Raw genomic sequence first — 247,489 nt, 5'->3', positions numbered from 1 at the left:
ATCTAAATTAACCAGACTTTTGCGGAAACAAGCTTACAAAACTAAAATTAACTTGTTTTCAAATATTTATTAAAATAATCGAATTATGATGAATTGGTAATTAAAATGCTCCTTTAAAAAGATTTTAAACCAAACGTTAACATTTAGAAAAAAAGTTTTAGCAATAGCGATACCAAATTTCGAAAACAATTCGTATAGTAATCAATTGCATATATGTACATATAATACTAAAATTTACCTATTTTCAAATAATAATTGATTTATGAATTACGAATTGTAAATTCAAATGCTCTTTTAGATTCTGAAAAACAAACTTAAATTATGAGCATATATAAATTCGTATCTGAAAAACAATCAAAACAACAAATGAAGAAATGAAGAAATGAAGGAATGAAGAAATGCACCCATAACCCATCCAAACCAAACCAAACAAACCAAACCTAAACAAACCAAACCAAACCAACTCACCCACCCGTTGGCTTTCCACTCCTCTCCCCCTTTTGCAGTCGGACAGCGATGCTCCGGGATCAGCGGGCGGCAACGATAACAGCGGGTCTGTTAGCCTGGGCCACAACGAGACCAAGGTGATCGTGACGACCGCCAGCGGCGAGCAGAAGCTGCTCAAGGCGACGCCGGGCCAGGCCCAGCAGCTGTACAACCAATTCCCCTACCTGGCCACCTTCCCCAACACCACGAGCAGCGGCGGCGGCAGCGGCGCCACCAATGTGGGCCAGGTGGGCGTGGTGACGGCGGGGACGACCACGGGTGCGGGTGGCACCACCACCACCGCCTACTATCCGATGTACCACAATGGCTTCCAGATCGGCATCGGACCGAATCCGGTGCCTCCTCCGTTCACACCGGTTCACTTTGCGAACGCAAGTGGCGGCAACAGTCCCACTGGCGGCGGCCAGTACAACATCCTGGCCACAAATCCCACACTCACGGTGACCGGATTGGGACAGCAGGAGCAGCAGCAGCAACAGCAACAACAGCAACAGCAGCAGCAGCAACAGCCAGCAGCGCAGCCACACATTGTGCCCACCACTGTGGGGCGGGGCAGGCCGCGAAAGAATCCGCTGCCCAGCGAGGAGCAGCTGAAAGTCAACAGTCTGCTGGAGCAGGAGCTAAATCAGATGCTAGCCGCGCCGCAGCTGGCCAGCAGTACTCCGCGTCGCGGCCGTCCACTGTCGCAGGCATCGCAGCAGCAGCACCAGGAACTCAGCCAGATTCATGTACATTCCACGGCCGATGGCGATAGTCGAACGCCGGTGGCGACAACGCCGCGACGCAGCGGTGCGAACAAATACGAGACGGAGGAGGAGAAGCGGCTGCGGCTGGACAAGATGGCCGCCCACCAGCGGGCGGTGCGGGCCAACGAGACGCCCGAGCAGCGGGCCACGCGCCTCCAGAAGCTGAGCGAACGGGCGCGTCTGAAGCGGGCGCAGATCCGGGCCACCGAGAATACGGACGAGCGCAAGGAGCGCCTGTCCAAGCAGGCGGAGTACGCGCGAATGCGACGCATGCGCAGCCATACGCCGCGCAGCAGCAGTGCCACCAGCACCGAGTTCCGCACCAAAACCGAGGAGGAGGACGACGATGAGGATGAGGACACCAGCGCGGAGCAGCAGCTGTATGAGAGTGAAGCGGTTTCGGTCACCGGCACGGGCAGCGATGGCGGCTTTGTGACCGTGGTCAAGGCCGATGAGGAAGACTCGCCATTGGACGGCGGCGGCGGCGGCGGTGGCGGTGGCATCGGCGATGGCTCCAATGATCACGAGCAGCTGCCGCCGTTGCAGCTGCAGCAGCACGAACTGCAACAGATTGCCGGCAGCCTACAGCAGCAGCAACAGCTGGTGCAGCATCCGCATCACGAGGCGATTGTGTTGAACCAACAGCACCGCCTGGTCACCATCAGTCAGCACCAGCAGCAGCAGCTCCACCAGCAGCAGCAGCAGCAGCAACAACAGCAGCAGCAATCACATCCCGGCTTCAGCAAATTGCAAGTGGTCAAGGATTACGGCAGTGGAGCGGGCGGCGGAGGAGCTCCGGGTTCGGGCGGCGGCAATGGAACCGGAGCACCCGAGAACAATGACATGCTAAAGATACTCGAGCCAATCATCGTGATGAAGACCAAATGAGGATCGCGGAGGCGTCACAGTCGCAACACCAATCGCTAGAGGGGATGTGTGGATAGCCAGGCCCCCGCAATCCCGCCATTAAAAAACCAAGAGCATCAGGCGTTGGACGCACAATAGAATGAGAGATCTGCGAAGAGAGTAGTAGGGATTGTCTATAGTTATCAATAAGAGTTTTTTTTAAATATGTTTTTTTTAAAATGTGAGTCGATGTATTTGACAAAGAGCGATGTTGTAAAAAGTGAGTTAATGAGAGCAAGCGGAGATCAAGGATCAAGTGCAATAACATTAACGGATGCCTGGCAGCCACGAAACCCCAACTGAGCAAACAAAAATTACACTGTGACGCCCCGAAAACCACTGAAAAACGAGGAAATATGCAGCTAAAAACTACGAGCGTGGGACGAGATCAACTAAACCTAATCCAGAATATGTAGCGCGTAACGAGAGCACTAAGTAGTTGTATGTATTAACTATTAATTTTTTAAATTAGCAAAAAAAAAGTGAAAATAACAAATAAATCTAATAAGATCAAAATGGAACGGTCGATAGGAGATGTGGGGAGAGGTCATCGCAGCCCTGGTACAAGTTATCGACTATCGCCTATCGATGAGCGCGCCTAGCCGAGTTGTAAACATGTTCACAACACTCCACAGCGAGGATACGGAATATTCGGCGGATTCCGTGGAGTGGCTGCCGGAGAATGATCCGGATGTGGGCTACTTTGCCTGCGGCACCTATCAGTTGGTCCAGGATGAGGCGGAATCCACCGAGGAAGCTGCTCCCAAACGTCCACGCAAAGGTCGCGTTTATTTGTACCAATTCGAGGGTACAAATTCAGCGCTGGAGCGGCTGCAGTGCATCGAAACGGCAGCCATACTGGATATGAAGTGGCTGCCAGCTTGGAGCGAAGATAGCAATCCACACCTTTCCACAGTCAACTCATTGGGCCAGCTGGAGGTCTATGAGTTTCAAAGGGATGACAAGAAACTGCAGAAACGCACGTGTTTCAGTTTGGAGACGGAGCCGCAGGAGGAACCGCCTTTGGCTCTGGCCCTGGATTGGCGGCGGCAGGAGGAGCAGGACCAAGTAGCCATCTCGGATTCCAAGGGAGGCCTGCATCTGCTGCACTACTCGCCCCAGGGTGAGGTGATCCGGGAGCGTTCCTGGTCTGCTCACGGTTTCGAGGCCTGGACCTGTGCCTTTGATCGCTGGTCACCGCATCTTCTGTACAGCGGTGGCGACGATATGCTCCTGATGGCCCACGATTTGCGCACGGAGCAGCAAGCCTGGACCAACCGGGCCCACATGGCCGGAGTCACCTGTCTGCTAAGTCATCCGATGCATGAAAACCATCTGCTTACGGGCAGCTACGATGAGCAGCTGCGGCTGTTCGACACCCGAGCCATGAAGCGAACTCTGGCGGAACTGGATTTGGGCGGAGGCATCTGGCGGCTGAAACCACATCCTGTCCACCCCAATCTCATCCTGGCCGCCTGCATGTACACCAACTTTAGCCTGGTGCAATTGGGTGCCAACGATTCGGACTTGAGTCTCCTGGGAGCCTATGAGGAGCACAAGAGCATCTGCTACGGCGCCGATTGGTCTCCCAGTTGTGGCAAGGACGATGGCGCCTTGACCATGGCCACCTGCTCCTTTTACGATCATAAGTTGTGCCTCAGTCGCGTGGAGATAAGCAAATAAATTAAGATGTCCTTTACATTACATTTTAGATGTACGTTTTTACAAATGTTTTTTTTTTTGTGAATAAATTGTTTAAATAAACAAGAAATATAAACCAAATCGATTAAGTGTCGGCAGCATTTCCTTTTAAATGTAATTTGAAATATATATCCTGTGGAGAATAAATCTCGCAAATAGTGAATATGAAAAGTAAAGGAAAGTTATTTCCCCCTTCATAATGCTAGAAAACACTCAGATTGGGATCTAAAATTACAAATAACTAGTTATGAGCCCAGAAATGAATTAATATTTAATTATTAAAATTAGTATTAGTTTTTACAAGTTTTGTTTTATAATGAGTTGATTAAATACTACAAAATATATATAAGCCAAATCAATTTAAATATATTAAGGTTCGGCAGTATTTCCTTTTTAATGTAGTATAAAATATATGTCCTGTAGGAGAAAAAATCTGGGACCACTAATAAATCAAATAAGAAGCAACGCAAGAGTTCACTTTCGGGTAAAGATATTTTAAAGATTTTTAGTGTTTTAATATTAACTCCTAGAAGCTATAATTAATTAATTTTAAAGCTGTGTGGTCGCGTGGAGATTAATAAATACATTGTGATTTTCTGTACATAAATGTTTTTTGTTTTGTAATAAATTGCTTAAATAAACCAAACAGGAAATATATCGACACTGATAAATTAATTAATTTTCTAAACTTATTTAAAAAAGAAGCATCCATCCCTGGCTGGCCGGCGGTTCAGCAGCCCTGGGCGATAAACAGATATCGCTGATATGGCATTTCGTTTTGCCAACCCTTGAGGAAACATTCGAATTTGCAAATAAAAAGTAATTTGTCATGGTAGTTTGGCCACTATTGACACTTAGCCATCCAATATAGGCCCACTTTTAATCCTTGCAGCATCCCGAACCGAATCCCACCGACAAGATGGACGGGGCAGTCCTGGACCAGGCGCGAAAGAGCATTGAGGCGATGCACGATCTTGCCCAGACCCTGATGGTGGACTTTAAGGACGACCCCGAGGCTGCACAGCTGGCAGCTCGGACCATCAACGCGTGCATGCTGGAGCTGATCGACGATTTGGAAACGGCACAAACCGAGGAGCAGCAGCTCAGCCAGGAACTGCAGCGATTCCAGGACAAATAGATACGAGTGTGCGGAGAGCCATGCGGTTAATTTTGATTTGTTTTATAAATACATATGTAAAATATAGGTATCACACGCTTTTCCATTTGATTTTCTCAAAGTAACAAGTAGACGTAGATCCTACGCCACCACATTCTGGATCCAGTTGAGTGCTCCACGAATGCGACGCAGGCGGGCGCGTGCCAGAAAGCTACAGATGAGCAGGTACTCCACGTAGGCGCGCCTTCCGCTGGTCGCCACTGGCATCAATCCGGCACCCATTTGTGGGCGACCCTCGCACATTATCTTGGTGGTCAGCGAGAGCAGCCACTGAAGGATCTGTGTGCGAATAATGCGAGCATGTCAAGGCATGTCATATAGTGAGTGTGTAAACAAACAATCGAAAACAAACACCCACCTCGGAACTGTTGGGCATTCCGCCCGCCTTGAGCCAATTGGAGGGGGCCCAGAGGAACAGCTGCACCACATTCGCCGCAATATCCGGACTGACCCGCTTGGACGGGTTGGGATTGAGGATGTTGTACACCAGCTGTTGCAGCAGCGGCGGGCAGGCATCGCTCATCGGGGGCAGCTGCTCCTGCCGGTAGTCGCTGTTCCTCAGCGAAAGCGTCAGCTCTCCTCGTTCGCGTGCCAGCCCACCGCTGCTCGAATAGAATGGATTGTGGCTGCCGAAGATCTCGTAGGCCAGGGCACCGCAGGCCCAAAGGTCCGCTTTCCCATAGTTAAGCACCGCGAACGGTCCGGGCATTGTGTTGAAGATCTCCGGCGCCATCAGTGCCGCATTGCCGCCCTTGTCCACGTCGTGCGAGACATACGGCAGCCGCAGGCCGTGCACCTTGTCCGCCAGGCAACACCCAAAGTCCGAGAGCACCAGCACCGGCGAGGCATCGTCCTGCAGCTCGATCAGTACATTGTCCGACTTGAGATCACGATGGGCCACGCCGTGACGGCTCAAATGGTTCACAGCCTCGAGCATTTGGGCCAGCAGCAGGATACGGGTGCGTGTGCTCAGCTCCTGGTTGTCCAGCAGTCCACGCAGACTGTGATCATAGCGTTTCATCAGCAGATACAGCGACATATTGCGGCCATAGCCCTGCGGATTGATCCTCTGCGGCTGGGCCACCGGATAAAGTAGATGGCCATCGGGAAAGTTGCGCACCTCGTCGCAAAAGAAGCCAAACATGCAGACAATGTTGGGATGCGGCGGCAGGTGGACCGTTTGGTTCTGCAACAGGCGTTCCCACTCGTCGGAGGCCTCGTTCATGCCACGCTGTCGCGCGGGCACCGTCTCCTTGTACATGGCACGCAGGATGGACAAGGCGTTGCTCTGGATGTCGTAGTTGAACATCATTTTGAGGGCCAGCGGATAGCTGTCGATCTTTGAATTCGCAAGGGTGTTCTAAAGATTGGGAGGGGTTATCATTAAAAAGAAGTAAAGTGAGAGGTCATTTGGGTGGCAGTTTACCACGTTTAAGGCACTGCTCCTTGGCTCCTGCTGCTGCTCCTGCTCCCGTTCCTGGGCGCCCACAAAGTCACTGGCCGCCGAGGGCTGGCTGTATTGAAAAATATTATCCACCGAGCCGCCAAAGTTGTGGACAAAGCGCGACATGTTCTGCAGCGGCGACATCATCTCGTGGGCACTCCAGCTATTTGGAGCAAAGGCAGGAGTTGCTGCAGGTGTTGGCACGTCTGCACCCATGGCAAATGATTCCTCCGTGGCACCACCATTAACGTCCTTTTTAAAGCCCGCTGCATAGACTACAGCTGCACAACCTTTGGCAATGGGCGGCCCTATTTCCAAGTCATCAATGCTGAACTTGCTGTCCAGCGTCTCGGAGATCTCGTCCTGGTTCCAGGCTCGCTGCAGCCGGCCAGCCGCCTCCCGAATTTCCCAGCACACGCCCTCCAGTTCATCCTCCTTGCTGAGGACACCCGATCCGGAGGCCAGGCTCACACCGATCAAGGCAAAGAAGGGAGCTGAGTCGCCGAAGAAGAGTTTGCGGGTGGCCCGCTGGCGCAGATCCTCGGAGTAGGTGGTGGTCACCCGGCTGAGGATGTTGTCGATGAAGAGCTTGCGGGCATGTTGACCCACGCGAAAGAGTCCACTGGAGGATGGGCTGCTGCTGCTTCCATTTAGTGGCGATCCCGTTGAGGGAGTGGAAGTGCGGGGCACTACATTGACCACCGATTTGGCCGCCTGCTGGGGCGTTGTCTGGCGGGGATTAAGGTGAGTGTTATATGCACTTTCTAGGCGGGAATATGTTCGGTACTCACCCGCAGCACATGGGCGGCGGTGGAGGGTAGGGGAAAGCCTCGCTTGCTTCTTGTTTTCAATTGATTTTGGTCCAAAATGTTGGCGTGTATATCACGTTTACAATAGCTGCGCAAAATGTAGCGACCATGTTTGATCAGTCGCACGGTCAGCAGTCTCACAGACATTTTTCGGCCCGACTAGACCTCGGCTTTAAGTGCCTGTAACTAGAATCCACATTTGAGCACTCCTCTACGCAATAATTAAACTTCAAACTTAATACCTTTTTAAGTTTTGTGGTGCTCAAGTCTTGCTGCTGCTTCTTCTTCGCCTTCACGGTTGGTCATACGGGCAATCGATAACACCGATCGATAGCCAAACAGCTGGTGCGTGGGTGTCGATTGTTTGGGTTTTGCGTCGTAAATTTATTTTGTTGTTCTTTGGCTTTTGAGTAGTGTGTAGGTGTTGCAGGGGTGGCGGGGGGTGTTGGCTGTTAACAAGGCAAAAACCGTGGATCGAAAGGGCTGCTGCTCGGAATATATATCCTTTTTTCGATTCCTGTGTGGGCTAGACCGATTTTTCCTTATTTTCAACTGCACGAAACGGATAATTTTCGAGAACCAACTTGCCTGGCTGGTTGTTTTTATTATCTGCGCCTGCTCCTACGCTCGTTTCGTTTCGATTTTGTCGTTAGATAATCGCTTTTAGCTTTCAGTGTTTTTTTTTTGACAAGCAAACGCAATAGGTGGAATTAACCCTTGTTTATCTGGTCAATGTGTTTATATTCTGCATTTGAAAAGTAGCTAATTAGCTAAAAATTCACGATAAAAACAAAGAAAAAGTAAAAAACAGCAAGGCGCCAGTGTGACCGTTATAAAAGCTCAAAAATCGATAACGACTTAGTGGCCGCTCAAACCCGGTGCGCTTTTAGTTTGGACATAAACCAATGCCACCTATTTAAAATTTTCAAATTTAAGTAAAAAAAATTATCTTTTAAATAAGAAAACGAGATTAAAAAGCAACTGAACCTAAAGTTTAGGGATAATAAAATTAGAATTTATTTCGGATTTGCATTTTTTTTACAGGTGGCGTAATTTTTTGATCAATTTTTTATACTTATGTTCTTATTTATTTAAGTGACAATTATAAAAAACATATTACTTACAAAATTATGAGTTCAAAAGTTTCAACATAATTACCAGTGGAATCTACAAAAACGTCCAATTTCGATACATTTTTCCAGCTTAAAACACACAATAAACTTATAAAAAAATAAAGGATAAATGCTTAATAAGGTAACTGTTGATAAACTTGAAAAATTTTATTACATCTAACTGGCAACATTGATAATAACTAATAACTAAGGATGGATCACTTGGGTCCCAGCATCTCCTTGGGATTGACCCACTCCTTAAACTGCTCTTCGGTGATCCCGGTTTTCAGGGCCTCCTCCTTCAAGGTGGTCTTGTTCTTGTGGGCCGTCTTTGCGATTTGGGCGGACTTGTCATAGCCGATGTGCGGATTCAAGGCGGTTACCAGCATCAGGGACTCATTCATAATCTTGTCGATCATGTCCTTGTTAGCCTGCAGTCCCTCCACGCAGTTTTTGCTGAAGGTCATGCTGCCATCGGCTAAAAAAAGAGGTTTCTTTACTTGAAATTGGAGGAGAAAATACTTAAAGCTGGCTGTAAACGATGCAACAGCAGCCTAACAGCTTGTGTACCTGTAAAGCATACATATGTCATGCGGCTTAAAGCATTAAGAATAGCAAAATAATTCAGCTCAATAATTCCTTAAAAACTTATATTGTAAGCTCTTGCTGCCGCTGCATCGTATATATACTTTAAACTGGTTGTAAACGATACAGCAGATGCTGTTTAGAGTATGTAGTAAACAGGATTGCAGCATTGACAGTCGCTGCATCGTATACAACCTACTTTAAACTACATTTTCAACTTAAAAGGGCACCCCTGAAAAACCTACATAACAACCGAATGGATCGCAGCACATTGGACACTATCAGGGGCTTGAATACATTTAGTTCGAAGTGTCCGTTGGAGCCGCCGATGGACACCGCCACCTGGTTGCCCATCACCTGGGCACACAGCATGGTCATTGACTCGCACTGCGTGGGATTCACCTTGCCGGGCATGATGGAGCTACCCGGTTCGTTCTCCGGCAGCAGGAGTTCCCCAATGCCGCAACGTGGACCCGATCCCAGCAGGCGGATGTCATTGGCAATCTTCATCAGACTCACGGCAACTGTATTGAGCACTCCATGCACCTCCACCATGGCATCTCTGGCAGCCAGGGCCTCGAATTTATTGGGCGCCGAGACGAAGGGCAGGCAGGTGAGCTCGGCAATCCTCTTGGCCACCTTCTCGGCAAATCCCTTGTGGGTATTCAGACCGGTGCCCACGGCAGTGCCGCCCAAGGCCAGCTCATAGACCCGCGGTAGACAGCACTTGATCCTCTCCAGACCGTAGGTCAGCTGCTGGGTGTAGCCACTGAACTCCTGGCCCAGCGTCAGAGGCACTGCGTCCATCAGATGGGTGCGGCCGATCTTGATGATGTCCTTAAACTCATCCGACTTGGATTTGAGTGCATCCCTCAGGTGTTTCACCGCCGGAATCAGTCGCTCGTTCAGCTCCATGCCCACCGAAATGTGGATGGCCGTGGGAAAGGTGTCGTTGGAGCTCTGCGACTTGTTCACATGGTCGTTGGGATGCACCGGACTCTTGCTGCCCAGTTCGCCACCCATCATCTTGATGGCCGCATTGCTGATCACCTGGAAAAAGTGGAAGAAGCTTATTATATGATTTTAGCATAATGTTTTTTTTTTGTTAATATGGTATAATAGGTTGAAGTTCAAGACCCACAGCATTTTTAATTTTTTTTTATACAAAAAATACTCATAATCGTACTAAATCCAAATAATTTGTACTCAATTTAAATATTTTTGGCTTTGGTTTTCATCCAATGCGGTTATTAGTTATTTTAAAAATATTATTTTTTAAATTTTTCAACAGAAAATAACTGAAAATTTATACCATGTGTAACTTAAATAAAATGCATTTAAATCAAAAAGAAACTATTTTAAATCTAATATTTTCCACGTTTATTCAAATATTATTTATATATTATAATGCAATTAAATATGCATTGTATTTTTATTATAATTATATATATATAGTATTGTAATATTATTGGTATTTTATTATAATTTAAATATTAAATATAACATGTTGAATTCATAGTCAGATATTTATTTTTACAATTCTTTTTTTATCTTAGTGAATTTTGATATTCAAATTTCAAATTTAAAGTATCGAAATATCGAATAAGACCAACCATTTTCGAGACAATAACCGTTTAATAATAAATGTACAATTAAAAACTGAAAATCGGAAGGAAAGGGTTTTAGAATTTCCCCAGTTATACATTTTTGTTATGCACTGCGAACTCAAGCTCACCTCATTGGTATTCATATTGGACTGGGTGCCGGACCCAGTTTGCCAGATGACCAGCGGGAAGTGGCCCTGCTTGTAGTACTTGCCCGAGATGACATCGTCGCAGGCACAGGACACTGCCTCCGAGATCTTGCTGTCCAAGCCGTAGTCCTTGTTGACCTCGGCGCAGGCCTTTTTCAGTATGCCCATGGCCTGAATCACGGGCATCTACAGACAGTATACAATATGATTTAAAGGTGGGAGAATTTGTAATTCTCCAGAGGAGATCCCTACCGGCATCCGTTCGCCTATATCACCGATGGGAAAATTCAGCTTGGAGCGCATAGTCTGAGCTCCAAATAGCTTGTCCGCTGGAACCTTTAGTTCCCCAAACGTGTCCTTCTCCGTGCGAAACTTTGCGTTTGCGTCTGCCTTATCCTTGCCCTTGCCCTTGTCGCCCTGGAAAAGTGCCCCTTTTATATGTGGAAAGCCGCCCTCCCAGTTGACCTTTCACCTTTTGCTACTTACATCCTTGGCCCGCAGGCCACCGCAAGCCACCCAAAGATTGCGCGTGGTTAGCTTTAGCCCATTGACTTGCTTCAGCATTTTCAGTTATTATTGATCTGTGTGTTCCGAGCGATTCAATTACAAACGAACTTAAACCCGACAAGCCGACATGGAATTTCGATGACAGCAGCGATGGGTGAAATGAGGTCAGGCGGTTGGCCTACTACTTGGGTCCCAGCATCTCCTCCGGTCGCACCCAGTCCTTGAACTGCTGCTCCGTGAGGTAGCCCAGATTGATGGCCTCCTCCTTGAGGGTCGTTCCGTTCTTGTGCGCCGTCTTGGCGATCTTGGCCGCCTTGTCGTAGCCGATGTGGGGATTGAGGGCGGTCACCAGCATCAGGGATTCGTTCATGATCTTGGCAATGTTATCGCGGTTGGCCTGGATTCCATTAACGCAGTTGGCAGTGAAAGTTCTGCTTCCATCAGCTGGAAAACAAAGAGTTTCGTTACGTGACAGTCGATAAATAAGTAGTTTAAGCTGGTTGTAAACGATGCAGCCAATTAGTTTTTCAGCTGAATAATAATTTTTAAATAAAAGTTTTTCCCACAACTGCTGCATCGTTACCCTTATTTGGCAACTGTTAAATAAGTAGTTTAAACTGGTTGTAAACGATGCAACCATTCAGCTTAAAAAACTTAAAAGCTGTTCCTACAGCAGCTGCATCGTTTACAAACCGCTTTCAACTTTGCCTTAAACTTACACAACAGCCGAATGGAGCGCAGCACATTGGACACAATCAGAGGTTTGAACACGTTCAGCTCGAAGTGTCCGTTGGAACCGCCGATGGTCACGGCCACCTGGTTGCCCATCACCTGGGCGGAGAGCATCGTCAGCGATTCGCACTGCGTGGGATTCACCTTGCCGGGCATGATGGAGCTACCCGGCTCGTTCTCCGGCAGCGACAGCTCGCCCAGGCCGCAACGTGGTCCCGAGCCCAGGAAACGGATATCGTTGGCGATCTTCATCAGACTCACGGCGATCGTGTTGAGCACACCATGCACCTCCACCATGGCGTCGCGGGCAGCCAGAGCCTCGAACTTATTGGGAGCGGTGACGAACGGCAGGTGGGTCAGCTCGGCGATCTTGGCCGCGCACTTCTCGGCGAATCCCTTGCGGGTGTTCAGGCCCGTGCCCACGGCAGTGCCGCCCAGAGCCAGCTCGTAGACCCGCGGCAGACAGGCGTCGATCCGCTCCTGGGCGTAGGCCAACTGCTGGGCATAGCCGCTGAACTCCTGGCCCAGCGTCAGTGGCACCGCGTCCATGGTGTGGGTGCGTCCGATCTTGATGATGTCCTTGAACTCCTCCGACTTGGCCCGCAACGCATCGTGCAGCGTCTTGATCGCCGGCTTGAGGTTGTTGTTCAGCTGCAGCGCCACCGAGATGTGGATGGCCGTGGGGAAGGTGTCGTTGGAGCTCTGCGACTTGTTCACATGGTCGTTGGGATGCACGGGCGTCTTGGAGCCCAACTTGCCGCCCAGCAGCTCAATGGCGCGATTGCTGATCACCTGGTTAATAGAGTAATGTAGTCATAAAGGCAAGCCAAGGGAAAGGAAAAGGGGAAATGACCAACCTCATTCACATTCATGTTGCTCTGGGTGCCCGATCCCGTCTGCCAGATGACCAGCGGGAAGTGATCGGCGTACAGCTTGCCCGAGATCACATCGTCGGCCGCCTTCGAGATCGCCTCGCTCACCTTGCTGTCCAGTCCAAACTCCTTGTTCACCTCGGCGGCGGCCTTCTTCAGGATGCCCATGGCCTGCACCACGGGTTTCTAAAAGACGCACAAAAAATGCATTAAATAGGGATTTAGGGTGTTGTCGAAAACTTTATCCCGCTTGCTTATACTTTACATAATTTTCAATAATTTAATATTCATTCTGGGAATCGGTATATTATCTACAAAATACTTAGTTGTCTTTAAAGGTCTAAAAACCGAAGAGAATAAGATAATGACTTCTTGATTTTGTATTTAGTATAGGAAAAACCCAGACATTGCAACATCAAGTTTCTTTTTTGTGCCTTTTGTGTGGGGTATATATATGTTTGTAAATGTAGTCTAACCTTGTAACAATATTACATTGCAACTTTTAAAAACCTTGTAAAAAACAGACAAGAAAACTATACTTTGTTATTTTGTTCTTAGAATTTTCTATGTAGTTAGCTTTACAATGTTTACAAGGTCTAAAAAGAGGTTAGATAACTACAAATATTAAAGCCATGACACAAAAACCAATTGGTTTTTTTTTTATAAAAATTGTCTGAAAAAAGGTTTTTAGGTAAAATCATTAAACTATTTGTATTCTTTTTTATTTTTCTTAGTTTTAAACAAATGTTTAATCATTAAAATGACCTGCACTTGTGTTCTTCAATATAAGATCTCTTCAAGACCCCATAAGGCAATCAATAAACTTAAGATTCTGCTGAATAATTTGTTTCTCAATCATTATAAAACCCATTTGGTGTGGCAAAAAACTTCTCGTCATGTTTTGCAAAATACTTTTTAATTGAACATTGCAAGGCTTGAATTCATCTCTTTGTACTCTTTGTGATTTACTATGGGAAATACTTACGGGCATCCGTTCGGTAGCTCCGCCGATGGGGAAATTGATCTGGGATCGCATGGTCTGGGCGCCATAATACTTATCCGCGGGAACCTTCAGTTCGCCAAAGGTGTCGCTTTCCACGCGAAAATCCTGGGAGGCCTACAATAAGGAAAATAACCAGATCAAGAGCGGGGAATATAATAAGCAATAGGGGCAACCATCTGACCATTATGAGTGAAGATAGATGGCAGATAAGTCGGGTGATAAGTCGGTCAGAAAACAGAAATCCGAAATCAGAGGACGACCACTCGACGACGACGGCTGCTCGAAGTTAACTGAGGCGACAGATAAGCGGGCGACTATGAAACTCAGGCCCGAGTGAACAGCGATCAGATTCTTGAAAGAGCGCTCTCAACGAAAAATATTGAATTGTGGAGGTGTAAAAGAGGGCGATTCCGGACGGGGACCGAAGACCCTGCCCAGCATGGGGTGTTTCGCTAATCAGCAGCGGCTTGGCACCCAAAAAAAACAGTTGGGGGCAAATGCTTAGCACCGAAAACGCTAAATATTTTAATCTACAAATACATTGTTTTGATGTAAACAAGATTATTTTTAGCTAGAAACTTGTGCAATCACTTTTTTTTATTGTAATACAAATTTCTATATTGAATTTACTTTCAAAATTGTTATCTAAAAGAAATGTATATTGGTTAATAACTTAAAATAGTTAAGTTTGGATATAGCATTTAATATACATAAATCATTAAAAGAAAATCATTAAATGAAGACATTTTTCGTTGAAATGTTATGCTTTTAAAAATAAGTGTATTATTTTCTTTTTTTTCGTTAAAGATTATACTTCTAATTATGTATAACTAATTATTTATTTAAATTCTGTAGCATTTTTTGTGAAAGTACTATTATACTATGCTCGCAAAACTTGAAAAGAACAAAGTTATCATAAACATTAATTTCCAGACATTTAAAACTTTTAAAAAAATCCAAAAATATATTTATATCGCAATTTTGATGCACCTTAAAACAAAGATTAGTAAAGTATTATATTTCAATTTTGCCATATTATAGAACTGTTGTGAATCAAAAACAATATATTTGACGACAAAATGAATAAATTTATATGGCAAAAGTTCTAGCTCTATTCTTTTGACCTCCAGTGTGTGATATTGTGCCAATGTAGCACTTTCTTAGGAGTTATGCGTGTAATTTATGCCGACTCGCTGCTAATATATGGCACTATTTAGTTATCTGAGTAATCAGAAGTATCAGAGAGTGTATAACAGTGGTCGGCATATGGATAAAAACTCCATAATTAACCGGTTTTAAATACAATTGCCGAAAACAAGAATCGCTGAATAATCGCAGTTTCTTGAATTACAACTCGTTTTGCGAGTTTTTTTTCGCGGTGTTTGTTTGTTTTGTTTTTTTTTTTATCATGTGATTTAAGTGCGATTTAAACAAAAAAAAAAAACGTGTGAGAATTTTGAGTGAAAAAATCAATGCAGCGGCTTCCAATTGGAGTGGCAGACAAAACCCCCAATTGGAGTATGTCCACAAGTGGTCGAAGATGTGTGCGAATTGGAATTGCTATTCCAGTGACTGGAAGGCGGTCACTTCCACTACTATTCCATTGTGTAATGATTACGAAACGCCGGTATTTAATGCACTTTTCATCTGCATTTTGTTTAGTTCATATCAAATTGTAATAACAATTTTTGAGTTGTTAGGTGGTTCATAAGCAAAAGAAGCATTACATAAGGCACAATATTTGGCATATCCGAGGGAAATGGATATAAACTATATAAATCCTTACCAGACGCAGGCTTCCAATGGAAGCCGCCCAAGGCTTCGTTATTTGTTGAACGCCACGAAGACTGGAACGCTGCAATAACGGTAGCACCATCTTAATGCTTATTTCTTAATAAGTAATTAATAAATAAGTTTGCCGATCGCTTTTCACGGACGAGCCCACCACAACAAAAACAACGATGCGCGGGTGCACACTATCGCCTATCGATAACTCTTATCGATGGTTGCTTAAGTTTAATTAAAGAAAATTATGGCAGAATGTAAAGTAATAAATAAATAAAAATAATAATGACATAAGCATAACAAAATATGTATTACTATAATGCTATAATTTTTTTAACCCTTCATAGAAAAGTTAGTTAAATCGTAATATGTAGCTGAATCTTAAAATTGGGAAAAGTTATACAAAAATTATACCTATTAGAACATGTATTAATTGTACAAAAAACGTTCAAATTTGTTGAAAAAATCATTCATTAGAAACAAAAATAAATCAAATTTAAAGCCAAATAAATCTGTAGATATTCAAATTCACCTATATTCAGTTCTAATGTACCATAGTACACTAAGATTTTACTGTAGGAAAAACAATAATTTTAAAGCTCCAAAATTTGAAAACATTTAAATTGTACATATTTCAAATTTTTTACTAGGTACCTGAACTACCGCTTGTCGACTATCGATAGTCCGTGACTACTTATCGAGTCAGGGCCATCTGCAGGCAACAGCTGTTTGCTTTTGGAAATAAAATTGCAAACTTTTTTTTGGAAGCGAGGAGCCTGCAATGTCGGCGTTTGTGAAATCCGTGTGCTTGGCCCAAAAGCTATGCGCCGCCAATCCCGCCGTGGTTCGCCAGGCGGTACGCAGCAGTAAGTGAAAAACCGGCAGAGTAGTTTAAATCCGTAGAACCTGCGCCTCTGTTTTGTTTACGTAACTTTTGAGTGTACCCAGTCCTAAACTAGTTTCCCTCTCGTTTAGTGGCTGGCTGGAACAAGGACTACAAGCCGGCACCCTTTCCACAAACGGAGAAGGAGCGCCTGGCGGCGGCCAAGAAGTATTACCTTCTGCCGGAGGAGTACAAACCATATGCGGATGATGGCCTGGGCTACGGAGACTATCCCAAAGTGGGCGGCGGACTGGGCGTGGAGGCCAAGGACAACTACTATCCCTGGGACTATCCGGAGCACAAGCGTAATCAGCACGAGCCCGTAAGAGGATCACTATGCATGTCTCTATGCCATAAATACCCAAAATATATCGCTTTTCTCATCTGCAGATCTCGGCGGATCACGATCTGTACAGTGAGGATCGCTGGTCGCAGGCGGAACCGCCACGCTACAAGAACTCGTACTACTTCATCGTCTTCCTGAGCGTCATGTCCGGCTGCTTGGCCCTCTACTACTGGCTGGAGGACAAAAAGATGTACCGCCCCGTGGCCGCCAAGCAATATCCTGCCGAAGGCGTCAAGCACTACACCTTCGAGAAGTAGGATAGCATCCTCAACTCGATCGCTCTGCGGGCCTCGTTTTTATTTCATAGGCAATTTATCAACGCATCTGTACAATTAAAATGAAAAGAAACCAATATGAGTTGTGAGCGTTAATTTCGGCTGTTTCGGATGATTTAAAACGAATGGTTAAACTTAAATAGAAAAATACCGAGGCCCAAAATAGGAAAACATGAAAGGAAACCAACATACATTTTCAGATAAGTGGTCAAAATATATATGTCCGATTAGTTAATGCTTAATGGTATTAACTTTAAATAAAAGCTCAATGAGAGATCCCAAACATACAAATAAAAACCGCTTAACTTTAGATGAACGTTTATTTCGACGAAAACATGAATGATTTTCATAGTAACTTGACTACAGATGAGTCAAAAAAAATGCTTAATTTGCTTAGTAATCTAAACTTACAGATAAATACAATGATTAGAAGACCAAAAAATGTGAAGGGGAAACAGAAACTTAACTAGGTAGATGATGATGGTGGTATAATAAACTGGCGTCTGGCTGTGTTCACTCCACAATGTAGTTGGGGTGCACCACCAGCAGGGGATCCTCCGCCTGATCATCGTCCTGGCCCTGGGCCCTGAAACTTGGCTTCAGCGTAGAGGTCTTCAGCGGAATGATAACCTGGTCGTGGTAGATGAGGCGATCGATTAGCTTCTCGATGAGGTTCTTGCGCGAGATCAGCTCATCCTCGGATTCGATTTGCTCGGCCACCTGCTCCAGATACCAGGTGACGACTTCGCTGCGCCTCATGCCCGTATCGCTGCCCTCCACCTCGCAGCGCGCCTCCTCGCCACGCATGTGCAGCACCAGCATGGTGGACAGGTTCTTGTAGTCCTCGAAGGACAACGTGAACTTCTTCTTTTGCACTGCAGCGCTGCCGGAGGTGTCCATGTTCTCATCGATATTGGCCGCTGCTCCATTGTTCTCCATGTCGATGTCGTGCTGAATGCCATCGTCCACATCCAGACCCTCGTCGTCGTCCAGATGAATGTCGGGCTGCTCCACGCGTATAATCGATTTGTTTAGCAGGCGGAAAGCCTCCTTGACGTGCCGCTCCAGCACGCGATTGGAGCACTCAAGCTTGGCCATTGCCTCGCTCAGCCGTATCATGGACTCCAGCTGCCGCACCGTGATCCTCCAGGTGCTCCTGCCCGACGTGCCCGTGTCCCGCTGCCTGAGATGCCCATAGTTCTCCACCAGCATGCGTCCGGCCTCCTGGCCAATTACCGGCTTGAATTGCCGCGCAAAGGTCACATAGCGGAGGACCTCCTCGCGCGTATAGGCCCGCTCCACCGACTCCTCGATGTTCGAGTGCAGGTCAACAATCTTCCGGGCAATGGCATAGTCCACCACCTCGTTGCATTCGTCCACGAGGATGAAGAACAGATCAAAACGTGACATAATCGGTGCGGACAGCTGGATGTTCTGCTGCAGGCTCTTGGAGCGATCGTAGCGTCCATTGATGGGATTGGCGGCGGCCAGAATGGAGGTGCGGGCATTCAGAGTGGCGCGCACTCCGGCGCGAGCTATCGAGATGGTCTGCTGCTCCATGGCCTCGTGAATGGCCACCTGATCGCGCTGATCCATCTTGTCGAATTCGTCGATGCAGCAGATGCCGTTGTCGGCCAACATGAGGGCTCCGGCCTCGATGACGAAGTCGAACGATTCCTCGTCGCGGACCACGGCCGCAGTTAAGCCCGCCGCAGATGATGCCTTGCCCGAAGTGTAGATGGCTCTGGGCGAGAAGTCGGAGACCTGCTTGAGGAACTGCGACTTGGCCGTGCTGGGATCACCCACGATGCAAACATTGATATCACCACGCAGCGAGGTCTTTTCGGTTGTGGTCTTGGCAACACCACCAAATTGCTGGAGGAGAATGCCCCGCTTCACCTCGTCATTGCCATAGATCGAGGGAAACAGGCTGCTTATCAGGTTCTGGTAGAGATTACGGTCCTTGGACATTTCGTAGATCTTGTGCCACTCGGCATCCGTCATCTGCTTCTTCATATCCTCCGCCGTGACCTCCGACATGGGCAGATCCGTGCCGCCAAAGCGGGCTGTGGTGGCCTGAACGCTGCACGCGAGGAAGGCCATCCGGTAGTTGAGCTCCCGCATGCCCAGAGCCTTCAGGCCAGTGACGCCCTCCATTCCCTCGCCGGGCTTGTGGCGCGAACTGGTCTCCGCCCGGGTGCCAATGTTCGCCAGCACACTCACGTCCGGGACCACGATCAAAGTGCCCGTGAAATCGTAGCGATCGCCAGCCTGAACAGTTTCCACCAGCTCCGAGCGCAGGATGATCTCCACGGCCCGTGGAATGCAGCCACGGGGCAGCTCCGCCTGCGTTTCCTGTATGCGAATCTTCTGGAAGTCCAGGAACAGGCTCTTCTCCACATCCAACATGAAACGCCGGCGATTGGAGCAGACGGGATTGCGGCAAATGGTGGGATTGGTGAATTTGAACTGCTGCTCCACATTCCGGATCTCCGTTTGGCAGTCCAGGCACATGAACACACCCGATACGAGCTCCGGATGGACGGGATGGGTGCGCACCACCTGGCCGGAGATGCGGATGAGTGTGCCGATCTTGGAGGTGGTCAGATCGCGGACCTTGTGCCGCGTGGGCACCTCCGTGAACGCGACATAGCAATCCTTTTGGGTCTTCAGGCCAATCCTATCCTTCACATAGTTCGAAACGGACTGGCAGAGGAACGGATAGACATGGTAGTACTCCTCGATGATGGCGGTGGCCAGATTCTGGTCGTACTTCTCCACATCCTCGAAGCTGACCTCCAGGGTGCAGCGATCCGGCGATTCCAAGCTGGCCGCCGGACGCGTGTATTTGATTTCGCCGTCCTCCTTGAATTCCTCGAGGAAATCCTGGAACAACTTCTGGGCCCGGATGCCCACCTCATCCTTGACGCGCAGCTGGCCAACCTGAGCATCTGCTACATCCATTTTGGGTCACTGTTTGTTTCGAACTGATGGACTAACGCCAGAGGTAAACGCGGTTAATTCTGTGTTTGCGAATGTTTACAGCTGCGTGCTTTGCCAATTTTTGGCGCCTTTTTCTGACAGTTGCGAAGGGGTGGCAACGTCAACAGACAGAGGGCTGCCACTGCGTTATTCTTTATTTTAAATAGCTGGTCACATTATTGAATTATTTTAAATTATTAATACACTTACTTATTTAAGCCCTGGTTGAAAGGTACATAGTAATTCATAAATGTTTATTAATAATAAATGTTAATAATAAATGTTTATTACCTCGAGGAATTACAGGGTGGATTAGTTTTGTTTCTTAAATGTAATTTAGTTTTTCAATTTTCCTTTGTTAACTAAAATGCTTCTGAAATTGTTGTTATTTTGACAATCAATTAAGTTTATATTACAGAATTACAAATTATGAGTTCTGGTCACTTAGGCATTTTATAAACATAAAATTTTTGACATTTTCCCATTACCAAACGAAAAACAAACATTCCATTAATGATGATTTCAGCCCTTTTATAATACATAACACAGATAAATATGCATAATTAAACGGAGTGAAGTGGCCAAAGATCTGAAGAAACATTTAGTTTGAATCAAAAAACCCTACCACTACAATAAACACCTTTATTCTCCACAAACTTACAAGATATGTTTAAGGCTATAACCTTTTTAAAAACCCCACCAATGGCGCCTTTGCAGTTCGCGATGTATTGGACCATTGATTTTCGCGAACAAACGCTACGGTCACATTGCGCTGCACAAATTCGATACCACACGAATTTTATTTCGTGAATTTTATTGATTCTTTTTGGAGAAATTGTCGGTTAAAGACCTTTCTGCACGAGTTCTCCGTGCCTGCACCTGTCCGCCGGCACCACCCAGGCCACAAAAGTGGGTGCGGCGCCACCGGAATCGCTAGCATCACTTGGACTGGAGCACTTGCACCGCTTTGCACACCACCACCACTACCCCCCGCCCCCCCGCATACACCCTCGGCAGTTTACCCTTACCCCTTGGAACTGAAGATATCCAAATCAAAGGCGAAGAAGTCTCGGAAAAAATGGTGGACGCCGCCAGGCAAATGCTCGATGAGCTGATGGGCAGGAATCGGAACCTTCATCCCTCGGAGGCGGGGGCCAAGGTCAACTGGGAGGATCCCGAGGTGAGGTCTTTGAGTTTCCATTCTGCGCAATCCAATGATATCCATTTTGCCCCCTAGTTCTGCCAGTTCTACAATGTAAAGTTCTGCCCACATGATCTGTTTATAAATACCCGCGCGGATCTGGGACCCTGTGCCCGCATCCACGACGAGGAGGCCCGTCATCTGTACGAGGATGCTCGTCCCTCGCAAAGGAAACGACAGTACGAAGATGAGTTCCTGCGCTTTTGCAATGTCATGCTGCACGATGTCGACCGAAAGATCCAGAAGGGCAAGCAGCGCTTGCTTTTAATGCAAAGGGATCAGCCCAATACTCCGGCTCCGTTGAGCAGGCACCAGGAGCAGCTGGCCAACCTGAATGCCAGGATCAACAAGCTGCTCTCCGAGGCAGAGGAAGCGGGCATTCGTGGCGATGTGGACCAGGCGCAGGATCTGATGACCCTGTGCGAGGAGCTCAAGGAGGAGAAGGAGCAGCTGGTGCAGCAGCACGAGGCCAATCACAAGGCCATCAGCAGCATCAGCTTGGCCAAGCCACCGGACGATGAGCTGCAGCCGGGGCGCAGCAGCAGTCCTGGCACAAATCACAGCGACGACACCCCCAATCCACTTCCTGCGGCCGCCACCACCAGCGATGAAGCTCTAGAGGCTGCTCCAAGTTCGGCAGCAACAGCAGGAGCTGCTCCAGCGGAGGAAGGTGAATCTGCTGGAGCATCGGGTGAAGATAAAACGGAGAAGAGCGAAAGCAAGGCGGCTGGCTGGTCGCACGATGCCCTGCCCGAGAAACAAATGAAGGTTTGCGAGATCTGTGGCGCCTTCCTGATCGTCGGCGATGCACAGCAGCGGATCGAGGACCATTTGATGGGCAAACAGCATTTGGGATACTCCAAGCTTCGCAACGCGGTGGCCGAGATCAACGATGCGCGGCAGAAGGAGCGCGAGCAGGAGGATCGACGTCGGCGGGAGGGTCGAGTGCAGCGCTTCCACTCCTACGATAATAGACGGTAAGGATATTCTCAGGATGAAAATACTCATTTAAGCGTTTAGACAGTAACTATTAATTTATCTAAGAAGATCAATGCTTTTCATGCCCAAGTATTTATCAACTCATAAATATGATTATCATGAAGCAAAATATTTAAATAGTCAATCAATGAGCCTGTTGAATATGCAATATAGAGTTTACCATAATAAGTTAGCCTCCACGCTTTAAGGCTTAAGTATACACCACCCTTTAGGGCTTAAAGTATACAAATAGTTTATGCAGGTTTGTTTTTAAGCTAATCCAGCTATTTGTGTTTTGCCATGTCAAACCCTATATCCTATACAGACGTTTGTTCTTTTTCTAGTTAATTACAACAAACTTGGCAGATTGCCGTTCAATGTGACTATGAGTAATACTGCTTAGTTTGTTTACTTTGGGCTTATTATATCACATGGCAATGGCACAATGCAATTGTCTAGATTCTTTTCAAGACTTTATGATGTCATAGAATCCTATAAACAACTTTTTAGTTCTTAAATATAGTTGTTTAAAATACTGTGGTGTACGTTTTCATAAACCATTCTAGTTTAGTAAACATTTGAGTACTCTATTTTGTTGTAAACTTGTTAATTAAAAAAGTTGTTAGCTTTGGTAGTGCTGTAAATGTGTCTTCTTAGCTGCTCACATCCTGACCTCTCTTCGGTTTCTTTATTTTATTGTTCTCAAAGATATTTGCGTAAATTAATGGATGAGAACCTCCTAAGATTTTTAGCTCTAAAGCTTAGGTCAGTTTAAAGTGAAGCAATTTATACATAACTCATAATTCGTTCCTAACTTATCGCTTGTATTCTTCTTTTTGGATCCTTTAGCGAGCCACGCAACGAGTACCGGGAACGAAGTCGTGACTATGTCCAAAATCGTCAGCCCTCGGATCGGCGTCACCGTAAGTGCCCACGAAACCAGCTCTTTCGCTTGCATTTGCACACGGCACAGCTTTTCTAAACCTTGCCCTTTGTGTTCTAGATCACCATAAGTCGCACCACAGCTCTCATCACTCGTATTCGCGCAGTGGTGGCGGCGGCGGAGGAGGAGGAGGCGGTGGTGGTAGTGGTGGTGGTAGTGGCAACCGGAGCAACCGGAGCCATCACAATCACAACCATAATCATTACCGCCACGACAGCCGCGAACGACATTGCCGCAGCCGGAGTCGCAGCCGCTACTAGAGACCAAAAACAGCATAATAAACCAAGTGAAAAGCAAACACCACAAGTAATAAGCAGAAAGTCAGGAGCTGTTCCCAAAGCCCTAAAACGCAACTACACAACTAAATAAGATCAAGACTCAAGACCAACGCAACACAACCTCTCGTCCAACTGCAATCTTCCATCTTCAGTCTCGTGTGTGTTCGCAAATCCACAACCACAACCCGTAAGCAGCTGCCGTGGCGAAAGGCGGCAGCATCGAGGTACCCCAAAAAAAAAAAAAAAAAAAAAAAAAATACAAAAATCATTAACACAATTTTTGAAAATAATATGTATAAAAACAGTAAAAAAGAAACAGTATCTGAGCTGGCAAGAGCGAGTGCGCTGAGGTGAGTCGAACACTTGATAAACCCGTAAAAAGTAACACTCCGGCGCTACTGTGCCACTCCACATTCCGTAGACAAACTCGTTTCGTTCCATAACTTTACTATATATCGATCTCTATCCGCCGTGTACACACGTCTTTCCTTAATGTGTGTACCCAATTGCGTACAAATCCCATCGAGGATTTCATGAAGGTCAGGTCCTTTTTAATTAACAGACGGACTTACGAAACGACCGTTTAGGCTGTAGATGGGAATTGGTATTTCAAAATTGATTTCAATTAATTTTTGTATGGTATATTAGGCTGCTTCAGTTCCTAAAACACTCAAACAAACTTTTTTTCTTGATTAAAAAAATGCAACCCTTTTTAAAAAACGAGCTTATTTTAGGAACATTATAATGTTGACATATTTGTTAAGGTATAATTCTATAATTTTAAATTATTATAATTTCAATATAAAAACATATTAACCATTTTAAATAAAATCGAAGTTTTTTATTTAGCTACATCATAGATTTAATAAAAGCAAAACCTATTTGATACCTTGTTGGGAAACTTTTGATTAGCAAATTAAATATTAAACAAGGGTTTTCAAATCAAATATTTTCTAAATCATTATTCATCTTGCGAGCTTAAAGTTTACAGTACTATAATAATTTAGACTGGTTCCGCAGTTTGATTAGAAGACAACATTAGACAGTTTTAGTCAGGTTTGTACTACAGATCAATGAATTTCGCATATAAACGAATATACAAATCGACTGAGAAATAGGCAAAGGATTAGGGCGATACGGGACGTTCCTCGGACGATTCCCTTGCAATTGTAAGTGGGACAGTGACTGAAACAGGTATTTACCAAGCCTTACTGTTATCTCCTTGCGCTTAATTAACCCAACAGAAACAGACCCACGCATCTCATGCATTGTTCCCTTGCACACCCCACACATACCTGTCCACACAACCCATAAATCATAAACGATATATGTATATATAGTGCTATATAGAGTGACTTAGTGAGAGTCTCGTACTGCATGTGCTTTTGGCTTGGCGACTGGGTTGCTGGGTCCTTTTGTGTGCGATGGGATGGGTTTCAAGTTCCCAAGTGGAGGTACGTAGTAGTAGTACCTTGCCAAGTACCCAAAAAAAAAAAAAAAACACAGAAAGTGACGGACTAAGGCAGTGAGAAAGTGAAAGGATCTACTGATGTGAGACTGATTGCAGGTATATTTGATTAATCGATGAAACCATCGAACCTTTGATCCCTTTCCAAAGATTTGAAATTTATTTAGTTTGTAATTTTAAATAGAAATACAATAATCGAAATATATTGTTAATATATATCAATTTCACTTTGTTATTAGATTGCTACTAGATTTAAGTAAATATCATTTAGTAGTTGGTATGAGTTAAATTTGTTTATTTTCAGGAGTCTCAGAAATATTATTTTCTTGGTTAAAAATCAGCAAACTAACTGGCTTTAATTATAAATGTTAAAAGGAGTTCAAACTGCAGTTGGAAAGGGATCATGAGGCGTCGGCTTGCCGACGTAAGTCTTACATATTACTTTTTTTTGTATCCTGCTCTCATTGTTGTGGTGTACTGCCCCTCCCATCTCCCCTCCCACCTGCACTATCGTATTTCTTAAGATATACAAAAAAACTAACCCCAGCGAACTCTTCAAGTCAAGATTCCAAGAAACCTACGAAAAACCACGAGGTAATTGAATTACAAAATTGAATTAAATTATAATCAATACAAAAATAAACACAAGCATAGGCAGAACAGAGGGAGACAGCAAACAGAGCACAGACAGAGAGGGCGAGAGTTCCTATACCCATACACAAGTGTATGTTCATGTTCCCCCCTCCTCTTCACCAACAGGTAAATTGTGACTGACCCCCGACCTCCACCCCATGATATATTAAGCCTATTTTTGTGATGTGATACGATCAGCCGTAGGTTGAGTCTCTGTCCAGAGCCAACAAAAAACAATAAAGGAAGCAAACTTCGGCAAGCCGCAGTTCATATACCCTTGCAGCTATTGCTAAAAGTATATATTCTTTAGAACAATATCCATATCTCAAGGAATGTTTAAATTGATGCATAAAAAAATTGATATACCGCGAAGTTATAATTTTTCTTAAAAAGTCGTAGATTAAAAAAAATTAAAACCGCAATTCTGACTAAATCTAACAATTACTATATCTTGAAGAATATTTCTCTTTCTTTTTTCCCGAGCTATATGATATAGTCGTCCGATCCGTCTCGCTCCGACTTTCACATACACTGCCTGCAACATAAAGACAACTTTTAATGAAAGTTTTATGCAGAAAGGTAAAAATTCAGAGACTAATACCTTTTGCAAGGGTATAAAAACCAACCCTCGTAGATTTATGTTCTGTACTGTTCGTGCCACACCAAATAAAACAAACACACTTAGAAATCTGAATCTTTATAAATATATATATATATTTACACGATCAGCTCGAAATAAGTTTAAGCTGCGCTACCCACTTTCTATCCCCCGCACCCGAAGTTTTAATCTGGCTCATTTAACTCACACTTTTCTCTCTGCAAACATATTCCAGGAGCTGCCAAACTGAAGGATGGAACCCAGAAATATAGAAAAGAAGGAGATGGATATATATAGAGAGAGGGAGATATATATATAATATATATATCTATATATTATACGTATATAAGAAAGAAGAACCAACCAGGTAACTTCTATGCCACACCTCCCACATAAATGTTTCTTCACGACAGACAAGGCGGCGTCGAAATCCAAATTCCGTAAAATCCAGAAATCAACGACCATCAATCGGCGATCAACGAACGATCAGTGATCAGAGAAAGAGAGAGAGAGAAGAGTGAAAGAGAAGGCAGAAAGAGACACTCGTATAGAAACTGTATTAGGCATGATACAAACGAGGTGAATTTCAATTTCTCTCATCTACTTATAACTATATATTATATATATATATATATATATATATATATATATATATATATATAACTCCACTATCCATTACTCCACCCATCCTTCGATCTTAATATCGTAATCGAAAATGCGCGAGTTGTCAGTTAAATATTTAAACCATTTGAACCGTACATATATGAATGTATGGGCCGCTTATGTTTTGTGTTCTCGCAGGCTGAGCTCCTCTTTCCCCTTCCGTGCGAGGACCTAAATTCCCCCCCAAAAACATCCTATTATCCATCCACTAATCCATCATCCCAGTTTTTTTGTTACAACAATCTAAACCTACAACAAAAAACCTAGCGAATTAATCAATTAAATTGAATTCCCATCGGGCAAGCAAGAGTTACAAAAAAAATTTACGAATGCAGAATTAAGTATAGTGTAACCAATCAATAAAATTCGATCGATCGCCTGTAGTCATGTAAAGATGTTTTTAATTATTAATTACGATATGAGTAAGGATTCAACATTCTATCGAGAGACTCGCAATAATTTTCTAATAAAGATCAAAGTAAATCCTGAAAATGAGATCAAATGTGTTGTTTTCTTTATAATCATAATTTTACATTTCCTAGGTAAATAAATGAATCATGATCATAAATAAGGTCAAACAAGGTAAAAGGTATTATATTATTCAAAGGAAAATCTATATATTTATTTTTTAAATCTATACATTTTATTAAATTTACATTCCTTACAATATTTAATATCTTTGCTTTATATTTACCATAAGCTGTTTAGTTCGATTTTTTTTAAGCCCATGTTTCCATTCCCAATACTTTTCATATTAAAAACTGTTTTTGGGTTATTTTTCAATTATAACAATATTCTGCTTGTATATTTATTAATGTATACGTAGATTTAATAATATTTATAAATTTTTTGCCGTTTTACTGTATGTATTTGCATTAAGTTTAATATCTACAACATCTATTTATGCACGCCGATAAGATAGGTAAATTTATATGCTGTATACAGTGCGTTTCGGGACATTAAGGCATTGTAAGACTCTGCTTTGGAAGCCTATTTCGATAGAGAGCGTGGACAATAATTTAGCAAAGCAATTTACAGCAGTATTTTTCGAATTGAGCAAAAATTAAACGAGTCGAGCGCCTGTTTTTACCCACAGTCAATTTAAAAAGCAGACAACAATTAAATATCAGTTGTGGATAAAATGGAACACATTAAAATTAATGAGATGATAGTGTTTAAAAAGCTGTGACAATTTTCGAGCCTAAAGTAATGACAGTTGTTTTTACAACACGTAAATGCAAACATAAATCAATGACAACCATCTTAACTGGAAATTTTTGGGGGTCTTCAAATTTTCCCTTATCCAAATTACTCTTGTGAAACGCACTGTCGAAGCACATACGCAAACCCTTCAACATTCGTGGCTTGTTCAACATTTCACACGGAAGCCAAATTTAACAAAAATGTCTTTTGTGGGGGCTAACAAATAAGGGTGTAATATAAAAAAGAATTAAGTTTATTATCAAATAATAATAATCATAATCGTTTAATAAGGATACAAAATGGTATATAATAGTAATGATAAAAAAAAATATATATATGCTTTTGGGGAAATTCTGCGAACATCGATTGAGTACCAACTGAAAAAAATTATATTTGCATTGCTTAACTTTATACAATTCGCTCGCTGTCGCTCAATTTGTTCTATTGTATACTTAACACTTTCGACTTAAAACGAATGCCCTCAAATCCTTGCGGGCAGACCGTCTAGACAGTTGATCTGAATGTCGGGATTTTGAGTTGATTGTAAACGATGCAGCGGCTACAGGATTTTTAATTGTTTTGATATTCTGTGCAGGCTGTCGCTGCATCGTTTACAACCAGCTTACAAATTAGTTATGGGGCTAATACCCAGAGAGTAGCAAGTGGCAGGGTGTGTATCAGTGTGTTTTCCGTGGGGATGAGAGCTTCCGGCAATTCCAGCTTAGCACCAACGCCTTCGCCTTCCGTTTAAATGGACAGCTGCATCTCCTCCGCGTCCGCCTCCGTGAGACATCGACGGCTGAGGCTTCCGGTGGTCCTCTGTTAGTGACAGTGCTCGGTGACGTCCACGATCACCGATTTCTTCCAGCAGAACAGGAAGTATCCAACGGCGGCGCCGAGGACAACCATCAGACAGAGCCACACGTTGTAGGTCATGAAGATCAGCATGAGCAGGAAGGACAAAGTCACCTGGATGACATGCAGTAGTGTCTGGAGCACGTGGTTAACCGACAGCATCGAAGGTCTATACAGCAATCAAGAGATCAACGTTAAATTATAGCAAAACCATTAAGTGATTCATACAAAATTAGCAAGACAACAGAAAGATAATAACTGAAAGTCACAAGATCAGTACAGAACATAACAAAACAAAACGTTTTAGAACATAACAAAACAGACTTTACATATAGCGCTGTTCCTTTAGGGCTTCGTGTTGGTCATTGGGATTCTCCTGTTCTACAGTTCCATTGTTAGATTAAGCTACCAATAACTTAGGGTTAGGCTCTAGACTAATTTTCAACTTCAACTACTGTGTGCTGTTTACAAGTGTGTAACCAAGTGTAATACAATATTTTTTCGCCTAGATATCTGTACAAATTACACGGCAATTTGCAAACCGATACGAATATGTAGGCAGCACCGAGCCACAGCTGCAGTCAGTTTTTTTTTTTTTCCATTAATTGGCGGATGGACGGACATATCGGATAGCCAACAACATGTGGAAATTAACGCAAACTTAGTGAGGCATACAAATTAAACAGATACTGGGTATACATATTGGCTGATATTGGGTTGGGCAAATGGGGACAGGGACAGGGAAATGGAGCGATACTTACGGTTGCTTGTGCACAACTTCGCCCACATATCTGAAAAGGATCGATCGAAGCGTGCCGGGGGGACACCACACGATTGCGGATGCGATTCGCGGATGCAGATGCAGATACAGAATCAGTTTTGAGTTACAATTGTTTCAATTACGGTCGCGTGAATCACAAAATCAATTATACAAAAATTAACGAAGCGTGGCAGAGCGGTATGAATTTGGTTTGGGTTTTTGATATTTAGTTTTTGTGATGGATCAATTTACAAATGAAGAAGAGCGGCGCGTATTGATGAAATAAGTAGATATATATTGATGGAGCAGGATGGGGCGGTAGCGGTACGGATTTAAACGATTTAACGAGTAACGGCAACGAAAACGAAACGAGAAGAAAGAAGAAAGCATTAAGATTAATATATACAAGTACAGATACAATAGATACAAAGCTAAAGGCAGGTCTGAGGGCAAGAAGCATGCACTAACTCTTAGGGGGTGGAAAATCCGCCCTTTTTTGTATAATGGGTAATCAAAGCAAAACTCCAGAACTCACTGCACGGGCGAGGGAGCTGCCGCCGCCGGCGAGGGTATACGCGGTGCCTCCGGATTTCGCTGTGGCCCCGTAACCGGGCGATATTCCAGCAGATTGTACGTCTTCCAGAACAGGTACTCACGATAGTACTTCAGACCCTCGTACATGAGGGCCAGCAGGAAAATGGCAATCATGGAGCCCACCAAACCGGCCACCGTTTCGATGTGCCACCAGGAAAATAGGATCGTCTCGTTGTAGCCAAAGTGGAACTGTGGATGGTGAACAGCAATTAAGAGGGGATTTTCCAAGGGAATAGGTCCCCTTACCGCCATGGGCATCATGTGCTCCATTCCCGTGCCAGAACCACCGCCGTGGTTGTGACCTGCGTGACCCATGTGACCGGCATGCAAATCACTGGAGTCGGGGATCATGTCAAACATTGAGGCAGGTTCAACCGGCGCAGCAGTTGCAGCATCCATTCCGCTGAGGTCGTGATGCATGCCCGCATGGTCGTGGTGCATCATCGAGTGATCTGTGAACAATTAAGGAGTTTTTCAGAAACGGATCATGGGGATATACATTCAAACCCAAACCCACCAACACCGGGTGCACTGTGATGGGCGTGGTCCATGGCTGCTGCTGGAAGATTGTCTTCTTACCGCACTCGACTTTTCTGTTAATCTGCGATTAATGACTGCGGAGGAGAATGAAGTGAAAGTCGCATTAAATCTTTGCCCCTCGTAAGTGAACAATAAACAATGTACATATAAATTATATGAATGAGTACAACTGCGGGCAAAATAATAGCTTAGGATAATAATCTTTACTATAACTTGTAAATATTGAAGATACTTTTTTTCTTTGTTAAATATGTATCTTAATATTTTGACTTTTATTAATTTTAAAAACTTTTAAATTGAGATATTTGATAACCAATCCAATGAAGACAACTAATGGGTTTGAGGTAGTTAAATGACATTTCCATTATTATATCTCAATTATCAGGAAACATAGATATATTATTATTATAACAAGTCTAAAAAAATATGGAAAAATCTGGGAATTAAAACTAAGAAGCTTTAAAATGTCCCAAATTCTTCCACTTAACCATTCATAAGTTAACATTTTTTCAGATAAAATTTCGACCGCTATTGTACGTGCATCTAAAGTTTGCTTTGTGAGTGTGTTTGGGTCAGCTGCCCAACCTAAGTTTCATTCAAACTGATATTTCAATTAGAAAGTCAATCTCTGAACAATCCAACCTCCGCCCTTTCCCTTTCACATCTTTGAGGGGAATGCTAAATGCGAAATGGGGGAATGAAATGTGAGTGAAATAAAAATACCAGACATAACTCCGCGTGCCCCACCCACCGGATAACGAGGAAACTGTACCGCCCACTTTCCCCCGACTCACGTCTGACCTTGGATTAACCTGGATTATAATGGCACGCCTGCTACTCCTCCAACTGCTGTTCTACTTCTGCAAATGGGAACACTTCGAACCTGAATTAAAACAGACGAATCGAGCTGAGAACTTTTTGTGACTTCTGTCTGTTTTTTTTTTTTTTGTTGGACTTTTGTTTGTTTCTGTGGTTCACCGCATTCGAATGTTCATATCGGAGTTTGGTGATAAGGAGCTGCGACCACACATTACAAAGCAATCAGGGAAATATGTATGTTCGAGCCACTTGTGGCATGCAAGGCGAAAAGCTAACTGATATCGCAGGAAGCGCGGTTGAGGCACAAAAAAGACAACTGCTACGAGGTCAGGGATACAGGTTAACACCATGAAACCCCTAACTGATCCTAAATTATCATATTTCATTCGAAATTAAAACCGGATATGGTGTGTTTTAATGCATTAAAATTAAAACACCATTTCACACACCGTTTAAAAAGGCGAAAATACATCGAGTACATGTTTTTCGTAACAATTTCACAAGTAGATATTCATTAATATTGAATGATAAAAATAATTAAGCTACGGGAAAAAACGCAAACAGACACATGCTCAGGTTCTATTGAAATGTTAAAACACGTACTCCTCCCCTCATTTTTTTTTTTTGTAAATAATCCCATTCGTAAAAAATAAATGGCAAAACCGCAACAGAGCGTTAGAAACAATCGTGTCTAGATTACGCGAGAGAAAACCCGTTTCTATGAAATTCTTTTTATTCTGAGCGGCGAAATCTTTATGAAAATAGGTAGTCGAGTGCAGTGACGAGTTTAATTTCACGTTTAAAACCTCTTTAAGTGATCTGGCAAGGAATGAAATGGAATGCTATAGCCTTGGAGCGGTGAACTCAATAATAATCCAACTGAACTGGACTGGCACAACTGGTCAACTGGTTGGTTGGTTTTTTTCTGTTTTTGGCCAAACGAAAGGAAAATTAACTCTGTGACCATATCTCTAAGCAGCCAAAGATCGATACGGAAACCAGATACTTTCAAAATAACCCATTAAAAGAGAATATACAAAACATAATTGCTACTTTTGGATGCAGCAATGGTTTTGGGTGTTGCAATATATCTATTGAACAGTGGCAGCTGCAAAAAACATTTTTCAGGGGAATTCGTTTATAAAACAGCTTATTAACAACAAAAATATGTTTATAGAATTGCATATTAACAGAAATAAGTTTAAATCACTTTAAGATCTAAAAAGAGCAACATTCTTAATAAAACAAATTTAAATTTAAAAACATATTGTCTTTCAAAATAAATATTTTTTTCGAAGGCAACCTAGTTTGGTTTAATAGTTCAAGTGGTTGGTACACTAAATGCTTTGGGGGTTGGAGGTGAACCCCCTTGCCTATGCCTCTGATAACTAAATAACAAAAACTAACGATTAGACTAAACCGGTTGGACCGCTCTACCTCCAACACTCTCGCTTTTAGTCACTTGCATTAGAAACTCTAACCCGCTCCCGCAATATCTCTACGCAGGAAAAAATTAGCTCATTTTAAAAAAGAACTAATGAAAGTTGTTTAAAAAAAATCAACATAAAAATCACATTTGTCAATTGTAAGTGATGTATACACAAAACGAAAAAGCTTTAAAATTTTTTTTCCTATTACATTTTGTCTACAAAAAAATTGAAAAATGCTAAGAAACCTTATACAAATTTTAAAATTTGAATTGGAAAATCTTTTAAAACATTGAAACGTTGTTAGCTGAACCAAAGTTTTTTGTAAAGTTTTAATATACATTATTCTTTCTGTGTATTTCGATGGACATATGGCATTAACCGTTGGCTCATCAGCTGATCTAAAAGTTTTTACATTAAACGCTGTAAGTACAAAAGATCTCCATCCTTTTTACTCAGACATCCACATCTTTGCGAAATGTCAAATCGTGACTGCCATGCACAACAAAAACAAATAAGAGAGCGAGAGCGTTTATTTTCAGTGCGTGTGTTTTATTTGTGGGTGGGGGAAGGGTAGCTATTATATCATAGTGTGAAAGAGAGAAAAAGAGAGAGTGTTTGTTGATCTAAATTCGTATATCAATCAAAGCACACACACGCAGATTGTCGCTTAATTGTGCTTGTAACGGTATAATTGACTGATAAGCAATTTCAACTGATAATCACAATCGGAATGCAATCGCTGATTATCGATAAGAGTTGTTAAGCTCTGCTTGTTCTTGTTTTGTTTTTAGTTATTACTATTTATCAGTTCTGTCTACTTTGTTGTACTTTACTTACTGCAATTTGCGGGGCAATTTGTTGTTGTTGTTCTAGTTGTAATAATGATTGTCGGTTTAAGTAGTGAATTCAACGGAATGTCTAGCTTGGAACAGAGACTCAACAATAAATTCCAATAGCCCAACAATTGTTGTTTTTTACAATGGTTGCAGCAGCTGGGCCGCTCCCTTTCAACCCCCACCCTAGGCCACTTACTCCCCTTTTATCCACAATCACAGTTTCTGTTTATTACTTATTGTTGCAGTGGCTTTTGCACCAAATCGCACACGAACGCACATACACTTAATGATATATGCAAAGCTTGGAGACCAAAAGAGATAGCAATAACCGGCTGCAGCTTCCCAAACAACAAAAACAATTGCTATAATTGCTTGAATAGTTTTTTGCAAGTGTAAAGCCCGATCTGTTTCACAGTGTTATCCAATCGCACATGTGTGTGCGTTGGCTACCCTTCCCCCACTCGTTTTCTAATCAATTGCACTTTATCTATATAAACTTTTTGTTTATATCCCTGTATTCCAGGCTTACTTTACTTCCTGCGGAAATAAATAAAAACAAAACAAAATGCGCACCACGTCCGCCCGCAGACAACTTGTTCGCACGATTGTTGATGAATTATTAGCGAACATATGTTTTTTTTTTTTAAAAGTGCTTTGCATACAAAAAGGGACTAAAAAATGACAAATAGTTGGTTTTTTCAATGTGTATGCTTGAAGCAAATCAAATGCATTTTTAAAACATAAAATTATAGTAGATTTATTATTTATTAGTAATTAATTTGTTTTTATTATTTTAAATGTATCATTATCTACAATTAAAAAAAAACAAACAGCTGCGAGACAGTGTGCACACACCTTTGATTTAACGTATTTATCGATAGTTTTGAGTTATCGCTAGCTTGCCATTGTTTTGTGCGCATTAAATTACTTTTAACTAATAAACTGTGTTTATTTATTAAAAAAAAGTAAAGTTTACAATAAATTTAGTACTTTTAAGCAGAATTTAATGGCCTTACTATTTACAGGTTCTAGAACAACTCTATACAACCAACTTCAGCTGGAAAGCCACTTGCTACCAAAACACGTGCCACAACAACGTTTATTTTTTTTGGTCAAGTAGTAAATCACAAAAAAAAAACAGCAAAATGGGAATGGTAACGAAGCGCAAGAAGATGCATTATGGAGATACCCATTTGCAGAGAAGATGGCGTGTGCGAAATCGCCGTCGTGATCTCGACCAGATCGATGATGATTTGCGCACCCGTAGCGGTGAACTCATCAATCAGAATGTGGATCTGGAAAAGCCGGGATTCGCCCAGTTCTATTGTGTGCACTGTGCGAAGTACTTCATAGACGACACCGCCATGCAGGCCCATTTCCGCACCAAGGTGCACAAGAGGCGGCTCAAAGCGCTGGAAGTGGAGCCCTATAGCATCGAGGAGGCGGAACGCGCCGCAGGGCGTGGCAGCTTTGTGAAGCCCAAGAAAAGGGCAATGGAAACACAGCCCTCCAAGGAGGATGTGGTCGCCGGCAAGAGGATCCGGGTGGAGGAGGTTGCGGAGAATACAGATGCCGCTGAATCCCCCTCCACATCCAAAACGAAGCGCAAGAAAGCCGAAAAGATGGAAACCTAGATATGGAAAAATAAACCTGTGCTTTGATCTAGCTTAGTGTTAAGTTCTCGTGGGAATAGTCTTATTTCTTCCCTTTGAAAATCTGTTTTCATTCAATTGCTTTATATAAATACACTATTGTTTCCTACATAAATCTGTTTATATGTGTTTCAATTCAATACAACTGCGAATACCTGTGCTGGCGACCTTTCTCTTTATTATTTTATGATTTACCGGCGCGAGGTGAAGCCTTTTTTTTAATTTATAACAATAAAAAAAACTCCTCAATTACAAAAAACTATACATATACATACACACTTTAGGCAAAAAGGTTAAAGGTTAAAATAAAAAAATGGCTATGCAGAAAAGTGACAGACATCCCATTTGTATGTGGTATATCTTTCATATCTTTAAATCTGCATTTAAATCTTGGGTTGTAGTTTCGTTTAATATTTTTTTTTTCATTTTTTGATGTAACCCCTTTATAAATTTTCAAAACTGTCTAAACTGTCTAAACCCCTCCAGTTTGAATTCCATAACTCTTCCTACAGAAATTCGATTTGGATGTGGTATATGGTTAAAGTCTTGTGACTAAAGTATCTAAAAATCTGCATTTAAATCTTGGGCTGCAGTTTCGTTTTAAATTTTTGTCATTTATATAATGTAACCCCTTTCTAAATTTTTAAAAAATTGGCATTGCGGAAAACTGACTAAACACCTCCAGTTTTAATTCCATAACATTTCTTACAGACATTCGATTTGGATGTGGTATATTCTTAAATATTTTGGCAGAGGTATCCAAAAATCTGCATTTAAATCTTGGGTTGTAGTTTCGTTTTAAATTTTTGTCATTTTTATGATGTAACCCCTTTCTAAATTTTCAAAAAACATTTTTTTTTGCAGAAAACTGACTAAACACCTCCAGTTTTAATACCATAACTTTTCTTACAGACATTCTATTTGGATGTGGTATATCTCTTAAGTCTTCTAGCTAAGGTATCTAAAAATGTGCATATAAATCTTGGGTTGTAGTTTCGTTTTGAATTTTTGTAATTTTTATGATGTAACCCCTTTCTAAATTTTCAAAAAAATGACTTTGCAGAAAACTGACTTATCACCTCCAGTTTTAATTCCATAACATTTCTTACAGACATTCGATTTGGATGTGGTGTATCTTTAAGGTCTTGTTACTAAGGTATCTAAAAATCTGCATATAAATCTTAGGTTGTAGTTTCGTTTTAAATTTGTGTAATTTTTATGATGTAACCCCTTTCAAAATTTTTAAAAAATTGGCTTTGCGGAAACTGACTTATCACCTCCAGTTTTAATTCCATAACATTTCTTACAGACATTCGATTTGGATGTGGTATATCTTAAGGTAGTTTGTAGTTTCGTTTTAAATTTTTGTCATTTTTATGATGTAACCCCTTTCTAAATTTTTAAAAAATTGGCATTGCAGAAAACTGACTTAATACCTCCAGTTTTAATTCCATAACATTTCTTACAGACATTCGATTTGGATGTGGTATATTCTTAAATATTTTGGCAGAGGTATCCAGAAATCTGCATTTAAATCTTGGGTTGTAGTTTCATTTTAAATTTTTGTCATTTTTATAATGGAACCCCTTTCTAAATTCTATATCTTTAAAGTCTTGTGACTAAGGTATCTAAAAATCTGCATTTAAATCTTGGGTTGTAGTTTCGTTTTAGATTTTTGTCATTTTTATGATGTAACCCCTTTCTAAATTTTCAAAAAAATGGCTTTGCGGAAAACCGACTAATTACCTCCAGTTTTAATTCCATAACTTTTCTCACAGACATTTGATTTGGATGTGGTATATCTTTAAAGTCTTGTGGGTAAGGTATCTAAAAATCTGCATTTAAATCTTGGGTTGTAGTTTCGTTTTAATTTTTTGTAATTTTTATGATATAACCCCTTTCTAAATTTAAAAAAAAATGGCTTTGCAGAAAACTGACTAATCACCTCCAGTTTTAATTCCATAACTTTTCTTACAGACATTCGATTTAGATGTGGTATATCTTTAAAGTCTTGTGGGTAAGGTATCTAAAAACCTGCAATTAAATCTTGAGTTGTAGTTTCGATTTAAATTTTTTGTAATTTTTATGATGTAACCCCTTTCTAAATTTAAAAAAAATGGCTTTGCAGAAAACTGACTAAACACCTCCAGTTTTAATTCCATAACTTTTCTTATAGACATTCGATTTGGATGTGGTATATCTCTTAAGTCTTGTGGCTAAGGTATCTAAAAATGTGCATATAAATCTTGAGTTGAAGTTTCGTTTTAAATTTTTGTTATTTTTATGAATAAATTTTCAAAAAAGTGGCTTTGCAGAAAACTGACTAATCACCTCCAGTTTTAATTCCATAAGTTTTCTTACAGACATTCGATTTGGATGTGGTATATCTTTAAAGTCTTTTGGCTAAGGTATCTAAAAATCTGCATTTAAATCTTGGGTTGTAGTTTCGTTTTAGATTTTAGTCATTTTTATGATGTAACCCCTTTCTAAATTTTCAAAAAAATGGATTTGCGGAAAACTGACTAATCACCTCCAGTTTTAATTCAATAACTTTCCTTACAGACATTCGATTTGGATGTGGTATATCTTTAATGTCTTGTGGCTAAGGTATCTAAAAATCTGCAATTAAATCTTGAGTTTTAGTTTCGTTTTAAATTTTTGTAATTTTTATGATGTAACCCCTTTCTATATTTTCAAAAAAATGGCTTTGCGGAAAACTGACTAATCACCTCCAGTTTTAATTCCATAACTTTTCTTACAGACATTCGATTTGGATGTGGTATATCTTTAAAGTCTTGTGGCTAAGGTATCTAAAAATGTGCATATAAATCTTGGGTTGTAGTTTCGCTTTAAATTTTTCTTATATTTATGATGTTACCCCTTTCTAAATTTTCAAAAAAATGGCTTTGCAGAAAACTGACTAATCACCTCCAGTTTTAATTCCATAACTTTTTTCTTACAGACATCCCATTTGGATGTGGTATATCTTTAAAGTCCTGTGGTATCTAAAAATCTGCATTTAAATCTTGGGTTGTAGTTTCGTTTTAAATTGTTGTCATTTTTATGATGTAACCCCTTTCTAAATTTTCAAAAAAATGGCTTTGCAGAAAACTGACTAATCACCTCCAGTTTTAATTCCATAACTTTTTCTTACAGACATCCCATTTGGATGTGGTATATCTTTAAAGTCCTGTGGTATCTAAAAATCTGCATTTAAATCTTGGGTTGTAGTTTCGTTTTAGATTTTAGTCATTTTTATGATGTAACCCCTTTCTAAATTTTCAAAAAATGGCTTTGCGGAAAACTGACTAATCACCTCCAGTTTTAATTCAATAACTTTCCTTACAGGCATTCGATTTGGATGTGGTATATCTTAAATGTCTTGTGGCTAAGGTATCTAAAAATCTGCAATTAAATCTTGAGTTGTAGTTTCGTTTTAAATTTTTGTAATTTTAATGATGTAACCCCTTTCTAAATTTTCAAAAAAATGGCTTTGCGGAAAACTGACTAATCACCTCCAGTTTTAATTCCATAACTTTTCTTACAGACATTCGATTTGTATGTGGTATATCTTTAAAGTCTTGTGGCTAAGGTATCTAAAAATCTGCATTTTTGTAATTTTTATGATGTAACCCCTTTCTAAATTTTCAAAAAAATGGCTTTGCAGAAAACTGACTAATCACCTCCAGTTTTAATTCCATAAGTTTTCTTACAGACATTCAATTTGGATGTGGTATATCTTTAAAGTCTTGTTGCTAAGGTATCTAAAAATCTGCATTTAAATCTTTGGTTGTAGTTTCGTTTTAAATTTTTGTCATTTTTATGATGTAACCCCTTTCTAAATTCTCAAAAAAATGGCTTTGCGGAAAACTGACTAATCACCTCCAGTTTTAATTCCATAACTTTTCTTACAGACATTCGATTTGGATGTGGTATATCTTTAAAGTCTTGTTGCTAAGGTATCTAAAAATCTGCATTTAAATCTTGGGTTGTAGTTTCGTTTTAGATTTTTGTCATTTTTATGATATATCTTTAAAGTCTTGTGGCTAAGGTATCTAAAAATCTGCATTTTTGTAATTTTTATGATGTAACCCCTTTCTAAATTTTCAAAAAAATGGTTTTGCAGAAAACTGACTAATCACCTCCAGTTTTAATTCCATAAGTTTTCTTACAGACATTCAATTTGGATGTGGTATATCTTTAAAGTCTTGTTGCTAAGGTATCTAAAAATCTGCATTTAAATCTTTGGTTGTAGTTTCGTTTTAAATTTTTGTCATTTTTATGATGTAACCCCTTTCTAAATTCTCAAAAAAATGGCTTTGCGGAAAACTGACTAATCACCACCAGTTTTAATTCCATAACTTTTCTTACAGACATTCGATTTGGATGTGGTATATCTTAAATGTCTTGTGGCTAAGGTATCTAAAAACCTGCAATTAAATCTTGAGTTGTAGTTTCGATTTAAATTTTTTGTAATTTTTATGATGTAACCCCTTTCTAAATTTAAAAAAAATGGCTTTGCAGAAAACTGACTAAACACCTCCAGTTTTAATTCCATAACTTTTCTTACAGACATTTGATTTAGATGTGGTATATCTTTAAAGTCTTTTGGCTAAGGTATCTAAAAATCTGCATTTAAATCTTGGGTTGTAGTTTCGTTTTAAGTTTTTGTCATTTTTATGATGTAACCCCTCTCTAAATTTTCAAAAAAATGGCTTTGCGGAAAACCGACTTATCACCTCCAGTTTTAATTCCATAACTTTTCTTACAGACATCCCATTTGGATGTGGTATTTCTTTAAAGTCTTGTGGCTAAGGTATCTAAAAATCTGCATTTCAATCTTGGGTTGTAGTTTCGTTTTAGATTTTAGTCATTTTTATGATGTAACCCCTTTCTAAATTTTCAAAAAAATGGCTTTGCGGAAAACTGACTAACCACCTCCAGTTTTAATTCAATAACTTTCCTTACAGACATTCGATTTGGATGTGGTATATCTTTAATGTCTTGTAGCTAAGGTATCTAAAAATCTGCAATTAAATCTTGAGTTGTAGTTTCGTTTTAAATTTTTGTAATTTTTATGATGTAACCCCTTTCTAAATTTTCAAAAAAATGGCTTTGCGGAAAACTGACTAATCACCTCCAGTTTTAATTCCATAACTTTTCTAACAGACATTCGATTTGGATGTGGTATATCTTTAAAGTCTTGTGGCTAAGGTATCTCAAAATCTGCATTTAAATCTTGGGTTGTAGTTTCGTTTTTATTTTTTTGTCATTTTTATGATGTAACTCCTTTCTAAATTTACAAAAAAGTGGCTTTGCAGAAAACTGACTAAACACCTCCAGTTTTAATTCCATAACTTTTCTTACAGACATCCCATTTGGATGTGGTATATCTTTAAAGTCTTGTGGCTAAGTTATCTAAAAATGTGCATATAAATCTTGGGTTGTAGTTTCGCTTTCAATTTTTGTTATTTTTATGATGTTACCCCTTTCTAAATTTTCAAAAAAATGGCTTTGCGGAAAACCGACTAATCACCTCCAGTTTTAATTCCATAACTTTTCTTACAGACATCCCATTTGGATGTGGTATTTCTTTAAAGTCTTGTGGCTAAGGTATCTAAAAATGTGCATATAAATCTTGGGTTGTAGTTTCGTTTTAGATTTTAGTCATTTTTATGATGTAACCCCTTTCTAAATTTTCAAAAAAATGGCTTTGCGGAAAACCGACTAATCACCTCCAGTTTTAATTCCATAACTTTTCTAACAGACATTCGATTTGGATGTGGTATATCTTTAAAGTCTTGTGGCTAAGGTATCTAAAATCTGCATTTAAATCTTGGGTTGTAGTTTCGTTTTTATTTTTTTGTCATTTTTATGATGTAACTCCTTTCTAAATTTACAAAAAAGTGGCTTTGCAGAAAACTGACTAAACACCTCCAGTTTTAATTCCATAACTTTTCTTACAGACATCCCATTTGGATGTGGTATATCTTTTTAAGTCTTGTGGCTAAGGTATCTAAAAATGCGCATATAAATCTTGGGTTGTAGTTTCGTTTTAGATTTTTGTCATTTTTATGATGTAACCCCTTTCTAGATTTTCAAAAAAATGGCTTTGCAGAAAACTGACTAATTACCTCCAGTTTTAATTCCATAACTTTTCTTACAGACATCCCATTTGGATGTGGTATATTTTTAAAGTCTTGTGGCTAAGGTATCTAAAAATCTGCATTTAAATCTTTGGTTGTAGTTTCGTTTTTATTTTTTTGTCATTTTTATGATGTAACTCCTTTCTAAATTTACAAAAAAGTGGCTTTGCAGAAAACTGACTAAACACCTCCAGTTTTAATTCCATAACTTTTCTTACAGACATCCCATTTGGATGTGGTATATCTTTAAAGTCTTGTGGCTAAGGTATCTAAAAATGTGCATATAAATCTTGGGTTGTAGTTTTGTTCTAAATTGTTGTCATTTTTATGATGTAACTCCTTTCTAAATTTACAAAAAATTGGCTTTGCAGAAAACTGACTAAACACCTCCAGTTTTAATTCCATAACTTTTCTTACAGACATCCCATTTGGATGTGGTATATCTTTAAAGTCTTGTGGCTAAGGTATATAAAAATCTGCATTTTTGTCATTTTTATGATGTAACCCCTTTCTAAATTTTAAAAAAAATGGCTTTGCGGAAAACTGACTAATCACCTCCAGTTTTAATTCCATAACTTTTCTTACAGACATTCGATTTATATATGGTATATCTTTAAAGTCTTGTGGCTAAGGTAGTCAAAAATCTGCATTTAAATCTTGGGTTGTAATTTCGTTTTAAATTTTTGTCATTTTTATGATGTAACCAACTTCTAAATTTTCAAAAAAAATGGCTTTGCAGAAAACTGACTAAACACCTCCAGTTTTAATTCCATAACTTTTCTTACAGACATCCCATTTGGATGTGGTATATCTTTAAAGTCTTGTGGCTAAGGTATATAAAAATCTGCATTTTTGTCATTTTTATGATGTAACCCCTTTCTAAATTTTAAAAAAATGGCTTTGCGGAAAACTGACTAATCACCTCCAGTTTTAATTCCATAACTTTTCTTACAGACATTCGATTTATATATGGTATATCTTTAAAGTCTTGTGGCTAAGGTAGTCAAAAATCTGCATTTAAATCTTGGGTTGTAATTTCGTTTTAAATTTTTGTAATTTTATGATGTAACCCCTTTCTAAATTTTCAAAAAATGGCTTTGCGGAAAACTGACTAATCACCTCCAGTTTTAATTCCATAACTTTTCTAACAGACATTCGATTTGGATGTGGTATATCTTTAAAGTCTTGTGGCTAAGGTATCTCAAAATCTGCATTTAAATCTTGGGTTGTAGTTTCGTTTTTATTTTTTTGTCATTTTATGATGTAACTCCTTTCTAAATTTACAAAAAAGTGGCTTTGCAGAAAACTGACTAAACACCTCCAGTTTTAATTCCATAACTTTTCTTACAGACATCCCATTTGGATGTGGTATATCTTTAAAGTCTTGTGGCTAAGTTATCTAAAAATGTGCATATAAATCTTGGGTTGTAGTTTCGCTTTCAATTTTTGTTATTTTTATGATGTTACCCCTTTCTAAATTTTCAAAAAAATGGCTTTGCGGAAAACCGACTAATCACCTCCAGTTTTAATTCCATAACTTTTCTTACAGACATTCGATTTGGATGTGGTATATCTTTAATGTCTTGTGGCTAAGGTATCTAAAAATCTGCATTTAAATCTTGGGTTGTAGTTTCGTTTTAAATTTTTGTAATTTTTATGATATAACCCCTTTCTAAATTTAAAAAAAAAAATGGCTTTGCAGAAAACTGACTAATCACCTCCAGTTTTAATTCCATAACTTTTCTTACAGACATCCCATTTGGATGTGGTATATCTTTAAAGTCTTGTGGCTAAGGTATCTAAAAATCTGCATTTAAATCTTGGGTTGTAGTTTCGTTTTAAATTTTTGTCATTTTTATGATGTAACCCCTTTCTAAATTCTCAAAAAAATGGCTTTGCAGAAAACTGACTAAACACCTCCAGTTTTAATTCCATAACTTTTCTTACGGACAACCCATTTGGATGTGGTATATCTTTAAAGTCTTGTGGCTAAGGTATCTAAAAATCTGCATTTAAATCTTGGGTTGTAGTTTCGTTTTAAATTTTTGTCATTTTTATGATGTAACCCCTTTCTAAGTTTAAAAAAAAAATGGCTTTGCAGAAAACTGACTAAACACCTCCAGTTTTAATTCCATAACTTTTCTTACAGACATCTCATTTGGATGTGATATATCTTTAATGTCTTGTGGCTAAGGTATCTAAAAATCTGCATTTAAATCTTGGGTTGTAGTTTCGTTTTAAATTTTTGTCATTTTTATGATGTAACCCCTTTCTAAATTCTCAAAAAAATGGCTTTGCGGAAAACTGACTAATCACCTCCAGTTTTAATTCCATAACTTTTCTTACAGACATTCGATTTGGATGTGGTATATCTTTAATGTCCTGTGGCTAAGGTATCTAAAAATCTGCATTTAAATCTTGGGTTGTAGTTTCGTTTTAAATTTTTGTCATTTTATGATGTAACCCCTTTCTAAATTTTCCAAAAATTTGTTTTGCAGAAAACTGACTAAACACCTCCAGTTTTAATTCCATAACTTTTCTTACAGACATCCCATTTGGATGTGGTATATCTTTAAAGTCTTGTGGCTAAGGTATCTAAAAATCTGCAATTAAATTTTAAGTTGTAGTTTCGTTTTAAATTTTTGTCATTTTTATGATGTAACCCCTTTCTAAATATTAAAAAAAAAGGCTTTACAGATAACTGACTAAACACCTCCAGTTTTAATTCCATAACTTTTCTTACAGACATTCGATTTGAATGTGGTATATCGTTAATGTCTTGTGGCTAAGGTATCTAAAAATCTGCATTTAAATCTTGGGTTGTAGTTTCGTTTTAAATTTTTGTCATTTTTATGATGTAACCCCTTTCTAAATTTTCAAAAAATTGGCTTTGCGGAAAACTGACTAATCACCTCCAGTTTTAATTCCATAACTTTTCTTACAGACATTCGATTTGGATGTGGTATATCTTTAATGTCCTGTGGCTAAGGTATCTAAAAATTTGCATTTAAATCTTGGGTTGTAGTTTCGTTTTAAATTTTTGTCATTTTTATGATGTAACCCCTTTCTAAATTTTCAAAAAATTGGCTTTGCGGAAAACTGACTAATCACCTCCAGTTTTAATTCCATAACTTTTCTTACAGACATTCGATTTGGATGTGGTATATCTTTAAATTCTTGTGGCTAAAGTATCTAAAAATCTGCATTAAAATCTTGGGTTGTAGTTTCGTTTTAAATTTTTGTCATTTTTATGATGTAACCCCTTTCTAAATTTTCAAAAAAATGGCTTTGCGGAAAAATTACTAAACACCTCCAATTTTAATTCCATAACTTTTCTTACAGACATTCGATTTGGATGTGGTATATCTTTAATGTCTTGTGGCTAAGGTATCTAAAAATCTGCAATTAAATTTTAAGTTGTAGTTTCGTTTTAAATTTTTGTAATTTTTATGATGTAACCACTTAACTTAGAGTTAAAAAAAAATGGCTTTGCAGAAAACTGACTAAACACCTCCAGTTTTAATTCCATAACTTTTCTTACGGACAACCCATTTGGATGTGGTATATCTTTAAAGTCTTGTGGCTAAGGTATCTAAAAATCTGCTTTTAAATCTTGGGTTGTAGTTTCGTTTTAAATTTTTGTCATTTTTACGATGTAACCCCTTTCTAAATTTTCAAAAAATTGGCTTTGCGGAAAACTGACTAATCACCTCCAGTTTTAATTCCATAACTTTTCTTACAGACATTCGATTTGGATGTGGTATATCTTTAAAGTCTTGTGGCTAAGGTATCTAAAAATCTGCATTTAAATCTTGGGTTGTAGTTTCGTTTTAAATTTTTGTCATTTTTATGATGTAACCCCTTTCTAAGTTTAAAAAAAAATGGCTTTGCAGAAAACTGACTAAACACCTCCAGTTTTAATTCCATAACTTTTCTTACAGACATCTCATTTGGATGTGATATATCTTTAATGTCTTGTGGCTAAGGTATCTAAAAATCTGCATTTAAATCTTGGGTTGTAGTTTCGTTTTAAATTTTTGTCATTTTTATGATGTAACCCCTTTCTAAATTCTCAAAAAAATGGCTTTGCGGAAAACTGACTAATCACCTCCAGTTTTAATTCCATAACTTTTCTTACAGACATTCGATTTGGATGTGGTATATCTTTAATGTCCTGTGGCTAAGGTATCTAAAAATCTGCATTTAAATCTTGGGTTGTAGTTTCGTTTTAAATTTTTGTCATTTTTATGATGTAACCCCTTTCTAAATTTTCCAAAAATTTGTTTTGCAGAAAACTGACTAAACACCTCCAGTTTTAATTCCATAACTTTTCTTACAGACATCCCATTTGGATGTGGTATATCTTTAAAGTCTTGTGGCTAAGGTATCTAAAAATCTGCAATTAAATTTTAAGTTGTAGTTTCGTTTTAAATTTTTGTCATTTTTATGATGTAACCCCTTTCTAAATATTAAAAAAAAAGGCTTTACAGATAACTGACTAAACACCTCCAGTTTTAATTCCATAACTTTTCTTACAGACATTCGATTTGAATGTGGTATATCGTTAATGTCTTGTGGCTAAGGTATCTAAAAATCTGCATTTAAATCTTGGGTTGTAGTTTCGTTTTAAATTTTTGTCATTTTTATGATGTAACCCCTTTCTAAATTCTCAAAAAAATGGCTTTGCGGAAAACTGACTAATCACCTCCAGTTTTAATTCCATAACTTTTCTTACAGACATTCGATTTGGATGTGGTATATCTTTAATGTCCTGTGGCTAAGGTATCTAAAAATTTGCATTTAAATCTTGGGTTGTAGTTTCGTTTTAAATTTTTGTCATTTTTATGATGTAACCCCTTTCTAAATTTTCAAAAAAATTGGCTTTGCGGAAAACTGACTAATCACCTCCAGTTTTAATTCCATAACTTTTCTTACAGACATTCGATTTGGATGTGGTATATCTTTAAATTCTTGTGGCTAAAGTATCTAAAAATCTGCATTAAAATCTTGGGTTGTAGTTTCGTTTTAAATTTTTGTCATTTTTATGATGTAACCCCTTTCTAAATTTTCAAAAAAATGGCTTTGCGGAAAAATTACTAAACACCTCCAGTTTTAATTCCATAACTTTTCTTACAGACATTCGATTTGGATGTGGTATATCTTTAATGTCTTGTGGCTAAGGTATCTAAAAATCTGCAATTAAATTTTAAGTTGTAGTTTCGTTTTAAATTTTTGTAATTTTTATGATGTAACCACTTAACTTAGAGTTAAAAAAAAATGGCTTTGCAGAAAACTGACTAAACACCTCCAGTTTTAATTCCATAACTTTTCTTACGGACAACCCATTTGGATGTGGTATATCTTTAAAGTCTTGTGGCTAAGGTATCTAAAAATCTGCATTTAAATCTTGGGTTGTAGTTTCGTTTTAAATTTTTGTCATTTTTACGATGTAACCCCTTTCTAAATTTTCAAAAAATTGGCTTTGCGGAAAACTGACTAATCACCTCCAGTTTTAATTCCATAACTTTTCTTACAGACATTCGATTTGGATGTGGTATATCTTTAAAGTCTTGTGGCTAAGGTATCTAAAAATCTGCATTTAAATCTTGGGTTGTAGTTTCGTTTTAATTTTTTGTCATTTTTATGATGTAACTCCTTTCTAAATTTACAAAAAAGTGGCTTTGCAGAAAACTGACTAAACACCTCCAGTTTTAATTCCATAACTTTTCTTACAGACATCACATTTGGATGTGGTATATCTTTAAAGTCTTGTGGCTAAGGTATCTAAAAATGTGCATATAAATCTTGGGTTGTAGTTTCGTTTTAAATTTTTGTTATTTTTATGATGTTACCCCTTTCTAAATTTACAAAAAAGTGGCTTTGCAGAAAACTGACTAAACACCTCCAGTTTTAATTCCATAACTTTTCTTACAGACATCCCATTTGGATGTGGTATATCTTTAAAGTCTTGTGGCTAAGGTATCTAAAAATCTGCATTTAAATCTTGGGTTGTAGTTTCGTTTTAGATTTTAGTCATTTTTATGATGTAACCCCTTTCTAAATTTAAAAAAAAAATGGCTTTGCAGAAAACTGACTAGTCACCTCCAGTTTTAATTCCATAACTTTTCTTACAGACATCCCATTTGGTTGTGGTATATCTTTAAAGTCTTGTGGCTAAGGTATCTAAAAATCTGCATTTAAATCTTGGGTTGTAGTTTCGTTTTAAATTTTTGTCATTTTTATGATGTAACCCCTTTCTAAATTCTCAAAAAAATGGCTTTGCGGAAAACATACTAGTCACCTCCAGTTTTAGTTCCATAACTTTTCTTACAGACATTCGATTTGGATGTGGTATATCTTTAATGTCTTGTGGCTAAGGTATCTAAAAATCTGCATTTAAATCTTGGGTTGTAGTTTCGTTTTAAATTTTTGTCATTTTTATGATGTAACCCCTTTCTAAATTTTAAAAAAATTGGCTTTGCGGAAGACTGACTAATCACCTCAATTTTAATTCCATAACTTTTCTTACAGACATTCGATTTAGATGTGGTATATCTTTAATGTCTTGTGGCTAAGGTATCTAAAAATCTGCATTTAAATCTTGGGTTGTAGTTTCGTTTTCAATTTTTGTCATTTTTATGATGTAACCCCTTTCTAAATTTTAAAAAAAATGGCTTTGCAGAAAACTGACTAACACCTCCAGTTTTAATTCCATAACTTTTTTTCCAGACATTCGATTTGGATGTGGTATATCTTTAATGTCTTGTGGCTAAGGTATCTAAAAATCTGCATTTAAATCTTGGGTTGTAGTTTCGTTTTAAATTTTTGTCATTTTATGATGTAACCCCTTTCTAAATTCTCAAAAAAATGGCTTTGCGGAAAACTGACTAAACACCTCCAGTTTTAATTCCATAACTTTTCTTACAGACATCCCATTTGGTTGTGGTATATCTTTAAAGTCTTGTGGCTAAGGTATCTAAAAATCTGCATTTAAATCTTGGGTTGTAGTTTCGTTTTAAATTTTTGTCATTTTTATGATGTAACCCCTTTCTAAATTTTAAAAAAATTGGCTTTGCGGAAGACTGACTAATCACCTCCAGTTTTAATTCCATAACTTTTCTTACAGACATTCGATTTAGATGTGGTATATCTTTAATGTCTTGTGGCTAAGGTATCTAAAAATCTGCATTTAAATCTTGGGTTGTAGTTTCGTTTTAATTTTTGTCATTTTTATGATGTAACCCCTTTCTAAATTTAAAAAAAAATGGCTTTGCAGAAAACTGACTAAACACCTCCAGTTTTAATTCCATAACTTTTCTTACAGACATTCGATTTGGATGTGGTATATCTTTAAAGTCTTGTGGCTAAGGTATCTAAAAATCTGCATTTAAATCTTGGGTTGTAGTTTCGTTTTAAATTTTTGTCAATTTTATGATGTAACCCCTTTCTAAATTCTCAAAAAAATGGCTTTGCGGAAAACTGACTAATCACCTCCAGTTTTAATTCCATAACTTTTCTTACAGACATTCGATTTGGATGTGGTATATCTTTAATGTCTTGTGGCTAAGGTATCTAAAAATCTGCATTTAAATCTTGGGTTGTAGTTTCGTTTTAAATTTTTGTCATTTTTATGATGTAACCCCTTTCTAAATTTTCAAAAAAATGGCTTTGCAGGAAAACTGACTAATCACCTCCAGTTTTAATTCCATAACTTTTCTTACAGACATTCGATTTGGATGTGGTATATCTTTAAAGTCTTGTGGCTAAGGTATCTAAAAATCTGCATTTAAATCTTGGGTTGTAGTTTCGTTTTAAATTTTTGTCATTTTTATGATGTAACCCCTTTCTAAATTTCAAAAAAATGGCTTTGCAGAAAACTGACTAAATCACCTCCAGTTTTAATTCCATAACTTTTCTTACAGACATCTCGATTTGGATGTGGTATATCTTTAAAGTCTTGTGGCTAAGGTATCTAAAAATCTGCATTTAAATCTTGGGTTGTAGTTTCGTTTTAAATTTTTGTCATTTTATGATGTAACCCCTTTCTAAATTTCAAAAAAAATGGCTTTGCGGAAAACTGACTAATCACCTCCAGTTTTAATTCCATAACTTTTTTTCCAGACATTCGATTTGGATGTGGTATATCTTTAATGTCTTGTGGCTAAGGTATCTAAAATCTGCTTTAAATCTTGGGTTGTAGTTTCGTTTTAAATTTTTGTCATTTTTATGACAAATTTCTAAATTTTCAAAAAATTGGCTTTGCGGAAAACTGACTAATCACCTCTAGTTTTAGTTCCATAACTTTTTTTCCAGACATTCGATTTGGATGTGGTATATCTTTAATGTCTTGTGGCTAAGGTATCTAAAAATCTGCATTTAAATCTTGGGTTGTAGTTTCGTTTTAAATTTTTGTAATTTTTATGATGTAACCCCTTTCTAAGTTTAAAAAAAATGGCTTTGCAGAAAACTGACTAAACACCTCCAGTTTTAATTCCATAACTTTTCTTACAGACATCTCATTTGGATGTGGTATATCTTTAAAGTCTTGTGGCTAAGGTATCTAAAAATCTGCATTTAAATCTTGGGTTGTAGTTTCGTTTTAAATTTTTGTCACTTTTATGATGTAACCCCTTTCTAAATTCTCAAAAAAATGGCTTTGCGAAAAACTGACTAATCACCGCCAGTTTTAATTCCATAACTTTTCTTACAGACATTCGATTTGGATGTGGTATATCTTTAATGTCTTGTGGCTAAGGTATCTAAAAATCTGCATTTAAATCTTGGGTTGTAGTTTCGTATTATTTTTGTCATTTTTATGATGTAACCCCTTTCTAAATTTTCCAAAAAATTGTTTTGCAAAAAAGTGAGAAAACCTGAAATTTTAAGTTCATAACTTTTTGTACAGACATTCGATTTCGATGTAGTTTAAATTTAACGTATTGTGGCTTAATATCTATAATCTGCGTTTAAATCTTGGTTTTTAGATTCGTCCCAATTTTTGGTAATTGTTAAAACCCCTTTCTATATGTCAGTTCTGGATTCAGGAACTAGGTCTCATACTTCATTGTATAAATATATTTTTGCTTCTTTATATATCTCCTTTCACATGGTTTTCTGATATACAATACATTATACTTAGGTTAGCTAAGACTATTCGAACTATTCAACTTGATGGATAGTGCAGAATTTCTGCCACTGCTCGGTGGCCATGCACTTGGGTTGCCTTTGCGGATCTTAACTTTACAATTTTTTCAAGCCTTGCGGCCATAATTCATAATCATTCTCTTTTCTTTTCCTTCTTTTTTTTTGGTATTCTTGGCTATTGTTCATGATTGAAACGTTTTCTATAAATATATGTGGATTGAGTGCTTCATTTGGTTTTCTTCCTGCAGCTTGAGGTAAGTAGATGCGGCCGAGCTGGGCACTTGGACACTGTACACTGGACGAGTTTTTTGGGTGCATATGAGATGTGCTCGGATGTGTTGAATTATCTATATACAATCGTGTGATATGTGATTCGGTTATATTTTATATACAAATGACGAGACTGGGTGGTGTATGTGTAATGTATGAGGACTAGTTTCACAGTTTGTTGATGGCCGATTGCTGCAGGTCGAGGGCCACCTGTTGCTTCAGCTGCTCTGGAGTGGCGGGCACCGTCTTGTGATTGTGATACCTTTGCCGTCGCACCTTGCGTGGTGTTCCATTTGCCACCTGATCCTGATCCGTCGCCGCCTGTTCTGCCTCTTCGGCGGCCGTGAAAAACGGATGCTGCAGTGCCTCATCAGCGGTGATGCGCTTGTGTGGATTAATCTCTAGCAGGCGATGCAGCAAATCATAGGCGCTGGCCGGAAAACATTCGTAGGCATCCAGGGGCTCCGTCAAGTACTCGCTATCCTCGCAGAGGCAGTTAAAGAAGTACTGATCACAGTTCCTGCACACCTCGCACTTTCCATCCACAGATTCGTGGCTCTTCAGGAGCTTGGCATCAGCGAAAACGGATCGATGGCGAAAGCGCAGGCACAACTTGCGAAGATTAAGTGGCCTGGACCTCTGACTCAATGTAATCATGCGCTCCAAGGCCAAAGCCGTTTTCCTTATGGCCTGATCCCCGAATATGGTGACAATCTCGGCCAGGGCAATGAAATCATTGGGGGCCTTAAAAAACGGATACACGGACGACATGATCGAGAGGAAAATCACACCAGCCGCCCAAACATCCACGGCGGTGGTCTGATCTGGATATTTGAGCAATACCTCAGGCGGTCGATAGCCAGGTGTTCCTGCCCTGGAGGCGTGCACCTCTTTCTTCATCAGACAGTTGAGGCAAACCGAGGGATTGGCGAAGCAGAAGCATTTGGCACTGTTGGCCGCCGCTCCCGAGGCATTTCGATTCGTATTGTACTTGCTCCCGGATGCGGTGGATGCTGCTTGATCCATCTGCGCTTGTGCCTGCTGATGCTGCTGCTGCTGCTGCACAGGCTGTTGCTGGCCAAGATTGGAGCCATCTACTGCTGGCTGCTGCAATTCGCTTTGGGCAATATCGTTTACCGGTTTCAGGGGCATCTTGGAGGATTCCTCGTGCAAACGCATACGCTTTACAGCGCCACCCAAACCTGCATCCGCTGGTGCACTTTGCTGCAGTGCCTCCGTTGTTTCCCGCTCACGTGGTCGCTTGCTGTTGTTGTTGTTGTTGTAGGCAGCGGAGGAGGCGACGGTCCCAGAAGAACCCATAACCGGAGGATTTACATGTTGGGCCAGGCCAAAGTCCACTAGGAGAAACTCACGACGGCGACGATTATAGAGAAAGTTACTAGGCTTCACGTCGCGATGGATGACATCGAACTTATGGACATGTCGCAGGGCCACCAGTAGATTGCGCATATATAATCGAATCTCAGACACGTCCATCCGCGTGTAAAAGTCATGGAATCGGTCATGAGCCATGTAGGGCATCACAAAAGCGGCGGAGGCGTCGCATCGCAGGCAGCAGTGGATGCCCACCACATTCTCCGTCCCCCTGGAAAATAAAGAATCAGAAAATAAATACTCAGAAAATAAATACTCAAAAAATAAATATTCAGTAGAAACTATTTTATTTTAGACTTAAAAAAATTTCTTTAAATTCATTGGCCAGCAGTGGGAGTTGAACCCGGACTTCTGTTACTAAGCCCATTATACTAAATTTCAAATTCATATTGATTTAACAATGTTCTGGAGTTTGAAAATTGGTGACGCTATTTTTATTTAAATTAGATAATACTCCTCCTGAGTTTTGAAGGGCTTTAACTTTGAAATTAATTATTTTCTAGTCTTAAAGGTAAATAGTTTATATGGTAAACAAACTAAATAGTACATACACTCAATCGTTATAATTAAAAATAACGAAGACAAATTTATTTTCCAAAACATTCCGATTAAACTAATCCTGCTTTGGGATTGATTAAATAAGACAGCCGGATTATTTCAAACCAGCTTCCTCTACTTCTTGTTTCCTTACGTTACTTGTGGGTAAACAACAACAACAGAGACACCTCCACACATCCGCCCACTAAGTCTGTATGTAAAAGAGAGAGAGAGGTATAAAAAGAGAGAGGTGCTTCGACGTCACACTCAGAACCAGTGATGTCTAGCCTCTTAGCTATTTCAAGTCAAAATTTACTTAAAAAAAACGTATTCTTGTCTAAATTAATTAAAAAAAAAAACAAGTTTAAATTCTGAAATTCGGAAAATGTTTTAAAAATGTAGCCTAGTTATTTTAAAATATTTTGGTTTTTTTTTTTTGGTTACGTTTTCATCGGCCTTTGCACAAAATAATGTAAGTCTTTTTAAAGAACTTTAAAATAATTATTAATGAACATTACTTATTGAAACTAGAAATTATTTAAATAACCTTTTTTATGCTTCCTTTCCATGATGAACACCGCCTTTTGCTTAAGCAGGAACAGCTATGAATTGCCTTTTGCTAACCACTTGTTTTGTTTAGCTTATCTTTTAGCCAACCGCTTAGCACACTTATGAAAGGTGAGCGATGGGCGATGTGGAATATGCGAGTTGCGAACTGGGCGATAGCCATACGGAATATGGTATACGGCATATGTGAATACGTGAGGGAGCACTCGGCATGGCCCAGTCATAATTATCGTCGGCTGTGACGCAATTGGGTCTGAAGAATTTGCGCAAATTGCTTGAGTAGACACAAAATCGCAGCAGGCAAATGGCAAATGGGTCTTCAAGGGGCAAAAGATGGGTAATCAGGGGGCAGCCGGGCAGCCGGCTAATGTCAAACACGCAAAGCCGCCTACACAAACTGCCCACTTTCTTTCCCTCTCTTTATTTTTTTCTTTTTCGAGAGGGTGAATTATACAGCCGGCTGACGACGATACCCTAACTCCGCCGGTTCGAGGCGGTATTGAACCGATTTGAATTCGGATTTCGACTACTGCGCCTAATCTAATCGACTGGCGGGCAGGGAATGGCAATCGATAACAGACGGCTGGGATTGCAGGATATGCGAGTGTCTGTACTCGAAACCACGCATGTGTGATGTAAACAAACAGTAAAACTGCCACACAGAAAACAAATTTTTATAGAATATGATAAAAATTTTATGATATTATCAGCATGTCAAATAGATTAAGTGTATGTTTACAAACATATTGATTATACAGAAATACATATGTATATTTAAAAACAATATTTGCAAGGCTGATAAAATACATAAATTGGGTTCTAACCGCGGGAGTCAGATGCTCTACGATTTAGTTTTTTAAAGTGAAATAAAAACGCTTTGCTACCATACAATTTTACAAATGTATAATTTATCTTCAAATAATATTATTCATCTAAAAAAGATAGCGTAAAAATATAAAAATGTATCTATTTATCTTAAGCATATATATTTGATTTTTTTCCGTGCAAAGGGAGATGCTATTTCACGTAAACAAATGTGGAATTTATCTAGGTTCGACATTATTCGCACATCAAAATGTGAAAAATGTAAATATATATATATAAATAGAAGGGAATTTTTTGCTGTGCAGAGAAAGAGAGAGAGAGAGCGAGAGACAGGGAGGGCTTCGATGTAACTGTAAATGGGCACGTGAATGGCGTGTGAAAGTGCAATAAACGAACGCCACAGTCTCTCCATCTCGCTCGTTCGTGCGGCGAAATAAATTGCAATGACGTAGATGGAGCGGCTACCGGCTGACGTCGTTTAACGGTGTTTGACGCAGGCGAGGACGAAAGAGCGTGGGTGTACACATAGCAGACATATCAGGGGATACAGTAAGGATGCTAGGGATAATATGGGATACGTGTAACTGGAGGACCTACCCCATTTTGGTCATGCACTGCAGCTCCTTCATTATCCTATCCGGATGACTGGTGGGTATATGATGTTTGATGGCAAACTTGCGACGCAGACTGTCCGGCAGATGCGATTCCCGCCGCAGTGTGCCCAGTAGAACCGTGCTAAAGGTTCCATTACCAATCCGGCTGTGCACATCGAACAGCTGGCCAATGTACGGTATTCGCACAAGGAGATCATTGATGGCTTCTACGGAGGTGGAGTATTGTGATTACTGGAGTTGGGACATAGGAGTTGGGATGCTTGAACTCACCTTCGCTTTTGTTGCGCGCCTGTTTAATGGTTCGCGGGGTGGCCGGCAAACCCAATAGTTCAGCTCCTGTGGGATCCGGCAACGGCTGCTCTTCCTGCCTGACCAGGCCGCCTTTTCCCCCAGCTCCTGGACTGTTGTAAGATTGATGAGGGGTTGGTTTCTGGTGGTGATGATGATGATGCTGCAGCTGCTGCTGCTGCCTTTGCTGTTGCCTTGGAGCTGCTCGCCAGGATCCTCCCCCGTTGGCGTATACCATATTGGGACTCCCCGTTCCCGATTTGGGGCGACGATAGTGATTGCCGCCTGGCGTCGCCATCTCCTGGCACAAGACGCGTTCGGCCATTATCCGGCGCTTTAACTGGGTATCTTAGAAGCAGACAAATCCTGGGCATCGGCTTGAAAGGGTATATGTATGGAGCTTTACTGATTTTGGTTTATATGCCTGCGAAGTAAGCGGATAATTTAAATTAAATCCAATGTAGTTATTAACTAAAGCCAAAGGGGTTCCGAAAAGTTGGGAAAGTGGATTATGAATGGCATACTGTTGCCTCATGAATGGCACATTGACCTATCCGGCCAGGCCTACTCACTTGGTTGCCTTTTACTTTTCCCAATCCGGAGTACGGAATAGCAAAGCCTGCTGCGCCGCCCTTTAATCCCGGAACTCTGGCTGTGGCGCAGCGTCCGCTGATGAGGAGTGGATTCCCTGGATAGAGCACATTTACTGGGCTCGTATTGTCGTGGCGAGGTATTTGGTATCAAACCATCGATGGCACTATTGATAATATCGATGGTTAAGTTCCAGTACAGCCGGTACCATCGATGGTTTTTTTTCGACTACGACGGAGGCCATAAAAAATAAGTGTGCTTCGCTGTAATTGCGCCGAAAATACCGCAACGGTATTGCGGTTCCCAACTGGTCACACTCCCTTGGCGGGAAATCTCTTTTTCGGAAGTGAAAAGTGTGCCATAGATTTAATTTTGCAAGATTTTTTTTGGGTTTTCAATTGTCATTTATGAAATTTTCTCATTCATATATTTTAACGAACCACATTTAGTTTTCATTAAGCGAATAAAAATTTGTTTTAAGCTTTAATGTTTTTTTATTTTTTGGCTTTTGTTTTTGTTCTTAAATCAAATTCTATTATTTTAAATAAAAACAAACTGAAAACGTTGGCCACGAAACAGCTGTGCTTAGAGATGGCACTTTTCAATTAAACACAATATCGTTAATCGGCCTACAGAAAATACCGATAATACCGAAAATACCACAAGAAGAATTTCCCACAATATGCTCATCCTCTTGACGCGATATTCGTGTTTTAGGACATTTAGTGCGGGAGCCGGCGTCATTGAATTGCTCGAAACTTCTGCGGTTCTCCGAAATCATTCTGTTTTATTGGTAATTCCGACAATATGTCCCTGGAACAGGTATGTCTGAATGGAAAGCGGATGTGCCATCATTTAACAAACGATTCCCCCACCTGAAAAACAGCTTAAAAGCGATGTGGCCGAGTTTGCGGCCTTTTTGGAGCAGGCCAAAAGCGCCCGCGTAAAAGGCGTGCTGACCACGGCAAAAGCGGAGGCGGAACGGCAAATCGTCAACCTGGAGATGAAGGCTCGCATTGCGGCGGAGCGACAGGCGGCGGGATCCAGCGAGGCCAAGAGGTAAGCACCGGGATGCTCCAGGTCCGGGGAATGCAGGGGAATTTCAAACCCACGAGGGTCCCCAATTCGTATCTCAAAAGTCACGTTGCTCAGGCATATTCAACCAATTTTGCTGGATATCCCGATCCATTATATACTTAAACCTTATCCATTGTAAACTTCTTGAACTTTGTTCAGAAATTTCTAGAAGTTTGGTCTGGTCAGTAAGGAAGGCACGGGACGACCCTCAAAAGTATATGGGTAACATACATTGTGTATGGATTCAAAGCAGTGAATCCCAACTTAACATCTTTTGTAGTTTGGTTTTATTTGTTCATTTGAAGTCAAAAGTTTGTTACCTACTATTACTGTCATTACTGATCCCCTAAAGTAATATGTTTCTGTTCTTAAACACATCGGCTTCTTTAGATAAAGCAAATATACCCTGTACAAGTTTAAGACTTTTGACTTTCTTAGAATACTGTAATTTTAGTACCTTTGCCTAAGGTTTTTATGTTCTGAGATTTGAATATATTCATATAGACAATATCTAGCCAAATACGAAATTTTTTTTAATCAAGTTTTGTTAAAACTGCCATATTTTCGAATTTAATTATTATCTTGTAATGACATGCGGATTAGCCTTTTTTTGGGACTGCAAATTTATAGACCCCTGCCATTTCTATTGCTTAAGCCTGGAGTCTTATCCTTTCCCTCTCGATCGCCTAGATATCTGCACGAGCTGACCGACTACGGCTGGGACCAAAGCCCCAAGTTCGTGAAGCTCTTCATCACGCTGAACGGCGTGCAGGGCTGTAAGGAGGAGGATGTGACCGTCAATTACACGACAAACTCACTCCAACTGCATGTGCGCGATCTGCAGGGCAAGGACTTTGGGCTGAGCGTGAACAACCTGCTGCATGGGATTGATGTGGAGAAGAGCTATCGGAAGATCAAGACGGACATGGTGGCCATCTATTTGAAGAAGGCCAAGGAGGGCGAGAACTGGGACGTGCTGACCGCCATCCAGAAACGGCTGAAGCAAAAGCAGGACACCGAAATGAGCAAGGATAGCGATAATCCGGAATCGGCGCTGGTTAACATCATGAAGAAGATGTACAACGACGGTGACACGAAGACGAAGCAAATGATTGCCAAGGCCTGGACAGAGAGTCAGGATAAGGCCAAGCTGGGAAAAGAGACGGGCGGCGGATTGGATTCTCTCGGCGATCTTTAGATATTATAACCCATTACCCATTATCCAATGAACTTTATATGTATTGCTAAATACTTAGGCTCTGCTTTGATTCCAGAACGCTTTGTATATGTGGATAAATAAAAGCCCTGCGAGGGTATTAAGCTCAAACCATTGTTTGAATCGTTTTTATATATTTGTATATAGGCTTTTATTAATTAAATTCTTGTGATTAAAATCAATTATGCTGCTGGTTCGCTTAGAGTACACCCTTGCGGTCTAATCTATTCCATTTGTAATAGTTAGTTTGCTTTTGAAATGAATTGATAATTACACTTTTAGCTGTATTTAAAATACACTTTATATGTTTTGCGATATATATCCAAATACACATATTTATTATATGCGATGCGATGCGATGCAATGCTCATCATGGCCAGCGCTCGAGAACCCGTGGTGTAATCTCCTCCTCTCTTTGAATTGTTATCAACCTTTTGGCATGCAAATCGGTCAAATTGCTTAATTCTCTATAATTATAAATTCACCACGGGTCAGGTGTGTATGTGTAAGGGTATTTTTTGTCTATGTGTGTATGTGTGTGTATTGGAACAATTTAATTGTTAAACAATTAATCATTAATTATTTTGGTTGCGATCTTTTTCGCCATTTCGATTCTATACATAAATTGGTATCATTTGGTGTACAATAAAAAGCTGAAAAAACGCAACTTAAATTCAAAAGGAAATAATACAAAATAAAAAAAAAAAAATCAATATAAAACTGATATTTAAGGTATCGACAGACTGAACATTAAGGCCGATTTTACGAGTACATAAGAACTATACAACATGGGGGCAATTAGACAAACACAATTTACAATCTATATAGTTATGATCATAGGTACGATGTACTAAACTATATGTTAACATTGTTAAAGCTAAAGAAAAAAAAAATAATAATCATACAATATATATGTATGGTTTATAGTTGTAGCAATTTAAAAAGTTCTGAAAATTACACTATGGTTCGATCGTTCGCTCTACGATATCCGTATGTCCCATCAAAAGCTATAGTTTCTCAGTTTTTTTTCTTCTTTTTTTTTGTGACCGTTTTATCATGTTTTGTGTTTATATTTTATGTGTGTCATAAAGTATTGTTGGTCATTTACAATGCGTTTTGGGGCTGCTATCGAATCGCTTTGATTTTGCATTTCTTCGATTAATTCGATACAGTTATCTAATTTGTCTTTAAATATATAGTGCGATTAAACGGTCATTAAATTCGAACTAAACTTCCTATAACTGCCTTACAGTTCCGAAACGCACTGTATGTTTTCCTAGTGTGGTGTGTGTGTGTGTGGTGTTTTTGGTGGTGCAGGTTTGTGGTTTTGAAGAGCGTGATTTTGGAGTTCCCAGACCAAGGAGCACCCACTTATCGGAGGTGTTTTGCGGGGGCGTTCGCTTCATTTCCTAGCTATGCTTTCTATATATCTCTAATCGAATCCACTCTTCCTTGTATATATATAGCTATACTGTAAAAGTCGAGTTGTCTAAAAGCTATTCTTCTTTCCAGATCCCACGATCTCCGACGGTTTCTCTGGTCAAGCGTACAAAAATAAATGTATTCTGCTTCGCTACGAATCGAATCTGAATATGAATTTGGTTGGTTTTACTTTAAAAATTTCTAGAAAACTATGTATATGCTTCGTCTATGTGTATGCAATTGTGTGTGTGTGTGTTAATGCTTTTTTTAATAGATATATTCGATATTGTTTTGCTTTTGTGGCTTTTGGTGTAGATCTAAAATTCCTGTTCTAGGCCTAGAAAAAAATTGATTTAAAATTTTTACTCGAGTCTCAAATTTGGATTGTATATATGGTTTATTCATTACCCTAGATCAGCACAGATCGAAGCTTAATGGGGGTATCCCAAAATTCATATCTTACTACGTTAATACGCTCGCTTTAAATACAAATCAAATGCTTTCGATTTGGGTTACGAAAATGCACGTATACGATAGAGTCACAAAAATGTATAACTGACTTTGGAAATATGAAGCTTAAGAAAATTGAAGCCTGCGCATAAAAGTAGTATATTAAGTGGTTATACGGGAGCTTATATAACGACGATTAAAGAGGGTTTTTGTATAGTTGAGTCTAAGAAAAGCTTACATACAGAGAGCTGTTTATAAGAGGGATATGCTTGGGGGTCTCTGGCTGCTAGGGATTCTGACCTGTCTGTCCTTGAGGCAGTTTCAGTTTTCACTTTCTCCACTCGACACTTTTCCGATCCTGATTCTGTCTTGGGTATCCTATGTCTATGGCTTTCCCCTGGATTTCTTTTTTGGAGTGGGATCACCTCCGATTCTTTGTCTTTTGAGATGGTTTTCTTTATGACTCCGCAATTTCCTAGAGTTCTTCACCTTTCAGTTAATGGAATTATAGGGGTTTTCTTTTGATTGCCCTTTCTTTTGAATGGTTCTACATCATTTTTTAGTGGATCATCTTCTGATTCTTCTGCAGATTCTGTCCTGATTCTTCATCCTTTTCCCGCTCTCCACGCACACACACGACAATTCCAGCTTGGCTCTAACCCTATCTTATGCATTAATGTATGTACTACCCCCAATCCCCAGACACTTCGTCGTTTTGCTCCTCTGCTCGCTTGGAGGCTTGTTTTTAAAAAACCCTCGACTTGGCTTGGAAACGGACCCGGACGCTTGGCGTCCTCCGGCGCTGCTAGTAAAGCTCTGTGTGATGGCGCACTGGCGCCGGGATCTTGGACATGCCCCTCTCCCGCCTGGGCGATACCACACTGGATGATCCTGCTCCTCCAGCTCCAGCTCCAGCTCCTCCTGCTCCTCCTGTTCCCCCTGCTCCTGCTCCCACATTTGAGTTGTTACTCTCGATGGAACTGGCGGCGGAGCTCCGTTTGGATCGAGCCTTGGCCGGCGGCGAACAGCTCTCCGATCGCTCCAGATTCCCATTGCTGTGCACCCAGGCCGTGGTGAAGTCCTCGTAGACCGGTGTCTTCTTGCCATTACTGTTGATCTTATTTGCAGTTGCTCCCGCTTTCGCTTGGTTACCAGCCGCATAGCGTGAGAGCAGTGACTTCATCTTCTCCAGAATCTGGGTATCGTTCTTGGCGCTACTGGCCGCCTCCAGTAGTTGTTGGGCCAGCGGTGAGGAGGCGTGATTCTTCACCGGCGACGTGGTCAGCGAACTGGTGCATCCCGGTGCTCCACTCCTCACCCGCCGACCATTGCTGTCGTAGAGGATTTGCGAGGAGCGTCCCTTGCCATTGCGCTCAAAGGATCCAGCCCCCAGTCCTTGTCCATTTGTGGGCGCCACAAAGGTGTCGGCGTTGCAGGGAGGTCGACGTTTCGGTGCCCCAGTGGCCCGGCCACTCCACGTATTCGTGACATCGCGCACCATGGGCAATTGGGTGGCTTGACGGGATCGGGGCGGCGCCATCGGAGTGGGCGTGTTCGTCGTGGCTCCCGTTGAGTTTCGCGTTCGCACGGATCGATAAACCGGCTGCTTACGGCTAAAGGCAGCCGGAGCTGGTAATCCCGAGCGGCTGGTCAAATCCTGAAGACTTCCGCCGGCACCACCGCACGTACTATTATCGATGCTCCGGCGACGACGTTGCGCCAGTGGTGAACGTGGAATCTTGCTGAGATTGGGAGTGGGAATTCCAGCCACTGGAGTCACCGATGCGTCTTCGGCCTTGGTCACCATGTCCACGGTGATCTCGTCGTCGGTTATGAAGACTCCGGACTGCTCGAATTTATCATTTAGCTTGTGGGCACCGCCGCTGAGAATCGCCGGCAGGGATTGGGGGCCATCGCACACGGAGTAGTCCTCGTGCTCGTCCTCACGGTCCTGGCTGCTTAGATCCTGCTCTTCCAGAATATCCACGGCTGTCTTCTCCGCCGGCTCATCGGAGGGCGAGATCTGCGAGTCACTGGAGGTCTGATCTAGACGCGCTGCGGATTGGAAAAAATAATGATATACATACATGTATATTAAAATACGATTACATTTTTGGAACAACAACCAGAGAAAAATATATATATTTAAAACATACTAAATTAATTATAAACATATTTAAGTGGTTATCTAAAATGAAATAAATTTATTTTATAAATCAAAAACTTTTAATTTTCACAATATAATTAAATATGTAAAATAATATGTAAAAATTTAAAAACAATGCCGTTTAGGGTTAAATCCGAACTGAAACTATTTTCAAGTATGAATATTAGAATTTACCATGTGTTTTCTCTGAGTGTACTTAACTCAATTCTGATTTCTTGGTCTAGAAAAGTACATAAAACCATTTAATCCGACACATTTAAAATAATTTCATAAGCTTAAAAAAAAATGTTCTTAATAATTATTATTAAAAACAATATAAGACTCTGCCTCTTTAATTTATCAAAATATTTTATAAAACTGAAATTTTTGTATAAATAATTCGTTCAATTTAAATATATACTTTTATATTTTAATTTTAAATTAATATAACGTGTATATCAGACAAATATATATTTTCTTTCAATCGAAGTTAATTTCTTTAAAATATAATATAATATTTTTATAGGCTCTAAAAAGTGTTTTTAAACATTTAAAAATCTACAAATCCCAAAAAAGTATTAATTATATCAGTTGTTGTTGGATTCCAATAGCACTATTTTAAAGTAATACCTAAGTATATGATGACGTAATACCTGATTATAAGTTTTTAGAAAAAAAACTTAGACCATAGAAATAATTGTTTGATAATGACAGGACGGATATCTTTAATATTCATCCATTTGTAATGCCCAGGAAGATGTCTTATCCAAGGGTAGCGCAAGTCTGACCACTCACCATTGCCTTCAGCGTCCTCGATGGAGGCCTGACTGTGCAGGGACTCGCGTTTTTGGGCACCCGATTGGATGACGCCCAGGCTGCGGTAGCCTTCGTCACTGATCTCACTGCCATTGTCGCTGATATTCTCGAACTTGTTGGCACCACCTTGCTCCGCCGATTGGCCCGATCCCCCTCCGTTTCCTGTGCCGGCCATTCCTGCTGCCGATCCGACCGGAACTCCTGCTCCTCCTCCTCCTGCAGTTGCCTCCTCCAAGGAGCAGCTGTAGCCGGGCAGCGATTTGGGACCACTGCTGTATGAGTCCAGGGAGCTCTGCTTCTTGCGCATATCGATCAGCCGGCGAGGACTTGGCGACATGGAGCGCCTGGCCAGACTGGGCGATCCGAGCAGCTGGCCGCTGGAGGATTCTGTGGTGCCTGTCGTCTGGCCGGATCCCGTTGCAAATGCACTGCCTCCTCCGTTTGTCTGCTGGTTGAGAAACTTACGCTGTGGCGTCGGACTGCGACTGCGGTACTTTCCCGAATTGGGTGACAAACTGTGGCCGTTCTGGATCGGAGGAGGCGGGGCCACGCCCAGTGCTCCTGTGCCGGTTGCCGAGGATCCTGCTCCCATTCCCGTGACTGTTCCCGTTCCCGTTCCCGATCCACCATTGTAATTGGGGCTGTTGAAAACACGGCGAGCTGCTGGCGGTGACCTGGAGAAGGTATAAAGATAGGTAAATGCTTAAGAAATCTTGGAAATATTATCGATAAGTTCACAATGATTTTTACGATAAATGAGGCTTTTTAAAATCTGCATAACGTTGAAATCTTTAAAATATTCTCAAAACGTAAGCATAAGGATGAAATCTTTAAAAATTAACGATAAGTTCACAATGATTTTAACGATAAACGATGTTCGATTAAATCGCCCATAATAAAAACCACTTAAAACCAAGGACAAAATCTTTGAAATATTTCAAAACGAAACATAAATGATTATCAGAAACGTTACGTATGTATAAGGATAAAGTCTTTAAAATAAATAAATTAATAATGATTTTAACGATAAACGTTGGTCGATTAATTTTCCCATGCAACTTTAAAATAGAAAGATTAGGCATAAGGGACTCACCTCTCGAATATCACCTGGGCCTTATGGAGCTCGATGCCATTGCTGGGATTGTGATTCGGGGACTGGCGGGGAACGAGACGGGCGGCCACGGAGCTGCGATGTTGGGCACGGCAGCGGCACGGATCGTGCTTGTCCAGATAATGGGAGAGCGTATCCCAGCCGCCACCAACTCGAACCATCACGTGGGAACGAAGGATCTGCCAGTAGAATTATCTAGCTTATCTAGCGCCAATTTCAATTGGTTGTGCAATACTCACCCGCACAAAGATGAGAACTTTGGTGTCGCCAATGCGATATTTGCCCTCGGACACTCGGACCATGGGAAACTGCGAGGGGCATGTGCACTTCTCCACCAGATCCCTGACCTGTAATAGAATAACGTAATATTAGTATCAAGAGGTTCGTATAATAATAATATGCCTTAGTTAAAAACATGGTTTGAAAAGGTTGAACCCTTTTACATATTGCTAAAACCGCAAATGATCATAAATTATTTCGATACCACATATTAAAAATGATTAAATTGTTTTTTTTTTGTGGGTTTGTGTTTACATGTGATTACAGAGCTGTCTGCCTTAATAGTCGGCTGTGAGCTAAATACATTTTTAACAAATGACCATATAAATATGCAGTGATGACAGTTATTATAAGTGGAATATATGGATTTAATTAGCATTTAACGATGGCTAATTTAAGGCAATCAGTTATAGGGAAAAATGAGTGTGGGCCCTATATACGATTATCCAGAGCCAAAGCCAATGTTCTCAGTGGCACTGTACTAACTTTCCGAGATCTGCAGACAAAAACTCTTGAGTCCAAGTGTCCAATCCCCCCTCACACCCCCCATTTCCTTCCCCCTTGATTGACCCTTAGCATTGCATAAGCCTGACCCGATCAGTTCCCCGACTTCCTAACTCCCTGACTTCTGCAGTGGCAGTTTGTAGCTGCAGTTTGGCCCAAAAGAAAGAAAAAAAAAAATCCAAAAAGGTAGGAGGGGGAAAGAAGGAGCTGAGCGACGAGCATCGGGGTCACCAAATAGTTTTTCACTGCATAAATTCACGCGCTGCCATTGTCCAACAAACAAATGATCCGCAGGGGCGGCGAATTGCGACGATAGAGGGGCTAAAGGGGCTAAAGGGGCCTAGGGGGTCCTAGCGGGGCTACCCTTGCCCTAGGGAGCCATGGGATCTGGGATCCATGGCAAGACCAGTCAGCATCGGCTCCACCATCAGCAGTCCGTCCCAGCGGGCGGCGGCAGACAAACAAATGACGACTTGGCCTGGCCTGCCTTTGGGTCTGATTCTACACTCACAAAAACTAAAAGCCGATTTAGCAAACAAAATCATCCGAAAAGGCCTATTATATTATACACATTTTATTTGGTAAAAAGTGACCCAAAACCTATATTCTTAAGTGACCCCTAAGAGCTCCTGGTTTAATAATCAATATAAATCTGCAAAAACATTTTGGATTTTAATGTTTGGCAAAAAGGTAACCCTAAATTCCATTTTTAGAACCAATTACAATTTTGTTTATAATGTTGGTTAATGTTGACTTCATTTCTTAATTGAAAATTTAAAATTAGTAAGGTGACCCTAAACTGCATATTTAGAACCCAAATTTTAAGAGAGAAATTACAAAAGTGTCTAATCTGTAAAAGTTTGTGGTTTAATTCTTTTGAAATCTGCATAAAATATGTGTTTATTTCAATGGTAATTTGTTTATTCCTGTTTTTTTTATATTGATTTTTTTTTATATGGCTATGTTTTGCGTAAAGGTGACCCAATTTATCTAAGAGCTTATCTAGAGCTTATGATTTTATCAATTGGATACCAATTTGGAAGTGGCATACCTCTGAAAGTTTGGTTTACTTCTCTTAAAATCTGTCAGATTCAATTGTTTTGAGGCGGTGTACATTTATCTCTAATATCACAGCATCGAGGTCTATATAATTTTGCCCAGTGTGGTTCTGTCTCTGTCTCTGGCCCTGGCTCCAATACCCCGCCCCCACATCCACCCCCACCTCCAACTGCAGTTCTCCGCCAGCAACTCGGGCTCCCCGACTGTTAGTCGAACCCATTGCTACTGTAGTTTGTGGCAGCTTGGCGCTGAGGAGCAACGCATTGGCACCTTTGAACTTTTGCAACTCCTTCTCGCCGGCTGCTTGGGATGCTTGGGATGGCATGGGATGCGTGCTTAGGTGGAGCTACTACTACTCAAACTCTATGGTGGCTGCCAGCTTTCAAGCTTCCAAGCTGGAACCGACATGACAATAAATCTTTCGTTTGTGTGTGTGGAGGGGGTAGGAGCAATTCGCCAGCGATCCAACCAGCGATCTGCCAGAGATCGGGGGATCGGCGTGACTCTGACGCATACGAGATTAGCTGGCCATGGATTGCGATGGGGATAGCGATGTGATCCTGGCCTAACCATAAATCGCATGCCACCAACTAACCAACAGCAACTGGAGATTGGAGGCTGGAGACCGAAAAGACAGACAGCGGCGATGCGGACGTGCCAGCAGCTCCAATGATCTCCTCAGCTCTTCAGCTCCTCAGCTCCATGGCTCCTCAGCTCCATGGCTCCATAGCTCCAGACTTTTGGAGTCGACAAATGATCGTGGCTTTTTCTTTTCTTTTATTTTCATTTCTTTTTGTTTCTTTCCTGCTGTTGGTGGCACATCATTTGATTTTCGACAAGTTGTTGAGGCTATTTGCTGATTTGGCTGCTGCTTGTGTTGCTGCTGCCTGCTGCACAAATTGATTGGCTGCCTCGGAGTGGACTTTTGGTGGTGTGGAGGACGGGGAGAGGTCCATGTCCATGTCCAGGTCCATGTCCCATCCATCCAGCGACCATCCATCCCCCAGCTGTCGAACATGGTTGCTGCTGTTGCCCATGTTGCTGCTGTTGCTGCTGTTGCCGCTGTTGCTGCTGCTGCTCATGTTGCTGCTGTTGTCAATGTTGCTGGCGGCGTGAGGAAATGTTTGCATGGCTTTCATTAGTTTGGCCGTCAATGATTTTCCATTGCGCCTGACCAATCCTCATCCTTTGTTGCTGCTGCTGCTGCTGCTGCTGCTGTTGTCGTCACACTTGCAATTACATTGACAATTGCAATTGTTGTAATTGTTGTTGGCACATCGTCATCTTGTCAAATTAATTTGACATCTCAACATGGCAGCAGGCAAATCTGGGAAACCCTCATAGCACCCCATAAAAAAAAAATAAACAAAAAAAAGGAAAACCAAAGTCCCAGTTTCAATTGCTTCTTATTTGTTTTAGTATTGTTTTCGGGCCCGCTTTTTTTGTTTTGTTTTTTGAGGTAACTGGAAACTTAGCCATGGCTAAAAATGGACATGAGAAAACTAGCAACAACAGCAGCCCAAGCAAAACAATAACAAACCAAATCGTGAGTAGATCCAGCGCAGGAAAATCAGAAACAGAAAAAAAACCTTAAATTTAAAAGAGAAAACCCAAAGTGGACATTGGGAGTGGGACTGGGACACCGAAGGAACGCAAAACTTGGACGGAAAGCCCTGCGGGAAAATGGAAAACCAAAAGCGGAAAGATCCGATATCGGAAGCCAAGTTGGCCAACTCAAAGGAAATTGGGGGAAAAAAGCCGGACTTATTCTGCCATTTAAAAAGGTTTGGTCTCACTAATTTTCAGATCTAGTTAAAAGAATATTTGTGATATATACTTTTGACCCTCTTGGGCTCTTAAGGTCATTTGTTTTTTCTACAAAATGAAAGTAATATCTTAATTTAAAGCCCACTTGCTTGTGTTGAATTATAACCAAATATATTCTGCGTCATACACAGATTTATTCTAACTAATGTTCAGATCCATTTAAACAAATATATGTGGAATTCCTTTTCTTCTTGTACAAAACAACAGTGAAATATCCTAATTCGAAACCTATTTGCTTATGAATTTTAAACAAAGACAAGACACTCCAATAGTTTTACTCACCATCTCATCGAGGCTCTTTAGATCGTTGGTAATTATCTGGGGCTGGGGGCCGTACATCAGCACGGGATTCTCATCGCCATCGTCCTCGGTCTCTGAATCATCACTGTCATCATACAGATCCGTCTCCACTGTGATGGTCGTTATTGTCGTCGTTGTGGCCGTACTATTACCAGAATTAATTGCCTCCGTTTGGGTACCGCTTTCCGAGGAGCCAACTCCATTGGCCTTGTTATCGGCGGCGATCTCCCGATCGATTTGTCGCTCCATTTGCACCAGCATGGGAGCCAACATTCCTAACATTTAAATATTTTGAAATATTTGAATTATGCAAGTTTGAGAGGTAGTGATTGTCAGGCCCATATTAGTTTGCATACCAATTTTAAAACCCAGACTTCTTTTAGTTCCTGAGTTATAAAGGGTCTAGAAACTTACCAAATTTAGCGCCCCGACGTGCCACCTCCAGAAGACAGAGTATTACGTGCTTTTCGTTTTTGCGCATAATCAAATCGTCAGTTTCGAACAGCAGGCACTCAATGATCTTCAGGCTTTTCCTGCGGAGATTAAATGAATACATAATGGTTGAATCTATATTAGTTCACATTAAAATGTACTATATATGCATGTTAATTTAATAAATGTTTGAATGTAACAATAATAATTAAATTATTCTCTTAATTTCTTATATTTCAAATAAGTTCTATGTTATGTTACCTTACTTTCTAGAACTCACCTGCACCAGGTTATAAAGTTGGACACATTGTCGCGGGCAAAGAATGTGCCGCTTTTGGCGGCCGGAAGGTAATGGACGTTACCTAGGGCCAGGATTGGACCCGCTAGACCAGAGGTCATGGATCGGGTCATCGATTTGTTGCGGGCCTGTCGCCGGGCCAAATAATCCTCCGCCGCCTGTCTCACATAATTTGCGTGCTGCAAGGAGTGGAAAAATAAAAAAAAAAATAAACAGCATTAGCATTAGCATGAGATGATGCAGAAATACCCAATGAGCACGGCAAATATTTCGCAGAGTGCCAACCGAGTGAAAGTCAAAAATACAAAACTAGAAAACGGTTTATTTTTAAGCTCCTAAAGAATTTAGCACGGCATTTTTAGGCTGTCCCCCGGATTTCCCTCGATCTTCGCAGATTGCAACCTGCAATGGGCGTTGAACGATCAACGTCGCGACAATACTTTTTTTTTTTTTTTTGTTCTTGTGTTTTTTTTGTCTTTTGGGGTGAACGGTATTTCAGGGCAGATAAAAGCTCTTTCTGGAGGAATTAAGCTTATTGTGATGGGTAACCTAAGCAGATATTATACATATATTTCTTGAACAACCCTTGAGATTATCATCTTGAAAATAAAATGTATCACTACTTCCCACATATTCCGCCACTTTTATGTATATAATTTGTCATTGGCACATTTGACGTTGGGGGTTATGTCATCCGTAATGCAAGTTTCCTGGGCCCAAAAAAAAAAAAAAAACTTAAGCTCCAATCCCATTTTGGGGCGAAAAGCAACTGCAATCGTGTCTCGACGTGTCATGCATTCCCATTTGCATCATTCCATATTCATTTATGCACACTTTGTTGTAATAATTTAATATTTAAACAATATTATTATTTCAGCTTCTTCTTCTTTCTACCGCCTCTCCTCTTTTATGGATATCTGACAAATGCTTTATTTGGTGTTTATTGTTTCACCTTACCATAATACCCTAACCCCAAATAAGGGCAACAGAAACTGCAACAACTGCAACGGCGACAATGATGACGCTCCGCTGACGTTTACATAAACCTCAAGGAAAGCTAAATCACGGGAGTGAGGCAAATTGAGGTCTTGAACTAATTGCAAATATGCATATTATTAGTAAGAACTAGACCCTTATTTGGTTAAATTAAGAAAATATATTGTTAATCATTTTTAAAACTAGCCTGTAACACTTTAATTTGCTATATAATTAATATGTTACTTTGCCTATTCTTTTTAGATTTAACAGCTGAAACTGTATAAATATACTTTTATAATAGCTTGCAGTTTTAAAGCTATTGAAGAATTTGATGTGTAGGGCATAGCCACTTCGACCTGCCTTCTTTTCTACATCTTCTGTTTGGCATCGCCTCTTTGGCTTCTTCTTCTTTGGGCTCTTATCATGCCGCTTGCAAGGTAAAGCTGCGACGCCCACAACCCATTTCGGCAACCCAGAGGCGTTAAATGCATCTCTCTCGCCCCGCTACTCGCCCCATCTCTTTCCTCGTCGCTATCTCCGTCTCTCTCGCTCTTTCTGGACCGATGGGCTACCCACGAAGTTTGTTTGGGCCTTGGTTTCACTTTGGCCGCCAGCTTAGAACCGAAGCTTGAACACCAGTACAGCGAAAGACAAAATAATAGAATTCAAAAACTGTAAAGGTTTTGTTTTTTTTTTAGTTTAGCTATTTAATATCGTAGATCTGGAATGCACAAAAAAATTATATAATATCATGGTTATTAAAATTCTATTTTGGTATTTTTAAAAAATGTGAGACTATATTTTTTAGGTATACAAAAAATAGACCATCGCATTATCTATGCATATTGCACAAAATTATAAATGTGGAGAAATTTTATTTAAAAAAAATCATTTGAGAATACAACTCAATTTATGAGTTATGAGTATTTAAAATGACATTTAAAATTTGACTACATGGAACCAAAGATAACAAACTGAAGGTCACATTTAGACTTATTTTTGTACCGCTGCTGTCAGTCTACATATGTACATAGATGTGTAAGCATCTGTTAACTGCAGCTCAACTCCCAATGTTTGTTTGGCTTCTTCCTCTTCTGAATCCGAATCCGAATCTAAATCTGAATAATGCATGCAGAGTGGCGCGCGACAGAGACGGACGGACATGCATATTTGATAATCGCAGCAGCATCACATTTTCACTTTCGAAATTCGACAGTTGAGAGTGAGGCAAAGGCAAACAAAAAAAGAAGGAAAGAAATAAAGAAAGAGGGGGTGGACCATTGTGGAAATGGTTATTATGACATCAAAACTTTCTTGCATCAACAGCGAGAGCACGTGCCACTTGTTGTTGCTGTTGTTTTCTGTTGGTAGAGCAAGTGCAAGTGCAGGTAGCCATTGATAAATCGATATTGGGACACCGGAAAAAATAATTCAACCGTCGTCTATCAATTTTGGGGCTTATGTTTATCTTATCTGGAATATAGTACCTAATACAGAAATGAGCGGTAATATGATTGGAAATCAGAACCCGATTGTGTATTTGTAACTGATCTGATAGCTGACTAACTTGACTAAATGCAATAAGATAAGGATAATGCGTTAAAAATTGAACCTTATTTACTAAATTGAATATTACGACTCAGAAAATGAAGTCCATATTGTTTTTTATGTTTTAGTATCTAACATCAAAAAATTCGTATAAAACTTGTTAACAATTTGTGTAAGGTTTAGTATGGTTTAGGGAAAACCCTTTCAAACTCAACCTATGTATATGAAAAAGTTAAAGATATTAGTGAACCCAACTTTATTTTCATATCCATCTAACTTAGTGAACTGACATCCGCATCCGCAGCCACATCCGCATCCGCCTCTTCACAGTCAAGTGTCGAAGCAATTAACATGACTCTTCTTCTTTTCTTCTTATCCATATGGTTTCCCACTTCTTCATATTCTTCTTTTTGTTCCCTGGGAATAGAACTTTGGGTCGGAAAGAGATGGAAAGTGGGTCGACCTGTAGTCCATCGCCCACTCAATCTGGCCACGCCCCCTTCATATTGCAAATACGTGACGTTGATGCGGTAGAAGAACAACAAGATGAAGAAGAAGAAATCGGCAAGGAGGCATAGGAAGAAGAAGAATTACAGTAGAACTTCTATAACTCGTAACACTAAATGCCAAGGAAAAATCTACTTATAGACTATTTAAGTTATAGAATTGTTTATTCGTGTAAATTGTACACTATAAATAGTTCGGCTTAGGCCGACTTAAAGCTAGGGAAGTTCATTTTACGGAAGTTCGACTGTAGATGGTGTGTGCGAAAAAAGAGAGTGCGTTATTACAGGTACATAACGTAACGTCACGTAATTAGCTTAGATTTTTCTCTATTTTCTTCTGCGCTTTTGCCTGTGCACAAAATGTATGTCAATATGGCGTTAATAACATTACATGACTACTAAAAGCAATTGCAAAGAAATGGAAAAACACACAGTGAAATAAACTGCAACAACAGAAAGAAACTCTGTCGCATTATTTGTACCGTACCATTTGACGACGTAAGCGCGGGCGTCGACTGCGACGCCGACTGCAGCAGAGGCAGCGGCAGAGCAACGCAGCCAGTGCAAAAAGCATTTTTTGCTTCCGCAAAAGGCAAATTAAATAAAACAAAATTAAAGCGCACAGAAATAACAGCAGCAGCCAAATAATAAATAAAATGACATTGCAAAAAACAAATTTACGCAAAAAATAAAAGCGCACAAAAACTGTGAAGCTTCAATAGCACATATTTTCATAAAAGTTGACCAGCAACAAACATTTTATTTGGGAAATATCAAATTCATTTGTATTATTTTAATTTTAACCTATTAAATTAATAAAAAAAAATTAATTATCTTAAATAAAACATTTTCTTTGAGTGAATACACTTTTTTAAGTAAATAAACTATGTATATATTTATCTTATGTGATCCATTTAAAACTGAAAAGGAAAGTAAAATATTCCTCTTTGGATTTAGCAGTCAATGAAGGGCTTAAAATCAGGGACATTTTAAAATTCATAATAAAGAGAAAAATACGATTGAAAATCTGGAATATGTTCAATTTATACATAGTATATATGCAGTCTTTACTGTACAAAACAATAGTTGATTTTTGCAATTACCCAGACGCTTTTGTGATTTCTTCAAAGTGCAAAAGACAGGGGCTTATAACGAGCGGGGGAAGTTTGCTAAGCGGATTTGCCGCCGTTTCAACTGTTATTTTCCTATTTGGCTGTTGTGTTTTTTGTATACTATATTTTACCGCTGATTGCCATCGATTGGCCCCACACACACAAAACAAAAAAAGAAAAAAAAAAACGCGAAATCTGGGAGCTCAATCAAAATCACAAAAACTGTCCGCGGCCCATTCAAAATCATATTTCAAACGCCGTCCCATCGGCGGCTTTGTCTCTTTGGGTTCAAGGTTCTCCCATGGCGATGACTTCCTACCCACAATCGTATTGCTTATATGGCATGGCTTTGGCAATGATAGATCGATCGATTCGCTTGCAAATGATTTCTGCAGGTAACAGGTAACAAACAATGATCGATCTATCGATCTCCTCTCCGAGATCCGCAGAGTTTGGCTCACCTGCTCGGAGGTCTTTTGATCTTGGTAACGGTATTTCCATAATGCCCATAGAAGGCGTTCTTGCTTTTTTGCTTTTTGCTTTTTGCCTTTTGCTTTTTCTACTTTGTGGCCCAAAGTTTAATGCTCTGTGGGAAAATCTTTTTGCGCGACCCTGACGATCGGCAATTCCGATAGAGCTCTGCAGAATCATCGATGAGATCACTCAGAATTCGCGATTGTCGATGACGATTGCAGAGCTAAAGCATATCTGCAAAACTAAATTAGAAACAACAACTTCCGCTTGACTTGGAGCAAATGGTACCGCAAATGGAAATGGCAATAATGGCAACAAGTGTGTGCTCTGGAAATCCGAGTAGCTCCAATCCAATTAACCCAGTAACGAAGGCTATTGTTTGCCTTTTGCAACCATATGTTGAGACAATCGAATATTAGTTTTCACTGATTTCACGACAAAAATATTTCATTAGTAACTAAACAAAAACATATTTTTCCCATTAGTGTTTTTTTTTTTTTTTTGTAATTACAAAAAGAAAAAGTTTTACAAATACCTTTTAATTTCTTATAGCTATTAATCACATATGTAAAGAGATCTAACAATTATCATTTATTATACGATGTTATAAATATATTTCATAACATTATTATATTTTCGAATTCGAAATTACAACATAAGTTATCATCTCTTTTCCTCTTTTTTAAAAGTCCACTTTTTAGGAAGTACAAATTAGAGCTACTTAAATCACAATAATTTTGACTAAATACCCTTAAATTAACAGAGTTATTTCCTTAAACGGACTTAAACGATCAGGTTGTTAATGATCAAGTCAATTTCTGGTGGTATTCTTTATAAGGTCAGTGGAAATTACAGCTTTCCTAAGATACAATAAAATATTTACGATTCTAGGGCTTAGAGACATTGGGTGAAACTAAAGAAAGACGGCAACAACAGAGCTAGATGGGCATTTGGATATGGCCAAAAGTGGCAGAATTCGATGCTAAAACCAAAAAAAAAAAAAACAAAAAAACTAAATAAAACCGAACCGAACTGGTTTTTGCTGTTGTTGTCGGCCAAAGCCAAAACGAATTTTGAATGTGGGTGAAGTTGTTAAAAATGTGGCAAACGCAATCGAGGTTAGCTAGAGCTTTGGCTATACCGAGAACCCCCCTCCCCCTGCCCAACCCCTCGGCCCTCCCACAATGATCTGTGCCTACTTGGCGCATATTTAGTTATAAACTTGAATTTAGACTCTGGCCAAATTAGAGTCGATCTATGTGCGAGCTCGCGACTTTGCCACCAAAGTGAGAGCGAGACTGACAAAATAAAGTACTGCGACGGCTAGTTGCAAAAAAAGATACAGATACAGATACAGATACAGATACAGATACAGATACATTTGGATTTACAGATGGAGATACAGATACACAAACAGAAACAGAAATAGAAAACAGAGTCCGACTCAGAACAAGTCACAAACGTCGAGATCTGTTTGTCGCGCTTGTCCAATTTGTCCGATTTGGTGTGTTTCCTGTTTCAAATTGCCAAAATCCATAGAGAGAGACACGAGAAAAGCATTACGAGTTTTTTCTGTTTGCCACCGATTAGAAATAAGTTGTCCATTAGCAAGACTCCAGGCTGAGCTAATCCATATATTTTGAAAGACTAACAACCGAAACAACTAGTACATTGTATAATGTTCATGATCTCATTTTATTGGAAAGATTTCCTTATTGAATTTCTCATAGAATATTAACATTTTAAGTGGTAGTTCTAAACTGCTTCTGGAATGTTCTTAGTCCTGGGCAAGTGAAAAAGTAACTATCAAGTGATCTTTAGTTTATGCTGTTAAGGTCCGATCCTTCTGATCAAAAACTAAAATAACGTGATGTGAAATACAAAATTCGAAAATTATAATCCCGATGTTACACAAAATTTGCGTTTATTTCCGGCTAAAGTGTCATACCTCGTTGAATTCGGTAGAAAATTTGTTATGTAAAAGAAAAAAAAAATGTTGTTTAAGGACCTTACTATTTTAATAATCATCTTCGAGGAAATGGGGAGGTGGTTCTCCTCCAAAATTGAGTGATAGCCATTGAGACATCTCTCCTCGATTGGCTCACGATCGGTGAGCTTCCGTTTTGACTGCGATCCTTATCGCCGTTTGGCAATGAATGAGTCACCGGTGGTTACCGCATGGCCGGCTCGTTTTCCCCAATGGATCACGGATCACGGATCACGAAAGCCCCTTTAACGTACACAGAGATCATCACGGACGAATTATGGTGCGTGCTGGGGGATAGGAATGGGGGTTGGGGATTGTGGATCGGGGATTGTGGATCGGGGATTCGAGGGGATCTTTGCCACGCGGATCGTGCAAATTGCCTGGCCATGCCGGTCTATTTGGCTATTTGTCCACTTTCGGAGGGGCAGCATTTGTTGTTGCTGTTGTGTGTGTGTAAATACGGAACATATGTAAATATTAATTTTATTAAGCAAACGTGACTGCAAGATCTCGAAGCGACTTGGGGTTTTGGGTTATTGAAGCTATAAGGCTTTTAAACTTGGCACATTGACGTCGCTGACACGACACACGTATCGTTGTGTTTGCTGTGCGGCTTTTCATATTTGGCTTTTCAATTCACAATATTTGTGATGGCAAAAGTAGTGTATTTCTTTTGTGTCTTTCTACTTATTTTTTTGTGTTTTTTGTTTGCACTTAAAGAAGAAGTTGACAGGGGCCATCGGTCATACATCCCGTGCGTGGGAATCACTTTGGCTGGAAGAGGGGGTATTGGGTAGTGGGTGGGTGTGACCTGTTCTCGGCGGCCTTGCCTTTGAAGTGAAAATCGGCCGAATACAATTCGAGTGGTTGACATATGTGACTGCTTTACCTTATCGCTGCAACTGTTTTGTTTCTTCTTTGCGATCAGTATAAGCTCGGAAAGTGGTACCAGATCAGACAATTATTATAATTATTACAATCACTAGTTAGAAATCATTTAAAATGAAACTTTTCTAAGGATTCGGAATTCTTAAAAACATTTAATTTATAAATGATCACTGGTGCAAAGCATAAAAGGATTGCTTAAGAATATATTTTCATGTACAATTTTAAATGGCTTGCTAAATTTAAAACAAAACTATTACGACAATAATATAGTCAAATCAAAACGTGTTCCTATATAACCATACATATCCCGTTGAATATGGACTTGAATATGTAAAAACATTTTTCGTAATCTAAAATTACCGTGATGACGCAGCGAAATCGATCGATTGTTGTACCGATTGCCTTATTTGGGCTCCATCCCACCAACTCCGCCCCCTTATCGCTGACCTTTGGTGGTTCTAAATTTGGAAACATTGCAGTTACGATCGTGAGTGATTTTTTTTGCTGCCTGCACTGGTCACGCTTTTCTGCCATCCCTAGAAATGGTCAATTGCAGTTGGGAAAAAAAGTCAACTGCAAGCCGCAAATGCGACTGCAACTCACACCCCTCGAAAGATTTCAAATTAGTCAGCGACACTCCATAAATCAGGCACACCACACTCATAGTGCATAGTACCGATGGAGCAAAACAATCGAGTGTTCCAGGTCCCCTGGGTTCCATGTCCACATGTCCACATGTCCAGTTCCACTTGGGACAGCTGCCAATGTCTTGGGGTCCAAGCGATTAGCATACAATTTGTGGGGGGGCGGAGTGTGGGGCTAACACTCGCGGCCATAAATAATAATCGCTCGGGGTCTTTGGCTAGCAGTCTACGGGAGTTCGGAGTTAAAAGAGTTAAGAGTTTGGGCTGCTGCTCGTTTGGTTCCCGTCTGCCAGTTGTCGGTACAAATTGCACCGTTAATAAAGTCAAAATCGGATTAGACACGGCCCGCCGCCCCCTTTTTTTTTATACATACATATATATATGTGTTTTTTTTTTTAGTACAAAATTCAGCTGCAAGCCAAGCCACCTGTGATATCTGTCGGTGATATAGCCGCGATATATACGCGCACCACCCCTTCACACCCCAATCAGGCAAACGAACAACGGACGAACGGCCCACCCGATCGATTGGCCTGATATTTGATCTGGGCTGAAACTGAAATCAAATGGCCAACACAATAAATTCACCTCTAATGAATTTTGATTCATTTCCATTTGCTTTTGGCGCAAACAACTAAATAACTCCGGCAATCAATGGGGGATATAGATAATATTGACCCATATATGTCAGAGTTGGACGGTAGGCGAACCGGCAAATCGGTGACAGAAGCCAAATGATTCGATTCCATTCGATTCGATTAGAGATCCAGCCGTATTTATGCCAATTTACCAAACTAATATCGATGGAAAACAATCTGCAGGCATAAATCAGATTTTAACTTCCTAATTTTTGGGATATTTTTTCAATGGTTGGTTATAAATCTAATGGGTTTTGGTACTAACAAGCCGTTCCTATAGTTTTATATAGTTTTTTTTTTTTTGAGCGATTGTGCAGAAATGTGATTGAAAAACGTTATATAATTAAAGTTTGGCCAAAATTTTAAATTGTTGTTTTTTAAGACAAGCCAACAACGCCTTTCTATCACAACTTTCTTTTAATCAATATCAAGCTAAGAAATATATAAGATAAATATATTTAAAGAAAAGCCCTCAACTCTTAAGACTCACTAGTTTGAATGGCAACCTAGCCTTAATATCTAATTCGAAGTACATTATTGTACATTAAATCAAATATTTTGGGACTTAATCATGCAATTTTGCATTATGATTTTATCTGTAGTTTGAATTTAAATTTTGAATTTACTAGCCATATTCTTGTTATTACTGTTCCAATTGTATATCAATGTGAATGCCTTTGTGGAGTTAAAGTACTTTATTTGAATATTGATGGCATGCATTTCTTTCCTGTTCTTCACTTGCATAACATCACGTATTCTCTGCTCTGGATGCACAACTTTCTTTGGCTACGTGCACTCAAAGAAACCCCCTCAATTTTTAAGTCCCGAACTCTCCACTTGGTATCCATTGGCCAAGGCAATCGATAAACATTTATTGGGTTAACGCAGTATTTAGAAAAAATGGTGATGGCGGTTGTGGCATTTCATTACGTTTACCCATCAAAATGTTTGCTCTGCGGTTTGGTTTTATTTAAATGATGATGTCCAGCTACGATGGTTGTTTCAATTGTCATTGCGATTGCGATTGCCATGGCGTTGATGTTGGTGTTGATTTTGATGTTGACGTTGAGGATTGCGAAATGGGTTGCCGACCATCCTGATCAGAGTCGGATCAATCTGTTGCTTGGACTTCTCAAGGAAACCGATCAAGGGCTCGGCCAGGTGGCGGTTCAAATGGCCGAAGAAACTGACGGCCTCGCACTCGGCGGAACTGGAAAGGATTCCCAGGCGATGGACATACTCCTTCATGGAGATGGGAAAATCGTAGTTGATCAAGTGTTTAACGTCTGGCAGATCCAGTCCCCGAATTGTGGTGTCCGTGACCACGATGATGTTGTAGGTGCCATTGCGAAAGGCATCCATTGTGGCCTTGCGTTCCGCATGGGTGCGTCCGCTGTGGATGCCGCCGCAGGGCACATAGATACGGATCAGGGCCGCCAGGACGTCCACACGCTTGTTGGATTCCCCATAGACGACCACTTTGCCGGGACGATCGTTGGCATCGTAGATGGCCGTCAGCTCCCTCTGAAGGCGTTGCATCTTGACGCGCGACTTCATGACCTCCACCCGTTGGCGCAGCTTGCCCAGGAACCTGGCCCTCCTCGGGGGCGAACTGGCGAGCCCTGAGTCCACTCTTACCATGGTGTAGTCATCCATATACTTGCGGGCCATCCGCTTCAGTTCGCCTGACCACTTGGCGGCGGTGATGACCACCTGGGCCTGGGAACTCATCCGACAGAGCAGACGGCCTAGCTCAGCCTCCAGGCCCATGTCGATCAAGCGATCGATGCCGGCCACCACCAGATAGGTGCAGCGATCCAGGCAGAGCGCCCGGCTCCGTCCCCCTCCCCCTCCATTCCCATTGCCATTCCCGCCCAGAATGTCCGGCAGGCGACTGGCAGCGACCACCAGCAGTTGGCAATCGAACTGCCTGCCATTTAGCTTGCCCAGCAGACACTGGGTGTCGATCTGGTGGGGAATCGTGTAGATCAGTGCCTTCTGGTGGACCTTCGCGGCCGCCGCGCGACAATCCGACAGCACCAGGACAGTGGGTCCACCGGCCAGCTGGCGGCGTCCATTCCGCTGGATATGCATTATGCCGGGCAGCAGGTAGGCCAACGTTTTACCCGAGCATTTGCCGGTAACCATGGCCAGGTTTCTGCCCGCCAGGGCCACTGGCCAGACCTGCGCCTGGGTGGGAGTGGGTGCCTCGTACCCCTGGCGTTCCAATTGCCGGGCTATCGAGTCGCCGAGTCCACTGCGACGGAAACTCATCACCGGCTTGGGCACGGGTCGCGGATCATTGCTGGCCAATGTGATCTTGTGGCGGCGTCGGTAGAGCTCCGCTTCGTTCCGCTCCAGATCCTCCCGCTGATCTTGTGGTTGCTTCCAAGGATTGACGGCATTCCGGCGGGGACTGCGGGGACTGCGGGGACTGCGGCTCCTCCGCGATGTTTGGGGGGGACTTCTGTTCCGGTACATCGATTGCCTGGACGGGCGGCGATTGGGCGAGCATGTCCTGGGATTGTGACCCGGAATAAGGGTCGGTGAACGCCTGCCCATCGATTGCCCTTTCCGGGGACTGCGTCTGCTAGACCGCCAAGGATTCGAAATGCGCTCACCTTGCGGTTGCTGCCTCCAAGGATTGAAAATCCGATTGGGACTACGGCTTCTCCACGGATTCTGAGGGAGATTGCTGCTCCTGCTCCTCGATTGCCTCTTCCAGGGATTATAAGTGCCTTTGACGGCGCTTTTGGCTGCCATCCCCTTGTTAGTATCAGAGTTGGTAGTGGTAGTTTCTGTAGAGGATTCCCGCCACTGACTTTTGAACTTGAAGCTCTGGATCGAAGGGGCACTTGCGGTAGAGGTGGAACCGCCATCAGAGTCTTCACTCGAGCCAGAACTCGAGGAAGTGCTTGGACCCGAGGAAGTGGAGCTGGAGCTCGAGCTGGACGAACTCGATGATGTCGAACGCTTACTGGTTGGGCTTTTCCCATTTTCATCCACCTCCGGCTCAGATTCTCCGCCAGATTTCATCTCCGCCGGTTGGCTAAGAGCTTGCTGAATTTCCATACCCTTTTGCTCTTCCTTATCTCGAATTTCATCTTCAATCAGTTGCTTCTTTAGTTTTTCAGGTGTCTCACTCATTTTTCTCTAGTTTTTCGTTATTCTTTCACGACTTTTTGCAATAGTTTCGGGAATTTTCACTTGTCAAGCCAAGCAAATGGTCGAACGTTGTCAAAAATCACACAGCTATAAATTGTGGTGTTGGTTAATGTTTGTTGTGTCAAAATTATTTTTAAGTGTTAAGAAAAATATTTCTACAGCGACAATAATATTAATGTAGCCATCCTAAACTATTTTAAATGAATTAGCTGTTGCCTTTTCTAGTAAGCCTGCAAACTTTTTAAAATGAACTTATAGCCTTTTTTGTAATACCATATAATAAACATATTTTATAATTCACTTTTTATAGAAGCTTAAAAAGCTAACAATGTGGACTTCCATAATAAAGGAAGAAAATAGCTGAATCAGCAAGGATATTATAGATTTGAAAAGATTTTTTTTATGTTTTCATTTGTATGTAAATTATTATTCTTTTTTTAATTAACATTTAAATTTAACATAAAATATAATAACAAAATAAAATATATATATAGAACAAAATCAGAGTAGCATAGCGCAAAATAAACATTCTGAACCATAATCGGCATAATTATGTTTATAAAGAACAGACTTTCCAGTTTACTATTAATACAGTTCGTATACATTTTAAGTCCACTTTTATGGTCTTCAAGTGGAGACTGTCCCAGTTCCGGACAAAGATACGGAGATACGGGTTCGGACTTCTCTGGCGGAAGTGAAGAGCTCACTTACCCAATCGAAAGACCCAAATAGAGAGCTGGGAATTATCTGCCCCTGTTTGGGTTATCTGCGTATAATTGGCGACTGTGTGAGAGTCCGAATGTTTGGTCAATTAAAAGCATTCGCTGGCTTTTTATCAAATTCAATTAGCCACCGACGACGAAAGCCAAACAAAGTGCCCAAATAAAAAAAAAAAACAAAAATAAAACAAAAAAACGTAACGGAAAACATTGAGCAACAAAGTTGCTTATTGGGGAATATTGGAGTGGGTGGATCATTTACTTTTAAAAATATTCAAAGCTACAAAACGCGCATGCATAAGCGAGGAGTTCTAACTATAGAAAATCCGTATAATTAACTAGATAAATTGGCAAGCAATTGGCTGTACAGATCGTTAAGACAATTCGCTAATGATCGTCGGACAGCAAACGATCTCCTTTGGCTAATTGGCCCCCCCTCGCCCCGTTGTTCGGACCACCCTTCGTTTAAAGTGGCCATCAAGTCGTAATTACGATCGTTGTTGGAACGATGAAGACATCAAATCGCACTGCATCCCCCTTAGAATTGCTGGCCATTCAACGAGAGATTTGTTTTGCTTTAAGACCCAGAAGACCAATAGACCGACAGACCGAAAGAGACAGACCCACTTCTCTATCCCGGAGTTTCAATTAAAGTTACATTAACGCTTCGCGACACACACAATTATAAAAAATTATATTTATGCTTATGACATTTCCGGCAGCCGTCGCAGGTTTCCCCCCCAATCTTTGGCTGGTGCAAAATTTATGTGATGTGATGTGATGTGAGTCTGAGTCTGAGTCATTTCATTTATTTCGAGACAGCGCAGACAGAAGATCAAAGCAACTTCATGATTATGCTGCACGCATATCCATCACCATATCGAGCACTCGCCTCGGGGTGGAGTTGTCTATGCTTGTTGTCCATTGGGGAATAGGGGGGGGGGGGGAATATCCAAGATCCAAGATCCCAGAGATCCAAGATCTGAGGTGAGGTGTGTATTTGCAGGTGAGGCTGCGAGATCGCTGTGTGTGGCTACAGTGGTTAGGGGTATAAAAACAGCGTTACCTTTAGCACTCATCCAGTAACCAAGCCTACAAATATAGCAGACATATGATAACTGCAAATTAAAAACTCTAAATGATAGGAGCAAATTAATGAAAATACTTTATAGAATTTACTAGCTCTGATACAGTGGCAAATTAATCAATATATTACATTTTTAATTGTTAAGCAAGGTAATTATACGATTGTACATATAATTCACTCAAAATTACAACTTATCACCGAAAAAAATGTTTTGCAGCACAATTTTAAAACAAACTAAAAATGAAATTTAGAATATCTATTTTACCTAAATTTTTTTTACAGTCTAAAAACTTCAATTTTAAATGATTAGACGTGGTATTATATATAGTATAACACTATTTTCGGAACCTTATTTTTTTCATAAAATCACAATTAAAGATCACTAAATTTTAAATGTTTAAAATATGTTTTTACAATTACTCTGATGTCTATTTACGTTGTTAGAAAATAGTCAGTTAATAACAGTCACTAATTTTACTGTTATCTTGAACAGTAACTGACATTTCCCAACACTTATTGTGTTATATTTCTGCCCCGGCTTCAATGTTCTATGAATTCTTGGCTATTTTCCTGCAAAATAACAAATATCCGTACACATTTGTCCGTCGCAGCAGGAGGGACCCCCAAAAGGGGGCAAGACGATCTCGGTGCCGATACGAGTACGAACCAAGAAGTAAGGAAAACTTCGGCAAGTCGAAATTTAAATACCCTCTTCTTTAAAACAACTTTATTTTGATTTGTATGCGTATATGGATAAAAACATTTAAGCAATGTCGACTTTTCGTTTGAAATTTAACTCTAAAATAGTTAGCCAGAATTGTGCTTTGAAGTATACTCGTATAAAGCTCTAAAACTGGCTGGATCGACAATATATTTATTTATATTTAATATGGTTGGAAATGTCTCCTTCACTGCGTTACAAACTTCTTACAAAACTTATGTTACCCTCTGCTAGGGTGTAAAAACAAAAAAAAAAGCAAAATAAGAGAGAAAAACACAACTGCAACTGCAACATCGCAACATCGCAACATCGGGGCAGCAACAACACAAGTAAAGACAAATTGTCTACGGTTTGAGGTCTTGCTATTGGCCTCCAGCGTGACGATGTCGGGTGCTACTGGCGCCACTCAGCGCCAACAAAACAGAAGACTGAAAACTGAAAACCGAAAACCGAAAACAGAGGGCCAAAGGCAGCGGGCAGGGAGCTGTGGTTATGGCATGTGCCACCCAAACCAAACCAAGCCAAACCGAAACTGAAAAAACTGAAAAACTGTAGAAGTGAAGCAGTGAAAAACTGACTGAGTGAAAAACTGACTGAGTGAAAAACAGAAAAGCAGAAAAGCCAAGCCAAAGCGAGCCAAGCGAATAGAACTACTGATCAAAGAAAAGACCGTAGCATAGCAGATGTAAGAAATAACAAGATTGTATATGTACAAAATATATAAATAAATACAAGTAACCTAACATTATTGGGGATAGTTTATGTCCATCAAATGTTCTCAGAGATCAGATACAAGTAGCATATTAACTTCAGTTCTGCTAGTGAAATGTAGAAAATCGCATTCATAACAAATGTGGTTTATGACGTTCTTCAAAGTGATCCTGCGCATCAAGTATTTTTTCGCATATTTACGAAATCCTCATCTTTACAAGGACCTTTTCGAATGGCTGTTCATTATTTCGGATGATTGATAGTATTCATGGCTATTTAAATCAAAACATACCGCGCGGAAAACTGCATATTTTATGTGGTTTTTTAACAAATTTTCTTTGAAAGGTAAAATATAAACTATACAAAAATAGACTTTTGTAAGATGTTTTTACAACTGAATAGGAAAAAAAAAGTATCCAAACAAGTATTTTTAATGAATTTTCCTGGGTGAATTGATCTCTAATCATTAGTTTGTAGTTAGAATAAAGTAAGGTTAATTTTAAATCGAATTTATAGAAATTCGTAGGGTTGAGATAAGTCTGTGTTCAATGATTTTATAAAATAATACATGTATTTGCTTTCCCGGTTCAGCTACCAATGGCAATGCTTTTAGGTTAATTTACTAGATACCTTAAAATGCCCAGCTCATTCGACGGAATCCTTTTGCTCCTCGACTTTTGTTATCCCAGCCCCTTGGCTTGCTTCCCTTGCACAGCCATTGCTTCGGTGCTTCATTTAAATTATGAACTTTTCACAAATGCTTTCGGTTGAACAACTGAGCTGGCTCAATGAACCCCCGGTGACCTGGTTTTTGTTTTTTTCCCACTGGAGAGTGCCGTTGGCCAGGTAAGAAGCTTTTTAGCCCGGCCATAAAGATGAAATGAAAATCTGTCGAGCTCTTAGCACTTGAAAAGTGTCGAGGGTACGAGTATGTGGGCTGGGATGGGATGGGCTGGCCTGGAAAACGTGTGACTTTTCTTTTACGATCCGGAAGAGCTTACCTTGCACAATGCCACGCCCGTGTCCAGTCGATCCATAAAGTTCTCGGCATTGATGCTCAGCTCCGGATAGAGTGTGCTGAGCCATTCGGCCAGATCCTCCTTCATGGCCTCCAGATATTCCTCGCTGGATTTAAATGGCCTGTACGGCCTTGCCTCCAACATGGCCATCGTCGAGTTGTGCTTTGTGAATCCCCTTAAAATTCTATTTCACAGCTCCTTTGCCTTAGCTTTCGATTTTCTGGGCTTAGTTTATGTATTTGTTTTTTGTATGTTCCTTTTATTGGGGAATTTCGGGCGACCTTAGCAAAGATTGGTCGTCGGATTTTCGTTACGCTTTTGGCTGCAGTGCATTGCGTCTGGTTCGGATTAGCGTTTCGGTTGGGTTCGAATTTAAGCTGCAAGAAATAAAAAGAAATATTGTTAAATTTATATTTTAAATGTCCAAGAATTTCCCCCTTGTTGATTGATGATATGCAATCAGATTGCCAGCAAGTGGATCATAAATTGTAAAAATTGTTGCACCAAAGCGGCGTAAATTTATGATTGTGCCACTGCAGCTGACATAATTATGGGACTGAAAACCACAACGGCAACAACCGCCGCCGCCGTCGCCGCCGCCGGCAACAGCAACTGCAAAAAGTTATACAAATAAAATCAATAAATAAAACATAAAAGTGACTCGCGAGCGGCACACAATCGTCGTCGGTTACTTGAAAAAGCCTCAGACAAGCCAGCAGCAACCTCAAGAAAACAAAGTTGGTACGAGTGTTGGGCGCCAGGTTAATGGCATCACATCACACCCAAGTTAAAGTCCACAACCCCCCGCCTCAGCTCATTAACAGGTCGGTTTCTCGAGCGACTAATTAGCGGTAAGCCCAATTGAACTGTGAACTTCGGCCAGAAGGAGATTAATGTCGAAGACGATTGCATTTTTTGAAGTTACCAACCGACCGGCAATTGCCAACCAAGGCCAGTCATAAAACTTATGGCTTATCAAAAGCGTTTATCGAATTATCTTTTGCATAAGGATGCCGCAACAGGATTTGACCTTGGGCCATCAGAACAGGTTGCTGGTTTTGCCATCCGCCCCTCATTAATCCTCCAATGGGTTTAAGCCACGCTCGAAACGATCTCAAGGGAAAAAGAAAACGAACGGAAACTTTTTACATGTATTAACATTATAGATATAGATGATTTCCTAGGGTCTTTAAAAGTAAATGTAAATTATTAAATTTTAACTATTTGTTCTTATATCTTTGAGTTATGTATATCTATTTGAAATCTTTAAAACAGGCCTAAAAAAAACCCGAATACAAGTACTATGCTTGTGGGGTCTAATAAATTAACATGCCTATAGGACTTTTTAAAAAAATATATAATTAAAATGCAAAGAACCCATAAATTTAACATTTTTAACATATTACAACTGAGCTTAATGGAGAAAAATATGAATGGTAATAAGTAGTTGCCGATTTCTCCCGATTTCATTTGAAAAATTCTAATGCAAAGGCAGAATCAATTTCACACCTTCGACACACCTGCCACAAAATAATTGGGCCAAGGTATCTTGTAGGACCGATCGGTAATAATTTCGGTTTTTTTTTAACCCAATTGGTGAAAGAGTGGGAACAAAGGTTTATTTAAAATCAAAACCCATTCGCATTCGCATTGGCATTCCGCTGTTTTCGGCTTTCGGTGTGTGTTTTAAATGTTTTGTGTATTTAATTCGCCTGGCTATTGGATCCGTTGGTCCCCGGAGCTGTATTAAGTGCTTACGTAACCGCCTCATTCCCGATGAGGCTGGTCTTAATTAAGGCGCATCGATTTGGCCACTTACGTGTTTTTGATTTTTTTGTTTTTTTTTTTTTCAAAATGATCAGGCGAATTCGGAATCGGATTGCGATTCGGACAAGTACAAAAACCCATGTGTGTTGGCTAATTTGCTGGCCATTGATGGTCCAAAAGAGTAACCCTCGGCGGGGAGTTTGGGCATTTGTCCAAATCCGCTTCTCATCCCCGGATTTCACTTTCGCACTTGCGAAAATCTTTTGCCTAGATCGATCAATCTATTCACATGCCACGCCCCCTGCTGGCTGACCCAAGCCAGAGAATGACTAAAAATTAAAAAAAAAAAAAAAAAAAAGCCAAAAAATAATATAAGAAACTCAAAAAGTCGCAAACTTTCGAGACAAACAAATATGCAAATGCTCGCTGGCCTTTTGTTCAAATGATTAGCGGTATTTTTGAAAGTGAATTTAATTAAAAAATCCGCATCCAAACACAGCGAAATGTATAAACAGCACACACATTTTGCATAGGATGCGTCGACGGCATCGATTCACATATAAGGCCTGTCCCATTCCATTCCATTCCAATCCAATGCGATCCAATCTCCTCCCATCGCCAAGTCCGGTAATTGAATGTGCCTCTGCCGTTTTTGTTTTTATGTTTTATTTTTTTTTGTTTTTTTAATTTTTTTTTGTTTTTGTCCATTGCCGATTTTCACATTCGAAATTGTCATTTCAACTCCCCCACATTTCCCACTGTTTAATGTATTGCTTTTCAATGCTTCTCTGTTCTGCCACTCGTGAAACTTGTCCCTTATCTTTCCAAAGTTCCCAGACCTTATGGCTGTACAGTTGATGAGCTCTCATATATTAATTAATTATCAGACTTTGCAGCAAGTGTTCCATACGACCTTGTCTATCGTAAGAAAACAGTTTCTGTTTTCGAGAACCTTGCATTTGTATACATATTCAGTAATCACCCAAGTGATATAACTATAAACTTGTTATCTTTCAAGTTTTTAATGTTTTATTGGTAAAGGACTGTTTTTTTTTTACAGTGTAATTTGATAAGACTGATTGTGCTTGTTAAATAAATTTTGCTATAAACTAGGTTTATTTCGAGTTTTTATGGCTTATTGGTTAATAGGACATGTTTCCTTATAATAGATTAATTAAGGTATTTATAGATTTGAAACACATAACATTTACAATAACTAAGATGACTATATTTTATAGATTTTAGTGAATTTATTTAGTCATATGGATAGTACTAAAAATTTATAACTTGCTAGTTGTCTCCTAAAAAGTATTTTGTAATGTAATTTGATAAGACTGATTGTGCTTATTAAATAGTCGGTTACACAATTGCCATTCGGGTATTTCTTTCATTATCTTTCTGATGTTTTTTAAGTTCTTCAAACTAACAGACAAGTAACAAACGAACTAATGAGATCGTCCCCTTCCAATATTTTTGTATGTTTCCATCGCCTTTTCCCCCACTTTTGACAATGGTAAAGTGTGAATTGCCAAACGACAGTAAAAGTGATCGAGAGTGTGAAGCGATAACAGCAACAGCAACATATAACTTTGGCTATAGCCACAGTGAGTATGGAAAATATGTTATAAAAGTAACGAATTGAATCTTTTTGTGGTTGCTGCTGCTGTTGACTTTTTCAATTAACAATTACAAACGTCGCAAGAGAGATAGAGTTTGTATTTGTAGTTGGCTCATGTGATAAAGTTTCACAACGCTGAAATTGGGTAGGGGGCGGTATTGGTATATCGATATCCGATGAACCAATAGAAAAGTAATGCGAGACACATGAGGATTTCAAGTGCGAACGAAACAAGATGTCAAGTATCTATTGCATGTCCAAGAGATACTCGATGGTTTTGGTTGTTTCGATTCAGTATATCGGCTTGATTAAAGCACTAGAAAAAGATTACAAGCATAAAAGCTCAAAGCTTGCCTAATAAACTATTATAGTTATTTAGACCTAAGTCTTATACTTTTGCTTTATGGCACTATAATTCCCAACAAGTTTTATCGCTTTAAAGGAACAGTCACGAAACAAAATGCGGCAATGAAAAAAAATAATCTTTCTAACTTTTATTTTGAAAACATAAAATATTTCCTTCAGTTTAACTCAAGTTTTTATGGATTTAAAATCAATTAGGGAAATTTAAACATAATTCATTGCGTTTTTTCAGTGTACTCCCAAGAGAGTTCTCCATCATAACTCATTCCTCATATTTTACTTTTATGCCACCCAAACGTTCAATGACACTTGAAGCGACAATCGAAACGATTTCGTTTCAAGCAACAACATTCAATGGGAGTGCAGTTCACACTCCCACTCCGAATTGCCACCCCGTTGCCAGGCCAAGCTAGGCATCAACATCGACCAGCTCCATCTCCATCTCCAGCTCCAGCTCCATCTCCATGTCCCAACTCTCTCGAAACCATCTGAACTTGATGCACTCGCATCTGTCAGAAATTTCAGTGTCGAATGTGAACCATGGACCATGATTTTGACAGTGCACATGTATGTATATGGTGTATATGAAATGGATTGGATGCAGTGTGTCTCCGTTGAGTGCTCCCCATTCAACAGCGACCAACATTTGAAATCTCGTTCAAGTGCAAAAGTTATTTTCACAAGTTATTATCTATCCATTTTCAGCCATTGAGCCAACAACAATGGTTAAGCACAGCACTCGAATGGAGTTGCCTCTCCCAAAGTTTTACCCATTTTCGCCCTCTTTTGCATAAAATCGTATACGTATACCCATATGGAAATGTTTGGCTCCTTTTGCGAGCGTTCCCTTTTGGTTCCTTTGTCTGTTGAATGCATTGTCATCCACATCCACATCCACCCATTGCATTCCAGCCTATTTTCCATCATCAGCCATCAGGCGGCGTTGCCATAAATGTCAGCACTATCCCTATTCCACCTCATTTTCCGCATTTTCTCCGCTCATTTGCTTAAATGCACTTGGCGGCGGAGTTTCCATTTTGACGTTTTGTCTCCGGTTCGTTTCGTCATTTACGGCTAAATCTATAGACGGCAGACAAAAGGAGAACCGGCGCCGCCATTTTGTAGTTAAGAATCAAAAAATATGGTATGGAAAAAAAGTACTAGCAAAGAGTAGGGTGAACGTATTTACAGTGGTTTTTAGTTTGGAACATAACAACTATGTTATAGCATTCAAATGTTATAATCTATTCACCCACAAGCTGTAAATTAATTATATCAAAATTAGTAGCTATAAATAAAGAAAAACTAAGCTTAAAGGTGATTTACGGCAGTCCCACTTTACCATACATTTTCAAAACACATTTTAACATAAAGTCCGAAAATGATACGGTTTTAAAGCATAGTTATAGGAATCGAACACGAATTCAAATATCTTATTAATTAGGTGATTTGAGCATATGTTAAAATTAATTTATTTTTTAAATGAATTTTTTGCTGAAATTTTTATTTTAACTTTACGATTACTGTCAGTATTGGTGTGGCTTTTTAAACAAAAACCATGGCCGAATGCAATATCCATGTATCCATTATTTCTGAACGGCTTCACGTTGGGCTCTATTTTATTGAAAAAATAGTGTAATTTATTAAATATTTTTTTATAAACTAATGTTTGCTTTATGTCTGCAAGCTTTTAATATTAATTAATTCGCAGAACCACTGTACAATATTTGTGTTCATATAGATACTTTTATGTATATTAGTCAGATGGTGTTGGGGACTGACGGTGATGTCGCCTGACGATTTTATTGGAGTGCGGAGTGGGTGGCGTGTGTGGGAGGACGACGACCTTGGACTAGCTGAGCACCGCGAGGGGATTACGGGAGTGGTGGAGGGTGTAACAATGAGTAAGGAAATCCACTGGCATCGGGCCAAACTTAAAGTTCACAAAACTGACTCACCCAAAGCAAAATAATAGTGCTCCACGAAAAAAAAACACACAAAAAATAAATATATATGTATATAGGGAAGCACATAGAAAGAAGTAGTTATTTTTTCGTCTGGCCTTAAGTAGATCAAACATCCAATCACACACATGTTAACCTCCTTAAGCCGCCATGTCATTTAAAAGGGCAAAGAAAACACAACACAAATACTAAAGAACTGCAGCTAAAAAAAAAAACTTGTCGCTGAATGGCCGCTTTTTGTAGAAATGTCGCAGAAACTTAATTTACAATTTATTGTGCCTCCGTCTGTGTAAGAAATCAGAAAAAAAGAAAAAAACAAACAAACAAAGCTGCGACAAGTTAAGAATTCGAAACAAGAAACGCAACTTAAGCTGCGTAGGTTTCTTAAGTAACTTCAAATGTTTTGATTAGACTTTAAATGACAACAACAATAGCTTAGCAACAAGTCGGAGCCGAACTCAAAGTCATTTGCGCAGTCGCAGCTGCGCAGTGTGGGTTGCCTCAAGAGCGAGCGAGAGAGATGGACAGATGAGAACGTAAAGAGGGACAGCAATAAGGGGGAGTAGTGCTGTGCGCCTTTCTTCGACTTCGATGACCGATGTAATGACCTATAAACATATACATACATATATATTAAAATGTCTAATTTTTAATATTTTGTTTTCTCATAACTTCATCTATTTAAACCTGTTTTCTGAGGGGATTATTAATTTATTTGCATTACAAAATACAATTTAATTTTGCTTTTAAGGGTGTTGTTTTTTATAAAAAAATATACATATAGAGTTTCAAAGTGATAAGCCTATTAGATTCCATAATTTGGTTCTCTCTTTTTGTATGATTGAGGAAAATAATATAGTTTTATGATGGTAGGGTGTTCGGAAATCTTATCAGTTGATCCATCAGTCAATGTGGGGATTACATTGAGCAAACTAGAAAGGTTTTTGCACTATCTAAAATTCAGATACCACACGGGCACCAAGCGACTGTGGTTGTTGTATAGAATGTACATATACATTGCATATATGTATGTATAACTAAATACTATTTCACGCTCAATGACGTAATGGCGGTAGCACTTCAGTGCGTTAAAGTGGGATTTTGGCCAAGGAGAGAACACGTTGGCTAAAAGAGGTACAAAGGCGGCGATTGCAAGCGTTTTTCTGCCTCGCCACTTCTAATGTTTTTCTGCTTTTTTCTGACTCGCCCACTGTCTGACTTTCATTAACCATGGCTTGAAGTTGCTGCCTTTGTTGTTGCGTTCCGGTTGCTATTTTACCTGATTCTTTTCTCCTGTACAGTCTTACTTCGCTGTGTTGAATTTCCGAAATTCAATTTTAATTCGGCCCATGAGTTGTAAGCAAACTGCATACCAAACAAGTGAAAGTCCACGTTTTTATAGTTATTCATTTAATAAAGATTTTACGAGGTGATAAAACAGTTTATGACTTCTAAAGGCAATACTAAGTGCTTATATTTATCAAGTTTACTGAATATTATTGTATATATAAAACAGAATTGTAAGCTTTTAACTGGGCCGAAACGAGGGACTTTTAATTAATAGTTGTGGAGCCTAAAAAGATTTCAAACTAAATGAACTTGAAAACCTATCAAATCAATTGTGAATCAATCTAAAATGTTGATGAACTTCAAATTATTTAAATACTTTAAGAGTCTTCTTATGTTTTGCTGTTAAGTTCGTCTTAACGAAGTGTGTCTGTAGCCTTTTATAGTTGTCTTTTTTTTGTATTGATGCTGTGAAGTTCTTGCTGCTGCACAACTCAGGCCCTCTCGCTCCAACCGACTCCCCCACCCGTTTGTCCCTCTCCCTCACTGGCATGTTCACCTTTCGCTTGGATTTGTTTTTTGTTTTGCGTGTGTGTAAGCGTATGTGTGAATGAGACAGGCCTGAAGCGCAGCTTTCCGCTCTCTCCTGCTCTCTCTTCTACGCTCTTGACCTTGAACTTGTGTCGGGTTTACTTTTGTTTTCTTTTGGTCGCCCCGCCATCACTTATGAGTTTTTTCCCTCTTTTTTTGTGTGTTGGTTTATTGTTGCCTTTCTTTTTGGCCTGGCCTAATCAGGCTTAATGCCGTCGCCATCTTACTGACACTTTGGGGGGACAAGGGGGAGGGGGATGGAGAGAGAGGGGGAGGGCGGGCGAAAAGAAGCGAATTCTGGGAACCCACCAAAAAAAGGGTAATTTTTTTTTGGGCAGTATTTATGCAGAAAACGAATCAGTTCGGTCTGTAATTTCTACGAGTTTATGCAAACAAGATTTATATGCTCCTCATAAATTCCAATTCCGCAGATTCTCGAACCATTTCCACAATTCTCGGAAAGTTTTGAAGCCGATCGATGAAATGCCTGAGCAGATAAATGAATTGATCGAACCCTGAATTAGGATATAGTAACAAATAGGTTATTAAATCTTATGAAATGCAAAGATTCTTCTAAGAAGCAATTAAGATTTAATCATTCTTTTCTGATGTTAAGCTTTGACATTCAGAAACGATATTAATACTTATTATGTGGAGTTAGGGTTTATAATGTTCAACACTTAAAAAATATATATTTTTACATTTTTAATGACAAATTTGTCAAATAATTGCAAATATAATTTAAAATGGTAAATGGCAAAGCTTGCAAATATAATCTTCTTAATAAAAACGCCTTAATTCGCTTACTATTTTGCAACTAACAAAGTGTCAAAAAGAATTACTGATTTGTAGTTGTTTTTGCATATATAAGTTTGAAAAACTTTATAAAGAGCATTTTGTTTTTATGGTTTTGAGTATATACCGTAATAATTGATGAATTCTGGAATTTGTATACACATATACCAAATACATTTAATTTTTCCAAATACCCTAATTACTACGTACAAACGTAGTTAAATCCATAATGAAATCAAATAACCCTCGACACACTATTCAATTTTCTGAACTTTTATCTGGACTTTACTTAGGCAAAATTTTTGAGGGAACTGGTTGGGTTTACAATTGAAACTGCGATAATCCCAGTAGATTATAAAGCGTTACGATCGGCTGCCTAGTGGGAGCTGTCCGTTCTGGAGGCAATGATGATGATGATGGCGACGACTATCTAATGACAATTGGCATTGGCCAAGCTCAAGTCACACCAAACTCGGTGGCCAACTAGTGTGACACAATTGCCACATATCCAATGACAATATTAGCAGTAGACACAAAAACGGGGGCCAAGAACAAAAGTCGTTAGGATTTTGAAATGGAAACCACCAAGTTGTAGTGGTCCAAGAGCAAGAGCAAGAGCAAATCTCGGACTAGACCTGCAATCCGTAACTAGAACTCAACTTGGAACTTGAACTGGATCTGGACCTGCACATAATTGGCAATTGTCTAGTCCGTAAAGACCTCCAATGCTCCATCTCCATTTCCATTACCATTACCATTACCATTACCGAGCTCTTTGGCCAGGTGAGAGTTATGCGTTGTTGTTAATTAGCCATTTACGGACTGATTGCTGCCAGCCTCCCAGCCAGCCAGCCAGCGAACAAACTAACTCTAACTCATCGGCCCAGACTGCGATTCCGAGATCACCTGAGATCACCTGAGATCACTGGTAACGAGGTCAAGACGCACACACAGCAGGAACCAGGCCACGGCGAGCAACTGGAGCACATAGCGGGGGACAACTGTGCGGATCCCTTGATGCAAAAATCCCCTGGCGTTCAAGTAATGGAGGATTGTGCAAAAAATATACCCCATTGAATTGGCTAAAGATACATGTTAGCTTTTAATTAGATTAATACAATAACTATTAATCATAGTTTAGCTTTTAAATACCACGCCTGAACAGGCCTAAAAAACAGGAACAGTTAATGAGCTAAAGGCAGTAATCCAATATCTGTGGGCTTAACTGTGGCGAAACGCACTGTCTTTGGCACTGAAGAACTCCGCCGGCAGAGGGCATAATTGATATGCGACACGCACACGGCGATGGATCACTCCAATTTATGCATCGAACGACCAGGAAAACAAATCCAAACTTCGAGTTGGACTCGGTTGGACTTTGTCTTGGTGGACCTGCCTAAAGGAGTGGGAGATGGAGATGGAGATGGGGCGACTTTGAGGCGTTGATGTCAACGTGCCACCTCCATAAACAACTCAATTCGATCGTGAGTCTGGCCACGTTATTACGAATCGGTTCAATCAACTGCTCCCCACTCTGTGTACTATGTACCATATATACATACGTATGCCACACTCCTTACTTTGCCGCCCGATCTGTTTTGATAGCAGGCACGTGATCTGCAGACGAAACGCTGGCGAACCAAATCTGAATGGAGAATTTATGAATGGAGCACTCGGCTCAAGTTGGAGCTCGGTTTTATAGTTTGGTTCACTCCAGTTCAGCTGGGTTCTACGATGTGCGTGAGCGTGTATGCACTGAAACAAAAAATTTATAAACGGCTAACTTTCAATAACCTAGACCTTAAAGTCATAAGAAGGCAAAAAGCTCAAAATAAAAGAAAAACTAGCAATTTACATCTTTAATTTGTTGCGATTTGTATGCGACTTTCCGCTATAACCACTTGGGAATTATAAAGACATGGAAGGAAAAACATATAACAACCATTAAATATCTAGAGACTATGAATTCTAAAATAAAAGTTGTATAGCTAACTTTTTCTCAGTGCATCTGATAGATAGTTTCGCTTTCTACAGATTGCTTCTAGGTGGAGTCTACAGAATAAAAAAGTAGGAATCGGGAGACTGAGCTCTTCTTGGTAGAAAAACGGTTGTTGTATTCGGATCTATCTTCGTATCTGTATCTGTATTTTGGCACGAATATCGCATGTTGCTGTTGTTGTCACCGTCGTCGTCTGACGCATTTTGTCTGTCTGTTTCTGTGCGTGGCTTAACAACTTGAAATTGTGGCATAAACACGTTCTACAATTTCCGGCATGAGTGTTGGGCGTTTTGTTGTTTGTTGTCGCCGTTGTTTTGTTTTTTTGTTTATTGGTTTCATTGATCATCATTATCCGCACACAAAACACACGATTGTAGATCGCATCTCAGAGGCCCACTGGGCGCTTTAGAAAACAGACCGAAACAAAAAGAGTTCCTCCCCCCAAAAGAGTAGTGTGTGTGTGTGTGTGTGTGTGGGGTACCCTAAAAATATCCGCTAGTGTCAATGATCCATTCGAGCTATTTGGGAGTCTCGCTTCCCAGGGCTATTTATGGCTAACCTTGTGGCTCCAAAAAGCAAACACAGGCGCAACACTAACTCAACGCCAAAGGTCTTTCATGTCGCGACTGCAGGCGATATTTTTGTGTGTCACTTTTAGAACAATTAATTAGTGTTTGTTTTTTTTTTTAGTCACACGGCGAACGAATGAACGACAAACTGTGAACGAGTCGCGCCGAAGCGATCGATCGAATGACCTTAGTCAGGGTCAGGGGATAGTTACAATAGAGATAGAGCTACAAATTAGACACAATTACTGCGCATGTGCGCACTTCAATAATGGTTAACGAAATTGAAAATAAATTCACTTTCGATTTCACATCGGTTCGATGGCAAAACGCTTTAAATTAATTTATGACGGGCCCTTAAAGAGGGTTAGAGCAATTACAACTGATCAAGCTGCGACCCAAGACATCGGACGCGATGATGTTCACGTCGAATCGTTAAAACAGCCAGCCAAACAACATCATTTTGTGATAATGATCCGGCAATCAAACAGAGGGCTTAAAACAAAACCAACTAGTGTGAATGCCAAGCCTTGTCAAATGGCCCAAAACAAATGGCCTAGACCAAAAAGACAGATCCCCCCAGATCCAAAACACGCTGAAACGCACTATAATCTTGGGCCAGTTTCAATTTCGATTTCGTAATTTAAATTTCAAGTGGATTGGAAACTGTCAAAAAGCCCCCCCACTACTTCTTCGAAAAATAGAAAACACGAAAAAAAAACACAGCAGGTGATCAGCAGGTGGGGCAATTTGAGGGGTGCCTGCAATCAATTAGTTTTTGATGATGTTTGCTGAGACGAAATTGAGTCCATTGCACGATCATTATACAAGATGATCGTATTATCAACTCAACTTTGACACACTGCGAAAGAGACTGGCACAAATTACACGGATATGAACTTGTGCGGATCAATTAAATGACATAATTGGATCCGTTTTGGGTGCGTATTAGCGCTCGACAAACGTTGATCATTGAAAATCCCCCGAACGAGATCCATTTTGGGAATCAATGTTGGGGCAAATCGATTATGAGACAATAATTGAAGTCAGGGACTATTGATCAATTATTTAGGGAAAAATCCTACTTAGGTAAAAGTTAGCTTGAACTATTTAAATAGCGCCCAACGAGGGACTTTAAAAGTCAATGATCCCCCGTTGATCGCCAATAGTAAAAATGAACTTATTGAAACCGCAAATAGAACAGATTCGTATACCGTTTGGGTCATTAATTTTCTTTATCGATCACTCTGCAGCTACAGTTCCTGCTCAATGATCTCACTGACACATTGCTCTTTGCAATTCCAGTTCCTATTGAAGTCTGTTGATTTCGCTGATGTCTTCAAGGCTCTTTTCGTTTGGTAGCCCCAAGAAATTCAACCACAATTGACCAAAGTTCGTTGGCACCCATTGAGCGAATTTCATTGATCAATGTTTTCTGCACTCATTTATCACGCTTTCAAGGCGTTCGTTCCTTTTCGCTCCAGTTTCGCTCCAGATACACAGATAGATAGATACACCCACCCGGCGAAGAACGACCCACGCCTCCCTCTGCAGATCGATCTTTGGACATTTGGACATTGGTCTCAAAGACCATAGATCAGAGCCGGCATTTCCGCATTGGCATTCGGTTACTCGAGCTCACTGCTCAACTATATCTGTATCCCAGTGCCTTCGATCATTTCCAATTCGCATTCTAAAAGCGTTCGAGCTTGGGCTTGACCAACGCCCAGTGCATTATTATCATTATTGTTCCGTCATATTTCACTGGCAAATAGCTGGGCGATCGTTAATGGTGACAGGAGAGGCGACAAAGGCATCGGCGGCGCCACCATATTTCCCATCTCCCTCCGAATACCCCTCTAAAGAAAAAAAAAACTTTTAAATAAGAAATGCGAGATGCGAAATAAATGTGCTCAGCTAATCGATTAATTGCCTCGGCAGTTACAGAAGCACTCAGCGAATTCCTAGCTGAACATACACAAATATCAGGCCGTGAGCTGTGTGTTTTTGTGCCTGGGAATTCTTACTGGAACCCCCAGGGAGGGGTAGGTATACCATACCATACCATACCACACCAATACACCATAGCTCGGAGGGAAATGTCGTAACGAATGGTCGCCGGAATGGCCCAAACGAATTGCGCAGCCGATAAATGAACAAAGAATTCGCAACGCCCACAAAATGAGGCAGAACATTTAGAATGCGGGGCGCGAAAAGGGCAACGATTTACAGGGCATAACTAAAGTGGTAGGAAGCTGTAGAAGGACTCAAACTCACAGCATGAAGGTGGATAAGAAAAGAGTGGGTCTTGACTGCAAGAACCGATAAGGATACTATGATTGGAAATTGACAAAAAAGCAATGAAAAATAAAGTCCAAGAAGCAATTTAACATTAATTTGTTTGGGAATATCTAAAATATTATTTTAAGAAAAAAAAACCTATGTAAAAGTAAAAGTTATTTGCTCGTTAGGTACAAAATTGAATAATAAAGACAAAAATAGAATGCAAGAAAAATAAATTCAAAGAAAAGGGTAACTAAACTTGGAAGAAGAACAAAATACCAACCTAAATTAAAGGAAACAACAAGAATATAAATAAGGAAAAAGGCAACAGCAAGAAATGGGCGGGCTAAGAAGATTATGAAAACAAGGAAAAAAGCCGACAAAATCCCATCATCTCACCCTCACATTTTTCGCCTCGGGCAAATCCTCAGGTTTTACCCCCTCGAATTTTCCGCTAACCCCCCCTTGGTTACATTTTCTTCATCATTTGGCCATATCTGTCAACATTCGTTGGGTAAAAATAAAGACATTTTCACCACTCACCCCCAACCCCAAGAAAAAATAAACACTTTTGAGCCTTGCAACATACGTTGTTGCCTGCAATGTGCAACGTGCAATGTGCAATGTGCAATATGCAACATGCAACTGCAACCGGATGGAGCAACTGTACACCGGGGTGCTGGATATTACGGGGTGCTGGGGGTGGTGATTACCGTTCGGGGACACATCACTTTTATTGCACTCACTCACTTTAGTTTCAAGTTGTTTTTGCTGCAGCTAAATGGAATTATTTATGCAAATTTATGCAATGCAAATGTGAGTAGCTGGAGAAGAAGAAAAAAAAAATGCATTTTATATTGATAACAAGCATAAATCTGTGTGTATCTCTGCACAGAAAGAAATCTATTACTAATCCGATAATTTGATTTCTTTTTTTTGTAATTTTTATGATTGCTGATATCAGTAAATTTAAGTGATAAATTTAAATATTTTTAATTTTTTAAGTTTAAAAAATTGAATTCCGTTTCTTGGATGTCGATAGTACGACCCATTAAAGATATAATTGAAAGCGAACTTAATTTTTTTTTCTGTGTGAGTACCTGTATCTTTGCCTCTGTGTGTGTGTACTTAATGCACTTTGAGTGAGTTGGTTACTTACTTTTTTTTTATTATTTTTTTTTTTCTTGCTGTTTTTGCAATTTGAAACGAATCGAAATCGTTGGACTTCCAAGGGGCGGAATGAGGAGGGGGCGTTCACTGTCGGCATTTTGTCAAAGGTAATTCATAGTTGCTTTTTTTTTTTGCAGCGACATTGACAGGTTGCAGTTGTTGTTGCTGTTGTTGTTGCCACGATGTTGTTGCTGTTCTTGAGTTGCGCATGCGCAGAGAATTTCAAAAGAGCATAGATAAACCAACCCCTTCCACCCTCATCACGAACACCCACGGACATGTCTTGGCATAATTAAACAAATCTGCGACAACAAACAGACATGAGCAAGCCATTAACCCATTACTGACCCCAAAACCGGTCACCTATCAACACACTCGCGCCGCGTTCACCTTGTTAATTAATACGAAAAACAACAAATTGGAAAACGCACTCGAAAGGGGGCGGTGGGGAGGCGCAGAGGCGGAGAGGTGGGGCCAGACGTTATTTAAGTTGGAGCCACTAAATGTCCAAACATTCAGGGCCAACAAGAATCCGATGCCAAATACACAGAAAATAAATCAGTGCAAGAATGGGTAAACTTGATAATGACTAAAACCAATTTGTAGAAACAATTACATAAATATATTAAAAACTTCACCTTAAATAACAAACATCATTGTAAAAATATATAAAATAAAAAGAGAAGATTGGAAAAAACCAAATGAAAAATGTAATGCTGTGGGGAATATAAATTAAATTCTGAATCTGAACATTTTGAGAGAAGATTTCATGAAAAGTAAGCAGAACCATCTAAACATGTTTGCCATCCATCAATCTTAATTAAGCTAATCACAACTTAAAGATTGGATCAAAGATTTGTAGCCATCACTTTTTATTCTAGAGAAGAATGCGGTTTTTAGACACGCAAAGCAAAAGATTAAAAGGCATGGAGAAATTGTGTTTAATATTCTATTAAGTTTGGCTTTTGAAGGTTAAAGGTCACTATAATTTGACTATATTTATTCAAATGGTGTATGTATTAAATAAACATTCTATAGAAATTAGCTTTTATAAAATTAATTTCATATTACTTTTTAGTTTAAGAAAATGAGATCTTTTTAATATATCCCTTGGAGTATGAAAATAATCATATTCAAGATTTTTGAAAGGTTTTATTTCATACATAATCTGATCATACCCAAATAGCTAAAGGGTAGAACAGACATAGTCCAAAGGCGTTAAACGATAATTTCCGGCAATTGGCATGGAGAAGAACGAGGCTTCACAAGCTGTGAAATAGATGTGCATACCAGTTTTATACACAAATGTACCCCACTTAACCCCCCAACAATGCGAGTATGCAATTGAAATTGCAACTACAAGGAAACGAGGATTGAAGATTTATTAAACCGATATGAGGTGGATTGGGTTGAAAATTCATGGGGAAATGGGGTGGCTGTGCTGAGGTTAAGGGCTGAAAAGTGAAAACCAATAAACTGCATGGCCTGCTCAATTGGAAAATATTTATGTGCGGAAATGTTACCGTTCGCGCTTGAACGGCTTGGATATTGCTTGGGCCTGGTCCGTTCTGCATCCCCATTATCCCTTTTCCCGGCTCTTCACCTTTCAACAAGAAACGATGTATTTTATTTTATTTTATTTTGGCACACAAGGAATGCACCCGGCCAGGAATTCAAGGGAGAGCACTGAACGATGTCCGCATCGTTTTGTCCGACATGCGATACATTAGAAGCCATTGGGAGCGGGGAAGAAATAAACAATCTCTTCACACCGAAGATTAAATGCCTTTGGGGGAAACTAAGCCACAACGCATGGAAGAAATTTGTAGCTTTAATTAAAATTTATGGTTTTCACAACCATATCTTTTCAATAAATAAGTAAGTAAAACAGAAAACTATATCAATAAAGTTCCTTTATTCTTGCTTGAAAATTTAAACTTATCTAAGTATTCTGCAAAATTAAAAAAAATTTTTTTTTTTTTTGTTGAAACCCACATTACTATAATATTAATATTTCAGATTGAAAATCATAGATACTTAGATGTGTATACACTTGATATTATGTCTTTGAAGAAATTACAAATTCCTTTAAAAAACTAAAAATTGAACCACAAAATAAACACAACTTCTGCAAAAATTAGAGTATCAAATCAGAAATGTGAAAACCAAAAGAGACGAAAAAAAAATCATTAAAAAAGAAAAGGGAAAATTCTTTCAGTCGGCGCTGAAAGGTAATAAATAAGCGCAAGATGCGGACACGTGTGCCGTTAATCCAACAGAAGCTATATCTGCAGCGTTGGGAGGAGAACCCCTCATCCTCATCCTCATCGCGTTCTCAGCAAAGAAAGATTCCCCAATGGCAATCCCCGGCAGCAGCCACGCATGGTGCATCGTTCTAATTAACGTCACAAAGACGGAAAGAATCGGGGAACTGGGAACTTGGAACATGGAAACCGGGTACTGGGTTCTTGGGGAGCATACAAAAGATGAAAACGGTACGGAAGAAGGGAGGGCAGCTGCATCATGCATATAAATTATATATATATATATATATATATATATGTGCAACGAATGAACAGCCTCATGAATTGCCATTCACATTTATATAGGGGTTAGGTCTCCGACTTTGACATCAACTTCCATCTACCATCTCCGAATGCATTTCCACTTCCATTTCCATCCCCACTTTCCATTTCCATCTTTTCATCAACCAAGATGCCTCGTTCTTTTGCAATTAGGGATAAAGGAATAGGGTGGATCGGTCGAAACTCTTGAATGAATTGGATTGATACGAGAGACCAAAGCACAAGGCGTGAAGTTATGCCTCATAAATTTCTGAAGCAAAGCAGTTAAAGTGGATAAAGTTCTTTGCAATTAATTATTATCAGAATGTATTTTTACAATAATCATATTGAAATTAAGAATTTATATTGATTTTCATGATGTGCAAAATGGATACTTATGAACAGCCCAAATATGTCCCAGTTAAATCTCGCTATTGGATTCGCCATGCTATCATTTAGAATTTAACGATGTATGTAACTTTCCAGCTTAATATATAACCCGACATGACCTGAATCAAGATGGAGGGGTAAGCTAAAAAACCTAAAACTGGGACGTCGACAGCGACAATTTCTTGTCTGATTTCCACTCAAATGAAGTTGTTTGCCGTGTGCTTACGCCCACAGACCCACAGAAAGATACAGACGGATAGAAATACAAATATAAATGTAAATACAAACAGCTCGATAGTTGGGCTGGCAAGATGGATTGGCTGGCGATGGGACGGACTAGGGCTTTGGTCTAGAGGTGGGGTTGGGCTACTAACCTTGACCCAATAGCGAGTGCTTGGTATGCGCTGAAAGCGTGCTAATTGCAAAGACTTTTCAACACGATCCAATCCCAGGCACCAGCAACATGATGGAGTCAAGTGTAAACACAATAAAAACACACAGAGAGATGAAGCAGATTTAGATACTAAAACAGAAACAGATGAAGATACAGATACAGATATACAGATACAGATACAGATACCAATACAAATGAAGAGATACGACCAAAGCAGCAAATAAAGTTCCTCAGTCAATACAGAAAGTTGTGTTTCTGTTTTTGTTTGGTCTTTGCAAATGAAAAAGATCTTCTGAAGCAGAATCAACAATTGGGCGCAACATACATATTCGAATATCTATGCCCTGGATGGATATGTACATCTGGCCATATGAACTCGTAAACTCCATTTCAGTTCCCATTACCAGACAGCAACATCTCCAGCAGGTAAACATTGAGCTAAAAAGTTTCAAACCCCATCAAAAGCGAACTGCAGCAGTCCCAAATCAAAATCGAACTAAAATCGTACGTAAACACCCGATAAGATAAAATAACTCTTTGTCAGAAACAGAGCTAATGCCTCAACTGTTTGTGCTTGATTCACATTGCCATATGGTGTTTGTTTGCTCAGTGACTATGGCTTGATAGATGGATGACACAATCTCAACACCGGATGTTAGATAGGTCTTCAAAGGAAGCAGTATGAGAGGATAAACCTTGGAAGCCCCCAGTTTTGGTTTCATTCTTGCCATTTTTTTGGTGGAGTTTCAATTAATCTGCATGGGTTTTTCTACATTTTGGGGTGAATACATTCAATTGTGATACATTTGCCCGAACTTTTTTTCTCTTTCTGCAGATATCCCTTTCTCTAATCTTTTTGGGTTTCACCAAAGTCGCTGTCGTTATTCTCCTTCAAATTCCTTGTACGATATTCCCTTTGATCCTCTTTCCTATTTTCTTTATGTAACGAAGGCCACCTAACATTTCCTGCCTTTTCAAAAATGCAATAATCACAGCTTACTAGACCTTAAGAAGTCTTAGAAAATCATTATAGAATTTTATAGAGGCTGCTCTACAACGATCCTGTCAATCTCTTAATCCATCACCTCCATAATCGTTGCTGCTTTCTGGGATCTTCCCAACGTTCTCACGTCGTTAAATGGAATTCCATTCATGATCCCCACAATCATTTGGAGGCCCATTGATGGAGGAAGCGCAGTTTAGGTTTCATTTTGTCAAATGGAAAGTTGGCCAAATGCAAATCGCCCGCCATAAAATATCCATAAATAGTTTAAATTAAATGATCTATCCTAACGTTCGGTCAATCAAGGTACGAGGTTGTCTCTTTTTCTTTTTCTTCTTTATTTTTTTTCTTTAATGGGCTGTGGGTAGTGGGGTTCCGGGGTTCCGGGGAGCTAAAGTATTAAAGCGATCGTAAAAGACTTGGATGATCTTTGAAGTCAAGGGGGCAGGGCACGAGGCACGCTTCGGTTTTACGATCGGGGCCAATCAGGGGAATGACGAGCACGCAGCTAACAGAAATTAGCCCCTGCAGCTAGGCGATCGTAACGAGAGAGGCAAGGCCCCACACACGCAGCCCGAAGATCGAAGATCTCAGATCAACAGGAGAAAACCAAACCCTATAAACCTATTCCCTTTAGCTCCAAACTATAACTAAATTTGGTTACAAATTATGCACAAGACAATAGAGCGATGCCCAAGATCAGGGCAAGATCGTCAGGGCATAATGATTCAATCGGAGCCGATCGTTTGATCTAGGCACTCATACCAGCCACCCTGATGGATGATCCCACTTTAGCCGAAAAGGAGTGCCGAGTCATGGATATTTGAGTTCGGAACTTGAAAACCCATCCTTTAACCCGAGCGATCCTCCAGCATCAATGGCCGACAACAAAGAGCCTTATTCCCCCGAGAGATGGGCTAAAAAAAAAAAGAAAGATTTCTGATTTCCTGACTCAAGTGGCCGAGGACGAAGCGATCGACACTTGACACACTCGCACTCGGTTGCAAAATCTCCGAGAATAGACCTTCACAGTCGAGGGTTGACTTATGAGGTAACCCAAACACCAAATTAAGTGTCGGGGCATAAAGTCAGAGAGGGGCGGGAAGCCGACATTGACATAATGATTCTTGGCCGAGTTGGGTTTCGCCGCCTGGTTCCGGCCAACAGTTTTTGACTGCCATTTGAGCCACTTAATGAGCAACAAGCTACAGCCACTCGAACTACAAGTAAACACACACACACCAAAATCTCTCGCCCACCCAGGCAAACATCGGCTTAAAGGCCAGGCCAAAGACAAAAATTCTTAATTGCCGGGCCTTAGGGCGAGATATATTTTCTGTCAGACTGTGCAAAAAATCAAAAAACGTAAGAAAAAAAAAAAACACAAACGGAAAAAAAGCACACCTCATGATGTAAGCTGCCCAATTTGTCTTCACCTTTCCGTACATCAGGTTGGTCCAGTCCGGTTTGGTTTGGTTCGGTTCACAGTCTCTCTAGTCGCAAAACCCATCGCCATCGCATCTCAATTCATAATTCGCTGGCCCGAAAATGCGCATGCGCAACCATTTGGCATTCGAGCTGTGATCACATTCGGACATTCGATCGCTTGTCGCCCCCTTTCAGCATTATCATTCCATCCGAAAACATATGGATTTTGATTTCCACAGATTTCTGACAAACTTTCGACGGGCATACAACAATTACAAATACAAATACAAATGAAAATGAAAATAAAAATAAAAATAATCCCTTGATGACTAAACGCCATTAAATGTAATGAAATTTAAGTACGCACCGCTGGCACCCCTGACCCACTAAATAATGTATGTATCTTACTACATATAGTATATATGTGTGTGTCGTATCTCATAAATACGATTTTGATTAGGCCCATCATCAGACCGCCCGCATTCGAGTTGATTTCGTTAATAGGCGACAATCGTCGAAGGCATTTAATCGGATCCGCTTGGCTTCCACTCCCCCGAAATCACCCCTAACTTCTATACACTCGTATAATGGGTCCGTGAAGCGCCGTGTTAATTTGATAATAATGCCCACCGCCGAGCAAAAAACAAATCATCATAATAACGATGATTTCACGCCTGCTTTGCGATCGCTAAAGATCGCAAAAAGTGATGGAAAACGCTGGCTGTTTTTTGGGGGGGATAGTTTATTCTTGGCAGATGTTAATTACATTAAAGAGTGGCGGTATAAATGTTCACTTAATGATTTCAACCTAGGCTTTTAATTCTTTGAATATTTTTAAGGCTGTAGATCAAGTTGGGATAATTTTTGAATTCAATTATATGAGAATAAAGAGAATCTACTGCTTACAGATCAGTAAATATCAGATCAAGAAACATATTTTCCCAATTAAAAGTTAAAACAGTTTATTTTCTTAAAATAAGTTTGACTAGACGTAAATATTTACCGTATATGTAGCATTACTCGCTTAAGACAGATCATTTATATCAGATTTAAAAGCATCTTCTCCAGGAGTTTCCCTTATAAATTAAGCAACAAAGTCTTAATTATAAGAAACTATTTCCCATAAACTAAGTTAAATTTATCCTAAAAACTTGGTATTTAAAACAATTTAGTCGCTTAAACAGATCATTTGCGATCAGATCAAGAAGCATCTCTACTAGGGTTTCCCTAATTAAAAGAACATTTGAGATCACTTAATGTGCGGAGCCAGCGACAGCGATTTGAAACGGTTGTAAAAGATCTCAATCTCTTGACAAATCTGGCAAATCTGCCTGGCAAATCAGCCGAGATCAATGCGAGATCAAACTGCGTAATACCCATGGCAGTTGAGGCATAATCCAAGTGAAACTTCAGCATTTCATTGTCGACTTGAATGGTATCATTTCACCCACAACCCACATGCCAACGACATGGAGCCGGAGCTGGAGATGGCTACAAAGATGGAGATGGATTTAAAGCTGGAGACGAAGACGGAGACGGAGACGAAGACGGGGCCACATCATCCATCAACCGCTGGCGAGAGGGGCTGAGCAATTAATAAACAAATAAAATGGCAACTACAATGCGGGTTCATGACCACAGCAAGCATCTCATCTGCGAGCCAGCAAATTGCGTGCGCGAACAACTAAATTTACAAGGCGCCTGGGCCTGGGAATTACTCTTCTGTTCAACATGCAGATGCAGATGCAGATGGATATAGATATAGATGCAGATACAGATACAGATACAGATGTACAGATGGAGATGCAGATGGAGATCGGGTTGGGATGGGACCAACTAAGTTGCGACTCTGTGTGCAATTAATTCAATGAGCAGTGGCGACAAAGAGACAAAAGATCGCCTCGGGCGAATGCCTCACGATCAACACGCAAGGAGTTGTGAATCAAAGATGAATGGAGAGATCAGTAGAGAGATCAGTAGATCAGCAAAAGTAAAGTAACGCTGCTTAGATTTAGTTTAATTTTGAAACTAAAGATTAGGAGAGATCAGTAATGTAGATGAGAGATTGCTGACCCCCGACTATTATTTTCCAAAATCTTCGTAAGCCTTTTTTTTAATATGTTTGAAGATCATTATAAATTAAATCTCATCCCTGGGAAAGTTTTAAAAATTCTTGCGTTTTTCAAGAAATCATTAAATGGGAATTGGGATCCTTTTGTAAAACCATTAGTAAATCCTTATGGCTTAACTGCCTTTTCTTTTTCATTTATGTCTACAAATTTAACAGTGATGTTGGCTTGTTGAGTAAAAATATTTATTATCTTTGCATTTCTAATGGCCATGCATTCAAATGGATGAACCATGAAACATCTCATATTGCATTCAATATATTTAGATTAATTTTGAAGACAAGTACAAATTTGAATGAAAGGTTCTTCGATCATATCTATTTGTATCTACTTTAAATACCTGAATAAGCCCGAGGTCCTATTTCGTTTTTAAAAACTAACGATTTGTTCCTTGAGGATCCCACACACTTCTGCTTCATTTCCCATTCAGCTGGGGATCCCTTTGCCTGTCATCCTCGCTATCTGTGTTTGATCAACTGCCAGCTGATCTATGATCCACTCCCAGCCACAATTTGAATGCCTGTCATTTGGTATTCAGCCGCTTTCGTGGCCCTTTGGCGATCACTTGACACACTCTCCCCGCCGTCGCCTGTCGAAATAAATAAATGAACTGTCCAAAAACTGATCGGAGATGGGGGCCTGACGTCGATTCGGTTGTCCATTTTCGGAACTGAGGAACTGAGGAGCTGTGGGCAACTAGGAGCGATTGCACACTCATAAATATTGAAATTTTCGATGGGGGATATGCGGTTCGAGGGGTTCGAATATGACAAACGACGACAAATCGACTTCCGAGCTATCGATCGTCGCCATTTGGCGATCGTTGAATGAATGAATTTCGCGCCACGTTTCTCCCCGATTCGATACGCGTTAGTTGTTGAATGCCAATTGGGGTGATAAATGCTTGATAACGAAATCGAAAACGAAAACGAAACCGACAATCGACAACCCACAACGCACAACCCAAAACCGACAACAAAAATGCAGCCCAAGAAGCGCCGTGTTTTGTGAGTCAGATTCTTTTGGCGGTCTGCCCATTCATAACCACTCGAAACGAGCATTTCTTTCGCACATTCAGATTCCCTGACCTACGACATAATCCCCCAAAAAATGCGCTCACACGAATATAGCTTAATAAATATATATATATATAAACAAATATATAAAGCCAGAGACGTCGTCATCTCGGTCTGTGACGAAACCGATCGTATATTTTTATCATGGCCAAGAGATACGCGTTTGATAGAGCCCGGGGCATATATGCTTATAGCCACATGATTCACACATCGTGGCGGCGGAACACTTTCCCAGAACCAAAGTGATTAGTGCCGGGGCGCATTTCTTTCTAGATCGCGAATGGTCATCGAGCATTAAGTGATCATTTTTGCGCCAGATAAAAGTATTTCGTTTTTTTTTTTTGTTGCCAGGAACAAATGCTTGAGGGAAGAATTCTTTCTAAAGGTATGCAGGCATCAGGACTCTTCCACAATGACTAATGGAATTCAAAGTTTGGCTGACTTTATATTTAAGCAGCTAGAAAAATAGCTGATCTTAGTGATCAGTTTGCAAAAATAGCCTATAAGTTGTGTCATAACTTTTAAGATATTGGTGCAGTCATTAGGACTCTTCCACAATGACTCATTTAATTTAAAGTGTCCCTGACTTTGGTTTTATTACAGCTTTAAGGACCATAAATTTGGATCCAACTAAAAATAAACCTATAAGAATAATCAAAGTATCAAACCTAGAATTTAGTCCACAATATGAAATGCTGGCCATCTACACAGTCTTTTAAATACTGGAAAAATTTGTATTTTCAAAATACAGTCCTATTAAAAATAAACAAAGTCTTTATCTGCAAACAAACTATGTAAACAGTGGAATAACAATGAAAGTTCCTATGATTTTTTACGATCCGTCCCCCCTAGAAAAAGTTCGCCCCACAGTTAACACTTCCCTTGCGACCTTCGATGAACTTACCGATTTGGTGTTGATATCTCTTTGCTGTGCGCCTTCTTCTGTTCGGTTTCTTGGTCTTTTCTGTTTGGTTTTCCTCAGCTGGGGCCGGAACCTGGGGACAGAAAGGAAATCGAAAATGATATATGCATATATAAATGGGCTTTTTTTCTTTTTTAGTTATGGTACCGGTACCGAGTGTGACATCATCAGAAACGTAAGTAGAAAACGGTAAATGGAGTTTTATTTGCTTTTTGTCATTGAACGTGAGTGAGCGTTCCACACATCGTTGAGAACTAGCTGGAGATAGAGATGGTTTGTTGATGGTGATGGTGATGGTGATGGAGAGAGGTGGTTGTCTAAACAAATAAGTCAATAAATAAAGGCGTTAACTTGGCTCGAATGGCCTACGTAAATATGCGATGAAATGAGCGAAAAGAAACGACTAAAACGTTGATAAATACGAAAACGGAACCATACCGAGGTGGGCTCAAGTCTCGGACTCAATCCCAATTCCATTCCGAATGCGAATACGAATCCCAAACCCAAACCCAAAATCAAAAACCCAGTCCCAGACTCATATTCAGGCTCACAATCGGTGTAGGCTTGTTTCGCAATCGCTCATAGACTTCGGCTACAGAAGTTGGCAATAAGCTAAAAGCTGACAAATGTCTGACAAGCGGAAATGGCAAGAGAGTTGGAAAAACAAAAAACACCACGACCAAAATACACGAAAATTCGCACGCATGCCGTCGGTGATTCCAATTGAAAAACGGAGCCATCACCACAGAATACTTGGGTGTGTCCTGCTGGTGATAATTTCCCAAGAATTACGTAACCTTCTAAAGTCCATAAATAGTTAAACAAAATACTACATAATCAAATATTATGTACCCTACTCGTTTTATTGACTTTCCAACTACTCCAGTTCTGATACATTTTTTCCAAAACATGTCAAAGAAAATCTAACTAATTATTAAAAAAATATACAGTTGCGACCAAATAAAAGTAGTTTCTTAGCTTATGGTAAAATTTTTTATATAGTTTTTATATTTTCGTGAAGGTAATACATTACAGTCAATGGGGAAAATATAAAATCCTCATATATAATAGGTACTATATTTTTAAAATATTTTTCAAAAAAATTGTTTTTAAACGTAGAATATTAGAAAACAATTTTCTACTGAATCCTTTGAAAATCAGAATAAAATTGGAGGAGAAAGTGATGAGAAATAGTGCTGTGTTATGTTATGATGTCATAAAAATTAAATCATGCTCATTCAGTCATGGGAAACTATTGAATCGAAGATCAATATTTGCTGGCTTGACACCTTCTGGACCTTGGCTTGGTTCTGGACCTTGAGAGCAGACCTTTTCCCATGAAGGCCGCTCAGTGGGTGAGAGGGTCTCATGGCCAGGTAAGAATTGGGCAAGGTCAATGCCACATATGCAGAGTGCTGTGCTGACCTTTTAGAGGGAATCTCCTGCCAGTTTCGGGTGCGTGACGAATGCCTGCGCATGCGGTCGCCAAGGTCAGCCGGCCATCAGCCCATCAGCCCACCACCACCCCTCCAACTCTCGGCTCCCACTTACTCATTAGAACAGCTGACGTGACTCAATCTCCTGGCAAATAAAAAAAACAAGCAGTTCAAGAGGCGCCACCACGATGGGAGGGCCTGCCACACTATGACTCATAAAAAAAATGTTGTTGGCAAAATTCAGCCAGGGAGAATTAATAATATTACCGCCATAGAACATTTACAAGTTCTTTAATTAAAGACCAGACATCTTGCGTTGCAAGGAAAGTTTATAGAAAGATTTATGACTCAAATTTTGTATTCATTCAAAGCAAAACATGGATCGCAAGTCCATACGGGATATAATAAATAATCTTCTGATGATGCTTCCTTACGAGTGCTTTATTTTTAAGCTGCAAATGGTTTTAAGGAAAGCTGTCTTGCAAATAAATCAATGCATTTTTTTAATGGGGACAAATAGCAAAACTTCTTAAAGAAAATGATTTATATTGTATATAGGCAAAGGCCTATTAATACCTGTAAATCGACTTGTCTTATCTCAAAGCTTTTCAAGCTGAAGATCATTATCTCGATTGGTCACTATAATAAGTTCTTGGAATGAACAGCCACTATTCAAGAATAGCGCCTTACTTTCTTATCTCCCACTATATATGACCATAAAGGAATATTGGCTCTTTGTTCTTCGATCGACTTACACATATCGATGGCAGTTTTAAAGTTCTATACTCATAAATAAGTCTACCCCTAAGTGGTTAAAACTGGATCTGCATGGGCCATAATATTTGCCTTATCCCTGCTCGTATGACATATTTTATGGATATATATTTATATATGTATAGATTGGTATATCCATATGTTTGTATGCCTGTGTCATTTGTCATTTGTCGGTCTGTAAGTGGAACTTCAGATAAACCCCATAAGCTATGGGACCAACCAAGCTGTCACAGTTTGTTGTTCATTTATATATATTTTTTTTTTTTTTTTTATATATTTACATACTATATGCAAGCAAAAGATCGGGGAGTTGGAGAGCCAAGGGGTACTTGGCCACTGGATTGGATGGTATGAGTATGGGTATGGTTTAGTGCTCATTGTTGTTATCAGGGGTGTCGTTGCATGTGGAATTATAATTGAATGCGCCTTATGTTTATGATTTACACCAGCACATTCCACCGCACAGATATCTGTGTGTATAGTACATATCATCGGTAGACAGATAAAACGATAAGTTCCAATAACAGACAGCCCAGCAATAAACATAATAATAATAATCATTATTTTGTGCTGTTAGTTAGTTTGTTTGTTTGTTTTTTGGCTCTTTCTCCTCCCGTCCATTTCAAACAATCGAATTGCTGTTTTGGCATTTGATTTCTTTTGTTTTCCGTTGTGATTTTGATTTTTGAATTTCTGTGTTTTGGCTGCGCGACACGCAAATCGATGGTTGCCACCCTCACGGACCAAAACAACAACAATAACGCTGAAAATGTACGTTAAATTCTGCACTTACTTTTTCTGCACGCGACGAAGGCAGAGGCGGTACCGAAAAAATCGGCCAGACAAGGAAGCACGTTATTGTAGCGATAAGTGTGCTACAATAAGAAATAACAACTAGGCAACAAAAAGTAATGTATTTATTGTCGCAAAATTCAATTCACACAATACACTCACAAACACTATGCACGAAAAAAAAAAAGAAGTAGAACCAGAAGTTAAATACGGTAACGGAAGGGAAATCGAAAAGTTTAGTAGCACAGGATGTTTGGAGTGGACGCGAATACCGCGAGAAGGCGACTCCGCGAGACCGCAACTCCGCAACTCGACGGACGACCATATGACCGAAGACTAACGCAGAATGGCTCGACTTTTCGCCACAAAAGCCCAGGGTTGCAAGCCAGAGAAAGAGACGCGAACCCGCCTCCCCCTGTTTACCGACAGCTTCCGCGCAAGTCCTTGCCCAACTATTCCGGGAGAGAAGTAGCAGAAGGCAAAACGCATTACAATAGTTGGACACCGAATCGAAGTACAGTGGGGCTAGGGAGCTGTACCACTTGGTACTTTTAAAAGAGCACGAAGTTTGAGGGCATATTATATCTAAGCTGTTTGATTTTATAGACCAAAACAATAATCAACCAAAGGTAATAACCCATAAGAACATAATGATAATAATACCAATGACAACCAAATGTACATATTATAATTATATAACAATAACAACAGAAGGTATTAAAAATATTAAAATTACGAGTAGGTAATCTTTTATAGATTTTAGATGGAAATATACCAATACTACATACAGAAAGTTTCTCAAGTAAAATTCATTATAGGTCTTGGAAAAATATTATGGGTTAAAAAGAAAACAATTTGGGTTTCGGTTGTTATTTTCCAAACCAATTGGGGAGCTGTTTGGGACGAAACAACTTTAAAGCACACCTTACAGTATAGCACGAATAGATTTACTGATTTAAATATATGCGTTAATTCCGAATCTTTTTTTCGAGAGTTTATGTACATATGTATATAAACATTTATAATCTGCAATTGTTCGAGTAAAAGTCAATTTTAATGTAAGGAAAACCGATCTTTAATAAATTTTGTATGGAACTAAAAACTCGTTTTATATAGTCTTAAGAATTATGTTGTTATGTTACTGATTTGAATTCAGTTAATATTTCCCACATTAGTTACTCAAATATTTTTAATGGCAGGCCAATAAAATCGCAGTTAGTAGTTAGTGAACAGTGGGGGGTCGATTGGAGACATATTAATGTGGCAACCACTGTGCATTGATTTCGATGTCGCCGTCTGGAAATTATTGTAATCCATAAGCACTATCTGTGTGCCAGTGTGGGTGAGTGCGAAGGGGATGGAAGAGTGAAAGGGAAGAGGGAAATGGAAAAGGGAATTTGGGGCTGTGGGAAGGGAGGCGCATGCGTTTTCGACCGTTATATGCCATGGGAAAACATATGGAGGCCCAGCCCAATCGGTACTACTAAAACTCCAGACCCCGAGAGCTCAAGACCCGCAACACTCGACTCATTGTGTGTAAAATGTGTAAAAGCTACCCCTTATCAGTTGAGCATTTTTCTTATCAGTTCGGCAATGGACGGCCTGAGAAATTAAAAACTTGCCATCACACAATGGGATCACTCACTCTCTCAATTTCTTAAGGGGATTCTAAGAGAAAAGTGAGAGCGAGAGTAGGAGAGAGTTTTGAGCTCATTTTACTCCTTTTCTCCTCCTAAGCCTCTTTTTGTTTTTGTTGCGGGCGTCCAACAGGCGTAAACAGCTGTAAATTGTTTGTGGTCACAAACATGCAAGTATAAACACACACACATACCAACAACTTAGGTCAAAAAAATAAAACATAAAACAATATGCATATGTATATATTTATAAATCTCTTGCGTTTGGTTTTTGCCCAAAATTTATTAGTAATTAAATGGAATTAACAAGAACATTGTCAGTCACTAATTTTCAAGATTAAAAGCAATGAAAAATTAATACAAATTAGTTTATCATTCCAATAAACATTTTACATTAAATAAAACGGTTTATTTCCAAGTCAATTTATTAATAAAAACGCTAAATCATCTCTGGTCTGTTAAATGTAACATCTTTTGCGGATATGCAATCGCTCAAATATAGTTAAATTAATTTTTTATTCAATTAATTGTTCTTCCAATTTAGGATAATAATTTTTCCACCTCCTGAAATAAAAATTTTAGCTTGTCTTATATTTTTGCCCGCATCTGTAAGCTGATCCTGTCACCGTTTTGCCTTATTGCTTTTAATTAGCACACAAAAAAATTGGAGGGCGGATGAGCGAGAGATTTCCGGCGGGGGTGGTGTTTAAATTTATGGTGTGCAGCAGATTTTAATGTTGCTCATGAGTCGATTTCGCGGAAGACCGTAGACCACGAGAAAGTCACCAGCAAGCAAACAAAGCCAAGGGAACGTTGTCATTCTTGTTGACATGACAAACCGCGTTCTAGGAAATCGCCACACAAAACTGCAACCGAGTGTACAACAAAAAGTGCCGAAATCAACAAGTGCGTGTGGCCGATAAAAGTGGGTGATATGATATAATATGATATGATATGATATGTCATGGTGCTCTGACCCACTCGATAGGGCATGTGTTCGCGACATTATTCTGCGCTTTGTCTTTATCGAGCGAAAAGTGAAAAGCGCAAGAACGACAAGGCAAACATAAAACACAAATCCACAATCGCACCAAACATGTGTAACGCTACCATTTGTTTTTATTCCACTGATAAGGCCAGTGTCTGATTAAATCAACCGTTGGTCGGACCTCGTCGAGTGAAAAGGGAAATGACTAAATTCTACATTCAAAAGTCCGTGTGAAATATTCCACAATTTGTGTCTTGTTTGGGTTGCAAACCTTTTAAAGATCTCCGCCAATCGCTAGATGTTTATGCAAATTTTATTTATTATTTCTGCTTCTTTTTTAAACGAATAACAATTGTGAGAAATTTCGCATCGAATTATATCAAATCATATTAAATTGTATCAATATTGCGGGTATATTGTTTTAATATTCACAAAGGGATTCGAATTTTTTCACTTCACTTCGCGGTTTCTTTTCGAAAAAGGGTTTTTTCGGACACAGGTTTGCAATAGAACATAAACAAAAAATCCCGCGTCACGTCCCAAAAACGATTGGGTTGTGAGGAATATATGGAACTATCATAATACCAATATATTCTCGTAAAACAAATAAAATATCATCCAGTGATATCTTTTGCCGGCAGTTTAACGCATGTTTTTCGAAATGTTTTTTGAAAAGATTTAACGGAAACCGAAACTCAACCATCAGCGCGGTGTCGGTTGTAAAATTTCAAAAAAATGGATTGCGCGCTGCCGCTTTTATAGACTTTGCCAGCGCTGCTGATTCTCTCTCGCGACGTCGACGTCGGCGTCGCTGTTAAGACTCTCTCTCTCAATGTTAAGCCCCTGTAATCATAGCAGCAAGAAATAAATAAATCCGCTTTAGATTTAAGAAATATTTAAGATATACAAAAGCTAAATATATAATATCAGAATTTATAAGAGATTTTTATTTACATTTAAATCTACAATTAAAAATTGCTTACAATTTTATGAAAAGAACAACTGAAAAAATTATCTTACAACCAGCAATATTTAGATTATAAAAATAATTTGTATCTCTTATTTATATTATATTATATTTTTATTAAAATATCTTTGAAATATAAATATAAAAACTTACTAAAAAAAAATGTATTTAAAGCAAAATTTAAATCTTATATCCTTTTTTGAATCGGCTATGGAAAGTTATTGAGAACTAATGCTTTTCAAATATACAAAATTTTTTTTTTTATTTTAAGTAATTCCGTTCTGCTTATGTTATTTGAAATTAGTTTTGGCGGCAAAATCCGTTTACAGAAGTTTTGTATCACGAGATGTTGGTTCGCTTTCTCTTTATCTCAATGTCGGTGACTGTTTCAGCGGAGGGGTAATTTAAGAAAACTAAATTAAAATTTCTAAAAGTTGGCAAGTTTTCCAAATTGAGAGTAAGAAAAATAATGTGTAGAATTAATTTTCAATTAAATAAATAGTAAGTATATAAAAGCTTTTGTATTTAAATACCACAAACCTATGGTATTGCAAAGGATATATGCTAAAAAAAATTAAGAAACTCTTTACATTTGAAATAGTTTAACTTCCTAACAACTAGACTATCAAAATCAACTAAATTTCCATATTTGGAAAATATTTTCGATTTGTAGTGTAATAGAGTTATTACCCCTTTCACTAAGCCCCTGCGGGATTCGCTCTTGAATTCTCTCTGAGTGAACAGCAGTGGCATTAACAGTTGCTTTCGGATGAGCTCGGTCAAAGGCTGCCTGCTGCAAGACGCATATCCCAGCTTTTAAATCAAAACTAGTTCCGCTGCAAGGCGCGTAAATTTAAATAATTTGCAAACCTTTCTTTATAAATAAATATAATTATAAAGTGAGCTGTTATGAACTTATGTAAGCTATTGAGATTTTAGAAATATAATATATGTATATGTACCACCGACAATGACTATATTTTCTCGTATAAGCTTGTATTTTAGTTTTCGATGAATTTCTGCATTTATATTATTTCTTGACTTTATAACTTAAATTTCTTAGTGGTTAAAAAAATCCATTTTAAAATATTATTTCAATGACAAAACATGCTTTTTATACAAGTAATTTATAATGGAATAATTCTTACATTTAAGTCTATTGTTTTTTAACCAATGATGTTTATTGGTTTTAATAATAATTATAATATAAAGAATTAGACCCTAAAGCACTACGAACACTTTATATTTTATTCACTTTCGATTTTCAACAGAAAAAGCTTTGGAAAGGCTTTATTTATATCACAAAAATAAAATTTAGGTGCGTACACTTTTCAAAACAGTTTTTCCCCATGACAGCTATATGACATAAAGGTCTGAATTTAGCAAAATTAAAGCCGTATTACTTGAATATTAAACCATCTCTATACCTCGAAGCATAATCAATAAATATAATTGAACAACAGCAAAATTATAAATGATAAAGATTTGATTGAAATTAAACCCGTATTTTCGCAAAAGAAAACCATAACTATATCTTGAAGTACATTTAAATACATTAAAATACAGCGAAGCTGTACTTTGCTTTGTTATTTTTTGAAGATATGATAATTTTAATAAATAATGATTTTATATCTCGCAGATATGGATATATAATGTATTAGAAAACAACGTAGCTATAAGTTTATTAAAACCAAAGCTCCTTGAAATTATTTACAGAAAGAAAAAACAGTTCCCCGACTGTGAAGTACATTTAAATACATTAAAATACAGCGAAGCTGTACTTTGCTTTGTTATTTTTTGAAGATATGATAATTTTAATAAATAATGATTTTATATCTCGCAGATATGGATATATAATGTATTAGAAAACAACGTAGCTATAAGTTTATTAAAAACCAAAGCTCCTTGAAATTATTTACAGAAAGAAAAAACAGTTCCCCGACTGTGGTGACTCGATGTTATTGATCGTTAATCAGTTAATCATATCCGTATCGACATCGTGCCAAACGGGGACATCGCCATCGTCATCGACATCCTGGCCAGATCTGGCGGCCGGTGAGGAGGATGTCTCTCGGGAGATCTCTGCACAATCTGCACCCATCCACTCCAGATTCGGGGTGGCCGATCCACCAGTGGACTGTGCGCTTTCCACCTTGGTGGCGCCACTTTCGTCCAGAATAGACGAAACAATGAACGAGTTGGAAACCTGCAGCAAACTAATTCCCCGCAAAGTTCGCTCGCATTTGGGATCCTTACTAAATTTTGGATATAATGTTAATTGAGGATTTTACATATTAAGTTAAGTGGTTAAGAAAATATACAACTGCGGTCATAATAATAGAAGTGTAAAGTGGTTTTGTTCAAATTTATCTCAACGTAACTAAACGTAACTAAACAATGAACCAATTAAGGTTTAAAAAACTTTTGATTTTGTTTTAGCTTAAAAAATGCATATTTCAAAATACTGTATTAAAGAATTTTAAACAAATTAAATAAATAAAATAAAATCATCTGCACTTTCTATCGAAATAAAATTTTTTATTTTTTTTCAATAATTGTTTGCCCTTGCAGAGGGGTAGTCAAAAAAAATAAATTATAACTTTTCAATTTCGGTTTATAATTTTTTATATTTAGTGTTGGTTTACTATTTTGGAATTACGATTTAAATTTGATTAAAATTTAATGACTTTATCATATAGTTCCCATGGGAACAATCGGAATATTTAACAAAAAACTGAACAAAAATTGTAACTTTTCTAGCTTTCATTTTTTTTTGTAATTCTTTGGGACAACGGAATGGTTTAATAGAATTACGCTTTTAATTTGTTAAAAATTGGTTTCAATGGTTTTTAATGGGTACTTATATAACTCGAAATTAAGGTGTTTAAATTTTACAATAGCTGCAACAGTATACAACCTTCGGCTTGCTTTCTGTGTTGTTTTTAAATATTTTTAAATTAGACCCCCACTTAGTTTATAATATTAGCTTCATGGACATATTTTTGCCATTTCCATAAGCTAGAAAGCTACTATTTTCGTGACCACAGCTGTAGATATTCTGCAAACTCACCCCAATGCCTTGTAGTAATACTCCAACGCCCTGATGGGTTCCTTTTCGCTTCGCAGCATATCTCCGAGATGCGTGAACAGATTCGCCTGCGGAAAGAGTGAGACGTGATCCTCCAGCAGCTTGATGGACGCCTTGGGTGCGCCCTCGAACTGACAGATATCGGCCATAAGGGTCACTGCCGGCGTGTAGTTGGGGTCGATCTTCAGGGACTTTTCGGCAAACTTGCGGGCAGTTTGCTTCACCTTTGGATCCGGGGAGGCGAAGAGAGTGGAACCAAACATCTGTAAAAAAATAAGGTTAAGTTGCAAATGGTGAAGCCCAGCACGAGTAGCTTACAAAAACAAAACTAGCAATTCAAACAAGCTCGAAAATTACAGGCGAACTCTCATTCAATTTCAATAGCTTCTTTTAAATCCACCTGTGCAAAATCTTTGGATTAATCCTTTTAGTTGTTGAGTATCCGCGCGAATTCTTCAGCTTAAAATAGTCCAATGTATTTTTGAAGGCGATACCATCTTCTTCATACACGAATTTTTCGAATGCTTATAAATTCTTAAGAAATTGCGGTCATCAGGCCATTCTTTAGGAATAAATTGGACTCCTTCAGCTGAAGAATTGACGAACTATTTAAAATGGGAAGAATTGCCATATGTTTAATTGTTCTAAAGAAGATAAAGTTATTGTCTGTCTGTCATAGATATAAAACATAAAAATAATAATGATACATCCAGAATTTCATTGATTGATCGAATGATCAATCAACTCGATTTATAATTTATAAAATCTGCTCACCGTGAGGGCCCTGGACGAATTCTGGAAGGTGCGCAGTGTCCAGTTGCAGATGGCCTGGGCCTCCTTGAATCGCTTCTGGGCCAAGTAGCTGCGATAGAGCTCCCTGTAGATCTCGAATCGATAGGGTGCGACAGCTTGGACCAGGCGAAAGGCCTCCGCCGCCGGCTTGTGCTGCTCCGTCGCGATGAGCAGCCGGCCGCGCAGGATTAGTGCCTCCTGGTGTCGCGGTTCCGACTCCAAGCACTGCTTCACGAAATTTAAACCCTGCTCAAACTTTTCCGCATCGTACATGGCGTGCGCATGGATGAACCAGTGGTCGGCTGAGTATCTACGTTCTCGGGTCACCTGGGCGTACAAACGATCCATGTCCTGCCTGCTCTGACCCCCCTGACAGCCGTGACCTCCCGGACCACCATCCTGCCCACGGACAACGGCCAGCAGTCCGATGGCCTCCAAGTTGTCCGGATGGCCGTAGACCGTCGTGGCGAAGAGCTGCTCCGCTTGGGAGTAGTGGCCGTGGTAGTAGAGGCACCTGCCCAGCGCAACCATCAGGATCTCGTTGCCGTACAGCGGGGTGGAGTCGTGCAGCCGCTGGAAGGTGCGTGCCGCATCCAGATGCTGGCAGTCGAACATCTGGGCGAGGGCCTTGATCCAAGTGCTCAGCCAGTCAATGTTTCCGTTCTCGTGCACTGTGGCAGCTGCTCGGGCGGGGAAAATTAGTAATAAGTCATTACTAAATATCGAAAACTACAAAGAAAAATTTAAATCTTCACTGCGTTGCTAACTACTCTCTGAAATTTTAATAGCTTTTGCAAGAATATAAAAATGTTAAATTTAAAAATTCTTAATTTAAGAAAAAATTACTTAATTTTGGGGAAACTTTCTTAATTTTAGGAAAAGTTCTTTAAATACAGGAAAAATTCCGTCATTTTAGAAAAAAAAAGTCCTAAAGATTATAAAAATGTCTTCATTTTGTAGAAAAAAATTGCCAATTTGTAGGATAATTTCGTTAATCTTAGGACAACTTACTTAATTTAAGGAAAAGTTCCTTAATTATAGGAATAATTCATTTATTTTAGGGATAATGACCCTTCCATATGAATTTAGAAAAAAAATGATTTAAAAATTGAACGAAGTCATAAGTCATTAGGTCATTATTCCTAAGATTAGAGAATTGTTTTCCAAATTGAGGAATTTGTTGTCTGAGGGTACCGTGCATCACCAGCGAGTTGACCTCGTTGCCGTCAACCTTCAGCTCCAGGAGGGCCTGGATCATTGGCAGCGCCATGGGACACTCGCGGACGACCTCCTTGTAGGCGTGCAGGGCCTCCGCCTTGTTGGGACACCCAGGTCCGGATCCGTGGTGATTCAGCCTGGCCAGCAACAGGTTGATGCGGGGTGTGCGCGACTTCACCGGCACCTCGAGCAACGTGGCTATGGCCATGCCGGGATTCCCGATCTCACGGTAGCACTCGGCGGCTCGTCGCCGCAGCTCCACCTCTTTAAACTCCGGATAGACACTCTCGATGGCCAGCAGACAGGCGTTCTTGTGGCGCACCATTAACCTCCGCTGGTGGATCATGTCGTCAAAGGAGCGCAATGCCGCCCGAACTTGGCGTTCCTTGTAGAGTGAAATGTTGAGGTAGAGCTGCACCTGGTACTCCAGCTCCAAGGTGGCAATGTTGCGATCATTCTGCAGCACCGTCCTCAGCAACTTGGCCTGGATGTCAACAAGACCAGTAATACACGAGGAAAGCTAAGTACTGCCTATTAACTAATTACCACTGGAATCACGCACTCGTAAAGCTTGTGATCGTAAAGCTTCTTAACATTCGCAAATAGCGTATTCTCCATTATCTCGACGCGCAACTATCAATTTGTATTTTTGGAAATATTAAATTATCACCCAAGAGGATTAATTCCATGAAGTTCTAAAAAAAACATATAATTAATGAATTCCAGGCTCTGTTTAACCTTAATATCGAAAGCTGTGTCCATTTTTTTTTTCCAATATCGATGTTGCCATATCGATTCCAAACAATTTAACTGTTACATTTTTAAGTGTTTACTTTCAATCCAGTTTTACATTATAAATTATATTTAATTCACGCAGTCTAATTACATTAATTAAAAAACAAAAACACTTCAAGCCTCAACAAAAATTTAACACTAAAAATTTAAAAATTGTTTTGATATATTTAATATATATTTTATGTTTATGATATATATTTATTATATCCAAACAATTTAAAAATTAATCATTTTTGAAGCGTATTTTTTAATTATTGTGATAAAAACTATTTATAGAAAACAAGTCTGAAAAATAAGAAATTTCTAAATCCTTGTTTTTAGCACACCAAAATTTATTAGAAAAGTTGAACTTCATCAATAGTTTTTAAATTCATTTATTGGTTTAAAATAAAAGCGCTCTCAGTGTAACATTTATTCTTGCAGGCATTTTATTTTGAGATTTACGACATTCGATTTTAAACTAAATCGCTAATTAATGCCAAAAAGAGTTTTGCAACTACAATGTTTTGTTTATAAGTATCGCTCTAAGTAGCAAATGTTAATGGTATAAATTGTCTTTCTTTATTTATGTTATATATATATATATGTAGATATATATATATGTATTATAATAAATCTTTTCTGCATTTAACTGGAAGCTGCTATGTTCAACCCGAGTTATTTACAACGCTTTCCCATCGCCAATGCTTTCCAGTTGCTTTATTTAACTTTAGGGGCTGTGGCAATACTTTTGATGCATATTCCATGTGTGTACGTATTACAAATATATACCATATCGTTTTGAATGGGCCTAGACTATACAATACGCTTACTCCTTGCGCTCTATACAACATTATTCTTCGAGTGGTTCTGTGCTCTGAACGCCCTAACAACAAACATGATAATTTAAATTAAAAAAGAAGTACATTTTTATTCACTACATCTCTCTCGAAAGCAACATTTATTCTCTGGCGACTGGCCTATTCTTCTAGTTTCCAAACAAAAAAAAATACATAAGTAGATTATTAGAGGCGGAAATCCGTTAAAAATTAAACGTTTGTACATCGGCCAAAACGTGAAGAACACATTAAAAAAAAAAACTTTGCTCAACGATCTCCCATTCAGCCGGGTAACCGAAGCTCCAACAATACTACTACATCTAAGCCTAGGTGAAAATCTGACGGAAAGAACAGGACAACTGGGTATCCTCGAAAACTGTGGGATCTAAGGGTACTGGACGTATACGATGACAACTGGAACACAACGGCACGATAGCTGAACTGACCCACACTCGGTGCGACTTAATCCATATGGTAGAGCCGTGTGGGGTTGGTTTATTCGATTGAAATGACAAAGAAAAATGCAAGACATTCAACAGAGCGCGGTGATGAAGATTAGGTGCCGACCGAGCGTTCGAGATAAGCTATTAACTACACTTAGAAATCCTTTTTGAACACACACAGGTCGATCGACCCCACCTCGATGCCCCACTTTTCCATCCATCCGTCTATCTGTCTAATCAACGTGGTCCAACTAATGCGAATCTCCTATCTATGACAAACTGCAGATGTTGCCGCCTCTGTCACCGTTGCCGCTCCTGCTGCAGTTTTGCCTACAGTTTGTGCCATCCGATGCCGGGGGGGTGGGTGCTATTGCGATTGCGATTGCTAGGTCGGGTGCGGGAGCGGGCGCGGGAGCGGGTGCAACTCGTACTTGCTCTGCTTCCGCTGACATTCCCATTTCGAGTTCCGCTCCCACTCCCAAAGCCCCATCTCAGTTCGAATTCGCCACCGATGACACTGACTGCGAATGGACTGGACTCTTCTTGCAGGCACACATGCTGACGAACTTGATCTTGACCTCCGTAATGGAATAGTCCTCCTCGATGGCGGGGTAGCTGGATTTCTGAATGAAAATCGAAAAAATTGAACAATTAACTTCGTTCTATTGAAACAAAATCAATTGTAGCTCCGTTACGATGAAATCACTTACGTTTTGAGTGAGGTTTTGGCCACGCAGCACCTGCCAGTTCTCCAGCGTGTTCGCATACTTCAAATACTTCTCGAAGTCGTGCAACGTTTCGTAGACGTGGCACAGACCCAGATAGTCGTACTCCAGCCCAGAGTACGAGTGCCCAAACAGACGCAGGCCTTTAATTTATCAAATTTAGATTAGTTACGAATACAACAATTGATCGAGTTCAGATTTGCTTACTTATATCAATGCTGCGCAGGTAGAGCGTCTCGGCCTCGCGATACTTCTTCATTTGATAGTTGTACAGCGATGCCAAATGGCCAATGGACAGGCCCACCTCATAATCGAAGGCACCCAGCAGATCCGTCTTGATTTTGATCGCCTTTTGGTGCATTCGTTCCGCCTCATCGAAGCGATTCATTGTTTGGTATAGACGCCCCAGATTTCCGTAGTGCTTCGCCGTCTGCACATTCACCTCGCCGAACACTTCGAGGGAGAGGAGCAGGGCGAAGTTGTGCAGCTCCTCGGACTGCTGCAGCAGGTCCTCCTCGTCCATGCCATCGGCCATCTTGTCCAGCGCAATCTCCTCCAGCAGCAGCGCCTTGACGCGCTTCGCCGAGGCCAACATCAGATGATTGCTGGGCACCAGATTCTTCATGATATTAACCGCCTTGTCCACGTGATCCTGGGCACAGCTAAAGTCACCCGTGCTATACTCGTGCACGTAGTAGGCATACGACAGATCCTCGTGCGCGATGGCCACATGGAAGTTCATGTTGCCAAAGATGCCACGGCGTACGGCCAGCGCCTCCTTGTAGACGTTAACGGACTGAAACACCGAATCCACGTTGAGTAGGAAAAATCCGTAGTCCAGCAGGGCATCGCCGTACTTCTGATGTTTAAGTCCAAAGTGCTTGCTGTGGGAAAGAAGATTTCGAATGAGTATGACTACTAAATAAGTTGATTAAATATCAATCGTGTCTGCAGATATTTTAATTCCTAAAAAAGCTGATTTTTGATATTGCTTCGTTTAGCTTATTTTTTACATCCTAATTGGGCCTTTAAACATTTTTTTATTTTAATTTCGTCTAAGATGATCACAAATTTGCACTTTAAATGAATTTATAATTCATAACTTTTAAATGAAATGGAAAAATTATAATTATATAAATGCGTTGTATAGTTTATAGTAAAATACTGAGTTATCTAAGAACTAATTTGATAGATATTGTTGTTGTTGATCTTAGCAATACGGGTTGTGATCATCGTGGACACCTTTTATTTATAGCTGACAATCAGTTCACAATGTAACAGAGTTTGGCAAAGACCGATTGACCTTTCAATAGATAGATAATAACCATCCATGGGCTGCTGTGCTTACCGAGCGCGTCGCACCGCCTGACAAATGAGCAGATTGGCCCGGGCATAGTCCCGCTTGACGACACAGGCCCTGGCCGCCTGGCGCAGTACGTCGATGGTGATGCTGTCGGATGGGTTAAGGTAGAGATCAGCAATCGAGATCGGACTAGATGGAGAGGGAGTGGGACAGCAGACAACTCACCGCGGTGACGCAGATCCCTTCAGAAATCGCATGGCCAGGCCGCTCCACATGTGACTGTGGTTGTACTCGTTGCGGGCAAAGTACATGGCCGAAATCTGCGTATAGGCCATGGCCACCAGTTGGGCAGGCACATGGCTATTGAGCGATCTGTTCAGTCCGATCAGTTCGTTGTAGGTGCGCTGCGCCAGCTTGAAGTTACAATGCGCCGACTCTGCATATAGGAGGCTTTAAAAACAAAACATACACATATAACAGATTAATTGTGAAACAAACTTTACAAATAATAGCATAAATAGATAGATATAGAAACTAATATGGGAGGTCACGAAATTTAAATTTTTAAATTAATTTATTTTTAAGAAATAGTCATAGTAAAGAAGTGCCGTTCGATTTGTTTTTCTGAAAAAAAATATCGAGCTTAATCATGTATGCAAATGGGGAATTCCAGAATTGAGGCATATATAAAAAAGAAAATACTTTAAATACATTGTTTTTTTTTTTTTTTTTTTGGCTATGTTAAGCAAGTGCAAGTGCTATTCAAACGCTTATCACGCAATATTTTTAGTATGTTTTATCAAAATGATGTGATGTGAATTGAGATAGTTTGATTTTGAGTTGATTGATTTAATAAATATCTGAATTACCGCTGCAGACAGTCGAGACGCATCTCCAGCCAGTGTTTGTGGGGAGGCAGACGCTTCAGTCTTCCATTGAGGCACTCCAGCACGGTGATGCTCTCCTGCATCCATCCGGCCTCCGAAAGGAACGAACCGAGGCGCAAGCCCATGTCGATGGCCTGCATCTCCGAGGCGGGCAACTCCTCGAGGGCTGAATTATTGATCACACTGAGTTCGGACTGGGACTGGGGTTGTAGGGCTTTGGCGTCGACTTCTATGGTGATGAATTGTCTGCGCTGTTCGCTGCAGCTGGCACCAGAGCCGTCCTCCTCCGTTTCGCCGTCGTAAATGTGCAGCTTGCTGGGCTCCGGCTCCGGTGAGGGATCGAGTGGGGCCTGATCACGGCTCTTATCCAAGTCGACCGGTTCCTGAATCAATTCGTCCCCCTCATCATCATCATGTCCGGGGGTCCAGTAGCGCGACACATAGTTATCGCTGAGCCGTCTGGCCAGCATCTTTTTGCTGGCCATAAGGGCAGCCATTATGCGCAGCAACTTGCTGCGGGCAGGCGAGTAACGAACGAGTCGCGTAAACACCTCCAGCTGGGCCAACTCCTCCAGCAGCGTGTCCTTCAAGGATTCCTGCTGCGACATCTGTGGGATGGAGAGGGAGAAACATTGTCATTCTATGTAAGCACATATGGACATGTTAGGCAGCGGGAAAAGCATTTAATTTTGGTCACTAGTTTAGGTATAAATCAATATTATAGTAAGTACATATAAGTAACATCAGAGAAGTACGGAACAAAAATATCCATCCAAATTTTATAAATAACTATTCATGATTAAGAGCTTAGAAGACATTAAGGTAAATTACTGATTTATGTTATAATAATAACTTATAAGTATATATAACATGAGATGACATACTTTGTTAACGCTTATTTCTAACATTTCCCGAAAGACCTTGTAAAGAACTTCACTTTTGGTTGGGAAATAGAATAACTAAAGTCCTAGTTTCAAAATAAAAGTAACGACTTGAGCAGAAGCTAGCAAAAAGTCACGTAAACAAGAGGAGAAAAGACACATCCAATCAGCGAACAATGGAATTTGCTTAGCCATTATCAGCAAGTTCAATGGCTCTTCGCCAGCAGCTGCGCCACAGCATTTTCTCTATGCATCACTGCACCATCAGAGCTCCCCATCCCAGCAGAGCTCCACAATTTCCGAACAGGACAATCAAAGGGCGCTGGACCCATCCAACTGGTTGGTCTATTTTTAGATGCCCCTCATTGTCGCTTCTGTTTATAATTTACACGGTAATTGCCACTTATTATAACAATCCATGTGTGGAATCGAAACCTTTGGCTGACCATACTATATGCAACCACCTGTGGGTCTGTGGAGTTTCGTTTCCTTCGTCCGAATGAAATCCATCTGAAGGCATGCACCACCAGCGGAATGTGTACAGTGAAGCCCAAGTTGAATTCCAGGAAAAGCGGTTTTAATATAGTAAACAATTAATGGTACCGTTTAGTGCCGGAATTTGAAGGTTATTACTTGATCTTTTGTATGTTCAATAGAAATAAACATTGATCGATGGACTTCAGAAATAGCTTTAAACCCTTTTTTTTTTTCAAAAAGTCGATATGTATTGTTAGATAGTAATTATTAATACTAATAATGAATTAAGACATTTTCAGATTAAGTGAAAGGCCAAGTGTAAGTGTTGCTTTAAATTAAAAACAAAATCTTTGTCAATAGCTGACAATGTCAGAAAAAAAATATTCAATAAGCTGAATTTATTGCATTTCTGGGAAACAAATCCAAAATTGTTGTCCTATCAGAAATGATTATTGGAGGTTTAATGAGTGTTAAAAGACAATTTTCCCTGTCCGATCTGGCGAAGGTTTTTCTCTCTAGGGTTAAAGGCCAGACTGGCGGGTGTAAACAATTTAAGCGGAAAAGCAAACACAAACAGACAAGTGCCATACCCCCCTGAATCCCTGATAATGAGTATGAGAGAATGGTAATTGCCAGTGGCGAAATTCGGACGGCGAGTGGAGATAAGCAGCGGCCCAACAAGTGCTGTAATCGTTTTGATCACTGATGGGGAGGTTTAACCCTAGGTATCGCATAAAGATATTTAAAACGATCCGCAATCTTTGCACTATCAATCCTCTTCTTCAAAAGGAAAGTACAACTAGTTCCAAGAACCTGTATTTTAAATAAAATCTTCCTAATTTCCATATCTGTATACCAAATAAAGGTGACTATTTCCGAAAATAGTTTATTCCCCCAGTAAAATTAATAATTCACAATCTAAATTAGTTTTTACCATAAATATCGGAATTCTAATTAATTAAAAGAATTATATTTTAATTTACCCAAAAATATGAATAGTTCCAAATGTTTGTTTCTTAATTCCCATAAGTTTTTACCACAAGCCGTTAAAATCAAAAATAAGGCGGAAATGCTTTCATGTTCTTTGAAACCATATTTCCAGGAAGTAACTGGAACATATGCTTTCCAGGATTGTAACTTATAATACCAAGAGCATAACAATGGAAGGCTCTAACAACAAGAACTACATAGTTGAGTATCTGGTATTTCCCCAAGCTGGCTACTAACGATTACTGGTTATGATAATGAGATCGGATCTTTTGGGAGACATAGGGAGGGATGGGGTAGTGGGAGCAGAACGATAGCACTCACCATTTCGTAGACATCGATGAGCAGGTTGCGCGGCAGCTCCGTCAGTCGGTTGATCCTGTCCAGCGCCGGAACCTTGGTGTTCATACTCCCGATCAGCGCCTCTAGCGACAGGGCGTAGAGGGCGTTTGGGGTATTCGGATTGGGATTTAGCATCAAGGCCAGCTGTTGGCCAGCCATCTCGCTACTTTTTTTTTAATCTTTTTTCTTTCTATTTTCTGTTAACTTTAACGCTGTTCGATCGACTTAGAGGGGCTGGGGCTCGCGGGAGGCGTGGCACTCTGCAATAGGTTTGGATTTGTACGATATTTGTAGGGAATGCATTCGCACACGTGCCGTTTTTTATTTTGTTAAGAAGGTGAGAGACAAAGGATGAAGCGAAACAAAAGCAAAGGCAAAAGCAAAAACAGAAACTGAAACAGAAACAGAAAGTCCCGTAAGATATCCGGTTTTTTCGAGTGTGTTTTGCACTTCACTTCACTTTCTTTTGAGGCGTTCTTCTGATTTCTGATTTCTGTGTTCGGTTTTCCTTTCTCTGCTGCTCGTCGCTGCTCGCGTGCTGCTTTGCTTTTGCTTTTCGCTGCTTTGGCTTTTGCTGTTGCTACTGCTGCTGCGATTGTTTTGCTCTCGATTTAATTGGGCTTTTTTTGGCACTTACACAACATGGAATACATCGAATTATTGGGGGCCGTCAGCTAAAGTTGAAATCTGCGCCCACGATTAATGCGTCGGGAATGGTTTTACGGTCCTCCAGTCCACTGGCACTTTTCTTTATTTTATTTTTTTTTATGATAATCCAGTGGTGGTACTACTCGCGGCGAGGCCCTATCGATAACCACTGCCGAGTGGCTTAAACTCGCGACGATAGTTCGATAGTCGTTAGATGCGGTATGACCTTTTGCAATCCTCTGGTTATTTGAAAATAATTTATGGTTGAAATAATTTTGACCGATTAACATCTAATTTATTATTTAATAACAAAAACCAAAAACAAAAGAAAAATGTATTTGTGTTTGCAAGCATCTATTTGAAATTTGAAGGTTTTAGTGTAGAGTGAATGATTCAAAAAACATACGAGCTGACAAAAAGTACCGTTAATTTATTTAAAAATGTAAGCCTCCCTGATTTACACATAATACCCAATGCTATTGTTTTAATTGAACATGTTGGAATTATATTTGTCCACATAAATGTAAGTGATCTGTGTGGTGTTTTGAAATTTACTTTATTAAATATTGAAATTCGCTATCACTGGATCTTGCTGAAATCACCTAAGATGGTCGGTGTAATAATGTAGCGCATAACCTACAGCTGTCGTCGTCCTTCATCGTCTCCTTTGGCGACAGTCTTAGTACCAGAACCTCTCCCTATCAAATGAAATCGATGGAATCGTCCTCGATCTCCACCAGGGAAAAGTCGGAGGTGCTGCCAAACATCCACCAGTGGCGCAGGATGTTCCGGATGAGCAGGCACCGTGTGGTGACGAACTCGAAGAAGTGAAAGAACAGGGCGCTGGAGGTGAGCAGGGCGCAGGAGGCGACGAACACCTCCTGGACGGTAAGCTGCTCGGTGCTGCCCTGGTTCAGATTGTCCATGCACTGCAGAACCTGCGAGCAAGGCACACAAAAAAAAAAGAAACATTGAAAATCCTTAAGTTTTTATAAAACTGCCTGTAAGCGATGCAGCGGCAGCCTTGCCCACCCTTCCATTTCATATTTCACACTGCTTAAAATTGGATTGAACTCTGCCAAGCTGCCGATGCTTCGTTTATAACCAGGACAAACGAAAGCTCACCTGCTGCAGAATGATGTGTGCCAGCGGCATCAGTGAGGCGCTGAACAGCAGGTGTTTCACAATCAGGCCACAACAGCGACCGCAGCAGAAGGTTCGCATCATCTGCTTCAGGCTTACCCGCTCCTCCGAGATGTCAAAGGTCGCATTGCAGATCTCGCAGCGATTATCCCGCCTGTGCATGATCCAGCGCTTCAGGCACTTCAGGTGGATGAAGCCCTGCAAAGGTCACCTAGATCCCGTGAGCCGAATACACTCCATACCAGCTTACGAGCATTTCTGTTCGAAATTTACTCACATTTCTATTTGACTTACTCACTAAAAATAATTTTTTACGGTATAGCTTGGCTTTTACTAAGACATTTGGTATAAAATATTAATATCGATGTTCATACACAACTGTTATTTATACCTACAGAATTTGCGTTTAAACCGTTAAAGGTTCACCAACAATTTTATGGTTTAAATATAAGATTACTTTACTTTGCCATGTTTATAAATAACAAATTCGCGTTTCAATTCCAATAAAAATATCAAGCAAAGATTTAAATTAAGTTTTATAAAGATGGCGAAATTCTTCAATTTAGTTTAAATTTTTTTTGTGAATCTCGAACAGGAGTCCCCCGAACTGGTTTTATTTTGAAACAGGGTTGGGCATGGCTGAAATGGCCCTCGCTTACCACGCTGCCCTTGCAATTGCACGGACATTTGATGATCTCCATGTCGTTGCGGTTCCAGCGGCAAATGCGGCACGAGTTGCCATTCTCGTTGGCCGAATGGACGCTCTCCTGTGAAGGTCGCCGTATGATTGGTGGCAACATCCTTTGTCGCGCCGATGAAATTTCCAGCGCGGCCATTGAAGCGGTGGGTGTGCCACTGGGCAGCTGAGCCGAAGGATGACCAATTTCCGGCGAACAGATGACTTCCGCTGGCGCCGCAGTGGGCGGCTGAACGGCGAGGGGCGTGGCACTACCGGTGGCCACAAAATCATTCACCAAACGGAGGGCGGCAGACTCCGAAATAACTGGTTGATGATGCGACATGTTGCTCTGGTTCGAAGATGTTGTGGTGGGTATATTGTGTCTTCTGCACTGCTTGCACTGCTTTTGAACTGCTTGACGGTAGGAGCGTGGGTTTTTGTGTACGTAACGAACCAAATTTTGATATACAAATTTTTACACTTAATTTTCCTGCAACATTTTACATAAAACTTAAACGCTAGACTTTCACCGAGTTTCTAAGCACACCTGATAAGTTATGCGAAAGGCACACTGCCTTACAAATCAATAATAAAGATAAAACATTTGAAGATTATTTTCTTCAAGGTGTTTTAAACACAAACTTAAAATTTCTGAAAAAATATTTTATAAGTCATTGTTTTGGGCAATTTTTTAAGTACACCCTTCCCAAAATGAGAAATTTATTAAAATTCATATGAACGTTTTTAGCTTTTTACATCCTGACTTCAAAACCGCAAAAAACAGGCCCAAATTATATAGACACACATTGCTTGGGTTTCATTTGCTTTTTTTTATTTCTTTGCGGCCTTTTCAATGCCATCGGTTAGTAAATATTTCGTTCTCGTTACACGTACGTACATATAATATATGTTTATTATTACAGTAATTCATCAATGTGAGCGACGGCATCGAGACGTATCTTAAATACTTTATCCAATGTCGATGACCGCCAGCAGGGTTAGTAACTGCGCTGCTTCATTTCTTCACAATTAAAATTATGACAAAAAAATATATAAATCAACAATTATTGCATAGTTTCTGCTTCAAGTTCGATAACAAATAATAATGCGTAATCGTAATAATAGTAAAAAAGGGGTAAAACAAACACAAAAAACGTTCAAAGAGTCGGCTGTTCACAATCGACGAGCCCTTTGCGCTTCAGTTGAAGAATATACATATGCCGATTACACAGTTAGATATTCGCAGGATGACGTAGGATCTTGAATGGGATCTTTATGGGATATATAAGGGGGTGTATGTGGCGTGTGTTAACACAAAATGCCAAAGGGGATGTGTGGTGTATGCTTAAAATTTAATGAGTCGCTGCTGTTGCTGTTGAGAGTTGACTTGGATTTGGATCTGGATTTGGACTATTCTGCTGCTGCTGCTGCTGCTTCTGATGCTGTCACTGCTTTCGATGGATTCACTGACAGTTCCGGAATCGGCGATATATGCTCTGCACGTAGACAAAGACGCACTTCCAATCGGGGCGACTCATCTCCACCATATCCTCCACATCCAACAGTGGTGCAATGCCAGCCTTCTCACTGCGAAATATCAAAGTTATTAGTCATTACAGCAAAGAAAGTTAAAAATTTTATGATTTTAAATCTTCAGAGATTTATCTAAGCAAATGCAATTCTTTAAAGGACAAAAATTTCCTTATACATATTAACTACAAATTTATATTTTTTGTCAGTGCATTTCAAAAAATCTTTCCTATGGCTTTGAAAAATTAATTTCTTAGATACTTAAAACAAAATTATATTTTAAGCAAACAATAAAAATATTAAGTTTTATTTAACAGCTACAAATTATATATTATTTCATATAAATTATTATTGTTATTATATAAATTTTGGTTTTTTTCAACAAATTTCTTAAATATTATTATTATTTATTTCCAAGTTTAAAATGTTTTAATGTTTATGTTTTCCAAGTTTAAAAGGACGGTTTGTTGGAACCATTTTCGTACTACGTTTATAAAAACTATTTTTTTTGGTGCTACATCATTGAATAATCTTTAGCAATTATTTAAGGGCATTCCACGGTGCGTATACTTACTCAGCAACGCTGAAGGCCAGCTCGAAATTGTGTCGTCTCGTCTGCTTTGTTAGTGTGGTGTAGTCAAATGCATCTGGCAAGAAATGGTGTATCAGCGCACAAAAGGCCAAGCCGTCTGACCAGCTCGAACTAAAGTTGCTTATTTGGACGTTCTGCGAAACAACATACACATAATTTGCATTCAGTGATCAGTGGTGATATATAATGATTGAGCGCACTTTTTTTTTTTAAGATGGTTTGCTGATTTTGGGATGGCCCCATGGAGCAAAAGCAAAAGCATTTAGTGCGAGATTGCAGCCTCCGATCCAATACTAACTAAGACTAAATAAGTAGGTCAACTAGGTCGAAACAATAACAACAACAGCGGCGATAGCTATAGCGACAAAGCAAAATTGCCAAAACAAAAAAATAAAACTAAAAACGACAAGCGGTGATCGATTAAAATCGGCAGCAAATAGCAGTAAACGGAAACGGAAATGGCATCCATAATAATATTGCCTAATTTCTATTATCTCTTTCGTGAATTGTGTTTGTGTGCGGGTGTGAGCGTGTGTGTGTGTGTGTGTGTCTGAATGTGTGTGCGTGTATGAGTATTGAAGAAAGCTTATAAGCTCAGCCAAAGTTAGGCGCTGTTAGATGTTTTTGCTTTGGTTTATTTTGTTTGCTGTTGTAATTGTTTTCGGTTTGTCGTTAGATTTGTTAAATATGGCAAAACTAATAGCTAAATAACATCGGAGCGAACGGCAAAAACTAAAGAAACGATAATAAACAAGTCTATTTGTCAGTTGGGGTCAAAATTAGCCATGCTGTTTGCAAATTGCAATATATTGTCTTTAAAATGCCTTTGTAAAACAATAAATCAAAATCTACACTTTAAAAAAGTCGATAGATATTACTGATAAATTATAAAGTTATGTATTTCGATAACAAAACTCCATTACGATAAACAAAATGTAGTTAACATTTATTTCTTAAGCAACATAAAGCCAATTATCTGAAGCTATGTATATTAGCTATCGATCGAGATATTTTTTTTTATTAATCAATAACATAAAACCTTTTCGTCAGCGTTATTATTTTGACCTCAAGTGCATTAAATAAATAACAAACAGTGGCAAGGATAACAAATATTGGCTGTGGCTTCGGCATTTCATAAATTTGTAGGGCTTGCTTGGTTTTGGTTTTTTGTTTTTGGTTTTTTTTTTTTTTTGGTTTAGGTTTTGGATACCTCATATTCCTGCGTTTTATGCTGACACCACTGTAGAAGTTGATCCTTGACAGTGGCGGCGCGCGCATTTAATGCCGGATCGGTAAATTTGAACAACGGTTGTGCCGAACCGCCGGGGGTCGTGGGTGTGCTTGTTGTTGGAGATGATCTGAACAAATGAGTCAAGGTTGGAGGATTGCAGACGTTTTAGCGAAACTCACACAAAATCGGTTCATCTTCATGTTGTTCTTAGTTTCTGTTTTATTTCTCTTTTTTTCGTGTGTTTTTTGTTTAATTTTTTAGTTCAATTGTGTTAGGTGTTTTTTTTTTTTTGTTTTATTTTTGGGTGTGTATTTGTGTGTATATATAGATATATTTTTTTTGTGTTAGCAAGAAACAACAACAACAATTATTTGAATACGAAAAAAACTTGGTCTGGTACAACTAACGCGATGTTTTTGATTTTCTGTCAACGAATTTTTGGGTTTGGTTTGGTTTTTTGTTGGAATTTTTCGTTCGCCGAAGAAAAACATAAAGAGACAGATATAGAAGGGAGGAGAGAAAAAAAAAAGAGAAAAGATCGAGTCCAGTTTCCATAGGCTAACTAGAAAAACAGAGGGAGACAGTTGGGTATTCTATGTACATAGGGCGGAATCACTTTTCCTTCACTAGTTTATTATCAGTTATAGAATATCCTTGACGATTTCTAAGCTTTTTTTTTTGGGAGACGATACTACAACACACTTCCATAGAGAACCAACACCAGAGATCGTATATGCATGTGTGTGTTAGAAGGGTGGGTGAAGATTGAGCTTGAATTGCATCCATCTATTATGTAAGTGTGAGACACCCTTCTTCAACCAATTTAATTATTTGAGTGTCTTTGTGAAAAAGGCTTGGAGAAGTAATCACAAAAGCAGTCGTTTGAAGAAGGCACTTTTTTTTTGGGCCCCTTTAGAAAATGAAGATTTGTTCATAACACAGAAATCAAATTAAGATTTAATGAAAAAATGTCAATGTACCTTTCTTGGTGTAAAAATGAAACTTTCCAAAACATAGATTATTTATTTTTAGAGAAAAAGGTAGAGAATGTTTAGTTATTAAGGTACTTTTTGTCTTAAAGTGATTTATTTACATTTCTTTTGAATTTTGTCAGTGTCATAGTGGCACAATCTCTACTTTTCACTGCTTGCACTGCTTGCTTCTCCAACTGCCTTTGAATTTAATGAGTGACCTGCACAAATGTTGACTTGTGTGTATAGTATGTATGCCCTCGCTACCACATGTGTGTCTATGTTTGTATGCTCGTCGATATATGTATGTATATATAAATATATATATATGGAATAATCTGAATTATTGGTGGTTGGGGTATCTTACTTTTGCGCCTGCTGGGCGGCTGCCTGCTTGTCCAGCTGCTTAAATTTGGCCAAGGGCGAGATGTTCTTAGAGGCAGCACTACCGCTGACAGTGCGTGTGGTAACTACGGAAATGGAGAATGTCTTGGTTAATCCATATCCTGTACCATATATGCCTTCCACTCACCCTTTGTTGTTGTTGTGGTCACAGTGGCACCGCCATCCTTGGACTTGCTTTCCGTTCGCTGTTCGCTGGTGGAGGAGCTCTTGTGCTGGGCTGCTGTGTGAATAGAGTTTTTTAGGGATGCGGTTTTGGATTTCGATTTTTTTTTTTTTTTTTTTTTGCAGCAGGTGGAAGAAAAAAGAAAAGCAAACAAATTACATTTATTAGTTTTGGGGCATGCACAAAATCAATTACACAAAAAATATCAATCTGTTTGGGTAATCAACAATTCTATGGGTTATTGGAAATTACATGTGTTTTGTATCTTGGCAGGCAACACATTTACACACTACGCAACATGTTGGAAAACGGCACAAAACTTAATTGTTTTCAAAAGGTTATATAATATCAGCTACTACGCAAAATTCAAAAAACAAAATGGCATTATCCAAGCTGCCACACACACAAACGGGCAGGATTTTTTCCGCAGTGTGTGCGGTTGTGTAGTCCCCACAAAAGGAAACGCGCCACTGAAGTCACACAAAAAAACAATCAGAAACCGTCGCTAATGGTGTGGATATGACTGTGGCGGTGGTGGTGGTGGTGCCTCTGCCGTCCATGGCTCTTTTTATGTATTATTGTAAAGTTATTTATATACACAGAGCAAAATATCATGTGTATCGAACTTAAAAAAAAGTTTAAACATTAAAAATAACATAATTACATAAAAAAACACTTTAAAGCTTATTAACACAACATGTGATTTGTTTTTTAAATGCGTTTTGAATTACAATTTTTAAGTTCATTTTACATTTTTCCATCTGTGTGTTTATGAATTCATAAAAAAATCATGCACAAAGTGTATTTACAGTTACAGCTAAAAATCAACGAACAGCATGCTTTAAATTGAGGGACAGGGAACAGGAGCAGATCAGCAGATCGACAAAAAATATATAGACATAGATAAAAACGAAAAAAAAAAAAAACTGATCAATAAAATAAACGAAAAACACTGTTTCCTCATCTCATCTGTGGTAGGGTTAAGAAAAAAATATAAAAAATATATACAAAGGACGACAGAGAGAGAAACAGTCGATTAAAAAAGGAGGGACAACATAGGGGGTTTCTTTTTGCTGCTTCCGTTTTCTTTTCAATTTTTGTTTTATGCTTTTTTGAATCCTTGCTGGACCAACCAACCAACCAATCAACCAGTCAATCAATCAATCAACCAACCAACTAACGAACGAGCAAAAGAGCAAAACGTAACAAGACGTAACATAACGTAACGTAACGCAACGTAAGGGGAGTGTAAATTGGGATAAGCGCTAAAAGTCGACGCATTTTTACATTTCCACAATTGGCCAAGTAAAAACTTTCAGGCAAAACAAATATGTACAAGAAAAACGCACACACGCATATAAAACACACACAGTTTTCTGTCAAATAATGGTTTTAAGTAACCAGAAGACTTATCTAAATATCAAGTATACGTAAATCAATGGAATTATCTATAAATCAATATAAAATATTTTTGCTGAAAATCAGCAAACTGAAAGGGTATACAGTTAAAAAATATCTTTTTAATTAATTTTGATAGTGAAGAAAATAATAGTATATTAATAAAACCATTATTCAGTTTGCGACTGTATGTTTTCATATGTGTGTGGTTTTTATGCTGTTAGGCTGCTGCTGGGCGGTATAGCAATATTTTTGAATTTATTATTATCTTTTATTTTCTGGTAGTCAAGGCAGGGCAAGGGCGCTGGCAAATAAGGGAAAAAAAAGGGGGGGGGGGGCTTTCAAGGCTGGCATTCTGTACATCTGATATTTTTCATATTTAACTCACAAATCTCGGAATATTGATCAAGTTGTTGCTATTGTTGTTGTTGCTGTTGTTCTTGTTGTTTGGGGCTTCATTTGGGACGCAGTGCAGCAAACAATTGTTTATCATATTTGTTTATTATCGCGTTTGAGCGTGTGTGTGTGTGATTAGTGTTTTACAAATTGAGAAAAAAAAAATAAGGAAATAGAAACCCGCCTGTGGTCCCTCAATTTTCAACTGTTGCTGCTTGTCTCTTTATCGTAATCCGCGTTCTTCTAACTGCTTCCACAAAACTCAAATCGAACTTGGTGGGTAAAGTGAGGAAAGGTGGGTTGGGTAGGTGGTTCTGGGTGGTGGGCTTAACTAAAACAAAGCTAATCCTAGGCTCAACAGTAGCGCTTGAGTATATCAGTAAACATTAATCAGTACAGTTGCCGTTACAAGTTACAGTTATCATTCCGTTTCGATGTCGATTTTTCGATTCGATTTCGTATATCTTCTTTTCTTGCTTTTCATTTGTTTTTTTTTTTTTCTTTGTGATTATTTTATTATGTTCTCATCCAGTTTCGAACTGGAATGCCTCAATGCGTTTGATTTTCTTTATGTTTTGTTTTTTTTTTTTTTTTGGTGGGTTAAATTCTTGGCTTGAGTGGTTGAGTGGTTGGCTGGACTGTTTGTTATTTGTTTATGTTTTTTTTATTTGTAAATTTTAGGCACCCATCATTAGCTGCTCGAAGGCATCCTCCACATTGCTCTCGTCCAGCAGGTTGAGATTCGCGATATGCGGCATGGTGGCGCTGCGACTGAGGCCACCACCAATCATGGGTGCACCACCAGCACGGATTAATCCCAGACCGGCGGTGGAAACATTACCATTCGATGTCGTCAGCGAGCTAAGGGATTTTCGAGCTGCAGCCGAGAGTTTTTCACTCGTTTTGGTGCGATTAATGGCCGATTTTCGACTCGTTGTCGTTGAGGTCACCGTGGTGACCTCAGTTGGTGACTTTTGACCCGAGAAGTAGGCAGCCACCGTTCGCTGTTTCTCACTGACTTGGGCCTTGTCGATGCCCGCCTCGTAGAGCTTCGGCACAGCCAGCGAGTGGCCGGACTTGGAGCGTCTCAGTTCTCCGGGAGATCCGGGTTGATTGTATTTAGCCGGACTCGGACCCGCCGTTTGTTGCAGCTGGCAGATTTGGTTCCACGAATCGCACTTGCTCAGCCGATTCACCCGCGATCCCGATTGTGTTCCCTGGTGCGAATCCTCCTCGTGATTCCTCCTGCTCATCGAGGTAAAGGCGCTCACATTGTTGAACACTATGTTGTGGGGTATCTCATCCTCGGGGGGTACTTGTGGCTGTGGTGTCGCCGGCGTTTCCACAATGCTCGGCTTAACTTGCTGATGCTGATGCTGATGTTGCTGTTGCACCACTGTGGTGTTGCTTATTGTGGTGGTGGTGCTACTGCTAGTGGTACTGCTATTTCCCGGCTTATTTAGCTGCGGACTCTGGTACGAATTGGGCATGTAGTGATGACGTTGTGGGGGCCCAAATTTCTTCAGCAGCGGTGCATCCTCTTTGGGCAGCGAAGATTTAACTATATCCGGCGTATCGGGCGGTGCCGACGATTTGTACTCCTGTTCAAAGTAGGTACTTCTCTGGCTGCTCTCCAGGACATTGCCCAGACTCTTGCGACGCAGCTCATTGATGTGCTGCTCCTTTTGCTGTTTCTGAACGGTGGTGCTGTTGTTGCTGCTGATAATGCTGGAGTTTAGAGTCTGCTGTGACATCACACGATTCTGCAGGGGACGATTATCGTAGCCGGAATCTCCCTGGATGGTGTGACTACGCGAACTTAACCTGGGAGCATGTCTAGCCAGATTGCTGGCTGTATTTTGGGGCATCTGTTGAGGCAGTTGGTGTGGTATCTGCTGGGGAATCTCTTGTGGTAATTGCCTAGGCAACTGTTGTGCGACCTGTTGAGGTGACTGCTGTTGAGGAAACTGCTTGGGTAACTGCTGTTGGGGTAACTGCTTAGGTAGCTGCTGTTGAGGCAACTGCTTAGGTAACTGCTGTGGTAACTGTTGGGGTAACTGCTTAGGTAACTGCTGAGGGATCTGATGGGGGATCTGCTGAGGGATCTGCTGAGGAATCTGTTGAGGGATCTGTTGAGGGATCTGATGAGGAACCTGCTGAGGAACCTGCTGAGGAACCTGCTGAGGCATCTGCTGCAATTTCTTTTGGGGAGCCTGCTGAGTAATCTTTGGTCCCGTTTGCTGACTCATTTGCGGCTTGGTGCTGCGATCCACTGGAGGTCCCATGGAACCCACCGTGGGCACTGTATGGTGCACCGGATTCGCTGTCCAACTGGTGCTGCCCAATGAAAGCGAAGAACTGGCATTCGAGTGCTCCGAAGTGCGACGCAATCGCTGGCTCACAGACATGGCCATCGATTCCTGTTCGGGTTCATCGCCGGAATCGTCCACGGGATAGGTGACCACATAGGAGGTATGGGTCTCACCCAAATAGGAGTTGGCATCCTGATTGGTTCTTGGTGGTGTATAGGTGGGGTTGGCTTGGTAATTTATCTGTGGCATGCTGACTGCAGGCGACGTAGACATTGGTGAATTGGTAAATTGTGGCTGTCGTTTGGTCTCAAATGTGCTCAATTGCGGGAAGAGTGGTTCCACCAGAGGTGCCTGGTACTGACGACCATCGGGCGAAAGGCAACCTGATTTCGGCGAGCTGGGAGCCGTCAAAGGTTGTCTTCTTTGGTTGGTATTGCCCACAGGTTGATTACCTGGACCACCTCCCAGCTGTTTCATCGTGTACAGCAAGGACTTGGCCGCCCTTGAATTCTTACCGTAAACCTCGTCATCACTCATATGAGCGTTTCTTCTGTCCGCCACTCTCACAGCTGTCTGACTACGTGGCTTTCGCATTACCTTCGTTTCGGCCCGATACTCTAGCATATTGTTGTCCGAATCCAGATCGAGATCATCATCCGTGTTGTCCGTCATCAGAGTGGGATTGGGCATGGTCATAAAGCTCGTGGGGCTGTTGGGTGGACTGTCCACGTCCACATCGATAGGACTGCTTATGTAATCGAATCTCCTGCTTCCAGCTGGTGGCAGATAAGTGGGATTTGAACTGGTGAGTACAAGAGGCGCTGCCAGGGGATTGGTCAACGCCTCGGCCTGCTCCACAGCACTTGTGAGGCAAGGTTGGCTCCTGTAGTTGTGAGCATTGCCGCCTTGTTGACGTCTCACTGGCGGAAAATCAGCGTACGTAAATGATATATTTGTGGGTGGCGGTGGAGCTTGATACACCTGTCTAGGTGGTGCAACTGTACCCGGTTCCATGGCATTTGGCAGCGATGGTCTCTTCTTGAACTCACTTAAAGCTGGTGCCTTGGAACGCAGGGAATTGTGTCGCTGTAGATAACCTGGATTGCCATTGGGATAGGATGGTTGCTGCTGCTGTTGCTCGAGGTTATCCCTTAAAGATCTTTCTTCAAAGTGGTGCGCCTTCCGTCGAAAATCACTGTTGTCCACCTTGGGCTTAGCCACCCAGGGCAAACCGATGGGTGAAGTGGCCGTTGAAGATGGCGATGGGGTATTGCTATACGACGTGGCCGATCTGGCCTGCAAATGTTGCTGTGATTGCGGTGGCTGTTGCGTGGGTGGTTTCCAAATGGCCGGATTGGGTTGTGATTTCTGGGCAACGGGCTTGTAAATACCCGGCTGCGGTTGCGGCTCATTTTCGATGGGACGAAAGACGGACTGGGGAGCGTGTATAAAGTTGTTGACTTGTGCGGCCTGTTCACGCTGTTGCTGAAGTCGCAATTCCATTTCCTGCCGTCTCTGGCGCTCAAGTTGCTCCTGTTGCTGGCGTTGCCTGTCCAATTGCTGTTGCCTTTCGGCCTGTTGTCGCTGCAATTGCTGCTCGTAGTATTCCCGTTCAAGACGAGTTCGCTCCTCTCGTTCATATCGCGCCTCCTGTTCGAGTCGTAGCTGTCGTTCTAATTCCTGGCGACGTTGCCGCTCGATTTGCACTGCGGCAGCAGCTTGTTGTTGCTGCTGGAGCTGGAGTTGATCGCGTTGCAATTGCTCGCGCTGGAGTTGCTCTCGTTGGAGTTGCTCTCGCTGGAGTTGCTCTCGCTGGAGTTGCTCTCGCTGGTGTTGTTCTCGTTGGAGTTGCTCGCGCTGTAGTTTCTCTCGCTGCAACTGCTCGCGCTGGAGTTGCTCACGCTGGAGCTGTTCTCGCTGGAATTGTTCTCGCTTGGAGAGCTCTCTTTGGTTCTGGTCTCGCTGGCCTTGCTCCCTCTGGTATTGTTCCCGTTGCTGTTGCTCTCGCTGTATCTGCTTCAGATCCCTCTGACTCAGCTCCCTGTGCTCTCGCTGCCGTTGCTCCCTCTCATATTGCTCTCGTTGCATCTGCTCTCGTTGCATTTGCTCTCGCTGCAATTGCTGATGATGCAGCTGCTCCTGCTTGGCCCATCCGGGCACATGACCGGGCACTGGTGGCGGCTTACCCTTGGTCACCGTGGCCGCAGCCCCTGTCTCAAAGGTGTGCTTGATGTTGCCAAACTTGTGGGTCCAATTCGAGACACTTCGTCCACCACCGCCACCCCAACCCAAGCCAGTCTGATGACTCTGCTTGTTGATGAAGGCCAGGAACTTGTGATCGTTCTCGGTTTTTGGCTCAAACGGCGGCACAGCGTTGTGAACGCGTCGCTTTACGCTCACCTGCACCGCCCTTTTCAAACCCAAATGCGGACCATGATCATCCTCCAGATCCGAATCCGAATCACAGTCCGCCATATACTTGGCCTTAGCCTTGGGTATATCAATGGTGTTAGCTCGCTTCATCAAGTGTTTTTTGCCGCTACCAAATCGACTGGAATTCGAACTGGAGTTCGAATTGGATTGCGAATTGCTGGGGGAATTCCCGTTGCCCTCCGGATTTGAGTTCTGTGAATTCTGATTCGCCTCATAGTTGGCAAAGCTCACGGCATAATCACCGGAAAGTGGACGTCGGTTGGTGTTGGAATTAGGTCTCAATTGAGATTGATTCTGGGTGGGATTTACAGGCGCATTGGTCACATTGGGTGGTATAAGGACTGACTGCTGCTGCTGCTGCTGCGGAGGTTGGGCCACAAATTGATTGGGTCGATAGAGTTGCACTGGCACTGCACTCGAACTCGGGGTCTTGGTGAGCGCAAAGTCCTTGCCCTCCAGGATCAGCATGTCCTCCATGTAGCGTCGGGCATCCGCCAGTTCCTCTCGACTCACGCCAACGGTATGGCGACTGTTGCGCTGGCGTCGCTTGGCAAATCGGGATTGCCGGCTATCCGTTTCCGGTTCCGGACTGCCAGCATCAGCGTTGTTTTGGCGATCCTCCCCCACCCGCCGCTGATCGTCCGCCAACTTCTCGGGCGCACTGAGTCCACTCTGGAGGCGAGCCACCAGGCCGAGCAGAGCCTGCCGTTGGCCCCCATCAACGGCTAGTTCCTTGCCCTGTTTCAGGCTGCTCTCCAGGCGGCTGAGGGCATCGGTCACTTCCTCGACCAGGCTGCGATTCGCTTCACTGGCATCGCTACCACTGCGCTGCTGCAAGGTGTCACGCAATCCGGCGGCTAGCAGTCGCAAATCCTCACCACTTTCCGTACCGGAATCCTCTTTCGAGGGCACGCTCAAGCGGCTGGCTGTGCTTGCTATGCTGGCTGCTCCCGCTGCAGATCCCGCTCCTGCTCCTGCTCCTGCTCCCGCTACTGCTCCAGATCCCGTGACTGGCATTGTATCCGGCTTGGCTTTGTCCCTGGCCCTAACCACTGTGCTAACCTGACTACTGCTAAGACTACTGGGTTTCCTACTACCTATGCTACTGCTGTTGCTGCTGCTGGTGCCTGGTCCTCCTGCTTTCGCTGCTGTCTTTGCCGCTGGCAGGGACTCACCCTGCTGCACCTGGACACCGTCTGTGGTCGAGGAGCTGGCCAGCTCCACTTGGGCCAACTTTTTGCTAACACTTTCGGTGACTTGGCTGGTAGCGGTCTTGGTCTCCGTCTTTTCAACCTTTTGAACAGCGCTCTGTTTGATCTCTGCCTGTTTGGTGACCTCTTTTTTGGTCACCTCCTTTTTGGTGACCTCCTTCTTGGTATCCTCGTTTTTGGCCGGAACTGCCGTCTCCTGCTCCTCCTCCTCGTCGCTATAGTCGGTCACCTCCTCGATGATCTCCTCATACTCGCTGGCGCTGCTTTCCTCCTCCTCCTTCTTCTTCTCCTGCTTCGGCGCCTGCTTCAAATTCTTTTGCTCTGCTTGCCGCAGCAAAGAAAGTCAAGAGATAAAGGAGAGATAATAGATAGAGAGATAGAGAAAGTGGTGCAAAAGACTTAAGACTCGCAACGAGAACGCAATCAAGCAATACAAAAACTCAGATGGGGATCTGCAATTTTTAAACGGAAATAGCTCAGTTGATCGAATCCCTATTACTTTAGGGTGTACAACTTTTAAATGATGTATAAAATCAGATATTTGAGTATATCTCGAAAACTTGGACAACATAGGGCCTCGCAGGCTTTTGAGATATCCCATATCCCCGGATTCGCTCACCTGAGCATAGAAAAAAATTCAAACAAATTAACGATAGCAGACTTGGTATATCGATTACTTGTTCTTGGTGTACAATGGATCGATTCCAATTATTTGTGGGTCTTCGACGTGAGACATTCACTGAGCGACGACAACATTGAACGATAGATAGTACAACAAAGTAACGATAGAAACAATGGCACTTCAACGATAACGATGTGTGGAACGCGACGAGGAAACGATAAATGTTCATCGACTGGGAAGGAACAATGGACATGACCAACATCAAAACGCTGGGTAGTTCAATACCTGCAGACTAATGGTAACCGAAAGGAAATCGGATAAACGCTTTAACTATGGTCCTAAAGACTTCACCTTTTCCTGCCTATCTAGTTGCTGTGCGCATTATCTACAAGATACAGATACAGAACACAATATTGAGACGGTTTTGCCTCGATATCACTGCGTGTTTCCATGTGCCGGAGCTCTCTGGCGTCTCCGCTGTTGAAGAAGTGTTGGGCTAATCCGCTGGCTTTGTTTGTATGGGGGATATTACGGAGATATGGAATTACGAAGTGACACTCACCTTCGCGTTCCGCCATAAGTTCGCGTAGACGTGCACGGATTTTGCGACGCTCCTCGTAGGTGGACGCCTGTTCCAGCTGGAAGCGTTCGAGGATGGATGATGGTTGATTGAACGTATTGATTTTGATGGCACGACTTGGATTCTAGGATCGGCATTGGACAATACTTACCAATTGCTTGAGGATTTGCTCGTCCCAAATCTCCTCGATGTCACAAGTTGTGCGTGTAACTGGTGCTGAGGAGCTGCTGACCTTGTTGGTGGTGCTATTGCCGGATTTGCTGTACGTGTTGGTTATCCGCGTGGTCTTTACCTAAAAGAATGGGAGAGCAGAAGATTTGACGGAGATCAGAACAAGCGTTCAATTCATTTCTTTTCGCTTTTGTTTATCAACCGGAAAATTTCGTTTCATTTTTGTGTGTGGGTGAGAAACAAACGCCAGCTGTTTGGGGCCTGGCTAAATAAAGCACGATGAGCACATTCGCCGGCCACAGAAACCACGCCAGCCAGCGCAATTATTCACTTGCCAAGAGTTGCCAAAAAAAAATTTGGTGGCACCTTGTTCGATCGATGGCCGTGATAAGGCAGAAACCACAAAAATCAATTTGTCAGTACAATTTGTCCTTAGCCGTGATTTCGCATGCATTTGTTTGCTGCATAGCCCCCTTGCCGCTTCCGCCTGCAGTTGATCAATGTCGTTGCATACCTGTCGTATGCGTAATATGCCCAAGTAAAATATATAAAGTGCGCATACGGCACGTTGACGAAAGGTAAGAGCATCCACAACAAAGGAGAATATCGCATTGAAACGAGCATTGTTCTTGCCTTATTGTTCTCAAAAATTCCGCTTAAGAATTGAGGGGTATAAAAAAAAATTTTATTTTTATTTTTAAATAAATCTCAATAAAAAAGCCTATAGATTTCTCATTCTTAAATGATTTTTCAAATATAAGTATATTTAAGTTCTTCCCCTCAAGAGCTCATTGTTACTAAAACGACATAAAAATAAAAATGTTATCATCGAATTTATGGCAAAAACATATTTTAATTGGTTTAAAAGAAAAATCTGCCAATAAAAATTTCTCTTTGTGCCGGCGGACAGCACATCAGATAACTCAGCTAAAAGCGTTTATGGACCCCTGAATTGATGCCAAATATTGATGCATACATATAGTAAATTTCTTTATAGATATATTGAGTGCAATTAAGTATACGCCGCCTTGGCCTGCAATTTTTTGTCGATGAAACATAGAGGCATAAAGGCAACGCAAAGGCCGAAACGATCTATATTTTGTATTTGCTTGCTCTCTTTCTCTGCTTCTGGCCAAATATGAAAAGGTAGTTGATATAAACAACTATTTGACCAAATTTGGTCAGCGTCATGGGAAATTTTTTCGTTTTGAAAAACTGACTTCCACCATGCTTGAAAACGCCCCCACTCTTCCTCTTGCAACACGCGTTGCTATTTATAATTATAAATTATTTCGGCACACACACACACACACACACAACCAACGAACGGGTCGACCATATTTCAGGAAAAGTTTCTCATATTTTCCTCTCACTCTCACTGTCGCTCTCCTTCTCTTTCGTTGTTCTTTCGGGCCAAACTTTATATAATATCTTTGTTGTCGTATAAACAAAGTGTACCGAAACAACAACAAGCAAACCAAAATTAATTGGCAAACATTTTTACAATTCCCGACAGCAGCCCCCTTTGCATTTGTTATTGTTGTCAAAATGTGGGCCACAAAATACAACAATTTTTCTACTAATTTGACTTAGTTTAATTTGAATTTTATTCTTTCGCTTTCGGTTTATTTTTAATAATTTCATTTGTTATTGTTGGTTATTTTCGCTTTGGGGGACTGAAAAAGCTTGCCAACTATTTGGCGCAATTCCGCCAAAGCGTAACAAATAGAGGGGCAGCAATCCAAGCATGGAAATCAAAATGGAAATTGCAAGAAGAAAACAATTAAAAAGTTTCGGTGGGCGGGGGAAATGGGGAGTGCAGCTGACCAGAGCGATCATTGCCAGTTAGCCGATGTTTTTTGCCGCTGCACTTGGCCATTGACTGTTGCTGCTGGTCAAAACACTTGTCTTTTTTCGGCTTTGACACTGCCCGAAATAATGGCGAAATTGCGGAATGGGCCAGAGACAGCCGTTTGATTGATGGCCACCAATTTGTACAGCCAGCCAGACACTGCCGAAAAGTGGCACACATAAATATTGTACTTTAATCTTTTTTAAAAACTACAAAACTAACATTTTGAGTGGTTTGCTCTGCTAACCAATCCATGTAAATATTTGGCCCATTTTTTAGCAACGCAAAAACTTGTTTTAACTTTAAACTGTTATGACGAACTTAACAAAAAACAAATACTTTAAATGCTAAAATAAAAGTTATATAAAAGAGCAGAAACTTTATTTATTGAAAATAAATCTTAAATAACAACTTGAAATCAATTTAAATAAGGATGAAGCCTACGCAAAAATACAATACAATAAATTTAAGTTAATATTTAAAACATATATTTAATGAATGTAAGGGATATTTAAAAGTTCAGCATCTAATTCTTTATATATATTTTCTTTCTTTTACAATAACAAATATTACAAATCACTAAAAGCAACAACAAATTAAATATTTATTCATTAACAAATATTAATTAAAATGTATTCAATTCCTTACTTAAAAAATATATTTTTAAAGATATTTATGAAAATTGGAGTAAGCTTTAAATTTAGTGGTAAAAATCAGACTAGTTTTTCTTTTTCTGTTACACCTAATTCTTAAAACCCTTTTTTCTTTCAGCGTATTTTAGTACTTGGCAACAATTGGACCAGTAGTGACCGCCGCCTAAAGAAAAAAAAACTTAACCAATCACACGAAGAAAAAATGTACCCGATTTTCCATGCAAAAGAATAATGATTTTCTTTTTGCGTTTCCAAATTGACTTTCTTTCGTTTTCGATTTTTTTTTTTCATTTGTTGTCCGTTGTGTTGTTATTTGTATTTTTAGCTCGCGCAAAATGAGAAATTATTTGACATGCAAAATGCGAGTCAAAGACAAAGGCGATACAGCCGAACACAACACGCACACACAGCGATTATGAAACGGCAGAAAGCAGGAAGAGCAGCCAACAAAAAATGATTGGAGCGATGGGAGTCGCAGCTAAGACTGTTTGACAAAGCACGATATGCGGGATATACACTACATGTATAGGCTGCAACATGCACCATAAAAATATCAAATATATACATATGAGGATTTCTATGGCGAGAAAAAACATCATTATTTGACATTTTGTGTTAGATTAGCTCCACTGCTTCAGCTGTTTGGTTGATGTCTCAGGGCTTAAGTTATTATACCGTGTGTTCCCAAAACCTCGAACGATTTTAAAACAATATTTTGAGTCTCCCAAAGTCAGCAATGAAATAGATGGCATGTGTACTCTTATGTAAAAAAAAGTACTTATTGAAAATAGCAAAACTTATTATGATTGAGTGTTGCTTATTATGTTTATTTTACTCTAAATAATAGGTGTAAAAATGGTTATATATATTAAATCAAACTATAATGCTTGTATGGAAATCAGCTTGATTTGAAGCATGTTCAAATAATTTAAAGATTTTTTTTTTACAAAATTTATTGTCCCGTAAAAATCTTTGATTTTATTAATATGGAATATATTTGACTCTGAAGTGGTTAATGTTTGCTAGTATTTTAAGGCCATATTTTCAACTTAGTGTGATACGGGCATAATGGAAACCGGCTCCCCAACTCTGAGCACTTGCAGCAGCTCCAGCAGGCGATGCTTAATCACCGAACGCAGAGTTGGTGAGCTGAGCTGGTAAAGGGGGACTTTAGGGGCTTGGGGGACTCGGGAGGCAGAGGCAGAGGCGGCGTTTGAGGATTTGCCGCTGCATGTTACGCTCAACTAAGTACAGGGGCAGCAGCACAGCACACCTGAAAATGGCAAACAGAAACGGCATTTCTCTACGTTCCAGTTCGATTGGCTGGAATCGGCGGGGATCCGTGGAGTTTGCATTGTAAAGTGTACATCAGCAAGCCCAACTTTAAGTGGCGAAAATATGACAAATCATTTAAATTAATTATATATTAAGGGTTTCCGAAAATAGAATAGACCATAATGTACTAATTCTATAAAATGTTTATATGCCAACTATAGTTGGCCAATTTTGATATTAATTTAATCGTTATGTACAAAAGTTTTTATATTTTGTAGATACTAATAAAAGACTTTAAGTTCCATAAATTATATTCAACTTACGTCTCTTTGTCTATCAAGTTCCTTAAAGAACTACAAAACTCTACGACCAAAACGTTTATTTTGGTACCTAAACATTCGAAATTTGCAATTCAAAAAATTCTTTGAAGTTAAATATAAATTCTATAAAAATAGGACATTTTCTACGGGTGCATATTATAAAAAGAAGCAGTCGAAAAAAGGGAGAACCTTGTTATTTGATTGCAGGATATGTTATTAATATTGGTATTATGCCTTTTTTGTTTTTAAATATATGTACAAAGCTTCGTCCGATATCGCAGATATCTATGAAAATTTGTAGCATCGGTTGTGGGGAATACGAGTATAGCGGTGGGAATCGGTATTTGGTTCACTCAAGTGGAGGAAACGGGAACATCAGATGCCTGAGTCCGCTGCACATGCACCATCCCAAAATGCCCACCGCCCCCTCCTGCCCCTCCTGTCGCTCCTCCTTCGACCATATTGTGTTGCCCAAAAATGCTCCAACATAGTCCGTATAGTCCGAATAGTCTGAATAGTCCGTATAGTCCGTATAGTCCGTAAAAATAGTGCCCGTCGTTGGAGCTATTTTTGTCGAAATTTTCCGTACGCTTGACGCTCTCATTCATGCATCCTCATCGCTCCTCCTGCTCTCTGCTCTGTTTTTAAATGTATTTATTTATTTATTTGCTCTATAGCTGGGAAGATGAGCGTGTCTGTATCTCGGCAGACTTCTTAGTATATGCATGTATAAATAGCTATATGTATCGGTGGATATAGATCTTTCAAAAAGAAATATACATATACATATGCATACATATGTATGTATATATTATTTGTATATGTTATAGTGCTGTGGCGGTGTCGTCGCCTTTCAGGTGCATTTTTTTGAGGTGTCTTGACAGGAATGCTTCGTTTTGCCAGCAAATTATGCGCACTAAAAATAATTGACAAAAGTATTTGCCCTCTCACCTCCCCGCCCCCTCACCACCGCATTTTGTTGCATCTTGCCCCACAAGTGACATAAAACTTACGCTTTGCTCTGCGCTTCTTCTGCCCCCTGTTTTTGATGTTGCTCGTGATTCTCGGGATGTTGCTGTTAGACCAAATATGGACACTCGCGTTCGTTCACCATATAACGATAACAAAATAACAGAACTGCACAGTAAAAAAATTTACAAAACTTGTCTTTTGTAATGCGCTTCTATTGCTTATTATTACTCTTCTTTCTTTCTTTTTCCTTTGATTTATTTTTTTGTTAACACAAGTGGTTCGCTTGACACTCTTTTATTATTATTTTTGCTCAGCTGATTTGCCCGTGGTTCTTCGCACAAGTGAAGTGATCGATGCCGCCTCTGAGTTTCTACTGACAATTTCGATCTCGATGCCGAGATGCGCTGCTTCTGCCTCTGCCAGCGTCGCTGCCTCTGCCTATGCCGCAGCCTCTGCTAATGCCCGTTGCACAGCAGCGGTAGAAAAAATAGCATTTTTCGCAATCTATGCTAATTTTATTAATAGCACCATGACATAAGCGATTTTACAGTAATTTTTATTGATTAAAGTTCCAGCCCCAATTGTTGGCTGTTAATGGTAAGCAAAAAATTGTTTAATTTAATTAAAAGAAATTGTTTTTGTATGACAAAAATTATTTTTTTTCCGAAAAGTCACTATTATTTGACTCACGTAATTAGTTTTTCATAAGCATATTCCTAACAAAAAAAATGTAAGAGACTAAATGACAATAAACATAATATGCTTTCTTCTTATTTATAAAGGCTAAAACTCGAAAAAAGTGCTTACGTAATTCAAATATTTAAATGCAACTTTTTAATTTGACCCCAGGTAAAAATAAAAATAAATACAAATTTAAAGAACTATTTTTCTGCCTCCACTGTATTTGTGGCTTTCTGACCAGCCGAGCATAATGCGCATCTCTTCGCACATCGCATCACGCACACGGCACACCATGCCCCAAAGTCTCAATTGCACAAGTGCGAGCGGGACGGGTGAAAGGTGGGGAGAGAGCAACGGTTGTTGCACACCAGACTCACAAAAGGAAAGAGAGCGGGTGGATCGGGACGAGGGGAAGCGAGAGCACGCGCTCTGTTAACGGTTAATCGAGCACGTGCACGTGCTTGAGCGCATCATTGAGGTTAGGTTATGCTTGCATGGCACTTGCAACAACAAAGAGTGCTTAAATCGTGCAACAAGTGCTGGGAAAACTGTAATAAAATACGGTGTTTTCTGAAATGCAACCACATATGGTAAAGAGCTTTGCAAGTCAGTTTTTCACGGCTATGGGACAGACAGAGTACCAACCATACTTGCTTTAAATATTCGCCTGCCATTTTTAGCATGCCCAAAAAAATTGGACATAAATGCTTTTCACATTTAAACAAAAATTTTTTGAAAATTTTAATTATTTACATAAGTGTAAACAAAACTACATATGTATGTACGTGCTTTTCCTTACTCACCCCTTGACTGTTTAGACGCTGACCCGTGGCAGTGGGCGGCAACATGCTTTCCACACCCTGCATAATGACACTGGCGCCCAGGAATTTATTGAGCAGAGCACGGGCCTCGCGATCCTCGCTTGTATCTCCGGGCTCCTCCACTGGAAAGTTTTAATATATATCAATAGAAATATTCTAAAAACTGAGAGGGGTTTCTATCGATCTCACCATTGTCCGCATTTCGCATACGTTCGAGGACATCGTCCACACTTGTCACCTGACGCTGATCGGCACTGCTGTTAAGGAACGATCGTGTGTTGCTCGATCGAGTGGTACTACTGGTGTGGCTCTGGTTCTGACGCATCTGAGGTGCCTCGATCACACTGCACACTTCGTTGGACTCGCTATCCTCCTCGGTCTCATCCTCATGCCTAACCACGGATTGGGCGGTCGACGAATGGGTCGAGTGGGTGGATGAAGAGGACTCTTTGCGTATGAACTTCTCGCTGAGCTCCTTAACCGATCCTCGACGCACGTATCTGGCATCATCCGGTAGCGATTGCTGCGCTTCCACCTTTTTGAACTCACGCACCACGCGGGCATCCAATTCCGGAGGTGAGCTATCGTCCTCATCGTGAAGTTGCTGCTTAATTGCAGCCAGTTCGTCAGCATTGCTGGAGTAGATCAGCTCCTTGCGCTCGTGACGAGGCGGGGACTTGTTATCCGAGTAGAACTGTTCCTCGATCACATAGCCTGTGATTTCTGGGTAGAGAAAGAGATGTGTGTTAGATTGTATATTGGAGAAGGTATATCTCCACACTCACCTTGCTTGGTCTCACATGGTTCCTCTACCGGCGGCGTGGCTTTCTTCTTAAGGGCCCGAATTCCGAATAGGGGCAATCCGTTCTCGTCCGTGGGTCCCACTCCATAACTGGAGGTGATCGAGTCCTCTTCGCGCTGCTTGCTGCGTGCGTTCGTGGTGCTACTGGAGCTAGTGGTGGTGCTGGAGCTGGTCAATGTGCGAGTAATCTTTCCACTGCTCGAAGTGGTGCTAGAGGTGGACCCTTTACGTGGAGTACTTCCATTTGTTTGATGTGGAACGGTCGCATGACCCTTCAGCACTTTAGAGCGATCTGCCCAAATGGGTCCTTGAGCGAGTTTACTCGGAGCACCGCGGGTTGTGCCACTAGTGGTGATCTTGGTGGTTGTGGTGGTGCTTCTCTCTCCGGGTGATTGCTTTCCCGGTGGACTATTGCGCCGTTTCTGGGCGGGACTCGCACTTCTTTCCCTTGGCTTTACTGGCGGTTTGCCCTGCGGTGAGCTTTTTCCTGCTGCTGCTGTGGTGGCGCTGTCCACCTGCTCCACTCGACGGCGACTCGTGGTGGTGAGCACTTCCTTGAGGCTACTGCCAGTGGTCTTTGCTTCAGGACTGCCCACAGGACTCTGCTCGCGCTTCTTGGGAAGCGGAGAACCTTTTCCGGGACTTGTGGTAGTGGTTATTGTTGTGATGGTGGTTGTCGTACCCGCATTGATCATGTTCTTGCGAATGAGACGCATCTGGGCGCGAATGCGACGACGCATTTCATAGCTTGCCACTGTTTCCAAGAGTTTCTCCAGTCGCTGTAGATCGAAGATCTCCTCGATCTCCAGCTCCAAGTCGGAGTCCTCATCTTTGCCTTTTAGGGAGCTCTTCCTGGGCTCTTCTCCACCCCGCGACGGTATCTTCCTGGGCACATCGAACTTTACGGATGTGTTGGGATTGCGTGGCTCTGCCGGAGAATCATCCTCCACAGAGGACTTTCTGGAATAGTGACTCTTGTTGATCTCCAGCGAATCGCGTCGAATGTGCTCCAGTGAGCTCTTCGTATGATCCATGTACGAGGGACGACGTCCAGTGGGCTCAGAATCCACTGGAGTCTCCTGGGCTGGCACTGGCTCAAATACATTTCTGCGGCTAGCCGTATTTCGACCAGTGGTGTTCGTCGTGTAAGTGGTGGTGATGCTTTTTTCTGTAACAGATTCAATGGGTGTGATTTCGGGTTCGTCTTTGGTAGGGTTAGTTGGAGTCGGTTTGGGAGTGGTTGATTTGGTGGTGCTCGGGTGGCGGTGCTCAGTGGTGGTTGTGGTGGTGGTGGTGGTCGTGTTCAAATTGGTGGAGGTGCGTCTACTGGGCGATCGGGAGGGAGATCGCGATGGCGATCGTGATGACGTTGGGGATGGGCTTTTTCCTTGTGGCTTCTCGCTGATGTGGGAAGGTGGTGCCGGTCCCACCACCTCTACGTCCACATCCACATCTTGAACTACCCATGACTGCTGACTGATTTGCTCCATACGTTTGGAAATGCTCGTTGTCTTATTTGACGGCGAGTGTACAGTTGAAATGGCCAATGGAGTGTTTTTTTCTCGAACCCGGCTTGTTCACATTGGTCACCTGATTTTTGTACGATCTCTTCTCTTCAGTTATCAAGCTGGTGCTAGGACTTGGACGACCGCGATTTCCATTCAACTTATTTGGTGACGGCGTAGAGCTGGGCTTGCGTTCTGGATTGCGTTGGCCAAAGACCGAGGGACGGTTGAGGATTTCTTTCTGACGCTTAAGTTCGATGGCTGTGGTATGTGTCTTGGTCATTGGGAGAGGCTCATCATCAAATTCTTCGTCAGGAGAGAATTCTGGTTCTTCTTCGGAATGTTCTAGGGTATCCCTGCGGATTTCCTTTTGTGGAGCCTTTCTGGTTTCAGGTTCCTCTTTGAGCTTCATTTGGGGTTCCTTTTGTGGCACCTTGAGTTCTTTTTTAGTCAACTTGTCAGGTTCATCTTTGAGCTTAGTTAGGGGTTGCTTCTTGGGTTCCCAAAGGGAATCTCTTTGAGGCACCTTGGGCTCTTTTTGAGGTTGCTTTTTAGGCTCCCATTGTGATACTTTTTGTGGTAGCTTTGCTTGATATTTGGGTACCTTGGCAGGTTCTTCTTTGAGCCTCATTTGGGGTTCTTTTTGGGGCACTCTTTTGGGTCCCTTTTCAGGTTCTTCCTTGGATTCCCTTCGTGTATCCTTGGTTTCCTTTGTTTGCTGTTTGAATTCCCTTATGGTTTGCTTTTTAGTCACAGTTTGACTGACCTCCTCTTCGGTCTCCTGGTGGCTGGTTTGGTCTCCATCCTCTACATCTGAGTCCCGATCCAGCTCTGGTTCTGATTCCTCGTCCAACTCTCGCTCTGGCTCGCTCTGACGAGAGATATGGCGCTCAATGTTGGCCACCAAGCGTGGTGATTTCTGGGGCATGCTAGGTGCCAGCTTCTCGGCTGTGTCGATGAACTTGTGCACTTTCTGGGAGACGCTCAGGGTGCAATCGTCCCGAAGAAGCTCTTCATCGATCTCCTCCAGACCAGGGCGCTCAATCTCCGGTCGAGGTGATAGGGAAGAAGGCCTGATTACGTTCTCGGCAGTGCGCAGGAACTTGTCTACCTTCTGGTTAATGCTTAGCAGGCACTCATCGTTTTCAGGAATCTTGGCGTGCGTATCAAACTCCCTGCTAAATGGGGCAGAAGCCCGCGGTTGCTTTACCTTTTCGGCGGAGTGAGTGAATCGGGAGACTTTCTCGTGAACACTCAATAGACTTTCATCCGTATCGGGAGTATTAACGGGATAGTCCAGGCTCTTGGGAGCCTCCACTGTGGGATTGTCCAGGATATCCACCTCTAACCCATTTGAGCTCCGCAACTCCGAGATCTGACAACCCACATAGGTTTGAGATTCCTCCTCGAAAATGGGTATATTTGTGACCTGTGGCTTGCGACGGGGCTCATCATCGGGCTCCTGCACCACATCCGGATAACGTGGCTTTCCCGTTTCCACCTCAGCGGGCACGGGCGTTGGTATAATCCTATCCGGAGATGGTTCCCTAGAGCTCTTTGCCTGTTGAATGTCAATGATCACACCCTCTATATCAGTGGCTGTATTGATTCGCTGCTCGCTTAAGTTGATCGTCTTGGTAGTGCAGCATTTACTAGGTCGAGTTCTTTCTCCACCTGGCTTCAGGCTACTCATCTCGGGATGAGGCTTAGTACCGCCCATCTTAATGATATTCTCGCTGGTTGAGCGCGTGACCTTCTCGGTTTATCGCGTCGAGTTACTCGGGGCACGGGAGCCGATTCCTTGCGCTCCGTTACTGGAAGTTTTCTTATTGGACTGGGAGCGCTATTAGTGGCATTTTGAGGTCGCCTTTCCGTTCTCGGGGATTTTGGTGCCGTATGATCTATGATGATCTCCGTGTGCACGGAAATGTTGCTAGAACGACGACGTTCATTACTAACCCTCGACGGACTGGCATCTGGAGAAGTGGAGTCTCCATCGACGTCGTCTTCTGGGTTTCGTGATTGTGCCGGAGTGGGTGTTCGGGTCTGCTGGGGAGATGTTTTTTGCTTGCGCGGCGAAGAACGAAGGCGGTCCTTAATGGAGGGTGAACCATTAGTATCGTTGGGCTTACGAACCTGGCGAACTGTTGTGGCAGTTGTGGTAGTTCGTGTCTCCTCCACCAAACTGTCCCTCTTGCGACCTGTCAGCGAATCCTTGCGAGGACTCTTCGCAGCGGGGAGCTTGGATTGTGGCTCCTTGGACGTTAGAGGTTGCTTTGTTTTAGTGGTGCGCGAATTTCGACGTTCGGTTTCAGTTTTTGTAACGGACACACCGGTCGCCTTTGTCTTCGTTTCAGGCTCAGAGTCCTTTTCGGGTTCCGGTTCGGTTTCGGTTTCTTTTTCAGGCAGCTTTTCGGTTGGCTTCGTACCCTTTTTGGGTGTAGTAGGACTTGGAGTTCGCGGCCTCTGCCTGATTTTCTCAACCATAGTTTTTTCTTGACAATCGATTATTTTCTCGGTCACAAAGCTCGACTCTAGCTTGGTTGGAGTTTTTCTCCCAAAAGCAGGAGACAGAGAAGGTGATGCAGTAGGGGAAGGCGACTTCTCTGGAGCCCTACTTTTGGGAGAAGGAGACCAGGTTGGAGATTTGAAACCCTGTTTGTTTATGACAATGGTGGCTTTTTCATTGATGTTAATCGGTTCGGCATCCTCTTTGGGATTCCTGGGGCTCTCCTTGGGATACCCAACATTTTCTGGATCCGTCGGATATCTAGGACTGTTTTGCTCCTTTGGGTACATGGGCTTATCTAGGTCCTTGGGATGTCTGGGGGTTTCTCCTTCATTGACATAGGAAGGAGTTTGCTCCTTCTTTGGAGTCCTGGGAATCTCTTGCTCCTTGTTGGGATTCCTAGGAATCTCTTGCTCCTCCTTGGGAATCCTAGGAATCTCCTGCTCCTTTGGATACTTAGGGCCATCCCCTTCCTTGGGTACCTTTTTTGAGGGAGTCGTAAGAATCTCCACACCCTCTGGCTCTGTAACATCCACAAGCAGCTCCTCCTCCACCTTTATTGTCGGCTGTGTACGCACCACATATGTCTCAGTCACGCGACGGGGCGTATCATCGTCATCATCATCAGGGCAATCTTCAATTTTTACTTGGATGGTCTCTATGGTTGTGTGTGTAACATTCTCAGTTTCCTGATCGTCATTTGGGCGCTGAGTATAACTTCCCTGAGTATCGCCATCTTCTTCCATGCCCAAAATTTGCCGGCATCGATCTTCGAAGGTCTCACGACGAGTCAAACCCTTCTTGCGATAAGTAGGAGCCTCTTTTTCTTCGGGCTGGGTCTCAACTTCAGTTGCTTTAGAGATAAATCCACCATCTGGACTCTCAATGGTTTCCTGCGGCTTCGTTTTCATCGGTTCATCTTTACCTGCAGTGGCCTGGGGTTTCTTTTCATAGTTCGGCTGATTCTGATTATCTCGTTCGTTCGTTATGAATTCTTCGTTTAAATTGTTGGTTGTTCGTTTTTGTGTAGTGGTAATGGTGCTACGGAACATCTCCTCCTCTCGTTTCTGTTGGCTGGGAAGTTCCTTTTCCGGACTTTGACGGGATTTCACCGGAATCTCCTGGGGCAACTGCTTCTCAGGACTTTCCCGTGGTGAAACACGGGTAGGTAGGAGTATTTGCTTCTCGGGAGTCTGACGTGGAGAAACACTGGGCTGCCCAACACCAGGAGCCTTTTCGGGACTTTGCACTTGAGGCAACTGCTTTTCAGGACTTTGTCGTGGTGAGACTTGGGGCTGAGTCCACCCAGGAGTCTTCCCAGGACTCTGGGGTAACTGCTTTTCAATCTGGCTAGGAGTCGTCACCTCACCCGGTTGCTTAAAGGTTGGCTGCTCCTTTTCAGGACTTTGTCTGGGAGTTGCCCTAGGCTGTGGCAATCCAGGACCCTTCTCGGGACTCTGAGCCCTAGCTGATGGTTTTCCCGGACTCTGAGCCCTAGTTGATGGTTTCTGCGGACTCTGAGCCCTAGCTGATGGCTTCTCAGGCCGCGTGGGCAAGTCCGGAGCTCCGCTCATCTCTTCAATGAGGATTAGCTCGTCGATCGAGAGCTGATCATCCGGCTGGGAGATACGTCGACCCTCGAAAGTCGTTTCCCGCTGCACCGGACGTGGCTCCACACTGGGCGACTTGGAGCTACGCCTCAGCTGAGGCTGATGCTCCGGTTCGTCGTGGAGCCTCCTCATTGGGTGGGGCTTCTTGCCGGCTGCAACGGATCAGGGCATAAGACTTGGGGAACGCAAGGCGCTACGTGATCTCGAATACTTCTACAACCGGTGTGTGCTACGGTGTACATAAGTTGTGTCTACCATGGCATAGCCCTTGTTAATTGGTTAGGATTAGTTACAACTAAGTTGGCAGCTTCAGCTACTGAGGTTAGACAATTTCTACAGGATTAGGCAGGCACGGGCACAAGCTCAGTCTCAGGCAATGGCAAATAAACCCATTAGTGAAAGCTCGAGAGGAAAATATGTTAGACTTTGAGTAGTAGAGTAGCTAGGGCCACAGATCGTTTTCTCATTCTGCAACCCAGTTGGCTTCCCAGTTTCAGTGATTCAGTGCAATTTCAGTTTGTGTGGTGCTTGGTCAAGACATAGGAACATTGAACATTTCAGAGTTGCGGTTTTGGTAAACAGTTTTCAAGTATATTTATTTGCAAAAAAATCCAAAAATAAAGAAGTATAGATAGCATAGTTAGGTGTACAGAGTTTCTTGATTTTTTGTATTTTTAAATTTATTTTGGCAATTTTCGGGTAGTGGTTGAAATCAAGCCTTACCAGGGGTCCCTGAGCTCTCGTTCGTCTCGGGGTTTTCCCCCTCGTTTCCCAGTTGGTAATATTGACGCCGCACACAGGGTGCCTCTTCCACCACCATTGCCTCATTAGCGCTCAGCTTCACCTTGCGGATCGGCTGGGAATCGGTATCGGTATCGGTAGCGGTAGCGGTAGCGGTTTCATTTGCAGATTTTTTCGGGTTGTTGGAGGTGGTGGTTGTTGTTGTTTTGGTGGTGGTGGAGGTTAGTGTTGGTTCGTTGTTAATAGTAGGAGGAGTAGTTGGTGGCAGAGAGAATATATCGCCGGGCTTAGTGGTAGTATACGTATACTGTGATAGCTTGTTATCTGAAGGATATACATTCATATACATAGTTCATAGTTCCAATATTTATATAGCATATAGTCATGTGGTTTCATTTTTTAATTGAAGTTTTCAATCTTTAATTTTTGTTCTCTAATTCGTACCTGGTGGTGCGGAACTGGCTGGTGCTGAAGTGGGTGAAGGTGGTGCTGGACTGGGACTGGTCTTGGTGGTGCTGCTAGTGGTTGTGGTCGTGGTAGTGATCACATTTCCTCCTGTTTTCGTTGTGGGCGACCTCGGCTCGCTGGGACTCTTCACCGGCCTGGTGGTCTTGGTCTTGGTGGTGCTGCTGCTGGTGGTGCCACCCGTGTGTCTGGTCACAGTGGTCGAGCTAATCCTGCTCGATTCCGACGGCGCCTGGCTGTCATGCGAGCCCTCACGCATCTCCCGGCGGAAGGTGCGATTCGAGGAGACGCTCGAACGCGGCGTCTGGTGGTGCGAGCCCACCGAGGTGGTGCTGTCCGCCGGCGAACTGCTTCGTAGCGAGGCGGCAAAAGCCCGATGGGCGGCATCCACCTCGCGCTCTTTTTGCAACTGACGCCGCGTCAATGGCTCCGAAGTGGTGGTGGTGGTGGTCTTGGTGGTTGTGCTACCTCCAGTGGTGCTCGGTTTGCCGGCTGGTCCACGAGGCGAAGACACACCCTGGCTTCCGTAATCCTCACGTGGCTGAGATCGACGTGGACTTCCCGATCTGGGAGTGGAGTGGGCATGTGGATGCTCCACCTGCGTCTCAATGATCCGTTCCGTGTTCGTCTTGCGATTGGCGCTCTGATTGCGACTCACCGTCTTGGAAGTGTGCAAGGTCTCGCCGTCGGGTTGATCAGGACGAGTTGTTGTGGTGTTGATGGTTGTTCGCACCGAGGGAAAACCATGGGTGCTGAAATCCTCATCCACCTGCTGACGCCTCGGGGTGGTGGGTTGTTCCCAGCTAGGTGATGGCGCCTCCCTCAACTTCTGTGGAGACCTCTGGGGCTGCTGATAATCATCACCCAGCACCTCCGTTTCGGTGGTGCGCTGCGAACTGGTATGCTGTTTCACCTGGCGGCTCTTCTCCGAACGCACCACCACCACCTCTTCGCCAGCGGCGGCTGGTCTCTGAGAGGCATACTCCTGGGTTGGCTTATTCGGACGGACCGAGGGGAAACCGTGGGTACTGAAGTCACTGGCCGGTGACTGACGTGGAGAGTGTGGCGGCGGCTGGGCATATGAAGGTGTGGGGGCCGGTGCCTTCTGCACCACCCTGGACAAGGGCTGGCCACGATCATCGTACTCCTCCACGGTTTCCGAAGTGGTCTCCGTGGAGTAACGGCGGCTGGACTTCTTCACCGAGGAGAAGCTCTGCGACTCCGTCACATGCTTCTGCTCCACATTGTCCACCACATCGCGCACTTGACTATCCTGTACATCCTGTGCACGTCGCTGGTTTTGGGTTTGATTGCGCGTTTGATTGTGGGTCTGGTTCTGGGTTTGGTTGTTGGTCTGCTTGTGGGTGGTCTGGCTGGGTGTGAGCTGCTCCGTCTCATAGCGCTTATTTTTGACAATGGTTCCGTCCGGCAGCCGCTTAACGGTGGTGATCATCTTGACATTCGGCTTGGGATACTCCACCGTATTGGAGATAATCTCGCCGGGCTGCTCCATCAGGTGTTGGACATGACGTTGATATTCCGGCGAGGCCTTGTCCATATCCACATAGCGCTTGTTCTCCTCGTAATGCTGCTGGGTCTGGACATTCCGGGTGCTGTTGCTCTGCTCGCGGCTCTCCGAGAATCGCTCCTCCTGGCGCTGCTGTTGCTCCTGGCGCTGGATTTGCTCGTGTCGTTGGAATTCCTCCTGACGCTGCAACTGCTCCTGGCGGATCTGCTGTTCCTGTCGCTGCATTTGCTCCTGGATGCGCTGCTCCTGACGCCTCTGATCCTGCTCCCAATCCCGTTGGTGCTGGGACTGCTGCGGCTGCTGAAGTTTCTTCTCCTGGCTGTCCAGCAGATATCGCGGCTCATCGCCGTATTCCACGGTGGACGAGGAGGACACCACCTTGGATGAGGACGAGGTGGAGGTGGAGCTCATCTTCATCTCGGTGCGACCGCTGGTCTCGTCCCCAAAGACCACCGTCTCTTGGAGCTGGGTCTTCGAGCTATCCGACGCCTGTTTCACAAAGTTCTTGTCATCGCCCTGGTGCGAGGCACTCGAGCGCTGCTCGTTGCGACCTTTGAACTCGGCCAGGCCACCACCATTGAGCTTCTCCACGCCTGCGATTGTGTGTTCGGGGTGTTCGGAGGTCGTTGGGTGGGAGGTCGAGTGGTGGACATGGACATACAGAACAAACAGAATTGGGTTATACACAAAACTTCACCGACAAGGGACAGGGGGGTTAGGTTGGTTGGACACTACTGCAAACTCTGTCGACTGACTGGTATGGTTTGTAGTTTTCGTTAAAGACAAAAGAATCATAAATGCATTTTCTACTATTTATGACTTAAGGTATATTTTCAACGGAACCCAATGAATCATTAATGTATTATCTACTATTTATGACTAAAGGTATGTATCATTACAACGGAACCCAACAATTTTTTTTATTTTTCTTTACTTTTTTTTACTTTGCGTTCAACTAGACCATCAAAAACTAACATATTTGATATAATTACTAATACAATTTTTTCTTAAATCAGGTATTTATTTATGCATTGTTTAAACCATTTAAATCCAGTCAGTCAGTGAACTTCCAGCAAGTGTCTCTTTTGGCCAGCTTTGGTGCTAGCCAGACAAAAAGGAGCTACCACCAAAGAAAAAGAATCCTCTCAGGATCTCAGGACTCACCATCTGTTTTGGCCAAAGTTTCGGTGCGATAGGCCCGTCCATCGGGACTGACCTCCGAGGAGGTCTGCACATCCCATCCGGTTGTATTGGGCTGGCTGAGCGTCATCGAGTGGAATCGCAGCTCATGCGTGGGACTGGTCGAATCGCGAACCTCCTTCGACTTGAGACTCTGGAAGTTCTGGTCGAGCAGGGCATCCCCGTGGCTGGTGGCCAACGGATCCTTGCCTGCGTATCCGGCCAGCGTGTTCATGTTGCCATGTCCGTTTCCGTTTCCGTTGGGCTCCGACATTGGGTCTGTTTCGTGCCTATAGAGGTTGCAAAGTCGCGACTCGCGCAGCTTATAGAGATGCGATCGGATCTGCTTCTTGCGTTCGCTGTCCTCGGACTGCTGCCACTGAAAGGATTAGAAAAGGAAGTACCTGTTAATAACTAGATATTTACTTTCGTATATTTGTATATTTTCACAATACTTATTTGAACTCTGTTAGCTTATGTCTAAAACTAAATGGTGTCATCCACAGCTGCTGGAAATATATTTATAATTGACTATTCTTTAGTCAAGTATATTTTTCTCAGGAGTTATTATAATTGGGCAAAAGGGTCTTGTGAGTTTCTTATTATGTTTCAAGTATTATGAAAGCTAAATAAAATTGTTGTTTTATGGAAATGTTACAACCAATCGTGACCTCAAGTTTAGCAAGCAAATAAATTATGTTTTATGTATGTTTTTTGTATAATATTAAAACCACTTTAAAGAAATTATATTTGTCTTAAGAGTTTTCTTTCGTAATTTGTCAATTACTAAAAAGGGTTTTTCGTAAATATCTAAAGTCAATATTAATTTCTTTTTCTTTTTTTGGTGGACTTCCCTTTTGGAAGATTTTCAACTATAAAAATAATTGTTTTCCTGTGTAGCTCACATATTTTCGGTCTCAATGTTTTACTTTTAATGTACTTTTTTTACTTTTTTGTGTATCTGTGGACAGGCCCGTCCTTGAGCCAATTAAGCCAAGTGAACTCGTGCTCAAGTTAGAGTGCCTGCGAGTGGAGTACGAGTACAGAGCGAGTCCAAGTGGAGTGCAGGGAGCCCACGCTCGTCGCTTCCAGCGGTTCGATCGCCTTTTATGGCGCCCCGGGCCACTAACAATTAGCCGGTCAGCCAACACAACAACTGCAGTTCGCCAGAGCCAGTTCGCCTGACTCAGCCACTTGCCTTTTAGACAGAAATCGTATCGAATCAAATCGAATCGAATCTAGCCGGCGAGAAAGATGATAAAGATGACTGACGCCCCCAATAAGTTCTCGGATTTCAATGGCAGAAGCAACCGATGACCAAAAATGGCTGGGATTAGCTTAGGGGTAACAAATTGAATGAATCAGACAAACGAAATGAATAATGGGGCATGGTGATCCCTACTCAATAAAGACTAGAATGTTATAAAGTTCTTGTGTTATCTGTTTTCCAGGTACTTTACTTTGCCACAATTAACCAAATATAAACAAAGATTTGATGACGGGCTTTAATCTTATTTCAGTTTACAGGAATTAGATCCAGTTACTCAATTTTTCTGTGGAACTCCAGGGTCTATAATATTTTGCTGCTTATCGGAATCGAATCGAAATCGAAATCGAGGGCTGACGTTTTCAGCTTATAAATAAAACATGGAACAATCCCGACTGACCGATAAGCGGATCGTATTGGCCACAACAAAGAGCCTCGCCAAACGATCGTATTTGTTTAAACAATAATCTAGAAAGGTGGCAGACTTTATAGAGAAAGAGAAAAAAGAGAGGGAGGTAGCGAACACAATATCGTTAGCAAACAAATTGAGTGAAGTTGAAGCGGTGATATCACCTCACCTCAAAGCGACCAGTTTCGCTTTGGCGGAAAAACATGTCAAATAACATTTGTATTAACAATAATGACACCTCCATTTCTATGCATAGTGGGTGGAAGGGAGAGGGGAACGGAGCTAGATTTGCTAACTGTTTAATTTTAGCCAAACTGAGGCCACATGACAGACAAATGGGCAACTTCCTAAAACCAGATGGAATTCTATGTATTGGAAGGGGACTATATAGGAAATGGAATTATGAATAATAATAAGCCGAATAATTGTTAAGATGGGAGAAAATAGAATAATTTTAAGGTTTTACACACTTTTAGTTTTACAAAGATTGTCGAACTTAACAATGATGGGGTTTTTCAAGCATTTTTAGAATTAATAGGTAAACAAAAGTTACATTTTATAGCTGCTTTTTGTATTTAATTATTTATTCCTAAGATTCAAGTATTTATTGCATAAAGATTCAAGATTTTATTTTCTTAAATAATTTATAAAAACAAATTCTATAAATAAATAAAATGTTATAGATTTTTAGAATGACAAATCTTAACTCGTTATGATGGCTTCTTGTAGTTCTCATGACCAGATGGTCAATTTAAAAGAGCCATTCGAAGTTTATTTTAATTAGATCAGCTTGAGACCATTAGTTTTAGTTGTTTGCCCAACCTTTCCTGCAACTCCCAGAGATTTATGGTTTCTGCCATTTCTCTAGTTATTAGCGAAATCTCATTTTTGCGGCATCCCCGGTGATTGATAGCGAAGTTGGTGCTTTCTTTTCTGACAAAACGGAACGACAGATGGCGCTGCCATTACTTTCAGCGCTTTCACTCGCCCAAATCAACGGATTCGAACTGACAAAATAAACAAAATGCGCGAAATCAAAGAGAAAAAACATCTAAGTGTGTGTGTTGTGTGTATGTCTGTGCAAAAAGTTTGCAACTTAGCTTTGTTGTTTTTTTTCATTTTTGTTTGTTTGTTTGCTCGTTGGTGTGTGATTTTTTTTTATTTCCAGAACTGGTCGCGTGGTCGGGTCTTAGTCTAGACCTGCGTCTTAAAACGCCTCTGCTTGCGCCGCTGCCACAGCCTCTGCCACTCTTTGTGCACTGAAAACAATTTCGAAGTGTTTTAACACATAACATGTTTTGTTGTCAAAAACATACAAAGTTCACTTCGGATTTCCAATTGCAATTCAGAAAATTAAAAAGACTTACAGATTCTAATAAAGCAAGAGACTTTTGTTGCCCCCATATATTTTTAAAATTTCTACATATCAAAATTTAAGGCAGTTGGATTTTATCATTAGCAAATGGCTTATGTTTATCTCCTAAACCACATAAAATAATAAAAATACCTTTATATATAAATGTAATATATTTATTGAAAAAGCTAACAAATATTTAGAGGCTTTGTTTGGTCTGATTAACAAACTGACGTTTAACTATTTCGAAACCAACTCAGCTCTAGAAATATTTTAAATACTCGTAAAAAAACTATCTAAAGGAAAATTTTTTCTTTTTGCACTTTAAATTTGTATATATTAACTTAAAAAGCATTTGTTAAGTGCTTATTTTCTTTTGCATATTTTTTCGCCGTGTAACTCTCTGTCCCTGTCTCTGCTCGAGTGACGTAATTTCTAAAAGTACTGTGATAACCAGTTGAAGAGGCAGCGGCGTCAGCAGATTTCGCACCTCTGCGGCGACGTCGACAGAGGCAACCTGTTGGCGTCGATGTCAACGTCGACGTCGACTGCGACTGCGAGCCTAATGATGGGATGGACCGCTCTTCCCTCTCGCTCTCTGTCTGATTCTCCCTCCCTCCCTTCCTCACCCTCTTCGTCTGATGACGTGACGTGCGAGATTTCGTTGATGTGCGAATGCTGATAAATTATTTTAAAGTTTTTCGCTTTTTAGCTGTTTTTGTTTTTTTATTTTTGAGCTGTCGTGTCAGCAATGTTGACCTCCAACTTTATTTTTTTTTGCGCCAAAATCTTTTTGTTATTGAAATTAAACTTTATTAAAACGTAATTGGCAGGAAATCAAAAAAGAGAGAGAGAGAGAAAGAGAAGGTCAAGGGGTCAGCTGAGGCACTCCCACTAAGCCGGTGATCACTGTACAGATAAACCTTGGCTGCGATTAGCTCATGACTAAATGTTTCCTCGCTTAATTGCACATTAATCGAGATAAGACAAGAAATGTTAAGAAAAATTCCAGATAGTAAGCTTTTAAAAATAGTACATATTTTACTGAATATTTCCCTATAGATAATAGCTCCATAAAACAATCAGGTAAACGTGAAAAAAAATTACCTACATTTTAAAACTTATCGCTGGATTTGGAACTGGGATACATAAAGATTATCACTCATACGCAATGTTGGACAATTTATTTTCCAGCTGATGAGGATTTCCAATTCCTAATCAGATTTTTTTAAGCTCGTGTCAAATACATCATTGAAATAACTAATGATTATAATACAAATGTAATAGCTTTTCACAAAGTTTTAATATTTTTTAATACACACAGAACGATCAATTGACGATCAATTAATTAACTAAAACTATATAAATACATAAATTTATATGAATTGTATTTTTTAAATTGATTTTCTTGAAATAAAATTAATATATTCATATCTATATACATATTCAAATTGAAGTTTATCATTATTGGGTTGTCTTTTTTGTTAATATTCAATAAGTTTTCCATCTCAGAAGGAGTTTTATTTAGTTATCACTCATTTTCATGGCAAATTCAAACTGTTTTATTTGAAAAGTTTACATTAATTTTTTTTTTAAAACTAAAGCAAAAAATTTTTGTTAGTGAAAGCAAGCGCTAAAGCACTACAATCGTTTGGAAAAAAATAGCTTTGCACTTTGCTGCCGGCGTTAATTGCCGTCACTTGTTGAATATATTTGTTTTGTATTTTTATGGCTATTTCGATTTCAATTTCGCTTCAATTCCGATCCGATTCCCCTTCAATCTGTTCTATGTGCATATGCATATTAAAGTGACCTAATTGCCACTGTTCGCCCAATTGCGAATCGAGAATATGGCATCGAGAGTACAGAAGCTAGAATCTAGAATCTAGAAGCTAGAGTCTAGAATCTTTCCGAATTGTGTCATTTGCAGTCGACGAAGGCAGCGAAGCCAACTGAGCGGGCAAAACATGTTTATGTTTGCTTTCGTGGACTTATTTGTGTTTTCGGTTTCGCTGTTAATTGTTTGCGTCTTATTTTGGGTATGACATCGCATCGCCCCAGGTGAATAAAACATGGCTCTATAAAACCCCAATCGGGTTCTAAAAGTGGAGCACTTTCGTGGGCCGTTGCTTGCATATAAAAGACCCCAGAAAACTGGGCACACACATTAGCCGGTCCCCACTGGGCCATGGGAAAACGTTAAAAAAATAACTCAATTTTTGGTTTTTGGGTCTTTCGGCTTTTTGATCGATGGACAGCTGTCAAATGGTTAAGCGTGTGGGAAATTATAATGCAAGCTTGGATCCATAGGTGATATATAGCCGCCAATCGTCACCATATCGGTGTGGAATAAAAAACAAAGAAAAATAGGCAACGCAACAACTCGATTTCGTATAAATCTTCAAGCCGAAATGATCTCATACACGAAAACGTAAAACGGGGGGAAAATATCTTTATGCATAACGTTAATTCTACACAATTATTAGAGCCACAGTCATTAGTGCAGGTGGAGTTTTTTTTGTTTCGCGGTCCGGAAAACGATTTGCACTGTTTTCTCAAATTATAGTTTGCTTAATTTCAAGTCAAGGTTGTGATTTTCATATAAATTAACTATCTTGGCCCGCAGATCATTTGAGAGTTCTCTTCTCAAGCTAAGATACTTGCTCAAAAGCAAACAAAAATTATCACTTTCAGAATTTTGATTCCCAGATAATCAATAAGTAAGGTCCCTAAGATCAATATTATATCGCTTTTCGATCATTTTGTAGGGTATAAGTCTTGAGATTGAATATTATTTGATAATTATCTTTAAGGTAGGTTTCATTTGAGGTTTTTATTTGGAAAACATTGGACCCTGAAAAATACCGCTAGCAGAGTGGCTGAATTCTATTTGAAGAAAAATTACTTTTTATAGAAAACATATAAAAATAGATCAAACTCCCAATTGAAGTCATAAATTGTTTACAGACAGGCCAACCTTCCATATAGAGATATTTCCCCGGTGATAGGCAAATAACAAAGTTTTGCATATTAAGCGAGGCGAAGATTTATCGGAACATCTATCTCCGACAATGGGAGCAATTACCATGGCTAATTACGGCCAGTGCCCCGCACCCCGAAAATAAATCCCTTTCGGCTGTGATCTGGTTTCGTCAGTGGAAAAAAGGTGGATAGGTGGATAGGTGGAAAAGTGGAAAAGCGTAGAACGGTTGCCAAGGCCGACGGCCCACGGCGGTGTAAACTTGTTCGCCAGTAATTAGATTCACTCCCGATTAGCATACTATGTATATACATATGTACGTATCTCCCTCTCTCCGTATAACTCTTTCTATTTAAGTCCGCCCCCGCCCCCGCCCTCGTCAGCTGTTCTAGTTGGGATCTTCGATCAACTGGCGACCAAAACCCACAGGCTGAGCACTAATTCTCCGATAAGATCCGTTTGTTTGTTTACAAGCCACTTGGCGCAGTTACAGATACAGATACAGATACAGATACAGCTAGAGATAGATAAATAGGTGTAGAAGGAGGTACAGGTAGCACTCGCTAATTGACAGGCGTTGGCTCTAGGGCGTCTGCTCTAATGACTATTCAAGAAACCACAATATTTTGCCAATCTACTTTAAACTATCGGTGATAATTACTAAATTATACATCTTTAGAAATATATACTTTTTGGGTTGCAAAAAAAAACATTGTATCAAATATGTTAGAAGATAAAAAATATTGTTATGAATTTAATAACAGTAATGGTTACTAATGACACGATACATTTGTATTACTGTAATTATTAAATTAAAGCTAAATAGTAAGACCAATTCAAAATTATTTTTTTTTTAAATTGCATTACAAATAACTTTAAGATTGCACTTGGCCAATTTCCCACGCAATAAGAAAGTGCGCAATAAGCTGAAGTTACTGCAATTACTGTCACTATTGATTGGCTTGTTAAATAATAAATTGCGTGGGTGTCTTCGGCCAACTTGTTTACCTTTAAGTCGGCTATAATTTTCTTAGGGTTGGCTTAAATGCCAACGACGACTGTGTTAAACAAATGTACAGATATAGCTACAGTTACTGACTAACTGTTATGCAAAAAGACTTGGAAAAAAAAGGTTTAGCTAAGCTGTGCGAAAGTGTGAAAGTTATGCGAATGAATGTGCGGTGGAAGAGTGAAAGAGATGGGGCTCGAAGGGGTGAAAGAGGTGGCTTTACGGCCTGTTCACAGCTTCTTTTACGTTTTATTCCCCACATTCTGGCCAAAATGACAGAAAATTACCTCAGGTAAAAAAGAATTTGTATTCCTCCTCTGTTTTTTTTTTTTTTTTTTTTGGTTTTTTTGATTTGGGAATTTTTCTTCTCGTTGCTGTGTTGTAGTTATTGGAGTTTTTTTTTCGTGGGGTTGCTGTTGCACCGGCTAAAAAGCACGTAAAAAAACACTTGATGGCAAAAGGTGTGACTAATCCTGTGCGTTTCTCTCTTTCCTTGTCAAATTTCGTGCGATTGGTAAATAAATAATAGAGTGTTTAAAAAAAAAAATAAGCGATCGTTGTTGACTGTTGTTGAGCGTTGTTGTTTTGGGTAGTTGTTGTTTTTCACGGAGCGTCGGCACGTTGCAATCGATCGAGCACCAAAATCAGACTGAAGTTTCCAATCAGAATCAAAGCCGCCTAAAGTGGCCGCCGCTTAAACGCTGTCGTCACCGGCGGACGACGTCGGCAGCGACGCAAGCAGCAACGCCGGCAGCGACGTCGGCAGCGAGCCGAGATATGACCGAATACGAAAATGCGACGAATACGAAGATGACGCGACCGGCCGCACAGTGGCACAAATCGCACAAATAAGCTTGACAAATATTTATAAAATTATTTTTTACAATTGCGAAAATCAAAATATTTATCAATAAAGTTCAAAATAGCAAACAGCTATTCATATCTATGTAAAAAAGTAACTAATACTATCTATGATGTTCGGGATCTTGAAATCTTATCTTTAACCCAGCTTAATTTACAAGAAATAAGGCAAACATTTATCATAGTTAAAAAAAATTGTTTTGAGCGATAATTTGCAAGTCTTTGAAAACTTTATTATATCTAACAAAATATGCGCGGGAATTTAAAATTAATTGAACTATTTGGGTTAACAAACAGTCATCGATCAACAACTAGTCTAAAACAAAAGAACAAAAGAGTTTGCAACATTATCTACTGGTAGTTCCCCTCCTTTTTCCGTTCAATAAAAATATAACTAATATTTTTGTATATTGCTCATACACTGCGTTTGCATTGAAACGTGTGCGATTTCGGTTTTTCGTGAAAAGAATTCGTGTCCGTGCGGATCAGCAATAATAAATCACTCAATCGGCGGCCGGAGGTGGGTGTCATTGTTGCAATATGTTAATAAACACCTTAAGCCCAAGCAAGTGTGTTTTTTTTTATATACAACTCGAAACTATTTCCAGCGTTTTTGGAAAGCACTCGAGCCGCTGGCGCCCACCATTCCATCGAATCGTAACGATTTGTCTTCGAACAGGCCCCAAAAATTACTCATCGACGTTGGCGCAGACGTTGCGCAGACGCAGACGTCGTGACTAGACGGTCGTTCTAATTTACCCCACTGTCCGGCGTCCAGTTTTGTGGTCCACTGTCCACCGTCCGTTGGCCACTTGCTGCATTTGGCCATTTGCCATACGCGGGTGTTTTATTTACATTTTTATTTTTTATTATTTTACATTCGTTACTCCGTGTGTGCCAATTCAACTTTGGCTCAGCTCACTGATTTATTCAACAGTCGGCGGCTGGCGACCCACACGATTTTTCGACTCGGGCCTGAATCGAATCGAATTGACTCGAATCGAACTCGAACTCGAAGTCGAATTGAATCGCCTCATGGCCAAAGTCGCGGAGATCGTGGTCAGCCAAGCCAACGCTGGCTTTTTGGGGTCTTGTTTGTTCTGAGCCGGGATATGATCGGCCAGGGATGCACTCCATTCCACAAATTTATAATTTAAAATAATGTTTTCCCTAACTTAAAAATACACGTTTTAATGAACTGTTTGCCAGTGTGATTTAAACTCTATCCCGTATGCACCACAAATAAGTAACCCACTCACAAGGCCTCCAAACTAATATTTTTATAACAAAATTCTTAAAAAGAATACAGATTATACAAAAAAATATAATTATAAATGCAAGTTTAATTTTGAACATGTATTGGCTTCGCTCGTTAAATTAAAATAAATTTAAGTTGATAAGATAAGAATTTGTTTTTGAATTGCTTGGAAACTGATAAGATTTATTATGACAAATCATCGTTTGCTATTAATGGCTATTTTCATTAGCATTTCAGGTGCTGTCTTTCGCTTTACACATCTGAAATTTCTTATCTCCTAAACACCATTGTAATTTATGCAGCTTAGTTTATGACCATTTAATATGGGTGTAAATTTTACTTTTATATAGAATCACATTAAGGATTTGAAAAGACAAAAAACTGTTAAACGAGCTGTTTTGTTGTATGTTAACTAATTAAAAAAAATTACTGAACAGGGGAGATTATTCGAGTTTTTGTATTTAGATTTATTTACTATTTACCCATCCCTGTTTAAGGAGCAAAGGAGAATAGATCGCAGAGAGAAAAGAGAAAGGAAGATGAGCACAAGGAGAAGGAGGAGGAGGAGGAGGAGGAGGCCAACAGCGGTCAGCGGGCTCAGAGGCCAAAGCTGAAATTGATTCATGGCCAATGAGTCATCATCTCAGGCTTTTTTATCAGCACCCGTCGCAGTCGCAGCGCAGTTGCAGCGCAGTCACAGCGCAGCCTCCCAATTTGTCTCTCTCTCTCTCCCTCTCTCTTTTAGTCACTCTGCATCTTTCTCTCTCGCTCCAATGACGATTGCGTGGGCTGACGATCGTCTGCTGCTGTTGCTTCTTCTTTCGTCTGCTATTTTCTGTCATTTGTTGTTGCTTTTTTCTTATACCCTCATATTATAGATCAAAAGTAAGGAATTTGATGCTATATAAATAAGTTCCTAAAAACCCGGCCCCAAAATTTCTAACTTTTAGTTATATTAAATGTATATTTGGCATATCATAATATGATAATATGATATCATAATCTTAAACGGTTCCCTTTAACTAAAGCTCTTTGTAAGTATCAACTATTATTTACATAACTTATTATGTCGCATCATATCATTATTTATCAAAAAACATCAAGTTCTAAATGTTTCCTAACTTTTGGATATAAGATAGTTGGTAAATTAACCTTCATTATATACATTTTTCGATTCAAGGGTATTCTAATATCGCTTTGGAGAAAACTAGCACATCTTTGTTATTCTTCACTAATGCAGATAGATAGATCATTTATTTGGCCAGGTCTCCGATGCGACATCGTCATCGTTTTTCCACTGACTTTTCTAACGACTTTTTAACGATTATTGCCAATGTCTGAGCCAAGTCAGCGACTAGCGGCCCACGCCGCCAAATGAGCTACAGTGAGCAACCCCATAAATGACCCAATTTGGCCAGGTTGAACTGGGTTGGCTTTGGTTTGGTTTTGTTTGGTTTGGGTTGACGACGACGACGGCGACGACGGCGACGGAGACTGACTAACCGAGTGAGTGGATCTCTGGCCATGGATGGTCTGGATCGCTTCTGGCCAGTTCTCGAAAGTGTCGTCTGGGGAAAAACAGGGCTTTAAAGGCAATGCCATTGGCAATGAGCTGGGAATGGGGACACAAGTCCGGCAAGGAGGCAATGAACTGCAGCCAGATGTTTGCACAACAATCAGAGTGCTTTTAACAAATGGATACTAATAAAGTTCAAGAATATGCATGCAATAAAATAAAACAAGAACTTAATTGAGAACTCTGACAGTTGATAAACAATTCTTAAATTGTAATATTCTGTAAAAATGTATCATTAAAAGAATACCCCAAAAACTTACCATTTTTCTCAGCAATTCCTCATTTTGTATATCACCCAAATCGCATTCCACCTCCATGGCAGATGATTGAGGACTGAAAAAAAAATATACCATACATATATAATGTTATACAAGATAGTACAGCGCAGATTAAGATTAATTCCATAGAGGGTGGTCAGAGATTTTCTGTTTTGGCTGATGATGCAATTATTTCGCTGCACATTTCTCATGTTGATTTATTTGATGATTATAAAATGTCGCTGCTCCGCAAAGCTAACTGAGTAATATCAATTGCCATCGATCATGATCAGTGTTATGGGCACCGTGAACGAGGCAAGCCAGAATCGGATGGAATCGGCCAGAATCGGTCAGAGTCGCTTCGATCTCCACACCCCAACAAGTTGTGACATTTCCCCCGTAAATGGATAACTTCAAACATGGACAGCAACTGCATATACAAAAAAAAAAAACAGTCAAGTGCATCGCTAATGCACGGAGAGAAACTGACGATCGGGATTGGATACCGCTAAATGCAAATTCTCTTAAAACGTGTTAGGGAAAAATCGTAGCTAGGCTTAAAACTAAAGTGAATTTTACGTGACATTTTTAGAATAAAATAATTTTTTATTCTGTTTACTGGTAAAAAAAAACTTTTTGGAATTGAATTTAATATTTGAAAATTTAATTTAAAAATTCAAAATAAAATACAATTATTCCAAATTTTAACGTTAACTAAAATATTTGTTGTATATAATATCATACTATCAAATAATTTGATTTAATATTCAATTAAAATATTAATTATAAAATTTTGAATTCAATAGTCAAATAATTATTTGTACTATTCCATTTTTTATCAGTATAGGCACTTATCGGAGATTTAATTTGTTTTTTTTTTATTTGGGAAATTGATTACACATTTAGTTAACATTCTTTTTAACATTACCTTGCTATATACTGTTTTTATATTATTGTTTTTTTCGCTGTGCATTTGAATTGCTAGCTTGATTAGCACGGCCGCAACATTTTGGCTTCGCTTTTGGTTAGCATCAACGGGCTCGGTCAACTGACAATGCATCTAAGGGGGCGTGGATGGGGGCGGTTAGGAGAGGGGTTGTCCGGGGAAATGCTCGGCCAAAAGCCAAACAAGTTCAAAACCACAATTGGGCAAACACTCGTTGGCCCCAGAGCCCCATTCAATCAAGCAATTGAACTTGAAAACTGAGCCAGCTTCAAAGTGAGCACCTAACGATTGATTTTTAGGGCGAGGAGATGGGTCAGGTAGAAAGGTCTGGTCAAGTTAGCAAATGTCTCAATGAAATGCGGCAAATTGACATTCACCTTTGTAAAATATAAATAAGGAATACATTTTTTTTAAATTTATCGTACATACAAAAGACAAAGACGCTTAAGGCTTTTTTATTATAAACAAGAAGGAAAGCAAACTTCGGCAAGCCGAAGTTCATATACCCTTGCAGCTATTGCATTAATTAAATACTTTTGAAAACATTTAAATTATGATTTATTTGAGTATGTGCTAAAAAAAAACATTGAAACTATGATAATTTGCAGCTCAATTATTAGATAGTTATTTTTATATATTTTAATTATTTCTATGGGAGCTATATGCTATAGACGTCCGATTTGATAAAATTTATACCATAATTCTGAAATAATTAAACATTGCTATATGTCGAAGAACTAAACAAAAAATTAAAAACAGAAAAGTTATAATTTTTTGTCATTTATTTTTCCGATTGTTCCTATGGGAGCTATATGCTATAGTCGTCCGATTTTGATAAAATTTAAACCGTAAATCGGAAATATTTTACCATTACTATATGTCGAAGAACTAAACAAAAAATTAAAAAACAGCAAAGTTATAATTTTTTTTCATTTATTTTTCCTATTGTTCCTATGGGAGCTATATGCTATATTCGTCCGATCCGGCTCGTTCCGACTTATATACTACCTGCAATAGAAAGACAACTTTTGGGAAAGTTTGATGCAGATAGCTTTAAAACTGAGAGACTAGTTTGCATATAAACGGACGGACAGACGGACAGACGGACGGACAGACGGACAGACGGACATGGCTAGATCGACTCTACTAGTGATGCTGATCAAGAATATATATACTTTATAGGGTCGGAAACGTCTCCTTCACTGCGTTGCAAACTTCTGACTGAAATTATAATACCCTCTGCAAGGGTATAAAAATATAGTTTCCAATTGAAAATTGTAAATAAAAAAGGTGATATATTTGTTATCTGTTGAAAATCAAAAGACTTTCTTGCCCAACAAAAATTTAACCCACCTTTATCTTTAGTCTTGAAATCATTACAATGTTATTCTTCTACAAATTTATCTTACTTTTAAATGTAAAATCATAGCTTTGAGTTTGTTTCCAAAAAAGTAGTTCAATCCGCCTTAAATCAATTTGTAGCTATTATCATAATCCACCATAACAATTTAAGAACAATATCCAAATCAAAGCGGTCAAACGTCAGACGAACATCCATTTAACGCATTTATGGAGCATCAATCAAAGCGGTGGTCCAATAAAGTTATGTCCGCCAGACCAAATGATACACTTTATATCACGATCCGTATGCAATACCTTATACAAATCGCGTGGGCTGGCGTGTGGCCAATGCCCTAAGAACGGCGATCGTCGATCGCATAAATTCATAAATTTACCAAAACGGCAAAACGAAACCGTCATATTTTGCTGTTAGGCAATTAAAAACCGTTTTATTATCGAAAATCACTCTGTTTTGGTCAGTCAAGATTTATGGCTAACAAAATAATCATAGATGCAAATTTAAGGCATTATGGCACTGTATGTTCATGGAGAAAAAAAACAGTGTTATTTGAGAAACACCGGCTGCTTCTCGAAAATGTTTTCAAACTAAAATTAAACTTCATAGGAATTTAAAAAACTTATTGACCAGTGTCATATAGCCATAATATTTTCATAGTTCTTCTGAGACGCCGCTAGATGGCGACAGGTCAGGAAAACCACAAAAATCGCCACAAAACTGTTAGATTTTCTCCCCCAACATTGTAGTTAATGTTGTGCCTCTGTCACCCACTACATAGTATATGTGAATATATCTTTCTGTACTACCTGTGTAGTAATTATACTCACCTGCTGTGCTGCTGCTGCTCTTACTGTTTGTTATCAGAGGGACGTCGACTTCTCGAGGCTTTTGTAATTTAAGACGAGGCGACAGCGAGCAGCAAATGTGTGTATTTTTGTGTACTTGGCAAATATTTAAACAGTAAATAGTTTAATTTACGGAAAGATCAAATTGCGACGGCTCTCCGGCGAAAAGTTGTCAGCGACTTGAGCGCGGTTAAAACGCGGGCGCTGCCTTTTTTCCCACTCTACGATTGTTTGATTGATTTGCGGTTTATAAGTTTGCTGTTGCTGCTGTCACACGCGACCAATAACAAAGATTTGAAAAAAAAAGTATTAAGTATTCAGCTTAAACAAATATTTCACCGAAAAAAAACACTATATTTTGCCACAAAGCAGTCAAGGAAATTCACTTCAAAAACGATTTGCATTTGATTGAAAAAGTAAGCCTTTAAGTAATTTTATCACCAATATAAAACACTCCTGATTTAGCAACAAAACTGTCAAAAAAATAAACACTTTAAAAATTGATTGTTATAAATGTAACAATGACGAAGTTCGAAGTGGGGTTTGTGCGGCGAAAGGGGCGTAGGGCTGAGGGGCGTGGCAAGATGCGGTTGGCACGAGCGGAGGCTCTTGACTGATTGCAAGCCGCAGTTGTTGCTGCATTTAGGCGCTGGCTCTCTCGGCCGCCCAAAACGCCGGCGTCGACGCAACTGCCACTGCAACGCTCTCTACACTCGCCGAAAATTTTTCCAAATTTTTTTAAAACTATCATAACTGGGCGCATGACTGTTTCTCTAACAAACGTTTTTCGAGATTTTTTAGAACACAAAAATTATTGACTCGCCAAAATCATTGCCTACTTTTTGGTGCCCAAAGCAGACTATTAAAAAAAAAGTGCAACTTAAATCGTTCTTAATAGCAAAATAGATATTTCCAATGGATATGGTAATTTGAGATGTAATGGAAATTGAATACAGATACTATCATGCAAAAGAAACTTTTTGAAATACCAAGATATTAATATGACCCATTTATAATAGTTTATAATAGTTTTCTTTTCAGTGTACATCTCTCTGTCGACGCCTCAGCTGATCCTGAGAGATAAGGAAAGTGAGAGCGAGCGCGAGAGCACCAGCACTTGATAATCCCTGCTCAGTTGCATGACTAATGACTTCTGGGTGTGCGAGTGGGAGGGGGATAGTGGAATGACTGGAACAAGAATAAAAAATAATGATTAAATAACCAAGAACATAAACAGGAACATACATAAGTCAATGCCTGCCAAACCCTTTGCATATTTTTCTTATGAGACTTTGCTGTGCAAGTCCAAAACAAATGAAGCATGCCAATTGGAATTTGTAGCATATTTGAATTTTTATAGTGAGTAACTAGTTGCTTGAAAAACGTTTTTGGAAACATTTATATTAAATGTTACTAATAATTTTATAAATTTGTTTGCTTTTTTTAAAATTTTGTCTTATAAAAATCTTATTAAATTTGATGGAAATTATTAAATTATTTTCTGTTTATGTTTAAAACACATTAGTACAGAGTTAAACATATTAAAAAAAAAAACAATAAAATACAATATTCAATGAGAGAATGGAGTAATTACAATTCTCTCATTAAAAATTTGTAGCAAAATATCTATATATATATATACATAGATATAATTATATATTATATAGTTTTATATCTGATAATAAAGCTTAAGATAAAGATGTTTTCTTTTGAATATGTAGCTATATGTATGAATCTAAAGAACTGTAGATAGAGGGCCAAATCGGATGGCCTTATCGCCAGTGTTTATCACAAAATGAAAATGGCCAGGACGAGGCTGAGGCCAAAAAAACAAAACAAAACAATAAAAAAAACGCGATTGCCACAGGGTCAATGGAGCAGGCTTTTGTTTTTTTTTTTGGCCAAAACCACCTTATTAGCGATCTCATCATCACGCACTTGCCACCTCTCTCTCGCTCTCTCTTTCCCCCTGCATACATACATATATGTATGTTCCATATGTTACTGCTCTATCCGCTGAGGTGCGTGTGTTGAATGTCAACGTTGTCATTCACATAAAATCGCATATAAATTGCATGAAATGCTGTAAATTCTAGGAAAACATTTGCTTATGCAACTGGCACAAGGAAAACAGCCGCATCAGCAGGAGCAGCAGCAAAAACAGCAGCAATATCAGCAATATTGCCAGCAACAGCAACTGCAACAAGTGCTGTTTCTAGGTGTTAGGCCCATGAAAAGTTTTCTAACATCAATTTCTATATGATCATAAGGTTCACATTCAAATCAGACATAATCGAAAGTAACGCCTTGCAACAGCAGCAGCTGCAATTGCTGCAGGAACAACATCAGCAACATGTGCAACTTCTAGTCGAGAAAAAGGATGTTTTTTTTTGAAAAATTTTCAGACTCTGGAAAACGCAGCCACGTGTTGGTTTTAAAAAAAATATGGCTAATGCCAAACTAACGCCTTGCAAGAGCAACAGCTGCTGATGTTGCCGCTTGCAGACAGATGACCGCCCTTGGAGGTGCAGTGAAAGCCATGAAAAGCTTTAAGCCACGTTTTATTGGCCACTTTTGGACACTGTCCTTGCGCCTGTCTGACGTCAGCACGTAGGCAGTTGAAGAGGCGACACAGCGACAACACACGTCTGCAACATGTTGCCGCTGCGCCTTAAATGGCCCGGAGCAACTTCACCAACATCGCCAACATCACGCACTGTGCAATGTGCACAATGACAAAAAATGCATCTGATTTTCATGATTTTTTGTCTTTTATTAATTTATTTTAAGTGATTCACGGCAGCAACTGAAGCCGAAAACTGCTAAACGGCAAACGAAACCGAAACCGAAAATGAAAATGAAAACGAACCTTGAGAGTCCCAAAAATGTCAACTGATTGATTTGAATTGCATTGCAATGCAGAGAAACTGGCGATGCAATAAAAACACGCCAAAGAGCACCCAATTGGAATTTCACATTATTCTACCAATTAGTATACAATCATTATTTCAAATAAGAATTAAGAAATTAAAAGTTCTTTGTCTCAAATCTAAATAAACAGTTGACAAAAAATGATTTAAAAAAACACAAATTTCTCTTAAATTTTGATTAAAACCTATAAAAGCAATCAAATAGATACATAAATATTTATTATGTCATTTTTCGAGAGAATAAGAAACCAAGAAAACGTACAACCCATTTAAACATGATAAAACATGAAATTACTTTATTTGAACTATGTATAATGTACTGTATATGTTATATGCATACATATATTAATGGTGTGGAATTTGCTGTGGAATATTCGCAATGAACACTAAAAACTAATCAGTGCTAAATACAACTTGGTAAAATCATATCATATCAAATATGGTGACGCGGACATAAGCTGATATCAATATGAAAGCAACAATTCATCAAATGTGTGCAAAAGATTCAATTAAAAAAATTACTTTATGTGGTATGTATGCGGTATGATAAATGTATGTTTATGCATGTATATATATATATATAATGGAATATCTGGCTGATTTTTACAACTAAGCTCCCTATATGCGTAGCAGGCTCTGTTCATTAATGAATAATTCAAATTAAAATCACATCAAATTCGCTGAATGGAAGAGATTAAATGGCCAAGACGAGTGAGACAAGTCTATCGAATCTGCCCATCTCCAGTCCTCTCTCTGAACACGATTAAACCTATAGCATATACCTATCCTAAGGGATTCCTCAAGGCTTATAAAGGCTTATAAAGGCCCATTAGAAAAGAGAAATTCGAAACCGAGAGAGATGGAGAGATGGGCGACGGTTTATATGCTATCTATATCAACAATATACATATCCTAAACGGGAGCGCTACGATTTTGGCACAGCTTACACTCGAATGCTTGAGGGATGGCGTGGCGTGGTGTGGCTTGAATCGAATCAGGAATCAGGATAATGCCTTATACTAATAGGTGTCTTGGGTCAAGATTCTCTTGGAAACTAAAATTAAAACTACAACTAACTAAATAACTAGCTAATACATATGATGTACTGAACCTTATCGGCTAAGTGAGTACAAATACGAATTGGAAGAGCGGAAAGGAAGCTACAATTGCCATTGTGGTTTGCTGTTGTTTAGGGTTCGAGCAGCTCGAACGCTATTACAATATATCTATAAAAAAAATATATCATAGTAAACGAGGATTGCACACACACTGAGATTATGTAGAGAGTAACTTATTAGCGAATGGAAGAGAGTGATCGAGGTGAGGGTTTTGTTTTCATTTCAGGGGCTTCGGTGGGTGGGTGTTTGGGTTCTTTCTCCCTTATCTCCCTTATCCTTAGTCCGTCACGCCCAGGTGGACCAGCTGCTGCATGGTCCGCTGCAGATAGGTGGGATCCGGAAACATATTGAACTGCGTCTTGTGATCCACACTGTTCCAGATCACCACATCCTCGCGTCCGGTGGTCACCGATCGGCCAATGGAAAAAAGCAGACGGCGGTCGAAGGCGATCTTGAGGAAGCGCAGCACCTTTCGCCCCAGTGGGCAGTCCGGCAAGTAGCAGATCCGTGGGAATCCCACGGCGAAGAAGGCTCGTCCCGGATGCGGATGCTCCTCCGTCTGCAGGCCCGATGCAATGCTTCAATTGAAATATTGGGTTATTGATGACCGTCGTCAGAGCTATAAATCGATTCGCACTCACTCGTAGACAATCTGTATGGTGTTCTGACCCTCGTGTCCTGGCAGATTTTTGCTGATTATGCTCCAGGACATACTGCCAATGGGCTGATTGCCCACCTTCTCACCGTAAACGATTCCGCACACAGGGCACTCGATGAAGAGGTTCTAAAAGGTAGGGTGTAAATGAACATAAGCAGGTTGTCGATGCCATCTCCCTCTTATTGGGGGAATTCAGTGTACCGCCAGAGTGCTTACCTTGTTCATTTCGTTCTGCTGGGCAATTATCATCCCGTTGAGGCACTGCAAATGCATCAGGTGCTGGCAGCGACTCAGCGAAATGGCCGGATTCTGGGCGGAGTGCACCAGCTCCTCCATGCACATGGGACAGGGCTGCGCATTGGGCCACAGCGGCGGCTCCACCACCTTGACAAATCGCGATATCATATCGCTGGCCGGGTCCACGCCCACAATCGAACCGGCGATTGATTGCTGCTGTTGCTGCTGCGCCTGCTGCTGCTGTTGCTGTTGCAGCTGCAGCTGTTGCTGCTGTTGTTGCTGCTGCTGTTGCTGGCGCGGATGCAGCGGCAATGGCGGCGGCACCGGTGCCCTTTCACCCAGCGACGATGGCGGCAGCGAGGGCACAAACACCTCATCGCTACCCAGCGAACAGTCCAGCAGATCGTTGACCGAAATGGCAAAGTTCCTGCTGCGCAGACTCTCCTTGCTCTCGTGACTGAGGTAAGTGGACACGGTGTCCACGCTGGGTCTCCGGCGATGCGATTTCACGCTGTTCGTATCCGTATCCGAGGCACGCGTCCGCGATCTCGAGCGATGTGAACCCATCCGACTGCTCCTTTGCGATTGCAGTGATCCCTCCGAGCAGCGACTGTGATGGCTGTTCATGGAGGCGGTCAGCATATTCTTGGCGTGCGAGAAATGGGCATGCGACAGGTGATTTGCGTGGTGCAGGGAGGCCGATGAGGAGGACGAACTGGCACTGGCCGCCGTCGCCATGTTCGTGTGCTTGGTGCTGCTGCTAAAGATGTTCAGGTTGTTGAGTATCTGGCGGAGATTTGTGGTGGAGATCTCGCTGTGCTTCTTTGGCGGTTTCCTGGGCGCCGTCTGATGATGGATCTGATGATGCTGCATCTGGTGTTGGTGCTGGTGCTGGTGCTGGTGTTGCTGCTGGTGATGATGTTGCTGCTGATGTTGTTGCTGATGTTGTTGCTGATGTTGCTGTTGTTGCTGGTGCTGCTGCTGTTGCTGCTGTTGAACTTGGTGGCTGATGGGCAATGGATGTTGCTGCCTGGTCATGGGCACTCTGTGCAGACTCTTGGTGTCGCCCAGCTTGGGCAGAGTGTTGTACTGGCTGCTCCCGCTGGCGGAGTTCGACTTGAGTTGGTTGGCCTGCTGCGGCGTGAGTTTCACCAGTGGATACGGCGCCTGCTGGGTTCGCCGGATGCTGCGCATGGGTCCGCTGGGCTGGCGCAGCTGGGTGAGATTGCAAAAGTTGATGGTGTATGGCAGGCCGATGTGGGTATTACACAAGTCCAAGGTTTGTTCGCCCTGCGGAAAAGTTCGAAAATACCAATTAGAACAGGTTGTTGCTAGATAGGAACAGGACTTGTATTATGTGATTATTACTATATCAAATATAAAAACTTGGTACTATGATGCAAAACCTTAAAAAAAGACTTTAAAATTCATTTAAAAAACGGTTGGATTTATATATATTTATGAAAATTGCATTAAAGCAGCAAACAAAATGGATTTAATTTTGGTCTATTATATATTTTTTAAAATATATATTTTTTATAATATATATATTTGATATCTGATAAAATGCAATTCCTAGAAACATACTTTAACCTTTTTTCATCAATTATTGATCACAATTTTTATTATTTTTACTAAGAATCAAAATTAAATTAGAATACCTCGAGAAAATTCTGGAAAGTGTTTAACTTTCTTAAAATCAAAATTACATATAGAATACCTCGAGAAAGTATTTTAAGTAGGTTTACAGACTTCTAACGAGTATAAATACATATATCCTAATATATCCGAGAACATGGCTCCTTGAAATTATCTTTGCATTCTCATGATAAAGCTACAAACTAACAGCCTTTTAGCTCAACATCCTGAAACCCTCGCAATTGGAGCATAAAGTACTAAAGGAATTTCAGACTTCCGAACACTTACTCTCGCCCAGGCGTCCTCGATGATGCACTGGACGTGCATGTTGTATGGCCGCCAGTCGTTGTTGCTATCGGCACTGCCGCCCGACCACTCCCACTTGGTGCCCTTGCCCGCCGGCGAGCTGGGGGCGTAAAACATCCTCCGCACGCCGATGGTGAGAAGTCCGGAGCCCGCCGATTCCGCCTCCGATTCCTGGGTCATGGTGCGCACATTGACGTAGTACTGCTCCAGGCTGGGATCCGCGTCGCTCAGCATGACGCGGGTCAGCTTCTTGGCATGGGCGCGTTCCAAATGCTGCGAAACGGCCGGCGAATATGGCAACCACTTGCCGCCGCGCGACTCAAACTCCCAGACGCAGACGGCGTGGGCGTGGTTCACGGGCGGACCACCGGATACGGTGGAGGACAAGGCCATGGTCCCACAACTGGAAACAGCGGATCCTCCTCCGCCAGAAACAACGGATCCGGGAATACTTCCCGCACTTCCAGCGCTGCTGGCCATCGCTGGAATTTATCCGTTTTCCCTGTGCTCACTCCATTTCCATTTCGATTTCCAGCTCCTCCTGCTCTCTCTCCCTCTGTCTCTGTCGCTCGCGAAGATGGGCACAAAATAAACAAAGAAATTAAAAATGGTGGCCTGCGTTTGTTAGCCCTGTTTTTCCACGGCTTTCATTTTTCCGGGATTTCGCAGGCCACTTTTTAGTCACTCCGTTTAAGTTTTGTGTGACTTTGGCACTCGCGTTTAACGGTCACAATTGGTTTATTAAGCAATAAGCGCAAGCGCAGGGCCAGAAATTTTTTTTGGACAGCGAGTTGGACAGAGACAACAGCGGAAAAACGCTAATAAAACCCAGGTTAAAATACCGCACAGAAAATACTGCACTAGAAACAGCCACCAGTTGAATTCGCTAGTTTTAGGGCTGCATTCTTAACTGGTTTCTAGCTGGATCTAGCTATTATTAGAACTGAGCAATCGTACTCAATTAACTCAAACTAAAAAACATTATAACATTAATGAAACCAGTTGAATGCTCAAGTTATTTTAATCGCAATCTGGCTAGTTATGAAAATTTAATTTGTTTTCTGTTTTAGCTAAATAATGTGTTCATTGATTTTATTCCACTTCCACATTTTGACTAAATTACTATAATAACTTGATTGTTTTGGTATCTTATTTAGTCAATCAACCCAAACAAAAAGAAACCCAATTTCAAAATAAGTTTTTTTATTTTTAATCAAAATTATATGAAAAAACAATGAATTTGATATACATTTTTTGGGTTTGTCACGATTCACGCTTAATCAAATGCATAACAATCCCTTTCAAGAATGAGGCACAAAAAAATTTTTTTATTCAGAAAAATCTCGCTCAAAAATAATTGTTAATCCTTGAGTAATTTATTAATTATTTTGTGGGCGATCAAATAATACTCAATAACATAGATTATATTGTGACTATTTTTTCTTCAATCATATTAATAATTATTATACATTAATGTAATTATACATGTAACCACTCCATATGCAGTGAGAATTCTGCAAGTTTTAATTACGTAAATCATTATTCAGTAGGACTTGTTTTAATATTGGTGAAATTAATGAATTATAATATACAATATTACAGTTACAATTCTGAAGCTGGAAGATATTTTTGTTTCCCAATTATCTATGTTATCATAGTAAAATGAAAAAAATAATAATTTGGAAACTATTATCTGTATCTTGCCAACTATAGTAATAAATCGATTCAATATATTTATGTTTTTATTCCTTAAAATGTTTTTGGATGTAGAAAATCTTAGCTGGTTTTGGCGTTTTTCTACAAGTTATGGCCACACTGATAATATTCACCATATCAAACTATCGATAGCCCATCTAATTTTTGATGACCAAACCTTTTCGTGAGCAGCGTATTATTTGGTCAATCAATTCGGGCATTTCGTATAGTATTAGTTTTAAGACTCTATTAAAAAAAATTTCGTACAGCTTTTAATGAAAAAAACCGTTAAAATTAGATACTATCGAATAGATTCTTAAAAGTATCGCTCATCTCTAACATAAGCCTTATCGATGTCTCATCGATAGAACCGTAGCTCTTACCACCTCTAGAAACTGCCCGTTTCCTTTCTTTTTAATTTCCACGTTTCCGGTGAGTGCATGTGCTCCGCGAACTCCGCTTGACAATTGTACTTAAAATATCTCTTTTTAATTTACTTGCAGCGAGTATTTCGATACGTTCGTGGTCGTGTTAGTCCCAGGTAATTGCTACAAGAAGAAATCAGCATAAAATTAAGTGTCCGGCGAAAAATTGTGCAAAACCCTTTTTTTTTTATATATATTTTTTTAATGTGGGGCCGAGAGCCAAATAAAAGGTGCTACTTGAAAATACAAAGTGTAAACAACACATGGAGTGGATATTATATACCACAAAACCTTTTTTTCCGGTGAAATAAGACAAATTGAAACTGATTTTAACAAAAATGTGCGATGCGGCATGTTGATGTATGGGTGTGTGCGTGTGTGTGTCGTGTAAAAGTGTTGATTGAAACTTAAAAAACTCGAAACGGCTTAAAATGAAGTAAACTGAGCTAAATTTAATAAAGCACTCCAGTTTTATTGAGATATGCAGTAAAAGTATTGGTTGTTTACACCCCCGTGTCACACACACACACTCACAACATGGTTTTTTTTATTTCTTTTTTTTATTGTACTTGATGTTTTGCACGTGTTTTGCTGGCCAACTAAATTTTCAGCCTGTTTGTGTGATTGACAAGCTTAAACCTAATGCTTCTCTTTATTTTCTTCTAGCAACTAAGCTTATTTCGGTAGAAACCTTTGAAACAACTGCTTGAAAATGGTTGTCAAGAAGGTAAGTAACACCTACTAAAGTGGTTTAATAAACAATTAATGTTATTCGTGTTTTAATCACAGCCCAGGCCAAAGAAGAAGCCAGTGACCAAGAAGGTAGCTCCAGCTCCTCTGGCGGTTAAGAAGCCCGTGGTCAAGAAGGTCGTCAACCAGCTGTTCGAGAAGCGGCCCAAGAACTTCGGAATCGGTAAGTTATACATTTCCTTTAGTTTAATGGGTTTAAAAAAGTTTCTAGAGTATTTGCACGGCTTCCGCGTTGCAAAATTCTAATAACTTTTAAAGTAATAAAATTGTTCTTGAAACTATTGGGAGTCATGATTAGACTCAAGTTAATAGATAGATTATTTAATAAAGTTGTAACATTTTTACAGGCCAGAATGTGCAGCCCAAGCGCGATCTGTCCCGTTTCGTTCGTTGGCCCAAATACATCCGGGTCCAGCGGCAAAAGGCTGTGCTCCAGAAGCGCCTCAAGGTCCCGCCGCCAATCCACCAGTTCAGCCAGACTCTGGACAAGACCACCGCCGTCAAGCTGTTCAAGCTGCTGGAGAAGTACCGCCCCGAGTCGCCTCTGGCCAAGAAGCAGCGATTGAAGAAGATCGCCGAGGCCAAGGCCAAGGGCAAGGATGTGGAGCCCAAGAAGAAGCCCAGCTACGTGTCCGCCGGTACCAACACGGTCACCAAGCTGATCGAGCAGAAGAAAGCTCAGCTGGTTGTCATCGCTCACGATGTTGATCCTCTGGAGGTGAGTTTTTTTTTGTTGGAGTCTACAACACTTCAATCAAATTTGCACTTCCACGTTCTCGATATTTATCTCTGGAGATTGTGAAATTGCAAGTTTTTATGGTTTTATCTCTCGTTGCTATGATGTAAACTTTGAATTTCTTCAACCGAAGGGCTTCCCGCTCTCTTTTGGGCGGGAAGCTTGCCATGTGGAGAATTGACGCCTGATTTTTAATTCCTTGAAAAAAATGTGTGTAAATCAGAGCTTAATCTTTGGGCTAGTTACTAAGCTAAGGTGTTTTATAATACATCTCAGCCATATCTATGATTTAAATAAACAGCCAAGGTGTTGTTTAAGGTTAACATTTTATTGCAGTAAGTTGTGTTTTGAGGCCAAGCACATTTTAATAATTGATTAATATTTTTCACAACCTAGATAAATGTACTTTTATTATAGATTTAACCATTTTCAAATGAAGAACCTTGCTAAGTTTGATCTTTAGTATATAGCAACTAAGCTTTATTGTTGAATATTTTACTAGTTGAGATTGAGTGCTAAGTCTACTGCAGACATGCTTGTAATTAACCAAGAGATTGAGCTCATGATCAGCACAGCGCTTAAGAGCCAAGGAATTAAGGGCAGCGTAATAAAACCAGATACCCAGAACACCCCGACCACGTGGTTTTTGAAGACAACCCAACTAATGTGCATTTTTCGCATCTCTTTCTGTGCTTTTCAGCTGGTCCTCTTCCTGCCCGCCCTCTGCCGCAAGATGGGCGTGCCCTACTGCATCGTGAAGGGCAAGGCTCGTCTGGGTCGCCTGGTGCGCAGGAAGACCTGCACCACCCTCGCCCTGACCACCGTCGACAACAACGACAAGGCCAACTTCGGCAAGGTCCTGGAGGCCGTGAAGACCAACTTCAACGAGCGCCACGAGGAGATCCGTCGCCACTGGGGCGGTGGCATCCTTGGCTCGAAGAGTCTGGCCCGCATCTCCAAGCTGGAGCGCGCCAAGGCCCGCGAATTGGCCCAGAAGCAGGGTTAAACCAATCTGCGGCTGATTTGGGAGAGTTTTAAGTACACAAGATGGATGAAATGATTTGGGCAATGTGCGTCCACTGATTTTGATAACAAATAAACATTTAAGTGTACAATTTTTTTTTGTTTTTTTTATCTAAGTGTCTGTGAGAGTGCTTGGACGAGTCGATTTAGCATCGGCGTTCAATAAATCTAAGTTGTATCCCCCATGTAACGCATTGTTTTCCGCCGAGTATACTCCAAGATGGGTTCCAAATTGGCTGGGGAACCTAAATTTGTGCCTACTACATGAGCTGTGTATGCTATGGAAGCGTTTTGGAGATCCCTTGAATATGATTTCAAATAATTACACTCTGAGAAGCACGAGTTTAATCTGATGAGACAATTTTTGTCGCTGTCTGCTGACCCTAAATAGTTTTTTCTTTCAGGAAAGTTCTTCAGCTTCCGGTTGATACTCATTACTGGAGTGCCAAGAATTTAAAAAGAAGATCTTTCTGTGTAATTAATGTAAGAAATTCTTACGATTCAAGCTTTTTTCATTATCTAATTACTATTACAAATAACTATTATAGAAATTAAAAAAATTAAAACCATTTATCGATATTAATAATGAAAACAAGTGCAACGTTGATCTGGCATTATTATCGGTAATCGACGATACATTTCAGCACCTACGATTATAATCGGCGATAAGTTTAAATTGTTAAGTTTATATTTATATTTTATTTAAAAACCAATTAAAACAAGGGCGAACAATAATGCGTCACTAAATTTTGGAGCGTTCGGTCTTAATTCCCAATTTGCTGCTCTGGATGGCCTCGTTCAGGATGCTGAGCACCATGTCCACGCGCTCCACGGTGGCATTTTCGCCCATTAAACCGATACGAAAGACGTGCTCCACAGTGGGTCCCAATCCGCCGCTGATCTCCACGCTGTACCTGAAAATATTTGAAGTTTAAATTAAGATTGGATGGGCTCTATTAATTCGGAGTAAAACTAATACAAGATTTTTTAAGTAAAATTTAAAAATGAAATTAGATCTTAAATAATCGATATATAATGGGTTCTAATTTTTAGATCTTACGAAGATCAGTATTTAAAAGAACATTTTTATGTATTTGTGATGTTTTAATATTTATAATAATTTTAATATTTGAAATAGTCGAAATAGGTTGCTCTTAAAAAGAATCGGCTTATGTTCAATATATTATGTTAAAAATATTTTAATGCTAAGAACAATAGCTTGCAATACTCACTTGCGCATGGCGTATTCCGCGACCTTCCGCCAGTCCACTCCAAAGGGCACCTTTATCGCGTTCACCGTGGGCAGTCGCTCGTCCTCCCGCTGGACGAACATCTCCAGTCCCAGCTCCTCGATGCCCAGTTGCAGCCGCTTGGAGCACTCCTGATGGCGTCGCACCACCGCCTTCAGGCCCACGGCACAAAAGTGGGCCAGAGCCTCGCGCAATCCGTACAGCAGGGTGGAGGATATGGTGTGATGATAGATCCGAGGGGTGCCATAGCAACCCCAGTACTGGCCGATCAGCAGGATGTCGAAGTAGTACACTTTCGGCTTGGTTTTGCGCTTCCGGATGCGCGTTAGGGCGCGTTTACTGAACGAAATGGGCGTGAGTCCGGCAGGACCGCCGAGGGATTTCTGGGAGCCCGTGTACGCCACATCCACCTTCCACTCGTCCATCAGGAATTCGGCACCGCCCAAGGAAGCCACCGTATCCACGACCAGGAAGCAATCGTACTTCCGGCACAGCTCGCCCAGCTCTCGGATATACTGCTGGATAATGCCCGTGGAGGAGTCACCCTGAGTAATGAAGAAAACGCGAGGCCGATGCGCCTCGAAGGCGAATGTGATCTCGTCGAGACTGAGGGCTCTGCCGAAACTCGCCTCCACGTAGTGGACTTCGGCCCCGTAACGCCGGGCCATGTCCCCGGCCCGATGGCCCCAAACACCCGTAATGCCCATGAGCACCACATCGCCATCCTCGATCAGATTGCAAAGAGCGGCCTCCATTCCCGAGTGGCCAGCACCACTGATGCACATGGTGGCATCATTGAGGGTCTGGAAGATGTACTTGATGCCCTCCTTCACCTCGTCCATAATCTGTGGATTGCAAGGAGTTGAAAAATTTAATGGTTTAACAGAATTGAGTAGGGTTGAGTCTACTCAGAAAAAAAAACATTTAGGACATAATCTTAATCCTTAATTTAAGGAATAAGAACTAAACATGACCTTAAAGTTGAGCCTACCATATTAATGTCGGAAAACATGACCTAGAAAATGATTTAAGGTCATGTAACATCTTTTCCTGAATTCCTTAAAACACATAAGGTCATGTTAACGAAATTTTCCTGAAGTCAAGGAATTTTCTTTTCTGAGTGTAAAGGTTTTTTTTAGAAAAAAAAAATATTATAATAAGGTTCAAAGATATACATTATACGTGTTATAAATCATCAGAATTTCTTGCTTTAACTGTAAGATCTACATATAAGTAACAAGGTATTATACCACATAGTATAAATACTATATTATATATACAGATGTCTGACCCATCTCGGTAATTGTATCTCAATGTTTCACTTAGTCCCGATAACGTAAATAGAGCACTCTCAATACAGTGAGACTTATGTTTAGAAAGTCAAAGCTAAACAATGTTAAAATATTCTTCTTTGAGTTATTACAGCTGAAAACCCTTTTTTAAAGCGCTTTTTTAGCATAAAGATAAATGAATAAAAAAAAAAGCACATAAGAATTAGAATTAAATAAGGTATAGGTATATTGTGTTGAAAATAAATATATATCAAATATCAAATATTAGAAATATATGAAAAACTAGTTACTTAAATTGAATCATGTTAAGTACACAGTGCTCTCAGTTTTTTTTTTTTCTGTGTAATACGCACCTGTAAGCACTCGGGATGCATGTGGCCCAGCACCGGGTTACTCATGGCCTCCAGGACGCGATGGGAGCAGTTCGAGGGTCCCGGACCCATCAGCGTTTTGCTGGGCACATATAGCGGTCGCTTGAGGACGAGCGGTGGCGGTACTTCCATTTCACCGACTTTCTGCCCTCTGCTCTCAGATTTTTGTTTACGTAACCAGATCTCTGTGTTTATGATTGCCTTATCGCCTAATCCGCTGGAGAAGGTGGACTTCGTCTTGGGTAATTATGGGTGTTAAATGGAGGAGGCGGTGTGTCTCGCTGGCTGGCCAAGATCTGACTGAAACGCCGCCCGGGCTGCTGGCCACTTTATAGCTCTCCGGGTTCGCTGCTTATCGCCGCAATATTGCCGATGAACGCACTTGAACAAGCGGTAAATGATGCGCTCTCCCGCTTATCAAGAATCAAGATCGGGAGCAACTGCGTCGTTGATAGCACAGGAAAAAATATCTTTAAAAATAATAATATAACCAATTATAACGAAATACAAAAAAAAAAAAATTTTACCAAAATTTTATAAATAAAACCATTGATGGGGTAAAGGCGACCCCATCCATGTTTATTTTATTTCAAAGTTGTAATGTCTGGTTAGCTACAGATTTCTGCGGACCTTACAAATTCATCTCTAATTTGAAAGTTTGAAATTTGTATAAGGACAAACATATATTTTTGGGTGGTTGTAAGCCGTTAAGTTCCACCCAAAATTAATCGTTGGTTATGTTAAGTAATTAAATTATTAAGAATACAAAATGTAATCTTAATAAAGTACTATCATACTTTAATTTTGTTTCCCAACCAATTCGTATTTTTATTTACTAACAAAAAGTAGATGATTATCTTTGTTATTTGTTTATTTTCAGTGTATTCCTGCTGATTCTTTGTATGGCCTTCGGAAGGTTGGCGGGCCATACTCATTGTGAAATACAAATTCAGCAATACAAACCTTGGAAATGGGTGCGTATACTCTATATAGTAGTTTTTGTCTTTGATGCTAGAAGAATCTGCAGAGAGGAGTGATCTTTAATGGTAAATACTCCCAACGCAGTTTGCTGATAATCGTTTGTAGCTAAATCTTGATAATGAGGGCCTCCCCGCCGATTTTCCCAGCTTCAGTTAATGGAAATTTTGTGACCAGGAGGTCATCGACAATAAAATGTCGAATTTAATGCTCAATAACAATAATTACCTTTGCAGTTGTGGTGAAATTGTGCGACTAAAAAGAAATCATAACACAATATTCTTCAAGAAACTGACTTGTTTTGTTTCAATCAAAAATTGTTGAATTCACACAAAGAACATAAGTTATAATATTTAATTTCCCGGTTTTTAAATTAACATTGTTCACCGCCATTAATTATAATTCCTGCACTGGAAAAAAATAAACTGAATATAAAAATAGCTTTGTAAATATACTACTTTTATTTTAAACAAATACATTAGAAACTTAAAACAAATATTTAAAACATTTTTAAGGTTCATATCTATAACTACTGTAAGTTGTTGAATGAAGTGTTGGCAATAAAAAGTTTTATCTATGTAAAAGAGTAACTGTTTTTATGTTGACAAAGGTTGTGAAGCTTTTGTGATCTATAAAATGTTTTATAATTTTAGTGATCATCCTTTGCTTAAGTAGAAAAAATGATATCAGAAGTTTAAAAGCTGTAGTTAGCTTTGTTTATAATTGAGAATCATACAGTGTTATTCAAATTCTCTTTATTGCTCTCTTTAATTAGGTTTCTTTGCTAAGTATGGTTGCAAATAAGCTTTAGCAAATTTATTTATTCACAAAAGCTCATTTCTCAGCAGGCATCCTGAGTCCTGAGAGCAAAAGCTCAGCGATTCACAGAAAAGTTTGAATGGGACATGACACGAGAGTTGAGTTTAACATTTGCGTCTACTGACTTCGTTTTCCGACTGAGGGATGCTGTAATCTCCGCAAATTTTATATTCGTTATATTCCTGAAGACGACAAGAGACGTGCTGTATGAAAATAATTTTCTTAATAATAATTCCCAAAATGTGTTGAGCAAAAAACTAGTTAAATCGTCCTCGCCACTTGCTAAAACGACAAAAGTGCATAACTACAAACAACGTTAAACAATCTTCAGTTTAATATGCATATGTTCGCGTGTGCGATGCGCATGACATACATAAATACCAACGAAGTCCCTATAAATCGTATTCCTACTCAATGGACTTTGCGGAGCTCTATAAACACCTTTATACACATTTGTAAAATGTAAAACCTCGTGCTGAAAATACGCAGTCAATAAATAAAGTCTGCCCACTTTGTGTAAATAAATGGATATATAACCCATGTTTAAATGAAGTTTTTGATGTGCCGCCCAATATTTATTCTGAGGTCCGAAAACGAAGTGGGGCTTGAATCTAGAAAGTTGTTACGTCCAGTTTTAACCTTTCATTAAGTCAAAGAATGTTACATTAAATATCATGAGGAAGTCAACCAAAACGTGAATTAATAATACAAAAACATGAAGAAGTTATATAATTATATTACAAAAGTAAAGTTTTAAAACTGAAAACTAATCCACCCATTGAGTTGACACCCACGCATAAAATTCAGTGTCAAGTGTAAAACATACAACAGCTTCAGGTGGGCGGGATTCGAGGACAGTATCCCCACCCTTCCCCACACCAAAAAAAAAAAATTTTAAAAATTGTATACATGTAATATCAAGACAAAATCATTGAGCAAATTTGATTATTTAAAAAGTTTCATTTCAAATTCGAAAATGTTCGGCCCCCTTAAAATATATCTCTAGATCCGCCTTTTGTAGCTATATAAGTTATACGCAAGCGCTTTATCCAAACAAAAAAAAAAAAACATCTCCTTTTTTTTAACAGAAACGCAACAGAAATCGCAACAGTAACAGCAGCAGCAGCAGCAGCAGCAGCAGCAGCAGCATCCGGTTAGCAGGGCAGAAGTTGCTCGCGAATCAGAAAAGCTCGCTACATTGCGGTTCAACGTAAATCCCACGACCCACAACCTACAACAACCTACAACAACCTACGTGCCTATGAGTGGGCGAGTTCGTGTACATGTCTGGCAATGTATTTGACAGCCTTTCCCTTTTGGCCATTGGTTTGCTTTGTGTGGCTCTGTAAGTATTGCACTTGGAAATGATTCGTTTGGGGGAGCACTGTTAACGCCCACGCAATGTCCATGGTCCATGGAACACACAGCGAAAACTAACCAAACCACATGAGAAATATATATGTAACCACTTGTAACATTTCTCTTTTGAGGGATATAATAACTACATTTGGTTTAATTGACTCTAAATTCTCTACTAAGCATTGCACTTAAAGTGCCATTTAAGTTTTGAAGGACATTCTCATAGAACATGTCTTGGACAATGTTTTTTAATTTGATTTGCTTCTGTAGGTTATATTTTAATTAATCATTTACTGTCAATTTCTTATTTGTTTATACTAAGGAGTGGCCACATAACAATTTGTAACTTTAACATTATTTATTTATAAATAAGTAAATGGGGCGGGGTCTAAGCTGTTATAGGATAACAACAAAAAGATTAAGTAAAAAATGTTTTTCAAAGTATTCTTCTTTATTTACTGTATATATGTAAATAAAGTATTAAGCTCCTAAGAAATTTTTATGTTTTTATTTTTACAAATTTTTTGTTTTTTTGTTTTTTAAACACTTATATATTAAGGTAATAGTTTTCGCTAAAGGGACATATGCACCATAACAAGAATTAAGTTTAAACTAAAAGGAATATTTTTTGGAGTAGGTCTCGGTCTTGGCGACTTAACCAAACTTGCTGTGAAACGTAACGCGCCCCATTATGGAGTTCAACCGACAAACGCTTTGGGTCGTTGGGATTGGCATAAGCACAAACAGTTGAACTCGGATGCCAGAGTTCCGGGTCACTTAGAGACGGAGACGGAGAACGAGAAGGAGTCTCGAGAGGATCAGCTGTCCGAGGAGTTGAGCAAGTTCGGCGAGAAGCTCTTTCCCGTCTCCAACTATCCGCCCTACCAGAACCACCACAACGAGGACAGCCAGGAGGTGCATCACAGTGGCGAGGGGCGAGTGCCCACGATGGAGTCGCCGCCAGTGCCCTCCTCGAAGGCGCGAGCACCTGGCGGGGGCGCCACCTCCAGCGACACGCCCAAATTCCGTAACATTGGGGCGCAGAAGAGTCGCACGGAGATCGTTGGCCAGAGGGAAGTGGATCGAATCGGTTCCCGTGGCCGGGATGGATTCATAGGTGGGCCGAGCAACAAACAGAAGCCCTTCCGTGTCAACATGGCCGTCCTCGTCCAGGACGATCCCAGCCAGCCCGGCGAGACGTATGCCAATTGCCAGAACTCGAACGAGAACTCGGGCGAGAATGCGGCGTGCAACAACGAGGAGGATTCGATGCCCAATTTGCAGCGAGACTGCGAGAAGACGGGTCTGCATGTGATGTGTCCACGGACATTTCGCTGCATCAGCAAGTACTGGCTGTGCGACGGCGACGACGACTGTGGCGACTACTCGGATGAGACGCACTGCGGCGCCAGGACGAACTGCACCGACGATCAGTTCGAGTGCCTGAACGGGTTCTGCATTCCGAGGACGTGGCTGTGCGACGGCGAGAACGACTGCAAGGACTTCTCGGACGAGTCGCTCTGCAATCGCACCAGCTGCACGGACGAGCATTTCACCTGCAACGACGGCTACTGCATTTCGCTGGCCTTCCGCTGCGATGGCGAGCACGACTGCAACGACAACTCCGACGAGATGAAGTGCGCGGCGGTGATCAACAGTTGTCCGGAGGGGGAGTTCAAGTGCCGCGGCGGACTGGGCGGCGCCGGCGGACCCAGTGGCCAGTGCATCCTCAATCGGTTCCGCTGCGATGGGGACAACGACTGCGGCGACTGGAGCGACGAGGAGAACTGCCCCCAGAAGCCGTCGCTGTGCACCTCCAACGAGTACAAGTGCGCCGACGGCACCTGCATCCCCAAGCGCTGGAAGTGCGACAAGGAGCAGGACTGCGACGGCGGCGAGGATGAGAACGACTGCGGCAGTCTCAGCTCGGAGCACCCACTGACCTGCGGTTCCGACGAGTTCACCTGCAACAATGGTCGCTGCATTTTGGTGGGTCTAACATATCTCTAAGTGCACCTCACACCAAATCAAAATTTCTTGTTTTTGGAAAAAACTTTCTTTAAAAAAAGTTAGGATGAATATATCATCATTTGATAAGAAATTTATCCCAAAATCAAGGAATTTTGTTATCTGAGTTTAGAAAGAACACCCTTCGACCTCTAAATACACTTAAAACAAAAGTACACCACTTTATCGAAAATTCCCCAAAGAAATTAATTTTTTTTCTGAAACCAAAAACAAATTTTTAGATTTTAGCAATTTTTTCTAAAGGAAGAACAGTGTTTTTAAACCAAGAGAAGTTTAATACAAGTAAATTTTTCGAAATTGTCCTTTTTTTTACTATTTTCTTAATAAAAGAAAGGCTTACCCTAAAAAAACAAAAAAATTATTAGGATACTTAGGTCAACAATATGAAATAATAAATACATCATCAATAAACATGTCACATTTTTTATAAATATTTCTAGCCCCAAAAGGTCCTTCTTATTATAAATATTTTTTTACACATAAAAATTAATTAATTATTTTTAGGAAATGGCTAACTTATGTCTTTGACCTAGATCAAAAGCAAATGTACTAGACTCTTTATGGTGTTATGTCATTGCAGATAAAACTAGGGCGTATTTTTTGTTTGTAAAGTTTTTTTTTATTTTGAGTGTAGGAACTCCAATTGATCTCTAACATTTTACTTTGCTTTTTCTTATTTACCTTCTAGAAAACATGGCTTTGCGATGGTTATCCAGACTGCACGACTGGAGAGGATGAGGTGGAGTGTCACCTACAATGCGACCTGGGGCAGTTTTTATGCCCGACAAAACAGAACATTACAAATCTTAAGTGAGTATTGAGTAGTTTCTTGTCAAGCTTTTACATCAAATAATAAATCAATTTTTTTTGGTCAAATAATTTTATCTCATCAAAAAAAAAAATTAATAAATAAAACAAATAATTTTTTTTTTTTAACTTTTGAACTGGAATCGTATTTGCTAACTTCTTAAAAAAAAAAACATTTGTTGGTGGACATCTTACTGATGATATATGTATTCGAAATTTGATAAGAAAATTTTTTCTTAAAAAAACGAAAACGAAATACTCCTTGTAGGGCTATATGACACTATACTTTATAATATAATACTATACTATTGGTATCGCTTGTGTTCCCCAGAATTTGTGTTCACCAGAAGCACATTTGCGATGGCCACAACGAGTGTCCTGCCGGCGAGGACGAGGCGAACTGTCCCAAGGAGCGGAAGTGCCCGGAGCCCAGTCCGTGTGAGCAGCTCTGCATTGAGACCCATGCGGGCCTGGATGAGTGTGCCTGTCGACTGGGTTATGTGATGGACAAGAACAAGGTCAAGTAAGTGGAAAGAAACCGCCTTTACTCGCACCATCCAAACTGATTGATTTCATCATCATTGTTCTCCAGCTGCACGGACATCGATGAATGCCAGTACCTGACCAGTCCGGTTTGTTCGCAGAAGTGCCACAACACAATGGGCTCCTTCAAGTGCTCCTGCGAAACGGGCTACATCCTGAGGCCGGACTTGAGGTCCTGCAAGGCACTGGGCGGGGCCATGACCCTGCTGGTGGCCAACCGATGGGACATTCGGCGGGTGACGTTGAGCAACAACCGGTATACGGCCATTGTGAAGGGACTGCACAACGCCATCGCATTGGACTTCCACCATCGCAAGGGACTGATGTTCTGGTCGGACGTGTCCACCGATGTCATCAAGATGGTCTATATGAACGGGACGAGGGTGCGGGATGTCATCAAGTGGGGCTTGGAGTCGCCGGGTGGCATAGCAGTGGACTGGATTCACGACTTGCTCTTCTGGACCGATTCGGGCACTCGCCGTGTGGAGGTTTCCAACTTCCAGGGCAACCTGCGCACGGTCATCGCCTCCTATGACCTGGACAAGCCCCGTGCGATTGTGGTGCATCCGGGCGAGGCACTGGCCTTCTGGAGCGACTGGGGACCCAATCCGAAGATCGAGCGGGCCTACATGGACGGCAGCCAGCGGAAGGTGATCATATCAAAGGGTGTGACCTGGCCCAATGGCCTGGCCATCGACTTTCCCAACAGCAAGATTTACTGGGCCGATGCCAAGCAGCATGCCATCGAGTGCTCCAATCTGGATGGCTCCGATCGAAACAAGGTGCTCAGTGACCACCTGCCACACCCGTTCGCGTTGACCCTCTTCGAGGACACCATGTATTGGACGGATTGGAACACCAAGACGGTGTCGGCAGCGGACAAAATAACGGGCAAGGAATTTCGGGCAGTGCACGAGAACTTCCATTTCCCCATGGACATCCATGCCTATCATCCTGCCCGCCAGCCGGAGTATTCCGATCGTTGTCAGAAGGATCGTCGGGGATTGCGAGGGGGTTGCTCCCATTTGTGTCTGCCGAACAAGACCTCCAGGAGGTGTGGCTGTCCCATTGGACTCTCGCTGAAGGAGGATGGAAAGACTTGTAAGAGTACGGCGGATAAACTGGTACTGGTGGCCCGGCGAAAGGACATCCGGTTGAGGCACCTCAAGAACAACCAGGCCGATCCCAACGAAGTGGACATGATAGTGCCCCTGGACAACCTGAAGCACGCCGTCGCCCTGGATTGGTGCAGCGACACGGACTTCATCTACTGGACGGACGTGGAGCGGAGCACCATCAACAAGGCCCATCTCAATGGGAGCTATCAGCAGCGGGTGGTCCACTCCAACTTGGTGTCCCCCGTGGGCTTGGCCCTGGACTGGATCACAGATAAACTCTACTGGACAGACCCATCAACGAATCGCATCGAAGTCGCCACAACGAACGGAAAGATGAGGACACTGCTCATTTGGGAGAAACTGTACAAGCCACGGGATATCGTTGTCAACCCAATTGGTAAGTTGAGTACATTTTCATTGACAGTACTTTTATTATAATAAGTGTTGGGGAGTACCTAGGTATGTACCCAGTTTACTGAATGTGGTACTTATTAGCTCAACTAGCTAAACATATATATGGATATAGATATTGATTTTTATATACTTTACAAAAAACCTGAGCTAGATAATAAAATATAAATTTTTTTAAGTTCTGGAATTGCTTAATTCCACCAAGTTTAATTTTGTATTATATTCGTTTATTTGAGTAAAAAAAATTTGGGTGCCACTGAAACTTTAACATAATATATGTTATATTTATATTTATGATTATTTTAAATCTATTCCTAATCAGACATAAATACCAGTGCGTCTAATAAATTGCTTCATTCAACTGCAACTTTGAGAATAAAATGTTAAGCTACAAAATAATTTGGACCTTATTTGCAACTTTTACCGACCGTAAATACTTAAAATAAAACCTATCTAGTACCTAACCTAGGTACATAACACTCGCACCTTTCCCAACACTGATTGTAATTTGTATTAACATAAATGAAAGTCCTTCATGAATGGGTCGAAAACGCTTCCTTTTCGATTTTAAACTCTCTACAAAAGATGATCTAGTTATTGGGTTAATAACAATAACTTAAGACTATTTCTATACATATTTTCGTATTTCTTCCTATCCAGATGGCTTTATGTTTTGGTCGGATTGGGGTGACGATCCCATGATTGAACGTGCCAATATGGACGGACATGATCGCGTTACTATATCATCGAAAAAATTAATTTATCCTAATGGACTGGCGATTGATTACGAGAAGAGTAAACTCTACTTTGTTGACGGTGGCACAAAAACATTGGAGTACATGAACTTTGATGGCAGTGGCCGCCAAGTTATTATTAGTAAGTAATTTACTTTTTTATATCTACGAGTCTTTGATCAAAACAACAATTTTAACAATCATTTGATAGGTCAAAAACATAGTTTTATCAAAATGTTTTTGTTTAAAACAAATATAGCTTTTATTTTTTTTAAATACATGTTTTAATGAATAAAAATTAACAATTCAAACTTATAAATGGTTTTATCAAAACAAATTTGTTTTCAAAACAAATATGCTATTTGTTTTTTTAGATGTAGCTCCAAAAAAATAATTTAAAAATATTGTTCAAGCCTAAAAGCAATTATATTTTAAGACAACGAAACTAAACATTTTGTTGTTTGTGTTAATTAAATCAAAATGTTGTTTTTCATTAACATTTTTTTAAACATCATTTATTTAAATACCTTTTTAGTATATATATTAAGATTAAAGAAAACGCTAATTTTTTCTTGTTTTATTAATTATTAGTTAATAATTCCTTTAAATAATGCCGGAACTCTTGTTATATTTCATATACCATCACTATTTTGTTTGCCTATATTTTCTTAACAAATACAATATGTCTTTAAACAGATGGACTTGGCCATCCTTTTGGCTTGGATGTGAGCGAGGGCCGTGTGTTTTGGACAGATTGGGATACCAAGTCTGTGATGAGCGCCAACAAGCTGACGGGCAAGGAAACGAATGTGATTATTGCCAATAGTACGGATCTGATGGACATCCGGGTGTTCCATCGCACTCGAAGGCGCATCTTTAATGCCTGCGACAAGCTGAACGGCGGATGCTCGCACCTGTGTCTGCTCAATCCCACCAGCTACACGTGTGCCTGCACCGTGGGCGTCCAGCTGAAGGAGGACCGGCACACGTGCTCCGAGGGCCCCTCCCAGTACATACTGTTCGCCCACAGGATCGACATACGGCAGATATCGCTGGACTTTGACCACCTGATCGATGTGGTTCTGCCACTGCCGCCCATTTCGAATGCGGTGGCCCTGGACGTGGACAGGCAGACGGGCAACATCTTCTGGTCGGACACCATTGAGAACGTGATCATGAGCTCCAGTCCCGACGGCCTGCATGTGCACAAGGTGGTCGGCGATAGTCTGGAGAATCCGGACGGCCTGGTGGTCGATTCGATTGGCAGAACCATCTACTGGGCCGACGCGGGTCGTCACACCATCGAGGTGGCCAGCTTGGATGGCAGCAATCGGCATGTGATCGCCTACAAGGATCTGGAGTCGCCCCGCGGCTTGGCCCTCGACTACGAGGCTGGTCTTTTGTTCTGGACCGACTGGGGCCACTACCGCAAAATCGAGCGCTCCCACTTGGATGGCAACGAGCGGTCCCGCATCGTCACTGCCAATCTTGGCTGGCCAAACGGACTGTCGCTCGATCTGAAGAGCAAGCGAATCTACTGGGTCGATGCCCGCCTCAAGACCATTGACTCGTGTGATTACACGGGCAACCAGCGCAAGTTAATCATGTCCTCGCTGCACCATCCGTACGCTTTGGCCCTTTCGGAGGACAGCATCTACTGGACCGATTGGAAGTCGAAGGCCTTGCACATGACCGAAAGGCGCAACATTACGGCAAAGCGGGACATAATCACCAATATCGATGGACTGATGGACATCAAGGTCATCTATCAGGATCAGGCGATGGTCGAAAATGTCTGTGGTCGCAATAACGGTGGCTGCTCGCACCTCTGTCTGCGCAATCCATCTAATTTCTCGTGCCAGTGCCCCATTGGACTGCGATTGCGTCAGAATAGCACTACGCAATGCCAGAATTTGCCAGAGGTAAGAATAAGTGGTGCAAACACTGATCATCAATAGAGTACAGTATTCAAATATTCAACATAAATAATAATATTTAAAGAGAGATTTGTATGACATTTAAATTTGTCTTTTAAAACATCATAGGATCGATTTCTCAATGTCATGTTAAGTTTTTACATTGAGTTAAATTACTGTTTCGGAAACATTTACTTATTATTCTTGAAACGTTTGTGGTTAAATTTAAGTTGATTTGTTTCAACTTCTATGAACCGGATTTCTCAATGTCAATTTAAATCCTAGACATTGATTTCGAAAACATTTACATTATTTATTTAACATTATTCAAGGAAAGCTTTTTTTAAATTAAAATGTAAACTTTTGAAAACATATTTTTCAATGTCATGTCAAGTCCTTAATATTGAGTTAAATAATTGTTACAAAAACGATTACTTTTTCAATATCATAAAGACGATTTTCGAGTTGAAATTTGTCAATAGGAAATTTGTATTCCTTACTTAATAGTCAGTTAAATAAATTTAATAATGCTTGTAATTTTAGTTTTAAATATATTTCATTAATTTCAAACACATTGGTTCAACTATAAGCTATGTTTATAATTCCAAATTTATTATAGGATTATCTTCTAATCGCCTTGCGCTCTGGAATTGGCATGATTTCTTTGAACTCTGGCGATTTTATGGACGTCGTTTTGCCAATAAATGGCGTTCATGGAGCAGTTGTCCTCGACTACCACTACCGAAGAAACTTGCTCTTCTTTGCCGATGTGAATCTGGACGTTATTCGGAGGGTTAACCTGTTGAACTTGACCGAAAGCAAGGTGATTGTGGGCACGGATGTGCTAACGCCCAACGGAATTGCTGTCGACTGGATTGCGGACAACCTATATTGGTCGGATACCGATCGCAAACTAATCGAAGTATCTCGTTTGGATGGAAGCTCTCGCAAAAGGATAGTCGAGGATAATTTGGGTGACCCGCGCTCACTTATTGTGCATCCTAAAAAAGCGTACGAACACTATTCAATCCGCATTTTGCAGTCGTTATTAATTTATTTTTTTTTTTTTCACTTTTGCATTTAATTAATATCGTATCTCTGCAGCTATTTGTTCTGGTCAGACTGGAGTTCACCAGCAAAAATTGAACGTAGCTACTTGGATGGTTCAAATCGAACCGTTCTGATTACTTCTGGAATCGGTTTTCCGACAGGCCTGACAATTGATTTTAGGTGAGTTGATCTATTGGTGATTAATTTATAAAACCATCTGGAAAAATAGAGCTACATATTATATATAATCACCTGGTAGATGAGTCACATTTTATGTTATTTAAAATGTTTTTGAATCATTTTAATCGATGGTGGAAGTAAAAAGATACTTATGCCCATACTTGAAAAAAAACATCAAAAAACAAAGAAATTATTGATAACATTTCCTTAAATGAAATAATAATTCAATGAGTAATTATGAACAAGTCCATAATTATTATCATATTTCATTTAAGGAAATATGGTCCCTACAATCCCTACAAAAACAATGAATTACCATGCAAAACTATTATAATTTGTAAGAAAAATAAGTAGGGTATTCATAAAAATATTGTTTTCAGTTCCAAGAGATGGTCCAAACATTTAGATTAACTTAAAAATGTTATTTTTTTGTTATCAAAAAACAGTAATCGGCGATTACTTTGGGCCGATGCTTTGGAGGACAACATTGGTCAAGTGGACTTCAATGGGAAGCGCCGTCAAACGATTGTTCCATACGCACCGCATCCATTTGGCCTGACTATGGTGAGAAAATATATTATTTAAATGGGATATAAGAAAAATGGATATACTAATGCTTACCCGTTCTCAACTAAAGTTCGACAGTAGTATATACTGGACCGATTGGTACAACAAATCGGTGTACCGATCCCAGCGCCTGCCACGAACTGGATTCGGGAATCCCTTCGAGGTGCGTGATGCCCTCAGTGGAGCACTGGATATCCGTGCCGTTTCGCTCAGCCGGCAGCCCAAGAGTTGGAACCACTGCGCCCAGGACAACGGAGGGTGCACCCATCTCTGCCTCTACCGCTATGTGGACTACGTGTGCGCCTGCCCCGACATTCTGGATGCCAAGGATGCGGCATGCTCGACCAAGCCGAAGGTTTTGGTGCATGCCAGCTTGGAGAACGACCAGCTGCTCGAGTACTCGGACGAGTCCACCGACGATTCAACGCCCACGGAGCAGCTGGGCGATCTCAATAACCAGGATGGGGATAATCACACGAAAAAGAGCGACCAGGAACGGGAGTTCTTCGTCCTGGTGGCACTGGGCGTGGTCATTGTCATGGTTGTCATCATAATACTCGTGATTTTCAGTAAGTGCCTATCATTATTTATATTTAAATTTATTTGGCACTTGAGTAACATACTTATGCTTGCAGTGCTGGCCTTCAACACGAGCAAGAAAAAGAACAAACGCAACTCTCGCGGTTCCAGTCGATCAGTACTAACCTTCTCCAATCCGAACTATAATGTCGATGGAACGCCAATGGAGCCCAAGACGAACATATGGAAGCGTTTCAAATACGACAAGTCTCATGTAAGATATGGCGTGTTAAGTATAGTATTTGTAGTAGTATATATCATATACTTTTTGGTCGACAGGAACGAGCAGGGGTCTATGAAGAGCGCAGTCTGACCACGGAGACGGCTTCCTCGAGCCTTTTTGTTCCGACGCCATCGCCTATGGCGTCGCCCTCAACAAAAACAATCCAACTGACAACGCTCTCGACTATCACATAGCTGGCATAAAATAGTTCAAAAGGCCCTCCATAAAGGAAAAGGTTCTTAAAACCAAACGATCGATCGATCGGTCGATCGATCAGTCGATCAATCTACTCGATACCGACTCCTGCAGTTTGGATTCTTTGATTGTAAATGTGTGTGTGTGTGTGTGTGAGTGTGTGTGTGGAAGCAAACTGTTCTTAATTTTTGCCCAGCAACAACAAATTCAGTGAATCAGTTAACTTTTGTTTTTTTTTTTTTTTTTCAAGTGCATCCATGTCCTGTTAAAGCTCGAAAGGGGGTTTAAGATAATAGGAAATATATATTATATTATATGATATATTATTCAATTATGTAATCACTAAATTATTTTCCTATTTTCTAACAATAGGTAATAACTATTAAGTAATTCGGGTGCTTCGACTTTGAACAAAGAAATATCCTACTACTACTGGGCGCATTTTTTTGATGATAACCAATTGAAATGTCCATAACTTGGTTTACATACATATTTATCTGTTTGCCAATGATAAAATCATTGTTAAATCCAAACATTAAAAACACAAAGGATGTGTGGAAGTTTTTAAAGAGATTGCCCTAGCAGAACTATGTCGAAAAACTCCTGTGCGTCTGTAAGCCAAATTAAAAGGCTAGCTCTTATATTATAAGTGCTAGACCGTCGATCTAAGTCTGTATGAAAAATTGTACAACATAATTAATAATGAATGTTAATGAGGCGTCAATGTTTTTTTTTTTTTTTTTCAAAGCCCAAGAATGTAAGCACCGTTCGGTTAAGTGGTTAACACAAATGTTATTAAACTGGTTTAGTTAAAAAATAATGATGATAATGATGATAATGATGATTTTCACAACATGAAGACCGCGGGCTTAATTCCATTCAGGGCTTCAGCAAGATATCTGGCAACTTAAGTTTTCTATCAGTGTTTGTAAATATATTTTATGCTTGCAGATGTATGAACTATTAAATACACAAAAAAGCATTCTTGTATTTGCTCAACAAATTTGGGACAAAATGATTTTCTGTCTTACTTGGTTTGGGACCCATTAGCCTGATCTTACTTTGTAAGGTCTAAACAACAACAGGTAGGTGAAAAATAATGGGTAAACAACTGTACAGAACAATTTTATGATTTTTGAAATACAATTTTTTTTACTTTGATTTTATTATAGTAATAATAATTTGTATTCTTAGTTATACAAAACTTTTATCAAAATTTGTTAAATGACATTGGTGGACAACCCCCAATAAAAAAAACGATGATACATTTTTTATTTAATATTATTTTTATTGTGGTAATATCTGTAAAATTACTAAATGTCGGTTTCTCTGCTCTTTTAGTATAAAATCTCTATATATGTATTTTTATTCCTAACGAGTGAAAATTAAGGCCTAAAAGGATTGAACGAACTACAGACAAATCAAGATTCAGTAGCTTTTACGATTGTAAGAAGACATTTTGGATTGTCTTAAAATTGGAGGACTTGAGCTTGCCTAAGCTAAATGTTATCTTGATTTTCAAATTCCTTTTAATTTTGTATTGACATGATTTAATTTAGGGAAACGCCCTTTAATAGATTTATATAAACTTGGGCTAAAACTGGGCATTTTAAATGCTTTTAAAACTGCTTTCGCTTGCCATATACAAAGGAAAATCAAGAGGAACTTCCCAAAAGCTTCATCAAGCCTTACTAAAGCTCAAATGAGCTTTGTTGTCCTTAAAGCACATGATGTTGGCAACAAAGATTTCCTGGTAACTAAATTGCTCCCATTCTAATATTTAAAAGGGTTAAAGGGAATGGGATGGCATTTAATTTTCAAAATTCACCGTGGCAGCCCAATAGGACATTCGACCGAGGGTACTGTGACCTGTAGGTCAAGCACATTGGCTTGCCGGCAAAAGCTCGTCTTCTACTACATGATGTGAAATCCAGGTCAACGCTCCAGGAAAACTTTTTTCATGACCGAAAATGAAAGGAGTTTGCAGTTCTCGAGACAGCTTGATCGAAATGCGATCGGGTAATGATTCGACCTGCACTTCCTACATCTTGTCTTAATTTAATCTTATTTGAATTGAAAAATACACATAATCTATTTGTTTTTTTTTAGTATTTGTTAGTTCTTAAATTAGTTAAGCTAAAATAACTAAAATAGTACCTAACGATATACGTGCTAAGCTTGCTTACATCCTTCACAACTTCCAGGTACTTTTTAAATTCCACAACAAAAACGTAACAGAAGCTAAGGGTCTCATAATTGTAATAGGAACTATGCACATACATGGTTATATTGCGAAAAAAGGGTTTTGTCACAAATGAACATGAAATAAAAGGCGTGCGGACTTAATTGCAACATGCTTTGCGCATGCCGAATACAAACTATGCCAGCGGCTATTGATGCTGCATTATATAAAGCATGTCACAACGTGCAGCACTTTTAATACGGAAAAGTCCAAAAAGCGATGAGAATGTCACACTTTTGGTGTTCGTCTATACCAGGAAAATAATATTTTTCGTATATACCCGTGAGCTTACCGTGATATTAAAAATGTTTCGAAAAACACAAGCTCTATTTATTGTTAGCGGGTAAGTTCAAAAGTCGTCTGTAACTTCAGTTTAAATTTGGTAATAACTTTTAAATAATAAGGAAGAAAGGTTATTCTAAAATGAAATTTAAACGTGTGATGCTTTAAATTGAGACAGCTAACTGACATACATATATACATGTACATTTACATCGATGCTAATTAAGCCGTTATCAAATATGTGCAATATGTGCTTGGGCACCTCAATTCGAAAATGAAGGCTACAATGCCTGTCCCCCACTTAGCTTATGAGGAAAACAATCAATAAAAGTGGGTAAAAAGTTGATTGATTTTATAATTCCCACATGTTGGTGCGAACTGTGCTAGCTGAAGGACAACGGATTTTAAAATAGTCAGTCATATCAAGAGTACTCTATATTGTCTAATTGCTACAGCACTATCTCCTCTAAGCGTCTCAAATTAAAAAAAATTAGTTATTTTTACAACAAACTCTCAGAAGTCTGAAATCTGAATTAAATAGTTAGTAGATCCTTTACAACATGATAAGCTTTTAAGGTAATATTTTTAATGTAAAGAGCTAGAATATTTTTTATGATATTTAGATATATAAAGTATTTGGTATAAAATTACAATCCATTTGGTTTTAAAACGTTCTTAAAAAATATATTTTCACTAAAAAGCGGAGCTATCTATTTAAAAGAAAAACATCAAGAAAGTTTATTATACAAACCATAATCGCTTTTCTATAATAATTTGTTTTCAGATTTTTTATAATCTTTTGGATGTGTGAGGGACACGTAAGTGATGGTACACTAGCGCCAACATCGTCACATCTACTTTATATAAAGGCTCTCGAGAAAACTGGGATCTTAACCAAATTACCAAATATAACAAGCGAGTTTAGCTCTAGAATATTCAACTCCTTTCGCACATTGCCGTCGTTTAAACAAGTAACCAGTCGATCGGTAAGGAAACGCCAAAGCAACAAGCCTGTTAGCTACTTCTCAGAGGTCTCAAGTCAAAGACGAGTGCCGCGAAAGGCCTCTGCCGACATGCTCAGTCGCAATATTTCAATGATTTTGGAGAACCTACTGAAGCGCTACGAGCAATCGCAACTACCCACGCACGGACAAGGAGTGCCCACCGTGGTGCAGACCAACATTCTGATCCGCAGCATGGGTCCTGTTTCGGAGCTGGACATGGACTACTCGATGGACTGCTACTTCAGACAGTATTGGCGGGACAAACGTCTCAGTTTCAAGGGGCCCATCAAGAGCCTATCTCTCAGCATTAAAATGCTCGACAAAATTTGGCGTCCAGACACTTATTTTTACAACGGCAAGCACTCGCAAATACACATGATTACTGTGCCCAACAAATTGCTTCGACTTGACCAAAACGGTGGAATTCTTTATTCGATGCGGTATGTTGAAAAACTTTTAAATATGTATTATTTATACAATGTTTCCCCCTAATATAGACTAACAATTAAGGCTACGTGTCCCATGGAGCTGCAAAACTTTCCAATGGATAGACAATCATGCCCCCTTGTAATTGGAAGTTGTAAGTTTTAGCTCATTCCTATACTCCGCTCATATTTGAAGCCAGAAAGTACAATTTTTAGATGGATATATCAACCAGCAGCTAATCTATGAATGGAAAAATCAAGATGATGCCGTGTCCTTCGTTCCGGGGATGACATTAAATCAATTTGATCTCATCAGCATGATGCATCGTAATTCTACAACGGTGCGTCGCGAAGGTGACTTTTCAGTTCTGCATGTGGCATTTAATCTCAAACGACACACTGGATATTTCCTAATTCAAGTGAGTAATTTTATATATAATATTGATTATAATTACTAGTAAAAATGTAATCTAGGTCTATGTACCCTGCATACTGATTGTGGTTCTGTCGTGGGTCTCGTTTTGGATACATCGCGAGGCTACGAGTGACAGGGTCAGTCTATGTGTGACATCGGTACTGACCCTGTCCACCATTAGCTTGGACTCCCGAACAGATCTGCCAAAAGTGAAGTACGCCACTGCCCTGGACTGGTTTCTATTGATGAGCTTTCTCTACTGCATTGCCACACTATTGGAGTTCGCTGGCGTCCACTACTTTACCAAGCTGGGCAGCGGGGAGAGTCCTCAGCTGGAGGATCAGTGGGAGGACATTAGTATAGCCAACGAACTGTCGGATCACGTGGCCGAGGATGGGGACGATGCTCCATTTGCAGACGAGGAGGACACAAGCGATGGCACTGAAAATGATGACAACGAAGGGGGTGTCAGCGAATCGATTGACTCCAAGAATGGTGTCTGCGTTTGCAAAAAACACGATGCTCTGGGCCTCGAATACGATGGTTTTCTCAGGCGCGACACCATTTTCTGTCCCACATACAATGTAAGTAAGAGCCACGATTACAGGCGTAAAAATACTGACACTTATCCGTTTGCGTTCCCGATCAGGAGCCATCGTATATCCTGCCTGCCACCATGGAGAGCACCACCCAAACGGAGCCGCCGGCCGTTTCCCGTCTGCACCAGATGTGGTTGTGCCTGAAGAGCGATAACAGTTTCCGGAAACAGCGAGAACGCAAAGCAGCGGAGCAAAAAAGCCAGCAAGGGGGCGCCAACTGTTATGTTAACAGTGTGTCCCTAATTGATCGTGTTGCCCGAATAGCCTTCCCGATGTCCTTTGCATTTCTGAACCTTTTGTACTGGCTGACTTATGGCATGTATAAGAAAGAGTTCTCATGGTCCAACATGAAGGCATAGGAATAAATGTTTAAGTTATACGCAGTAGGATATATAAACCTTTGAATGTGAACTACTTTCAGAAGGGGGCGCCAACTGTTATGTTAACAGTGTGTCCCTAATTGATCGTGTTGCCCGAATTGCCTTCCCGATGTCCTTTGCATTTCTGAACCTTTTGTACTGGCTGACTTATGGCATGTATAAGAAAGAGTTCTCATGGTCCAACATGAAGGCATAGGAATAAATGTTTAAGTTATACGCAGTAGGATATATAAACCTTTGAATGTGAACTACTTTCAGAAGGGGGCTCCAACTGTTATGTTAACAGTGTGTCCCTAATTGATCGTGTTGCCCGAATTGCCTTCCCGATGTCCTTTGCATTTCTGAACCTTTTGTACTGGCTGACTTATGGCATGTATAAGAAAGAGTTCTCAAGGTCCAACATGAAGGCATAAGAATAAATGATAAAGTTATACGCAGTAGAATATATAAACTTTTGAAGGCCGAATTTCTAGTCGGTGCTCGTATATATTGTATTGGCACGAAACATTGAAAAAGGTGTTCGAAATTTGTATATTTCGAGGGTTCTGATACAAATAAAGCCCAAAGTTTGCAGTATTTGAGTATTTTAAATTATATTTTACGTTTGGAATAGGCCAAACGGTGTTGCCTTACAGTTTAAGAAGCACTTCACTTTTATTTTGATCGAAAACCGTAGTTAGGGATGTGGTTCCCTAAGTTTGAGAAGCACTTAATTTTTTCGCGAAAAGGATAAGCGCACTGCTGCATGCAGTTAAAGGGACACTGGGCTTTTATCTGACCAAAAATCGCAAATGGGGAACGCGTAGTGGTGAGTTTGAGAAGCACTGGACTTTAATATTTATCAACAATAGCAATTAAGAAATGTGGTTAGTTCCATTTAATTTCATATTTAGATGATTTGAAGTAGAATGAATATTGAAGAGTTTTATTTATTATATTTCATTTAATCACCGTTTATAGTGATTAAAAAATTGGAAACCTTTGAAGGAGGTAAGCTTAGCCCAACGACCGCAGGATGTCGCTGCAAAAAGCTCAACCGCCAAATATGAAAACCAAAAAGAACATCCTTAGAAAGCACAGGCATATGTATGTATTTGATAAAACGAACAAACTTGAATAATAGGGATGCGCAATGCAGGTCAAGCCGAGCGAAATGAACTCACCCGAGAAGCTCCTGCATAAGCATCTCTATAAGCAATTATTCATTAGATAGATACTGTGGGTGCCCACACGCAGCAGTTCGAGGCTACGCGTGGACCAAAATACTGACAGATTCGGGAATCGGAAATCGGGAATCGAGGTAACAGCGGGAAAAGCGACAGAGTTTGCCAATGCATCAATCTAAATGTGTGTGATTGCAATTTTTCTTTTTATTGCCTAGTGCTGGTGATACGAACGAAAAAGCAAGGCAAACTGCCATCATAAATGCATAAGTTGTGTCTTACAAATGTGCGTGATTTTATTTGTTTTCTTGCGGTTGTAGTAACGTGTTTTCTTATCAACAACCATATATTTTTATTGCGCTTTTGTCCGCCAGATTCTTTAATATCCTCATATCAGTTAATCCCAAATGCAGAGGAAAATTTGTGCTTTTAACGCAATTTTCATTCAGAATAATAGTCCCCCAATTATTAGCCTGTCCTAATTAAGGTTTTGTTTGGATCTTCACCCTAAAAATATTTAATACTTTGTTATCAACACTGGATTCCTAAAGGTTAATTTGGGAACCGAGACCTCGGAAAAGCGTTAGGTAAAAAAAAGAAAAAAAAAAAACGTATATTAATCACCCGATAGAATGCTAATTACGAAAAACAAGGACACTGTTTTGGTGTTGCCACCTAGTTCAGTTGTTCCCGAAAACTAGCAGTTTATTTCAAAACAAAGAAATATTAAAATTATTCTCTACATAATTCTAGTTTTGGGCACATTGCATAACACTTTGATTTTGAGGACAAAAGGACAAATTGTTGTAGATATGTATGCATTGCTACATCTAGTGTCTTCAAACATGTTAGTGCCGTCATGATTCGCGCCATCTATTTTGAATTGGTGCGAGTGCATAATCACTGACGCTTTGAGTTAATGTACTTTTTGTGTAACGCGTATTAACCATCTTTAATTATCTATGACAGCCGCTGTGCATCATATAACAAGACAAAAGCTAAAGAATTCGCGGCTTTGAGTGGTTATTAGTTTTAAATGCTATGTGCTTTACAATCTAAAACAATAGAAGTCGGGATTTAAGTCTATTTTTAGTTGTGAGATGAAGAATAAAACAAGAAAAATTCTTATAAATTCGCGGCATGAATTTGTTAATAGTTTTGAAAGCAACAAAAGAATTTGGGATTTGTTTTTGGTCTTGTGATATGATATGATTTACTAATCGGAATATTCCACATCCACAGCTCCGTAAACCATGCCAGGTTAAGAAGGCCAGATGCATTTGATTTTTTTACCACGATGAAAGAAGAAAAGCTGGAAATGACAGAGCAATCGATTCCAAAAAGTTGAGACCCGACAACTACACAAACCAGAGTTGTCAATATGACATGTTTTACGCGCGTCGGAGTAACCTGTAGTCTACTGTTCTTCCTTCTGGGGGCCCAGCTACAATTCATTCGGTATGTTATAACTTAATTAGCTTAAATAGCTTTTTAGGAATACATTTATTTGTAGTCCTGGTAATCGGATTTCTAGAAGTGTATTTTAAAAGAAGAAGTAATCTTTTTTGACCACATACAGTAAACGCAGGTTTAAAACTGGAATCTGATTATAACCGCTACTCTTTGCTTAACATGAAGCCGTGCAATCGGGTTTTATGTTATTGCTAAAGTTTATGTATTTCATGAAATCGCATTCAAAATTTTAATTACATTTTGAATGGGACTCGTCCGATTTGAATTGAAATATTATTATTCATTTGTTTTAAATCCAGCAGTATAGAAAAATATTTTAAAACTGAGCGTATTTTCAGATGTATTCGGAAAGATGTGCTTGCCGGCCGCCTTGAGAATGTTACGCAAACAATATCAAACATACTTCAGGGCTACGACATTCGTCTCAGGCCCAATTTTGGAGGAGAGCCTCTACATGTCGGCATGGATTTGACCATAGCCAGCTTTGACGCCATATCAGAAGTTAACATGGTGGGAGTTTTATTATATCTATGGGACTACTAACTAAACAACCCCAATTAATTTGATATTTCAATCATCAGGATTATACGATAACGATGTATTTAAATCAGTACTGGCGCGATGAGCGTTTGGCATTTAATATCTTTGGACAATATTTTGACGCCGATGAGAGTGACGATGGCATAAATGATGTTCTAACATTATCAGGAGACTTTGCTGAAAAGATCTGGGTACCAGACACGTTTTTCGCCAACGATAAAAACAGGTACAATTCAAAACCCCCAATTGTTGTGCAACTAAATCTTCACAATCTTTCCCATATTGGCATAGCTTTCTGCACGACGTTACCGAGAGAAATAAACTGGTGCGCCTCGGCGGCGATGGTGCTGTTACATATGGCATGCGGTTTACCACGACCCTCGCGTGTATGATGGACCTGCACTACTATCCATTAGACTCCCAGAATTGCACTGTGGAAATAGAGAGCTGTAAGTAAACTCTATTGTGTAATGTATCCTTTTGAATAGATGTTTTGAGAATGATCAATCGATCATAGTGTCGAGGTGAAGTTAAAAAATTAGATACATCTTTTAAGGAAACGTTTAAGACTAATCCAAGTGATGTTCCTATAATTGAAGGTGTTATGTCAAAGTTTGGGAATATGTTTTGCAACTGAGGTCATAAAATCTATTGTTTGGAATAAGCCAATCCAAATGGATTTTATATCCTTTCCTAAACATATAGATATTTCTAAATATGAAAATATATTTTATATACGTTCAATATATTCTAAACAAGGATCTTATTTTGAGCTCATTGTTCGCCTCAACTCCACAGTCTAAACACACGTTCAAATTATTCATTGTTATTGTTATTTATTATTGCAGATGGATATACGGTCAGTGATGTGGTCATGTACTGGAAACCGACGCCTGTTCGTGGTGTGGAGGATGCAGAGCTGCCCCAGTTCACCATCATTGGGTACGAGACCAACGATCGCAAGGAGCGACTGGCCACTGGGGTCTATCAGCGCCTCTCGCTGTCATTCAAACTGCAGCGGAACATCGGTTACTTTGTGTTCCAGACCTACCTGCCCAGCATTCTGATCGTGATGCTGTCGTGGGTCTCGTTTTGGATCAACCACGAGGCCACAAGTGCCCGCGTCGCCCTGGGCATCACCACGGTCCTCACCATGACCACAATTAGCACCGGTGTTCGCAGCTCACTGCCTCGTATATCGTATGTGAAGGCAATCGACATTTATCTGGTCATGTGCTTCGTCTTTGTGTTCGCAGCCCTTCTCGAATATGCCGCCGTTAACTATACGTACTGGGGCAAAAGAGCTAAAAAGAAAATAAAGAAGGTCAAGGATTGCTGTCCAGGGAAGATCGGTGAGCTTAGTTTTAGTTCAGCACTATGGCAATTGCATTGTTGGTATTTTAATTACTTATACGTTATATTATGCAAATGCATATTACTTTCATCTCATCTATAAGTGAGCACTTCATAATATAGGTAATTGGAGAAGAATCAAAATCTTTTGGCGGTGCCACTGAATTCTCTAGGGTTTTGACATTACCTAAAACGGTGTCTAAGTGTATGCAATAATATATTTTGAGCCGAAAGTGCGTGTGATTCATCCCGAAATACGACTATAAATTTTCATTGCATACTTTTGGACATATTTTTAAGTCATATATGTATGTAGAATAAGTTATAGATTTACAGGACCACGGTTTCTAACTTTCAAATTCAATGTTTCCATCTGCCGCAGGAAAGAGTGAAAGATCAGAAACGTGTTCAACGACAGAGGACATTATCGAGCTGCAGGACGTTCGCATGAGTCCTATACCTTCTTTACGAAGAGGTACATATAACGCTACCCTCGACTCCATTGGTACCGAAACCATGAATTTGGGAAAGTTTCCGCCAAGTTTTCGAATAACTCGTAATTATGGCACCGGACACAGCCAGCTCAGGCGTCGGGCACAGAGGGGTAATGTGTTCTTATATTAATATTATTGACTATACTATCATCAACCATTCATATTCATACCGATTTGCAGGAATCTCCACCCGCCCACGCATGTTGCATGCACTCAAAAGGGGTGCCTCTGCCATCAAAGCCACTATACCGAAAATCAAGGATGTCAATATTATTGACAAATACTCCCGCATGATATTTCCGATCAGTTTCCTTGCGTTCAATCTTGGCTATTGGCTGTTTTATATTCTGGAATGATATATATATATAAATGCCGCAAACGAGTAGTTAATTCCCCTAGAAACAGAACCACGAGATCCAAATACAAATTTTTATAACCTCCATAATAAAGATTGACTTCGCCATATTATTTGGGCGTACCTGATTCAGAGTTGTTCTCATTTTTTTGGGTGAAGACCCAAGGGTTGCTAACGATCTACCTGGTTTTTTTACAAATATTATATTGTTTTTAATTTACCCACAACTTGTCCAGTGAGAAAGCAGAGAGTTTTTGTAACCACTGTTTACAACGTTAAGTTTCTTATCGCTAGTTCTACGTCTAGCCCTTCTTGGTTGTTCTGCATCCATTGTCGATCCGCTCCTCGTTTTCACTCGAAGCAACACCATTGTTCTCCATTTGCACTATGACTTTGGTTCGAGGGGTTCGAATCCACCGCCGCACACTGGTCGATAACACGAAAGCGCTGGCCAAAAGTCCAAAAATCATTAAATTAGGAACACCAGTTTGTTTCACATGCTTACAAGAGATTTCAAAAAATTAAGTACAGGAATTACTCAAGAAACAGAACCATGATATTCTAGTAAACTTTGACTCCCTGAATAAAAAAACATGCAACCAACTGTTTGAATAATGCAATTTATTTTACATTTAACTTTCCTTTTTTATTTATAATCTCAACTATGGTTTATTTTTTTAACCTTCTCTTTCACATTCTAGAGATTTATTTGGTAATTCAGATTTTGACATACGAAATTTAAAATCTAGATTTAAATATCTGAAAAAAAAACGCTATAGTCGACCATCCCGACTATGATATACCCGTTGCTCAAGCATATTTATTTTCAATATTCCGGGTTGATCCAGAGCTTTTTTGACGTTTATACGGACGGACAGTTCGATTTTGTTAGTCCTGATTAAAAATATATATATGTACATAGTTTGTACCTGTATCTACGTTTATACACAAACCGTGAAATTAAGTTTCATATTCAGAGAGACCACTGTCTCAAAAGAACACATTTTCGTTTCTGGAGTAATGCCTTCACTAAAAGCTAAAGATACCCTTTAATTTGTGGACTAAACGCATATGTGAATGTGGCTAGTCTTCCCATACCCAAGATTGCCAAACTTAATAAAAACTTAAATTCGTAGATCCAAAAGGTGAGTATGCCAAATATGTGAGACCTGTTAAAACAATATCTACATAAACAACATAATGTAGCTAAGATTACTCCTTCGTTCCAACATTGGTTTTAAAACAAGTGATGCAAAATGGATCCATATATTTACACGTAAAATTCTTTAAAAGTAACGAAATCTAGCAAAATCGACCTGCTTGTTCCTAAAGCAGCATAATGATTTAGTGGTCCGGTTTTGATAAAATTGAAAAACATTTTGTAGAAATCGTATTTTCATTTATATTGAAATACTAGGAAGCTATACCAGATAGGCCAGATTTCCTATACATTGTCCGATCGTTGCTATATATAGTCGTCTGATCTCGTCTGTTCCGACTTATATATCACCTGCAATAAAAAAAATAAAACATTTTGAAAGCTTCATAAAGATGTTATTAAAACCTGAGACTAGTTTTCGTACAAAGGGGAAAACAAACAGACGGACATGATTATAACGCCTGGTGATATGGACATTTCCACAAAAATTTTAAAAGTAATTCAAAAATATATTTTTAAATGTTTTAGTGAACAAAAATATTTTCTAAAATCTAAGCAATTGACACATATGATTTAATTTTATGAGATTCACATGAGCAATGCTTTTCTTACTTGAAAACAAAACTATAAACATAAGTCTAACATAAATAAAGCGTTGAGAAAAAATTGTTGTTGCTGATTTCATGAATTCTGTTTTCCCATACCACCAAAATATCGGGTATTACATAAATTTTACGTTTTTGGGGTTCTGTCTTTAAAACTCTAATCAAGTATAAAACAGATTAATTCTGGTAGGGTCAGGGACGCTCTCTTCAATTAGTTAAAAAGTTAAAAGAATTTTATTTTAAGAGTATCGGGTATATTTAAGGCCCGTATTTTTTTCTTATTTTGTGATAAAAACAAAAAAAAAAATTTCAAAACCCACGTTTATGCCAATGTAAAAGCTTTTAGCCATTATTGCATCCAAAAAATACGAAAAATATATATTTCTTAATCGTTTTTACATTTTTATGAACAACTAAATAAATAGGTTTTTTTTTTTGCTAAATTTAGGGTATTTAGCCTATATTTAACATTTAGAATTTTAGGTTTAGGCAGTACTGAAAAGGATTTATTTAAAAGGATTTATGGCTTCATATTAACATCCGATGCGAGCAAACTGCAAGCCAATAAGGCCAGAATAGGTTTGGGAAACCCTCTTGATCCAAGGGACCGAAAATCGTTTAAGTGTGTAAGTGTGTAAGCCTGCCGTAAACTAAACATGATCGGAAAAACTTCCTTCATCTGTTACTTACTTTGCACGAATCTAGAATACCCTTGAACTATAAGAGTAACTGATTTAAAAACGGAACACATTTAACAATATTATGTTAAATACATACCTGTTAAATTTCCAGTTGACTTTGGTAAGCTAACCACATCACGCCGAAATGTTGACAAATTTTGAGTAAATCTAGAAACAAAAATATATGATTAATAATCTCTGAAAAAGATCGCAGATGGCACGCCGGTATATATATAACCCTGCATACGATTACTGAAATAAAATATATTGTTAACTTACTTTTCTTTGTTTTTACTGGACACATTTCGCTCGATTCCCACCATAAGTTCGTCAAACCACTGAGCCATCGTCTGTTGTTTTTCAATTGGTTGCGCACAGATAATTCTGTCCTTTAGAGAGCTGTAAAATTAATAATAAGAAAACAACATTATATATTAGTGATATATTTAACAATTTTGTTAAGTTTTTAAAATACCATTGTATTTTAAATATTTTCACACTTGTGTATAACATATATAAAACACGTTATTTAAAAATATACAGCGTGAAAATATCAATTAGTATGACATTGTTCACAAGCTTCCATATCAAAAATATATAATATTTATGGAAATACTCTTACCGATAGTAGTCCTCATAAAGTAAAATAAGAACCAGCAATGGGCGTGACATAGACCACTGATTTCGACCATCCTCAGCCAAAACGTTGTTCAACAACGAGGACATCATACTCTGTAGCAATTCAGAGTTAATTTCAACAACCTAAAATGCAGTGATGTCGTTAAATGTTAGTTAAAACAGTTCCTCGGGATTCTCAAAAATATGTTCCATAATTGGCATACATACCTTTAAGAATTGCGCATTTTCTTGATTCAAGCTCCGAAGCTTTTTGTTTGGAAATGTGGAAACTAAAAGATAATTATGGCATAAATGTGAATGCTTTTGGCGATGAATATTTTTCCCATGTACCTTTCATCTGTAGCTGTTTAAAGATGTAAGAAACAATACTGTCTAAAATTGTGCAGCAGCTAATATAAATGGCCGAGTCTGAAAATAGATCTTTGCTATATTCTTTTCATGGGGTTATCTTAAGTTTGGTAAATACCTAACGCTGCAAGTCCTTTAGTAAGACTTTTCAATATGTAAACGAATGCAGCCGGCTCCAAAGCGGCCAAGTAAGAAACATGGTCTTGCGAAAGACAATTTAGTAAACTGTAGTACGCCGATGATAGTTTTGGGTATTCCTGTAACGATTTTAAAAGTTATACCAATAATAACAACATTAAGCGTTAAGTTACTCACCAGCAAATCGCTCTGCTGTATAGAAAGAATTAACTTTGCGATAATATTCAGAACATTGTCTAATGTATTGTCTCCGTACAGTTTGAATACACCACAATTAACATAGTTTCCGCCTAGAGAATTTTTTAAGATTAAGAAGCATATGGCAATTCCTTTAAGTCTCATTGGATATAATTGTTCACGCGGAACATCCAGATGCAGAATACGATTGCCGTATATACAGATAAGTTTTGAAGCCTCACGAAATAACAGAATGCCCATTGGGCTCGACACATTGCCTGCCAGCCTTTGGGTGCGGCAGTGTACCAACTCGGCAAACAATTTCAGCACTGGTGTTGTGACGGCAGGATCGTGAGCCCATAGTTCCATCGCACGCAAAAGTATGGGCAAATAGTCCGCATAGTAACTGCAATTAAAAATCTGAATATTATTCTATTACAAAAGCCAACACAAGATTCATACGCACAGCCATTCAAAGAGCATCGTATATTGAATGCAAGCATTGAGCGGCAGAGCCAAGCCACGAAGGTCACGAGCCAAGCCAATAGTGGCCTTTTTAGCCTCATCACTAGGAAATATATTCGTGTCCATTAGCACAGAACCAAGGGATTCGAATTGATCTAATTGGGGTAATAAATAAGTAATTGTATCAGAAGTATTTCAGCTTTTTATAGAGGCATTTTCAGGATGAAATCGAACTTATCTAACCAATATTCTAAAAAAATTAATTTAAAAATTTAAATTTTAAAACTATAAATTCTATCTCCGACCCTGAAAATGCCCATGCATAGTTTAAGCGACTGACTTGTTAGAGGTTCCAAAAAACTATAGAATCTTTCCTCATCTTCGCCCAAATCAAACATTAACAATCGCCCCAAGGATGTGTAAAACATGGTGCGGCATCTCATTTCACTCAATGTGGAATTGGTTCCTAGGAATGGAAAATGTTCGCTTGTGTGATGTGTAAGCATAAATTGAACTTCCTCCAGCCGTGCAAGTTTACGCACGGAGTTGAAGTGCACAGAGAGATCGGATAGTAGCATCAGGGTTTTGGTAATAATCGGTTCAGAACGTCCCCAAAACTTTAAATTTGTTATACTGCAAATGTAGACAATGTGTACAACATGGATAAATATATAAATTTGAAAGTACAGTATTAAAAGGTACTTACATTTTACGATTTATAAAACTTAAGAGCATCTGCTCGTCACTCAGTCCAAATACTTCACTAAGTCTCTTGTATACATTTGCTTTTTGGGCCTGCTCACTGCTATGCATTTTTCGCACCTGATCCAAAAAGCTGAGTATTGCCAGCTCCAGCTTTTCGCAGCCAGCCTGGGGCAATCGAGCGTCTGTTAGACTCATCAGTTGCAAGACCCTGATCACGAGCTCTGCGTCCATGGTGTCGTGCTCGTCACTCGTGACGGATAGACGGCCCACTATGGCCGACCCGATAATGTACACCAGCCACGTTAGTTGCAGCTCGTGTATGGTGATGTCTATGGGGTTGGCGTTGGGCGTCTGCAAAAGGTTCTCATACTCACGGGCCTTCTGATCAAAGTGCTGGACCAGAAGACTACACGTCTTGTTATACTCGCACCTTTCGATAACCGACAATTGCTCCAGCTGCTGCTGCACCATACACAGATCGTCTAGTGGATCCTCCAAATTGTCTCGGACAATCAAGGGGACAGCATCGAGTCGCGAATCAATGTACGCCTTGATAACTTCCGGTGTGTATGTGCCCAGAAAGTGCGGATCCGGCGATTTAACATACGGCACCGAGGCCACCATACGTTGCCACAGCGTAAGTAAATAATGTACACTATTCGGTGCAAAAAGCCACAACTAAAGGTAAGGAATGGGTGCCTGCATAAGTAATTTACCCTCTAAGCCATACAATATTTAAGTACATACATGCAGGGATTGCACGGTAAACTTAGCTATAAGTTCGATTGCTTCTGGATAACATGGGACCGCTATGAGTTCACCTAATTGATAATTGGACTTAAGGCGAGCCAGCAAGCGGCAGAACTCGTGATAGTTATCCGGATTACCCAAGCCCTGGAAACAATGCATGGCGCTTAATAATTGTTAAATAATTTCACAAGTACTCACGTGCAAACTTGTCAATATATCTCTGACTCCTTCAACCAAATGAGTTAGAAATTTCGTTCTCTCGGAATTACTAAAAAGAGACCGACGCACAGATGTCATTTGTACCAGGCAGGATATGGAGTAGCTAGCTAAACCATTGGGCAAAATTTGGTATAAATCAAAAAAAAGTTTAAGTGTGTTCGAATCTAAGAATGCAGGACGCCAAGCTGTGGGTATCTACGTATAAGTTCAATTTAATAGAAATTCAAAATCAATTAATTGCGTTTGCGTACATACCTGAACATTGTTCATATCATCTGCAGATTCGTCGGTGGAACTGCCAATGAAGTCAAAGCTCAGACAATTTTTCGTTAGACGCAATACATGTGATATTAACCTACGAGGTAAAAAAGGAGATTTTTAATTAGTCACTCGCAACTTAATTTTAAGTCAAGAAATGAGGCTAGATTTAACAAGCTAAAGTTTAAAGCTTTGCAGATATAACAAATTTCAACATTTGAATTACAAATGTTTCTATTAAAATTGTATTACTGAAAAAGTATAATGTATAACAAAACATATAACATAAAAATTTTCCAATATCTCAACGACATTAAAATTCAAATTTTTAATGCAGAATATTAAGTTTTTGAGTTCCTTTTCTGCAAGTCATCTATTGCTCCGATCGATTCTATGTCACCTATATGAAGTAGTCGTCCAAATTTAAACAAATTAAACATTTATATATAGCATTGTAAAAAACAACTGTGACTCGTTAGGTTTTAAATACAGCTCGTAAACCGACGGAGCTGTTAATATCGACTTGTCTAGTGATACATTCTAGGAATATATATACTATATACATAGAATTCCCTTAAGTACTCTTAAAAGTCACTTATCTTCAATATATAAGCTTATTGAGCAAATAAATGTAGCATATTTAACTCACGCTTGCTGCGATTCATCCATAAAATTAATGGTTTTGCTATTTTCACGGGCTGTGATCAATAGTGAGCAGGACAACAGAAAGGTGTCATATAGCTGCTGGTCCCGATAGGAAGTGGCTATTTTCCGATTTTTGGAGAAGGACAGGTGCACGTCCAGTTCCACGATTGAGTTCATTTCACAAACCAATTGCGATAGAATTTGGACGCCAATTGTGCAATGCTCGACGGAACCCTGGAATTAGTTAAGAATCATTTGACAATTGCATAGTGATAATATTTAGGGGATATATGTACCTGCAAGAACTTTTTGACATCCTCCAGGATGTTTTGAAAGACCATTTCGCCCTTGTAGGCATCGAACCATCCGAACTTCGTGATCTTCGCCAGCAGTGTAACCAAAGCCTGCACCACAAAGTGCTGCAAATTGGGTCTGGTGGCCAGGTAGTTCAGGGCATAGCTGCGAATGTCGATGCGCTGCTCCAGACTGAGTCCCTGGATGAGCTTGGTCAGCGTGGATGCGGCCAGGAGTTGGGCGTAGCTGGAATCGGCCCGGTCCAATAGCAGCTGGCATTTTGGCAACGCATCCTGGCTGTTGACGAATGTGACGAGGGCCTCCTCCGCTTCCGCACGAACGCTGATGTCCGTGGCCTCGTAAAGTTGCTTGCAGAGCACCTCCAGTTGTTGTATATCCTGCAAACGGCGTTTGCCTTTAAAGTTTGCATTGATAATATGCGTGAAATACACACCATAACGCCAAACAAGATGAACACCGGGAATCGGTGTTAAAAGATGCTAGAATTGGCTCCTCAATCCGGTACTATAACTAAGACCTTATCGGTGTCAATTACTGTGATCTGTTTTAAATCGCTTTGACCAATGCAAAGGCATGGAGAAATCTCTGAAAACTCGCCTACTTAGATAGTTCTTATTTGAGTTAATATATAAATGAAAACAAAACGCTAAATTGTTCCTCAAACAAACAAGTGTGACCAAAACAAAGAAATTAAAAATGGTTGCGGTATTCTTGCACTTGTTGAACTGCGACTGCATTTGTTAGGGGCACGCCACAAAAGCAACAGAAAGAGACGCTGCGTATATTTAAATTCGTTTTTTTAAAAGCAAAAGATATTTTAATCATTTCTTTATCAAATAAGAGTTCGATTTTTAGTGCTACTCTAATACAGTTTAACTATGAAAGAGGACGATGGGTGTTAATAAAAATAAACATTTTTAAATAAGAAAGATACATTTTTAATGTTCGAAAGAGTATAATAATAGTTTTTTCACATCTTAGCTGTGACTCTTATGTTGATTTTTGTTTTTTTTTTTAATATTTGTCTATAACGCCAATAACGATAAAAACAAAATTAATCCCAAAAGCAATCAGAACTAATAACATATAACACCTGCATAGAACAAAATTAGGTTTAAGACTGCCTACACATAGTTTGACTTCTTTATTATAGCAAGACAATCGGAGTTTCACATCTTTAACTAATCCCAATAATTCCACAAAGCCCATTTGGAGTTTCACATCTTTAGGAAATACTAGCCTTTCTAAAAGTGTGAATCGGAGTTTCACATCTTTCACATTTCCCAACCATTCCTATGGTCTGTGCTTTGGTCCTCTGGTGCTTGGTTTTAAACCTGTTTATTTTGGTATTATACTATGAATTCTGATAAATTAGTTTCTATAAATTTAAACAAAAAAACAAAAAAAAAAAAAAAAAGAGAGGAAGGTCTTAAAAAAGTTATTTAATCGCAAGTAGGAAAGAGATACCGTGAACATCAGACACAAGAGATAAATACATTTTTTTATTAAAAGCAAATATTAATCCCACAAACTACTTGACCATGAAGTAACCATGCCGAGATTCTTATTGATAAAATCGCTTGGTATTTTATCGCATGTACATTCGGGCACCAGCTGTTCTTTGTTTTGAATTTGGTACGGTGGGTACAAAATTTTTGAACTTTTAACGAAGCTCTGAAAAAACATGAAAATATTAACGCAGACTACAAAGGTCTGTCTACACAAGTCACGCATGGGTTATTTATTAACATATTGCCCTTGTGCATCTCTGTTTATGAACATATGCTGGTGGTTGGCTATAATGCATGCCTGCCAACCCTGAATTTACCTTAGGAAGGAGCAAGCATAGCCCGGCTTGAAGGACCAATGTGAGGGAAAAGTAATTAATGCCAGATCAAATAACTCACACAATTCCCTGTTTTAAGGCAATGCCTTTAATTCATTAAATTAATTTTCAGCTTAAGTCTAATTTACCTGGTTTAGGTACTCCAGGTGTCCAGTGAAAGATTGAAGCCAGGCTATGTACATCTGCGGCAACCATCTACTTAAGTTATCCTAATAACCGCCAAAGGAGATTTATAATGATGACTAAGTTAAAAATGATAACGACGTCAACTGGATAGTATGAAGTGCCATTGCCCAAAGGAAACCAACACCAAAAATTTAGGTGAGAACTTAGTTTGTATAAAAAACCGAATTAATTCAGGGTCATCAGATAAGTTGAAAAGCTCTTACCTTTTTTCATTTGCTTATTAAAATAATCTGCCAATAAAATAACCACCCTTAATAAGTTCATTGTCGCATACAAAACTCAGTTTGATTTATAGTATTCGTTGTGTTTGACAAATATTTAAGTAGATGACATTTTGTATACATCAAAAATAAAATGGATATATTACAAATACAAAGATTAAAATATCATACACACATAATGTTATATGACCTTCATTAATACAGATCTTATTGTAAAACAGATTTCATTCAGGGTTCAATAAGCGGTTTTTAATTTTATTTAGTTCGTCAAGTAGTATGCTGTTACTGAAGAGCCGTGTTTTATTGTCCTCACAGACCGAACGAGCGCACAAGCCTTATTCCGTGGCAAGCAGCGAAAAGTTCTCAAAATTCAGCTTACCTTGTACGGACTCATCATCCAGGTCTTCGGTGCTGTTGGTAATACGTGCTGCGAATGGAGAATAATAAATATGTATCAGAGTCTTTATAAAATGTTTTCATATACGCACTTCTAGACCCTTTTGTGGAACTCATACCACCCATAGAACTTTGTAAGCCTCCATTTCGGCCATACAGAACATTCTCCAAGTAAGGCAGTCCATTATTATTCACAATGTTTAGGCCAAGGCATGTCTCAATTTGCTTCCAGCGATGAAGTCGCTCCTGCAACTCGTTTGTAACATCTCCAAGGGAATTTCGGGCCTCAACAATCGATCGATCGACATCATCAATACTTTTACCGTGGGTGGAAACGAATGCTCCCACCAAACTTGATCGCTTCTTGCGCAGTTTTTCGCAGGCCTCTCTGGCCGACTGAAGTTGTTTTTCAGCGGATGCTCGTTTTTTCTGATGATTCTTGTTTTCCAGCTCGTAGGTGTATTGCAGCCACGATTGAAGCTGAGGTGGTGGTGCCCAGCAATTATCAACCAACTCGAATTCGGCACGCGACAATTCATTACGCAGCATCTCTATTTCCTTCTTGAGCTGCTGCACTTCCAAATCAGAGTTTGATGAGCTAAGTGTGGGGGCTTCCTTTAAACGTCGCTCCAAATCCAGTTTTTCTGTTGCTACATTTTCTTGTTCCATTCTGGCTCTTTCTAGTTCCTTTATTAAAAAATGTAAAAGAATTTCATAAAGGAAAGCTTTTTCAAAATTAACAAAATACAAACCTTCTGCATTTCCTGTAGGCTTTGTTCAGCCCTCTGCAATCCTTCCATATCTTGTGCCATGCGGCGCAGATGACGTTTGGCGTTTTTATTTTGCTGATACGCATACCAACAACCAATAATAGCGCTAAGCAACAAAGTGACCAATATGTAGTCCTTCCAACGTGTTCCGGTTTCTATTATTAAATAAAAAATATATTTTAATATCTTCTATTACAATTTCGTATAAGCTTATAACATAATGGCGTTGTAAAATCAAAACATACAGACCTCTTAAAAACTAATAGGCGTTTTCAATGTTATATGACTTTCATTTAATTTTGATTATTAATTTTGTATAATTATTCTTTATGTTATGTTGCAAAAAACTTACCTCTCGGTGGCCCAAAAAGAACAACGTCCATTGCTTTTAATGAGATTTTTTGCTTATGTATGGGGTCTTTTATTCCAAGCACATTGCCAACATACTGAAGGTTATTCACAGCTAACCTAAAAGGCAGAATAAAATTAGAACAAAAAACTTTTTTGTTGAGTGCATCCGTTAGACTGTCCATTATCAAAATAATATTTTTATATTATCTGGGGTATATCAATTTCGGCTGGCCGAAGTTGGCTTCCTTTCTTGGATTAATAGTAATTAAAAGTCATAATATAAAATGCGATGTACATTTTTGCGAGCTAAAGCTTTTCATGGACATTTCATTTAGAGTACAATTTAAATAAAATGCTCCATAACAAGTAGTAATATTTGACTTTTCAGGCACGTTTTCTTGTCACTAGGGTAGGACAAAAAATAGGATTTACAATCAACTTTCAGTTTATTTTAAGACAAGGAAACGGGCCCCAAAATCAGCAGTTTTTAATCATTTATAGCATACCTTGGCAAAGCAGCTCCAGTAACCTTATGTAATTTGAAAAGATCAACGTATTGAGGAAGCTGAACAGATTGTGCCAACCAATCTGTGGTCTGTTCGATCGTCCAATTATGCACCTCTGATCTCAGCCAAGCCTCCCACAGTTCTTTGACAGATATGTGCATATCGTCATTAAAGTGAAATGCTTTCTGCCGCTTTTCATAACCTGAGTCGTACTTCAATTCTTCCCGCAAAAACTGTAAAAATCCGTTTAAAAAGTGAAAACAAAATAAGGCAATAAGATGTTGATGATTTAAAATTAAGAATGAGAAATTATAAAGTATGCCTTACATAAAATAGTTTTCGAGCCAATATAAATTGGTCGAGACGAATCGGTTCGAATTGGACAGCTTTCTTATAAAACTGTCAGTTTCTTTTGGAGCGGATTATATTAAGCCTTAGATCTGGTGGGGCAAATGACGTTGGTGGATTATCGCGAAAGAAAGAGAGATGAATGCTCGCTATGTTGATGTTGTATTGATAACTGACCTTTTTGGGAGATTGGTACTGGTTACGAAATTCCTAGCGGAAGTATCCTTTTGCCCAGGCCTGATTTAAAATAATCTGAACCCATGTTAAAATTGAAAATTTGAACAACAAGAAAGGAAGATTTGTTCGGCAAGCCGAGTTTTTAACATTATTCCAGTTAAAATAACAATTAATAAGGCAATATATGGAAAGAGAATTTGTAACGCAGCTCTAGGAAAAAATTCGTCCGATTTAAAACAAAAAAAAAAACTTAAAAAGTTACATAAATTTGTTCTGCTAAAATGGGCTTAAGCCATTTCCAAAATAACATCAAATTATATTTTATAACTAACAAAAAAATGGGGAAAAAATGAAGCACCCAGTTCTAGAGGCAGCCAAACCAATTGTTTGACGACGGATTTATGTTCTTTTGTTCTTTAAAATCTAAAAAATCAATCAATAAATCAAGGTGTACTTCGGCGAAGAAAATGAGAAAAATATTAGTTGGTGTTAAATGAGGATGTGAATGATACAGGAAGGAAATGAGACAAATTTGAATGTAATTAAGTAATAAACTAGGCCATGCTTCCGAGAACTCCTAAAATCTTACAAAACCTTTAAAAAAAAACATTTGGTCAATTTAATTTTTAATTTAATCTGCCGAAATTTAAAACCCTTTGCAATGGCATTCTAGCAAATAAGCCAAAAGCATAACAATAGTTAACAAAATAATGAAATTAAATGGAAGTAGTCTCTAAAACCATTAGTTTTTGTAAAATTCTGTCCATTTGTATATTTGTACATGCTTGCTGTTAGTAAAGAGTATGATTTGTGTCAGCTAAACGAACTGCAATTATAATTGCTAGTCATGGGAACATGAATTAAATACACTTTGTACATTAAGATGAAAAGACTTTATAACGTACGTCATCAGATTCGCTCAAATCGATGTTTCCATTATCATCATCATCAAGTTGGCGATGCAAGCTTGCAATGGCCTCCATGCCAAAGCGATCCTGGACATTGTAGCAATCGAAGTCATCTGCAGCACACGCGCCATCTGCTGAACCGCTGCCCATGGAACCTGTTTAAAATTAATCGTTTAAAAATATCATATTTGAATACAATGTAAAACTAATGGACAAACAAATGATTGGGCTAACATACAATAAAATAAATATAAAAAAATATGGCTAAAAGGGCAATAATATAATACATACATTTATTAAAATAGGTCCTTCAGATGATAACATTTGCTTAGTCATTGTATTGAGAACATAAACTACGAAAAGGGTTTTACATTCGATATAAATGTCAAAAAATATTTGTGTTAAAATATATCGTGTAAATCAGACTAGCCCCAAAAGAGATCATCCCAATTGTGTCAGTCGTTTGAAAAGAATAAGCAGTGTGTATATAGGAAGCTAGCTTCAGCAAGCCGAAGTTTAAATACCCTTGCAGTCATAACCTTTAAACTATAAGTAACTATCGTCCGTTTTACAATATCTTACTAAAATCCTACAAAAAAATCAAATTTAATATTTAACTATAGACATATATTTCCGGATTTAATGATCTTATCAACATTTTACTGAAATAGTCTCAATCTCGAGTTACATGCTATACTCGTATTTTTAAAAACGACGAAATTATGACGACTCGGACCGATCGCTCCTATGGCAAGTAAGCAACAACTTTTAAATAAATAAAAAAACCTACTGTTAAAACGAAATAAAAAAAACGACTATATTCTGAGTAGTATTTATATTAAAATCAACAAATTTTACCAATTTGGCCAGATTGTCCTATACATTGTCCGATCGTTCCTATGGCAGCTATGATATGATACAGTCGTCCGATCCCGGCCGTGCCGACTTAAATACTACCTGCAATAGAAAGAAGACTATTGTTAAAGTTTCATCCGGATAGGCTTCAAAACTGAGAGACTAGTTTGCGTAGAAACGAACAGACAGACAGACAGATGGACAGTCAGACGGAGATGCTAATGTATTTACTTAATGAAGTCGGAATCGTCTCCTTTACTGCGTTGCAATCTTGTGACTAAATTTGTAATTCCCTCTGCAAGCGTATAATTATCAAAGTAACCTAACCGAAAATAATAATTGATAATTTCATGCTTCATTTCTAAAATTCTATAAAGCGATATGGCACTTTTACTCAGGATAACCCTATCGGTATTGCGAATTAAGTGTTTGTGGGGAAAAGTTTGAATTTGTGGCTCAGTGTAATGAGTTGTCATATTAGTTTCTTATAAAAGGAGGCTATTTAAACTAAAATTTATGCATAAACTTTCTTTGCAGAGCGTACAAGACAGAGAAGTGTTTTGTCCAAATAAAACTTACTGAATTCATTACTGACAGCCTGCGACATAGCCTCGCTCAAAAGATTATATGAACTTCTATGCAAATTCTGTTCAAGATGAGTTGAATGTTCTCCGCCACTTCCAGCGTGCGACGCAGCGATGTGTGTCACATGTTCCGACTCGACTGCCATTCCGGGTGAATTGTGTAAACTTTGGCCAGCCTCATTAGATGAGTGACGTGAGGCTACATTTGGATTTGGATTTGGATTTTGTTGTTTGAATTGATTTTGCGCGTTGTAACGATTTGGAAGCACGGAAACTGTGTGTGTGCCATGATCTAGTGTACTTATGCTCTTAAGCACGCAGCAAATAACTATGATAGCGTAGTTCCAAATAGTATTCTTTCGCATTGTTAAAAATGTGCGAACTCCTTGAAAATGTATATATAAATTATCGCATATGTCTCTTTATGATAGGTATTCGATTCGAGTTCTTCTAAGTTTACAGATCACATTTGACAAGTTAGTCGCGAAATTTATAGTATTCAACAGATGATTTTCTGAAATTATATAAAAACATTTTGTAAGTTTATGTAACAGAAAGATGAAAGTAACCAAATTTAAAGGTAATGTTTGTTTGTTGCCAACATTGTCGGCGGAGTGAGCGAACCAATTTTAATTGGGGGTTATTTTAGTACAGAGTATGATGACTGTGTCAAAACCGTCAAGAATCAGCCATGGGGTTATTATTAAACTTAAAAAATTCAACCTTTCTTATAAAATTTATATTTAAATTATGTGATATATTAAAGTGACAGCTGTTAAACGCATGGCAAATTTGAAATAAAAGCTAGGATTGAATGGGATGGCAATTGAAGAACTTGATTTCGAAATAGACAGTAAAGTCTAACGTTTGCCAGATGAGATTAAAATAAGTTCGAAGATTTCAGGGAAACGGTTAAAAGGCTTCGTTAATATTAATCATGACAAATTAAAAAAGGGAATCATTTATTTGTACATCTTAACTAATTTTTTTGTATAACAAATGTGGGCCTGGCGGCTTCATTTATAGTAACCATTTTGCAATTTAGAAAAAATACTCTAACAAATTTCGCATATCAATTAATTGCTCGTCAACTAAAGATTCAGTTAGGTAATTGTTTTTGTTTTTAACGCAATTTTTCTTTCTCATAAATTCCATAGTGACCAATGCATACAATACCTAATGAAAATTGATTAAATAATCAAGCAAAGCCAACTGTGTGCAAAAGTTTAATTGCGTTCGCCAATAAATTAAGATTTACTGGGCACAAACTTATGAGACTGTTATTTGTATTTGTAGAGATTTAATTGTATGGTTATTAAAAGATAACCGCCGAGCGCTTATTTGCTTAACAATATAATAAAAGGGGAAAAGTATGAGTAATAGAGTGAATACATTTTGGACTCGCCGTGAAAATATATGTGGGGTTGTTAGAGATTAAGGATTTTGTTAACAAGTGTAAGTAGCCGTCAATGCTTTATAAAACATTTTCGAGAGCTAAGTAGACTTATACTATGATTCCAATCTATCATTTCATACACAGGTGTTGTACATTTGTATAATTACAATACATCTATATTTTTGATTTTTAAATTGAAACATATGAATGCAAAATAGAATTACCACGACATCATTAACAAATATCGTAACAAATTTAACACATGACGGTAAAATTACATGCCTGCAATAAGTCGACTGTAGATCATACGCAAAGCTCAATGTAATACTGATTTTTTAATATTTTTAATATTAGACATTGATACTATGTATGTATGTATGTACATATGTAAGTTTTGGAAGACATAAACATTTGTTTACTTCAAAACTTGTAGAAAACTCCGAAATTGGTAAATGTTTTATTTCTTTTAACAGCGCTTAGACCGCACAATTTACGATGTCATTGCTGAACAATTAATAACCACAGATTTGTGGATGCCCAGTTGTAAACTTCCATAAGTTTTTTTTAGACCTCAAATAAAAATAAAAGCACTCACACTAAAATTCCCGAGTCAGTTTGGGTTGAACGATGTGACCAGTCGACTGAAAAATAAAAATACATTCATCAATTTTAAATTGCAATAAAACGTCTAGTGAGAAACTTCAATATTTTACGCATTTAACAATTCAAGATATTAATAAATAAAGCTTTAAGCTTTATGATTTAAAAACAAACGATTTGGGCGGATCTAGGATATACGCTTTGCCTATGCTAACGCTAAAAACCCATTAGCCTGAGCTCGTTTTGCGTATCAATAGTTGACTTTCCATCAAACAACACAAAAAAAAAATTGATTTATTTTTAAACACAATTAAACAGACCATGTGTTTCACATTATGGTACCAGCTTGGACTTTGCCCATTTGACATATAATAAAAATCAATACACCGTTTAGGGAACTTGTAAGGATTTATTTATTCGTAGAACATGCATTAATTCTTCCAAAATCGAAGTTAAAATAAACAGCATATATACAAAAATGTTTATCCTTCTGAGCAAAATAAAAGCCTAGCCTTTAAAGTGTTTTAAAATGGATTGGATGGTGCCCAAAGTTTCACATCTTTCAAAAATCCCAACCATTCCGCAGTGGGTTCGCCGTATTATTCGTTGCAGAGTAGAAATCGCAGTTTACATCTTAAAAAATTATCAATGTTCCCATAGGTATGGTTAAAAACTGGGAAATAGGTAAATTTGCTCGAAAAAAATTTATGGAAAGTTAATCAATTTTCAAGCAAGTAGTTTTTTATTAATTATCGTTTTTCACCTTAGCTTTACGTTGTGTAATTGAGTTACCCAATATTGTAGAATTAATTTTCGTAAGTAGATTTCCCCTGAGAACAATCCAATTCACCGTAGGTCCTTAAATCCATTTAACAATTCATTTCATTTACAGCTCACGCTGCCACCCAATACGAACTTCAACAGCTGTTCGAATATTCGATTAATATAACGCACACAACAAATATGCAAATAAAAATCAAAGTAAAAAACGTTTAGAACCCGTTTTAGCAATAGAGAGTATTTTTTTGAGAAAAGAAAGCAAAGTTATCTTTAATTGAGCAATGAATGCCATTTGAATTGAAATGGCCAATGAAGTTTCTGTATAAATGCAGTAAAAACAGTCCATTTACTCAAAAACGATATTCTGAGTAAGTACAAAATACCACAATTTATTGCCTAACGCTTAGTTTAAATAACAATTGATTGCTACAGAAGTTGACAGCGCGAAAGACAATATTAAATTTATAGTTTTAATGCAATTGAAAAACAAATTTAAAAAAGAAGAATACTATTAGTGCTAGGAAAAACCAAATTCAGCACATGAATTCGACAATTGTTTGTAAAACCATAAGAGACGCAGGCCAAAAAAAAAAAATTTAAAACGCGCGCATGCAGTATTGCTTGTTTAAATAAACATTAATAAAATAACTATTTGAATGAGATGCACAGTAAACTATGAAGAAGAACGAGTAGTCACTTTCGATAATGGCAATGTACATATTTGTATGTGTTGTGACCGCTGCAAGAATAGTGTATTTTTAAACAAGTCTCGGGCGCTGATAGCTCACGCGCACAGGACACAAGTCCTAACATAAAATTGTCGATTTCACGCCATCTATGTAACTCAAAGCGCTGAAAAGCAGCAAAAGTTTCAACTCATTGGCAAACAGGTATGTATTTAAAGGGATTTGTGTGCGTAATACGCCTGCAAATGTTTACATCCTTATTACTAAATATAGAAGGAGCAGCAGAGACCATTAATGTATTTCAAATTGTGCAAAATTATCTGTGAATATGTATGTACAAAATGCTTGCCTTTATGCAAACATTTGTGTGTGTGTGTGTGTGTCTGTGTGTGTGTGTGTGCATGTACATTTGTGCAGAGCAAATGTTAATTATGTTTTTTCATGTTCAAATTAGCAATGCGTTTAGGACATTATTTACTCACATAATAAAATTCACATGTAAATAAGCATAGACACAAGCACGTAAATATATATATTTGTAGGTACATACATACAGTCTCTCTCAGCATAAACGAAACAATGAAGTTGTGTGTGCCATAACTTTAAAACAAATATTTTACCATATTGAATTCATATAAATCACTTCATATTCTTCGGGCCACAAGACTTTGTTTATCCGCAGATGGGAAATCTCAAACTATTGGGCTAGTTTATTGTCCAAAACCCAACATTAAATACAGTTTAAACAAAGGGAATTTTACCATGTCTTAATTCTGGTTAGACCACATTTAATTTATGGTTATCCTGTAAAATCATAAAATTTGCGATTTAAAAATTACATTAACAAATTGTTGGTTGAATTAGCGATTTCGTTATATATATATATTTTTTTTTACTCCCATACCGTAAAAAGAAATTAAATGTTAAACTTAGACAATTTTCTTTAGCTTTTTTCAAAAAATGCAATTTAAAAAAATTGTATATAAAGATTTATTTCACCTTACTTCTTATTGTGCACTAAAAAATTATGTTATCAATGTTTTCTTTTCTAAATTATTCTAAACTGAAGCCAGTTGTAAGGGGTTCAACTAGTCAATTTTCGGAGCGATCAGCATCCGGGTTCAAAAGAAAGAATGGATATTCTTTTTTATTATATCAAGAAGATCTGTGTTCAAGGACACAATTATATCTAAAATAATGAGCTGTAACACCCGATTTTTAGATTTGGACCGATGTTAATCTGAGAGGTCCTTGCTCCAAACTCTAATATTATTTTTTATAATATTGCTATTGGGGAAACCCCTAATATACATTATATAATCTCGATCAGCACGAATATCTGATTCGATCCATGCATGTCCTTTTGTTAGTCAGTATTCTCGGGAAATCTTACTATAAACTATTGTCGTCATTTAACGAACATATGAACATTTTCGTTAGACTGTAGCACAATAACCTCTAGGTTGCAAGATATTTTGACTGTAGAGATATGTTGCAAAAGGATTTTGGTTTGGCAGGTACTTTTCAAAATTGTCTCTTTTTAATGAACTTTTATTAGAAGTAATAAATTATTGAAAATAATGTTTTATATAACATTTGTAAATAATGACATTTTATATTTGTTGCAGGCTAAACAAGGACCCAGTATTAATGCTCGTATTTTTAAATAAAGACAATACACGAGGTGTAATTTTGTGAAAAAAAACGGCAACGAGTTTGACTACGATGAGCGCCGCTAACCAGGAATTTTGTGTGCGCTGGAACAGCCATTTGGGCAGCATTGGAGCGGCATTTCCCCAGCTCTTGGCCGGCCAGAGATTCGTCGATGTGACGCTGGCCTGCGAGGGTCACCAGTTGCATTGCCATCGCTTGGTGCTGGCCGCGTGTTCCACCTACTTCGAGGCGATATTGGCCGAGCATCCGTGCAAACATCCCGTCATTATATTGCCGCGGGAGATCAAGCTATGGGAGATTCAGGCACTCGTGGATTTCATGTACAAGGGGGAGGTTAATGTCACACAAGCCGGACTTGGTCAATTGCTGCGTTGTGCCGAACAACTTCAGATTCGCGGTCTATACGGTTCCGAGGCGACAATAAATTACAAGAAACTTCATCAGGCGAGTCTGGATGGAGGTGGAGGTGGAGGTGGAGGTGCAGGTGGAGGAGTCAAGGATTCAGGATCAACCATGAGAAGCAATAAGCATGTGGATGGTGCCGAGACAGATGATGCAGCCACTAATTCAACCACCTCAACGACAACTAACTCCTCCGCTCCACCGTCAGCAGTTAACCAGCAGCAGCAGCCGATAGTATTGAAGCGAGAGATCCAGGATGTGCGCCAGAGACCTCATATAAATGGCAGCAATGCTCAACAGCCATCTAAGACGACACCTGCCGTTGTTTTGGCCAGCCACTCGAATGCAGCCACTGAAGATGACTCCGCCGATGAGGTCTCCAACAATTGGAATGCCTACAGGGACGATTTTGAGGATTACAAGGTATCTCCGCCAGCCGTACGCAACATAGTGAACGCCCAACTATCTCTTCAGCAGTCGAGGTTTGTATTAGACCATTTTTCTACTATACTCTATCTGTGCCGCCATTTTGCACTTTCATTTTATTTTTATATATATACTCGACTTCATGGTTGGCTTTAATATTTACCTTTTTGTGCCATTTTTACAATTTAAAATGTTATAAGGACGTGTAGAAAACCCATTAAACAACTATTTTTACAAACAACAAATCTATGTTAATTTGTCAAATCGTTTAAGGGACAACTATTTTTTTATGCGCGAGTGTAAGTCCGTAGGGCCAGTCAAGAATTATTTTTAACAATGCCAAACATTACGTATACAAGCGACAAAAAGTAATAGTTACTTCCTAAAATTGAGTAGATATTATTTATCTAATAAATATTTTCCGACTTAGCGCATTTAGAGTAATTGCTTATGATAAATGAAGCTTCTTACCAAGACAAATCAACAACATTACGATATCCAATCGATCAAATCAAATCTCACCATTCCAATTAAAATTTTTAAAAATCAGTATGTAACCTAATAACCTATCATTTACAGGATACAACTGCAGCTTCAGCAACAGCATTATTTGGAGTCCAATGTTGAGGACGACCACAACTATGTAGCCGCTCACGATGAAAATATTGATGGCAGCTTTGCAGGAGGAGTGGGCTGCGCATCCGGTCTGTCTGTCAGCCTTGACACTGATCTCGACACATCTGCAAACACTTCCGTTGGATTGATGCACAATACCATCGATGGCTATACTTCATACAAACGTGTGCGGCGCTCAGAGGCATCGCTGGCACAAGCGGCCAAATGTGTTTCGAAAGGCGAGACATTCCAAACTGTCAGCAATATGTTCAATATTCCCGTCTCCACCATTCGTTTCTATATGGCGCGAAAGGGCATTCTACCGAAACGGAAACGTGGACGTGGTGCTTCCCATGCTGGGAACATAATTATCACAACAAACTCAGGAAAACTCTCAACCGTCCCTGCGAACGTAACTCATCCCCAGTCCCATCAAATGTCCTTGGACAGCTTACATCTAAAGGCCGGCATCACGAATACCAGCGGTAGCAATAGTCCAGCGACTGCTACGGCTACGTCCATGTCACCATCGTTTGACATGGCCAGCTCAGCGGATATCGTGCCTTTTCACCTCCATAGTGATGCGGCGGAATTCAAACTGAACGAACAAAAGTTGCACATGATCTAACCACGCAGATTGCTAAGCTGTACTCTACTAGTAAGACATATATATAATAATGAAGAGGGGGACTTTCAAGCAGTTAAAGGTTGGGAAGCTGCTTTTTTTTATTTTGGGATACACGAGCTGATGTGTGGGATCTTTAGTCATAACATAGTCAACAAAACATTGTACAACTTTTCTCCTTCGATTTTTTTTATTACCTTTTGAAGTTAATAATTTTATTCTTGGTTCCTTATACTTACTGTTCAACCATAATTTGTCATCAAATATTTCAGAAACTATTATAGTAGCGCTATCTAACAAGGACTATGACTAAAACTTGCGTAAAAATTTCAAATCTGTTTTTTGTCGCCCAGTACTCTAAGAAATTACTGTATTGTTATAAAGCTAAATAAAATCAACCTGGAAACTTAAACTAGGTTTGTGTGTGATTGAAAATATAAGATGACAATTCATAATAAAACAAATGTCATTAAGACATTATCAATATGCTTATAACAAAAAAAAAATTATTAGAAATACTATTTGTGGTATAGTGGGTCAAATACTTTTCAACTGTTGTAGTCAATACAAATTTTTAAAGGGCATGTAATGATTGTTTACAAAATCTTGTTCAGCTTAAGCCAGCTAGTAGTTCTGCAGTCCACGTCAAACGTTTCTTAACACACAATTTTTTTCAATATAGCGCATAAGTTAATACAAAAACCAGCCATTTTTTATGTTAGAGGAGGTGTAAGAGTTGCATAATTTTTTTTTATTTTATAGAAAAGCTGGACGTTGTGAGAATAGTATTAATACAGGACAGAATCAGGCACCCATTTGGGCTACCCTACATAAAAGGGGTCTCCAATGTGTTAGGTACAGTGTTGGGGAAGGTAAGTTAAGTCTTAAATCTTAAATCGAATTCCAAGTGCCGGAATTATTAAGATCACAAAGATCGAACTTAAAGATGCAAGTCAAGGAAAATTATGCTCTAAAAAGTCGTGAAATGTCAAGTTTGGCTCTACTGAGCGATACGTTATCCAGATAATGCTACAGAGCAATTAAATACGAGTATTCTATCTTAAGCTGTAGATTTAAGTCTAGAAGTAAGCCTATTCAATAAATCCCATTATGTTTATCCATCGAAATTTCCTTGAGTTATCTCTGGTCACGGGCATTCGCATCATTTAAATTTGGAGAAACAAAACCTTAAATTGTACTAAAATCATTTTTATACATGGGCACTAAAGTAAATAAAGTAAAAACATTCATCTTTCAGATGAATTGTACTAAACATAGGTATACTAAAGTTTTACTAAGTTGTACAGGGAGCGCACTTTTTATTAGGATGCATTTTCCCTTAATACGAAGACAATTTTTTTAAATTAATTGATGGCAAATATATTTATTATATATATATATATATATATATTACTACTACTAAATTCGTTAAGGGAGTACCCAGTTTATATTATTATTGCCAATGCTAACGCCAATTCTGTTTTTTTTTTTTCGAAATCGATTACAAGCTCGCGTCAATGCATTTTAATGCGAAAGTTGACGCTACGCCAGTGGAAACGGGGCATTATAAAGAAATAGTCTAACCTTTTGGGAGCTGTATGGTATTTTTTCATGCACATGTGGTGGTCACACTTCGGAGTTTAACGTAAATATTCCCACGCTGTAAAACAAGATTTATAAATATAAGTAAAAAATGTCCCAAGGAAACAATGACAATGCTAATGGACTGCCTTTTGACTTCCTGGACAAACAACTGCAGGAGGACAAAAATATGCAGGGGATTTTAAAAACATTTTACAGTGCCATTGATGTTTTGGAGGCGGACCTGAAGAAAGCACTCGCGCTACAAGAGGATCGCACGTTACCCCTAAACGACCAAATTAAACTAGATAGTTATTTAGCATATTTGACCAGCACATTGTTTTGGATAAACTTAAAATTACAGGGTGTCGATGTTTCAAAGGTAAGAGTAATAATTCTAATTTATAGATAACAAATAGATCTAATTCAATAAACGTGCAAATACGGCCTCAAACTCTTCATGAAATATGCTCATACATTATTAATTTATTTCATATTTTAGCATGGAGTTTTGCACGATTTGGGACGCGCCAAAGAACTACTTGCCCGTGATAAGGAAATAAATGCTTCACTAGCGGCTCCAAGACTGGACATGCAGGCTGCCAAGCGATTTATTGCCGCCGGAACTCATACGCGATTTGTTGACATGGACGGAGTTATGGTCACGGAACAGCAGTACAAGACAAGTCTGAAAAAAAACTGACGAATAAAATAATTAAATATACACCTTATTCCTTGGTTATCCTGTTTAATTACATCCATAGCCATGTACCTCCTTGAAAAATATAACCATCAACGTAAGCATACCATTGTAGCTTGTATTTTGGCCGCATGTTGAGGCAGAAAAGGGGTCTTCTAAATGTATTTTTTATTAAAGAAATCCAAAGTAGACCACTTTTATAATAAGAAATAGTTTAAGGGCAAATTTATAGAAAAAAAGTATAATACTTAAAACAAAATCTTAATTAAATAGTCAAAAAATTGATTCCAGAAAACAAATAAAAAGAGCTCTTTAATTGGGAAATTACAAAAAAATATTTTTCAAACTAAAACAAATGTGTAGCCACAAAGACATAATTTATTGGTTCTGGCTGGTGTAACCTTATAATTTTAATTTAACAATCACGATCCAGACTGAAAGTAATCATTTCTGAATTTACTTTTCAAATATCAACATCAACTTTTGATAAGGTTTTTGAATTTGTTTTTAATAAGCTAAGCAATTGTTGTGGTGAAATTCCGAAAATACTTACTTTACGCATCTGAAAGTATTCCACAAGTAAGCCTTAAACTATTCACCCCATTGTCCTGAAGTTAAGTCATATTTTATAGTAGAGAACCCAAACTTAAACCCGAACCCTCTGGTAAATACATAAGCCAGACCCCAGAGTTAAGACAAAAATAATCTTGTAAAGCTGGAAAATAATTTAATTCGTACGTTTCATTCTAAATGGCTTAATTTACGGTACAATACGATATATTACTGATGTTTCAAAACCGATAAATTAACATTAGCATTGTCCTTAACTTTATGTTGATCATATTCATACTTTAACCATACAGATATTAATATTTTCCGATTTAATGTTTTCCGTTTTCTTGAATTATTTATTTAATTATGTATATAGCGTTTTGTTTTGTTTTGTTTTTGTTTTTTTTTTTTAAGATTATTGAACGAGAACTGGCAATATAGCCCAAAATTTTCTATCAGTCGGTGTAAGATTGCCCCAATAAGGGGGTTTTTAAAGCCCGGGCTGGGCCCAGTGCACAATTGTATTTTTCCTGCCGCTTATCCGTGACCATCGAAATGTTCAAGTTCTCTACACGTCCTGCAAAGGATCGTATAATTTACTAACTAGCATAAATATTAATTTTCATATTTACAGCTGCGTGTTTGTTTGTTTGTTTGTTTATTTGTTTATTTTCTGAAAGTTTTCCTACTCGAACGTTGGCATTGCTTGGTCCGAGGTATGCAAAAAAATATGTAAATATTTCCCAATTTTTTATTTTTATTTTTATTTCGTTAATCTTTATCATAATCATAATCATAATCATAATCATTATCATAATCATTATAATTATCTAGATCATTACCATTATCTTTATCTTTAGCTTTAACTTTATCTTCTTTATACGTATGCACGAATACTATGAATATCAATTTGGGATGTTACTCACTTAATAAATTGTTTATGTTTTAATCTATGAATAAAGTATGGCTATGTATTTACCACTCACACATAAGAATACACATTTTTTGTTGCTTGTTAAGTTTTTTCTCTTTGTTTTGCTTCTCCCCTCATTTACGTTAACTAGTTCTTTTTTCACATTTACATATGTAAGGTACTTAACTACACTTAGCTTAAATTTATTTATGTGCTTATACACGAGCAACGTATTGAACTATGCTAAAGTAATCATAAAGGTCGATACAAATTTCTTTATTAGAGAGAAAGCTAGCTGCGCGCTGGCTCCGGGCACATGTGAGTGGGCGTGGCATATGCTGATGCTGATGCAGATGCTGATGCAGATGCTGATGCAGATGCTGATGCTGATGTGAATGCTGATGCGGATGCTGATCCAGATGCTGATCCTGATCCTGCTCCTGCTTCTGCTCCTGCTGCTAATCCTGATGCCAATACTAATGCTGATGGTTAAAACATGCTTGATGGCGATTCAACATCAATGCTTATATTCCGGGTAGCAGCCATTCTCGATGATTTGTTCGGACTGACTGTTGTTGCTGCTGCTGGTATCGCCTGATTGCTGCTGAAGCTGATGCTGATGCGGATGCTGATGCTGATGCGGATGCTGTTGATAAATTGGCAGCTGAAGGAGCTGCTGCTGATGCTGCTGCTGCTGCTGCTGCTGCTGCTGTTGACTTATTGCCGCTGTGTCTGCCGACTGCAAAGCGCGACGTATGGGCGGCTGGATAACACTTCCACTGCTTTCCGTTTCCGTTGAGGGTGGGGATGGATAATAGTCCCTCTGACTTACACTTATACCATTTGGGACGACCGGCAAAGCCATTATGGTATTGCTGGCCGAAGTCGCCGCTGCCGCTGCCGCCGCCGCCGCCGCTGCCGCTGCGGAGGATTGATGATGATCGCCGTGGTGCTGATGCGGATGCTGGTGGTGGAGTACGCTGTTCGTTATAGCCCCCGAAATGGGTCCGACGTCGATGTATGGTTGGGAATCCGACATTGTACCGGATGGCGGCTGGTCCAATACCACGACGGATACCACATCCTCACTCGCCCACCGGGCTAACTGTTGTTGAGCTTGAATAAAGTCATCACTAGAAAATAATAATCGTAGCAGGAACAACGGTACATGGTAAGAACAAAAGGAGGCCATCGGGGATTTGGGTTTGGATTTGGATTTGGATTTGGATTTCGATTATGGTTAGGATTTCGATTGGGATTGGTTGTCAGGCAGGTTGGGTAAGATGCCTAATAAGTAAAAGAAACGAAAGATCGCTGGCCCAAAAGTTTTTAAATTTTTAGACCCTTGCAGATATCATAGACTTTAATTAGGTACATTTTTGACTAGATCACCTCTTAGAGATATTAATGTCTATTATGGCAATTACTTAATTTCAATGAAAGAAACTTTAATTAGGTACATTTTTGACTAGATCACCTCTTAGAGATATTAATGTCTATTATGGCAATTACTTAATTTCACTGAAAGAAACTTTAATTAGGTACATTTTTGACTAGATCACCTCTTAGAAATATAAATGTCTATTATGGCAATTACTTAATTTCACTGAAATAAACTTTAATTAGGTACATTTTTACCTCTTAGAGATATTAATGTCTATTATGGCAATTACTTAATTTCACTGAAAGAAACTTTAATAAGGTACATTTTTGACTAGATCACCTCTTAGAGATATTAATGTCTATTATGGCAATTACTTAATTTCACTGAAAGAAACTTTAATAAGGTACATTTTTGACTAGATCACCTCTTAGAGATATTAATGTCTATTATGGCAATTACTTAATTTGACTGAGGAAACTTTAATTAGGTACATTTTTGACCTCTTACAGATATTAATGTCTATTATGGCAATAATTTTATTTGATTAATTGGATTCCCTTGGCTTAGGTTTTTTTTTTCTTTTGAACACAACTCGATCTGCAGTGGTATAAAAATAGTCAGGGCTAGAGATTAAACTAAATGATAAACTAAACAATTACAAAACGGTTGGCTGGGCTTTTGTTGTGGCGAACTGGTGGTGAACGATGAATCAGCAGCCACAGAATTCAATTTCACCAATGTAAACCCTCTCAAAATATCAAATATGTACATTTAGACACATAGCCCAGTCTTTGTGGTCTGCACCGTTTACAGCCAGCCCTTCACACTGCATGCAGCTGATGCACCGTTTACAACCAGCCTCTCACGCGAACGGGACAGCAGTAATGGCCTGGCTATGGAACAAACAGAGAGAAATAGAGGCGCAGGGGACTTACCTTTCGCTATCTGGTGTCTCGTGGCAGTCTAGCCGAGCGTCAACCACGTTGCGTTCGTGGTGGTCGGCGGTTTCGTAGATGCCCTCGTCGTCCTGCTGCAAATGGGTGTGCGATGAGTGGTGCGACGAGTGCGGACCGTGCGTGGCATGTCCGTGGGCATGGGAATGATGCGTGTGGTGCCCGAATGCGTGCGGTGAATGGGACTGGTGTGGCGCATGTCGTCCAGAAGATGCCGGCTGGCGGTAGCGTCCACCGCCGCCGAATGTGAACCGAGACTCCTCATCGGAACGGGGACGACAGCTTCTGCTGTAAGACGCATGAATTGTAGCGGTTTTCTGAGATTGTGGTATTTGCTGATTGGAGCTATAGGCGATAAGGATAAAAAGGCAAGCAAATAATCAAATTATTTAGTGGCATGGGAGTTAATGGGGTGGGTGGTGGTTGGTAGGTGGTAGGTTGTGGGTGGTTGGTTTGGTTGGTTTGGTTGGTTGGTTGGTTGGTTGGTTGGTTGGTTGGTGGGGCTTGAAACGAGAGTTGGGCTGAGGCCGAGGCCGAGGCCTAAAGGGCTGGAGCCTGAGACCGAGAACGAGACCAAACCAGAGACCACCGATAGCCATGAAGAAATGAGGAGCAATGTCATCGCATTCTGTATAATGCTTGTGAGAGAATGTGCAAGTGATTACGTAAATAGGAAAACGATGTGAAGTCAAGAGACCCTTAAGAAATAAGACCACAAGATGGTATTAAGTTAGAGTTAGTTAGAGTGGCAACCAACCTTTATCACACAAGGTATTCCAGCCTGAAGCCTGCAAGAAATGCGAATATAAATTGGCATTGGCTTGAATTACATTTATGTATTATACTGCAGTACAAACAAGCAGTGGCTTTCATGCCTTAAATGGTAGGTCAGTTTTAGTTTTTGGTTTTCTGTTTAAATTAACATCATGAGTTTATGTATATGCTTTTAAGATGGGTAATGAAGCTTTTGTCTTCGCAAGTTCTTTTTTTTTTATGAAAATGTGATACTCTCAAGCCATCAAATATATTTGGTTAATTAATCACTTGCTCTACGATTTCGATATACATACGTAATATGAAGGTAAATTGGAAATTTTGTTACCATAGATTGAGTTATAAGAATACGGTTAATGAGAAGCAACTGCAACTGCACTGCCTACATTTTATATATGTACCATGTTATACAAAGCGCAATACAGATATGTAGGTGTAAAAACATCTAAGAAATCGCAGCACAGTTAGTTTTAAGTCATTTATGTTGATATAGTTATAGTGTTGTGTAAACAAATTAAAGATTTAGTAAATGGACAGGACTGGACAGGACAGGAATTAACAGGAATGAACAGGTCAGGAGAGGGAAGGAAAGGACTGGACAGGACTGGACAGGACTGGACACATAAGCAATTGAAGGGCTTTTCGGGCTAAGGCTGTCTGACTCGGTTGTATACCAATAGCAAAAAAGGTTACGGTGATTAAGATCTGAAGCAGAAATAACACTAACCCTTGAGATGACTCACTACAAGCTGCGGAACTTTCTAATCTATAGTGGCGATCGGCTTCTGTTTCCGACATGCGTATATCCTCGGATCCACTGGGACTCATGTGGCGCGACGAGTGGTGCTCTAGCTGCCGTATGAGGTCCTCCAGATTGCGTATACGCAGTGGTCCCGTCGACGGGGCATCGTCATCGTCCAGCTGCTGCGGCTGCAAGGGTATCGTCGACGGCTGGTGCAGCTGATGCTGCGACCGATGATGATGGAGCAGTGTGCTCCCATGCGGTATACCCCCCGATATGGTGGCCGATCCTCCACCGCCGCCGCCGCCGCCGCCTCCGCCGCCCACGCTCGATCCCAGACCCATGCCACCAAGGCCGCCTCCGCTGCCATCGAGAATGATGGCATGAACGGCGGCATTGTCGCAGATATTCTCACGCGAGCTTGACTTCGATCCGATATTCCGTTTGTACTGCTCCGCGGAGTAGCCCAGCTGGGAATTGCTGCAGTCCTGCAGCGTCTTGCGGAGCATCTCCTCGCTCAGGCTGCCACTGCCGACGGGCGTGTTTCCGGTTCCGGTGCCGCGATGGGTGGCCGCATTGCGCAGCGCCTCCAGGATGTCCTCGTGATAGCCGTTCAGCGATTTGAGGGTCCGCTCCACCTCCGAGGCCGCCGCCCCGCCGCTCGTCGAGGCCAGGGTGCCGTCTTGGGTTATAAGCTCGAGGTTATCCGACTGATTGTCATCGCCCCATTTATCTTTTAGCTGCTCACCGTGCACCAGACCGTAGCCGTGCTTCTTTAATATACCCTTCTCTGTGTGTGTGGGCAGCCAATAATAATGCATTAAGTTTCGAGTTTGAAGTTTGATGTTGGAAGTTGGAAGTTTGAAGTTAGTTAGTATTAAGTTCCAATGTGCATGTAAAGGAATATACAAATTTGGTAGAGAAAGGCACGAGAGAGACTGCAAAACAGCGATTATAGTGGATGGACTTATACCTAATTGCACAAGACAAACGAATATGTTTACTTTCGACTTTGGACTTGGACTTGTAATTTGTTTGTGTTTTTTGTAGCCTTGCAAAAACGTTTCCTAATTTTCGTCGAATCAGCCACTCCAGTTAAGACCCAGCATTTAAGTTAACAAAATGTTTCCCGAAACAAAGGATTTTCCCTTAAAATAAGTTGTTTGTTATCTGGAAGTCATTTTGGTAGCTTAAATATTGGGCCTAGTGCAATTTTAGACCTCATTTAAGTGCATACATTTCTGATCATCATCACCATTGCGAGTCGATGCAAACATAGGTCCTTTCCTTGATAATTGTTAAACAAGAAATTCCTGAGAATACAAACACTATAATTAAATTAAAAGTTCTCGTCTTTGTTTAGCAGGACCTTTTTAAACTGCTGATGCACATAAAAAAACTTTCAAATTGCGAAATACAATTTTCCAAAAAGTTAATAAAAAATGTTGGACAAGAATTATAAGAGCTCACTTTTGTTTTAAATATACATATTGTATAAGAAACTTTTCTAACACAAAAAATATGAATATTGGTATGCTTTTTATAAATCTGATATATTTATCAATAATATTAAAATCAAAAAAAAGTACAAATTTTATATTTTAAAAACAAGTTTTAATATTTGCTAAGGAATAATAAGGAATTCTTGTTCGAAATTTTAATGTTCATACAGACAGACAGACAGACAGACATATAGACATGACTACATTGATTCGGCTGTTGATGGTGATCAAGAAAATATATATAGCTTGCACTTATTCTACCTATCACACATTTTTCAACTATTCAATTCGATATACCCTTAAACGAGAAAGGCTGTTTAAAAGAAGGAACACATTTTTACGACAAAAATTGTATTCATAATTTGAAAATATTCAAGTATGATTTAAATTACATTATTTAAAAATGTGGCCCTGGAATGCAGTGTGTTTGGTATTTCGTACCGATTGAAGGCGACTCGGGTATTTGAATAAAAATACAAAATAATTGATCGATCTAAACTTTTGATTAACTGGTGTCCATCGATGGTTCTCCTAAAGTTTTTTTTTTTTTGCGAAGTCCCTTAAACTAGACATAAACATAAAATAAGATAATAAACAAAATAATCTATTAAGCGCAGTAAAAGTGAATCAAATGATTTATTTATTATTATATTATTCAATACCAATAACAATGTATTTAAATGCCAATGCAAAATACTTTTATTTATAAACTTTATAAACTCTCAAGTCAAAATAAAGCAAGTTTTGTAGTGCCTTATGTTCTTTACTAAGAAAAAAAAAGATATTCAATACTCTCTGCTGCGTTAAAAAAAAATTTTCTTGCCTAAGGGGAGAGATATGCTAGAAAAGCGAAGAATTTCCCGACTTAAAATTCTCCATTAAAATTCCAGAGATATCGACTAGATCGACTGATTCTGTTGATTCTGCGTATATTGTATTCTTTATAAGGCCGAAAATGTCCTTTTACCCGTCAAGTACGGACTGCACGTTTAAAAAACAATAAAATATTTCCACAAAAAGTTGTGATTTCTTTGTTTGAGAAAAGCCCCGACAAAAGCAAATATGAGAACTCAGGTCGCTTAAAGGGGACATAAGAAGCTTGTTAGGGGGGTGCACGTATATATAATTAACATATGTTCGCTGAAAATAAACTTATGATTGCTATTGAGAGTATTAATGTCAAACTGTAACTGCAATAATAGAAGCTTTGAAGAGTACAAGCAGTAAACGTTAATCAATTAGTATTCTATTCAAATTTAGCTTGTTAATATGGAAGGCATCTAAACTGTTAAGCGGGAATACAAATTATTTCAATCCGATTTTTCATTAATATGCGATTACATGGTGTCTTAAGGGGAGATTCCCGTTCTTCGCGGTGGGAAACAAATTTGAATCTTAATGGTACTGCGAATATGTAGGGATAAATGATATTTCGATATCTAATACACATAGTTCTCGAGATATACGAGACCGGGCGGAACTTTCTGCTGCCAATATAATTTTTTTCTTATTTATATACAGTCGATCTTTTATAACTCCAACCACAAGCTGCCAATAAAAGACTTCGATGGATAGAACCTTTGAGTAATAGAAGTTGTAACTATATCTTAAAATAATATAATTTTGGCAAGTCGAACTCTATATAACTCGAGTTTTCATGTTGGTAGATGGGGGTTTGAGTTATGGAAGCTCATCTGATTCTCCAAAACACATTGTCGAATTCTTTAAAATAATAAATTCAATAAAACATACTTGAGGCCATACGGGAACGGGAACCTCGTCTTAAATGCAACTCTAAATTCGTAATCGGGGATCTCACTGAAATCTCAAGAGTAATCTAAAAGCTCCTTTAAGTCCGCCGGTGTCACAAGAAAAAATGGTCAATTTATTACAATTTAATTATCTCGACACAGTTATAGGTTTAAATAAAATTAATAAAGGGCACCGAAAATTAATAAACTTTTTTACAGCCAAGATCTTTTTTTAGATTTCTGTGACACCGAGAT

At 39.9% G+C, this 247,489-nt stretch overlaps 29 protein-coding genes and 1 long non-coding RNA gene across 58 annotated transcripts; 13 read left to right on the top strand and 17 right to left on the bottom strand.

Moving 5' to 3' along the window:
- Positions 1-431: 431 nt before the first annotated feature.
- LOC128265356 (histone-lysine N-methyltransferase 2D) lies at positions 432-2,680 on the top strand (the record flags this gene model as incomplete). Its single annotated transcript, XM_053001309.1, has 1 exon — positions 432-2,680. A coding segment is annotated over one exon (1,710 nt), but the record flags the coding sequence as incomplete, so codon positions are not given.
- Positions 2,476-3,973, top strand: LOC128265328 (diphthine methyltransferase). Its single transcript, XM_053001256.1, has 2 exons — positions 2,476-2,600; positions 2,669-3,973. Exon 2 carries the CDS (start codon positions 2,694-2,696, stop codon positions 3,840-3,842), a length of 1,149 nt encoding a protein of 382 aa, XP_052857216.1. The 5' UTR covers positions 2,476-2,600; positions 2,669-2,693; the 3' UTR covers positions 3,843-3,973.
- A 1,051-nt stretch (positions 3,974-5,024) lies between these two features.
- LOC128265334 (serine/threonine-protein kinase Pink1, mitochondrial) lies at positions 5,025-8,009 on the bottom strand. Of its 2 annotated transcripts, none has more exons than XM_053001273.1 (5): positions 7,533-8,009; positions 7,273-7,476; positions 6,467-7,210; positions 5,396-6,397; positions 5,025-5,316 (listed from the first exon to the last, which is right to left on the bottom strand). In XM_053001273.1, exons 2-5 carry the CDS (start codon positions 7,435-7,437, stop codon positions 5,119-5,121), a joined length of 2,109 nt encoding a protein of 702 aa, XP_052857233.1. In that variant the 5' UTR covers positions 7,438-7,476; positions 7,533-8,009; the 3' UTR covers positions 5,025-5,118. The 2 variants fall into 2 exon arrangements, with proteins under 2 accessions (XP_052857233.1, XP_052857231.1); XM_053001271.1 differs by having other exon boundaries at positions 6,464-7,210; positions 7,533-8,008.
- Positions 8,010-8,549: 540 nt separating this feature from the next.
- LOC128265335 (probable fumarate hydratase, mitochondrial) lies at positions 8,550-11,367 on the bottom strand. Its single transcript, XM_053001274.1, has 5 exons — positions 11,227-11,367; positions 10,993-11,157; positions 10,723-10,926; positions 9,233-10,037; positions 8,550-8,880 (listed from the first exon to the last, which is right to left on the bottom strand). The coding sequence occupies exons 1-5, from the start codon at positions 11,302-11,304 to the stop codon at positions 8,621-8,623; spliced, it is 1,512 nt and encodes a 503-aa protein (XP_052857234.1). The 5' UTR covers positions 11,305-11,367; the 3' UTR covers positions 8,550-8,620.
- Positions 11,274-15,794, bottom strand: LOC128265336 (fumarate hydratase, mitochondrial). 2 transcript variants are annotated; one of them, XM_053001275.1, is made up of 5 exons: positions 15,641-15,794; positions 13,837-13,968; positions 12,837-13,037; positions 11,967-12,771; positions 11,274-11,691 (listed from the first exon to the last, which is right to left on the bottom strand). In XM_053001275.1, exons 1-5 carry the CDS (start codon positions 15,728-15,730, stop codon positions 11,429-11,431), a joined length of 1,491 nt encoding a protein of 496 aa, XP_052857235.1. In that variant the 5' UTR covers positions 15,731-15,794; the 3' UTR covers positions 11,274-11,428. The 2 variants fall into 2 exon arrangements, with proteins under 2 accessions (XP_052857235.1, XP_052857236.1); XM_053001276.1 differs by lacking the exon at positions 15,641-15,794 and adding an exon at positions 14,036-14,192.
- Positions 15,795-16,325: 531 nt separating this feature from the next.
- LOC128265337 (NADH dehydrogenase [ubiquinone] 1 beta subcomplex subunit 8, mitochondrial) lies at positions 16,326-17,220 on the top strand. The gene is made up of 3 exons (XM_053001277.1): positions 16,326-16,505; positions 16,615-16,844; positions 16,913-17,220. Exons 1-3 carry the CDS (start codon positions 16,421-16,423, stop codon positions 17,123-17,125), a joined length of 528 nt encoding a protein of 175 aa, XP_052857237.1. The 5' UTR covers positions 16,326-16,420; the 3' UTR covers positions 17,126-17,220.
- A 224-nt stretch (positions 17,221-17,444) lies between these two features.
- Positions 17,445-20,223, bottom strand: LOC128265333 (DNA replication licensing factor Mcm6). Its single transcript, XM_053001270.1, has one exon. The coding sequence runs from the start codon at positions 20,105-20,107 to the stop codon at positions 17,657-17,659; it is 2,451 nt and encodes an 816-aa protein (XP_052857230.1). The 5' UTR covers positions 20,108-20,223; the 3' UTR covers positions 17,445-17,656.
- A 658-nt stretch (positions 20,224-20,881) lies between these two features.
- LOC128265346 (luc7-like protein 3) lies at positions 20,882-27,280 on the top strand. The gene is made up of 4 exons (XM_053001291.1): positions 20,882-21,305; positions 21,363-22,303; positions 23,154-23,227; positions 23,308-27,280. Exons 1-4 carry the CDS (start codon positions 21,204-21,206, stop codon positions 23,505-23,507), a joined length of 1,317 nt encoding a protein of 438 aa, XP_052857251.1. The 5' UTR covers positions 20,882-21,203; the 3' UTR covers positions 23,508-27,280.
- Positions 27,281-28,327: 1,047 nt separating this feature from the next.
- Positions 28,328-34,601, bottom strand: LOC128265350 (high affinity copper uptake protein 1). Of its 8 annotated transcripts, none has more exons than XM_053001297.1 (6): positions 34,454-34,601; positions 30,817-30,913; positions 30,546-30,751; positions 30,241-30,488; positions 29,707-29,736; positions 28,328-29,114 (listed from the first exon to the last, which is right to left on the bottom strand). In XM_053001297.1, exons 2-6 carry the CDS (start codon positions 30,848-30,850, stop codon positions 28,913-28,915), a joined length of 720 nt encoding a protein of 239 aa, XP_052857257.1. In that variant the 5' UTR covers positions 30,851-30,913; positions 34,454-34,601; the 3' UTR covers positions 28,328-28,912. The 8 variants fall into 8 exon arrangements, with proteins under 8 accessions (XP_052857257.1, XP_052857260.1, XP_052857261.1 ...); XM_053001300.1 differs by having other exon boundaries at positions 34,498-34,563; XM_053001301.1 differs by lacking the exon at positions 34,454-34,601 and adding an exon at positions 34,121-34,429.
- A 157-nt stretch (positions 34,602-34,758) lies between these two features.
- Positions 34,759-35,691, top strand: LOC128265353 (zinc finger protein 593 homolog). The gene is made up of 2 exons (XM_053001307.1): positions 34,759-34,889; positions 34,950-35,691. Exon 2 carries the CDS (start codon positions 35,070-35,072, stop codon positions 35,556-35,558), a length of 489 nt encoding a protein of 162 aa, XP_052857267.1. The 5' UTR covers positions 34,759-34,889; positions 34,950-35,069; the 3' UTR covers positions 35,559-35,691.
- A 15,088-nt stretch (positions 35,692-50,779) lies between these two features.
- On the bottom strand, positions 50,780-56,221 carry LOC128265344 (cell division cycle 7-related protein kinase). The gene is made up of 4 exons (XM_053001288.1): positions 55,935-56,221; positions 55,345-55,786; positions 55,058-55,280; positions 50,780-52,742 (listed from the first exon to the last, which is right to left on the bottom strand). The coding sequence occupies exons 2-4, from the start codon at positions 55,685-55,687 to the stop codon at positions 51,305-51,307; spliced, it is 2,004 nt and encodes a 667-aa protein (XP_052857248.1). The 5' UTR covers positions 55,688-55,786; positions 55,935-56,221; the 3' UTR covers positions 50,780-51,304.
- A 406-nt stretch (positions 56,222-56,627) lies between these two features.
- On the top strand, positions 56,628-58,357 carry LOC128265352 (calcyclin-binding protein). Its single transcript, XM_053001306.1, has 3 exons — positions 56,628-56,775; positions 56,840-57,012; positions 57,721-58,357. The coding sequence occupies exons 1-3, from the start codon at positions 56,761-56,763 to the stop codon at positions 58,226-58,228; spliced, it is 696 nt and encodes a 231-aa protein (XP_052857266.1). The 5' UTR covers positions 56,628-56,760; the 3' UTR covers positions 58,229-58,357.
- Positions 58,358-58,369: 12 nt separating this feature from the next.
- LOC128265339 (GAS2-like protein pickled eggs) lies at positions 58,370-115,744 on the bottom strand. Of its 3 annotated transcripts, none has more exons than XM_053001282.1 (10): positions 115,295-115,744; positions 109,379-109,469; positions 85,070-85,464; positions 68,873-69,069; positions 68,575-68,693; positions 68,143-68,435; positions 64,431-64,538; positions 64,174-64,370; positions 63,060-63,754; positions 58,370-62,173 (listed from the first exon to the last, which is right to left on the bottom strand). In XM_053001282.1, exons 3-10 carry the CDS (start codon positions 85,235-85,237, stop codon positions 60,924-60,926), a joined length of 3,027 nt encoding a protein of 1,008 aa, XP_052857242.1. In that variant the 5' UTR covers positions 85,238-85,464; positions 109,379-109,469; positions 115,295-115,744; the 3' UTR covers positions 58,370-60,923. The 3 variants fall into 3 exon arrangements, with proteins under 3 accessions (XP_052857242.1, XP_052857243.1, XP_052857244.1); XM_053001283.1 differs by lacking the exon at positions 115,295-115,744 and adding an exon at positions 112,400-112,741; XM_053001284.1 differs by lacking the exons at positions 85,070-85,464; positions 109,379-109,469; positions 115,295-115,744 and having other exon boundaries at positions 68,575-68,687; positions 68,869-68,955.
- LOC128265341 (putative ATP-dependent RNA helicase CG14443) lies at positions 78,341-81,087 on the bottom strand. The gene has a single exon (XM_053001286.1). The coding sequence runs from the start codon at positions 80,810-80,812 to the stop codon at positions 78,668-78,670; it is 2,145 nt and encodes a 714-aa protein (XP_052857246.1). The 5' UTR covers positions 80,813-81,087; the 3' UTR covers positions 78,341-78,667.
- On the top strand, positions 93,739-95,315 carry LOC128265355 (uncharacterized). The gene is made up of 2 exons (XR_008268855.1): positions 93,739-94,255; positions 94,309-95,315. It is a non-coding gene; the product is annotated as an uncharacterized LOC128265355 (long non-coding RNA).
- A 2,126-nt stretch (positions 115,745-117,870) lies between the features above and the next one.
- LOC128265345 (anaphase-promoting complex subunit 7) lies at positions 117,871-121,837 on the bottom strand. Its single transcript, XM_053001289.1, has 5 exons — positions 121,635-121,837; positions 121,065-121,572; positions 119,853-120,550; positions 119,061-119,341; positions 117,871-118,245 (listed from the first exon to the last, which is right to left on the bottom strand). Exons 1-5 carry the CDS (start codon positions 121,704-121,706, stop codon positions 117,963-117,965), a joined length of 1,842 nt encoding a protein of 613 aa, XP_052857249.1. The 5' UTR covers positions 121,707-121,837; the 3' UTR covers positions 117,871-117,962.
- Positions 121,838-122,293: 456 nt separating this feature from the next.
- Positions 122,294-129,688, bottom strand: LOC128265343 (amyloid protein-binding protein 2). The gene is made up of 8 exons (XM_053001287.1): positions 129,384-129,688; positions 128,729-129,006; positions 126,042-126,667; positions 125,398-125,622; positions 125,218-125,319; positions 124,077-124,753; positions 123,855-124,012; positions 122,294-123,767 (listed from the first exon to the last, which is right to left on the bottom strand). Exons 2-8 carry the CDS (start codon positions 128,903-128,905, stop codon positions 123,636-123,638), a joined length of 2,097 nt encoding a protein of 698 aa, XP_052857247.1. The 5' UTR covers positions 128,906-129,006; positions 129,384-129,688; the 3' UTR covers positions 122,294-123,635.
- A 243-nt stretch (positions 129,689-129,931) lies between these two features.
- LOC128265349 (E3 ubiquitin-protein ligase MARCHF7) lies at positions 129,932-131,782 on the bottom strand. Of its 3 annotated transcripts, none has more exons than XM_053001294.1 (3): positions 131,197-131,777; positions 130,520-130,735; positions 129,932-130,332 (listed from the first exon to the last, which is right to left on the bottom strand). In XM_053001294.1, exons 1-3 carry the CDS (start codon positions 131,557-131,559, stop codon positions 130,096-130,098), a joined length of 816 nt encoding a protein of 271 aa, XP_052857254.1. In that variant the 5' UTR covers positions 131,560-131,777; the 3' UTR covers positions 129,932-130,095. The 3 variants fall into 3 exon arrangements, with proteins under 3 accessions (XP_052857254.1, XP_052857256.1, XP_052857255.1); XM_053001296.1 differs by having other exon boundaries at positions 130,520-130,748; positions 131,197-131,335; XM_053001295.1 differs by lacking the exon at positions 129,932-130,332 and having other exon boundaries at positions 130,540-130,748; positions 131,197-131,782.
- A 244-nt stretch (positions 131,783-132,026) lies between these two features.
- Positions 132,027-176,871, bottom strand: LOC128265354 (microtubule-associated protein futsch). Its single transcript, XM_053001308.1, is given in 19 exon segments — positions 132,027-132,803; positions 133,321-133,472; positions 134,549-134,696; positions 135,908-136,010; positions 136,073-136,162; positions 138,588-139,750; positions 139,874-144,179; positions 145,043-145,118; positions 145,212-145,352; positions 151,788-151,927; positions 151,995-152,528; positions 152,591-154,166; positions 154,168-155,873; positions 155,876-158,383; positions 158,955-159,296; positions 159,417-161,558; positions 162,130-162,523; positions 173,119-173,191; positions 176,249-176,871. Coding segments are annotated over 18 exon segments (15,702 nt in total). The 5' UTR covers positions 173,176-173,191; positions 176,249-176,871; the 3' UTR covers positions 132,027-132,679.
- Positions 176,872-179,511: 2,640 nt separating this feature from the next.
- On the bottom strand, positions 179,512-183,989 carry LOC128265340 (protein deltex). Its single transcript, XM_053001285.1, has 4 exons — positions 183,136-183,989; positions 181,189-182,499; positions 180,956-181,098; positions 179,512-180,892 (listed from the first exon to the last, which is right to left on the bottom strand). Exons 1-4 carry the CDS (start codon positions 183,631-183,633, stop codon positions 180,592-180,594), a joined length of 2,253 nt encoding a protein of 750 aa, XP_052857245.1. The 5' UTR covers positions 183,634-183,989; the 3' UTR covers positions 179,512-180,591.
- A 1,269-nt stretch (positions 183,990-185,258) lies between these two features.
- Positions 185,259-187,874, top strand: LOC128265348 (60S ribosomal protein L7a). Its single transcript, XM_053001293.1, has 5 exons — positions 185,259-185,389; positions 185,940-186,000; positions 186,063-186,186; positions 186,371-186,741; positions 187,460-187,874. Exons 2-5 carry the CDS (start codon positions 185,986-185,988, stop codon positions 187,763-187,765), a joined length of 816 nt encoding a protein of 271 aa, XP_052857253.1. The 5' UTR covers positions 185,259-185,389; positions 185,940-185,985; the 3' UTR covers positions 187,766-187,874.
- A 578-nt stretch (positions 187,875-188,452) lies between these two features.
- Positions 188,453-191,007, bottom strand: LOC128265347 (alanine--glyoxylate aminotransferase). The gene is made up of 3 exons (XM_053001292.1): positions 190,678-191,007; positions 189,015-189,877; positions 188,453-188,696 (listed from the first exon to the last, which is right to left on the bottom strand). Exons 1-3 carry the CDS (start codon positions 190,825-190,827, stop codon positions 188,525-188,527), a joined length of 1,185 nt encoding a protein of 394 aa, XP_052857252.1. The 5' UTR covers positions 190,828-191,007; the 3' UTR covers positions 188,453-188,524.
- A 1,556-nt stretch (positions 191,008-192,563) lies between these two features.
- On the top strand, positions 192,564-205,203 carry LOC128265338 (low-density lipoprotein receptor-related protein 4). Of its 3 annotated transcripts, none has more exons than XM_053001279.1 (14): positions 192,564-192,697; positions 193,581-193,837; positions 194,489-195,840; positions 196,568-196,689; positions 197,018-197,209; positions 197,279-198,744; positions 199,419-199,634; positions 200,189-201,414; positions 202,028-202,419; positions 202,513-202,638; positions 203,085-203,202; positions 203,276-203,774; positions 203,841-203,998; positions 204,064-205,203. In XM_053001279.1, exons 2-14 carry the CDS (start codon positions 193,786-193,788, stop codon positions 204,199-204,201), a joined length of 6,057 nt encoding a protein of 2,018 aa, XP_052857239.1. In that variant the 5' UTR covers positions 192,564-192,697; positions 193,581-193,785; the 3' UTR covers positions 204,202-205,203. The 3 variants fall into 3 exon arrangements, with proteins under 3 accessions (XP_052857239.1, XP_052857241.1, XP_052857240.1); XM_053001281.1 differs by lacking the exon at positions 192,564-192,697 and adding an exon at positions 192,706-193,008; XM_053001280.1 differs by lacking the exon at positions 192,564-192,697 and adding an exon at positions 192,706-193,329.
- A 1,439-nt stretch (positions 205,204-206,642) lies between these two features.
- Positions 206,643-209,969, top strand: LOC128265324 (gamma-aminobutyric acid receptor subunit alpha-6). Its single transcript, XM_053001248.1, has 6 exons — positions 206,643-206,787; positions 207,511-208,170; positions 208,228-208,310; positions 208,372-208,574; positions 208,630-209,154; positions 209,220-209,969. The coding sequence occupies exons 1-6, from the start codon at positions 206,750-206,752 to the stop codon at positions 209,526-209,528; spliced, it is 1,818 nt and encodes a 605-aa protein (XP_052857208.1). The 5' UTR covers positions 206,643-206,749; the 3' UTR covers positions 209,529-209,969.
- Positions 209,970-210,706: 737 nt separating this feature from the next.
- LOC128265327 (gamma-aminobutyric acid receptor subunit beta-like) lies at positions 210,707-215,055 on the top strand. Of its 3 annotated transcripts, none has more exons than XM_053001253.1 (8): positions 210,707-210,849; positions 211,955-212,170; positions 212,524-212,695; positions 212,767-212,951; positions 213,017-213,174; positions 213,574-214,077; positions 214,461-214,682; positions 214,753-215,055. In XM_053001253.1, the coding sequence occupies exons 2-8, from the start codon at positions 212,094-212,096 to the stop codon at positions 214,926-214,928; spliced, it is 1,494 nt and encodes a 497-aa protein (XP_052857213.1). In that variant the 5' UTR covers positions 210,707-210,849; positions 211,955-212,093; the 3' UTR covers positions 214,929-215,055. The 3 variants fall into 3 exon arrangements, with proteins under 3 accessions (XP_052857213.1, XP_052857214.1, XP_052857215.1); XM_053001254.1 differs by having other exon boundaries at positions 210,743-210,872; XM_053001255.1 differs by lacking the exon at positions 210,707-210,849 and adding an exon at positions 210,900-210,998.
- A 1,249-nt stretch (positions 215,056-216,304) lies between these two features.
- On the bottom strand, positions 216,305-222,723 carry LOC128265326 (ran-binding protein 16). Of its 2 annotated transcripts, XM_053001251.1 has the most exons (18): positions 222,464-222,723; positions 222,012-222,407; positions 221,720-221,949; positions 221,068-221,167; positions 220,792-221,007; positions 220,591-220,737; positions 219,845-220,521; positions 219,479-219,771; positions 219,140-219,293; positions 218,674-219,079; positions 218,477-218,615; positions 218,341-218,418; positions 218,218-218,279; positions 217,994-218,133; positions 217,651-217,770; positions 217,469-217,539; positions 217,382-217,408; positions 216,305-216,437 (listed from the first exon to the last, which is right to left on the bottom strand). In XM_053001251.1, exons 1-18 carry the CDS (start codon positions 222,464-222,466, stop codon positions 216,427-216,429), a joined length of 3,270 nt encoding a protein of 1,089 aa, XP_052857211.1. In that variant the 5' UTR covers positions 222,467-222,723; the 3' UTR covers positions 216,305-216,426. The 2 variants fall into 2 exon arrangements, with proteins under 2 accessions (XP_052857211.1, XP_052857212.1); XM_053001252.1 differs by lacking the exon at positions 217,382-217,408.
- A 1,598-nt stretch (positions 222,724-224,321) lies between these two features.
- On the bottom strand, positions 224,322-231,226 carry LOC128265329 (stromal interaction molecule homolog). Of its 4 annotated transcripts, none has more exons than XM_053001258.1 (8): positions 231,170-231,226; positions 229,174-229,692; positions 227,737-227,894; positions 226,307-226,539; positions 225,802-225,917; positions 225,432-225,604; positions 224,772-225,366; positions 224,322-224,710 (listed from the first exon to the last, which is right to left on the bottom strand). In XM_053001258.1, exons 2-8 carry the CDS (start codon positions 229,541-229,543, stop codon positions 224,619-224,621), a joined length of 1,737 nt encoding a protein of 578 aa, XP_052857218.1. In that variant the 5' UTR covers positions 229,544-229,692; positions 231,170-231,226; the 3' UTR covers positions 224,322-224,618. The 4 variants fall into 4 exon arrangements, 3 of the variants coding, with proteins under 3 accessions (XP_052857218.1, XP_052857217.1, XP_052857219.1); XM_053001257.1 differs by lacking the exon at positions 231,170-231,226 and adding an exon at positions 230,994-231,163; XM_053001259.1 differs by lacking the exon at positions 231,170-231,226 and adding an exon at positions 228,598-228,696 and having other exon boundaries at positions 229,174-229,192.
- A 1,153-nt stretch (positions 231,227-232,379) lies between these two features.
- Positions 232,380-236,794, top strand: LOC128265332 (sex determination protein fruitless). The gene is made up of 3 exons (XM_053001269.1): positions 232,380-232,844; positions 234,269-235,198; positions 235,722-236,794. Exons 2-3 carry the CDS (start codon positions 234,366-234,368, stop codon positions 236,383-236,385), a joined length of 1,497 nt encoding a protein of 498 aa, XP_052857229.1. The 5' UTR covers positions 232,380-232,844; positions 234,269-234,365; the 3' UTR covers positions 236,386-236,794.
- Positions 236,795-238,012: 1,218 nt separating this feature from the next.
- LOC128265325 (uncharacterized) lies at positions 238,013-238,769 on the top strand. The gene is made up of 2 exons (XM_053001249.1): positions 238,013-238,345; positions 238,466-238,769. Exons 1-2 carry the CDS (start codon positions 238,076-238,078, stop codon positions 238,664-238,666), a joined length of 471 nt encoding a protein of 156 aa, XP_052857209.1. The 5' UTR covers positions 238,013-238,075; the 3' UTR covers positions 238,667-238,769.
- Positions 238,770-239,876: 1,107 nt separating this feature from the next.
- Positions 239,877-245,560, bottom strand: LOC128265331 (lateral signaling target protein 2 homolog). 8 transcript variants are annotated; one of them, XM_053001262.1, is made up of 3 exons: positions 243,967-245,441; positions 242,448-242,750; positions 239,877-241,261 (listed from the first exon to the last, which is right to left on the bottom strand). In XM_053001262.1, the coding sequence occupies exons 1-3, from the start codon at positions 244,800-244,802 to the stop codon at positions 240,646-240,648; spliced, it is 1,755 nt and encodes a 584-aa protein (XP_052857222.1). In that variant the 5' UTR covers positions 244,803-245,441; the 3' UTR covers positions 239,877-240,645. The 8 variants fall into 8 exon arrangements, with proteins under 8 accessions (XP_052857222.1, XP_052857221.1, XP_052857220.1 ...); XM_053001261.1 differs by having other exon boundaries at positions 242,448-242,753; positions 243,967-245,439; XM_053001260.1 differs by having other exon boundaries at positions 242,448-242,810; positions 243,967-245,436.
- Between the last annotated feature and the right edge of the window lie 1,929 nt (positions 245,561-247,489).

The sequence above is a fragment of the Drosophila gunungcola genome, unplaced genomic scaffold (assembly GCF_025200985.1).
Source record: "Drosophila gunungcola strain Sukarami unplaced genomic scaffold, Dgunungcola_SK_2 000114F, whole genome shotgun sequence".
NCBI classification, from domain to species: domain Eukaryota; kingdom Metazoa; phylum Arthropoda; class Insecta; order Diptera; family Drosophilidae; genus Drosophila; species Drosophila gunungcola.
Note: the sequence above shows the minus strand (reverse complement) of the source record. Positions and strands in the feature narration are given on the sequence as shown.

Excerpts from the sequence above, each read along its gene's own strand:
- LOC128265328 (XM_053001256.1), top strand. The coding sequence starts at position 2,694 with ATGTGGGGAGAGGTCATCGCAGCCCTGGTACAAGTTATCGACTATCGC.
- LOC128265334 (XM_053001271.1), bottom strand. The coding sequence starts at position 7,437 with ATGTCTGTGAGACTGCTGACCGTGCGACTGATCAAACATGGTCGCTAC. Across the intron at positions 6,398-6,463 it reads GGAGCAGTGCCTTAAACGTG|AACACCCTTGCGAATTCAAA; the intron begins GTAAACTGCCAC and ends CCCAATCTTTAG. Across the intron at positions 5,317-5,395 it reads GAATGCCCAACAGTTCCGAG|ATCCTTCAGTGGCTGCTCTC; the intron begins GTGGGTGTTTGT and ends ATTCGCACACAG.
- LOC128265335 (XM_053001274.1), bottom strand. The coding sequence starts at position 11,304 with ATGCTGAAGCAAGTCAATGGGCTAAAGCTAACCACGCGCAATCTTTGG. Across the intron at positions 10,927-10,992 it reads ATATAGGCGAACGGATGCCG|ATGCCCGTGATTCAGGCCAT; the intron begins GTAGGGATCTCC and ends TACTGTCTGTAG. Across the intron at positions 8,881-9,232 it reads GCGATCCATTCGGTTGTTAT|CCGATGGCAGCATGACCTTC; the intron begins GTAGGTTTTTCA and ends CTCTTTTTTTAG.
- LOC128265336 (XM_053001275.1), bottom strand. The coding sequence starts at position 15,730 with ATGGTGCTACCGTTATTGCAGCGTTCCAGTCTTCGTGGCGTTCAACAA. Across the intron at positions 13,969-15,640 it reads CCATTGGAAGCCTGCGTCTG|GCCTCCCAGGATTTTCGCGT; the intron begins GTAAGGATTTAT and ends TCCTTATTGTAG. Across the intron at positions 12,772-12,836 it reads GCAACATGAATGTGAATGAG|GTGATCAGCAATCGCGCCAT; the intron begins GTTGGTCATTTC and ends TCTATTAACCAG.
- LOC128265337 (XM_053001277.1), top strand. The coding sequence starts at position 16,421 with ATGTCGGCGTTTGTGAAATCCGTGTGCTTGGCCCAAAAGCTATGCGCC. Across the intron at positions 16,506-16,614 it reads TCGCCAGGCGGTACGCAGCA|TGGCTGGCTGGAACAAGGAC; the intron begins GTAAGTGAAAAA and ends CCTCTCGTTTAG. Across the intron at positions 16,845-16,912 it reads AGCGTAATCAGCACGAGCCC|ATCTCGGCGGATCACGATCT; the intron begins GTAAGAGGATCA and ends TCTCATCTGCAG.
- LOC128265333 (XM_053001270.1), bottom strand. The coding sequence starts at position 20,107 with ATGGATGTAGCAGATGCTCAGGTTGGCCAGCTGCGCGTCAAGGATGAG.
- LOC128265346 (XM_053001291.1), top strand. The coding sequence starts at position 21,204 with ATGGTGGACGCCGCCAGGCAAATGCTCGATGAGCTGATGGGCAGGAAT. Across the intron at positions 21,306-21,362 it reads TCAACTGGGAGGATCCCGAG|TTCTGCCAGTTCTACAATGT; the intron begins GTGAGGTCTTTG and ends TTTGCCCCCTAG. Across the intron at positions 22,304-23,153 it reads CACTCCTACGATAATAGACG|CGAGCCACGCAACGAGTACC; the intron begins GTAAGGATATTC and ends TGGATCCTTTAG.
- LOC128265350 (XM_053001297.1), bottom strand. The coding sequence starts at position 30,850 with ATGGACCACGCCCATCACAGTGCACCCGGTGTTG. Across the intron at positions 30,752-30,816 it reads TCACAGTGCACCCGGTGTTG|ATCACTCGATGATGCACCAC; the intron begins GTGGGTTTGGGT and ends AATTGTTCACAG. Across the intron at positions 29,115-29,706 it reads GAAGTTGTGCACAAGCAACC|ACCTTCGATGCTGTCGGTTA; the intron begins GTAAGTATCGCT and ends ATTGCTGTATAG.
- LOC128265353 (XM_053001307.1), top strand. The coding sequence starts at position 35,070 with ATGGGAATGGTAACGAAGCGCAAGAAGATGCATTATGGAGATACCCAT.
- LOC128265344 (XM_053001288.1), bottom strand. The coding sequence starts at position 55,687 with ATGGCCGAACGCGTCTTGTGCCAGGAGATGGCGACGCCAGGCGGCAAT. Across the intron at positions 55,281-55,344 it reads GGCGCGCAACAAAAGCGAAG|AAGCCATCAATGATCTCCTT; the intron begins GTGAGTTCAAGC and ends CCACCTCCGTAG. Across the intron at positions 52,743-55,057 it reads CAGTGCATGACCAAAATGGG|GGGGACGGAGAATGTGGTGG; the intron begins GTAGGTCCTCCA and ends TTTATTTTCCAG.
- LOC128265352 (XM_053001306.1), top strand. Across the intron at positions 57,013-57,720 it reads GGATCCAGCGAGGCCAAGAG|ATATCTGCACGAGCTGACCG; the intron begins GTAAGCACCGGG and ends TCGATCGCCTAG.
- LOC128265341 (XM_053001286.1), bottom strand. The coding sequence starts at position 80,812 with ATGAGTGAGACACCTGAAAAACTAAAGAAGCAACTGATTGAAGATGAA.
- LOC128265339 (XM_053001282.1), bottom strand. The coding sequence starts at position 85,237 with ATGGCCATGTTGGAGGCAAGGCCGTACAGGCCATTTAAATCCAGCGAG. Across the intron at positions 69,070-85,069 it reads CGGGCGTGGCATTGTGCAAG|CACGCAAATTATGTGAGACA; the intron begins GTAAGCTCTTCC and ends CACTCCTTGCAG. Across the intron at positions 63,755-64,173 it reads GCCCAGGTGATATTCGAGAG|GTCACCGCCAGCAGCTCGCC; the intron begins GTGAGTCCCTTA and ends TACCTTCTCCAG.
- LOC128265345 (XM_053001289.1), bottom strand. The coding sequence starts at position 121,706 with ATGGAGAATACGCTATTTGCGAATGTTAAGAAGCTTTACGATCACAAG. Across the intron at positions 121,573-121,634 it reads ACGAGTGCGTGATTCCAGTG|GCCAAGTTGCTGAGGACGGT; the intron begins GTAATTAGTTAA and ends GTTGACATCCAG. Across the intron at positions 120,551-121,064 it reads CAACTCGCTGGTGATGCACG|CTGCCACAGTGCACGAGAAC; the intron begins GTACCCTCAGAC and ends CCGCCCGAGCAG.
- LOC128265343 (XM_053001287.1), bottom strand. The coding sequence starts at position 128,905 with ATGGCTGGCCAACAGCTGGCCTTGATGCTAAATCCCAATCCGAATACC. Across the intron at positions 125,623-126,041 it reads CGTCTCGACTGTCTGCAGCG|CCTCCTATATGCAGAGTCGG; the intron begins GTAATTCAGATA and ends TTGTTTTTAAAG. Across the intron at positions 125,320-125,397 it reads AAGGGATCTGCGTCACCGCG|CATCACCATCGACGTACTGC; the intron begins GTGAGTTGTCTG and ends CCCATCCGACAG.
- LOC128265349 (XM_053001294.1), bottom strand. The coding sequence starts at position 131,559 with ATGTCGCATCATCAACCAGTTATTTCGGAGTCTGCCGCCCTCCGTTTG. Across the intron at positions 130,736-131,196 it reads GCAATTGCAAGGGCAGCGTG|GGCTTCATCCACCTGAAGTG; the intron begins GTAAGCGAGGGC and ends TGACCTTTGCAG. Across the intron at positions 130,333-130,519 it reads CACACATCATTCTGCAGCAG|GTTCTGCAGTGCATGGACAA; the intron begins GTGAGCTTTCGT and ends CCTTGCTCGCAG.
- LOC128265340 (XM_053001285.1), bottom strand. The coding sequence starts at position 183,633 with ATGGCCAGCAGCGCTGGAAGTGCGGGAAGTATTCCCGGATCCGTTGTT. Across the intron at positions 181,099-181,188 it reads AGCAGAACGAAATGAACAAG|AACCTCTTCATCGAGTGCCC; the intron begins GTAAGCACTCTG and ends CCTACCTTTTAG. Across the intron at positions 180,893-180,955 it reads ACCATACAGATTGTCTACGA|CATTGCATCGGGCCTGCAGA; the intron begins GTGAGTGCGAAT and ends TTTCAATTGAAG.
- LOC128265348 (XM_053001293.1), top strand. Across the intron at positions 186,187-186,370 it reads GCCCAAGAACTTCGGAATCG|GCCAGAATGTGCAGCCCAAG; the intron begins GTAAGTTATACA and ends ACATTTTTACAG. Across the intron at positions 186,742-187,459 it reads ACGATGTTGATCCTCTGGAG|CTGGTCCTCTTCCTGCCCGC; the intron begins GTGAGTTTTTTT and ends TGTGCTTTTCAG.
- LOC128265347 (XM_053001292.1), bottom strand. The coding sequence starts at position 190,827 with ATGGAAGTACCGCCACCGCTCGTCCTCAAGCGACCGCTATATGTGCCC. Across the intron at positions 189,878-190,677 it reads TGCATCCCGAGTGCTTACAG|ATTATGGACGAGGTGAAGGA; the intron begins GTGCGTATTACA and ends TGCAATCCACAG. Across the intron at positions 188,697-189,014 it reads GCGGAATACGCCATGCGCAA|GTACAGCGTGGAGATCAGCG; the intron begins GTGAGTATTGCA and ends AAATATTTTCAG.
- LOC128265338 (XM_053001279.1), top strand. The coding sequence starts at position 193,786 with ATGTATTTGACAGCCTTTCCCTTTTGGCCATTGGTTTGCTTTGTGTGG. Across the intron at positions 199,635-200,188 it reads TGGCCGCCAAGTTATTATTA|ATGGACTTGGCCATCCTTTT; the intron begins GTAAGTAATTTA and ends GTCTTTAAACAG. Across the intron at positions 203,775-203,840 it reads CATAATACTCGTGATTTTCA|TGCTGGCCTTCAACACGAGC; the intron begins GTAAGTGCCTAT and ends TTATGCTTGCAG.
- LOC128265324 (XM_053001248.1), top strand. The coding sequence starts at position 206,750 with ATGTTTCGAAAAACACAAGCTCTATTTATTGTTAGCGG. Across the intron at positions 208,171-208,227 it reads GGAATTCTTTATTCGATGCG|ACTAACAATTAAGGCTACGT; the intron begins GTATGTTGAAAA and ends CCCCTAATATAG. Across the intron at positions 208,575-208,629 it reads CTGGATATTTCCTAATTCAA|GTCTATGTACCCTGCATACT; the intron begins GTGAGTAATTTT and ends AATGTAATCTAG.
- LOC128265327 (XM_053001253.1), top strand. The coding sequence starts at position 212,094 with ATGACATGTTTTACGCGCGTCGGAGTAACCTGTAGTCTACTGTTCTTC. Across the intron at positions 212,696-212,766 it reads CCATATCAGAAGTTAACATG|GATTATACGATAACGATGTA; the intron begins GTGGGAGTTTTA and ends TTCAATCATCAG. Across the intron at positions 212,952-213,016 it reads TTCGCCAACGATAAAAACAG|CTTTCTGCACGACGTTACCG; the intron begins GTACAATTCAAA and ends ATATTGGCATAG.
- LOC128265326 (XM_053001251.1), bottom strand. Across the intron at positions 219,080-219,139 it reads ACGATGCTCTTTGAATGGCT|TTACTATGCGGACTATTTGC; the intron begins GTGCGTATGAAT and ends TTTTAATTGCAG. Across the intron at positions 217,771-217,993 it reads CTTTATGAGGACTACTATCG|CTCTCTAAAGGACAGAATTA; the intron begins GTAAGAGTATTT and ends TTAATTTTACAG.
- LOC128265329 (XM_053001258.1), bottom strand. The coding sequence starts at position 229,543 with ATGCGAAAGAATACTATTTGGAACTACGCTATCATAGTTATTTGCTGC. Across the intron at positions 227,895-229,173 it reads GGCTGTCAGTAATGAATTCA|GTTCCATGGGCAGCGGTTCA; the intron begins GTAAGTTTTATT and ends AATTTTAAACAG. Across the intron at positions 224,711-224,771 it reads TTCCACAAAAGGGTCTAGAA|CACGTATTACCAACAGCACC; the intron begins GTGCGTATATGA and ends CTCCATTCGCAG.
- LOC128265332 (XM_053001269.1), top strand. The coding sequence starts at position 234,366 with ATGAGCGCCGCTAACCAGGAATTTTGTGTGCGCTGGAACAGCCATTTG. Across the intron at positions 235,199-235,721 it reads CTATCTCTTCAGCAGTCGAG|GATACAACTGCAGCTTCAGC; the intron begins GTTTGTATTAGA and ends TATCATTTACAG.
- LOC128265325 (XM_053001249.1), top strand. The coding sequence starts at position 238,076 with ATGTCCCAAGGAAACAATGACAATGCTAATGGACTGCCTTTTGACTTC. Across the intron at positions 238,346-238,465 it reads AGGGTGTCGATGTTTCAAAG|CATGGAGTTTTGCACGATTT; the intron begins GTAAGAGTAATA and ends TTCATATTTTAG.
- LOC128265331 (XM_053001260.1), bottom strand. The coding sequence starts at position 244,802 with ATGCATTATTATTGGCTGCCCACACACACAGAGAAGGGTATATTAAAG. Across the intron at positions 242,811-243,966 it reads TGTAGTGAGTCATCTCAAGG|CTCCAATCAGCAAATACCAC; the intron begins GTTAGTGTTATT and ends TATCGCCTATAG. Across the intron at positions 241,262-242,447 it reads GAGACACCAGATAGCGAAAG|TGATGACTTTATTCAAGCTC; the intron begins GTAAGTCCCCTG and ends ATTATTTTCTAG.